Source organism: Zosterops lateralis, assembly GCF_965231275.1.
Source record: "Zosterops lateralis genome assembly, chromosome: 4".
Lineage (NCBI taxonomy): Eukaryota > Metazoa > Chordata > Aves > Passeriformes > Zosteropidae > Zosterops > Zosterops lateralis.
The window spans coordinates 25,068,935-25,338,255 of NC_139765.1; the positions used below are offsets into that span (position 1 = coordinate 25,068,935).

General features: G+C 44.9%; 11 protein-coding genes across 26 annotated transcripts; 5 read left to right on the top strand and 6 right to left on the bottom strand.

Annotated features, from left to right (window-relative positions):
• Positions 1–237: 237 nt before the first annotated feature.
• CENPM (centromere protein M) lies at positions 238–9,554 on the bottom strand. 2 transcript variants are annotated; one of them, XM_083860090.1, is made up of 6 exons: positions 9,443–9,554; positions 9,165–9,244; positions 6,133–6,231; positions 5,008–5,087; positions 3,909–4,000; positions 238–2,976 (listed from the first exon to the last, which is right to left on the bottom strand). In XM_083860090.1, exons 1-6 carry the CDS (start codon positions 9,497–9,499, stop codon positions 2,926–2,928), a joined length of 459 nt encoding a protein of 152 aa, XP_083716216.1. In that variant the 5' UTR covers positions 9,500–9,554; the 3' UTR covers positions 238–2,925. The 2 variants fall into 2 exon arrangements, with proteins under 2 accessions (XP_083716216.1, XP_083716215.1); XM_083860089.1 differs by having other exon boundaries at positions 238–3,164.
• An 11,624-nt stretch (positions 9,555–21,178) lies between these two features.
• On the top strand, positions 21,179–21,385 carry SMIM45 (small integral membrane protein 45; the record flags this gene model as incomplete). The annotated part of the gene is made up of 1 exon (XM_083859112.1): positions 21,179–21,385. The coding sequence occupies one exon, from the start codon at positions 21,179–21,181 to the stop codon at positions 21,383–21,385; it is 207 nt and encodes a 68-aa protein (XP_083715238.1).
• A 6,475-nt stretch (positions 21,386–27,860) lies between these two features.
• Positions 27,861–42,091, top strand: SEPTIN3 (septin 3). 3 transcript variants are annotated; one of them, XM_083859248.1, is made up of 10 exons: positions 27,861–27,962; positions 33,149–33,340; positions 33,590–33,718; positions 34,447–34,528; positions 34,908–35,045; positions 35,411–35,528; positions 35,972–36,067; positions 36,899–36,998; positions 37,482–37,533; positions 38,776–42,091. In XM_083859248.1, the coding sequence occupies exons 2-10, from the start codon at positions 33,178–33,180 to the stop codon at positions 38,909–38,911; spliced, it is 1,014 nt and encodes a 337-aa protein (XP_083715374.1). In that variant the 5' UTR covers positions 27,861–27,962; positions 33,149–33,177; the 3' UTR covers positions 38,912–42,091. The 3 variants fall into 3 exon arrangements, with proteins under 3 accessions (XP_083715374.1, XP_083715372.1, XP_083715373.1); XM_083859246.1 differs by having other exon boundaries at positions 27,876–28,084; XM_083859247.1 differs by having other exon boundaries at positions 27,876–28,084; positions 36,902–36,998.
• A 112-nt stretch (positions 42,092–42,203) lies between these two features.
• WBP2NL (WBP2 N-terminal like) lies at positions 42,204–51,932 on the top strand. Its single transcript, XM_083859784.1, has 8 exons — positions 42,204–42,302; positions 45,319–45,427; positions 45,950–46,085; positions 47,595–47,687; positions 48,457–48,675; positions 49,194–49,313; positions 49,648–49,724; positions 50,620–51,932. The coding sequence occupies exons 1-8, from the start codon at positions 42,244–42,246 to the stop codon at positions 50,665–50,667; spliced, it is 861 nt and encodes a 286-aa protein (XP_083715910.1). The 5' UTR covers positions 42,204–42,243; the 3' UTR covers positions 50,668–51,932.
• Positions 51,933–53,235: 1,303 nt separating this feature from the next.
• Positions 53,236–58,237, bottom strand: NAGA (alpha-N-acetylgalactosaminidase). The gene is made up of 8 exons (XM_083859783.1): positions 58,108–58,237; positions 57,586–57,760; positions 57,266–57,443; positions 56,892–56,986; positions 56,104–56,265; positions 55,424–55,621; positions 55,073–55,216; positions 53,236–54,840 (listed from the first exon to the last, which is right to left on the bottom strand). The coding sequence occupies exons 1-8, from the start codon at positions 58,176–58,178 to the stop codon at positions 54,712–54,714; spliced, it is 1,152 nt and encodes a 383-aa protein (XP_083715909.1). The 5' UTR covers positions 58,179–58,237; the 3' UTR covers positions 53,236–54,711.
• A 620-nt stretch (positions 58,238–58,857) lies between these two features.
• PHETA2 (PH domain containing endocytic trafficking adaptor 2) lies at positions 58,858–65,345 on the top strand. Its single transcript, XM_083859790.1, has 3 exons — positions 58,858–58,945; positions 59,895–59,991; positions 60,519–65,345. The coding sequence occupies exon 3, from the start codon at positions 60,527–60,529 to the stop codon at positions 61,340–61,342; it is 816 nt and encodes a 271-aa protein (XP_083715916.1). The 5' UTR covers positions 58,858–58,945; positions 59,895–59,991; positions 60,519–60,526; the 3' UTR covers positions 61,343–65,345.
• Positions 65,346–65,595: 250 nt separating this feature from the next.
• Positions 65,596–68,632, top strand: SMDT1 (single-pass membrane protein with aspartate rich tail 1). The gene is made up of 3 exons (XM_083859921.1): positions 65,596–65,779; positions 66,793–66,933; positions 68,344–68,632. Exons 1-2 carry the CDS (start codon positions 65,624–65,626, stop codon positions 66,928–66,930), a joined length of 294 nt encoding a protein of 97 aa, XP_083716047.1. The 5' UTR covers positions 65,596–65,623; the 3' UTR covers positions 66,931–66,933; positions 68,344–68,632.
• A 1,498-nt stretch (positions 68,633–70,130) lies between these two features.
• On the bottom strand, positions 70,131–72,446 carry NDUFA6 (NADH:ubiquinone oxidoreductase subunit A6). Its single transcript, XM_083859920.1, has 3 exons — positions 72,266–72,446; positions 71,963–72,078; positions 70,131–70,797 (listed from the first exon to the last, which is right to left on the bottom strand). The coding sequence occupies exons 1-3, from the start codon at positions 72,390–72,392 to the stop codon at positions 70,666–70,668; spliced, it is 375 nt and encodes a 124-aa protein (XP_083716046.1). The 5' UTR covers positions 72,393–72,446; the 3' UTR covers positions 70,131–70,665.
• Positions 72,447–73,212: 766 nt separating this feature from the next.
• Positions 73,213–82,775, bottom strand: CYP2D6 (cytochrome P450 family 2 subfamily D member 6). 2 transcript variants are annotated; one of them, XM_083859002.1, is made up of 9 exons: positions 82,391–82,775; positions 79,985–80,156; positions 79,089–79,241; positions 78,307–78,467; positions 78,003–78,176; positions 76,022–76,163; positions 75,240–75,427; positions 74,225–74,366; positions 73,213–74,112 (listed from the first exon to the last, which is right to left on the bottom strand). In XM_083859002.1, exons 1-9 carry the CDS (start codon positions 82,601–82,603, stop codon positions 73,934–73,936), a joined length of 1,524 nt encoding a protein of 507 aa, XP_083715128.1. In that variant the 5' UTR covers positions 82,604–82,775; the 3' UTR covers positions 73,213–73,933. The 2 variants fall into 2 exon arrangements, with proteins under 2 accessions (XP_083715128.1, XP_083715129.1); XM_083859003.1 differs by lacking the exon at positions 78,003–78,176.
• Positions 82,776–106,195: 23,420 nt separating this feature from the next.
• TCF20 (transcription factor 20) lies at positions 106,196–237,103 on the bottom strand. Of its 11 annotated transcripts, none has more exons than XM_083858994.1 (7): positions 237,014–237,099; positions 224,552–224,662; positions 148,057–153,660; positions 121,854–121,947; positions 115,141–115,190; positions 112,078–112,205; positions 106,196–108,285 (listed from the first exon to the last, which is right to left on the bottom strand). In XM_083858994.1, exons 3-6 carry the CDS (start codon positions 153,622–153,624, stop codon positions 112,122–112,124), a joined length of 5,796 nt encoding a protein of 1,931 aa, XP_083715120.1. In that variant the 5' UTR covers positions 153,625–153,660; positions 224,552–224,662; positions 237,014–237,099; the 3' UTR covers positions 106,196–108,285; positions 112,078–112,121. The 11 variants fall into 11 exon arrangements, with proteins under 11 accessions (XP_083715120.1, XP_083715122.1, XP_083715118.1 ...); XM_083858996.1 differs by lacking the exon at positions 237,014–237,099 and adding an exon at positions 236,656–236,684; XM_083858992.1 differs by lacking the exon at positions 237,014–237,099 and having other exon boundaries at positions 148,057–153,164; positions 153,441–153,660; positions 224,552–224,861.
• Positions 237,104–247,333: 10,230 nt separating this feature from the next.
• NFAM1 (NFAT activating protein with ITAM motif 1) lies at positions 247,334–266,325 on the bottom strand. Of its 2 annotated transcripts, none has more exons than XM_083859792.1 (6): positions 265,979–266,325; positions 260,117–260,455; positions 258,981–259,090; positions 256,418–256,513; positions 251,856–251,942; positions 247,334–249,257 (listed from the first exon to the last, which is right to left on the bottom strand). In XM_083859792.1, exons 2-6 carry the CDS (start codon positions 260,361–260,363, stop codon positions 249,198–249,200), a joined length of 600 nt encoding a protein of 199 aa, XP_083715918.1. In that variant the 5' UTR covers positions 260,364–260,455; positions 265,979–266,325; the 3' UTR covers positions 247,334–249,197. The 2 variants fall into 2 exon arrangements, with proteins under 2 accessions (XP_083715918.1, XP_083715917.1); XM_083859791.1 differs by lacking the exon at positions 265,979–266,325 and adding an exon at positions 262,501–262,673.
• Between the last annotated feature and the right edge of the window lie 2,996 nt (positions 266,326–269,321).

A 269,321-nucleotide genomic window follows, 5' to 3' on the forward strand; every position in this document is an offset into this window, starting at 1 on the left:
CAAGCAAGCTGATTTGTGCCAAAATCTCTCACAGATCACTGTGAGCTGTTCAGCTAGCAGGCTGAGGATACAAAATCTTCTTCAAGGGACTGGATTGAAAATTAAATCCTGTGGGTCAACCTGCTGAGAAGACCATATTACAACCTCATTTAGTTCCGTCCCCCCAAAAAAGCACTGAGACCAAAGCTTTCACCAGTGTAACTGGTATGAGCTCTTCTATTCTAATTAAACCACTTTTATTCTAATTTTGCTGACATAACTGACAAACAGATATACATCCACAAACTGAAACAGTCAAACCAACAACACTGATGGGTACTTTCACCACAGAGAGGGGGATTCCTCTTTGAAAATCTCCACAGGGATAGGGAAGTGAGGCAAGAGAGAAGAGAAAGTAACTTCAAAATGTTTCTGTTAGTTTAGATTTCAGTCATCTTGGCAAGCTCTTTCATGAGGTTTGAATACAACATAACCTGAGTAACTAGCCTTAATTCAGCTTCAGACCTTCCATGCCTCTGATCCAAATCCAAATACTACTTTCACAAGACCTTCATCAAACATTAGCCCTGGCTACTCCATCCAGATGAAAAATATCCTCAGCTACCTTGTCTCCTCTGGTAGCAAGGGCAGTGTTATGGCCTGCCTAAACTAATAGCTGACAGCTCCTAGAGATATTTACATAGTTGAAGATGTAGCTTTAGATGTGTCCCAACTACTCTGGGTTGTAAAACATGATGGACCTGAGACACAGTGTCATATTCTTAGGTACGCTCCACTTCCCCTGCCAGTTCTAGTAAATACTTTCTCCTAAGAGTAAGAAAAATATTTGCCCCAAGGTGAAGCAAGATGCTCCTCTTAAGGAACTACATTTTATTATGTACCAGCTGAGATTCAGCCACCTGTGGAAGTAAAACCAGCATCTTTCTTCTTTGAAAGCAGTAGAAGGGAAGAAATACCACATCTGAAACATAACAGTGGAAAAAAAAAAAAAACCAACCCTGCTTGAAGATGCAGAAATGGACAGTAACACATGTGAGTTACTCCAAAGCATTCTGGGTGGACCAAAAAAAGTTTCATTTTCACTAGTTAAAAAAACCACAGTGAAATAACTCTTGAGGCCAAATGGATTAAACCTGAGTCCATCAGTTATTAGAGTCAACTAATAAGGAGAGCAACCTCAGAGATGGAAAAGTCTCTTTGCCTTATAGGAGTTGCAGAGGACACAAGAGTGGCTCATTTTATGCCGCTTCCCTTCCTTTCCTCCCACAGACTGCACCTGCACATCAAGAACAAATCAAAACCAGCCTATTCTAAGCCATGGTCTCCTTTATTTTGATGGGCTCAAAGCAAGAGCAAGGCTGAGACAGCATAAACAACACAGAAACTTGTTTCTCAGCATGATTTTCCCTTCTCTGGTGGCCAAGTCCTGGTTAGTACCTTCAGGATGGCAAAGCTAGCTGAAAGTAGGGCATGCCCATTAAGCTTCCAATCTTCCTTACACAGCCACGACAGTTTGCACATGTCTTTCTCCTTTGGGTTTTAGCCAGAGTCCAGCCCTTTTGGGCATCATAACACAGCTGAATGGTTTAGCTCCTTTTGTTTCAGCTGACAAACACCCTAGCCCTCCCCCACCAGCAACAATACAACTGGAGCTGGGATTTGTGTGTCCTCTGAGCAAGGATACAGGCTTTGTGCCTTGCTGAGCTGTCTTTGCAAGGACTGCCAACACTCACAGCTGATTAAGCCTGCAGTGCTGCTTTCTGCTTTTCCTGCTCACAGACAGATGTCAGAAATAAGCTAACTGAAAAAGTGCACACAGCTAGAGCTCTGCACCTAGGAACATTAAAGCAGACTATTAGAGATTAAATAAATTAAACCAGAGGGGATCTTAACACATTCTCTCCAGGCTTCATTTCTACCTGGCATGCAATTCTGGGTAAGAAACATTCCAGCATTTCAAAAAAACTGTATTCTGGCAAGTGGCTCAACTCAATGAACGGGCTGTATTTGAAAAGCTTTTGCCACCACCACATGGTTGAAGCCACGAGTGCAGCAAAACAACTAACTGGGAGTTCAATCTTCCAGCAAGGACCAGTGTGCCAGGGTCAACTGGGGCAAGTGTTTGCAGGTTTTAGAGCCCGTGGCACACCGCTAAGGAAGAGCATATAACTATGTAAGTAGTTACAAAGTAAGTTACATATTATTTATTATATTAAATTAGAACTCTCTTAGTGACTTGCAGTAAGCACAAGGCACAACTTACTGCTGGTCGGAACCTGTTAGTAAAGGGATTATACACAGCATATGCCAGTTTTCTGTGTGCTGCTGTGATCTGGTCTGGGTTTCACCTCTGGTCAGCCCCAGAGGCTGCATTACTGGGGCTGTCTTGGGCTTGACAAGTGGAGTCTTTTTCTTCAAGGATCTAAAAGAAAGCTAAAGTGTTAGATTCATTATCTTCTTTAGCCCCTTCCTTCCCAATTAGGTACCAGGCATGGAAATAGTGAGTCCTTTGCTGGGCAGATGCTCACACAGCTGGATCATTAACTGCCAAGTGCAGTCTATCTAGAAGCTGCAGAACAGCCTTCCTTCCCCATTCTTCTCTTGGTGGACAGACAACCTGGCAGCAAGGTTTCACATTAGACTAAGGTGCTGCATCTCAACTGAAAGACAGCAGGAGCCTGCTGCTTCTTCACTGGTACTTTGGATACAGTAGCCTGTTCTTGTAATATTCTCTCAGAAAAACATGTAGTTCCTGGCCACTGGAAAAAAACTCAGACTTGATCATGAAATAGGATTCAGATATAATAATGGATAGGAATCCCCAATTCAAACTGCCCTCCCCATCTGTTATCCACTGAATAGAAATCAAACTTTTCTTGAGAGGTAAGCAACTAGGAACAGTTCTGGATGAGTGATCATGACAAATCACGCAAAAAACGCTTCCCAATGTGATTCCAAATGCAGCAGCTTGAGTGCCTGATGTGAAAAAAAAAAAAAAAAACAAACGATGAATGTGTCTGAAGTATCACAATGAGAAGCTAATCATCATCAGAGTTCCTCATCAGCGAGACAAAGGACAAGGGAGAAACTCCTGGTATATGACCAGCACAGATCTGTAACATTCGCAGAAGTCGTTGAGCAGTAGCAACTCGAATCCCTTCCAACTGGAAACAAAATGGAGAAATTATTTAAACATTTGAAAAGAAGAAAAGCAACAGTAAGTTTTGATAGAAGAAAGAACCAGAGCAGGCATCAAGTGGCTAGCTACAGAAGATCTCAAACAGGCCCATTTACCTTCCTAATGTTAAGAAGGTACAGCATTGCCAACTGGAAGTGCTGAAGGGCTTGCCAAAGGCATGGATTCTACCTGCTGGTAGGGAAGCAGTCTCTGAGGATGCAGTGACAAGTACACAGAAAAGTGAAGTGTGCTGATGCTAAATGCCAAACTCTCCCTCCAGCTTTTCAGACCAGGCAGGTAATTGGAAACAGTGGCATATCAGGTGTTAAAATGGTCAGTGAAGCCACAAAGTTTGGCTGACACAAAACATCACATGGGCAAGGGAGTCACATGGCAAGGGCTCAAGGGCTCCCAGGAAGAGAAAATGCAGCAAGGAACAAGCGTACCAAGGCTTTGCATATCAGAGATGTTTTTTGTTAGCTTAGGCTTGGCTTCATGAGGTTTTGAAGTAGTACAGGAAGGACAGATTACTAGAAAACTCATTTCAAGGACACCCAGACTCCTGTACCTACACTGTTCCTGTAGACAGAGTCTGGTTTCTGACTCTTACTAAAGCCAGTAGCATATGTATTTATTGTTACATGTATTTATTGCTAATATAACAATGTTTCTAATAATCCCAAAGCAGTGAAATTCAGCAATCCCTTGAGATGTTAAATAAGCACCTTACCTCCAGCTCACAGAATAGCACAGGACTGCAGTAGGCTTCTGCTAATTTAGAGATGGCATTTGTCTCAATGCTGCAAGCATTCACCCTGCCAACTAAAAAAAACATTTTCCCACATTACAAGCCTCATAATCAGCAGTGAAGAAAAGTTTTAGGAAATTCCACATCCACAGAACAATCCAGAGCTAATTTTGAGAGCATACTAGAAGGTAAGGTAACAGTGAGCAATGCAAACAGAATGATACACATTTCAAAATGGAATTAGCACAGAAGTCTTTCGTAATATTAACAGCAGGAACAGTACCACATCACTCTTCATGTAACATTAACATTCTGCTTAAGGGATCAGCACACTTTCAGTGGGACAGAGTCTTCCACTCACTTACCAAAAGTCCTCCTGGCTCATATGGTATCACAGTGGTCTGGTCTCCAAGGAATTCACTTCACCAAGAGAGCCATAACACAGGACAATGCTAAGACTCCTTCTCTACCTCAGAATTAGGCCTCCTGACCCCAAAATTCCAGGGACAGCACCTATGTTCCAACACAGAGCAGTACAGTCTGGCCCCTCCAGTTGCTCAGAGCTGAAGCAGGGAGGGTACACAGGAAAACAGCAGGAGACAGAAGGATTAGAGGGATAACAGGGCCAGGCAGTACACAGCAGAGATACCGGTTTTGTATTAAAACTATACTTCATAGTTTTGTAGCTCATCCATTTAGATTCACTTTATTACCACAGTATCATATACTTCTCACTGCTCATTAAGATTATCATTAAGACAGATCTGCAAGAGCAGATAGAACAGACTTCTAGAGTGCCACACACACAAAAAAATAATAACACAAATCCTATTCAGGGATTAGGGACAGAGAAGAGAGGTCTGACTGGCAAAAACAAAAAGGAGAGAGCAAGTGATCACGAGAGAATCCTGTTTTATCTAGGAAAACAATAAAGGCAGAGGAGTTCAGAAATAATTTAAACAAAGTTTCAACAAAGCCACTGGTTTCCTTTAGTTTGTTTCAAATGAAGTCATTGCCCTGTTTTAAGAAAACCAACAATGAGTTGTACAGCTGGAAGAGGAGGAAGAGGTGCCATACATACCCCCAGTCACAAGAAAGCACACTTTCCCCAGGAAGAAGCTGGCATCCACATGAGCTAGGGAAGTTTCAACATTCTTCAAGCTGTCAGAAAAGTAAGTACAGTCAATCCAGTTGGACAGGGAAGTTAAACCAGTGCAGCATAAGGACAACAGGAATAATTTTCAGAAGCACAATTAGAAATCCGATGATGTTAACATCTGCTGATTTGTGAGCTTGAAAAGTTCTGCTTTATGCTAAAAGCATGACATCAGAGACCTCTGTTATACCCACAGCTGTTTAATAACCCATAACATATCCTTTCTACACAAGACTCAACAGTTAGAGTTAGTTTGAACAGTGTCCTCCATGATTTACAGACACTAAGCATCTGAATTCATTAATATCCAATGAAACTTCAGCACCACTTTGGCTCTTTCAGGAAGCGCTTGCCCACACATTTCTGCAGCACCATCTGTGCTGTAAGTATGCAGCTGGGCCTGTCATTTTTGGTAAATGAGAGCCCAGGATCATCAGTCACAAGTTAAGTAAGTAATAAAATGCTGACTTCTGTGCCTTAGCAAGTCTTACTTCTGGCCTGGGGAAACAAGTATCATCTCTACAAAGGCAAGCACAAGATGATAGAAAAGGGATCAATCCCTGCAGACCTTTCTCTTTTACCTAGTGACATCTGTAGTGCTGATCACACTTGACCAGGAGTATCAATGAACTGAGGACTCAGTCACAGCCACTTGCTGGTTATTATTGGGCAGCGCTGCCCAGGCCACATCAGACTTCTGCATATTATAGAACTTCACAGCACCACCAGCACTTCCATCTAATTCTACAGACAGCATCTTTCCACAGTTTAGTTTGTATTGTCACACATCCTGACCCAGAAATAAATTCTGCCTTCTCTGCTATGGCAACTTAGTGCACAACAGGCATGTTATTGAACAGAGTAGTTCAGTCTTAATCCACTGCTAGAGGCCAGAAAGCCACTGTATATATTACTGAGTTCCTCCACCATAGCAAGTCTTGGGTTTGAAACCCACGATTCAGCAATTCCAACACAGTAAAAACGTAGATTTAGCCATCAAACGAAGAAAGAATATTAGTCCACCCTCTCATCTTTTTACCCTGTTTTTACCTGTACTTGCTCTTGATGTCAATCATAAACACAACCAGATCTATCCTGGGTCGGAGATGATCCCTCTCTGAAGGTAAGGGGAGGGATGCAGCAATGTGACTGAAAGATAACAAATTTGCAATTTTAACCAAATAGCTTGGCAAGACAGTATCCACTTATCCATAATCTCACAACTGCAGTTCACCCTGTAGCATGTTACCAGGAAGCCTGCTAATTACTAAACATGTGGGCATTGAAGAGACACTGTGATTGTTTAAGTGGTACTCTCATATCTTAGGCCTGCTCATAGTTGCTGACAGGCACAGTGGTAATTGCTAGACAAGGCTGGTTATAATGGGACGCTTATTAGAGCATAACAAGACTCACAGAAACATTTTCTCTGTGCCGATCTCTACGGCAGCTAATTGTTACAAAGAGTCCTTTCTAACAAAGTGAACCCAAATTCTTCACTGGAATATTTTGCTGCCAAGTTTCAGTTAAAATGCATCAGTGCTTTTCTGTCACATTCGAGACATATTGCTCATATGCTCACACAGGAGAGGTGACCTTTCCAGGTACAGAAGAACTTTAAACCACAAATTTGTCACTATTACAGCTTTATAGATGAAGTTATAATTCAAAAAGGGCTTCTATTATATCATTATGCCCCCTATAACCTTTTTACCATATCAGGAGCTACTAGGTTAGTTAAGGCATCCTTCTATACGGTACCACCACTGCTAACTAGAGCTGTAGGAAGAACTAGAGGGTGGGGGTTTTTGTGTCTCTTCCCACTAAAAAAATGCCAAACAACTAACAACAAAAAACAAGCAAATCAACCAACCAAAAATCAACCAAAAAAGGTTTCAGCAGTACATAACTGGATCTTCCACAGGGAAGAACGTTATCAGCACCACATTTTTGGAAGATCACCTTAATTTAAACCGGACAAACAAACATCCCAGTTCAGTCACTTTCACAGTCCACTTCCTCTCTGGAAGCCAAGGAAGAAACCCTCATTCTGGTCTTCTTGGGAAATATTATTTCTAGCAATTCAGTCTCAAAGACTTAACAGCTTTCTCCAGCAGCCACAGACCATGGTACACATTCCCTTCTATTAATCCTATGAAGTTTGTAGTTTTGTTTGCTAGTCTCCAAATTAAGGTGTTTTGTTTCTTCCATTTATGGAAGATATGATTTAACAAAAATATTCTGAAACTAACACAAGAGATGAGCAAAGTGAGCTTGAAAGATACACTGCAACACAAACTGGCTTATTAATTTAAGGTGAAATTTAGGGAGACTCTTTGATGAAAGTACCAGATCTCACTGTCTGAGGGGAAGAAAAATGCGACCCAGAGAAGCACTGCATTATTTGAAATTTTGCTATATTTAAACCAACATGACTAGATGATGTCAGCAGTCTCCAGATATGAGCTGCAGAAGCCTCCCCCCACCCTAGCAATAAGAGACACAAAAAACCCAAACCCTGTAATCTTTCTCCCAATAGCTGTACCTGACAGGTAGACCTGTCAGATTAGATACCATATTTGTTTGTAAGGTGTATAATCCCAAAGTAACACAGTGGAGGGAAAAAAACCCACAGACTTTGCTTTCCTAGCAATATTTACACAGGGATGTATCTTGCTCTGTAGCATGAGCACACAGTTCTGTGCCTTTGGGGAGTTATCCAGCTGCAGTACCAGCAGCCATCTAGTTATGGCACTCCACACCCAGCAGAGGCTGCAGGTTTCATAGAAAATGGGGCAATTAATTTACTATTAGCTAGCACAGACATCCAAGATGTCACAATCAGAGTGCTACAGTCACTCTAATTAGCCAGCAGAGCATTAGCTCAGGTGGCTTTTACTGCATAGCCATGGATTACAGCAGCAAAATAACACAAACACCTTCTGAAGAGCTGACTAAACTTATATATTCTTGGCAAGAGAGCTGTCAAGGACATTTAATCATTAAAAGTTAGTTAATCAAGCTTTTAAGACAGGACATGTCAAGTGGCTGTTCCGAATGAGGGGTGATGATTGGCTTATGCAAATGAGAAAGGGTTGTTGAGTGTGGTGGGGAGGAGTTTTGTTGGGGTTTACAGTTCTCGATGTACAGTTTTGATGCCCCTTGTACAAGGCGGCAGGGAGTGAGGGGGTATACTTGTTGCTAGGAGACCTGACAGTAACATCACACTGCCGATCAAGAAACGAGAAGGGCTCCAGCAATGAGGACATATAAGGACTACTTATGAATATTAATGAGGCTCAGGGTACAAAAGGCAGAGACGCCATTTTGTGAGTCGAGCCTCTGGTGGGCAGGAGTCCCGTCAAACTTTCACCTGCTCTCCCCTTTGCTTTGTAACTTTTCGTGGGTTCAAATTAAATGTTATTTACTCATTCCCGCCCGGGTTTTGAGTCGTTTATGATATGGCTAAAGCTGAAATTCCAAGTGCATCTTAATAGCTTGAGGAGGAAAAACACGTAGGTGCATACAAACCAGAAAACAGCTACAAAGAGCATCCAAAGCAATAGACATCTTTCAGAAACAGTTGTTCACCTGCAAGTACTTGCAAGCATTGTACCTGTCCTATTTTGTCCCAGGATGTTTCATTTCTGTCTCTCAGGCGTGGGAAAAAATGTATTGCTCTCACACCTTTCCAATTTAGTAATCAAACATCTGTGCAACATGCAAAAGGCAAGGGTATGTGCACGGTGAACACGAACGTGGGAAATGCTTCTGCCCCCTATCCTGTTTCCAAGCGTGCCCAAGCTGCCTGCCCTAGGGACAGATGCGCTCACATCTGGGCAGTGGCGCTCTCTAGCGTTCGCAAGAGCGAAGTGTCTCTGAATCACGCGCTCTACACCTCCGACTCCTGCCATGGGGACGAAACCTGCGTTTTTAACCAATTTCGGTGCATTAGGAACCTGAAGTGGAAGCGTCCCGTGAATTCGCGCCACAGTCGCTGTTTTACACCTCTTGGACCAGGCGGCAGCGGGCCCGCAGTGGCCCGGGTCCGCGGGCGGTGCATCCCGCCGCCCGCCACTCACATGCTGATGTGGAAGTCCCTCTTCTCCAGGAGGATCGCTTCCGCCAGCTTCTGCTGCAGCGCCTCGTCCGAGCCCACGAGCTGCAGGGAGAGCCGAGGGCGCGGTCAGCCACAGCCCCGGCCCGGCCCGGCCGCATCCCGCACATCGCCGCGGACAGCCAGGCCCCGCACGGCGGAGGGCACGGGACAGGGGGCGCCCCCAGCGGGGCCGGGCCGGGGAAATGGAGGGAGAAAGGACGGCGGGGCCGGGCTGCGGAGCGGCGCCGCCACCGGACCTACCAAGAGGACGACGGAGTTGAGCTTCGGGAGCTTGTCGAAGGGCCGCAGCACCGCCATCCCCGCGGGAGACGCGCCGCCCGCCCGCCGGCCCGCCGGAATTCAAACGGCAGCCGCGCTCCGCCTCGCCCTGACGTCACGGCGGGGCCTGAGGGGCCTGCGGGGCGGGGCCTGCGGGGCGGGGCGGGGCCTGCGGGGCGGGGCCTGCGGGGCGGGGCCTGAGGGGCCTGCGGGGCGGGGCCTGCGGGGCGGGGCCTGAGAGGCCTGCGGGGCGGGGCCTGCGGGGCGGGGCCTGCGGGACGGGGCCTGCGGAACGGGGCCTGCGGGGCGGGGCCCGCGGGGCGGGGCCTGAGGGGCGGGGCCTGAGGGGCCGGCGGGGCGGGGCCTGAGGGACGGTGGCTCGGGGTATCGGGGGCGGCAGGGGGCGCTGCCGGGCAGGCGGCGATCCCCTCACGGGATGTCCCCGCGATCGTCGCGTCCAGCTCCCGGCCTTGCGCAGGAGTCCCACCACGGGGCCCCGGAGCCCCAAGGGTCACACCGTGTGCCTGACAGCGTAACACCAAATGCTTTGTGAGCTCTGTCAGGCTTGGTGCTGTGACCACTTCCCTGGGGAGCTGGTTGCTGTGACTCACCACCACCTGGGTGAAGAAACTTTCTAATATCCAACCTAAATCTCCCCTGACACTGCTTCAGGCCATTATCCTGAGTCTTTTTGCTAGTTGCCAGAGATAGCAGTGCCTGCCCCTGCGCTTTCTCTCCCGAGGAGGTTGTGGCCTGCAGTGATGCAGGGGTACAGTGTGGGCCCCTCTGAGCACACAGGCACCGCACGGTGTGACAGACCACCAAGGACAGCACATCACCATAGAACCCCGCAAAGCTGCACTATTCCTGTGGCATCCAGATATCCCAGGGATCACTTGGGCCTGAGGCACCCACAGGCAATACTGGAGGGATGCTAAAGGTAGGACACGGGCCTTGTCTTGGCTGTGCAGGGGATCATGAACAGCCCTTACCTTTGAGAAGCAGAGCCCTTCTTTCCAGGGCTGGGCAGCTCCCTGGCCCTTGCCATGAGCTGTTGCCAGTTTGTTTACTCAAGATTGAATAATAGCAAAGGCTTCAGTAAAATCCACTGTCTCATTATATTGCAGTTTATAATGCGAACTAATACACAGAATGATGGAATCATTAGATTGAAAAGACCTCTAAGATCATTAAGTCCAACCATTAACCCAACATTACCATGTTCAAAACGACCATGTCCCCACATGTCCCACCTTTTCAAACACTTCAGAGATGGTAACTCCAACACATGCTTGGTAGCCTGTTCCACTTCGCAACCACCCTCGCAGTGAAGAAATGTTTCCTAATATCTGGTGGAAACCATCCCTGGAGCAACTTGAGGCTGTTTCCTCTTATCCTACTGCTTGTTACCTGGGAACAGAGACCAATCCCCACCTGGCTACAGCCTCACTTCAAGGAGCTGTAGAGAGCGATAAGGTCTCCTCTGAGCTTTACTTTTTCCAGGCTAAACAAGCCCAGCTCCCCCAGCTGTTCCTCATAACACTTGTGCTCTGGACACTTCATCAGCTCCTTCTCTGCCCATCTATGGACATGTTCCAGCACCTCAATGTCTTTCAGTTCCCAAAACTGAATACAGGATTTGAGCTGTGGCCTCACCAGTACCAAGTAGGAGAAAAAAATGTTAACATAGTTAATATACTTTCACATTATAAAGACTGCTTGATAACATAGCTAGGGAAAGGAAATTCCCTATCACTGTGTGGCAGTAGCAACTGGCTTTGCACACTGAATTATTCTGTGTGAGGTTTTGCAGCTGCTCCGGCAGACTTGACCTCCATCCTGCCTCTTCCTGGGTGCCTTCCCCCTCTGATCAGCCTCTGACCCCCCAGTCTGATCAGCCTCTCCCTGGCCCAGTGCTCTCCTGCTCGTAATACAGGCAGGAAGGGGCCTGGGCAGAAGCACTGCAGTAACACAGGCTCAGTTTTTCTCATTCTGAGGTCAGAGCAGGAGGATGACATGCAGTTATGTAAAACCTCAGATACATAAACTCAGTTATGTAAAACCTCACTGGCCTGTAGTCCACCTTGCTGCATCTCCTGATCTTTGCCTCAACCCTGAGTTTGGCTCCACCTTCCTGTGGAAGGGGGTCCAGAACCCATTCTGCTGCCTGCTGGTGCTGGCTCTCCCTGCCCTTTCAACCAGGGCACCTCCAAATGGCAGGAGATGTGCCAGGGGAGAAAGAAGGCTGCAGGAGAATGAAGACACATCTGCTCCTCTGCAACAATCTGGAGAGGGAAGGCAAAGGGGAGAGAGAGACAGGGTTAATGAAAGCTGACATCACATGGCCACTGTGGCATTTTTGATCTTGACAAAGGCAGACGGTTTCCCTCGTTGCCAGCATGAGACAAATTACAGGTGAGGCAGAAGAGATTACAAGATATTTCTGGCTGGTTTTGAGTTTGGTGGGGGGAAGGGAGGATGATTTCAGGGCAGTCGTGTCCTAAAGATGGGAGACAAGCAAATGCAACAAATAACAAGAGCCAGCTCCCAGGCTGGGGGGATGTAGAGAGCAAATAGAACAATGTTCCTTTTGGCCTGCTGAAGGTGTGGAAATATGTTAAAAGCTCTGGCAGCCACCTAAAAGGTGTTTGTCCTCTTCCTGCCCCCACTGAAGGACCTGGGTGGCTTTGGTGTCTGGTCAGGACATGTTTGCTGTGCCCTGCTGCTGCAGGCTTCTGTCTTCTCGCCATGCTGGTGTCTATTGACATTCAGTGGATCCAGATGAGCTACCACTCATCCCACAGTTAGAAAATAATTTTTCATGGTAGAGGACATTGTAAGGAAGTGGAGACTCAGATTGGCAATGTGCTTGCAGCTCTTGCCTAGATTTGTAGGTTGGCAAGGGAAGGAGGGGAGAGGGATGAGATGTGGTTGGTGTTGGAGGTGAGAGTGTATTTTACATAAACCTGTGTGACTGTGTCATGCTGTTTCACCTCTTGCTGCCCCGTTTCCAGTTTGCAAAGTGGGAGTAATGGGTTGATCTCTGCTTCTGAATGGTGCAGGAGATCTGAGATGGGTGTCAGTGCACTGGCCGAGAGTGTAAGCAGAAGGGACAAGAGCAGGGCATGATATGGAAGGAGAGAGCTCCTGATTTTACTCTGTGAAGTTCTGATTGCTCTGGTAGCACAAACCATTCTACAAATGGGTAGAAGTTTATTGCAGCCAACATGAAGATGTTCTGATGCTGCCAAAAAACCAAAATTGACATCAGCAAGACTTGGCCTGGCCATCACCAATGCTCCCTTGGAATGGGCCAGCTGATCCTGCAGCAGGACTGACCAGCCAGTAAAAAAATGTTAAAAAGCACACCTGGTCCTCATGTATCCATGGCCAATTTGTTGTATGATTCATCCAGTGGCTGCATCTCAAGATATGTTCTATCTGGTTTCTCTCTTGGTTCTCCCTGAGCAGCCAGAGGAGCAAAGGAGACAGGCTTTGGAGATGGTCTAGAGAGGAGCGCTGACCCCAGCATGGTCCCAGTTGTCTCAGCAACTGCTCCCAGCTCCTGGCAGCCCCAGTCAGTACGAGTTCAATGAGATGTCACCTGCTCATGCATTACTGGCTCCAGGCTGACCTCTCGCCATCCCGCCCAGGAAGACTACGAGATAGAACTCCTGTGTATTTGATTGCACTTGTTCTCTTACTAATAGACAAAAATTATATCATTTGCAGCAAGTGCAAATTATTAGAGAAATTAATGACATTTTCACATATGTTGCTGGCAACTTCTCCTTCCTTTGGCAAAGGCTCTTCACAGATACTTTTAGATCCAAAGTAAGTCAGCTTTTTTCATTCTGCTCTTTAATTTAACTCACTATACACATTTCCTTAGTTTTTAATCAACTTGCAAGGCTTCTCTAATGGGTTTTCTTTTTTGAAGCTGCAGTAGCACCCAGAAGGTGGGTTAGTCTGCTTTCCCATCAGACTATCCTCAACTGATGCCCTGACATGCATCCTGTGTGCCTTCTGCATCCTACAGCAGCTCCCTCACCTCCAGCAGCTGAGCAGAGAAGCATTTCTGCGACCTTTTGTCTTGGTTTAGCAAGACAGATGTCTTCCAGAGAAAGCTGGAGTTTCTCTTGGAAATGACAGTGTAACCCCTCCCCTTCCAAATTATTAAAATTTGGCAATTAAAGGCTTTTCAGGCAAAGATTTGGGAATAGGAATAATGGTTCTTTACTAGAAATATTAAGAATATAAATGTAGTAGTACAAAAAAACAAGCAAACAAAACAAACAGAAAATCCTAGAAACCCTGACAGAGTCAGAAATACAACCTGATGCCCTGTTGGTCAGGGTGTTGGAAGCAGTCCAAAATAAGCCCTCCTGGAGTGGCAGGTGTAGTTCTGTTGGAGTAAAGATGGTCCTGTAGAAAAGGGTCCAGTAATGGTGAGATGGGCCCAGTCTTCCTTTGGGAATCCAGTGGAAAACCAGTGTCTGGTGTCCCTACATCTCAGTGTTTATCTGGGTAGGAATGGTTTGGCTCCCTCTACTGTGTGGAACATCTCACAATGGGATGATGTAATGTGTCATGTCATTGGTGAGCCCTAATGGCCCATTACCAGAAGGTATCCCCCAGAGGGTGGAAAGAGATAAGGAACAATCCCCCACCCAGTTTTAACAGCTGGCCCATTATCAGAAGGCAGCTGCCCCCCTCCCCCCTGGAGTTACAGGAGATGAGGAAAACACCTCCCCAGCTGGTTTCAAGAGATGGAATAGAATAAACATTTTTTTGCTTGATAACCCAAAACACCCTTGCTGAAGTTTTGTCCTCTACTGCAGACCTTGGGGAAGGTAAGTTTGATAAACTCCATCTTCTCCCATGCCTCTGCCTACATTGGGACAGTAATACTGGGAGATTGGTGTTGCTTGAAAGACAGGCATTGACCTGGGTGTGATCATCTCAGAAGATGCTGATAAAAGGTTAAAGGACACTAAAGAATAGTGGAAAAACTTGTTAAGAAAGACTTGAATAACACTTAACCGGCCTTGGGATTAAGCTGAGCTCCGTACTTTGTTTATGCTGTGATTTACAGATATGCTACAAGCAGGAACTATGTTTCCTGACCATCTCCTTTTTTTTTTCCAGCCAAGGCTTTTGTCTTTTGTTTTGAAAAAGGCTTCATGATTTCTGCTCTGGCTGTGTGGCCCTCTCACATCAAACCTGACCCCATGTTTGCCTTCATCACAGAGTTGAATTTGTTGCCCAGAGATATGGAGAGAGTCAGAGGTTTGGTGATGGGCAGGTGTCCTGGGATGAGCAGCTTTGAGGGTCTCAGTGTGTGCACAGACATTCAGAGGCTTCCTCCAAGCCAGGTGAAGGGGGTTGGAAGCCCCAAGGCACCAGGCAGAATGATATGCACAAGCTTATGCCTGGAAGACCGAAGTGGCCCACAGCAGCCTCATCTAGGTGAAAGCTGAACTGCAGCTGAAGTGTTTCCATGCAAATTGAGCTGTACTGGCACATCAGTCCCTGGAGCTGTCTCTCATCTTCAGCTCTTATTGGAAACCAAAGGAAGTGACAGCACATGAGAGCCCTGTCACAGGCAGCAAGCACCTGCAACAGAGACATGGAGTCTTCAAACATATCCCAGCTCCAGCACCACAAAGCCTCGTGCCTTTTTCTTGCTGTGTCCAAGGGTGCTTCAGACTCATCTGGGGGGATTCTTGCTTGAAGCAAGAGAAGGTGCCATGTTGTAACCTTGCCTAGTCCTGTGGTGGTGCCTTACAGAAAGACATGATCACCATTCCTTGTCACATCCTCCCAGTGTTTGCTTGGCAGGTGTTATAAATGCAATGGCAAATATCGGATTAATAAAGAAACAATTTATTAATAACATGATATCGATCACCAACAAAAAGAGAAAACCACAAAATAGGAAATTAGCAGCACCGCGCCGGGTGGATAGGGGTCTGCACGCCAGGGTACAGGACGCCCAAATCCACTCCGAACGGCCCTCAGTCCACCACTTTATAGGATTTTTCTGCCCTGAGGCAGTCCAGGTGTCCAGGGTGGGCCAAATAGTCTGAATTTCTTTTCGATGGCCTTCCCGGATCTTGTCAAGTCCCGTTGATCCATTCCGGGAAGGTCTTTTCTTATGCCAATTGTACCAGTCAGTCTTATGTTGATTTCAGTGTGCACATCGTGCCAGGGCGTTGATGAAATTTGCATCGTCGTCAAGAAGGAATTCTCCTTGCATTGGAAAGGATGGTCTTTGTCCAGTCTGATGGTCCTTGCCCTGTTTCGCAACTGAAGCCGTGCAGGCTGGGGATACAGATTGCTACCTACTAGACTTTACATTTTATTAACATCATTCTTATTATACATTGGATTATTATTTTATACACGAATTTTTACACCAAATTTATCACAGCAGGGAAGTGAGCCAGAGGAAAAAATGACCTTGTGAGTCAAAAACTATTGCTGTTCTGGGGTTTTGGCTGCATGAGCAGCATGCTGGCATTAAGCCCAAGCTTAAACCTGGGAAAAAGTTGAAGACTGGCAAACACACACTGGCTTTGATGTGCCCCCTGAAGTGATCTAGAAGAGAGAGTTGGGACAGTTGGCTAGGGACAATGGGAAGAGCTTACGCTTTGTGGCATGAGGATGCCTGGTTTGTCAGGCTCCACTGAGTACCTGCAGCTTCACCACCGACCAGTCATCTGGATAAATGAATAGTCTTCTACCTTGTGCCAGCAATCACTGATCTCCCTCTCATTTTCTTTGTACACCTGGAAAGGGATTTTCCTTTTGCCCTCTCAAATGGACTGGCTTTGCCTGCTCTTAAGGCTTGCTCTGAGAATGCAATAAACAATATCCTTCCAAAGTTATTTTTAAAAATATTTTTCTCCAAGCTACAGGTTTCTCTCCCATTATGGTCAAAACCGTGGGGCTTGTGTTTTCCACTCCCTGCAGTGGGATTAGTGAAGTAGTTATTGGGCTGATTGTCAAGGTGTCATGCCTGAACTTGACTGAGGTTAAAATTAAGGCACAATTGTAGGCTTCACTCTGGCAACCATCTGGAGTGCCCATCTTACCGGGGCAAACCAAGAAGCAGTTAGCTAAACCTAATGGATATGATCCTCCATGCAGGTATCCTACTAGGTATGGAGGGCTTGCAAGGCCTATACTCAATGCTTCTAAGCTGTTATGAAGTTACATCAAGAAGAAGCGAGGCTAAGGAGGACCAAAAGAGGATGAAGAGGAAATCACAGAGCATACCAGTTAGCTCTGACAGCTCCATCATAGCCTTGTCTCTGCAGTGGTGGATGAAACCCTGGCAGAGACCAGGTGACAGACCCTTACGTGCATTGCCCTTGGAACTGACAAGCACACACAGGCTCTGTCACCATCCACAGGTTGGCTTGGAGAGAGGATGAACTAATTTGTGCCTGAAACACAACCTACTGTGAAGTAAGACCTCAAATCTCACAGCTCCTGGAGTGTAGCAGACACAAATTTGGGCCACTATATTTCAGTGGATACTATTAACCTGAAAACCTTTACAATAACCCACTGTGGCACATCTGCAGGGCTGTAAGTGTCAAAAACTAAGTGGGTAGAACTGGACAGCACAAGCAGGAGAGTAGGCAGTTCTTTGGGCTGGAGACAGTTGTTTGATTTTGCTAAAACTTTTTTGTGTTAAACCATTTTTGGACTATGGTGAAAATTTCCCTTTGTAAAAAAAACCCCAACAAACCAAACAACAAAACCTCTCCAATATGAAAAAACCCCAAACTAGTTTGCATGTCCCAATTTTTGTGCTGCTGTAAAGCTGAAAATGTTTTAATAAAACATCTCTTGTCAGCAGTAGCAATGACAGAACTAGGCATGAATTCAGGAAAAAGGTATTTCATTGAAAGCAAGAATAGTACTTCAGACAGCATTGTTTTTCTGTTTCCGTTCTGTTTCTGTTTCCTCCCTATGGAAGATTCTTTTAGTGAAAGTGTTGATTGTTTTAATTTTACATAAAAGCCCCGAAGAGAGTACTAACCCCCTTGCCTCTTCCACTCTCCTCTCTCTCTCTGCCTCCCACCCTCTGATGAAAAACCACTAGCCCCCAGTCCCTGGGCTGCGCACGCCAGTAAATCTGTGGAGCCTGAACATTCTGTCTATTTCCATCAGCTCGAGCTCACACACGTCTGCCCCAGCATTTCTGCTCCTCCGGGCTGCAGCCGGCTGCGGATGATGCGGGAGGAGGGAGAGCATCCCGCGGCCAGCTCCCCCCGGCTCTGACCCGGGTACCATGTGCGGGTGAGCTGGGGAGGCTCGTTGCCATAGCGACCGCTGCTAAAAAAATGCCCCCTCCTCCCCGCGCCAGGATGCAGTCGGTTGCAGACAGTCGTCATTGCGTGTGTGAGGGAAGGTCGGCGGTGGGGTCCCCCGGGGAGGCTGCAGCGGGGCTGATACTGTCAGGGAGGCGGTGGGGGAAGCCCCCGGGAATCCCGCTGCTGGCTGCCTGTCCTTCCCCCGCTCGCCGCGGCTGCTCCTGCCATCTCTCCCACCCTGCCTGCCTCCCGCCCCTGTCGCCTCCTGCCGTCGCCCAGCTCTCCTGGCGCGAGGTCCCTTCTCCCCGGCCGGGAAAGGAGCCTGACTCATTCCGGCTAGGACCTGGCAGGTGCCGGAGGGAGCAGTCTCATCCCGTAGCCCTGCACCCGTGGAAGAAGGTAGGTGGCAGGCGTCAGTCAGGGCAGGTAGCGGTGCTTGTTGGGGATGCTGTGCATGGGAGCGAGGTCATGTCTGGGTCCCCAGTCATCAGCAGCTCCGTGCCCCAAGCTGCAGCCTGCCCCAGGGTGCCCAGGTCTGGGGGAAACTCCTACGGTCCCTCGAGGTGAACCCACGGCTTGTAACGCCACAACCCAGTTTGTGCTCCTGGCCATGCACACAGGAGGGTTCTGTACCCAAATTCTCCTGTGTTCAGGCATGCTGCTCCCAGCCTCCCCCAGGCAGTTTCTGCCCTGCCACTTGCGACGTGCCCCCTGGGGCTCCTGTCACAAGTGTACCCACGGCACCTGGGGGGCAGTGGGATGTGGCATAAGGGATCCATGGTAATATTGAAGGCAAGAGGCTGGAGTGAGGTGTAGCATGGGTTTAAAAGGGGTCAAACAGCTTATCTATATGAGACACACTTTTGGATGGAAGACCAAGGACTCTTTGTGTCTTTGGGGGGACATGGATGTCCCACTGCAAAATGAGGTGCTGAATATCAACTGGTCCAGCAAGGTTAAGGCACATTTAATATCTGCAGAACTGCTCCAGAAAGGTGACATCTTTAAATGAAACTCCCTTTTTTCAGTATTTGCAGCCAAAATCTGCTCACTTGCCTGACAAAAGCAAGTTGCTTCTCCAGGCCAGCTCTGCAGAGGCTGGAGGGGGGGCTCTGACTCTTCACCCAGCACTTGGCTTGGCCATGATGAGGACCCTTCGTTGAGGGGGTGGGGATGGGTGAGCACCACGGGGACACAGCACGGGGATAGGGCTGCATAGCAAGTAGACTGAAGAATAGGTTGCTGATGAGAAGCTAGGAAATGCTGGTTCTACTAGTGATGGAGGAGGGATGAATTGGGAAGTATATAAGGCTGCTTTTTATTGCAGTGCTTTTTTGGATGGCAGTTTTACTCACACAAATTGGAAAGCCAAAGGTTATTGGCTTTCCTCCCGTCGGCCCAGGAGGTCCAAGCTGAACTCACCTTCACAGTGTCCCAAACCCTGCCCATTGCTGTTGCCAGCCAGGGACAGATACCAGCTGCTGAGACACCTCTGAAAAAGGGCTTTGCAGCAGCCTGAGCTCCCTAGGATGTCTGCAGCTGCAGCTGGGGGGTGCAGGGGGTGCAAAAAGAGCAACTTTTGCAGAGCAGGTAGGAAAGCTGTGCTGAGGGGTTTCTGGGCCAGAGTTCAGACACAACTCCTGTTGTGGAAGGGGTTCATGCCTAATTCCTTACATGATCCCTTAAGGTGCATTAAGAGAAGCTCCACAGCTCCTCACAACACCTCCATGATGTTGATCCAAGTTATGGTGGGAGCTTTCCTCAGCAGGAAAGCTGACCTGACCTTTGCTCACCTGAGGAAGGCACAGGCAGCCACAAAGAGGCACCAACAGTGCCTAGATCAGATCCATGCCAATAAGTAGGAGGAAATCAGACATTTTCTGCAGTTTCTTGCTTATGGTAATAAGAATTGCAGCTTGTTTCAGATCTTACCCTGTGACAAAAAACTTACAGGCCCTCTGTAAGAGGATGGAAATGCTCAGAGCTCTCCCCAGCCTCCTCTTAACCCATTCTGTGCAAGGGATTTGGGAATATATGGTTATTGCAGAGGGATGGCTTGGGTGACACTCAGACACAACAGCTTTCATCTGTCTGGAAAAGCAGGAGTTTGATGTGGATGCAGGTCTCCCCTCACTCTGTCCCTAGTGAAGTCAATGGGCATTTCATCAATCCTACCAAGGGGTTACAGAGAGCCTCCTTTCAGGACTGAGTTTTTGTGCCTGAGTCTGGCATCAACTGTGCTTTCCCAAGCATAAGGGTCCCAGGTTTAATCCACCAAACCCTTTAACAAGCAGCACATTCACAGTGCAAAACCCAGAAGATCTGGTGCCTGGTAAAGTTGTAGCATCTCCCATCTTTTTGTGGGAGATGCTTTTTGATCCTCTTTTCTGTCCCTGCATGATCCATACCTTGGCTGGCATTTTGGTGCAGAGCAAACAGCAGAGTTGAACAGGTTGAGCACCTTTGTGGGTTCCAATGTGGGTTGCTCTCTCCTTCCCAAAGGATGGTGATAAGAGATGGGCTCAAATGTGATGGCATTACAGATTTAAATGGCCCTAAGTTAGGGTGCATGCCCTAATGGCATCAGCAGGGCCATAATGGTGGGGAGTGTGCCAGGGCACCAGCAGGTTATGAGACTGGGACCCCGTTTGTCTACCCCTCCAGAAATTTTCAGCCCTGAGATCTGGACAAGGAAATGTTTGCTCCTTCCTGCTCACCCATTTTTAGCACGGGCCAGCAGCAATCCCACAGTGTGGTGTTGTTTTGTGTTCCCCAAGGCAACGCTGCTCTGGACTCATTTTGTACCCAGCTGGCCAGGGGTTCTTGGCAAGGCGAGATTGGCTGTTCCTGGTGAGTGTCCTCCCCCCACTGCACAGTGGCTGATGTGGTGGAGGGATCTCAGGTCTGCTCACAGACTGGTGCTGAACCAAAGACTCTGAGCCCTGGCAAAGCAGGACATGAAACAGAGGTGCAGAAAGGGAGGGCTCAGTCCTGATCCAGACCAGCTCAGAATGTGAATTCAGAGGGGTGGTGGAGTGTCAGGGGAAGCAGATTTTCACTCAAGCAGGAGGTGGGAAGCAGCTATATTTACCCACTGCCTACCTTTAATCACTGGCAGCAGGGCTGGGGGCAAGCAAGCTCAACTCCCTCTGTAGGGAGGGAGCAGGACTGACACTCAGTGCAGGGGTCTCAGGAGTCACCCCAAATGCCCTGACCTCTCCCAGTGGATCAAGTGCCTTCATGTGCAACCAAGCATGAACACTAGGTGCAGCAGGGCTGTGAGGAGAGACTGGGCACTGCTGATGAGGCAGATGTCTTGTGATCAGTCTTGGTGGAGGTGTGTTTTGGGTGCTCCTACTTCATGAGCTTTCTCTCCTTTTTTCTGGCAGCCATGCCCCACTTCTTGGATTGGTTTGTGCCCGTGTATCTGGTGATCTCTATTCTCATCCTGGTGGGCTTTGGAGCTTGCATTTACTACTTTGAACCAGGACTCCAGGAAGCCCATAAGTGGCGAACACAGAGGCCAATCATGGAGCGAGACCTTCGGAAGACACTGATGATTCGGGACAACCTGGCCTTTGGGGTGCCTGAAGTTTGACAAGCTGCCCATCACAGCCAGAGGAATCTCTCCTGGGTAGGCAGCAGACCACAAGCCTCACTAGGGATGGCAGTCCTGCCCTGGCACAAGTGGGGCTGGTCATCACTTTGCTCTGTGCTGATCTGGGTGTTGTACTCATCACTCACCATTCTGCCCCTTTGCTTCTTCAAGATTTGTGTGGCTGGGGCTTCCCATGTGCTCACAGCTCTTCAGCTAGCCAAGGACTTCTGCTCCTTCCCATGGCCAAGACTGATGAACCACTCAAATGAAATATTCCTTATTAATCACCTGAGTTTGAGCTGCCTGGCATCTTGACAGGACCTTCAGTAGGAGAGGTACCAGCTTTTGCAAAAGGATACAGAACCTTGTACTCCTATTCTCTGGTTAAATCTAACACAGTCTGTCTAATTCCAAGGGGTATTTTGGGGAAAATAAATGGGGTCTCAATACAAATTGTATTTGTACAAGCTCACTGTTGCTTCAGCTGAGCTCTTTCGAGCACTCACTCTTGGTGCTAGGATGGTGAGCTTGCCAAAGCTCTGTGCAGAGAGACCAAGGGCTCAATGAGCCTCGGAGACTGAATGTCTTTATCCTTGCTAAATGCACAATGCTTCTGTTTCTGTTTGAGAGATGGAAAATATCCATCCATCCATCCATCCATCCATCCATCCATCCATCCATCCATCCCAGATGCACCACATTCAAATTAAAGGTCTTTATTAAAGAGGTTTGTTCAAGTCTGTCAACTTATACCCTTTTCTGACCCAGAGATGAGGCAACTGAGAGGCGTTTTAAAAACTTTTATTCCATTTTCAGTCTCATGTGAAGGGTGTGACAATATAGATGTTACAGTTCATGCCATCACAATCAGAAGCCAACTATTTCCTAATTACAATGCATTATAAGCGTTTCTTGGCCTATCAGCTTTTGCCACACAATGCTGTTGATGCCTTAAAGCCAATCATCTAAAATCATCCCTCGTGGGTCCTACTACAATGCACCTTTCATAGTTCTATTTCTCCAAAGTATGTAGTCTTATTTGCAAGGCCATCATTTGAAACTTGTTTCCAGTTCCATTTCTCTCTCAACAATGTCTGTCCTATTTCATGGCATTTCCAAGTCAGCACTTCTTATCTCAAGGTTTGCATACAGATACATACTATGTGTGCCTTCTGTCAGGCTTTGAGAATTCTCTACAAATCTGTTTCCCACACAAGTCCTGTGTCAAGGTGAGAATGTTCTACAGCTCTCCATGAAGGGGTGCTGCCAGACTTACCATATGAGCTGCTCCAGATCTGCCTGACCCTCTGTCATAGAGGGAGATGGTATAGCCTGTGAAACAACTTGCACTTGTTCAGTCCCCTGCACTGCAGAGCCCTACAGCTTGGATAGGCTCTTCCTTAACTGTTTTCCAATAAAAGCTGTGAAGCATGCCTCAGCCCTTTTTTCCTCCATGTCTCTGAGAAGGAACATTGAGCCTGCCATCTAAATGGGCCCATTGTACCACCTTTGCTTTCTGGACCCAAGTTGTATAATGTGGGTCTGGCACAAAATCCCATGTTTATAGACTTTCTGCACTGTCGCGGGGATGACCGGCCACCAAAGTCCTGTATGAAGCTGTGACACTAGGGCTGAGAGGGATACTCCCATCCTCTCTCTCCCTGCAGGCCAGTGCAATGCCTAGTGTGTACAGGGAGGTTTGAGAGAGCAAGAAGCCTGTGGCAGGAGGTTGTGTCTCCTCTCCTCCCACCCCAAGATCCACTCTTTACAGGCACATGGGTGCAATGGTGCTACCTGTGAATGCTCTGGACAGAGAGGGATACTGTGTGCCCCACTCGTGCATATCCCAGGTATGTTAGCTGGTACCACCATCCTGTGTGCACGTCTGTGCATCCTGTACCATCACCTGGGCCAGCCAGTATATTGGCAACCCACATCTCCAGTGTCCTTTCATTGTTATGGCTCTGTGCTCTAGTCCCCAGTGGCTCCTTTCCAGCAGCAGGGGTTCCTGAGGCCAGCTGTGAAAATCTGCCACAGCTCCTGGCTTGTGTCACTAAGGCTCACCTGGGAACCTGGGAGCAGGAAGTTTTCTCCTCCATTCCCAAAGAAAGAGGGAGAGTTCATTGTGCTGTTGCAAGTGATTTATGCAGGGAAATGCAGTCAGCGGGATTACTCTTGTGCCCAAATTTTTGCTTGCCCTGGCAAGCAAAGGCTCAAAGCACAGGTGCAGCCTGAAAGTTGGTAATTCTCTGGGGATGGAAGTTAATTTTTAGCTCTTAAGGAATGGATCAAGACATCCTGCAAATATCCTGGTTCTTTCTGGGACATTTCATCTACCAGACTGCAACTGTATTGCCATCTCTTTCCATACCAAAACCAAGCACACTGTCAGGAGCTTTCTGGCTCTGTTTCAGACAGAGGACAAGTCAAGAGTCCTTTCATCCAGCCAAGTAACAGAGACCGTGATGCAAGTACCCTAATTGGGGAGTATCATTCAGCAGGGAAATGCAGTGAATGGGATTACTGCTATGTCCAAAGTTACACTTGCCCTGGGAAGCAAAGACTCAAAGAGCAGGTGGAGTCTGAAACGGATATATTTTCTTGACTTGGAGCTGGGAAATGGAAATGACAATGGGCTGAGTTGCATGGTCTGATGTGCCACCCTCGCCTGCATGGCTCACATTCCCTGCCCTCTGGCACATCACAGCCATACCTCTGAACACCAACTTGGAAACTTGCTTCATCACCTTGACTCCCTGATAAGTGGGACTGCCCTGTGAATGAACACAGCTGAGCTGTGGTGTAGCATAAAAACCTCTCCACTGGAGGTGAGGGGCTTGGAGTGATCAGAAAAAAGTTAAACTATCCCTGTGGGAAGGGGAGCCTGCACTCACGGGGTCCCCTCTCCCCTCCCCTGTGTCTTACTCTGCATGCTGTTGTGCCTGTTTTGACCTCCCCTCTGCCCATGACTCAATGCAGAAACTGAGCAAAATAAGTCAGCAACCAGGTGAGGGCTAGATTAGAGAGAAACTAATTGTTCATGCCATCTGGCTTATGTTTCGTGCTGTTTAGTCCTGCCACAATCAGCATTAAGACTTTATTGTCAGCAGTGTTAAAGACTTCCCCAGTGGAAGTGTGTAACAAACTGCATGGTCAATGCTTTATTTTCCTGTTATTCCCCTTGGGAGGTGCCTCCCTCTAGCTCTGGGCAGGCAGCAAGGAGCAGTCTGCAGTGAGGTTTCCTTTCCAACAAGGTAGGTCTCCACCAGCCTGGCTCTTGTGCCAGCTACACTGCCAGGCTATTTGAGAATAATTAAGCCAAAGGCAAACACTGCCTGAAAACTGAGATTGTTTCTCGTCTGTGGGATCTGTGCAGTCAGAAAGACCTCGGGGGAGAAGGAAATAGTCACAGATATTGAATTGAATGGCATAAAAATCAGAGAAGATACTTCTCTGTGCTGTGTAATACTACACAGTATCAGGTTGGGGTTTTTTCATGTTTTCATTTTTCAGTCTCTTTGCCCTTAAGGAAGCAGAGAATTCACACTGTCCTGACCTCTGCCTTTTATCAGCATTCCCAATGGCTTGATATGGGTAATTGGATGGTGATTCCTCTTCCACTTCCCTCAGGCCTGGTCACCTGAAGTCATGCAACCATTGTCTCTGCCATGCTGTGGGTGCCTGTCTCTCCTTCTCTTTGCTCCCACTTGCCCACCAAATCATTCTTATTCTCATCCCATCCCACCAAAACACCTTTCTCTTTCCCTCCTTATTTACTGTATTGCCCTTCAAAGTCTCTTACAGTGAGGAAGGTGTAGAGTGGCAAGCTGAATCCCTCTTGACCCTGAAAATGCCACAAAGTTGGCAGACTTAAGAAATAATCATAATAATGATAATGAAGAATCAAAAGAAAGTCAGAATAAGGGAATGAAGCATCAACTTGGACAAACACCCAACAAGTGACCACTGAACTTGTGCAGAGGGATATAAATTGTTGCAATGGAATATGGCATTTGAGGTAAAAAGAACTAAGAGAGGAAGGGAAAACATTTCAAAAATTCAAATTTTTTTTTTTTTTTTTTTTTTTTTTTTTTTTTTTTTTTTTTTTTTTTTTTTTTTTTTTTTTTTTAAATTTTAAATCACACCCAGTGTCCTTGGCAGCAGGCAGCACAGGCCTGACCTGGCAGGTCTTCATCACTCCTCTACCTGCTGGCACGGGAGCAGGGCAGGGGTCATGCTGTGGAGCTGCCCATGCTGTGGGGCTGCTGGTGGCAGAGGTCGGGAAGGTGCTGGGCAGGGGCAGGAGTGGCCATGACACTCAGCGTGGGAGCCAGTCATGCAGGCCACAAGGGCCCCATTGTCCCGGCTGGAGGCGGCTGGCCGGACAGGGCTGGAAGTGGGAGCTTAAGCATGAGAATGACAGCAGCCCCAGGGAGCTCTGCACCCCGAGACACCACAGCCCCGACAGCAGGGACAGCCTGGCAGCCCCTGCCCTCACACCTCTGCTTCCAGCCGCCTGCCGCCCGCCATGGAGGAGGATATGGCCCGTCACCGCAGCTGCCTGTCCGCCCCAGGGAGCCCCAGCCGCACCCCGGGCCCCTCAGGGCGCCGGGACAGCCCCCTCGGCGTTGCTGCCTCCCCGAAGCGGAGCAGCCTCTCGATCACCCTGCGCCGGGGCGGCGGGAGGCTCCCCTGGCAGCGGCCGTGGGGCCCGGGCCCCGTCACGCCAATCCCGCCTTGGCCCCGGCTGGTGGTGGCCCCGGGGCCCCAGCAACGCGGCAGCTCTGACAGGGCCGAAGCCACCCTGGTGGCGAAGATGGGGGTGTCCTGCGCCCCACCACGCTCAGGTGGGTCTCTGCTGACGGGCTGGGCAGGGGGAGGGAGGCACCAAGTGGTCTCTTGGTGATGACATGGAGCCCAGCATGGGCAGCACCCTTCAGGAGAGATAGGGTGGTGAGAGGGAGGATGGGGGCTTCCTTCTCTTGGAGTGATTTCCTCTTGACCCACATCAGAGTCATGGGTAGGCAACAGCTGGTGGGAGGACAGCCCGCGTGTTTGTGAGCCTGGCGCCCAGCAGGGAGATGTCAAGAGATTTTCTGGGTGCTGGAATGCCTGCCTATCTGTCTGTCTGTCAGAAAACAGCCTGTCCACTGCTCAGCCTAGCTTGGGATAAGTGCTGACAATTACTTCTAAATGTTCCTGTAACCTGCAGTGGGTGCACTTTTCTTTTTGTCCCAGTGTCGCTAGAAGGACACAAAAAACTACACTCACCCGTCAAGTTGAGAAGTGAGAAGAGAAAAAGAAAGTTTATTTTGGTTTGGGGTTTAAATAGGGTTTGGACTTTGACTAGCGATTGGGGGAACAAGGTTAACACCTCTCCAACCCCACTGGCTAAGCAAAAAATCTATCACAGAGAGGAATGTGAAAACAATCTACTTTGTTTATGTTACAATGTGTGAGAACTCTCCAGTCCAAGAACAAAAACATCAGAAGGCTGAAAAATCAGGGCAACATCCCAGAGCACTGCAAAAAGAGGAACCCCAAACTGTTGCCAGGTCTGCCAGGTATCCTACAGCCTGGCCTCCACCCAGGGGGATTGTTTTGTGGTGGAGGAACACATGGTACTTCTGTCATTCCACTGACTGGATGGTCAGAGCATTCCCAGATGTCGGTGCCCCTGCACAGCATGACAGGGACACAGTGCCTGTTTGGGCCAGGGCTCACAAATGTAGAAGGAAATGCAAAGCAGGGAACGGGCATCCCCATCCAAAGATGCAAGCAGCCAGAGGCATCCACACTCTCCAGGCACGGGCACATCCACAGGACACATGGAGGTGTTTGGCAGGGCACACGGGGATGTGACCCGTGTACCCCAATATGGCCCAGGTGGGAGGAGCTGTCCCGCACACAGGCACACAGACACACGTGCACACACCCGCACACGTTTGTACGCACACATGAACAGAGGGGACAGCGCTGGCTCTTGCCTCTGCACCTTGGGCTGACAGCCAGGAATCATGGTGCTGGAGGAGAAAAGATTTCTCACACCTCCGCAGGCAAAGCTGAAGGGCAAATCGCTTTTGATGAACCAAGACATTTCCAATTTCCTCCCTTTGGGAAAGCAGAAGGAGATTTTGCCATCCCTTGATCCCAAGAAATACCTAGGGGCAAAAGAGTACCCTTTGTCAGCCCCGCCGGAACTAAGCTGTGAAGGGTTAAATATGCCCCTCCCTAAACAAGCAGAGATGCTGAAAAGGCTGGGGAATTGGGAGGGAAAAGGGCGAGAAAAGGCCTGTGGGGTGGGGGTGCGCAATGAGGGCCCCTCCGGGCCACGGGGGCCCCATCGGCAGCGGCCACCCCAACGCCGAGGCCGTGCTCCCCCCGCAAGTCCGGGAGGCTGGCGGGGGCCTGGGATGGAGCCGAGGGAGGGTGCGCAAGGGGAGATTTTGCAGAGATGTTTAATATTCAGGTCACATGACGATGGCAGCAGGAGCAGCTCCAGCATCCCCGCTCTGCTGAAATAGTCACTGGAGAAGGAAGGGGAGAGGGGGGAGAAGAGGACACAGGGAAGACAAAGGTAAAAGCAAGTGGAGCCTTGTAGCCCACCGTGCTGCTTCTTCAGCGTCAGGCTAGAAAAGTGGGGGGAGACCCATCCCCTTGGGAGAGGATTCGGAGACAAAGGAAGCTTCATGTTCAAAGGTAGGATGCTCCGGGCTTGGCAGGGCTGGGCAACGCCAGAGGGACACCGCTGGGGCTTTTTGCGCAGGCATCCTCCGACGTGGCCCCACGCTGCCCAGCTCTGGGCATGGGGGAGGGAGAACGCCGGAGGGCAGGGGGGGAAATCGGTCCTGGCTTCGTCTTTCCTCTGTTTTTTTCTTTTTGGTGGCAGCAGTCTTGTATGAAGGAGAAAGAGCAGAGGTGGTTGTGGTGCTGATGGGGAGTAGCTAGTGTCAGGCACCACTTTAAAAGGAAGGGATAATCCAGCTGGGGAGTGCCCACAAACTCCTCGGCACCTGGCTTGTCCCTTGCCAATGACAGGCAGTGGGGGTGTCCTATTGCTCTCCTTGGGCCTCTGCACCGGAGCCAGCAGGCATGTGGGCAGGGGCACAGGCAGCTGTGGTGATGTGGATACCCTGGTCCAGGGGTGCTCAGCATCTTCTCACCTTGTGATACAGCTGTACCACCCAGGGGGTGAACTGGGACATGGGACAAGGATCGTAAGGCTGGAGAGCAGCACCAAGCACAAGGCTGGGGCTGTGGTGGCTGGGCTGGGGATGTTCCCAGCTCCTTCACTGGAGCTTCTGCATCTCCAGAGAGGCTTCACCACATGCTGCCCTAGATTTCACTGCAGCTGGGCTCTTGCCCAAGGCCCTTTGAAGGGTGCTGAGGGGAAGAAAGGTTGCTGTCAGGAAGGCTTTGGCAGCCCAGAGGACTGGGATGATCTTCAAGCCAGGCAAAAAGATCTGGTAAGAAGAATGGTTTTGTTCTGTACCCTGAGGTCAGGCAGTACATTCAGCAGGGCTCAGCCATTGCTGTACACAGCTGAAAGAAATGCCCTGGGGTCATCATGGGAACTGAGGAGGGAAAGGTATTTTTTCAGGGGAGAGATGCTCAGTGCAGCACCTCTGCAGATCTCAAGCAAGGAGCAGGTCCTGATGCCTGTGAGCTCCAGGGAGGCTGTACTACTGAAGCAGCAGCTTGCTTTCTTTCCTAGGAACCTGGCATCACCACCTGGCCTGCTTCTGCCAGCCACCTTCAGGTTTTGAACCCATCACTCCTCCCTGTTCCATGTCTACAGGGCATGGGACTGTGGGTCCAGGACTGCATGAATGAAAGGGGCTGGGGTGAGATGTGTGTGAGGATCACTGCCTCCAGCTGCAGAGGAACAACCTTGTGCTACACCAGAGGAGAGCTGCAGCGAGGCCATCCATGTGTTACATGGGGGTTTAGTAGCTTTTCCTTGCTGGAAGCTGGTTTGTGGTGAGCACTGTTTGCAGCTCTCCCTCCCTCTTGCTAGACAAAGGATGGGAAGGCAGGGGGAGGGGATGCAACTGTATCTGGGTTATCAGGACATAGTAGATGCTATTCCCCATTACCTGAGCCCCTAAGGGACCTACAGGGCCACCCCTGTCTCCACACAGCTCCTGTGAACATCAGAGCATGAAGGGTGAGCTGCAGTAGTGGTGTCTGCTGCTGGCCACATATCCCAGCCTTCCAGGAAGAAGTTTTGGGGTAGATCAATGGATGTCAAAAGCAGGAGCTAGCTGGGACCATGGGGACCTCTCTGGGTGCTCATTCTGGTTCTGCCTGTCCCTGCCTCAAAAACTGCACCTTCTCTTGGTCCAGTCACATAGAGCATCTCCTGTGAGCCAGCTATTCCCTAACAGCCCAGCCCAGGGCCACCTCCTACTGGATCTGGGCAGCAGGGGGGTATCACCAGCTCCAGCCCTCTCAAATGGGCTTTTCTCAGCACACAGAACAAAGCAGCAGTGAAAAGGGGGGCCTTGCAAACAGCAAGTGTAAGTGGTTAACCTTGGCTACCCCTCTGTTCATTATCAGCTGTACTGGCTGTAGTGCCCTCTGGCACATTCATTACAGGGGACAACTGTGAGGCCTATGGGGTGTGCCCAGGGCACATAATAACACCCCTTGACCAGCCACTCAGGGTGCTCAGGAGGCTTCCTAGCAGCATTAGCTTTAGTGCTAAAACAAAGCCATTCCCAGGTGAGCAGGCAGGCATGTTTCACGTCTCAGGGAACCTCTTGTGGCTCTGGTCCCAGTTTTGCACACCCTGACCCCCCAGCAGGCTGTTCCTCAGCTGGCTCCTTGAATTCAGCTGTGAGAGGCAAAAGGTGAAAAGTCATGTGCAGAAAGATGAGCCCTGGGAAAATTTCTGCAAAATGTGTATGGGAAGGAACCCTACATAGAGAGGAAGGCAAGTGACCTAGAGGACAAAGGCAGGTGGCTTACCCCGACACCTTGAATATTCTGATGTAAAATCCAGGAAATATATTTAAGAAGGCTTCAGGGTTTTCTATGACTGCCTAAGAACCTGAATCTGAAATATCTGCCCTAGTCACTGCAAGCTCCTGGCTCCAACAGTGAAGCTTGCAAAGGAATGGTCTTGTATTATGATTTCCACAGCAGTTAGCAACATCTGCTGGCTCTGGGCAAGGCTTTCCTTGGTGAGACTGAGGGATGAGTTATGCACCTCTTAGTGAGCCTTGAGCAAATTCTCTCCTTCCTTCTCCCTATGTAAGAGCAGAGGTTGAAGGAATAAAGGAGAGGGCAACAGATTCCCTGAGGACAAACTATCACCCAGGCAGTGAAAGGGTCACAGCCCACATGGCCCATGTCCTGCACCCATCCCATTCAGCTGCTCAGCTGGGCTCTCTTTCTATCTTGGCCTGTTCCCTTCCATCGTTGGGGTTTAATTGCCCCCATTTACTCCAGTAGCCAAGTGCCTCACTGAGGCCACAGCCCCCCGTCCCAAAGTCCCTCAATGTTCCGTTTCTCTCTCTTCTCTCACTCTTAGCCCTAGGTAGGACCCCAACAGGGCTGTGTGGGGTGTATATGGAGAACACAGCAGCAGCATAAGGGACATGGCACAGCCACACAACCATGATACAAGTGCTGTGGGCAGCCTGGGAGAGGACAAGTGAAGGGCAAGGTGCAGGAGAACTGGCTGGCCTGGCCCTCCGTGCTGTACCGGAGAGATGGGCTTTCCGGGCTGACATCAGGTTGATAAAGCTGGAAAAAGACAGCTGGAGCCTCAGGGGATGCTTCGTCAGCAGGAAAGGCACATACTAGTTGTGATGGGTGTAAGAGAGGATTGCAGCTGAGAAGCACTTGGCTCGGCAGGCTGCTTCCTCCAGCAGCTTCCCAGCAGTGTGAGGTGCTCCAAATTGCCAGTCTGACTCAAGCCAATGGCCCATCTTGTGCTCTGGTTCCCCCGGAGTGCTGTTCACTGCTTCAGGAGAGGGTGATGATAGTCCAGAGTGCCCTCACTTAGTGGGGAAAAGCAGGAGGGGGGCCATCCTCCCACTGACCTCTCCAGTGTGGGCAAAGTGGAACAGAAGTGGCACAAGAGCCTTTAGATGTTACCCACAGTGCTGTACATGAGTAGCTGTGCCACCATCATCTCACACAGAGGAAAGCTCCTTATCCCCATTTTAATATAAAAGACTTCCCAACCAGTGAAAAGGAGCTGGGTGGAGGCACCCTTCCCCCTGCCAAGGGTGGTACTTCCACAAGGTCTTTCCTTAGCACATGATAGTGGGATATTACAGCTTATAAACAATGTAAAACCTTCACTGTGTAGAGCAGCCCTTGTGTCAGCACCAGAGCGACAGGGTCCCCATTCAGCCATGGAGCCTGCTGCAGCCTAACCCTGTCCTTGAACAAAATCTCTCTGACCTCTTCTCAGTCTGTCTCTGCCTAGCTTGACTAAGCTATCACAGGGACCCCAGATTGGTGCCATCAGTGTCTCCAGCCTCGTGACTTCTGAGTCATTTGTCTTGCAAAGAGGGGCATGTGTCACCACCAAATGGCAGTTGCCTGCCTGGCTGCTCATGTCCTTTTCTGCTGCCAGTGGATTCTGATATGTGGAGAAAAAACTCTGCCAAAATGATGGAAGGGGATAATTTAGTGTGAAATACTTGAACTGAAGTGGCATCCTAAACAAATGAAGTACTTACCAAGCAAAAATGCATTCTGTCTGTCCTGGAAAAATAAACCTCTAATGAGACAAAGCATGGGGAGTCAAGTAATTAGAGTGGGAGAAACTCTGGTTTGCAGCTGGCTTGTATATGAAAGGTATTTGATTCCTGTCCCCTTCATCTTCCTTTCCAGATTCATCCCTCACGCCTCCCTTCCCCACCAATTAGAGCTTTTCTTCCATGCCCTGTTCTCTCCCAACCTCTGCTTCCTCCCAGTGGGTTGGAGCTACTCACTAATGAGACAGAGATAAATGGGTGAGGCCTGCCCCTAGCAATGTGTGCCATCACCCCAAAAAGGGCCAGGAAGGCTGGAAAGTCCTCAGAGTTTTCTTTTTAACTGATTTTCTTACATGGAAGAAGTGAGGAAGCAGAGATGAGGAAGGAAAGATGCAGATAATTAATTTTCTGATCATGATGATTAGTTTCTTGAGTATGACAAAAACCATTGGTCTTTGGGTGGGAGGCAAGCACAGAGATTATGGCCATGCTTTCACTTCCACCGCTGTCTTCCTCTGAGCAACTCAGCCTGTGCACCACAGCCAGTAATGCAGCCATCCTTGGCCAAGCTTGCAAATCCTCATGGTATATCCCAAACTCTGTTTCAATGCCAGGACTTGACACATAATTTTTTAAAGTCTGTTCCATTGCAAATTTAATGGTGAACTTGGAGGGGCAAAACACTGGTGATCCTGTTGGAAACTGGGAGACTAAAATAAGGAGGCACTTCTGGAGCTTTGGGTACCTGATTATCAGCTCAGCCAGCCTCACTGCCCTGCTCCTGCTGTTTGGAGGTAGCCATCAATACGCTGCATTCTCAATGAACCCCACTTCACTTCCTTGTCTGGAGTGGTACACAGAAGAGTGTGCTGGAAACTCAAGTAGATATTCCTCCATGATGGGTCTTACCACTAAAATCTTGACACTCAGTTATCCTCAATAGCCCTTGAAAAGGTTGGTCAAAGCTGTCCTCAGCCCCTGTGACAGGTGAGCAGGGAGGCTGTTGTTCCACCTCAGTGATGATTTTTCAATCTTTGTCCCCATGCAGGACCAGTGGAGAGCAAAAACGAAGCAGCCATGTCTGAACTGGTCCCAGAGCCACGACAAAAACCAGTTGTACCAATGAAACCCATGGGCATCAACACCAGCTTGCTGGGCTACATCGGTATTGACACCATAATTGAGCAGATGCGCAAGAAAACCATGAAGACGGGTTTCGACTTCAACATCATGGTTGTAGGTAGGCAGAGACCAGCTGAGGACCTGGGAACCATGGCTAGGGACTGTCCCCTGAGGCCAGGTGTGAAAGCGAGCCCTGCGGGGAGGGCATGAGGGAGCAGACAGAGGTTGCTCTGAGGGAAAACAGAGCCTGCACAAGGCAAGGAGACACCTCCAGCTCCTTCCCTTGCCAGCCCAGCTCTGTTCCCTGGGCCTGCTGTCATCACCAGGCTGTGGCAAATGTCACAAGATTCCTCTCTGCAATCCTCAGGTCAGAGTGGACTGGGAAAGTCAACATTGGTAAACACCCTCTTCAAATCCCAGGTGAGCCGCAAATCTTCAGGCTGGAACCGGGAGGAGAAAATCCCCAAGACAGTGGAGATCAAAGCCATTGGGCATGGTAAGAGCCAGGCTGCTGTGGTGGAAGCAATACTGATGCCTCAGCATAGTCTTGCAGAAGATTCCAGCAGTCTATGCAAATAATTCTTTGGTATAAGGCAGCCCTTTCTCCATAGGAAGCTAAAGGACAATTTTAGATGGCCTCAGAGACAGACAAGGCTTTTCTTAAACTGGAATGCCCCTGATGCCACAGCCAAAAGTGAAGGGTAGAAAAATATTTAGAGATTTTATCACCTAAGACATTAGTTTACAGTTGTGGATTAAGTCTTGCTGTAAGTAATTTTCACTTGCAGTTGCATTTAATAAGCTATACAAGTTGCATTGTTGGGTCCCATCCCAAGTCTGGTAGTGCACACCTCCTGAAAAAGCATCAGCACATCTCCTACAGTGGTGCAGTGTAAGGAGCATCATCTCAGATTCAGTATGCTGTGTTAGAGGCGAGAAGTTGTGTTAAGGTAGGTACTACCTTTGGGCCATAGACTGAGCACAAATCCACTTTCCTATGGCAGAGTGGTGTAAGGTGGCTTTTGTGTAGATAGTACCAAAATTTGGGATCAGACATGCAAATGAGATTCATAACTGTTGAGGCATGACACAGCCTGGTCTGGTCATGCTTGCTGGGCAGGGATGAGGGCAGAGCTGTCTTGTTCCTTGTGGGACACAGAGACATGTTTCATGATAGAGCAGGTCTCCAGGGAGGAGTATGATTGTTTGCAATTTCTCCTCCAGTCATTGAAGAAGGTGGTGTCAAAATGAAGCTGACAGTGATTGACACACCAGGATTTGGGGACCAGATCAACAATGAGAACTGGTGAGTTTTACAAGGTAAAGGCCTTGTGTCCCAGAAAGGGCTGAAGTTAAGATGATATATGAGTGACTGTCATCTGCTTGGCCCTTGAAAGCATCTGGGATCTTATTGCAGTCAGCGGGCCTGATAATGGGGACATGGGACTGTGAAACCATGGGTCTGTGTGTGTAATTGGGTTTATGCACATATTACATGGTGAGTGCTTATTTCTGTGCCCAGTTACAGAAACTCTTAATCATCTGTGCTGATGGTGAGATGCTTGAGGTGGATTTTTTTTTTAATGCCTGAAACTGCTTTGCTGCTGTCAGAGCTGGGAACACTGTAGGCAAGAACACGAGGAAATTTGTACCTATCTATTCATCTCTTTCTCCCACTTGAACAGCTGGGAGCCTATTGAGAAATACATCAACGAACAATATGAAAAGTTTTTGAAAGAGGAGGTGAATATTGCAAGGAAGAAACGAATTCCAGACACACGCGTGCACTGCTGCCTCTACTTCATCTCCCCTACGGGTCACTCGTATGTACATAGTCCTTTGTTCTTCCTCCAGCCCTTGGTACTTCTGTGCCAGATGTATACCCTACACTGCTGCATCCCTGACATGGATCCAGAGATCCTGCCAGCAGGGCTGGCCACTGTTTCGCTTAACTTTGGGTGCTGTGGGGCTTGAAAGAGTCAAAGATTACAAGAGTGGGAGAAATGCCACTGTATTTTTTGGGAGAGGGCAGAATTGATGGGAAGAAGGAGATGAGAACATGGTGGCAGCAAGCAGGGTATGTACAAGGGAGGGTTCACTGGTACCCTGATGCTTGGACAGTTATTAGGATGAAAGGTGAGGAGGGTAAAAAGTGACCCCTTCCATCTTGTTCCTTCTTGGGCTGCAGCTTGCGGCCTTTGGACCTGGAGTTCATGAAACATCTCAGCAAGGTAGTGAACATCATCCCAGTTATTGCTAAGGCTGACACCATGACCTTGGAGGAGAAGACTGAATTTAAACAAAGAGTGAGTATCTCCTTTTCTGGATGGGATCCTTCCCTGCCCCGTCTTGGAGGTGGGAGAAATGAGTGGGATCCTTTTTCCTGGGATTGCAGTGCAGTCCCTAGGGTGTGCACAGAGTCCAATGCAGGATTGATGGCTAAGTCCTAAAGATGCATCTGTTTATATCTCTGAGGGCATCTGTTAGAGAAGGAAGAAATCAGTGTATCTCTCTGATGTCTTGTGATATGTTCTGTCACGGGAACTGGAGAGCCAGACAAGTAACTGAGGTTGGGAAGAACGACTCATCATTGCTGCCCTGTGTCCTCACTTAACTGTGCACTTCCTTGGGACAATCCCTCCAGCTTCTGCCCACTGGAAAGTTGTCCCAGATGTGTTTCCCTGGCCTTGCCAACGGCTTTCTCTTCAGGTTTGTTCTGCTTTGTGCTTCAAAATGTCTCTCTGCTTAGGTGCGCAAGGAACTAGAAGTAAATGGGATCGAGTTTTATCCCCAGAAAGAATTTGATGAAGACTTGGAAGATAAAACAGAGAACGACAAAATCAGGGTAGGAAACATTCTATTGTGGCAGGGGAATGGGGGATGAGGAGGCCACCACATTTTGTTCTGCACTTCAGCATCATTGCCATCACACATCAGAAATAAACTGCTTTTTAATCTCCATTCCTGTGATAATTGCAGTCTCTTTCCAGGGATATCTATAAAGCAGAGTAAACCTATGAACATCTGCACAACACTGTGGATTGCAGAGTCTCCTGCACTCTGTGCTCTGGAAACAGATAGTTTCTCCATGTGCTTAGAGATATCTGGGTCCCCAATAGCCTCACCTACTGTCCTACTTTCCAGGAAAGCTACACCCTTATTCCATTTCTGGCTTTCCTCAGTACAATTTCAGCCACTAAACTTGATGAACATTCATGTGGCTTATGGGGAAGGATTATTTGAGTCTTGTCTTTCTATTGTGAAGAATTAAAATCTGGTGAGAAATATTCACTTTGAACTATCTATATGAGCAGCTCTGAGCTGACAGATCCTCTTGGTTATGCTAAGGTGCTTCTTCTCTGGCCATCCCCCTCCTCATACATTCTGAAGATAATGCAGAAAAGCTCTGCCCCAGCTCTGGAGCCCTTGGCACTGCTGCAAGCTACCCACCAAGCTTGTTGGGGTGCGAGGACACCTGGAAAGCAGGAGTCCAGAATTCTAGGGGTAGCACTGAGGGGTGAAAAGGAGAGCCAGTGAAGTTTTGCTCTGGAGAATCTCTTCCCTCAGAGAAAGCTTTATGTTTGTTGAGCTGAGAGGTGGAAAGGTGTATGGGGAACCATGGTGGTGCTGGTCGCTGGAATGGGTTCAGTGGATCTTACCATGTGTCTCTCCCCAGCAGGAAAGCATGCCCTTTGCAGTAGTGGGCAGTGACAAGGAGTACCAAGTGAATGGCAAAAGAGTCCTGGGCCGGAAAACACCTTGGGGAATCATTGAAGGTAAAAAAACCTCTTGCTTATGGGAGCTGAAAGTATTGTCTGCAGATCACAGTAATAGACAAGGGTCCAAATAGCATGTCCTGTGGCTATCTTCCCATCCCATTTATGACAAAATGCTTGAAACCGAGCAAAAGGAGAATTCTCAAATAGCTGTGCCAGGAGGGAACTGCCATGGTCAATATGGTGCCACTATCACCACCTGGCAGAAGCTGGAGCTGCTCTGAACACCATGGTGTGGGAAGTTAAGCTCCTGAGGTTGCCTTGGTTTTCAAATGAAAGTTCATGTATGACTGCTCAGCATCTCTTAGTATGTCTTCTCAATGCTCAACAGTGTGGCGTTCAGACTGTTCAGTCTGTCCTTTCTAAAGTATGCAAGCTCTACCCACTTGGAACCTGCTCCCATAGCAGTGACTTTCCCATGCTCTATAACCACAAAGGGGCTGTTGAAAAAATCAAATATAACAATTCTTGCTTTGTTTTCAGTGGAAAACCTCAATCACTGTGAATTTGCCCTACTTCGAGATTTTGTCATCAGGTAAGCTCATGGTCAAGTACCAGTTTACTCTTGATGAGCTGAGAGTCTTCCTGAGATCCACTCAGAATGAAATAGCCCCTACTAAAAGGGAAATAAAGTAAATTTCAGGCAGTGAAAACTTATGTGGTGTAGGGTTGGATTGAGTTAAGGGGTAGATACTCTAGTGCCTCTCTTAGTGACATGATCACCTATGTCAGGTAGGTGCTAGTTTTCATGTATGAGCTGGATGCCTGGAGAAAAGCAGGATACTACCACCCCTCTCAAGGCTGCAAAAACTCCCATTAAGGGAGTTTTTAAAAATCCCATTAAAGTTGGAAAAATTTTATTTGCTGCTGTCAACAGGTCAGTAATAAAGAGGTCACTACCACACCCTAGATTGTGTTTCATTCCAGGCTGAAGGATGTGCCAGAACATATGGGCCGGAAGTGAAAAGCTTCATATTTCATTAACTTTCATCATCCTGTCTTATTTCTACTCTGTTTCATGAAGTTGCCTCAGCACAAATTCTGCAGGAGAGCTGTAGATCCTGGGTCACCTCTCTTCCCTATAAAAACAACACAAAACCCAAGAAAATAACAGAAACACAATTCAAAACCAAAGCCCTGTGGCTCATTCCACTACTGGGTATGGTGCTATTGAGGCATTTGGCCAGCTATAATGCTTTGACATCACCCTACTTTCCTCTTTTTGCTCTGTAATACTTCTGCAGCAGAGGTGCTTTTCTAAAGTCTTTCAGTAAAAACATCCTACCCGAATGATCATCTCAAAGCCTAGAACAATCCAAGCCCCCAGGCTGTCTATGGAGGTTAGGGATGATGCTCACAGCAGTTCTGCAGCTTATGATCTGCAGTGAATCTGATACACCTCCTGATGCTTCCTTGTCTCACCACTGTTTCAGATAAGTCCCAGTCTGCTCTGACACACCAGGATGGCCAGTGGCTGGGCCAGTGGTGCAGGTGCAAGAAGGGCAGGGCACTGGCAAGCACAGCCAGGAATTTCAGCCCATATCCTGCATCCTGCCTGTCTGTGTGTTCTCAAATGCTGATGCTCCTGCTCTCAGTTGTGTATGATGGTACCCATGCTATCCATGCAGAAAGTGGGGTAACAATAATTAGCTAAACTGACTGACTGAAAAAATCTTTCATTTATTTTGGGGAATAAAATTATCATCAGAAGAATAATACTTACTGTACTGATACTGTCTTTCGTATCCTCTTTCCCAACCCACTTTGTCCCCTGCAGGACCCACCTTCAGGACCTAAAAGAAGTCACCCACAACATCCACTATGAGACCTACAGGGCCAAACGGCTGAATGGCAATGGAGGACTGCCCCCCATGACTGTCGAGACAGAGGAAAACCATGAAAGTAACCTGTGAAAGACCCTCCCCCTCCATGGTCACCTGGTGACTCTGGATAGACAACCCACCCCTGCTACCCTTTACTCAACCATGGGCCTGTCTCTGAAGCATGTGGCACATCCTCCGTGGGAGTGAGAGGATGCAAGTGTGAGTGTGTGCGGGCGTGCATGTGCCTCCCCGTGTGCCAGAGAGGGACAAGGGCATCTCCCCCATCCTTCCCAGAGTGTCCTCATTCTCGGTTTGTTTTTCGCACAGTGGACTGTCTGTCAGCTTCCTTTCTCTTGTTTCTGTGTCTCAGCTGTGTATCTTGCCTGGGGGAGATAGTGTTGGGAGGGAAGTATTTCTAGGGACATGGATTTTGGAGGGGGGAGGTGTGGGGCATGCTGTGGTCCTGTTTTTATCACTTGGAGACATGGCAAGGAGAAACTCCGGGAGAAATGGTGGAGGCGGTGCATGCATGTTTCAAGAGATGTAGGCAGAGATTTCTCTTGGATCTTCCATGGATGTAAAGGCAGCTGGTTGGTTTGAGGGCATAGTGGTCTGGCATTTTATCGCCTTTTCTTGCTGTGGCTTCCCAAGGGGAAATGACAGCTTGGAACAGGGTAGATGAGAGAAGACCGGCATGTTTTGTGGTTCAGAGCAAGTGACTGGTGGGAGGAGACAGATTTAGTTCTTGGCCTGTAGCATCTATTTGAGAAGCATCAAAGTACTTGAGGAAAATTTATATATTTTCCAAAAGAAGCAAAACCCAGAGGAAAATGTGTTCCTGCTGCAGAGGGTGCATTTACCCTGCCCAGCACTAAGGTCAAAAGTCATGCTTGTGTCACAGGCATTTGACTCTGTGCAGATCAAACCAGTCTGTGCTGGGGTCACCCCAACTCATGGGATCACCCCACGTGCCTGCTGCAATCCCCCATTGCAGTGGTCTCTCTCCACCAGCACTGAGTAGGTCCTGGCCAAACCTTTTCCCACAACATGGCCCCTCTGCTGTGAGAGCACAGGGAAAATAATGCCACAGGGGGTCCCTGCTGGGACGTCCCCCAGGGACAGCTCCACTTGACCTAGCACCTTGAGGATCTTGGAGGAGTGCAAACAGCCATGGATTGAGAAGCACGGGGCCAGGGTGGAGGCACAAGAGATACCTCTTCCTCATTCCCCTCATTGAAATGGCTGTATTTGCTACAGCAGTGCTGTTCCTCTGCTCTCTTACTGTCCCATGTCCTCCTCCACTCCTGTGCTTTTGTTCTCATTCCCTTTTAGCCCTCACAGCTTCCCTCCTTTCTTTCTCTGTCTCACTTTCTCTGTTCTTTATCCTTTACGTCTCTCCTTCATTTCCCCAAGTACTTGAATATTCCTCTTCTTCAGGATGTTTCCTCCCTCTCCCAAGCTCTTACACCTTCTTAACAATGTAATTTTGTGTCCTGTTGACAAGCTGTTGTTTTACCTTTCCTGGAGGGGATGGGGAGGGAAGGTAAAGACCTGTGAGCAGAAAGAGGCACAGCTTTCCTGAAGACTACATGCTTGTGTCTAGTTGATGTGTCAGCTCAGCTGTTTTCTGGGTGTCCCTGAGCGAGGTTGAAAGTGTCAGGGCTGTCTGGGAAGAAGGAAGGAGAGAGAAGAGCAGAGATATCCTGAGGTTGGCAGTGTTTGCCTGTCTCTGCATGTCAGGTGGCTGGCAGGGGCTGGCCCCTCCAGGAGAGTCACCAGCCACACTTTAGCTGCGCTAAACACACGTGTAATGGCATCGCCTGGAATGGCAGCACTGCGACTACGGGGATGTGCAGGGACGGGGAAGAGGGGCTTGGGATGGGGGTTGGAAAGGCTGGCACTGGAGGGAGGAAGAAGGCAGCAAATGAGCAGCAGAGGAGGACTCAAGTCAAACTTGATGTTGGTTGACGGAGCTGTATGGGGGCCTGGGCTGGGAATAGGGTTCTCCAAGCCTTAGCAAAACCATCAGGAGCATATGTCCATCTTGTGGCTTTCTCTGGTGCTGTCACTGCAAAGCAAAACTTCTCCTCACTCTCACCTGTCCACACAAATCGCCATTCTCAGCACCACAAGGATGTGAGGGCTGTACTAACACTTCCTAGTCCTTTCACCACCCACATTCATGGCTCCTAGTGTTCCTGTATGCAGTGTGTGCACACAGCCTTGCACACCCTTCCCTCTGCACCTGGCCTCCTCAGTCCTGTAGGGAACAGGAGCCTTGTCACTGGTGCCAGCAGCCACACCATGGACCCTTGCAGAAACTGTCTCGCCACACTGCCACCTATCCTGCCACACAACTGGCCCTCCTCATCCCAAAGACATCTAGATGTGAACCTCATCAAAGACACCACCAGGGCTCTGCTTCTTCACAGCACTGAAGCACAAAGCCACGTTCCATCACGCTCACCCTGGGCTACAGAATAGTTGTCTTTATGACTTTGGGGCCCAGCCAAGGGTTAGGGCAGAGACACAATGCTGCTCTGCTTAAGGAAAGGAAAGCAAAGCAGACCCATGCAACAGAAGAGACTTTCCTTTGCCTTTAATGTGGATGTCAAGGACAAGGCTGTGTATTTTGCCCTGTAGGTTTGGGAATTTTTATTTGTTTGTAATAACGTGGGTTTTACACTCTGCTCTTTGTGTAAACAGATATTTCTTGTTGGATCATAGACTACTTCTAAAGGATCTGTAAAAGTTTGCTGAGAAAAACAAGTTGAGGTACTCCTCACTGCCATCTGCTCATGCTAATATCCTGCCAACATCCCATGTACCTACCAGGAAGTCCACAAATGGCAAATACATAAAAAGTCCCAATTGGCACGACAACGGGAGCTACTGTTGGGAAGAAGTCTCTGTTAATGGATAAGACGGGAAAAGGCTGAATCGTGCGCCACCAGCTGAGTTCTGGGATGACCACAGGCAGTCAGCTGTTTCCCTGGGAAATCCCTGAGTGATATTGCAGAAGGGAAGAGTCTCAACCTTACACCAGAGATGCCCAGTGAGCGCATTCGGAGCCTTACAAACTGTTCACCAGATAAGCCGTTCGCCAGAAGAACTCTGCTAAGCACGGCAAATCCTGGACAGCTTCCACTGAGGCACCAAAGGCAGCGACCAGGCGTGGTGGCACTGAGCAGATGAGCAGAAAGAGCCAGAGGAGCGAGCAGGGCTCCCTGTAGGCACCGGTGTCTGGGGTTCGTTACCGGACTGCCCCGAGTCGCATTAAACCAACCTCGCGCCCCTCCCTTCCGCCTCTCTGCTCTCTCACTTCCGCCGCGCGCGCGCCGGCCGCGAACGCCGCGGGGGGCGGGGCCGCTTTGCATGACGTCACTGCCGCCCCAGTCAGGGGCGTGGCCAGCGGGGCAAAGATGGCGCTGAACAGGAACCACTCGCAGGAGGGGGGTGTCGTCATCCCCAACGCCGAGAGGTACCGGGGGCCGCGGAGCCGGGCGCTCTTCCTTGCCGCCCGTCCCCTCCTCAGGGCCGGGGCGGCGGGGCCCGGCGGTGGGAAGTTCTCGCCGCGGCGATCCCCGTTTCCTGCCCGGCCGCGCGGGCCCGGCTCGGCCTGGGGTCTCCGTTACTGAAGGGCTCCCGGCAGGCTGGGGACGGGCTGGGGCGGGCAGTGGGGAGCAGGCTTGGCTGGAGGCCGTAGAGCTGCCCCCTCTTCACCGCGGAAGCTCGGGGGTCCTCACAGCCGCTCCAGCGGGCGTCCTGGTTTAGACTGAGACTGCCATCGCTTGTAACAGCCAAGGAATTGGGGTTTTTTTAAGGTCATGCACTTAGTGCCGCCAGAGAGGCAGAATCTGTTTAAGGTAGGAGTCTTGATCACTTGAATTCATAGTTAAAGAACTTGAATTTCAAGTTCCTCCTCGCGAAGAAGCGCCTCTCCATGAAGGCGCAGCCGGCTGCTCGATGCCTGCCTTCGCCCCGAGCGGGGATTGACAGACCAGCCTAACACATCTGGGCTTCAGCTTGGGCGTGTTGAGGTGCTCCCAGCATCCTGGCAAGAGAGATCCTAGAATCCCGACCCCCAGTAAAGGATCGAAGTAAAAGGATCAAAGGAGCTTGGTTTGGGTCTGGTGATATATAGGAAAATTACACTCCAAAAATTTGCTGCATCTTGTGTTGAGTTTGGAGCAGACTCCTAATACTTCGATCAGGAAGGTCCTCTGACATGTTGGGCTCATGCTGCTTTAAAGGAGTTTTCTCTATTATTTGAATCCTGGGCTGCATCAAAAGCAGCGTGGGCAGAAGGTCAAGGGAGGTGATTCTGCCTCTGTATTCCATTCTGGTGTGACCTCACCTGGAGTGCTCCATCCAGCTCTGGTGTCCCCAACATAAGAAGGATATGAAACTGTTGGAGCAAGTCCAGAGGAGGCCACAAAGTTGGTGAGAGGAATGAAATACTTTCTCTATGAAGACAAGCTGAGAATTTTGGAGCTGTTCAGCCTGGAGAAGAGAAGGTTGTGTGGAGACCTCATTGCAGTTTTCCAGTGTCTGAACAGGACCTACAGGGAAGGCACAGAGGGACTCTTCATCAGGAGCTGCAGTGCTAGGTCAAGAAGTAATAGGTACAAGCTGAAAGAAGGGAAATTTAGGTTAGACATTAGGAAGAAATTTGTTACTGTGAGGGTGGTGAGGCACTGGAATGGGTTGCCCAGAGGAGCTGTGGATGCCCCAGACTTGGCAGTATTCAAAGCTGGGTTGGATAATGCCTTTAGCAAACTGATCTAGTGGAAGGTGGCCATGGCCATGGCAGGGAGGTTGGGACTAGGTGATCTTTAAGATCCCTTCCAACCCTTAACATTGGCTTCAGATCATAAAACCATGCATTCTTTGAGGTGCTACTCAGTCACAAGTGAGAACAGTGTGGCTCCACAGGGTGCACAGCCTCCTGTGACAGCCCTGACAGGCATGCAGGTGCAGACTGGTTCAGCAGCCTAATTACTCTCTGTGGTGGTGACTGCATGTTATTGGCTTGTGTGAGTAGCTGCAAAGCAGTAAACATTACAATGATTACATAGAAATTCTTCCCAGTGAGGCAAAATGATGTGAAATGCTGCTACAAGACATGATTGAGGGAGTGTTCTGTTAAGATTAAAGCTGTCAAAAAGTTGGTTGTATTTAGCTTAGAATATGTTTCTCCCTTGCATTTTGGAAACATAAAGAGCTTTGCTGTCTCATAAGTCTATCCCTTCCAGCCAGTCTGAGAATCTCCATCTAGCTCGGCTGTGAAGTAGTGTCCCAGTACAATTTCTTGGTCAGGTTGGTTTTTTCTCATCAGAGCTAGATTTTTTGATGTCTTAATTCTCAGGTACCTGCATTTTTCATATACATCTACAGTCTTCTTCTCTTCTCTAAAGAGCAAACAACCTGAAACTATAGGGCATTTGCTTGTTTTTCCATCTGGTGGCCCTGTAGATTCTTCCCTTCCCCAAATAACTGTACAGTTTCCTGACTTTATTTGAATTCTACAATATGCTGAGCAGAATATATAAGGATTATTTAAGATCCAGCCCATTCAGGCTTGTGCTGATTTAGGGTTTTATCACTTTGTTTTTCATGCTCTTGAACCATGAAACACCTTGGAGTCTCCCACCACTGTAACACGCTGAAGGTTTATCACCCCCAAGGTTCTTTTGTGTATTCTGCAGATTTTCTTACTATGTGGTATGTTTAGATCTGCACCTTAGACTCAGTGACATGCTTTCCCAAGATGACTCATTTTTTTTCTGAAAATATATTTAATTTTTCATGCACCTCTATACCCTTGACCCTGCAGTGTTCACAATTCTCATCTGGATTTGTGTCATTAGGAAACTCTGCTTATGTTCCCATAGATATGCAACAATAATATCTTTACTGCTGACATTGGTGACTCGTCACTTCATTTTTTAACATGTACTGTTTACTGCAAAAACGTACTTAAGTGACGTGAGGTGGGGTCAGCAATGAGGGTTTCAGTGCAGCCACTTCCTCAGTTTTCACAGTAGGTGTGGTGTTACAGTAGTGTTATTTTCCAGTACAGTGGACTTGATTTGAGCATGGACTGGGGAGGGAGGATTGCTCTGAGATTACACCTTGGTATCAAGGGGATGGTTTCTCACACCTCAGCCCTTTCTGTGCCCTTATCTTTGGGCTAAGGGTCTTCATGTGCAGAGTGGAGTTCCTCAGTCTGACACCTTTGGAGACACAACCCCCTCTGTATATTAAAGGTACTCTTTATGAAGGAGGAGCAGGGCTTGTCTCAGACAAGAGGATGAATTCTTCCAGTTCACATGAATCATCCCTCTCTATTCAAAGTCAAAACGGTGGGGCTCACAGCAGGGCTTTGGGATAATATTCAGAGTTTTTCTGTGTTATTCCCTTCCCTGTGTGATAAGGATATGTGTCAGAGCTGTTACCAAGTTTGTCTCTCCAATCTGTCTGATTTCCTCCTGCAGTGTCCTCAAGCAGTGTAAAGATGTGGAGCTCTCCTTCAGTGACGTGACAGGCAAGCCTGAAATCTTCAAAGGCACCAAGAAAGGAATGCTGTATCTCACTCCTTACAGGGTAAGTCTGATGCCTGCAGGGTTGCTTCTTTCTCAAGGCATCTTGTAAACTTTAAACCAGGAACCTAGATGGTAGAAGAAGGGATTTTTGTTGAGGAAGGAACTACTGACAGCACTATGGTGGAAATGGAATAGTTCATACATCTGTCACAATCCCAGTCACCTACAGAGGCACATGCAGTCCTGGAAATCACTGTCTGGAGAATATATTTCATATAATGTTTCAGTCAGTGATACTTCCTTTGCTTAGCTTATCCTTAAAAAGCAGAACAATAAAACTTTGTAAATGTGCAGGTGTGTTTTAAGTGGTTTATTATTTTGGAATGTACATGCTTCAGGTGACAGAGCCACGTGGTGTCAAATCTGTTGGGGATCCCCAGTATTAAAGCTGCAGAATAATTCAATGTATACTCATACTAGAGGTTAAGTTACCCTCTTTTTGGATGCTGATAGGATGAGAGCTCTATCATCACTCTCTCTCTTGAATTCAAGTAATTCAGAAGCATTCCCTCCTGTGTTGCAGATGATCTTTGTGTCCAAGGGCAAGGATCCTATGCTGTCTTTCATGATGCCTTTTTATTTGGTGAAAGGATGCTCGATCGAGCAGCCTGTTTTCTCTGCCAATTACATCAAAGGACAGATCCAGGCCGAGGCTGGAGGTATGTGCCAGTGCTTTGTAGATTGACCTGTTCCCAAGCGTCACAAGGCTGGTTTTGCTGAACCCCAGACCAGCTGATGTGCACAGGAAAGGCAGAATAGCTGTGTGGTATAGCTGGTGTGTCCACGCTGAGGTAACTCCCCTCTCCTGCACTTTAGGGCATTGCTACCGCCAGGTCAGGAAATGACTTGCCCAGGATAACTTCTGCTTAATTTTTTAACTTGTGTCTTGCTGTGTGTATCATGTTTATTTGGTTTCCCAGTGGGCTTGGTTTTCTCCTGTCCTTGACCTGGGAGGGTGGGTAAATGACCAAGGCACCAGTCCATGCTATTGATACACAGAATTAGAATTAGCAACCACTTATGGTTTTGGGGAAGTCAGGAGCCCCTTGGGTATGGTTTGCATGGATCTGGGAGTCTGCTGTCCATCACTGATTTAGCTTTGATCCCAATTTGATTGTGAAAGTGCATTAAGATTTAATAGTGGTGTTTATGACCAAACACGGGAAATTGCAAAAGATAAACGAGGATTGGAAACATGGCTTCTGGTTCAAATTTCTTCCCTCTTCATCCCTTTCATGCGCATTTTCATGGCATCTGGATTGGTTTGTTTGTTTGTTTGTTTTTGGTTTGGGTTTTTTTGCTTTCTGTTGGTAACAATGTTTTAAAGTGACTGGGTGGTCAGGGAATTGTGAATTAGCCCACTTTCTTGGGCTGAAGTCTTACTAAGACAGTGGTTTTATAGAGGTGAATCTCCAAAGGAATTACTTTATCCATAATGGACTCTTTTCTTATATTTCTGTACTTTATTTCTACTTTGTCTCTAAGAGACTATCTCTCCATACTAATTTAATTAGACAAGGAAGATAAATCTTATACTTAAATGACACATATTTTTTGTTAAAAACACCAAAACCCAAAGCACCTTCCACCAAAAAAACTGACCAAATCCAAAAAGCCCTAAGAAAACAATGCACCTACTTAACTTGCAAGACATCACCTTGAATTTTTTTTCCTGAGAAATTGCTATTATACCTCAGCATTTAATAATCTGTCTGAGCTCTTGTGTGTCAGTGAGATTAAAGGTATTGCATTTGATTTAAATCCTAGCTTGAATTGCAGATTCTGATCTATAGTTCACTGAACATATCAGTAAAACTTCATCTGAGGCCTTTCAGCTAATATCCTCAGTGAAAAATGTTTGCTCTTTACTGTTCATTATTAGATTCTATTAAACTTTTCAGGAAAGAAAAAAACAGCCATGTATCTAGAGTAGGCTGTTTCTACAAGACTATAGCTTTCAAAGGGTAAAAAAATAAATTCCTGATCCTCTTCAGATATTATTTTGGAGGACATCTGATAGCAGTGCTATGACTCTTTCTCCCTGGTAATAGGATGCAAAATAGTTTTGAAATAATGAAGAAAAAATAATTGAAGTATAACAAACTTTGCTGTCTTGGCTGGTACTGGGGAGGCTAATAGTCTGATTAAATTCTGATTTGCTCTCCTAGGTGGCTGGGAAGGGCAGGGGACATTTAAACTGACCTTCAATAGTGGAGGAGCCATTGAGTTTGGACAGCTGATGTTGAAAGCTGCTTCTAGTGGTAAGTGATTTTCAGATCCTGTGGTTCCTCCATAGTTGGCTGAACTAGTAAGCAAATTGCTGAACTTGATGGGAAGAGGGGTACCCTAGGCCCTCTTCCACAGCAAAGTATTTTTTTCTCTTTCCAGGGGAACTTTTGTTTTCCCTTTCAATCCTTTTTCCTTATTTCATCTCAGTGCTTTATGCAGTCAGAATATTTAGGCTTCTGAGGTGGACCACCTTTTTCTACAGAACCTTATTTGTCTTGGAAAAAAGTTGAAATATGTGATGGTGAAAACTTGCTTCACTTACCTACTCTCAGCTCCATTCTAAAATAGTGCAGTAATATGGGGAAAGCTAACATGCACATTTGGGGAGGGGAAAATAGGTTTCAAAAAAACATTTATTTTTAAAATTTTCAAATGAAGAAACAAGTACTTTTTTCTGATAGTTTTCTTTTTAAATAATGTGCATTTTAAAATGTACTTGTTTTCAGAAAGTATATTAAAAGAAAAGGAAAACACGCTGTACTTCTACTTGCTTTAGAGTGGTCTCTTGTTCAAGCAGTGGGAGCTCTGTGATTGGACTGGGGCCTGTGAGGTGGTATTTTTGCAGCTGGTTTCCGTTAGCACTCTGTGACTAATGCTTTTCAGGCACAGTACTGTCCCAGGACTGTATAGTGAATCTAGATAAAGGGAAACACTGCTGCACTAACAGAACTATTTTCATTTTATTCTGTACTTTTAGTTTTAAGAAAAGATGTCTGGCTTACTTCCACATGTGTTCCTTAGCTTCCAGTGGCACTCCTCTGCAGAACGTTGACTATGGATACAGCCCTGTTCCTGGAGGGTATGCCCCCGCCGCGCCTGCCCCTGGGGGCTATTCCCCTGTGCCAGGGGGCTACGCTGCCCCACCACCACCAAACGGACCTTATCCCTACGCACCACCTCCAGTGAATGCCTATGGACCCGCTCCACAGCCCATGGGATATCCATACGCCCAGACTCCAGGTTTGGAAGCTGTGTACTGATGGCTGTGTCTGGTATTAGCTGTGAAGAAACCACTGTGGTACAGTGAGGGTTACGTGAGGTTTTGCTGTCTCCATCAAGGATCCTTGTCCTTGCAGAAATCTGTCACATGCTGTTGATCACATCTCCTGCTCTTGTTTCTCTGCATTGCTTCCCTCCTCATTTTGATGCTCTGTGCTACTTCTGCCTGCTCTCCCAAATGCATCTGCTTTCCCCCTGACCTTGACAATATACACTAACCTTGACAACTTAACACTATAGTTCTATATGAAAATGTGGTTTGCAAATTGTGCTGCTGCTTGGTAGAGAATTATTGCCTGCTGACATGACAGACATTAACAAATTCTTGAATCCCTCCTGTGTGCATCCCTGCCAAGCCCAAAGAGCTTCCCTTACCACTGCTCCTCTCTTCAGCTAATGTGCTGTTGGGCCTGTGAGCTCTCTCCTCTCTGTCCTGTGGTGTGTGGTCCAAAGCATCAGCCTGGTGTTGTCTTTTTCAGGTATTTACCCACCCTTTCAGAACATGAACCCCATGTACATGCCATCTCCACCACCCTACCCTGGGGCACCTCCTACAGGACCCTCAGCTCCTCCAGCCTGGCTGAGCCCAGGAATGCCAGGTAAATGGGATTGGGCAGTTCCCAGGGTCTGAGTGCAGAAGGATGCATGGCTTGGGCTGAGGGTGGCATGGGCCCAGCATGGGGTGGAGAAGCTGTTGTTGCAAGAGCTCTAAGTCTTCTGTAGGGAGCTGCTCAGCCTTGCACTGCACAGCTTGTGGTCAGCCCTAGCCAGCTTTCCCAAGTTGCTTTGAATTCTAACCCAGCTTGCCACAGTTCCTGTTGGCTCCTTGGGCCTTTGTTTCCTCCTTGGAAGAGGTGAGACTGGGGAGAAGGCTCTGGGGCCAGGGCCGTTGCCTCAGATATTTAAGGTGGCTTTTTTTTCCTTCCTTTCCAGGAGGCAATAAGGCCATGGAAGCTGCTTCCAGTGCATATTACAACCCAGCCAACCCACACAATGTGTACATGCCCATGGTGAGTACCATGCCTGATCTTCATGTGCCTACTCCCTCCTCTGTAACTAGCAGAGATGGTGCTTTGCTTTCTTAGCAAAGTCTGGTGTACCTTCATTGTGCACGTTGAACATGCACAGAAAGTATGCATTTTTCTGGGAGGGAGGCTCCCATGAAGAAGTCTGGTCAAATTTTCAGTCAGGAAAGGAGGAAGGCCTTAAGATTGATCCAGTAACAGCCATTTACTACCTGTCATACTCCTAAAGGCATAACAGACTTGCATGGGCACAGAGAAAGCACAGAGCCCTCTGCATCCATTGGGCCTGAAAATGAGGAGAGTTAAAGAAAAATAGGTCATTTTAGGACGATGGCATGTGGGTTTCTGTTTTGCTTGCTTTCTGGGCTGCATTGGAGACACGGAGGTCTCTTACTGTTCAGTCGTGGCAGATACTAGGTTGTTTCTAGCCTCCATTTGGTATATGGCAGTCTGGCTGTGCCCCTCACTGCCTTGCTTGGCACTGGGAAGGCTGGAGACTGATGGAGCAGTAAAGCTGGCCCTCAGCCCAGGGTTTGCTGTCTGCTGGGTTAGAGCTGTGAGCTTCAACAGGGACAAAGCTCTGGAAGGGAAGGGAGGATGGCATTTAAAACATATTAAATGGTCCATTTGCAGTAGACCATTTGTTACCTGGTTTTGAGGGGACTTTTCCTAGAAATATTATGGAGACAGCATGTAACATGGAACGTAGCTGATACTAGAGAGGAATGGTGTGATGAAATGACAGCTTAAACCATAGAACTTGGTTCTGTCTGTAGCTCACTGCAGGGTACTCATTTCTGGTGAGCCAAGCCTGGGAATGCCTGCAAAGAGCTGGTCATAAAATAAAGATGGTTGTTGACTCTACTGTATCTCTTTCCAGGATCAGCCACCTCCTTATGCACCTCCTGAGGACAAGAAGAATAACTAGCAGAAGGAAATTGCAACCAGCCTTCCACATTCTCTCTCTCTGAAGACTACTTGGCTGTTAGTACCCCTCAAGTTAGCATATCTCTAGATCTCTGTTTCTCTACAAAATAGTGCTGGGCAGCTGAGCACCTGCCCTCTTTAAACATTGAGTCAGCGGCAATATAAGGCAGGACAACAGCACTTTCCTACTTACTTGCTTTATCTCATGGGGTTGAAAGACTAACTTTTGCCCTGCCGTTGGCTTGAGGAGACAGATGGACTTCTTATTATTAAACTGTATCACATGACCAGTTTAGGACTAAAATGTGAAGGCTCTGGGATCTTGTTGGATTAAAACAACTTGGAATGCCAAACTTTTGACTTCCGAAGCACAGTCCAGGAAGAAGGGTGTAGAGAGCTATGAGGTTCCCTCTATAGATCCTCAGGTGCCCTAGGAAGGTGTTAAATTTCCTTAAATTCTAGGGCAGTTCAGTGTGAGATGGGACTTTGGAAATCCTGTATTGTGTTGGAATCCTGTATTGTGTGGCATTCTGGACTAACCGTAATGGAGTCAAGTGCTGCACGCCTTGGAGTGTATGTTACATTAGGCAGATGACCTGGCACTAGCTTTGTCAGGAGACAAGTCCTGCAGCCCTGGCTCCCTCTGCTGAGCAAACTTGCACTGTGCTACCTCCAAAGGTAGCTGTGGGGAAAACTGGCCTTCATCTTTTCCTTCAGCTGCTGGAGCCAGGCTGTGTGTGCCCACACCTGAGCAACATGGGCAGGTGGGCACTGTAATGCCAGAGCTGGTTGCTTACAGGTGCAGTGCCCTCAGCTGGAAACTGCTGTCTGGGTGGGAGTTACTAATGCTTGGCTCTCTTGCAGAGATTGGCTGCTCAGCCAGAACCTTTCTTTCAGAACTTTTTCCTTAGGACACAGTGCTGTTAAACCTGCTCTGAAGAGTCTAGTTTGGTGGAGACCCTTGTGATCCTTTACATATAGGGTGATTGTACTTACTACAGCCTCCCTCCCTTCACAAGGAGGGGGAAGGAGTGTCTTCCCTCTTACTTCCCTCTGTGGCAGGACTCTCCTGCAAGTCAGGTTTGCACAACTTAAAAGTGTGAATTTCTAAAGCAGTTCCATATGGGGGGAAGTAAGTTTCCTTATCTATAAACACGTTTTCTGACTTAAGAGATACTTTAACAACTCTGTATTTAAAAAAAAAAATCAACCATGAATGTTTCTAACTTTTTGAATTGCACTTTAATACAGGAGTGTTATACCTTTCACTGTTGTGTGTGTGTTTTGTCCTGGTTTAGGGCAAATTTGGGAGGAATCCTCTGAACAGGGTCCCTCTGGAAAGCAAACCCAAACAGCCCCTCCCTCAACTGGTCTGGGAAAAAATTTCCTTGAAGAAAAGTGGAAAAAAACTATTTATTCAACAAAGTCCTCACAAGCATAAAGAATGAATAATATGAAACAATAAACCCTCTTGTTCTGGATTGAAACTGCAAATTGAGGAAGTCCTTGCCATGGGTTAGCTCGGCTCACTCAGTCTCTTATTGGTCTCCAGTGCTGCTAAGTCGAGGCCCGGTGGGACACAGGTGTGAGCTCCCGGTGCTCCTTTGGGTTTTTCAGTCCAGAACAGGTTTAAACAGTCCCAAAAAAAAAAAAAAAAAAAAAAAAAAAAAAAAAAAAAAAAAAAAAGTCCAGGGAACTTCTCTACCACAGCTGGCTAAAACTAACTAAAAGCAGAGAGATCTCTGTCTCGCTGCTGTCCCTGCCTCAGACAAACAGTCTGGAGGAGAAATGTGTAGGAGTGAACAGTTTCTCCAAAACAAACTGTGTGTTTCTTCTTCTGCCCCATCGCTCTTGGAACTAGTCTTAAAGGTACAGAACGTAACATACAACAGCAACAGAACAGACGATTGGCAATACAAGCATCATAGTCATCCTAGGACAGCTGTGTTGACCTTAATTCTTGCATACTGTACAGAAGACTGGAATGAACTACAACCACTAGTGCTGTTCCCTCGGGTCATCTGTGGCTCAGTACATCTTTCTCCCTGGTATGTGGCTAAGCTGGACCTGGAATCAAGTAACTGGGGGGACTGAAGAAGGGGGGGCTTATCCCTTTGCTGCCTGGGAAGGGTGGAAAGCTGGCCTGTGGTTGTGCCCAGGTATCCAGAACTGGCACATGTTCATGTCCCATCACTGCATGTCATCACACTGCTACTCACTACAGCTGCATTCATAGCAACTCTTCTATGTACATTACACCAGAGGGAAGGCCTTTAAAGTCTTTAAAAGAAACTCCCCAGCAGCAGTTTTTTCTAGCAATGGAAAAATAAATATGTAAGGAAAATGGCACTTGACTACAGACTGTAAAATCTGTTTCCCCTTGTGCCAAAGAATGCTGCTGCCCTGCTGAACATGATGTAACTACTGGAAAGCCATTTCCTACTCTGCATCAATCCAGTTTCTGACAGGAAACCAGTTCTATTTCCTAGCATAGTTGTTCCTGTTTTGAGGTAATGACCCTGTAATCCTACATTAACTGAACACCTATAGCTAGCAACACAAGACAGGGTTTGTGATCTACTTCCCTTTATTTCAATCAATTTGTTTCAATCACTTCCCAAGAACAAAGCCAGCTCCTTGTTTTGTTAGAAAGTACTTCCTTACTAGAACTGCAAGCGTTGTGTCCAGTATCTTGACCCTGCACCTCAGAGAAAGTTTCTGGAAGGGACCAGAATCAACCATTTGGTCCTTCTGGAATCAGAGTGGACAGATGACCAGGAACCTGCCCACAAGCTGAACAGAAATACAGATTTATTTTTTTTTTTCCCTAATCTAAAATGTGGTATTTCCCCAGTCTGAGGCCCTATCTTGTGTCACCTAGAAGTCCTCCATAGGTAGTCTGCTGCATGTAGGTGAAGAAGTCGAGGGCTTTAGAAGTGTCCTGACACTTCCAGTTTATTAGTGCAGGCTCCTCCTCAGGACAGAGCTGTGGACGCAAGGGCCCTTGGGAGAAGAAGCCTTTCCCTGAGAAACCTTGAGTTTTTAGCCTGCTGGAGTAGGACCCAATATGCCTTTTAGCAGAAATTTCCTCCTAGAGAAAGGATGCTGCTTTCAGCTTGGAGGCACCTGTGACCAACTCCCAACCCAAAAGACCACCTCAATGGAGTATCAGCATCTTCCTACCAGCACTCCTACACATGCTATGGCTCTCTGTTTTTTGGTGTGTACCACAGCACGGCTCCTGGGGTCGTGCATGGCTCATGGAGATTTTTGCTCTGCTCTGCTGTAAACTTCTACCAGCAGGGCTTTAACACAATGCTAGCGTGTACACTAGAGTGCAGTACAATCCTCTAGGATGGTGGCAGCAGGATCAGGCCTGCAGGCAAAGCTCCACTGCACAGGACCATTATGCCTCCAAGAGCTCTTGGTCCTGGTGGGGATACATGGGAGAGATGCAGCCTGGCTGACAGCCCCTTATTCTAAACCAAGCTGATTATAGCAAAAGAAAGAAGGTGACCAAGTCTGATACTTGAGGTTAATGCCATCACACACTTGCGGGGGGGAAAGGAAAAAGGGGATGTCACAACCCTAGGAGATAATAAAGTACCCAAACCCTTTCTACGGCTGTAGTTCAAACAGCCGCTGCAGCAGCCAGTAGTACCCAGCTCAAAGCAATGAAGTTCTCAGGTGTCAGAGCTGACAAACTTCAGTAGTGGCTGGACTCTACTTGTATGGCATCTTCCACAGGAGGATGTCAAAAGGCTTTGCAACCACCAAGGCACTACCCTCTGTACACCCTTAGGCAGTAGGCAACAAGAATTCCTGATTTACGCAGATGGAGCAGACATCATCAAGCTGGTAGCAGGTGTTGGGTCATTGCCTAGCATTGCTGGGCTCACCAGCAAAAGGCACTTGTGCAGTGAAGAACCACGTGCTCTGGGGTCTCATGGCTTATGCTGGCACTGGTCCACACCCCATCTGCTGGGCCCTGTCACAGAAGGGCTGGGCAGAAACCCTTGCTGGGGGCTTGCTGTCTGACAACATGCTAGGGCTGTATCAGGAGTGCCATGGGACGGAGATACCACATCACCACTCCCGAGGGGTTAATAATGACTGAGAAGTTGTCTGCTGTCTTTAAGGCCCCAACGATCTTCCCGACGTACACGTCTTGTACCTGAAAGAGAGAGCTGGAGCTACCAGCAATTCCAGACCTTTCATCTTGGGGTTCAGTTGTGGTCACTGATATGATATAGTGGGACAGGGCACAGCAGTGGGGAACAGAAGAGTGACCCAGTGGGCAGCTGCCCCTTCATCCCAGAGGCATGGAGTAAGAGTATGCCTTCTCACTCCCCCCAAAATGCATAGAGATCTGGGAAGAGGGGGATCCATGTGTCAGTGGGGCTCACCTCATAGACAGCATCCTCAGGGAAGTGGAGCTTGGCCAGGCTGGTGGTGTAGCGGAAGGGCATATCTGTCCTCCGGCTGAAGAACACAAGGGCACTGGCAGCCTGGGACAGTGGGCGCAGAAACACCTCAATGTGCGATTTCTCCTAGGGATGGGGATAGGTGGGTGAGGCAGAGCTGCTAGGAGCAGTGTAACTTCTGACTTTGCCCTGTGGGGCTGCTACACCAGCAGGCCCATAACTCTCAAAGCTCTCCTGCTCCTGTTTTTCTTCATCACTTCCCTCTCCCTCCTTGTTTTGATGCTCTGTGCTACTTCTGTCTGCTCTCCCAAATGCATCTGCTTTCCCCCTAACCTTGACAATCCTGCGCCCCTGGATTCCCAGGGGGTCCTGGTTGATCTGGATCATCAGGCGGTTCTGCAGAATCTCCTTGGCACCGGGGGAGATGGTGCGGAGATCCGTGGACATGAGAAGCGGAGCTGCCATCACTGTCCACAAAGCCATTTGGGAGCGTGACTGCTCGTAGCTAAGCCCGAAGTTTCCAATGATGAGCTGGAGGGGAGACAGTAAAAAGATGGAAGAAGCAGAAAAAGGTTAGAAACTTGTCTGCTTGTTACCCGTGATGCTGCTTCCTGCTGGGAGGGAACGCATAAGGGAAACCTCACACACTTTTGCTTCCCCTTAAGTAGCCCACCACTGCTGCCACAGTCACCGCAGAGATCTCATCCCTGCTAGCAACATACATCCAAATGCACCTGTCAACACCCTTTGTTTCACCACTATTTGCCTTCAGGCTGTGCAGGGAAAGACAAAAACACCTGGAGAACTTGACAGGTAAACTCAAGTGGTGAAGGGTTCATTGCAACCACAGGCTTCTCCCCCAGCTTAGCCAAGGACACCACCAGCTTGCCTCTGCAGACCTGCCTCTGCAGGGCTTCTGCTCCTGGAGCTCTTCCTTTGCCCTGCCTCTAGAAGGGGATCCCTGGAGATCCTCATCCCCAGACAGGGTCAAAGCACCCACTACCCATCTGCACCATGTCTGGGTCATTCCAGTGACCGGGGCCAGCTGCTGGCTGCAGCACATCCTCGTTTGTGAAGAACCAGTCCACGATGGAAAGTACGCTGTCCCAGGAGTCCTGGATGTCATCATAGTTACGCCACAGGTTGCAGATCTCTGCCAGGATGGTGTAGTTCACCTGACAAGGAGAACAGTGTCAGGCAGGAGAGAAAAAAGAACTTCTGCAAGGTGAGGGCAGCAGGGGCAGCACTGTTGAATTGTTGAAAGCTGCACTGTCCAGCAAGTATGTGAAAAGCAAAGGAATCTGGAGAAGAGTGATGAGGGAAGAGCAAGGAGATAAGACAGAGTCATATCCCACTATGTCTGGGCACACCCCAGTATGACAGGATGTCTGGCAAAACAACCATAGATGCCACAGGGAAATATGAGAAGTTGTCAGCTACAAGAATGAGAGCAGCTCAGGACTGACTCAAAAACTGAAAGAAGAAATACGTGAGTGCAACCAATTCTCAAGAAACATATACTAGGAAGATTATCCTATTACAAGCACTGAAACCAGACAGTATTGTCTCACAAGACGACTGTCAGGACCAACCCACACCATCTGAGTAGAATGGAGAGGATACACCCCAGAGCCTTCTTCTCACAAACTCCTATCACCTAGCCATACTTGGACACCCAAGTGCCCCTAGATGCCTGGCAAGAAGGCCACAGTCCCTAACACCCTGCTCCTGGTGCTCTAGCAAGAGCTCCCCTAGGGCAGAGGGGACATGGGAACTTGCCAACAGATGGGAAAAGCCTTACCTTGGGGGGAAGACCCCCTTGATATGCTGGCCAGCTGCAGGAGTAGACAATGGGGCGGCCTGTGGCATTCAAGGCCCTCGCCATTTCTGGGTATCCTTAGGGAGAGAAGATGACAACCAGTGAAGGGGGTGGCTGGCAGCAGCCCATGTCCCAGTAGGAGCCTTTTTCCCAGCCCACTCAGCAAGGGGAATACCAGGCTAGCCTGGCTTCCTTCCTTACACCCAGCTCCAGGGCACACAAACTCCCACCTCTTTTCCCAACACTTGCAATAGGAGACACAAGGGAAGAACTGGCTGGCTGAGTGTTGCTGCAGAGGGCCAGCTGCCCCAACCCAGCAGCAGGAGGAGGAATGCCAAAGCCTGATGAACTTTTACCCTTTGCCTGCTCCTCGGCAGACGAGTAGCACCCATCCAGCTTCAGCATGTCCACACCCCACGCTGCAAAGGTCTCAGCATCCTGCTTCACATGCTCCAACATGGTGCCCGGGTAGCCCCCACAGGTGAAGATGCCCAGGTCACCATAAATGCCCAGCTTCAGGCCCCTGGCATGGACCTGTGAGGAGAGCAGAGCTGGAAGAAGCAAATGAAGGAATCCAAGGTGTCTCCCAGCTACCAGGGTCCTCCATTCCTTTACAGCTCTCCCACCATACTGGCATGGGGACAGAGATTCCCCAGTGGCCCCAGCAGGCACTCACATAGTCAGCCAGAGCCTTAATTCCGCTGGGAAATCTCGTGGGGTCGGGAACCAGCTGTCCGGCCGCGTCCCGCTGCTTGGCGGACCAGCAGTCATCCATGTTGATGTACTCGTAGCCCAGTTCTCTCCAGCCATCCTCGGCCAGCCGGTCTGCCATCTCGAAGAAGAGCTGCTCGCTGCGGATTGAGGAGATAAGGCAGGCTGAGACCCTGCCACCCTTGTGCCTCACCAGGTGAGGCAGGCAGAGGGATTTGGGGGTTAACCGGGGGCTCTGGAGGGCTGGTCCGGGCCATAGGAGGGTCTCCAGCGCTCCCTGTCTGTGTTTCTTGACCTGACCGAGGGGGAAGCGTTTCCCCGACTGCTTGAAAAGCCCACCCACATCCCTCAGCTCTGAGGGCTCTCCGGCCCAGCGCCGGGGCGTCCGAGCCTCCCGCCTCCCATGCACCATCCACCCCGGGGCCCCGGGACGGTGCCAGAGCCGTCCTGGGCCTGCAGGTCGCCCTGGCCGAGCCCATCCGCCCACCTGATGCAGTTGCGGGGATCCGCCTGGCAGTCCACGTTGCAGCGGAACCTCTCCCAGGACATCCAGCCCATGGGGGGAGTGCGCGCCAGCCCGTTCTCCAGCGCCCCGGAGGGCAGCGCCAGCGCCAGCGCCAGGGCCAGCGCCAGGGCCAGCCCGCTCAGTGCCATCGTCCCCGCCGCCGCCACCGAGCCACGGAGACACTGCCCGGGCCCCCGGCCGGCCCCGCTCACATGACACCGCCCGCACCACCTGACCGGCCGCGCCCCGCCGGTTCCGCTCCCCGCGCCGCGCCGCCCCCTGAGATCGCTGCCTCCCTCCCGCTGCGCCCGGGCAGCATCGCACCGGGTCCGTGCTGCGCCCCACTGCTGCCGTGTCCCACAGCCCTGCTCCATCCGCACTGCGCCCCACTGCTGCCGTGTCCCACAGCCCTGCTCCATCCGCACTGCGCCCCACTGCCGCCGTGTCCCACAGCCCTGCTCCATCCGCACTGCGCCCCACTGCTGCTGTGTCCCACACTGGTACCCGCCAGCCCTGCTCCATCCGTACTGCAGCCCACTGCAGCCGCACCCCGTCACTGGCCCCTGTCACCGCCGCCCCGGTGCCGCTGCACCCCGGCAGTGGCTCTGGGCGCGGGGGTTCAGGTCCCCCGGGGTGTCGGCGGGAGGCGGGAGGACGCGGCTCCGGCCTGACTGGGTGTCCCCGGCCCCCCCGCTCCCCCGGCCGCGGGCGGGGCGGTGCTGCCGGCGCGGCGGGGCGGCCTCGGCGGCCGCAGGACTCTTCCTCCGCCCGGCCGCGGTGGGGCCGGGCTCCCCGCACCGCCGAGCAGCAGCGGCCGGAGGTGAGCCGGGCCGGGCCGGGGTCCCGTCATGGCAGGGGAGGCGCTGGGCAGGGGCCGGGCGGCGCCGGGGCCTGGTCGGGGCCGGGCGGCGAGGGGCGGCCGCGGGCCCGCGGGGGTCGCAGGCACACGGCGGACACACACACGGAGGTGCGCACACACAGACACGCAGACACACAGACACGCAGCCGCATTGCACAGGCCTGCGCCCGCACACAAAGACAGAACTCAGCACGGCACATGTGGGACCCCCAGGACCCCCTCGCGTCAGGGCCGGCCTGGCCGCCCCGGCTGTGCACAGCCCGAGTGTGCTGGGCTGGAAGCTCCCCAGGGCAGAGCGCCGGCAGGGAAGAGCCTTTCTTTTTGTCTGATCGGGGTCTTGGGCGTTTTTCAACTGGGGTCCTCAGCCGTGTCCCACAAGCCCCGATGGGAGAGAGGGGCTCCGGGAGGAATTCTGGATGGTGCTCAGCACTGGGGAGCTCCTAGTGCCCAAATCTGTCCTGGGAGTGGTGACCATGGTTTTCTGCATATTTCTATGTGTGAAGTTTTAGCAGTTGGAAATCCTTTTGCAATTTAACAATCCTCAGAGGTTATGCTGGCTCTGTCCTTCAAGGCTCTGTTCTCCTTGACTTGCTGAGTTGCCTGCCACAGGGCCTCCACAATTGAGGCACTGACAGCTTCTACAAAACATTTCTTTTTTTTTTAATAAACCCAAAACAAACCCAGGAGCCAGAAAACATGCACAGGAGCACTGGCCTGAGCTAGGATGGGGCTCAGGCTTTGAAGCGAGTACATGTTACCCCAGTTTTGCCATTCCAGTGCTGCTTGCCTGCACTGAGGACCCTGGATTTCTGGGGTGGGAGTGACACAGCTCTTAGCTCTGTCAGCTCTGACAGTCCCAGTCTCTTCTGGTTCATAACTCTACCTTCTTCATTCTTTTCCTCCAACAAAGGATGGTGCTCATCACGCTGGAGCTTCAGACACCCTCAGCTAGGGAGCAGCCTGGCTAAGGAAGACAGCAAGGATTTGCAGTCTGACCTGCACAGCTGGTATGGCACCTTGAGCCTACTGCTGGTGAATCTGCTGGAGCTGGAAGTTCTGCTGCCAGGGCAGCTAGTGTGGTGGGTAGTCCTGCATGGAGACAAGGAGTAGGGAAAGGGGGCAGAAGTGTAAGTTCCAGAGCCCTTGGATCTGAAACACTCTCCTTATCCTGCCTTCTAATAGAGAGCAAAATGAGTGCCTTGCAGGAAGAGAGGCAAATTTCTTTGCTATGTCCCATTAAAGACCAGCAAAGTAGGTCACTTGTGGAATAAGAAATGAAACAGCAGTGTTGGTGTTCCCAGAGAAGGCAGGTGTCTGGGTGGTGAGGCTCTGGTAGTGACCTCCTCTTTGCAGCAGCAAGGAACCAGCCTGCCCTTTGTAGGGGTATCTGCTGGGTTAGACACTGTCCTGTACCAGTGGCTGCTGGAGTTGTGGCTGCTTTTCCCTGGGAGCAGGATCAGGCCTCTTCTGGTGGGGCCAGTGACACTCTTCTCATACCAAGAGAACCTCTTCCCCCCCTCTTTCTCTGCACTAGGTGGGACGATGAAGCTGAATGAGCGGAGCGTGGCCCACTACGCCACCTGTGACTCACCCGCCGACCATGCTGGCTTTCTGCGCAAGCGGGTGGAGCGGCACCACCACCACGTCCACCACCATGGCACCTCCTACCAGCGCTGCTGGTTCGTCCTCAAGGGCAATCTTCTCTTCTACTTTGAGGAGCGGGAGAGCCGGGAGCCCGTGGGGCTGGTGGTCCTGGAGGGCTGCACCGTGGAGCTGTGCGAGGCTGCTGAGGAGTTTGCCTTTGCCATCCGCTTTGACGACGCTGGTGCCAGGGCTTATGTGCTGGTGGCCGATGGTCAGGCTGCCATGGAGGCCTGGGTGAAGGCACTGTCACGGGCCAGCTTTGACTACATGCGGCTGGTGGTAAGGGAGCTGGAGAAGCAGCTGGAGGAGGCCTGCAAGAGCTTGGCTGCTTGCCATAAGTCTCCACGGAGGTCCTCCTCCTCCTCTGGCAGGAAGAGGCATTTCTCCATCCCTGCCTTGCAGCCTCTCCAGGAGAAGCCCACCACCCTGGAGAATGGCTACTCCACATGGAGCAGTGGTGGTTTTGTTGCTGGTGGGGCTACTTGCAGTGACCATGATGGGGGACAAACGAAGCCCCCGCCCCTGCCTCCACGCCGGCGCTTGGCCGCCAGCAGTGCCACAGGATCTCCAGCACCTGGCCTCTCACCAGCTGTGCTGGAGAGCCCTGTGTCACCAGAAACCATCTGCTTCTCCAAGCTGCACAACTGGTACGGGCAAGAGATTGCAGTGCTGAGATGTGAGTGGCAGGAGAGGCAGAAGAGGGGACACCTGTGACTGCGGGCATGGGATGCAAGTCACTGGCCAGCTGATGCCCAGCATCCTTTCCTGCATGCAGGAAGAGTGAAGTGAGGGACGCTGCTTTCCCCCTGACCTCATGAGTGGCTGAGTGTGTGGTATGTGGTATCCTTCACTTGGGAGGGACTCAAATCTCCTCTAAACCTCACATTTAATTTCCATGAGGCTTCATACAGCTGGAGAGTGTGTAACACCAGGGGAGCCACCTTTATTTAAACTCTCTCTGCTGGAAATAGGAGCTGCCCAAATCAGCACATATGCAATGAACCTCAGCCAATGGGCTTGGCCACTTGCTGTCCTGACAAGGTGGATGCTCTGGTGTTTCATCCCCTACCTCTCCTTCACCACTTTTTTGTTTTGTTTTGTTTCTCAGTGTGGAAGTTTTCTTTTGATCAGTGTTTATTACTGTCTGTGATCTTGTGCCAAAGTCCTTCTGCCTTTGTTCTTTTGCAGCAGATAAGGCTGGGCTCTTGTGAAGTGCCTCTGACAGGCCACTGGCCCCAGCACATGCCTCCAGCCTTGTGCCTCTCTCACTACAGGACCTGTAAGCCACTGCAGCTGTTGCTGGCCCAGCAGCTGGGGCTTTTGCATGGTTTTTTTACTTTCATCTGCACTAACCCTTCTTTCAGCTAAATCCTTCAAGATGTGGATTATCATGGTCTTGCAACTGTCTCTTTATGTGCCCATACTCAGCAGCAAGCCTGGAGACACGGAGCTTGGCCTGAAGCCACAGTGAGAACACCAGGAGCTCCCCAAGGCTGATCTGGGCTCTGTCAAGTGGTAACCAAGCTTGCTAATATCTCTGGCTCCAGGTTTCCCTGTTCCTAAACAGGGATGCTAAAGCCTCTTTGCCTGGGCAGGAGAAAATTTCTCAGCCTTTGCTTAGACCACAGCCTCTGCAAAGTGCCATATTGGGCTCAGTCAGCTCAGCTTGCCCAAGAAGATGTCTAGAACTACACTCCTGGAGTCTTTCTGTCAGTGTTGGGGCTGTGTCCAGCTCCTGGCAATGCTGTGCAGTTGGAGGAGGGGCTTTGAAGGAGTGGGGAGGGAGAGAGGGCTAGTCTCAGGAGGAGACGTGAAGGTGTGGGAGTGAGTTATGGGTGTTGGCAGTGTCTGGGCTTGCCTCTCCAGCATTATCACTGCCTTCTACCAAGCCTGCACCTGGCCTAGCAGCACTTCCCTCTGATTTCATGTCAGCATTGCTTGGCTGTTCTCTGCAGCACATCCTGTCCTCCCAGCAGGCTGGGAGGGCTGCAGGGAGGCACGCCTTTTGTCTCGCTGTGGAAACAGACTTGTCCATCTGTAGGTCAGAAACCTTGGCCACAAGGCACATGGTACAAGTAGGTGGGTGCCAAGTCCAGTGACTAGAACACCCTTGGGATGGGGTTTAAAAATTTCCCTTATCTAGTTGCATGCTTCCCATCTAAAAATGTTAAACCTGTTTTTTATTGTTCAGTTTTATTAAGGAGCTTTGCTAGCTCTTTGTGCTAGGAGAGCAAAAGCCCATTTCAGGTCATGACTGGCTGAAACCTTTCTGGACTTAAACACACTTGGCTTTATGCTTTGCAATAGCATGCAGAGATAGCCAATGCCGAAATCAAATTAATTCTTTTAACTCTTGGTGCCTTTTAAAATATGTCTCTGGTAGTTTTGGATGATGAGTTTCCAGCCTCCTGCCTAATTATGGCTCGATGGTATATTAGAGGAAATCAGATCTTAAATTAGATCTTACAAATTACTTTGGGCAGTGAGAGTGTAACCTTCACTTGCAAGTAATGCAGTCCAGTTCTCTCCAGTCCGTGGTTGTATAACTTCACAGTTAAGAGTCCTCAAGTTCAGGAGGATTATTTTTGTTCTGCTTTTGTGAAAACAGTTCAGAAAAATCACAGCAAGTGGCCATGGGGCAAGGCCCTGTCTTCATTAGCAGCTCAGCTTGTTGGATGTAGGGGCCATTTCTGCCTCCCTACCCTGCTGCTTGAAGAGTTCAGTACTGCAGCATTCCTGGCTGCAAATGTGTCCCTTTTCCCATGCCAGGGCAGCAGCATCAGGGGATTGTTCAGGGAGGAACTACCTGGTTCCTCCTTGCTCTGAGCATAAGGTATTTTGGGACCAAGGTCAAATTTGTCAAGCATTTTCCTGTTATCGGCGATTGAAGGAGAGACGGTTATTTTTTTAATGAAATACAGAGAGAATATTCCTCATTCCTCAGATTAACATAAAGCAGATTGACAGTAAAGACTCAAATTCCAAAACAAATCAAAATGTAGTGGCAGTTCCTACATGAGGACCAAGAATTGGGAGGGACTTGAAAGGGAAAATAAATTAACATGCCAGTTCTGTCAACTGAAACCATGACAGTATTATTCATTTAAGGGCTGTTTTACTTTTAAGAAGCTTAGTTTGTTTTAATAAGCCGAGATTGTCCCCATAACACTACTAAAGAGCTTATATTTAATGCTTTAATCTGTCCCATTCAAACAGCACAATTTCCACGCTACCTACCTTTGCATTAGCACATATCCCAACTAAATCCCAAATCCTGTAGATGAGGTGCTGCACTCTGCTTTCTGTCTGATTGCATTTGGACTAATTTTGTGGTTTATTCTGCAGTGCTGGTAAGAAAATGGCTGAATCCTGATCCACATTTATGCTCAGCCCCAGTCATCCATGCCTGGGCCTTTGCTGGGTCTCCAAAGGTACTGCGTGACTTTGGATGCGCCTGATCAGGGTTTCCTCACCATCCCACTGCTGTAGCAGAGTTGGCCCTTTTCCGAGTGAAAAGGGCCATAGTTTGGAGCCATGCCCAAATTTGTATGGAAGTACAGGATTTTTAATGACCACTGCCACTTGCTTCATCAGGTAGGAAGCACCTGAGTGCTGCACTGCCTCCTCAGAGATGGAGGCTCTCAAGCCAGCCCAGTTGAATTGGTTGTGCTGGCAGTGCCTTTGAAGCCACCTCCAGGCAGGGGGTTGGGATTTCAGCTTCCTGAGGTTGAACATTCAGCTAGCTAATGGAGCTGCCTGTCTGTCTTTCTGCAGACAGAGATTGTTACAGGAAAGGCAGAGAGTTTGCATTGCACACTGTCCCTGGCAGCAAAATAAGACTGATTGCCACCCAAGGTTTTTCTCCAGTCGTTCATGTTTGGACTGTTTCACCTCCTGCCTCCACTTTCCCTTTTTATTTTTAAAAATAGAGAACAAGTTCCTTGGCAAAGGAGGAGCTGAACACTGAAGCTGAATAGGTACTTTTCTTAAAGTACTGAAGTTACATCCTTTTCTAAGAGTTTTCTTTCGTGCACAAGCAATGAGAGAAAAGTGATAAAATTTAAAAGAAATTGAAAGAGGAAGGGTAATTCTGACATGGCCTTTATGAGCTGTGCCGAGAAGGGCTATCTTACTAAAATAGTTGATTAAAGCCTTACATTTTTCTGAGGCTGGCATTTGAGATTTGAGCCCGTGATATATAATTTCTGCACATCATTTTTTTTTTGTAAAACTGTTGTTTTCCACTGAGTCCGGATGAAGAGTAACCTGAAGGTTTTCCCCGTGGCCACTCTTAGCCATGTGGTGGACAATCATGACCAGGATCAGACATTTCGTGTTACAGTAGCTACTGCACTAACAGTGCCTGGGGGAGCCACCCCTCAGTGTTACCTCTCTCGGCTGCCTTTGCGGAGAAGCTGAAAAAAGCCCCGTTGAAATGCACGGGGGCATTTTCACCAGCAGCACCGAACGTGTGTTCTCTCCGTACAATCACCTGGCAAACACTACGAGCAACTCCTGCCTGCTCAAGTGCTTCTGTTTTAGGTAGGACGTCGTCCTCTTTTTAGGAGGCGGTTTTGCATGTGCCTTTGTGTTACACGCGGAACTTGTATTATACGTTCCATTACATTGTTTAGAGTTTGTTTTACACGCGGAACTTGTATTACGCATCTCACTGTTTACATTGTTTAGTTTGTATTTTATGCCCTGAAGCCGAATAAACCGGTTTGATTTGTAGCCCGTCCGCTGCCAATGGAGCCGTGAATCCCCCGGGCGTGTCTGCAGGGCCTGGCGGTTCCCGCCCGGCCCAGTTCTCCCCTTACCGGGAGGTGCCCCGGGCCCCCCTTCTCTCCCTCTGCGGGCTGCGGGAACCCGCCCCGGCCCCCGGGGGTGCGGCCTCCCCCCGCATGCGCAGCGCTGATCTCGCCGCCTCCCCGCAAGGCTCGCGAGATCCCAGGTGACGCCGGGGCTGGGCCGCGGCTGGCGGCAGGCGGGACGATGGCAGCGGCAGCCGGGCGGCTCATGGTGGTGACCGTGGCTCGCTCGGGGCGTGCGGGCTGGGGCAAGCCGGGCCGGGCCCCGGCCGTGCCGCTGGTGCCCTCCCGGGGCGCCACCGTCACCCGCAGCGGCGCCATTTTGCCCAAGCCGGTTAAGGTGAGTGAGGGGCGAGCGGGCGGGGCCGGCAGCGCCGGGCGGCAGCGGTGGCCAATGGGTGCCGCCGGAGCTGCCGTGGGCTGGGCGGGGCGGGTGAATGACAGCGCCGGGGACCAATGAGCGGGGCAGCGCAGTGGGCGGGAGGCAGAAGCGCTCGGCAGCGCCCGGAGACGGGAGCTGCCCCCTGGGGCGGGCGGGCCCCCCGGCCCGTGTCCCCCGCGTCCCCCCGAGCGAGGCAGCGCTGCGGCGTAACGGGGAGACAGCACCCCCCGACGCACTGCCCTTTGTCACAGCGACCGCCTCCCCCTCCCTAAGCCACGGGTGTTCCCTGCCCCGGGCTCCCCCTCGCTGCTGCGGGAGTGTTTGTAATACTGACAGTTCGATACGAGCACAGCAACTCGTCCTTGAAGGAGGCAGCCGCAGAGAAGGCCAAGAAATATCAAGGCCTTCTCCCCCAGATCAAGGAACTGACTAATATCGAGGCTGTCGAGTTCGTTGGGTTTCCCTTAGGAGCGCGGGGGAAATGGTTCAAGAAGAACTCCGAGTTGCTATTGGCCCTGGGCCTCTCTAAAGCGAGGCTAGGGAGGATCGCCGGGCCCTGGCATCTAGAGCGCTCTTCTCTTCTGTGGACACTGTACATATGTTTGCTAGTAAAATCCGTTCTCTGTTACCTGTTAATAAATAAAGGCCCCTCCCTTGGTGAGTTCGAGCTGGATAGTGGGAATTGGTTTTGGGCGGGAGGGGTTCATCTTTCATACCGTGTCTTGCCCACATTTGGGCACCAAATTCTAATGTGACCAGGTGGACGGGCCACCTCTACTTAACCCGGAAAAGAAACATATATAAAATAAAGCACGGTGCGGTGACCGGGAGTTGGCTCTGGGGATGCACATCGTTCTTCGGGCCGCTTCCCGGGCTCTCCATGCCACTGTGAGGCCAGGAGTGCGCCGGTTCGGCCAAAGTGCCATTTGCTTGGATGTAAAGATCCACTTCTTACAATCGACTCCTTGCAGACGCCCTTTGGCCTCCTCAGAGTGTTCAGCGTCGTCATCCCTTTCCTGTACGTTGGTACTCAGATCAGTAAGAACTTTGCAGCCTTACTTGAAGAACACGATATCTTTGTCCCAGAGGATGATGATGACGATGATTAAAGGGTATGTCATTAACTACACCAGCAATCTAATTGTGCTTCCCGTTTGGCTTGGGGAAGGGAGGAGAATCTCAGACAAGGAAATACAGCCAGCAACAGCTTAAAAGATGCACTTGCAGTTAAACACGTGGACACGGGTATACCTTTGGCTGTGAACATTTTCGTTTTGTACCAGAGTAGGCCAGACTGGTATCCGCAATCTCCACACCATGCATTTCTTAGAGACTGGAAAAACTGATGGTTTTTAGATCTTGTCAGCTGAATCAGAAATAAAATGTCAGCTGAATCAGAAATAAAATGTCTTGTCAGCTGAATCAGAAATAAAATGTAGTTAGTGAGAGTCTATACTGCAGACAGCAGAGAGACTTCAGTGTTCCTACATTACACATCCCAAGAAGGACAACAGAGCTGATGGGAGGTCTGAAGCACACCTTTTATGAGGAGTAGCTGAGAGAGCTGGGGCTGTTTAGGGTGGTGAAAAGAAGGCTCAGGGGAGAGCTTATCACTCTACAACCATCTGAAAGGCGGCTGTAGCCAGGTAGGGTTCAGTATCTTTTCCCAGCTAACAAGCAACAGAACAAGAAGAAATAGCCTCAGCTTGTGCTAGGGGAGGTTTACATTGGATATTAGGAAACATTTCTTCAGGGAAAGGGTGGTCCAGCATTGGAGTAGGCTGCCCAGGGAAATGGTGGATTCACACGCCCTGGAGGTATTTAAACAAAGTGTAGATGAAGCACTTAAGGACAGGGTTTAGCAGTGGACTTGGCTAACTGGGTTAACAATTGGGACTCAATGAACTTGAATGTCTTTTCCAATCTAAATGATTCTATGATTTTGTTTTACTTGTTTATCTGTTTAAAGGTCTTCTCCTAACTCACAGAATGACACTTTTAAAACAGAATCTCATACTGTCTGAAATTCTGATATGGGTGAACAATTTAAGAAAATTCTGGAACCCATCAGAACCAACTGTCTGATGAGTTACAACACTGATCTCTGGAGTAGTTGGACCATTCAGACTCACTGCAGAAAGGAAGAATGGAAATAATTCACCTTTATCTGCACTACGCTACACTTTCTGCCATCTTCTATTAGTTTATTTAGCTTGCTCTTGTGTAAAGATTTGAGTTTGGGTTGTATTTGTTTCTTTATAGAACAAAGAAACTGTTTTAGAGAAGTTGTTGTAAATAATGTAGATTTATAATCAGTTTGATGGATATATTCCAGTTGATGAGGGGTTTTCCAGCATGCACTGTGCAGCTAAAAGCTAAGACTTAAAAGATTGCAAAGACTTCACTGGCCTGTTGGAAACTCCCTTTATGTAAACACCATCTTGTGTTGTTTTTGGGAGGAGGATACAGACTGCAGCTCAGTAGTGTGTCTGTAACAGCTTTTTTTTTTTTTCTATTTACAGCACTGGAACAGAAGAACAGGAGGGAGAAAGCCATTGACAAAACAATGGTTTCAACATCTGTCACCTGTGTTTTGTCCTCCCTAAAGGGGACAGAGGGCTTTGTATCCCTTTTGCCAGTGAATGTCCTGAACATCTGTGTCTGCTGGAAATCTGTAGATCAGGGTTGAAGGAAGTGCTTGATAGGCCCTGTGTCCTTGCACACACATGCTCACCTCGTCAAAGACTGCTTGGGATGCCTTTAATTAGCAACATGGGAAACAATTAAATATCAAGTGTTTGACATGTGCAACTTTGATCCTGTGTTTTTATACATTATTTGCCTATGTCTTGCCATTTCTGTCTTTACTTCTCTGTCTCTGTATGTCTGTTCCAGTAGAGAGGCTCTCCTCATGCTTATTTTCTCTTGAGTCCTTTCAGTAACTCAGTACTGATCTACAGGACATGTGAAATCCTAGGGGAAGCAGCAGCTCCACAACACAGCCCTGTTAAAGTGCACATTGACAACAGCACTGTAGTTCAACAACCAAGCAGCTGTATCTGATGGGGAATGTGTCATTAACTTCACCTCATTGAAGATGAAAGACTATTATCATCAAAGAGTTTAAAACTTTCAGTGGCTTTGGTAAAAGGTTGAGATCAGAAGTTGCAAATCAATTTGCTCACGTGTTTTGTAGCATTTAATATCAGAACACTGGCTCCAAGTATCTGATATTTCCTAGGTAGTTCAGTACTTCCTTCTGAAAGAGCCGTAATGTATTTGTTTTCTTCACTATGAATTTCAATTCCTCTTTTCATAAAAGTGTTTGCTATTACCTTAGATCCTTGTATAATAGACTTAAAAGGTCTTCTCTGCTGTTACGGCACAGGAAGATTATCTTTTGTCACATCGCACCAGCTGTTGTCTCAAAATGAAACCTTAAGAAATTGGTCAATTATTTTTCTTAAGCCAGCATTGCCCCAGTGTCTCATGGTTTTTGGTCACTAGATCTGGCCTCTTGACTGCCCACTTCTTCCTTCTTTATTGGTGTTGCTGTTGAATTGGGAACAGTGTATAGTTCCAACAACTATATTTGTTCCCTTATTCTTTGGCACAGCTTTTAATGTTTGCTCTCCAGCATGGCTACTGAGAGGAAAGGGAGCCTGTAATGAGTAACCTCCAGAGCTGCTAAAAGCAGCTCTCGGGTTCTTGAGTCACTTGGTATCTGAGTTGCCCCCTCCTTGCCCCAAAGCCACCTGAGAAGTGGTTCCAGCTTATCTGCTTTTGGGAGCCAAACTGTATGTGCTCCTGTTTTATGTACTGCCAAAATCCTTTTCATTGCTTTGTCCCACAGTCCCTCCTGGGGTCTTCCTGACTTAGTTAACCCTGTCCTTAAAAACATTCCAACCCTGGAGCCCTAAGGTACCCATGTACACATTCCTGATGAGTGCTGTGTTACAGTTCTCATGGGGAAGAAAGCCCCAGTAGTTACAGGATAAAAATATGTTTATTTAGGTTGGGAAAAAAAAGAAGTTTGAGTGTACTACAAACATCCAGTGCTGGTCACATCTGGAAGAGCTCCTGCACCAAGTTACCTGCTGAAAACCTGTTCTGTCTGGTGAAAGAATAAATTCTCCTTATCCCTTTCAAAAGGGAACTAGTAATTCCTGATTCAGTAGATGAGGTGATGGTAGGACATCATCTCCTGCTAGGCTTCAGGAGCTCTTAGAGAGCCTTCCTATTCTAGAAAACCGTACAAACCCCCTTTTCCCAGGTAATTTCATTTTACAGCAGAGAAAATGGACTCTGCTGATGGTTTAATGCACAAGGATTTATTTGCCTACTGGATTTTATATTTTGGATCCTATTTGGATTTTATATATTCTCTGAGAAACTAAGGAGACTAATGTCTGATAAAATAAACAAGGTCAACAATCATAGCATTCCATTGAAATTTCAAGACACTCTATGAGTACACATGTAACTCAAGCACAAGAATATTTCTGTGAGTACTGTGGATTTTCTGAAGGCCTCCCCTTTTCCTCACAGAGCCAACATCTACAGATGGGGCTGCAGCGTAAGCACAAAGACCCAAAGCCAGGCTGTGTTGTGGTTCTTCAGCAGACACCCCAGGGCAAGTCATGGGATAAATGCCATCCACTGAAAATATACACTGGCAAAACTAGGAAATTACAGCTCTTCAAACACATCATAATCACTTGCACCTGCTCTGGATTTATCTAGTCATTAGGCTCCTAAGATGCTAGAGAATCTCTTTGTATGGACTTTTTTTCCTATTGTTTAGAACTTTATTGTAATATAAGGCAGGTAGACAGAGTCAGTTTTCAGGGATTGTGGCCCGCATAGAATTTGGACAGAAAGTCTTTAGGTTGCGGGGTTTCCGTCTCGTGGAAGTACCTCATGACGTGAGTCCTCTGCTTCCAGACATGAATGGTTTCTTGAAGCTCCATTTTCCCCTGCACACACACAAAAGAATTTTAGACTAGCTGGCAGTTAGAGCTCAAGTCTAATGACACAGTACTGTGAAAGTTATTTGAATGCACTTAAAAACACCTACGAAAATAGCTAGCTGCATCAACAGTTCTGTAGTCCTACAACCTGCATGCATCACCTACACTATGACACAAATATACTGTTCCTGCCTGGGAACTTAACTGGATTTCTCTGCAGCACAACTTCCTAGCCCTGTGAAACAGGCAAGAGACTCTGCCTTATTTCTCTCCTGAACAGCACTTCCCATAAAATTCTACACATTCTGACTTTTGAGCACCTCTGCTGAATTTGGGTGAGCAGCAACACTAGCTGTAAAATTAACTGCTGCCAAGTGCTTTGCATCAGTATCAATGCCACTGAGACAAGCGACTTCATGATTGCACTCATCTGTACCAGTTTTATAGGAAGGTAGCACAGAGCAAGATGAAACTGCCTGGAATTGTCACCTACCATACTATCTAGGATTCTATTTCCAGATTTTTAATCATGTAAAGACAGACTAATTGTCTTGAAGTGCAAGAAACAAAACAGGAGAGCATGGCAGTCCTTGTTGGGAAGCTTTCTAATGCATTAGAACTGCACAGGTCAGTTACTGTTGCTCAGACACATTTTGAAGCCTGTTGTGCTGATTACAGCTTTGAAGCAGACAAGTCTCCCAGGCCTGTAACACCACCAGATGTGTTACAGAGTGGGAGTGTTCTGCCACCAAAAACAGCTTCCCACCAAGTACTGACACTGTAATACACGTTTCAGAATCAGTGAAGAAAACCATTTTCTAATCCAGTCAGGTACTGTACAGAGTAGAAAGTTAATTTTTAATAGTAAACTACTGAGCAGCACTTATTTTCCCTTTCTTTGATTGCTGTTATTAAAAAAAGACAAGCAAGCAACAAAAATAAAGAACAAACCTAGTATTTTAAGTGCTGCTTTGCTTTACACTTGCTGAATTCTAAAGCCACCTGATCCCTTATCATCAGGTTTGCTGACACAGATATACCAATCCAACTGCAAGAGACAACCATTGCATGGACAGGCTGATACAAAGTTGTCCCTCTCCTCCATCACACTCGCCACCACTCCATCCAACATTCTCTGCAGCTTCAACAAATGAGAAGTAACTGTTTGTACCTTAATAACCAGCATGTCTATCACGCGTGGATCCGTAACGTGAGCGTTCTTCATGAACATCTCTCGCACCTTGTTACGCCCCTGTTTCACCGTGATGTCCAGCTGGTACAGGTGCACTAAGAGAAACACAAGACCTACTGCGGTCATCCACGTCACTCTGCACTCGTTCCACCGGCAACGCGCAACTCAACCCTAAAAATCGCTACATTGTCACAAGTTCCTGAGATGCCCTCCGGCTTCACCAATGTCACTAGGCCGTTCTGACCTTGAGCCCGCGCCGCAGGCCCCGCCTTCCTCACCCACCCGTGTTGGGCACCTCGCGGTACCAGGCCCGGTACAGCTCCCTGACGCGCCGCTTCGCCTCGCCTAGGTTCCGGCTGAAGATCGGCTTGACGGCGGCCGACACCGCTGCCTTGCCCGCCACCGACATCTTGCTGCGGCCGCCACCTTCCCCTCCGCCCGCGGGAACCCGCAGGGCACGGCAACTTCTGCTATTGGCCGGCTGAGCTGCCACTCCGGCCTCCTGGGCCGGCCACCTCCCACTCGATTGGTCGGAAGAAACGCCAATCACCACTGGTGCAGGGGGGTGGAGCAGCTGGTAGGCGTGTCCATATTTGGCCCCGCCTCCTGGGGCGTCGGACCCCCCCCCTCCCTCAGGGCCCGCCCCTCCCTCAGGGCGCGGCGGAGGCTGCGATTTGGGACGATAAATTCCATCCCTTTTCCCAGGAACGCTGCAATCGGCTGCAGTAAGGTCTTGCAGCTGGGCTTTCTCTCAGTACACTCTTGCATGCTAGAAAACACAGTCCCTACAGATATACGAGTGCCAGGACCCCCTCTAAAGTTAAGCTCTCTTTAAACACACTTGGGTATGTGCTGGCCACTATAAGTCTGAACGCGTCCAGTTCAGTGTCATTGAAGAGACCAGAAAAGTAACACTGAAATGATCTTGGCAGACGCAGGTGTGGTGCTGGGTGCGAGGGGAGAAATCTCAGCGGAGTGTCTGAGGCAGGAGCACAACAGGACTGAGGCAATCACAAAGAGGAGGGCCGAGAAGGAAGATTTCACATTACTTTTATTCTTTCAAGTTATTTTATAGATGAAAAGCACAAATGTGCAGTTCCTGCTGAAGTTCAAGCCTTAATTATGTTAATAAGTATTTGTATAATTCAATAGCATTCACAGCTTCCAAAATTACTATTACACAAAATCACTATTGTACACAGTTGTACACAGGAGCTCCTTTGTGCTAATTTAAACATTAACATATCTTTACATCTTGCAAAACAAATTGTAAGGAATATTACAGGAAGAAAGAGAAAGATAACTCTGAAGTCTATGGCCATACAGTTTCAAACAGTGTAACTCCATCCCTTTGTGAGTTGCAAACCTGCCCAAGAGCTGACTTTATGTAATGCCAAAAAAACCCTTCTAATTAGAGGAGATAGTAAATCTAAACAACAGGATTTCTCTTTAAATGTATTTATCTAAATTTCTATACTTCACAAATCACCTTCTTCCATGGCTGAATCACCATATGGATTATTCATGTACTCCTTGGTATTTACTACTACAAAGGCATAGTGTGACCTAAGGGTTGTCGGGATTAAAACTTACTTTCTTTGAGGCTATGTATTAAGACAATGCAATACTTGTGCAATATACAAGACAGTGTAATAAACAGGAAGGAATGAAGGGGGCATGTATGTCTTGGATGGTAAGATTTTTCAGAAGCACTACTCAAACTATATTTTAATGTCACCTTGTTATTGAAGCTGAAGCTCTCTTGTCTGATTCACAAACTGCAACTAGAATTAAGTTAACAAGATATTGGCCTAGATCCTTACTTTACACAGACGTGGCCTTCTGCACAGATTTGAGATTGAACCTGGCATGATCCTGCCTAGACCCGCAATGTTTCTGACAGAGTTTGGGTGGGTGTTGGTCTGTGAATAAAAGGAGAGTGGTGTGCATTTATCTTGGGAGAGCTCGCAGCAGGTATGGGTGTGGGGAGTTCGTGAGTGCAAAGCGACCGTCCTCCCGTGGCCTGGGCTGGTCCTCAGGCAGCACAAAAGTGAATTTCTGCAGAAGAGCGGTGAAGAAGAGAAAGAGCTCCATCCTGGCCAGCTGTTCTCCCGGACAGGCACGTCGGCCTGCAATAGAGGGAATAGGAAGTGTCTAATCGATGCTAGAATTGCTGCAGGGGAAGATCACCCTCCTGCTGTGCTCCTGACTTGCAGCTGGATCCAACCCTAACACATTTACCTGCTGAGAAGGGCAGGAAGGCCTCTGGTTTCACAAATTGCCCCTTTGCATCCAGGAAGTGTTCAGGGTAAAACTGGTTTGGTTTCTCCCAGACTGTCTCATCCTTCAGCACGGAAGACAAGTTGGTGATGATTGTTGTCCCCTGTTTCCACAAGAGGAAACTTAAGTGAAAACAGCAGCGTTATCTTGGCACAATGGAACAGTGCTGGTCCCTCCTTAGTCCGTGTCTCCCATCTAATAGCACCTATTTCCACTTCTGCATCTTATTTGACAAAGAGGTAAAGCAGGCCCCTTTTCCAATGGCATATGATGCCTGCCCTACACGCTGAAACATCTGAAGTTTTGCAATTTGTATCCTTACAAAGGCTGTTGCATGCAAATTCCAATTTCATGGTTACACAGTGGAAACAGCCTCTGCTTCTCAGATCCTCCTGGACTTGTTTTATAGCTGCAGAGAAAAAGCTAACTGACAGACTTCAAAGCCCAGCTTTCACAGAGACCATGGAAAATCTCAAAGCTTTCCTATTTCACATGTCAAGGTTCTAAACAAGAGGAGATACCACATGGCTACAAAAAATACAAATATATCCCAGGCTCGAAGTCTGCCACTGCTGCCGGGGCAGCTGCCTGTCACAGCAGAACTGGTCTGAATGCCAATGGCATTTGAGTAGCTTCAGAGGTTAGAATTTAACTACTACCATCTCAGGAAAGCCAGTAAGTTGAGTGCCTCCAGAGAGCCTGTTAGGCTTCTTTTGACAGGCAGTGAATATCATGGCTCATTGAGAGGAAAGGAAACCACTGCAGTTGCATTCCCATACAACAAGCATAAGCCTAGAACACAGATGTGTTGATATGCTAGAATTTAGCATTTCAAAATGTCCTATTTTAGTGCTCAACAGTGACTGTAATTGGAGCTGGAAGTGCAACGCTGCAGGGTTGGATGGGATCATCCCCACCCCATGCCTGGCATCTGCACGGGCAGAGGCTGCTGTACTGCTTATCTGGTCACGGTCACCTTGGGAATAAAGAAGCCTTGCAGCTCGGTGTCCCGGTACGTCATGTGAGGGAGTCCAACAGGAACAATATCCCCGCAGCGCTGCACTTCATGGATCACAGCATTGGTGTAAGGCATGCTTGCTTGGTCCTTCATGGTGGGGGGTCTCTCTCTGCCAATCACTTTATCAATCTCTGCCTGGACCTTACCTGAAAGCAGAACAGATGAAAAATTAGAGGACCCTTAGATAACCAGAAACAGCTGGTACAAGCTGAAGGAAGACTGGCTGCATGAGACTGCAGGCACTGTGTGAGAACAGGACAAGCACTTAGAAACAGAAACCAGACGGGAAAGCATTCTTCAGTTGACCAGTGACTCTGTATAACTGTTCTTTGCTCATAGCATGTTTAATAAGGGCCTTTCCACTTGACATGCTACCTTACCCCTCCGCTATGCAGCTTGAAGGGTACCTGGGAAATCAGCATTAGAGAATTTAAACCAATCAGCATCTATTCCAAATACTGGAAGAGGGTACACTGACCACTGCGAGTCCCCAGGTGAAGCCCTCAAAATGAAGGCAAGAGCAGACCTGCCCTTTGAACTCCAGTCTTTTTATCACAGCTACCCCCATGCCAGAACAGCTGTTTGGGAAGTGTTTCTCCTGTTTCTGCCAGACCAACAATCATCAAAGCTGCTCCTCCTTGCAAAATCCATGGATTGCTGCTCTTTATTGTGAAATCCTTGCAGAAAAATGAGTCTTGAAAGGAAGAGGCTACACTTCTGTAAGTAAGTTTCTGACTTACCCTGTATTTCTGGGTGGAGAAGCATATACAGCAATGCCCACCGGAGAGTGGTGGAGGTGGTCTCAGAACCAGCTGTAAACAAGTCTTGGGCCACCAGACGAAGGTTCCTATAGTGGAAACCGTTCTCTTCAGCTGCCTTGCCCTGTGGAGAGAGCAAAAAACTGGGTGATTTGAGCTGGGGTATTTGCTGGGCGAGAAGACCACTGTCCAGAGAAGTGCTGAGAAGCACTAGATCCATTTTTTAGCATGTGATCCTGCTTTTCATTGGGACAGCAGAGCATAGCACAGTCAACAGTCTGGGCATGACTGATGTACTTTGTAACCCTGTTACCTCCTGTATTTGAAGGTCCTTAACCACCTCTAATATACTCAGAGAAGAATGCTACCCCTGCCTTCAGGACAGAAGTTAACACCTTGTGCACTCAGCTCAAACAAACAGCAGGCCCTTGCCACTCACTGTAACATCCTCCCCCAGAGGAGGTGGAACATAGTTATTCAGGTTTGATCAGATGATAAAAGCCACAGAGTAAGGAGGAGGCTGCTTGATGTGGCAAATGCAAAATTAGCATTATTTTAAGGGCATTATCTCTAGCTATGCATTACAGATTTTTGCTGCTCCTGCCCTGGTACTTTCTTACAATTTCTTACAATTGAAAAAAAAAGGATCAGGGTTATCAGGTTAAAGGATTATTGCTGCCTATTAAGTCTGCAACACCACTTTCAGCAAAGCCGGTCTCTCATCCAAATGCTAATTGAGCTCAAATTTGTTAGCATATGAGATATAACAAGCTCTCTGCATGAGTTCATCTGCTTGTCTTTTCGAATCCTCTTTAGACTTCCCTTTCCTAGGGACTAGCTTCTGTTAAGTTATTCTGTATATTTAGATGCCATTGTAATATGGATAGCACTTAATAATGCATTTAAGATTCAACTGTTATTCCAATGAAAGATCTCAGAGAAGGGAGTTTGGGACTGATTTGACCAAAGTTAACTCAGGAGAGGGATTTATCAGACTGGCTTATCAGGTGATGTTAGTGAACAGAAGAGAGATATGAGAGGAGGCAGCATGGTCAGGCTGACATCCACCCCCAAGCTGTATTGCTCAGTGCAGAGTAACATGGGTCACGTTGCTCTGCCTGTGCGAGCTGGAGGGTGCAACACATGAGCTGGAGATGCCCGACCCCCACAGCATGGCAGGGTTTGTAATGCAGAGCAGCAGTCCAGCCTGAGGACTTGGTTGGTGGAAGTGATTTGCAAGCAGAATTTGCTAATATTGCTCATCTGGCACTTGAAATTTAGTAAATCCATGTGCAGAAACATGGCAGATGGACAGGCTGACCCAAATATCTTTGATTTTATACTGACTTTGTGCTGGCTGAATTCAAGAAAAGACTCCTTTTAATTTCAGCGAAGTTCAGATTTAGGCCACCTTCTGATATCTAGCAAACAAGTTCTTAGCAAGCAATTAAAAAATGTATATCGGAGGCACTAGTTTCAAATCATAACTTGGTTTAAAGGCAGGCTATGGATGGGGCAATGACACCAAAAAGTCAATCTGTTGCTTCAGTTTTGTGACTGATTTTGAGGCATCAGTCGTTGAGGCACTGACATTACACAGAATTTTGCATGCCGACTTGTTCCCTAGTGCAAACTTATGACAATTAGTGAATTCTCAATCATTGGCTTTTAAAAGCCTTCAAATTTTTGTAGGCTGGAAAGAAGGAAGTTCCTAGATTCTAAAGGAAATGTGAAGGCAGAAAATAGAAACAAGAACATCACCAGATAATATGGTGTCTTAAGACAGTAAGAGAGGTTATGGCAGGAAGAATACCTTTCTTCTCAAGATACAATGTGGAATGAAAAAGTAGGAAATTACTTGGTAAGAGGTTTTATGCAGCCCTATGAGGAAAGTCAGCTTCACAAGCTTGAATAGGCTAAGAAACTGCTCCTGACACCAGAGGGTCTGCTAGTGTCACCCTACCTTCTCCATTTCCTTTAAAAACACATCCGTGAGATCTCGGGAGTAAGCAGGGTCCCAGGTCTTCATATGCTTATCTAGGATCACATCTATGAAGTCAATTAGCTCCTTTTGTGCTCGAAATACTTTCTGTGGCACTCCAGGGATGCGCACCAAAATGGGAACCACGTTAAGAAGCTGGGGTGTGAGAACCAGAGAGAGTGAGAAAGAAAGAGAAGCTATTACAAAATGATGCAAAAAAAGAAAAATTATGAAAACACATTTCTCTCAAGCAATAGAGGGCAGCTTCTTACAGCTTTTGGTTTACCTGAGGCAGGAATCCAGTTTCTTCATTCAAGGAATTTTGAAATAACTGTAACAGCTTGTTGAACGTCTCGTCACCGTAGTCAAAACGGTCTCCAAAGACAATGGTGCAGATCATGTTGCAGACAGCATTATTTACAAGAACATGTATATCAAAAGATTTACCTGAAAATGGAAATGGAGACCAAGCCATGAAGTTCAGCAATGCTAAACTGCTGGACCTGATCTGTCAGCAATGAGAATACACAAATGCCACCTTGATGACACCAGAAGAAAAAGCCAACAAATCACTCAAAGCATCACACTAAGAAATGAAGATCATCTCATTCTTAATAATATTCGGTTGATCTATGTTTAAAGAAGGAAACTGCCATGGAAAACTGAGTTGCAGGGTTGTTCTGTGACTTGACAGGTAACAGTTTGTTCTGTGTCTGGATGACAGGCTGTGAACTCTCAGCTGCACTTTTATTGCATGTGATAATATCAATATCACATATCAATTCTACTAAACTTCATAAAGTTAGAGTTACTGAGCTTTGGGAATAACTCTATTTTACCTCTCTATTTGTAATTTCCTATTTGTTTACTGTTTTAAATGGATTAGTGCTGTGGTAGCTCAACTGTGGAAAGCAGACATGGCTCCAAGGAGTGCACATAGCCTAGAAACACTGCATTTGCATGAGAAGAGAGCACTGCATGCAAACAGGAGTAGCTGTAGTATTAATTCTTTCTGCATCACTGTATTGACTTTTTCTGTGATTTCCCATCCTTGTGGATGTCACAAACCTTCTTCAGACTTGATTGCAGAACAAAGAAATTCAGCTTCCTCTACCACTCGGTCCTCCAGGGATTTCTTTCCCATCCCAAAGTTCCTCAGCGCAGAGAGTGCGAATCTCCTTTGCTCCTTCCAGACACGCCCATATCTTGCTACAACAATCCCTGGAATTGTGGATGAGCAAGAAATGTCAGATATCTGACTTGTACATCAAGCAAATTTTGCTAGAGAACAGCAATCGTGAGTCTGGAGGTACAGGTCTGTGTGGATAGATGAAACAGTCTGACCTTGTGCAGCTTGTTCAGACAGCAATTCTGAAATGGATCACTGCACCTTCTAATGCCTGTGCATGGCTGGCAAAGGTGCAGGGAGGATTCAATGGGAGCAACAAGAGCTGCTAAGGATAAAGGAATCACCTCTCCAAACCATTTAGCATTGTTCCCATAGCTTGTGTGAACTGGGTAGCAGCTTGTGCCACCACATAGGAGCCAAGGATGTGATGTGGGTAGGATACAGGAAAATACTTTGTCTTGAATGAAAATCACCTTCTTTTTTTTTTTTTTTTTTTTTTTTTTTTTTTTGCAACAACTTACATGTAACATTTTGCATAAGCATTTTGTCTTACATAAGCACTAATTTGTGGGTGTTGGGAGCTGGCAGAAAAGTTGTAACACTTATAGTGTCCTTCCACAGCTGAAGAAGTGTGTGCTTACTGCAGCCATACTACAATCTCTAAGGGGAGCCCCCATTTAATCAAATCCGAGTTTGTTGCCACCAAACGGTGCCAGACATACAAGGAGGTTGACCAGGGGACATGTGAAGGTGCACTGTACTGAGAAAATCTTGTCTCTACCCAATCCTTCTCATGCTAATGCCATCAAGGACTGTCTATTTTCATGGGACTTACCTTCAGAATTCTCTCCATAGCCTATATGTTCATATATTGGAAAGTGTGGACGGTCAGCAAAGTCCTCCGATTTGTGGACCAGGGCTTCCTTCACTGTTTTATACCCATTCAGCACTACCAGGTTGGTCCAGCAGTTCTGGAGGCTGAAGATGTTTCCAAACTTCTTCTGCAGCTGCCAAGATAAAAAAGCATGTCCCTGAAAATGAGCTGAGTGTAATATCAGAAATATCACCATATCCCTCTTTAGGGCCTTCACCTTTTGCCACTTTGACCTTTATTTTTGCAGTGCAACAGCTCCAAACAATGCTAAGCAGCAGCTGTAGCAAGGATCAATGCCCTGTAAGTGGAATACACCTATCCCGGCCAAACGGTTGTCATGAACATTGTGCAAGTACTTTTAATTTTGTCAAGAACCTTTTTGGGGATTTTTAAAGACTACATGCTCAATCATGAATTATTTCCTAATGTTTCTATTTATTTTATCTCAAAGACTAAGTAAGTTTTGAGTTAGTCTACTTCTGTTGAAGGAAATATTGATAATAAGGTGATATGTAACTTCTATTTAAGGATGCATTTGTACCTAAAGATCTACCCAGAGCCAGGTTTCCAGAAACATGGCTGGGAAAGGCAATTCCACACTGGAGTTTCAGGCCAACTTTCTCCCTAAAAGGAGTGTACACGTCTAGTATAACTGGTAACTGGCACACACCCTACGTCTGCTGTGATCTTAAGCCTCATAAAGCTGAATCAGGACGGCTGCACAGGTAATCCTGTCAGCCATACACTTGCCATGAGAGCTGGCTATGGAGCAAAGTCTTCTCTAGGTAGACAAGGCCTTTAACGAGATATAGACTTCAGGGAAGGCAGGTCAAAGCTCCCCTGCTAGTCAGGAACACTGAACAAAGTTCAGAAGCACATTGTTTAAAGAGATGCAATAGTAGCAACACTTCATAGTTTTTTTTAACTTTTTTTTTTCTTTTTTTTTTTGCTTAAAAGCTAAGATTCTTGATTTCTGTGCTGTAGCATTGCAAGGAATTGAAGTACTTAATACTATATTTGCAATAGGGCTGAAAAGGGAATTAGCACTTCACTGGCACTAGAAATATGTCATTAAAATTATTACTGGTCAAGATTGTGGTTAGCATGACCCTGACGTGATATGATTTGAAAATGGTAAGTTTTTGGACTTCATGCAAGTAAATAACACAAATGCTATATTTAGTTTCTCCACTTGACAGGTTTTGGACAGGCAGTTGAACAGCGCTGTCCTACAAAAGAGGCCTTTAGAGTTTGCAAGCTGAAGCACAAAACACCTGTGGATTATTTGCTGCAAGCTGTGAAAGCCGTGCTTCCCCTTTGAGGAAAGCTAAGCCCTGACTTTGAATAGGGAGTTACTGAGATTTTGGGCATTACTGCTAGGGCAAATCCCACAAGCAGTCTCTTTAACTGAAAGTGTCACATGCCTGCAGGCATGCTTCAGCAACTCTCAGGGAACCCTGCCATTCCTGCAGCCACATTCTTAGCCCACAGATACTTGTTTGTATCCTCTGCTCTTCTGCCTCCAAGCCCGCCCACGTTAGGCTGGCAGCCAGCTCTACAGCAGCACCTGTCACTGGGGGCACAGCAGGGGTCTCCCACCGAGCTCATACAGAGATGGGAAGATAGAGGCTGAAAAGTGCTGACGTGTGATTATCTCTTTATCTGTGGCGGCCAGGTCAGGGTCCTTAGGCAGTGACTTGCTTCATCCTGGACTTTGCAGAGAGCATTGCCCTTCAGCTTTGTGCAAGGGTAGTAATACTGAAGTTGGCCAAAAATAAACTTTCTAATATAATTTGAAGTATTAGAAATCAGGTATTCTTTATTGTAGCACTGGACTCCTCTAGTAAGAATGAGTGTCATGAAACTTTACAACAGGGTATTTATTCCATCATGATCATACATATTCATTGCAGTATGCTTCCCAGCTACTACATAAACATCACTTTTCCTAGAACTTACCTGCACACATCTGCCTCCTACTGGGAGTCCTTTCATGGTCCTAGAGGGTCAACTAAAGATGTCTCTGGGAGCCCTACTCACTGAGTGCTTCAATATTACAGGTGACCTTTCCTTGAACCTTTTATTTGGTCATGTACTGTGTTACATAACTTGCCAAAACACCCACTATATTCCTCATTATCTGTTTATCCACTGTTTCCAGCTATGTTTATCATCCCATGTGTATATTTTTACATTCTTCTATCTTTTTTGCTAGATAGTCTTAAGCTCTATCTAGCAGCTTCAGGGGAAACAAAAATTCCTATTCTCTGTGTTATATACCTGTAGCTGCTGCCAGGGTGTGACACACCCCTCCTGGGCCCACGGTGGATTGTATGTGGAGCGTTTTGTTCAGGGGCTGCCACTCACCTGGCTGAAGGAGTGGTGAGGGTTGTGGAAGTCAATGGAGAACATGGTCCCGACAAATGGCAGCGAGGCTGGGCCCGGCGGATAATGGCTCCACTTCTTTCTGCGCTTCATAAAGTCAAGCAGTAAAGTAAACACTGTAAGAAAAATTGCCAGTGTAGAGATGCTGCTCCAGATGGATGACAGCTGGGACCCCAGCCACAGGAGCAATGCCATTTTGTAGTCCGTCTACTTGATCTTCCTCCTTTGACCCAAGACTGTCGCTGCCTCCTTTTGTCTTTTATCTTCTTCTCTCTCTCACTTTCTTGCCCTGACAGCCGTCCCTTTCTCCTTGCTTTCTCCTCTTCCCCACACTGCCTTTTTCTGCTGCTCCTCTCTCCCTGCACTTCTCGGCTTTTGAATGCGAAATTTGGCTCAAACTGTAAGCTCCTCCTCTGCTCAGTTCAGCCTTAGGGGAGTGGTGATGAGGTTTATCCCTCCTCCTCCTCCTCCTCCTCTGCCGGAACTCTGAGGCGTCTGTTGCTGCTGAAAGTGGTAGCTGGTACTAGCAATGCCTTCAGTAGGTTAGTTAACCCTACTAACCTGCCCTTCAGGGGCAGGGCTGGGTGAACCGTGGGTGTTTGGGTGCCTTCTCTCACAGACAGAAGTTCACAAGCAACCAGTCTTGCTGCATTCTCATGGGGCGATTTGGAAAAAGTTTGTTTAAATGTGTGTCACCTTCTTGTTAGTACAAGCAAGTCAGGGAAGAAGCAGATCCTAAACACAGATCGTACAGCTTTCTGTTTGCAGGCTAAGGATAGGTTCCATAGGAACTTGAGAAAGTTCAGGATAGATCAAATACTTTCTTACAGAAAGCACTTAATACAGAAATTAGCTTAAAACAGTCACCTGAGGTTTTAAAAATAATTTATGTTTCTAGGATTAAAAACTTTGATCAAACTCCAAATGTCAGTCAGCACAATGACCTCGGCTTTCGTATAGAACACAGCTCCACTACAAGGAAGAAGTCACATGTATTACAAGGTGCCTCAAATATCCAGCTTTTGGGGCAGCAGTAATGCCAACACAATTATGGAGTCGGTCAAAGTATTTCCTATAGCAGCACAGCTGTATGCTCCTGGAATCTCTGCCATTGGAGATCAATAAACCTTGCTCTTAGGACGGTCAGCTCTAGATAAAAAGAAGCAGTAAACCCATCACAGCTTGATCTGTGATCTCAGCATAATCAGAGGAAAAACTCCTAATGGAACAGTTGCTGCAACAATGATGGAGAGCTCAGACTGCAAGGCAATGTACCTGCAAAATGCTGAGCAGGTAGTGCTGGTGTGCAGTCAGGGCCTCAAATGCCCTTTCTCCTGGGAGGAGAGGCACCTCCATGCTCATTATCCATGTGCTGACATTATCTTGCTGGTCTCCACAGCAGGATCCTGTTTTGAAAGCATCATGACTCAGGGTTCAGGGTTTGTCTCAAGTAGTTTTAAACAAACATGTAGAATGGGAAACAACTGTGGAAATTACCAGCTCCCACACAACTGCAGAATTGTGATTTCTTTTGAGTTACAGACACATGCTGAGGTAGTTCACACACCTGGAGAGCTGCCACAATGGGCACAGTGTCTTCATCAAGAACAGGCTGGAAACAGTGAGGAGTGGTTGTGTGCTGTGAAGATGAGTGCCCAGAACTTGGCCATGGGAGAAGTGATGGGCCATCTGAGTGCCTGTGGACAAGGAGAAGGTGGCAAAGCACTATTGGCAGGGTTGTGCCAAGCACTCACTACAGACATCTCGGGAAAGGAGAGAAAGTCAGTAAAACCATCCCACACAATCACAGGTCTTAGGGCTAACTCACAGTGTGCTTTAATTGAAAGGCTGCATGGTCAAGCACAATCTGGGTGCTTTCTTGAGTGTGCTCAAGACCGCTTCATGACACAGGTGATGGATAAGACAACTGGAGGAGATGCTGTGCTGGGTTTGCTGTTCACAAAATAGGAAGAATTACTTCAGGATATGATGGTCAAGGATAAGTTTGCCTGTAGCGACCATGAAACTGTGAAATACTAAATCCTGCAAGAAATCAGCCGTACAAACAGCATTACTGCCCTTTCCTGCAGGAGAGCAGGTTTCGTTGCATTCAGGGATCTTCTTGGCAGGATCCAAATGGGAGCTACCCTGGAGAGTAAAGGGGCCCAGGACAGCTGGTTGTTCTTTGAGGGCAATCTCCTCTTAGTGTGAGATCAGTGTGTCTCATTTATTTCCTCGACACTGTAAAGCCTTTAACACCATTTTCTACAGTACCCTTTTGGCTAAATCAATGACATACAGACTGGTAGGGTAGCTGATAAAGTGGGTGGACAGTTGTTCAGACTGGGGCTGAAAGAATTGGGATCAACAGTACAGAGTCCATCTGGTGGTTGATCACTAGTGACATCCCTTAGGTGTCTGTACTGGGTCTGATAAAGTTTAGGTTATTAACAACATGGCTGATGGGACAGGGAGCACTCTTGATAAGTCCAGCCTGGGAAAGCTACCAAAGCTGAAGCCTGTTTGTGGTGTAGCCTGGGAATTTGTTGGCTTTTGAGTATCCATCACATTCCAAACAGCTCTAGTGTGAGGTGTCTCAGGAGACAGCGTTGCAATAGTTCCCTACTCAGTGGGCTAGCTTGAGCAGGAGATGGTTGAATGATAAAAGGTGATCAAGGGCTTCTTCCCATACTGATTTTCATGACCCATGCACTCAGATGACAGTGGAAAGATGGGAAATCTGATTCCAAGAATGTCAGTGGATGTGTCCTCATCACCCCACAGTAAAAGGATGCTACCTTACCTGTTTCACTTTATTTTGAACTTGACCTTTATGAACTTCAGCTGAAAAATATCCACCCAGGTCCTTTCAGTTTTGCTTACCTTGGCTAAAGCCAAAGGCTGTTGAACTCCCATCATTCACCTGTGGGCTCTAACAAGGATAGTTGATCAGAATTCAGGAAGTAGATTTAATTTTAATGAACATCACCCTGGAAGGCCATCAGAATAGAAACTCTCCAGCTACTCTGCTTCCTGTGGCTCAGCCATGACATAAAGTGACAAAGCTGCAACCTGAGAAATGCATCAGCTTAAGAAAAAACCCTACACTGACACTGACTTCCCAGCTGACATCTTTCCAAAATGTCACTTGGTAAATGATCTTTTCCTGCAAACTTGACAGCTCCTCCACTTTTGGCTAGTAGCATGGATGGCCAGTCCTGCAAAGGAGTGGAACAAGTGCTATAGCTTTATAATTTCAAAACAACAGTTATCAAATCCAGCAAAGAAACAATAGACAACAAATCTCTTTCTGACAGAGAGAAAGAGAAAAGGGTAATTATTCTTCTGATGAATGAAAGATGCTCATTTGCATTTTTTTCCCAATAAAGTAATATTTTGAGCAATTTTCGAGTCAGGGGAAAAAAACTCCAAATCCATATATATTAATTTTAGCTAACTGCTGCCCTGCTGTGCTGGATGCATGTCTTTGACTGTGCACAGTCAATTTAGAGATGAGCTAAGTGGAATTACAGAAGTTGCATGCAGACACCACCATTCTTTGAGTGAAGACACTGAAATACAAACAGAAAGGCAGCTTTAAGCTGCCATTGCAAAACAAAGCATCAAGAAGCAAGATAATTCAAGAGTTGCTTTTTTTTTTTTTTTTTTTTTAGGCAATTTTAGTTGAGCCTTTTTGTCCATATTGTCCATAAGATCATATTTAATTATAATTACATACTATATTTCCTTTTTGAAGGAACCTCCCTTTATTCAGTGCACAGAATGGATGATGATCACTTACTAATCTGGTTTTAATTACAGCATTTTTCTTCAAAGTCTATTTTGCCTCCTACTATTCACACCCTGGTCCATAAAGGTGGTTTAGATGGGCTTTTCCACAGTGGTCATCAGTGCCTGCATGGGTGAGGAGCACACAATCATTTGTCCCCAAAGCATCCCTCTGAGATGCCACCAATGGAGGCAAATTACCTTCTAAGTGTTGGAACCTCAGAGAAAAAGTCTAGAAGGTGCCACACACAGCTGTTCACACATGGCACATGCCCAGCTCCCAGCTGAGGCCACAAGCAGCTTCTGCAGATCTTCCTGTAAGATCACAACTTTGGCACCCTGGACATGGAGGTCACAGATCAGTGCCTGTTTATGAAAACTGTTGTTTTAGTAATTACCCAGCATCACATACTCCTCTCTCCACAAGGTGGGGTAAAACCCTTCCAATGGCCAAAGAAACACTTTTTCTTCCCTCCCTCTTTGCTTCAAGCCTGGAACCAATGAGGAAGCACTGGTCACATAGCACAAATATTTCCACGAGCTTTCAGATTTTTTTTGTCCAGATTCCAACAGGCTGCTTTCCCCCTAACACCTCAGATGCAGATGGACACAAACCTCAGCAATTTTTCATTCTGGAGGAGCAAAGCCTCTTGGAACAACATTGGTTAGTGTGAAGCCTGCTGCTCTCATTCCTGGCTATCTATCTCCCAGGCTACAGCAGAGCTGGGGCTGGCAAAGACCCCAGAAACCTTTCCTCTTTGGTGGCCTCTTCTAAGCCCAGAAAACATAGTCTCCCACATAGTCCCAGACTTACTTTTTGATCCTTCCTCCAACTCCATTTTTCAGCACACAATCTCTCTTTGTTACATGGGGTCATTGGTCGGAGACAGAAATGATGGGATTCATCAACAAAGAGCGTGTTTTGTTGTTCGGAACCTTCTTATATAGGGCGTTCAAATTTTCCAGGCTTGGACAGCTCATTGGCTGGGGTCCTGACATGACACCACCCAGCTCCTTAGCTAGTGATATGTCTGCATTCTAGATTGAATATGATTGGCCGAGGTCCCTGTTTGAGTTCAAATCTATTCTATCATTGCTCACCCAGGGACTTGTTCTACTTCTTTTCTAGAACGAGCCAGGCTAGCTGAATTTGGTTTATGTTATGGCCAGATTTATCTTGTACAGCTACAGACTGGCTGTGCTGTGACACTCTTTTGCCTGTTTTGCCTTCACTCAGATGGTCTCCCCCTTGACCATTTTGGTGCTGGAAGGGGCAAGGGGTGCATGGCAGAGACCAGCTTCGCACTTGTCATCCGCCCTTAGCAGCCCCTGGCAGCCAGCAATACCCGACCACCTGCTCCCCTCAGACATCTTGGGGGAATTTTAGATGAAAAACTGAGAGCTCTATCAAGTGCATGCAAACTGGATTTTCAAGTGCTTGTAACATAGCCAAGTTTGAGCACACTTTTAGAGAGCTGGGGCAATATGTCTTTCTAACAGAAAGCTGCCTCCTGCCAAATTTTATGTGTAATGCTTCAAAGCATTAAACTGAGAAAGGAAAATATCACCAGAAATTTTTCTAAGGGGTGAGGAAACGGTCAGATAAACAATGGATTTTTAAGAACGATGTCAGCCATTAGAAAGGGATGAAAAAAATTTTGGCTCCAAACAAATTTACCCTGAAGCACAACCCCAGCTCAGGAAATTGTAGTCTCAGCTGTGACTTTTTCGCCTTCAGGTGGAGGTTTTAAACATTGGAAGTACATCTACAGCCTTAAGATGGACTGTGCTAACAGCCTGTTCATAATAAAGCAGTCAGCAGAACTGAAATAGCCAAGTCTTTCATAGTTACTGTTACTATGACATACTGCCAGCCTTCCCACATTGCAAAGAAATCTGTTCTTCAGGCTTTTCTTTCCTAAATTCCCCATGGCTTCCTACCCTTTCTTCTATATCAATCACACCATTCACTTATCATCAAAGTGAGTTGTAGTTGAACTTTACTTCTTTCACACATCCCTTCCCATGCCATTACCCCTCATGCCATTCCATTCCCATACATGTCCCTTGCACTGAAAGAGCAATGATTCCAAACTTGGTACCAAAACCAACTCATGTCTTGGGCCCCATCTTTCACCTCAGAGAGATAACTCTGCGCTGGTGCTGGAAGATGTCAAAGGGATGGGCTCCAGTGATGCTGTGAGCAGTTTGGCAGGGTGAGCTGTTGTCTTAGTTTGAAAGACAGGTGTCTGCTAGGGAAGGCAGGAGCCTCTTTTGGAATGGAGAATGTAAACTCCTTCCCTCTGAATTATAATTTTGAAATTAAGGGGCTCTCAGGTAAAGATATGGGGATAGAAATATCAGTTCTTTACTAGTACATATAACAAGGCAAACAAAACAACAACTGATTGTTGTTGTTAATAATATTAATAATAACACAAACATGTTAATATTAATTATTAATAGCATTATTAATAATCAGAACCAGGAACCCAGTAGCAGCTTCCCTGACCGCAGGCACTTTCCCCTTTGGTGCAGTTCCGATTACACCTGGCAGGGGGCGCTGGCAGGCTCCTGTGGGCGGGGCAGGTGCGCTGATCCCCACAGGCTGCAGGGGGCGCTGTGGGCTGGGCTCGGGGAGGGCGCGGCAATGGCGGCTTTGTCTGTGATGGAAGAGATGGATCAGAAACTCCGGAGCTGTGGCTGAAGGCGTGGGAGGGCTGGGCAGGCAGGGGGTTCGGGCTACAGAGTAGTGAAAAAAACTCGGAGCAGTGCTGAAGAAGCAGTGGGGGTGGGACAACAGCGACCTGGCTCCCAGCGGGGCAAAGAGGGGCAGCTCAGGACCCGCGGACACGGGAGAAAACGGCAACAGGCCCTTTCTTTAGCCAGGTGGGCGATAACAAGTTCCAGTTCAGTGGCTGCTCCCAGGAGCAGAGGCTCACCCCACAGCAGAAGAAACAAGACCGATCTGGACTCCAGTAGCAGCGCATTCCCTTCTCTAAGCAGCAGCTCTGTCCTCCTCCGAAGGCCGAGAGCGAGTTTCCCTCCCCGCCGCCGCCTCAAGCACCCAGCCATTAGTGCTTCTTGGCAACTCAATGGGAAAAACATTCCACAGGTGACAAGGAAAGAAAAGGAAGGAAAAACCTAAACCCCAACAGCTGTGCAGTTGCTGCAAGTGTCAACATCTGGATGAATAAAGCAGTCACTGAGATGAAGTTACCCCTAGAAAAGCCTTGGACTGTAAGGGCTGAAAAATCAAAATTATAAGAGCAGAATAGCTTTATTTTGACTTGACATTTCACAGAGCTTGAGATGATCCAGGACTGAGCTCACACATACACATAACGCTGTCCAGCAATGGTTTCACCAGTTCAGCAAGCCCAGGGTGGTTATGGGCCCCAACCACAGCATTCACTTCATGTTAACTGGGGCTGAGCAGAGATCAAAGAAAGTTGGCTTTGTTTTAATTGCCAAACTCAGGTTCCCTCACAGGCTAAAATGTTCCCAACTTGTTACTTCAATCTGAGTGAACCAAACAGAGCTCAGCACGTGCAATTTCTAAGCCCAGCGCAGGGAGGGAATGAATCAAGGTGCTGCTTTGCACAGGCTGTGGTTCCAGCACTGGTCCAAAATGCCTCCTGAAGATTTCATTAAACCTCTGTGATGTGTCTGAGCTCTGGGAAGATGCCTGCTCACTCAGAAAATGACTGGCAGCAGTTGCCTTGACTCATACTCTCCTGTGAAACTCTCAGAAAAATGTGGCTTGTGTCCCTGATACCATAGACTGCTGATTTGTATCAGCTGCTGGTTTTGGTTTCCTGCTTTTTAAGCTTCTCAGGAGCTGTGAATATATAGTTCTTCTTTTCATTTTTTGTTTAATACCTTGGGGTTTTTCTTTGCTGTAATGAGAGCATCCTGGGGATTTTTGGACACAGCTACTGGCTAAAACCCTGCTATTAATTTTTTTTCCAAAAGACATGCATTTAGGTCTATCCAGGAAAACTCCTCCTACTTTCCTAAAGTAGGACACCTTTGGAAATAATGGTGTAACTAAATCCATGTTTTGGAAGCCAGACAGACAAAAGCATCTTGGTTTAGTTTCTGTCATTGATTTGCCCTGTGACACTGAGCTGTGACACTGATCAGTCAATAATAATTTCGTTTGCTTATATTTTTCCTAAACTTCTTGAGTTGGAGATCCTCTGGTTGTGATTTGTGCATATTTAAATTGTGTCATTTAATACCAGAATATAGTAAACTTAACAGCTTTCCTATCTACAAATTTGTATATGAAGCCTACAAATTCATGTATGTAATGAAAAATGCAGATAGCAAAATAAAACTTGTTTTGCAAACCAGCAGATTGCTGTTGGAACACACTTTCTCTGAGACCTGGATCAGTAAAAAATGCATTTTAAAATTCTAACTTTTTTCTGTGTTTTCTATGGCATTAATTAGCCTGGCAGAAATAATTTCTTATTCCATGAATGTGATCCTGTATAATTCTTCTACTTAAGGGTTCTGAAGTTGCCAGGAGAGCAGCATTGACTTGCCAGGGCACAGAGTTGGGCTTTTTCATAACTGTCTGGGAAACATCAAATACCTGCTTTAAATATTAGTATTTTGTAAGGAAAAAGCACAATGTATCCCAGCACTAGCTTTCCCACAGCAATGTTCATGAACTCAACATGCAGAAGATGCAAAAAGACTAATACTTCTACCATATACATTTGTTGCAACATGGATTGTAGAGAGTGGATGTTCTGTCAGATCATTTTCCTGGTTTTACAGTTCTCTTTGCACGCAGCTACTGTAATGATAAATGTAACTACAATTCTCCAAACATTAGATATGCAGATTATATAGGTGATTTATATGTCCATCCTCAAATGGAAGGTATCATAACTTAGCAATGCTGAAAATTTGTTTCCAGTAAAGCTGTTATTTTATAAACAGTTCTTCTGTTCAAACTTTTCAAGCATACACTTGAGACTAGCTTCCAGTTAAATTCTTCTAGTTTTGCTGTTTACTCAGTGCTTTATTAGAAGTAACGACACTGTGCTTTTAAGATTTTTTTTTCTAAGTATAATCTGAAGTGTAATATAAATATAAGGAGTCTGTCTTGCCTAGAAGTGGCTTAATATACTGACTTAGTTTTAGAAAACCTTTCAGTTTGAGAATGGAATAACATTTGCCTCTCTGTCTCCATGTGAATAAACAAAGCAATGTTACATGACATATCTTGTGGCAGGTCCAAAAAAAATCCAGAATGGAATTTGGGTGCAGAAATCAAAAGTTCTAAGTCTGGAGGAATTACTGATTATCTGTTTACCAGGTAAGCATATACTTGGTTTTCCATTGTGATTTATTTCTTTTGCTTTTTACTGTCTCAGATTTTGGATATTGTGAATGTTAATATTGACACAGTAATTTTGATAATTATTTCATGCTTGGTCTGTTCAATATCTAGAGACTAGACTTCACCATATTTCACTCTTCAGAGAGGCTTATTATGTTAGGAAGTTTCAGACCATCTGTGAAATGGAGGCTGATTTAAGAACTTTGTGAAGTTTGGTAACAACTATTGCTTTTGGAAAAGAATATAGAAAGAAGAGGCTCTGCATCACTTTTTCTATAAAGCCTGAGTAGATAGTGAACCTTCCCCCAAGTCAGAATACAAAGCTGTGAGAACTCCTCAGCATGACAGGGAATCAGACTAGAGCTTCCATCTATTAGGACTGTGGCCTGGCTGCATAGTTTAATGCATAGTTAATAGTCTGTGACCAGACTTTAGCTGCATAGTTTAATAAGATGTATTAACTATGCTTTTGAAGTAGTACCATTGTATAGAAAAGGAAAAGTGCTCCACTGAAATAGTGACAGAGTAGATCTGTCTGCATGGCCCTGCAGTCCCAAGGCCTGCACTGGCCAGATATTGGGTAAACTTACAGTTTTACAAATGAGGGCTTGTTATCCAAAGAACCCTTAACACAAGCTACAGTTGTGCTCTTTCTTGTTCCCCCTGACTGTCCCTGTGACTTTTCAGTTCTTGAAAGAGTGGCAAAGCAAAATGATGGAAAATCAAAGCTTCCTTCAGTCAGAAGAGGAATTTGAACCTGTATATTCCACCTTGTGAAGAGTTTTAGGGGCATAAAGAGAAGGGGAGAAAACAATAAAAGAAAAACTTCTTCTGAAAGGAAAGAATAAGCTGTGCTCTATTCTTTAAAAGAACTGGGATAGGAGGAGCCTCTGTTTCCCAACAGGCAGAGATATTTTCTATCAAGTATGGGTGATTCAGCTAAGCTGGGAAACAGCTGTTGGCTGACTATAATTTCTTTTTTGCTCAGTATACTTCATGGCTTGGAGTCTGTTCTGAATTATGGGACTGTTCCATGAATTCTGTGTGCCTTAAGTCCCCTAGCATAGAAAGTAAATTTGTAACTTTTAAGTTTCTAAGTCAATTAGTGCATATAACTCAGAAATTATGTACTTGAAAAGGGAGCTAATTCTTTATTTCATCTCTGATTTTCAGTCCCAGTCATAACATCAGCAGTTACAACCTGAAGAAGATTCCTGCATTATTAAATCTCTAATACAGGTAAAGTAACTTAGGCAAAAATCCTTTGAGAAGGCTAATCACCTTCTCAAACACCTGCTCAAAACATATTATAAATTATAAGAAATTAAATGTATGGTATAGAAAAATACTAAGCAAAGCCAGAGATACACCTGTTGTTCTTTGTAAAGCTTATTGTATAGTATGTTTCCATAAATGTTTCATTCATTGATGAACAAGGAGTTTCTGGCAAAATTCAAATATAAAAAGGGAGTTTATAGAAGGTGGAAGCAGGGATGGTTAACCTGAGAGGAATACTGAGCCACTCTTTGGCATGCAAAGATATGTCTGTGAAAGGCAAAGTCCACTTGTAGTTGAACCTAAGAAATTACGTCAAAAGCAGCAAGATAAAGTTCTTGTGTACACAAGAAGCAAAAGCAAGAGTAGGGGAAATGTGAACATGCTGTTGAATGGACAAGTAACCCCATTCACTTTTATTGTTTTCACTTTGTTTCATAATTTTCTCTTTTATGTTTTAGCATTTCACTTCTTCCCCTGTCTCTTTATTTACCTTTCTCTGATTTTAATGGGAATAATTTTTGGCAAGTTTCAGTGCTTTTCACTGCATCTTATTTCATCTCAGTACATTTAGTTGTAGTCACTCCGTTTGCAATTTTTTTTTAATTATTTTTTTATTGCATTTTATTTCCTCATATTACCTTTCCAGAGCATTTGTTAGACTTTGTTCTCTGGCTTCAAGGTTTCAATGAGGATCAATTAGACAAGCTTAGGTCCATTTTCCTGCACTTCAGGTTATCCCATTTGCTTTTATTGTTTCTAATTTGTTTCAGAATTTTCTCTCTTTTTTTTAGCATTTCATTCCTTCAATTTCTTCTCCTGTCTCTTTGTTACCTTTTCCCCTTAATTTTGGGAAATGAGGTGCAGTGTAAGGAGCTTGCCAAAATTATATTCATTGAAAATTATACTCATTGAAATCCTGAAATCAGGGAACGACAGGAATGGACAGGAGAATAAAGGGATTAAATGAAATGTTAAAAAAATAAAATAGAGAATTCTGAAACAAAGTGAAAACAATAAATTGGTCTGGCATGACATGAAATGCATGTAAATGGATCAAACCTTGCTGAATTCCTACTCACTGAATTCTTGAAATCAGAGAAGAAAGTGAAACAATATGAGTACAGTAGACTTATAATAAAATGAATTTAAATTTAAAGAAAACAAAATCTAAAGGAATAAAACAAAAATAGAAAAATAAAATTTAAAGAAATAAAATTCTGAGGCAATTGTAATCAAATGTAATGAGATGACATGAAGTACTCTGCTTTGCATGCATTTTGGAGTTGCAACATCCTTACAAGTCTAGGCTTTGTGGTTTTCACAAGCCTGACCTGAAGCATAAGCCTAGACCTAAGCGATTGTGCTTGAGAGGGCAGCACTCAGCTGGCTGCTAGCTCCATTTCCTCGCTTCTATAATGTGTTTAATAGAGCTGTTTACTCAGTTGTGATAAAGAACCTACAAATCTTGGTGCAAAGGGCATTAATGAGCACTGATACCATAATTACTGCAAAGCAAAGATATATGTTGCCAGTGAGCTCAAATCGAGATTAAAATAGATAAAGAGCTAATGTGAAGACTCTCTTGTTCCAGGAAATGTCTAGCTATGATCTTTTTCTTCTGACAGAGTTTTTCATAGGAAGCATTTTGCTGCTGTTTCCATGCCTTGGAAGGATAGTCAGGGATGCTGCCTTTTCATAGTTAGATTCTCAATACAGTTATTTATTAATTAAAAAAAGAAAAAGGGAAGCTAATCTGGCTGAAAAGAGAACTACATTTTTCTCCTGTGCTTATGGCTCTCAGGAGCAGGCAGAATAACCTTGGGTGATTCTGTCTCCTCATAGGAAAGTCAGATTTCAGGTTTCAGCAATAATTCTCTATCTTTTCAGTCCAAGCTCATTAGCTTGTTTCTGATGGTTGCTGAACATTTCTGGCTTCCCAAGAAAGAATTCAGAGCAGCATGTGCTCAGCACATCTCAGAAAGAGGAGATAAAGGAAGGCATTACTTCTGAAGCACACTTGCTGTTACCATTTTCTTACAGTCAATAGTATAAAAGCGACTATCTCTGTTCGCATCACCTTCCTGCTGGCTTGGTGGCTGTGATTGCTCCCATGTTTTGGGAAATCGGCACATTGTCTACTTCGTTGCTTAAGCGTGTGCTCGGTGGTGCCACAGCAGTTCTTTCGGTGCACGCTGTTACCTCCTGCCTCATTCAAGTTACACACACACATTTTAAGCACTGTGTGCTGTCATTCAGCTCAGGACCCCTTTTCTCCCCTCATGCTGACACATTTGCACAGCTGGTTTGCAGAGGATAAGTCGTGTTAGGTGGCCTGTCCCTGTGTGACACCGTGTGAGAAGGTGTGGAGACTCATGCCTCTCAAATGCTGTTTTTGTGTGTTTGCCTTAGGCCAGGGCTGGCAGATGCAGCAGATTCTACAGAAACAGCAGAGCTGTGCCAAGTCCTGCTGTGCCAGTCTCTCCAGAGGAAAGAAGGCAGGAATATGATCCCCGTATGTTTGAGACTAAACTGTAGGGAACTAAAGCGCAGGACATCAAACACGAGTAACCACCTGAGCAAACTGAGACCTCACTTTTGCCCCTCTGGGCTCAGACTGCTGATGTGGGAGGGGAAACCCACCTTTTGTGGCAAAGGGTAGCAAAAACTTTGCAGGCAGAAGTGTCAGTGCAAATTTTCCTTAGTTTAAAAAGAGAGTGAACACAGGTTCAGTGCACTTGTATGAACCTGGATGTTTGCTGTAGCTAATTAGTAACTCCACAATCAGGCATTTGATGCTGTGTGGCCGGGCACACGCCTCGCAGGCAGTGGGAGTCCCTGCGCACTGGGCACATCGTGCTGGGTACTTGTGAACACAGGATGACAACAGATACTTCCCCAACCACTACAAACCGTTGCCAGATTCTCCTGGCAATCTCTGGATAACAAAAAGCACCCCGGCTTTGTTCACTAAAAAATCAGCACAAATCCCAATATCGATGCTCCTGTTTTACTCACAGGCACCCAAGGAGCTTTTAGGGACGGAAATTAACGGTAGGACAAAGTAATGACTGGTAGAGAAATCCAAGGGGAGGAGGAAAGCAGTGGGAAAGACAACATGGTCTGGACCGCAGACTGTTACTGGCAAAGGCACGTGTGGTGACAGGCCAGGCTTAACTGCAGAAGAGGATGGGGCTGCTGCTCACAGGGCACAAACTGGTGATTGTTTTGTCAAGCAAATACTGGTCTCCTGAATTCTGCCCTTTGCTCTGCAGTCCATGAAGGAAAAAGATGATGACAAGAAGAACTTAAAGCTATTCTAATAAGACTTTAATATCAAAAAATAAAGTAAAACTATAACATCAAAAATAAAATGTGCCTATGTCCCCACACTTTTTTTCCAGATGATATTAATGCACTAAACTGAAAATACTCAAACATACAGTTTTGATGATCTTAACCTCCTGTTAATGATTTCTGAGAGAGTAATATGCTTGCTAGAGTACAGAGTTTATTATTTTCCTATTTTCATAAATAATGCAGCGTCAAGCTCTCATTAACAATTTTTCATGGTTTTATCTGCACTTTTTCTGTCAGGATAAACAATGACTTGAATACTTATCAGCATTTAGAAGTTTTTTCAGTGTGCTGGAAATAGAAGATTGCTGTGTGTTACTATGACAGTGAAATGGGTGTTGTTTATATTTGATTTTTGTATGATGCTCCCAATGATAGCTTATGCTTCACAAATCTGAATGTGCATTGGAACTCAGACGGTGTATTTTATATTTTTGTAGGAATAGAAAACTCTCAAATAACTTCCATTTTGAAATATTGGCACAGTTGTGCACACAGATGAATTAATACCAGTGGGAGCATACAAAGTGAAATAAAAATTAGAAATTATTGAAGTGCATGCAAGACCTTACTACTGGGCTTTCAATTTGACAGTTACCTTTGTAGCTCCATACCAAATGATCTGCAGGTTACTTTTGCCACTAGTACTTGCTACATTCTCATAGCAACCATACGTAACAAGCTTATTTTTCTGTGCTCGTTCGTGTTTTTGTGTCAACAAAAATACTCACACTCTTTTACTCAGGAGGTATCCGTAGAGAAGGTATCCACAGGAAGGAGGAAGGATCAAAGGTGGTGGGTGCAAGGGAAACTGAAAAGGAAAGTATTTTTGTGATTTTTAAGCTGACCAAAAGACCGAAAGGATGCTGAACAACATTGCAATGCCATGCAGCTTGTGAGTGGCAGGGAAGTGCCCTGGGAGGTACTGGGGCCTGTTCTTTTCCTTCTGATGGCAGAACAGCAAGCTCCTTGACATAACCAACTTCCCCAGCTGCACAGAAGCAGCAGCTTCCTAAGCCTGCTGAATCCCAGGTTCCCTGGGAATGGCTGTGTGGCCTGGCATCTGCAGTTCAGAATGTGTCCAGCAACATGCTGGGCTGAGCTAGCCATGAAAAATGAATGCTTCTGAGGTAATAACACTTTATATTCGGTTGCTTAAAAAACCACAAAAGCCTGAAAATTTTCAAAGCCATGCCACAGATGGAGATGACAAACCTTAGTTCTCCTATGGACTGAATACAGGCATGTGAGTTAAAGCCTTTCTGCAGCTCTTTTCTCATTTGTGTTACTCCAGCATAAAGCATATTGGGTCAAATCCAGACAGAGGGAAAGGCCTAATAAAAATTCTCAATTACTTTACTTAATTACGCTTTATTGCCTATTTCAAAATCAAAAGCTTTTTGATTTGTGTTCACTTTGTTTTGACCCAAAGGCCAATACTTGGGATAACCTTTGCACTTAGAATTAAAAATCAGCTACTATTTCTAATGCTACCTGTTTTCCAGTGCAAGTCTTTTGATAGTGAAGGGCACCTCCGGTGCTGACAGCTTTGTGGCAGATGGATCCCACCACCTGCACGCACCTGTGGGAACAGAATCCACACGGGTTCCTACAAGCACACCTTGCTGCTTGTGCTGCTGGAGGAACAGCAGTAGAGGGAAAAGGTGCCAACCCCAGCCAAGCTGACTTCTGTGGTCCCTGCTGTGACTGTGAGAGCTGCCACTGAAAGTGGCTTCAGACAGACCCTTAGGTCAGAGGTGCCTCCTCTCAGTGTCACACAGCACAGGAATTTTCAGCCAGAAGCACAACGGGATTGGAAAGGCTGCAGATCACACAATAAGCCAAATAACAACAAAATTTGCCACGAAAAGAAAGCATTGGGAGTGCAAATGCACCCCTACCTCTCATTTGTTGCTGAGAGCCAATGAAAACAAGCCTCAAGCCCTCTCCACAGGGGCGGCAGGCAGGCAGCAGGCTGTAAAAATCTCCTCTGAGACAGAAATTTTCATCTTCGGCCTCATCGGCTCTGACTCTGCCCTACAGATTACAAAGGATGGTTTCTCATAAGCCACAAAATTAGGAGGTGCGCACACAAACTTTGGTGAAACCCCGCAATACTTTCCCATGAGAGCGGGTGGAGGAGGCAGCGGGCTCAGCGAGAGCCGGGTAAGGGCTTTGTGTCATCCTCCGGCTGCTACAGACGGCCTCCGGTCAGTCTGCAGCTCCTCAGCCTCTGTCCCCAGGGAAGGAGTGCACGAGTTTTGCTGGAGCCTTAAGGTGGCAGCACCAGAGAGCCTTCAAGGCCCCGTCCGCAGCTCTGGACCGGCCAGAGGTCGATAAGGACAGAACCTCCGAGGGCCGAGAGGCGGCAGCGATTGAGGAGGGAGCAGATGAGTAGGGAGGCAGAGGAGGGTGCGAAAAGTTATGGGGTATTAGAAGGAAAGGGGTTTCGGTCCTGCCTCCCTCAAGCAGGCTAGGCTCGGCTGGAGTCAGGATGAAGACCTCTGGTCTTCACCTGAACGTTAGGTTTACAGGAAAGTAGGAAAAAAGCAAGCAGAAAACTAGCAGGGAATTCCAGTTAGAAGAAGTAAAGCTTTGAAGACTCTAGTCTTTGAGGCTCTGGTAGCTCTTTCCCAGCGCTTCAGAATGCAGGCAGTGATCTCCACTCCCCTGTGCTCCTGGCGGTGGAGGGAGGAATTGAAGCACAGCTCCCCGCAGGAACCTGATCCAAAACAGACACCCGCTGCTGCCCCAACTCCCCAAGCTACTTTGGACAGTTGCACCAAAGCCCTGCAGGTGTGCTAGTTTTGGGGACTAAAACCACAACTAAATATTTTCAGGGATTCATGCAACCTGACCGTTGCATACCTGTCATACCACCATGAATTGCTGATTTTATAGGCAGGGTGGAGTCAGATTCTTCTCCAAATGGCACAGTAACAAGGGCAAGAGGCAAGTCACAATCAGAACTGTGACTAGATACAAAGAATTGCTGCTCCAAGAGGACAGCTCAGCACAGGAACAGGGGCCCAGAGATGGTATGGAGTCTCTACCCTGAAGGTTTAAAAAACTTGATTATCCAAAGCCTTGAACACCCTGGTATAGTTCTGAGGCTGACCTTCACAAAGCCATCAGGCTGGACCAGGGACCTGGAGAGGTGCCTTCCAATCTGTTCTATAACAGGATTTCCAGACAGCTTTAAAACATGAATGTAGATGACAAGTAAAAATTTCATGTGTGTCCTTTTCGTAATAGTCATAGCTCCTGGATGGGATTCCTGATCATAGAGACAGTTTGAATTCTTTTTTTTTTTTTTTTTTTTTTTTTTTTTTTTTTTTTTTTTTTATCTAGAGCAGGTATACCTTTGCTAACACTGCAAAAAATTTCTTCAGTTTTGGAAAAGAAAAGAAGTTTTAAGAGTCTGAAATAAATGTTCTGATTCTAGAAGGGAACAAGAAAGAAGGGGGGGGCGGGGGGCAGAATTTCAGGACTTCGAACCTGACTGGATGATAAGGACATGTGAAAGGACAAAAATCCAACTGGAGAAGTTGGTGAAGTGTAACCACACTGCAGTAGACACCCGATACCAAGGTAGTAACCTCTGCATGAGCCTGGAGGCACTGGGGCATTCTTTGCTGCCTGAGGGACAGAGACCAGCTACAGATACCCTTGATCCCATGACAGGGTGAGAGGGAGGGCTCCTGCCTGGGCTACAACTCCAAAATAGAACCCTTGAGTTACACCACAGCAAATTAAGATAAACAGGTTGAGTTACCTGCAAGCAACACAGACATGCAATACATAGATTACCTGTAAGTAATGTATAAGATGGAGAAATGCAATGACATTCCACAATCAGTGGAAATGAGAAGTGTCTCCACCTGTTCACGCCTGTTATGAACCCTCATGGCCTCTTGAATCAGAGTGCCACAAGGCTTTTCAGAATGACTGGAGATTGTTGTCTGCTCTGGCAATTGGAGCAGGCTGCAGCAGAAATCAAGCTCAAACACTTGCTCTCAGTTGAGGCAGAAGTGAAAACAAAGTGGAAATACAGGAGTTACCATGTTGTGTTGGCTGTGAGAAGCTCATTTCAAGGATGAGCATGTTGGAAGCTGTGGCCTGAAAGTATGAAGCCTGCTTACTCCATGGAAAAGAGTTTGTTTCATGTGCACTGCCTGTTTCCCAGACACAGGCACAGTGCCTTGTGAGACACTTTGAATTGTGACATTTTAGTTACTGAAGTGCCCCCTGAACTCGTGACAGACCTTAGCTCTGGTTTTTGCCACTCCCACCCAAGGTCATACAAACTGTTCGATTAATATTGTTTCTCCAATAATGAACCCTTATGTACTTCCAGACATATGTGCAGGCTTACAAATCAAAAAGGTGAGGACATATGTCCTTAAAAACTACAAATTGGTATATCCTTAATGCACCTAGTAAACAAAAGGGTAGGTAAAAAAAAGGCTGTAGCAATTTTGTAGGGGGTTGTGGCAGACAGACATTAAAAGGCTGCTCAGGGAAGCCCCTGACTTGTTCTTCCCCTTGCACTGTAAGGAACAGTAAGTTCCACCAGGCCCTATATTGCACACTTAGCTGTAGACTGGGAAAGGTTGCTTTGATCAGCTACTCCTAAAGTCCAAGTAACTCCAATAAATACTAACAATAAGGGGTTAATCTCATTGTGTCTCTCTTGGCAAAAATGGTAAATAGAGATTGTACAGACTTCTGATGTCTGTCTCAAGCAATTCTTTCAAAGAGGCCAAATGAAACCTTAGAAAATGAACATCAGCTATTGTGTTCCAGCTTCTGTGGCATGCCACTGACTGGAGATAGAAAACCGTGATGAGGCATTTATGAAGAGGGACCAACCAACCTTGGTGGCCTGACCAGCATTTCCCCTTGAAGCACAACAAAGACTATCCCTCCTATTTGGAAAAACAATTTGGATGCAAAAAGGGTTTCCTACATTAAAGGGTGGATTTCAGGGCCTGTTGCTGTGTAGTCTAATAAATGGCACAGAATGGATTTGGTATGGTACCTATCTGGACTGTTCTTCCAAACTCACGCACATGCAACTTCCCACAGCAGAGGTCATCAGCAACAGCCACCTCCACTAGTGAGGCCCTCAAGTGCCTTTCCAGTGGCCTCAGGGCTCCTCTCATGGCAGAGCATTCCCTAGAAGGAACCTCAAGAAAAAAACGTTCCCCACTTCTACTGACCTGTTATTTCTCCATGACTCTTCTACATGACGGGGCCACTTGTAAAAGGTTTTCTCACCTCTCCTTATTTTCAAGAGGAACTTTAGATCATAAAACTGCTATGCTCAGCTCAGGGGTGAATCCATCCAACATGGGTGGTGGGCAGTGGTTGAGGCCAATGGGCCATGCTCCAGAGCAGAATTTTTCCCAGTTACTGGCAGTCTTACAGTCACTGTTGCTGATTAGTAGTGTTCCTAATAATAATTTGTACATCTTCTGATCCATTAATCTTCTAGACAGCAACAACTCTGTGCAGTTAAGAAGATGTACTTTATTTCCCTCTTCTGAAGCAGACCACAAACTTAATGTTTGCTAAGTCCATCTTTCAAATTTGTCATAAGGAATGTTTACACTTCTGCTTTAACAGCATCTTTTCCAAGTCTTTTGTGTTCCTGTGGCAACATGATGCTGCTGGTTTTAGTAAAAATGAGAGGTGCAGCTGGAGTCAGCCATGAGGACTGCAACCCTTGATGTCCTCTTTAAGGCTGCAAATGCCCACTTCCATCTCACAGCTCTGGAAACTGTTTCTTCTCCTGGCACATTTTGCTGTCATGTAAAGCCAAGAATGATTCCCACTTGGAGCAGAATCAAACACAACCCTGGAAATCTGCTTAGATGCTACAAAATTGGGCCATTCTGTACGGCCTCTGCTTTTGGTTGCTGGAGAAGTCTCCATCAGCAGTATTACAGAAGCTTGGCTTATGTTCTTGCAGAGAGCTGCTCTTTGGCTTCATTCCCAAATGGGCACTTGCATTTTTGCCATCTATCACCTGTACAGGTAGTGATTCCTACTCAGGAGTTTCAGCAGGACACCAGGTGAACAGAGAGCCTGCAACATCCACTTTATACAGTGACCTTCTCACATTGGTTTCCAAAGCAGCAAAATATTACAACACCCAGGAGCATTACATTAAATTGGTTCTTGTTCTGCTTACATGGTGCTTTCTTGCCTCTTTGAAATCCATTGCCACCTACCAATTCTGAATTTCACAGTAAAACACTAAACAGTAATTTGTCCACTTTTCTGTATTTCTCCTGACTACAAATGCGAACCATGAGCTCTGTCTTACATGCGAGTTACTTCAAGGTGATGAAAAAGTGCACAAGCAGATATTGCTATGCCCCATAATCCATGTTTTGTAAGTCCAATAGCCTCCAAAGTATTGTCCTCAAAATAATATATAATTTGTAAGACTCTAATAATTCCATTTCTCTTCTGAAAGGGAACCTAGTTTAGCTGGGCAAGAACTTGGATGAAAGTCCAATTAAATTTTTGTCATACAAATGCTGTGAAGTGTACAGACTTTCATTTTTTAATAAAACTATGAGAAGTGGTAACATTTCTTTGATGAACTGCTGCAGCTCAGAGGACCCTTGTTATACAGTGCAAATTTATCCTTACACCACGATTTTTATTTTTAGTGTAAACACCTCCTAGCTCTTTCCTCAACAATTTCTCTGCCACTCTTTGCTGCTCCCCACTAAAAGATACGTCACTGAAAACAAGCAACTTCAATAAAACTCAGAAAACTGTTGCCATGCTGGTTATCTCAAGGCCAGGGAGCACCAACCTCCAAACCTACTGTGAACTCCAGGTTTGGCTGTCAGCAGGGGTAGCAACAATCCAAAAAAATGCAATACAGGTGGTATTTGCAGGTAACCTAGCCATGCTCATATTCAGTAGCACATGCAAGCAGGTTTTATCACGCAGAGGAGAACACGCCACTCTGAATCCTGAACCCCAGCTAGAGTGAAACATTTCTTTCACAGAGGGTTTGCTATGAGCTATGACGCTATTTTTCTTTTTCACATTATTTGGATGGGAGTTAAGTCTCTCTGGGGCTGCTAAAAAATATCAGCTTTGCTAAAGCTGGCCAGGTAAGGTCAAAACCTTCAAACCACAGCATTAAAACTGAGTTAAGCAATAAATTGCAAGAAACCTCTGGAAGATGAAAAGGGAAGAGAACCAATCTCAGCTCTCAGTATTGCCCTGTGGGAGAAGCCAGCAAACAAGTGATGCTTCCAGTTCAGGCTAAACACACTGAACAGGAAGTAGGATCCACTTAAGAAATTAAATCCTACAAAAAGATTCTGTAAGCAGCACCCTCTTCCCTTTCCGGCTGGATGACTGAGTAAACCTTTTGGACTCCACCAGAAGCACAGACAGAGCAAACAGTTGTTCACTGTAGGGACAATGACAGCAACTATTTCACTGACCTTTGCACTCTAAGGAAAAACCTCATTCTCTCCTTCAGAGCTTTACATAATTTCTGCCTGAATAGCACAGGTCAGGTGTGGAGCTCGTGCACAAGTACCTGTATGGAGCCAATTTTTGAGTGATGTGCATTAGCCAAGCTCTCTTTGGCCTGTAGCAATGCCAGGACAAAGTACCAGTGTTAGCAGTCTCCTACAATTTTCTAACTATTACTTTCGTCCTCCACCTTTTTTTGACTAAATTCTCTGACTCAATATTCTGCCAGAGTTCCATCTCAAAAAAAACCCCGAAACAAACAAAAACCGAAACCCTAACCTAAATTTATTTGATGGAAATATTTAACAGCCAGACAAGAATCCCGTCCTGTTTCACAACAGGGATTTCTAACTCAAATCTAAGATTGCAACTATTGTTTCAGCATCTCATAGCAAAATCAGTAAAACCACATCTTTGTGTTTTCTAGATCTGCAACTGAACCTGGATTACCTGTACTCTTTGTCATGTAACTTTTAACATTTAAAAAAAATTTCTAGAGCAATGGTGAATTATTCATCCTCGACCATCTAGATATCCTGTTCCATTTCTAAAAGTATGATATTTACACTTAAATTTCTACATTTTGAGATAGAGGACTGCTTCTTTCAGTCATTCTGCTAAGTCATGAACTGGATCAGACGAACCAATGCTGTGTCCCTCTACCAAATTTACTATCATGTCCAGGACACCCACTGCACTCAGAACAGCAGATAATTCCTGATGTAGTAACTCAGTCAACAGGCATGATAACTTACAAAGTTTATATCCAAGTCAGCCCCCAAATGTCCCCATGTAACTGTGCCACTTTAAGGAATTATATTTCCTAATATATATTTTTATGTACATTTCTGCACATTAAGAAGTCAAAATACCAGAGCTGTCATTCAACTGCCCATATCTCAACAAACTTTCGGTTTTTCAAATGCATGTCCCAACAAAAAGGATTTACCTTGCTATTTCCTGGACTCCATAAACTAGATGCGCACCATTCTTTAGCAGATGCTGGACCCTGAACCCCTGAATGTTTTTTATTTAATTACTATTAAACATCATCAGTTCGTCTTGTTCTAAGCAATTCAAAACGTTCAAGAATGTCACAACCCAAAGTAAAATTCCCTCTCATACCTCTATGATACAGATTAGTGAGGTTGGCCTCTGCCTTCTGCAGTGGCAGCTGAGATGGCTTTTTCCTGTGCTGCATGATCCACAGGGGTCTGTGCCTCAGATTTCCAAGCATGGATTTCACATGCAGTAAATACATATGACAAACGTATTGATGGACAGCTCCTGATACCAAGATCTGCTCTCCATACATTCCAGGGCCTCCACCAGCTCCTGCAGGACCACCTTTATCCTTGTCATATCAACAAACATTCTTTGCATGCTGAATCCATTCCATATTTTGATGGGAAAACATCTGTTTCTTCAACCCTGTGCAGCAGTGCTGACTCACTCTGTTTAGCTTGGAAACGCTGCTGAACGATCACATTCAATTCCAGAACATTAGTGTAAGTCTCTTTCAAGAGATCCCAATGACAGTCAGCATGAAGAAACACTTTGAAAATGAGCTGCCCTATCCAAGCTCTCAAAAGTTCATTCCTCTTCCAAACAGGTAATTCCCAAGCAGGTCCCAGGCCACTCATTCTCATCTATACACAATCTCTTTTAAGGCTCTGATGCAGATCATTTCTGCTCCACAAATTGTGAATTAGCCAAAACTTCCAAACATTTTCTTTCCAGTTTGGGGTACCCATGATGTCAAGCTGTTTATTGCTTTGCAGGATGATGCAGGTAAACGTTTTGTATAACAGCTTTCAAAATCCACTCAGCACTTTGTATTTTCTCAGCCAAAAGAAATTTTTATTTCCAACAGGGTTTTATGACTCTTCTGGATCATTTCCAAGTTCTCCCAGGAAGCCACTGAACATTGTTTAAATTACTCCTTGGAATTAGAATCACGGTTTTAGAATCACAACAGCTCTGGTTTCTGTTAAGACTTGACCACCAAGTACAATCGTGCTCTACTGGAGAGAACCCCTCACTTCTGACCACAGCACTGGGGGGGTTAAGCCACAACTGAGTCAAAGGATTTTAAGCACTTCCCACTGAGAAACCTTTCCCATAGAGTCAACTGTGGTACCATTTCTTTATTTGGTCTATTCAATTTCCACCACCTTCCAACCATGGCGCAGCACAAGGAAATACTGAATCTCCGTATTTGCCACAAGTTCCCACATGGAAAACCTCCAAGGCTCCTTCCCAGCTACCCAAAAACTTTCTGCCTCTGCTGTGACACCACCTTGAAGAGCCAAAGTGAAAGTGTCAAATTCAGCAGTTCCAGCACATCCTGTTCTGCTATCACAGTGCTACATACAGAGTTGACTCTTCACCAACATAAAATCAATGCAGTAACAGGAACTTTTTTCTGAATATGTAGAATAGAACAGACACTATGAAAAAAACCACTATTTTTATTCATTTGAAAAGAAGTCATTTACTCAATCACATTAACTAGGCTAAAAATGACTGTTTTCAGACTACACCAGCAGTTAAATATTTTCAGCACCAATTCATGACACATTAGTGACATTTATCACAACAGGTCTATTTCTTAACGTAAAGGACATACTAGCTTCAGTAGCTGCTACTGGAAAAGGAGTAAGCAGAAGGCTGCCCTTTCTTTCCAAATATTTATGAGTGAGAGTAGCAACTTCTAGAAATAAGTAACTGCCAAATTATCTCCCAAATTTTTAAATGCATCTTTTAAAAATAGAGTTAAAATAGATATCTTAATATGAGCTATCATAGATTTTATATTTATGTGCTGAATACTCCAAAATGTGAGTAACTGAGCAAGCATCCAGTACATAACTTTTAAAATAGTTCTTCCCTCCCCACAATATCAACCCCATTTTTTTTATCCATGTCATGCTGGTTAGATCCCTATCTCTAGTGACTTCCCAGTAAACACCACACTGTTTGATATCGCTAGGATATGCTACCATCCTATGAGTGAAAGAAGTCAGTGACCTGGTGAAATACCACCAATTCACATGAACAGAAAATTCATTGAGTCATTGGCTTGTTAACTTCAAACATCAAATGAATCCTAAGCTCTAGTTTTTCAAAGCCTTTGTGGTCTTCCTCTTGCTGGGCCAGCTCAGGTCATCACTGAAGGCAGAACTGATGAAGGCAAAGAAACCAAAAAGCAGCAGATAATACTGTTTCTGTCCTTTTAAACAAATCAAGTTCGCACAAAACAAAAAGAGACCAAGGTTAAAATGAAGTTTATTCGGTTTTTTTTTTTTTTTGGTTTTTTAAGCTTTTTTTATATAAAACTGTTTGTGAAACAGCTATTTTTATTCCCATGGCAGAGTGACCCCTGAAAGATGCACTAACTCCTTTCTTAAGGCCTTAACAAGAAAAAAAACTTCTTTTGTTGCTGTTCCTAAAACCCCAAATGTTTTAAAATGATGTAATTTACAAAACAAAAAACAAATGAAAAAACTCCCCACAAAACAAAACAAACCACCCCAAATAACCATATAGTGTAGGCTGTTACACTGACATTCCCTCTTCCTTCCTTAGGAAAAGCAAAAACATAAAGGGTCAAGTGGATTTACCCCAGTCAGTTTGAAGATACATTTACTCCACCAATATTAAGACTTCCTTCCGTTCCTCAATCTGGCAGGTAAGCCATGCCTTCCTCTCACCTGCCTTCCAAACTGAAGGCAGCTTTCTTGGAATGATCTGGCAGTCACGTTGTTGCCACACAGGTCAGAATATGCCCTTCCTCTGCATGGTACAGGTGTTCCCACACCAAAGAAGCGTATGGGACCTAGCAAGCAGCAGGCACCTCTTCATGAGTCTCAGGACCCAGGAGTCTGCAGATGTTGCTCAAGCTTACATTGTTAATAGTGTTTCTCAAAAATGGAAACCTCCCTACCCCCTCAGACACAACTACTGACACCAAATTACCTGCAACCATCCAAGCCTTCCTCCCACATCCTACAAACAATTTATCAATATTTTATTTGCCTTTCAAAATTGAATTTCATCAGATGTTGTGAGAAAGAAAGCAAGAGGAACAGAGACAAGTCCTGTTTGGAGTACTCCCATTTTGCTATCTTTCCCACAAAATGTTAGGCTCCACATTTGCTTTAATTTTGGATTTAATATTTACTTTAGCTATAGGTTTCTTTTTTAATTTATATGGGGATTTTAAAATTTTAATCGAAAGCATCAAAAGGGATATAGCGCACCTTTCATTTAAAACAAAGTCTTTCAAGACTAAAAAATAGATCTTTATATATATATATATTTATCCCTCCCCTCTTTAATTCCCCCCACCTGTTTCCTTTTTCCCCCTCCCCTCCCCACTGTCAATATGGAGATTGTGTCCATGGAAACAGCTGGTTCAGACTCTTGGTCAGATTCTGTGATGTCATCAGTCTTGAGTGTGATGTAAGAATTTATGAAGGAAGTGCTGGCATTGGCAGGCACGTTGAGAGGGGGCATGGCTGCACAGTGGGAAAGATTCCATTCAGTCACAAATGTCCACCGCTTTTTATCTCAACAGCCTAACCTGAAAAACAAAGTCAAAATAATATTGGAATGGTTCCTTCCCTCCATTTGCCAACAGGCCCCTCAGGCTCTGGAAAAACCCACTCAGCAGCCTACTACAGCAGCAACACCAAGAGCTCTTTCGTTTTGTGGACTGAAAACAGATATACACAATGGCAAGTAGTTCATAAAAGCTAATCCATGTAATAAAAAGACTTAGTTTAACAACCAGCAAAAAAAAAAATTAAACAAGCCCAGTTCTGAAGGAGGTCTGGGATGACAGGATGATCCGTGCCACAATGGCACGGCACTCTTACAGAACCTCTACCTTGGCAGGAGCTCACCCACCTCATGTTCACTCCTGACAGTGACAGTGAGAATGGGAAACAGAGGGGCCAAGCATGTCCCAACATGGTGACAGCTTCTCGGTTGCCATGAGGGACAGCACCCAAATGTTTCCCTATGGGTCATGCTGCTACCACCCAATGGTAGTTTCCAGTGAATGTGTAGCAGATAGTGAAACTAGTATCAAAATTACAGGAGTCCAGGAATCAAACCTGGGAAATGACCAGATTTCACCAGCTAAAGTTAAGCTGTGTATGGTTTAACTAATTGAAGGGCAGGTGAAATTTCTTTCTGCTGCTTCTTTGATCTAATTTTCATATTATGGAGACAGTTCATGGAAGGACTAGGCTTGTGATGTCTTTCAAGATAAATGTGGAAACATCCAAATGCTTGGCACGTGTTTTCCTGTGCAGAAATTCTATGAGGTGGGAAAATGAACTTCAGGAGTTTGCTAAGTTGGTGGAGGCTTAGTTCAAAAGAGAAACGACAAGGTTAAAATTTAATTTCTCTGAGTTATGGTTCTCATTCTTAATCTGCACAGAGAGAAAGCAAAGCTTGAAATAATGTATTCCTTTCTTCCCTTATCCCATAACAGAAGTGAGCCCAACAGCAATTTATTTATTTAGTAAGGTTACTTAGTTTGATACGACTTAGATAAACCCCTTCCTACGAGCTAGTGAGCTTGAGAAAAGAAAAAAAATTGCACCATAAGTGATGCATATGGAAAGCAGTTAACAGAATTAGAGGTGTGTCTGGGAGCAAAGTAACACCCATGTTTGTTCATAGCTGGCAATTAAACTCCAGGAACCCTAACTAAGTGTGATGCAGAAGTCAATGCTGCTCTGATCATCAGCACACCAATTAGATTATATTCCAGCAAGCCCAGCTCTTGGCTGCTAATATCTCCCATCCAGGGGTGCCACAGTTAAGAGTGAGTAAAGAGTCAGGCAAGTACACAGGAAAACCAGACGGGCAACGTTGTGGAGCACCAGCTGAAGAGGAAAGGGGGAGGTTCCTAAAGAGCTCAGGCAGCTGCCCTTTGTGGTTTCATTACCGCACAACTGAAAGAGTGTCAAGGCCGTGTTGCTGTCTCTGGCTCCTGTACAACTGCAGCTTGCCCATGCCTGGAATTGGTCCAGAGCATTAGGCATTGGCTCAGGGAAGAAACAGGCTCAACAGTGAGAGAGAGTCCTGCCTTGTTCCTGGACAAGATCCAGAGCACCAGACTTGCTCTCACAGTCACTCTCCAGATCTGGACTTGATCCAAATGTTCTAGAGGCAACTGGCTCAGGGAGAGAGAAGCAACAAAGACAGAATACATTGACTTGCCTGGATGTTATCCAACATGCAGGATTTTTCTGAGCTTCCTAGGCCTGGGAGTGAACCAGGACTGAAATAACCCAATAATCTCACAATTGAGTATCCATTGTATCTTACACTAAAACCAGCAGAAGGGCAGTTCCAGTACTACCTGAACTGCTACAGAATTCCCCTAAAGTTCTTTAATTACCACAATAATACAATTTTATTTTTTTTTTAATAATTAGATCTTTCAGATTTGCATTGCTTTTATATTTAGGAATGCAAGATCAGGTTGGAATTGGAGAACCTGATTTTTAAGACATTCTGAACATTGAAAAGGGGGTGGCTAAATAGGACCTTCTGGTAGGAACTACTTGAGGCAAAAGTGGATTTGGAAAGAAATGATGCCTTAGAGAGATATCTAGAGCATACAGTGAATACAGTGCAAATTCCACAGCCTGCAAGGTCTTAAAACATTCCTATGCAAGGTCTTAAGACATTCCTATGATATATAAAAAAAGAGGAAATAATGCAGGGAACAAAGCTGTGTGAAGGTCTCTGGGACACAGTAATGTTCACCAGTACCTTAAAGGAATGGCCCAAAAATCACCAGACTTCCCCAGTGTTAAACAGCCAGAAGAGGCATCTGGGCTGTGGGACTCCCATCCTGTTTTAACATTACGAATTACATTGCCTGTTATACTTTAAGGAAAAGAGAAAAGCTTAAAGGAATCCCCATGACCTTTACCATGGAAGGAGAAAGCTACTCAAACACTGAATACTGTTAAATACTATTTACATGGTAACTGTTAAAACAACACTCCAAAGCCAAGAACGAGTGCTATTAAAAATAAAAAGTCACAGAAGACAGCCGAGCTAAACCAAGTCAGCAGCCAATCTACAAAGTGTGTTTATATGGGACACTACCCATCTTCTGCTACTGCACCAAAACCCCACAGTCTTCCCATTAATCTCTCACCCTTCACACAAAACACCATTAGAAGTACTTCACAATTACTTTACTTGAAAAATAGGAAAGATTTTAAGTTAGGGGAGGTGCCTGGGAAGTAAGGGAATGGCAATGAGGGAAGGGGATTACCATCAGCAGGTCCAAGAACTGACATGAAAGAGCAACTTCCCCTGCATGACTGCAGGAAAAAGAGAAGCAAATAGCTTGAGTAAGAAATGCAACTGAGTAGTGAAATGAAGGCAAGAGATTTTCTTGGCCTGCAGTTTCATGGAAAGGGAGCTGACAAGTATTAATTTGAAACCAAATATTTATTTCATTTTAATCCACCCTGTTGCCTTTGAACTTCAATGTATCCACAACTGAGTAAAAAATAAGAAATTCCAACCTCATCCCATTCTCTGGGTGCTAACTCTCACCTCAGTGCTACTCCCTCCTTGTGCCAGTGTATTTTCCCAGCACACAGTGAACCAGATTAGGAAAATGACCTCGCTCTGATGCTAACATGGCAAAAAGCTGTTTCAGACAAATTGAATTCCCCGCCAAGTTCACACCTGGCTGCATCAACGCTGGACCTAGACAAAGGAGGAGGCAGTAAGGAAGTGCAGCGAGGAACTTGGGGCACATTACAAAGTTATGGAATTGTCACCACTTCTGGATACAGTTCTATCTTCTATGCCCTATGTCTGTTGGCAAAATAGAGAAAAAAGCTGGACTAAAAGAAACACAGTGGGCTCCTGCTAAGACTAATTTACTTACCCCTGGATCTATCTACATTTCCAGAAATCAGGAATACTAGATTACAATAATCCTGAACTCATCAATATTATTTATTCCTTACATATAGAATTTAAGATAATTTGATGACTGATCTTATTTATACAGAAGCTTACTATTAACTACTCAGACTCACGGAAAAAACCCTTCAAATCCTTATGGACGTGATACAAAAGGAGATTTCTGCCACTCATTTAGATGAGAGAGTAATCAGGCAGTTGTAACAGTTAACAAGCTTTGCCTTTCACTGTTTAACAGAAGGAACTGCTGCAGAAATACAAAAGACTGAACATGATGGTAGCAGAGAAAAAAAAAAATTACTAATTTTCTAAATATACACAAAAGCACCTCGATTTCTCACGGAAATGGGGAAGGCACTGAAGGTAAGGCAGCAGGTGGAACTGGAAGCTCTCTCCCACTCACCTGTGCTTGCTTTTATATCCATTCCCAGGAGAACACTTCCCCCCTCACCCCCGCTCCGACTGCTCTGTGCTGAGGCTGCCTTTCACCATCTTGTTCTGCAAGGAGGGAAGAGAGCAAGGAAGGAGGGGCTGACAAACCAGCAAGCCAAACAGAGGAGGAAAAAGAAAATGAGAGACAAACAGAAGACAGGGGTAGGGAAAGGGAACATAAAGAAAGTGAGAGAGAGAGGGAGAGAAAGAAAAGTCAGTATTGGAGCCAGAAATAGACTTTTCAGACAGAGTTTTCCCTGAGACAAAAGCAGGTAATTCCACAAAAGTAGAGTCTGAGATATGAAAGCCTGGTTAATTTTAAGAAACACAGGATTTAACACAAAAAGGTAGAAAAAGCCAAGAAGCATCACTTTAAAATTGCCCAAACAGATGGCTTAAGACAATCCAAGATGGCTGAGCCACCAAAAGGTGAGGTATCCCATCCCCTTTACAGCCTCTCCATGGCTCAGCATCCTCATCAGGTCTGTTGCAACATCACTTCCTGTGATGCAGACAGAGCTGGTTGGATCTGTGAGAGGAACCCTTCCAAAGACGATAGTTTTCAGACAGCATTTTCCTTGTGATAAAAGCTGATATTCTGCATAAGTAGTACATTCAGGACATGGATGGTTGAAGCATCAATCCTGACAGAAGAAAATGGAAAAGCTCACTGGGGAGCACACAGCAAGGCAGGACCCTAAGTCCCTCTGGACTTAGCTGGCTTATGCCTTAAGTGCCAAGCACAGTTAATGAGGCAAGAAGCACCTTTGCTCTCCAGGAGCCGCTTACTGTGATGAAGTGTACTTACCGGTGTGAGGCACAGACTGCCAAAGGGTAAGAGGGCTTGTACTGGGGGACTTAATGCTGGAGATTTATAAAACTAGCTCTTCCACCCATTAGCTACAGAACAGCAGAGTGAGATGAGACAGTTGCTAATAGTGCTAAGCTGGTGTTACCTAAAAGCATAGTTTTCAACAGATTAACTGAAAGTATTTCTTCCTCTCAATTGCTCATACTCATATAATGCAAAAAAATTGATGCAATTCATTCTCCAGTCATTCCAGAGCAATGGTTTTCAGCCTTTCTGTTCCTGCATTGTCACTGTATGGAATTCCCCTTTCCAGCCACTACAATGGAAGGAGCAGAGTGAGCTTATATTCTGCCCTGCAGAAGGGTTGAGAACAAACCGGTAACAATTAGTGAAATACAGGGTGAGGGCAGAGAAAGAAAGCAAAGAAAACTCTACTTGGCTTCAAACAAATTATTTGTGTCTTTATTAAGCAAAAGTCAAGAAACTTCAGTGTCAAAGAAAGGCTGCCAGTGTTGAATTTCTGTTTGTGACACAATGAAGAAAATGATCTGCAGTGGGATGTTCTGAACAGAATTCAAAATTTTATTGCCTTACGAAGTGCCGTTAAGAACTTAATTGGTAGTTGTCCCCCTCCCATCCCACAAGATTACTTTAGAAATCCATGTGCCTTCTCAGAATTTTCTCTGGAAAGCTGGATTCTTTGCTTGAATTTAAACCAGTTCTTTCCTTTCATGGTTTGAGCACCATCACTGCAAAGTGCTGCAAAGCAGTAGTGACCCAAGCCATCTATGTAATACTATATTTTCCAGGAATACTTGGGACAACAGACAGCAAAAATAAAACAGCCTTCAAATACACAACCCTCTGTCATGGCTTAACCACAGCCATGCTCCAATTATCTTTAGTCAAGTATTCAAAATTGAGCAGAGGGTGTCATTTCAGCCGTTATTTTACACAGTAAGAGGAGCTCATCCTTCCTGTTTTGGTTTGGCAAGATCTGCAGGTTCTTGTAGTATTAATGCACTAATTTAAGCTTGCTGTACATTGTCAACACTATTCCACAGTTGTGCAGAATAATCTATTTTCTTTTATATAATGAAAAGTATGAAAAATTCCAGATAAGAGCCTGAACGTGAACTGAATCTTCCAGCACATTTTAAATACGTGTGTATAAATACATCATTTTGTGGTAAAACATCCAGAAAGGAACATGAGGCTAATTCCTCTGTTTACAAAAGACTGATTAAGAATAATCTGTGAAAACAGAAGACCACCTGATGTCAGTCTAATTCTAGGCAGGGATCTGCAGACAAGAACTAGATGGAGACTAATCCCTGCTAGAAAGCAACACACGTCTTCCATATTATCAATTCCTTTTCAGCATAAGCCATCCAAGCTCTTGCACAATTCCTGTTGTATTAAACTGGCAACAAGAACAGCTGTTTTTCTGGATACTTTCTCATCATTTAGAAGTGGAAGACTGGTATCCACAACCTGCCAGGGATGTATCCTCAAGGGCTGGGAGGGGTATTCCCAGCACTGTATCCCATTACTTACAGCTACAAGAGAGTATGTATTGCCTACTTTGTCTCCTCTTTCCATATAGACAGTTTTTTGCACCACTGTGCGTAGGCTCCAGGGACAATTATTAAGGATACCCAGACCCTGGGCAGAAGCAGCATAGAGGTCTTCTGAAAAACCAAAGATACACAGAACAACACCACAGATCCACTGAAGGAAGAGTGGTTGGACTCAGTCCAGTTACTGTTGGTAAATTAGAACAAGATTTTTCCAAAAACAAGGAAATTTTTTTCATAAAGTCGAGGAAATTTTTTCATACAGTCTTTTTTTTTCTTCCTTGCATCCTCAGTAAATCCAAGGAGAAAACCTGACAGTTCAATGCAACATTCAAACAAGAATAGCAAGCAACACACTGATTCTATCACAGAATTCAGGAAACAAAGCTGAGCTTTCTGAAGAGTCATCAAGGATCTAAATAAACACTGAGCAGATGGAACAGAAGTTTTATCTTCTTAATCTTGGTGGTGTTCTTGAGTTGATGTTTGCCTCCAGAATACACCACAAGCATATATCACAGAATAACTGAACTAAAAGCATCTCTGACTACAGACATTGTCCAGGTGATAAGATTACTAATCCAAATTTAGAAACCAGAAGAGGGCAGCAAAAAAAACCAGGTCTAATCCAGGAGAGGATTCTTACCTTGTGCTTGGGGCACCTCACTGAGAAATTCTCTTCGTTTAATAAACAATCTAAAGGAGGAGAAGACAGCAATGTATTATTTTTTTAAATGAAAACCAACTTGAATAGTACATCACATGTGTTAATCTTGCCTCACAAGTATACATTTTTCATTCAAAGATCTCTTATAGGAATACTTTGTTGATTCCTTCCACCCTCAAAGTTTTAGCAAACAAAATAACTGAACACTCCAAGTGACAATGCTGCTCCGACTACCAAGCAAACCTGGTTTTCCCAATGATCTTATGATAACAGCAAGTTACAAATCCTGTACTCCAACCCCCTTCAATTATTCCGGCCTTCTTTACTTTAACACAAGGAAGATGGGCACATTCATCCAATCTGAAAAGACAATCCCTGCATTTCATAGTACAAATGCTGCTTTTCACCCTTACCCTAAGGCCACACCAGCATCAAGGGGAGAAAGGGTGTGTGTGTCTATGTGTGTTTACAGTTTATTCACAATCCCAAATCCTGGTGATAGGTTTATACTGTGACACTGTGTCCAGTCGTCTGGTCACCCATGCTGCTCTTAGATCTGCTTCCATGAATCATACATGCGAAGCTTCTATAATCTAAAAAATGGTTTAGTTAATTATTTAAACCTATAACATAAAGTGAGGCACCTTTGTGGAACTGCTTATTTAGGAACAAATTAAGTAATACTGCCATTTGAAGAGCACTCATTTAGCAGCACTGCCTAAGTACAGATTGCTTCTCCTCACATCCCCCCTCCCAGAATATGCCTCTAAGTGATGCAAGTCGGCAGCTCCTGGAACGTCAGCCACGGAAAAAGCAGCACTCCCCTCGGAGCACTCAGCTGCCTCTGCTAGGCACCCTGAACTGCAGGGTCACCTGTCAACCTGCCCACATGCCTCATACCACTCTGTTCCCATCACCTCTTGCATCAAAGGCTGACCCAAGGCTGTCACCTCAACAGCAGGACCAAGCACCCATTCCCACCTCAGCACAACTGATCAACACTGCCCCAGAGAATTCAGTAAGGTGCTTAATGACCTCCTGCCTGCTCCAACCCACCCCAAGAACTCACAAGTAGAGAAGTGCAATGATAACTAGGATGTGCTAATTTAAAACGCTCTTAAGTATGTAGCATAACCAGTGCTACCTGCTGTTTCAATCTGCTGGAAGAGTTTAGCAGACAGCAGGAGACTGGAGCTAAAGCTTGCAGGAAAAGCTTTCTATATACCCAAGCTTTGGCAGAGCATCCCTCAGCTATGGAATGCTTCATGTTTCAAAATGAATGCCTATGGCCTGAATCAAAGGGAAACAGCATGCAAGAGGCTAAGTTACTTGAGAGATTTGAGCAAGGCTCCCCTAAAAGCCTTTATCTTGCCACAGATAATGTCAAATGCAGCATTAGCAAATCACAGGAAATAAATAAAATGTCTTGTCATTATAAGGGCAGGAATCATACATTTAGACTACAGCATGAATTATCGCTGCATAATACAGCAATCATCAAAAATATACAGAGCAATCATCAAAAACATACACAGTATGTTAGAACAGAATGAAGTTTTCTTCTTTGTTGAAATCCAACATTGGTAACAAATGCTGTTTTTTAGCTAGTACATCAGAAAGGAAGATTGTACAAAGATCAGGAAGAAGTGCCATAAACCTTGTACCTAATGCCTGATCTGTGTATGGAGCTCTTTATTTCTTACTAAGGTCAGCATTTTGGTTATAAATACTAATAGCAGATCCAATTAATAGCAATTTTTTTTGTTTCTGTTAAAGGACTACTATGAAAAATGTCATCAGCACACTGTAGAAAATCAGCTGAATACAAATAAGGCAGAAATTGTTCATCATTACAAAGCTGGCCTGGATTTTAGTTCCAAGTATCTTATATAACAGATTACAATTTGTCATGAAGTCAGCAGACACAGAGCTATGATCAGCTCATTGTAGCAGAAAGGGAAAAGAACTGAGACTTGTCCTTGTTTCAACATTTTTTCTCCATAAAGTAGTCAGGGAAAATTTAAAACACTTTCAATAGAAGCAATTATTCTTCTGTAAGCTTCATACTTTTGTCTCACCCTCTGTGTTCTGCCTGTTACTCATCTTTAACGACACTTGTGAAGGCACACAATTTCTGTTCTCTGAAAATTCATTTTATTTTGCCATTAATCTTTTCCTAATTTACAGTCAAAAATCTTTTTTAAGTGGAACTGCCTGCAATACATGTTGTAGGGATAAGCGTGCTGCAACCATCAGGATCTGACTCTAGGTGGTGAGGAACAAGCAGAGGGAGAGGATATAAAATTACAGAAAACAAAGATCCTGTTTCCATGGAGACATCCCTAGGACTAAGTTATCTTGAGACTCTTCATATCAGAGGCTCTTCATAAATTTGGACAGATGAAAGCCAAACACAGACAATGTTAACTACAGTCACTTCCATACAAAAATTACTTACATGGCACTACTGATCTTGATTTTTATGTAAATGGGTAAGAAATGTTCAGCTTTCTTACACCCTATACTACCACAGACTATTTTCTATGAAAGGAGATTAAAAGATAGCCTGAATTAGGCTATATAAAAGCATCCTTATGTACAAACTGGCAACTTATGAAGCCACATGCCTTGCACAGCACTCCTCAATTAGCAACAGCAGGGAAAAGCCTGGTTCCTCTCCAGGGTGGGATTGGACACCAACCACTGGTGCAGAAACCAGAGCCCAGGTCCCTCCCCAGAACTGCCTTCAGTGCTGCAAGGAACTGAAGCTGTTTGACATATTCCAGCCCCCAGCCATTTCCCAAAAAAGTACTGCCTTTCATGAGGCACAGTAATGGACAGGTACCAACTTCTAACCCACATGGACACAAAGGCAGGAACGCTTCAGCTCACACTGCAACTGCTTTGGAATACAGCATGGGTATTTCATCTCAACTAAGGCACGGTCACTTCCAGGAATTCAGACAAACCAAGTGCGTATGACTCAACATACCCTAAAAAACACTCTAGCAAGTGTTTTCTGTTTGGCTTTATTTCTTTTAGATACAAAACCAGTCATACATAATTCCAAAAGCCCGAAAGCCCTTTTAAATGTTAACACAAACTTCTAAGGATTCAGAACAGATCTGTGACAGATCCTAAACACAGCAAGGTGGCACCATCCTTCAAAGCAGGAAAGCAGGATGGTTGACTTCAAAATGGAACTACCACTGAGCTCAGGAAAGCTGAGAAGCACCTGTACAGTTTCACTACAGAAAGACAGTAGAAATGTAAAACCAGTAAAAAGGGTTTACAGGAAGACAGCAGGCTGAGTAAAGAGAAAATATTGTTGATTTGTTTCTCAAGGAAGTCTACATTTTTTTGCTTGGGCATAAATGAAAATCAGGTCTTATGCCATATAGCTTGCTTATTTCTTTTACAGATTTATTGGAAGTATGTCTGTAGATTAAGATAGCTTGATTATACCCACAGATAACACCAACTGCAAACAAGGTCTTTTACTGTCACACCATCAGGCTGAAATTTTGAATGCTGAGGATCTACTTTAAGCTGGTGCTCTTCTATTTGTTTTGGTTGAAAACTTCACGTGAAGCAGCCCAACAATTTCCTTAAAACTCTTTCTTGGAAAAAAGTTATTTTGCCCATATTAAACATCCCAGATTTTTTTTTTTCCGAAAAGCTCTACAATATCTTGATCTTCAGTAGGATCTGGATTTTATCTAAGGCGTGCCCTTCCCAGCTACCACAAAAATCAGCAAACAGAACTCCTTGAAAGGAGATATGGGGATCTTCATGCGCACATCCTCAGAAGAGGCTTGTTAGATTTTAGTAGGTACTTCTAAAAATTCCACCAAATATACTTCTGTGTGGGGGCGATCGGGCCTTGCCTGTAAATGAACCTCTGCCCTCAGATTCAGACACCAGACCCAAAAGCACTGAAGCTGTCAGGGGACATTTCTAAGACTCAAGCAACCCAAAAGAAGAAAGTGACCATTTCAAAACTGCAAAATGGGAAGCACTAGTCCAGCAGGCAGAAGTGAAAACAGTACTGAGAAAGGCAACCCAAGATACTGAAAGAATGAAGGCTATTAGGAGGGAGTCCAGTGCTATTAGAAGGCAGGAGCAGGGAATTAAGGATGAATCCAGCAGGGGGCTAAGACAAAGAATTGATTGGAACAAGGCATAGAAAAGTGAAACAGAGAATATAAAGGACAATATGCGAAAACAAACCAGGACTAGCAAGGTGAGGTGTAGACAAGGAGCTGAGTTAGGAGAACCAAATGGAAAAAGAACTAGAAACAAGGAAGGAGAGGAGAAGGTGAAGTAAGAGCAGAGAGAAGGAAGCCAGAGTCCAGTTTTTTTTCTAGCCAGAGCTAGAAAACTGGACAAAGGAAAAGTCAGAAAGAATTGGGAGGAATTGGGTCTTACAAAGACACTGGAGTAAGAAATTTAAAGAGGAGCCTGAGACCAACTAGATAAAAGGCCTGTGGCTGGTATGAGAAGCCAGAGGAGAACATGTCAGACATACAGATGAAAAGGAAGAAACAGACAAGAAAAATTATTTTAAAAAGCACCAGTTAAGTCTTTTGCTCTCACTAAACCATACTCTTCCTGGAGTTAAACCAGAGACTCACCAGTTTTACCAACTCCTCCACTATTTTTAAATATGTTTGTGAAACTCACAGTCGAAGCAGCCCATCTCCATGCAGCTCTTGCAATTTATTACTGCCGTATTACTCAAAGGAGGGAGATTAGTTTGGAATTGTGCACTCTGACAGATGGCCACATGACAACATGATGTCTCATAACAAAATTAAAAGAAAATGATGTAAGCGTAGCTTGAAACTTGAACACAAAAAGCTACTGTAAAAAAAATCTCACAGGTTGCAAAGTCAAGACAAAAGTATTAATCTAACCCAGGTCTACATATTATATAGCAGACACGTTACATCTAAAATGGCCTAAACAGTATGATTATATACTGGGGTTTGCACATGACACTGCCTCTTTCATGCGTGATACAGAACTGCTCTTAGGACTCAGCCACGACAGGTCAATACATTTCTCATTTTGGAGGATCCTATATTTGCTGAAGTGGAGTAGAGCTAATTTATCTTGAGAAAAAGGACAGTATCTGAATTTTGGTATCTGACTTTAGAATCCAGAAAATACTACATATTGTATCTAGTAAAACATGAATTTACATTAAGGTCTCAAATTATTTGGAACATTCACTGTAATTTATTTTTGCTTTTTCGTGGTATTGAAAAGGGCAGGTCACAAACCAGAAACAAATATATACTAAACACAACGTGAAAGTGAATATGAGTGGCAATTATGTGTCTCAAACACACTGTACAAAACCAAGTTTATTAATGTTCATGAAACTCTCAGGCATGACAGAGATGAACATCATAGGAAACTTCCCAGCTCTACTTTCAGAACTGAGAAGGAATCGTCTGCAGTAAGTATGACACAGATCCAGCAAGGACAACATACATTCATGAATGAGTACCCTTCCATCCTAATAGGCTGAGGCAGAGCCTTGTGAAAAGAGGTATCAGCCTTTAATAAGGTGATTACTATAAGATAGATTCATAAAAGAGCAAAATTACACTTACATGGACACTCTTATTTCTGGTATTTTTTGAGTATGTGATTTTTGCAACCTCAATAATCTTTCTTTCATGTGAAGTCAAAGATTCTCTGAACTAGTAGTACTGCAGTACTAGAATAATCCACTGCAATATTAATTTAATAATAACATCCCTATTGGAATAAAATGCTGATCTCCAATAGGGTGGGACTTTACAGTGAGAGGTGCAATGCAGTCATTCAGAAATGAGCATTCCTACTTCAAATACTCTAACATTTGGAAAACAGCATAAAATGGGTGGTAAACAAGTGGGTTGCTGTGGGATTGTAATAACAAACAGGAAGCCTCCAATTATTTTCCAGTCTAGAGTTATAATCTTGAATCCTTTCCTGCTTGTTATCAGATGAAGTTTTGTATGACAGGAGAAGTGAGTCACAAGGGACTGGAAAAGTGGGGTATTATTCAATCTGAAGTTGGATTTTTTTTACGCAAGAATGAAGTTTATCTCCATGAAAAACTGTCTTCGTTGCACAAAACCCACCACACTCACAAGCCCAGGCTCATAGCTGGAAATAGTATCATCCAAACAATTAGCTTATCTAAAAATGAAAATAGGACCTATTCAAGAGACTGGCCAAACTGCTTCTTAGGAGGGAGAAGGAAGGTTGAGCTGCAAATGGTACTGATGATTCTACAACCATGAACACTTGAAATCATTACTAGGAACCACCCAAAGGAGTGTAACCCTGAAAGAAGAAACCTCGTGCTGCTTACTTACATCCTTTTAACAAAGGGTTTCTATTTTTGGCAAGAATGATCGGTTCTCACACTGCAGCCAAATTTCAGTCAGTGTAGCTGCACTCCCCCAAACCAGGCTTTTGCTGCTCTTTCAGGCAGATTCCTTTTCATTACAAGGTCCATCTTGTCCCAGTGTTACTGTATGCTGTTTATCTCATGCCGTTTCTTGCCATTTTTATTACTTTATCTTCATAGTAGCAGAAAAACTGAGAGGGAGTAATTCGTAAAGTACCTCAGAATTTAGTGTCGTATGATTTGAGTAATTATGGAATACAGTTAAGATGTCGTTTGTTCCTACCTGCATCGATGGCACATGGGTAATGGTATCTGAAGGAGCAGCCTTTGTTGTAGCAGCCTAAGGTGGCTCCCGGTTCCTGGCAATAGGAACATTTCTGAAAGGGAAACCAAAAAAACAGTAATGAAGATTGCAGTAATTTTTCTGAAAACCTGTATTTTCCTGGGAATTTTATCAACCACATTCCAACACTTTTTTTTTTTTTTTGACATATCATGTTAAACTGTCTTTCTACACCATACAAATAAAGGCCTTTCAAACAGGTAACAAAATAAGCTCTTTCAGGTCAACATTGTCCTAGGATGACTATGGTTCTTGTACTTGTATGATGCTTTGAACTTTTCAGATGCGCTAACCAGGCAAGAGATACAAATGGTCAGCCATTCAGAAAGAATTTGAAACACTTCTCAAATCTGTCTTAATGGCCTGTGTGTCAGCACCTGACAACGACATCACTATTAAAACAGGAGGAAGAAGAGTGGTTTTCAACCTACAGCAGCTTTAAAAGGAGAATTAGTTTGACAAATAATGATTTAGAAGACACCACCATAAAAGTAATTTGGTTACATCATTATCATTAGCAGTTGAAGAAGATCATGGCCAAGTTGAGTATTTTTTCACAGGTGATCAAAAAGGGTTTATTTGGAGCAGCAGGAGATGGCATCATGGGAAAACACCTCATCATCACAGAAATGGCTGAAAAAAGCACCTGCAGTGCAACAAGGATGCTCATACAATTATCGAAGTAGCTCAGACTCATCTGATGACCATATTCAATTTTCTTTAGTTAAATCCTATTAGCTCAACTAGCCAATGATGTATTTGACTACAATAGCAGACAATTATGAAAGCAGAAAGTCTCCCACTTGTTTACTTCATCCTGAATGACTTAAGAAATGACCTAAGGAAGTAATTCTAGAGCACATCTCATTCAGACAGCCATTTTATTTCTTGAATGTATACACTAAGTGATTTTTGTTAACTAATCTGATTCTGATGAAAGCTGATTTCTGACAGGTTGGCATTTTTCCTTTAAAAAAAGTTATAGCTATACCTGGTAGAATTCACCAAACACTAGGAGATGGCTACTATTTAAAAACTAGAAAGTGATTTAACTACTGGCAGAAAACGAAGAGAGAAACTACCATAATTTTTGAATCACCCTTAAAAAAAGACAGGAATTTTGTTTATTCTGCTAAATACAACCAACACCATAATAAGGCCTTGAATAACTGGTACGATTCACTTTGAATTCAGGCTGTGAGAAGTTGCCTTTGGTCCCTGCCTGCACACAGATGATGACATGATCTAAAATCACTGCTGCTACTGGAAAAGCCAGTGTCAAACTACAACACTCTACTGAGGCTACCAGCAAGCTCCACCTGTACTGCACATGAACAGCTGTGCTCAAGCCAGCAGTGCACCTGGCACTGGACACGAGCACAGCTTTCCCACCATATGGGGATGCTCGTTTGTCAGCACGGCCCATACCCTGGACCACAAGTCTTCAATCCCTGACCAGCACACATGCTGCAGTGGAGATCTGCAGAATAGATGTGGCCAAAGCTAACAGCCACAGCAAAGTTCCTCATTCTTCAGAGTAAACAGAGGGATGATTACATTATTTCCAAATCTTCTGAGAATATCCGATAGTTATTGCTCTTCCTATTATTCTGTGCTATGCAGAGATGACTATAGTTTGTATATAAATGCCTGAAAGATGAAAGCAAAACCAGCTCCAGCCATAAACCAGGGGACCCTCTTCAAATCAAAGCAGATGCAACTAACAGAAAAGCTTGTGAGATGTCAGTTTGCGTGACATCTACAATTGCAGTTTTGAGTAACACCTCCTCTTTATGGGCGTGCCAAAGCATCCTGAGACTGTGATGTGCATTCAGTGCTTCCTACACCTACTAAATCATGTCTATCGTCTAAGCACGACAAACTACTGCAGTATTTATGATGCAAGGAAAGTGTCCCTGAGGCCTAGAAAGAGACACACAAGCAGCTTATTATTGCCTGTCAGAACATGAATGCAAGCTTCCAAAGATAAAAAAAAAAGGCTAAACCAATGTTGAAGTGCGCACCAAAATATATGGACCACTAGCCAAACTGCAATGTAATTTGCTCTCCCCATCGGAGTAAAACCAAACTTCATCCACAGAAAATGTCTTTTCCTGGCTCTGAAGTCAACTCTAGAAGGGTATTATGTACTGGCAATAGTCCCAGATTCACCTATGCCAAGTACGCACAAAGTGCAGCTCGAGGAGTTCTGAAACAGAGCTCTGTACCTGTGCACTTTATTCACACTTTTAAATGTGGCTGACTGGGATTAATTATTCTAACAGGACAGAACCCAACTTGACTATTCTTTTTGAATGCAGATATGAATTTCAAGTCTTGTTCCTCAAAGGCATTCTGCCATCCCCACTTTATCTCATCTTTTACGTACCATCACACTATTGCAACAGAAGGTCATTCTCTCCTGGAACACTGTGTCCTGTGCAGAGCAGTCAATAAGAGCCTAAGAACAACAGCAGCAGAGATTGAACTGCAGCTGTACAAAATATTTCTTAACACTAAAAAGGCATGTCTTAAAAGAGTATGCTGTGTGATACAACAGAAAACAAGACCTCTAGCAAAATTTTTGATACTTCTCCAAAAGTTCATTTTTTGAACTTATTCTTTGCTGCATCTAGCATGGTTCATGTTGCTATTCTGAAAATCACATTCTGAAACATGACAGGCATTTTGACAAATTTTCAGCTGAAAATTGATAAGGAATGCTTTAAAATCATTTGTGATTTTAGGAGTGATTAGACAGTAAAAGTGGGTAGTTAAGGTGCCAGCACATGTGCATCAAGCCTTCACTGCTCCTTCTTTTAGTCTGTCAGACCAACAAGACTTTACCAAGGTTACCTGTGCTACGCCCACAATAGCAATTCCCCATTGGATGACTATGCCACTGACGGCTCAAGCTAGAGATCATCTGCTGCTGCTGGCTCCCCTGCTGCTGAATAAGTCTCCATTCTGACAGATGCTTCTGCTTCTCACAAGCCACTGACAGGGTAATGGCCCCATCTCTCCTACCTCGTGGGACCCCCAACCATCTGCTTCTTTCAAGGGAAGCTGAGGGAACCACAAACACATTAACCACTTTTTTTTTTTCAAACTCTTCCTTCTTGACACACCTTAGTGACTGAACAAAGCAGATGCCCTACAAAGCTGCATGGTTCTAAAACAGCTTACAAGTCTATCACCTTATCTTTGAAAGACCATCATGTAGTGCCACATGGTTTCCAAATACACCCAGGAAGGTGTTCCCATGAAGACATACACACACACACAAAAAAAAAAAAGAGCCCCATTCCTGCTGGTACTTTCTGTGGCTTTGGTTAGAACCCTCATCTCACGTATTTATGCTTCAAAACAAAAAATACATACACCACAACTAGGAAACTTCTAACACCAAAATAAAATCACAGAACTTCTTAGAAGGAAATGTGTGAATTCAGCATAATGATGACTAATCTTGGTCTGCAAGCAAATTTTCGCCCAAACTCCACCATCCTGCAGCCATTCGCCAGCAGATGGTAGCAGCCTGCTTGTCACTTGTAAAGGAATTATAGCATTCATAGCCAGGGAAACAGCATTCCAGCTCTCCTGGGAAGAGAAATTCCTTTTGCTCAGTAAGCAGCCTGCTTAACCTCCCCTGCTTGAAAGAGCTGAAGGCTGGTACTTGGAGTTTCTTCCCAATGGGACAGGCCGATGGAGAGTAATCATTGCCAGGCATCTAATGAACTCCTGGCTTAAATTAAAAAAACAAACAAAACAAAAAAAACAACCCGGAGAGACCACACAGCAAAGACTGATTCATAGGTGCTATCTCCACAATTCATCTCTGGCCACAAGGCACATATATCTCACTTAGAATAGGCTGGAGAGACTGAAAAGTGCCATTTGGAAGAGACACTCCATCCCATGAAATAAATTATCAACAGTACTAAAGCCAGATACATTGTCTGTACCTTTCCACGCTATTAGCAGCCCATTTCTTCCTTGCTACAGCTCATCATTCTGTGTCTACCAAAATGAACTAATAGCCAGCCTCAAAGTGTGAACAGTTGGAGGACAACTACCACAGCAGCAGCAGAACAGCTCTGACTCATTTAAAATGCTACGGCACCTACCAGCTATATTTCTTTTGCTTTATGCTTGGCTTTTTTCCCCCCTTGTAATCTGTATTCTTTCACTCTTCTGAGACCACACTGCTGTATGTAATAAATAAGAGTATGTTTCTGGGTACCTTTTTTTGCTTCCTTCAGATTTGTACCCAACTCCACCTAAGTGTTGTAACATAAAGATGTCCTGAGCTACCCATCTTCCTCCTCCCGAACAAGCACAAAGCTCTCAGCCGTGTGAAAGCCAGTGCAGCACTCACCTGCTCACTTTGGCTCTGCCCTAGACAGTACATTCCTTAGTACTGGAATCCAACAGTGGACACGGTTTCACTGCTGGGAGGATCAAAGTCGCTGACTAGCCCTTCCAAAATATTCTGGGCAGGAGCAGGAACATTTGCTTAGAAGCAGAAATTAATTGCTTCTAACACTAACGTAAGGTTTTCAGATGACTCCTCCGCTATCTTCCTTGCTGAATAATTACTAAACCAGTTTACACAAGAACATTCACAACAGACACAACAGGATCATATTTTCTGCTGTCTGTAATACAGACCTCTTGACTTCCTCTCTTCCAATGACCAGATTTTCCTCTGGTCTGTTTTCTTTCTTTTTCCTTTGTTTTCTAGGCATCTCTTTGTTCTGTCCCTTCTCACATACCAGTGTCAAGAAGGCATAAAAGGAGTAAAATGGAAAGCAACAACTGAAGGTTACTAACAAAGCAAAGCAAGCAAAAATGAAATATACGTGGCATTAATTATACAGGTACAAGTCTTTGCTTTACATGTTACATGCATTTCTCACACTTTCTCCTTCTCCTGTTTAAATTATAAGTTTTTAGGAAAATAACTGCTTCTGTATAATTGCACTGCACAAATGCAGATATAAGATAATGAGGACTTCAGAGTCAGCTGCAATATTAGGAAGGAGGGCCTTCTGACTATTTCTGATTAAACAGTTGGCAGGCTCAGCAGAGGCTCAGATTTAATATCCAGGCAAAAGGGCAACAGAAACAGCAGGCAGCTACATTCTCTTTCCTGGAAAGTGGGATGCAGAGAGACAACCTAATCCAAAAAACTACAAGAAAAAAATAAAAATGAATAAGCGCATATGTGTGTGTGCATATACATATTTATACTGCTTACTACAGGAGGAAGAAATATGTGATTTTGGAAGACTTCTGAAAAAAGGGACCAAGATGAAAAAAAGCAAGGTGGGAAGACATTTTTAGGAAACAGGAGAGGAAGAGTTCTTCCACTCTGATGTGCAGATACTGGTTAATGAAAAAAATTGTTTATGTGATTTGGGCTAGGGTTAACAACCAGTACTGAAGGACACAGAACTATTAATTTAATTTCCTGACAAACAATTTTAAGTTATCAAAAAAGCCAGGCACAGAATATCAGTAAAATGAACTCCACAATTAAAAATCTTTAAACTTGCATTATAAAAAGGCATCTCTTGACAATGATGGTATAGTCCCGTAGCAAGCAAATCAAATAAATAATAAAGGATAATAGTCCAGAAGTAAAACTGGACAGTTGTCTTCAAGTCAAGAAACTAAGGGCAAATTTAGATTTCAAGATTTTAGCAAACAGACAAATCAATGATCTGGAAGATGCTATACTAATAAAACTGCATTAGGAAACATAATAAAAAGAACTGCAGTGCTGCACAGGCTACTGAAGCACAAAGGGAAGCTGCAGCTCAAAATGGAGGGCATAGAAAAAAAACAAAAAACCCACAAGAAATCCAAGAGCTGGAAAATGTCTTAAAAATGGAAAATCCTATTCAATACATACGAAACTGATTATGCTAGAACAGAAGCACTTGAAATTAAGAGCAGAGCATTTTATTACTCTCAACTAGAAGGAAAAATAGAAAGCAACAAGAACAGAAATAAATATTTAGTTTTAACAAAGAATGGTTTGCCAGCAATAATTTTAAGGTCCTGTGCAGACAATTAAGCTATTCAACTGTACTTACAGAGACTCTCAAAAAGGGGGGTGAACAATAAGATGTGAAAACTTGTGAAGTTTGTAAAATTATCCAGGGTAGTCAGATCTCAAAATGGTAGTAAAAAGCTGCAAAACCATCTCACAACCGTGGATAGCTGTATGATAAATGTAGATTAAAATAACTATTGTTAAGTGTAAAGTGATGTATGTGGTGAAAATATTTTCACCTATGCACATACGTGATCACAGATTCTAAATTAGCTTTTACTACTCATAGGAAGGTAGTAGTAGTCATCCTAGACAGTAACATGGAGTTCCCACAAGCACAAAAAAGGACAGCAAAAACATAAGCAGTTATTGAGGAAAGAAATCCATAATGAAACTCCAAATGTTCATGATGTCTGTCTGTTCCTCTTCTAGGAGCCTGACATCCTAATATTGTGTGTGGTTCTGATGACCCTCTTAAGAAAGGAGTACAACTGATCAGAAAAATGGACAGACCACAGAGATAACTAGGAATGTAAAGAACTTGTATGTAAGAAAAAATCAAAGTATTTTGGAAAAAAGGGAACTGAAGGGGGATTTAAATCTACAAAATCCAATAGGATGCACATAACTGAATGATTCTTAGCCATTTCCAAGAAGGAAGAGCAGGCCTGAATGTAACATAAACCTGCTTTTTTTCACTCAAGTAATTAAAAGTCATTGCCAAAGAATGCTGCACTGGCTAAAAGATAAGCAAGTTCAAAAACAGATTAGACAAGTTCATCAAGGACAGGTATGCCTCTGCCTGGTAAACACAGGGATACCAAAGCTACAACTCTAAAGCTGTGGTTGCTGAAAGGACGTAGAAAATACGCAACTGTCACTCTGCACATGTCTAGTTTACTACAGATCTCTGAATATGTGGAGTGAAGCGGTAAATACACGACCATTGCTGGAGACAGGACATTACAACAAAAGGTACTTTTGTGCCTGTCTGAAAACGCAGTTCAGGTGAAGACCAAGAGATGTGATTGTGAAATTCCCCCATGAATGACAACCCCCCCCCCCCCATGATTATCAAAAAGAATGCAGGCACCAAATAAATACCATTTGGTTACCGGTTTTTAAGACTCTTCAGTTTTACCTCCCTAACAGGAAGGTTGAGCTAAACTGCAACAGTATATAAAAGACTGAAATTCAACCTAAGTGATAAATTCATGTTCACTACTCTTTACAAGCCTGTTTTGTTCATTTGGTGGAGTGATCAAAGGCTTAAATGTGCATGAATACATGAGACTGCTGAAGAGCCAAATAAGATTTGAAGGGGGATGAACCCTTCCTGCCTCTTCCACACAAAGGAAGGAGAAAAAAACCCAAATGAAATAAAGACCCAGTGTAACTGAACCAGAACAGAGGTTAGGTCCTTCAAGAGTCAACCAGTGGGTAACTAAAACATATTCAGCAAAATTAGCAAAACCAGTAATTTTAAATGATGCGGCAAAAGCATGTTTAATTTCAGTTAAACGGTCTAAGTATATCCCTACATAGCCATTTCATATTTTAAAAGGAATATTAAAATAATACATAGACTACCCAAGACCAAGAAGGCAAGAAATTCATAAATCTTGTTTCCTTGACGCGAAGAGCCACCCTGAACAAAACATTTCAGAAAACCACTTTTAAGTATAAGGATTTGAATTTGTCAAAGTATGCAAGTCTAGCAGAAAAAATTATACAGTTTATGTTATCTTGACTATTCATTTGGGGAATTAAACACACAACAATAAATGCAATGTAGTTACAAAAAGGTCTGAAAGACAGAAAGGCAGACTTAAAAGTGGAAAAAGAAATTAAAATCTTCAAGCAGCGAGAAGGACACACGGTTGTGGGAACAGCACAGTCAGCAAGAGAGCATTTACTCCAGTTGGACTTTCTACCAGTACTAGATTATTTCCCAGCCATCTTGGATACTGATTATAGGAAATATCTCAATATAACATGAATATATATTTAGTGCAAGACCTACCAAGTACAGTATAAACCAACAGCATGTAGTTACCTTAAAAGAAAGCAACATCTCCATCATAATCGAAGCGATTTTGGATAAATTAATTACCAGAAAAGCAATAGCTTTGAGTATCAATGTCTAGAGTGATATAAAAAAGGAAAAAACCTGACACAAACGAGAAAATGCAATAAACTCAAGGATTTCAAGAGGTGAACTGCATAACAGAATCGGCTTTTGTATAATTAAAGAAAAAAAGAGACGATGCTGAGTACTTACTAAAAGGCTCAAACCAACAAACAAGATTGGTTCATTAAAGACACAATCACTATGTTATTAGGAGCAGTGGATACAACAGAAACAAAATCTTTATAAAGGCTTAAAAATAAGAACATACTTTTTATAAAAGCACACTGTAAATGGAAAATATTTTGACAAGATATTACATACCTATGCAACCTGATAGGAAAAAGGATGCAGCACAAACCCACCCCGTCAATGACTCAAAGACTTGTAATACTGGACAGAAATACACTATTTGTCATTACTTGTAATATTCCATGCAAGTCTTCACCATAAACAGAGCCCCACTGTGTAATACACTTTGGTAGAAGAGAACAAAGCATTGGTGGACACAAAGGGATGAAACAGGAACAGTGAGACTGAGCATTGGGCAGAGTCCATCTCAGCAGCAAGCTAAGCATATCCAGTTATTCAGCACAAATCCCAGGCAAGAAGGGCTTTGAAGAAATGCATGAAGAGAAAGAGAGGTAAATGTGCAGGGTTTTCAAAGTGAAACACTTCATTTAGGAAATTATAAAATTGGCCAGGGTGTACTGATTGGAAGCAAATCTTAAGTTCTTGAAGCTGAAAGAAGAAAAAGCAGCAGGATAAAGGCAGATAAAATAACGACGAGTACCTTATGTTTGAAGTGTAAGAAAATAGTAGGGGGGCAGATGAATGTGAAAGAAGTAGGAATGTGAAAACAACCGTTTAGAACAACAAATGTTTGTGACAGTATTCCATCCAAATTACACTTTATTAAGAATACCAATTCTTAAACTGAGGTCTGAGAAACCACTCCTGCACAGTCAAAATACATCTCACTGCAAGGATAGGTGAAAAAAGTACAATGTTTATTGTACTGGAAAATAAAGAACTTGTCTCTAGAAAAAAAGGTAGCAAAGAAAACTACTACTCAATACACCATTAAAGAAAGAAGACGACAGCTCCCCCAGAAAGCCACAGCAGCAGTGGTTGGCAGCAGAGCTCCAATAAGGAGCAAAAAAGTGCACACCAGTGTTCCTGAGGTGGCTCTTGCTACCACTGAGGAAAAGCAGTGGAAGATGCATCCAAGAGAAGAGGTAAAGGTGCAATGATTGCAGAAAGAGAAATGCCAGCAAGTTAGCAGATGTCTCTTTAGTGTTAAACTGTCAAGTAACATATCGGTATTAAAAAAAAAAAATTACAATCTCATGAACCACAGCAATAAATCATCTATCACAGTTGAGGGAAAGTAGACAATTAGCACACATTGATGAAATGTCCTCAGATACACAGAAAGTGCTCTAGGTAAGATGATATTCAGCAGTCAAAAATTTGAATGGGTTTAGAGAGGAATATGTTATTTCATTATTCAATAATCATGAGGAATAAAAACCCCTACAAACCACAATAATGTACGCACTGCCTAAACTGTCCATTGTAATAGCTACTGCTTATGAACTACAAACTGAATTTATACATGCAATAAACATGTAGTGTCTGCAGACTTGTCACAGACACGACACAGGAAAACATGGTCTGAGCTAGCAGCAGTTTAGAAGAGGCAGAAAATATAAATAGCAGCAGTGCAAGCCCGGATGGCATTCCAGCTGGATATTATACAGCAGCTGAGTAGTGTCAGTAGTTTCTTTAAAGGACAGACATAATGTGGTTCTCTTGAGAGAAGAACTTCCTCCATCTAAAGATTAGATGGGGTTCTCCTGAGATCTGAAGGGAAAGGACTAATGAAGATCTTCTGGGCTCAGAATACTGCTGAATCATGGTAATGGCACTAATATTATTCATTTGCAAGCCACACCTTCAGTTTTATACAATCTAGATCAATCTATGCCATGAAACAAGGGCTGGGATGAGCCATAGATTACTAGAAATGAATCAATGGACAAGATCAAAGAGAAACTTCATTTTTTTTTTTCACCTGAGGTAGAAACCAAAGGATACAGGAATTTTTGTTTTGTTTTTCTGGTATTTTACATAAACACACCCTCTTCTTACCTATCCCTTCACCTTCTAGAGCCAAAAGCAGAAGAGTAAGTCAACATTAAAGCCTTCTTTGTTAAAACAGCTTCAGAATAGACAATTCTTGTTTTGGCATTACTCTTGTAGCTATTTGTCCAGGAAACTGAATTTATTGGTAATTATTCATAACTCCTGTTCCCCAGGAACTGCCTCTGAAAGATTCTGCTTAGAAGAGTAGTACCATGTGGCATCACTATAGAATCCTTATATCTCCCAGTGATAAACTGTAACACTTCAGAGGAAGAATAATTAAAGTACAGGGCTTAAGACTGCATAAAAAACCTTGTGAAAGAGTTTTACATATCTATAACATGAGTATTGGAATTTTCTAAACAACTTCCTAAAGTTAATATTAAAAAAAATAATGTTGGTTTTCTGGAAAGCATCAGTTATGAACTGCGTGAACTCTGAAATTTTAGTGATTACATTTAACTTGAAGAAGTTACTCCCAAGAAAAATCTTAACAATGAATTTACATATGAGACGAGTACACTGCTATTAGTATTTTCAGCATTTAAACTTTTTACAAGAAAAGAGAAAGTTAACAGCAAATGAACACATTACAAAACATTTTAATTATCTTTTTGGACCTGACTTTAAATGATACATGAACAAACTTTAAATTTATCTTCCTGCCATTACATCTTTGCAACTGAACCATGAAACCTTGTATCAGCTCCCTAATCTTCCAATTTAATTAAGAACAACTAAAACACATATTGTACTTTCAAAGCACCCTACAAATTTAATGGTCACAAAATAAGTGGTCCTAAAGCCTACTTCACAGAATAATTAGATTACTTGTCAAAGGCCATGCAGGCAATTTCTGACAGCACAGGCAGGAAGTCAGAAAAGTTCACAGCTCTCATACCTGAACTCAAGTACATGAACTTACTTTTCTCTCCCACTCTCACCCACCTTTTTTATTTTCCTTTTAAGCTTCACATCGAGCAGCAGTATCCTTCAGTGAAACTCCCCATTTCAGAGATTCATGCCAGGATGCTCTACTCCTACTTCCCCTCCCCTAGAAGTAAGTCTTTTATGAAGCTGGTCAGTTGCCTTTAATCATCAACAACTTTCTGAAACTTAGCAAGTGTGAGTTCTCAGTAAAAATAAAGGAGTTGGAGGCACAAGAAAACCCGTAATTAACAGCAGTCTAGTGCAAAGTAACAACAGAACCATGTTGTGAAATGAGTAGCCATGAGAAAACAAAATACAGCTGAGTCTCCTAGTTCTAAGCACAAATTAAAAGAAAACATGCAAGAAGCTAGAAATGGGGGGGGAAATCACTAGTAAATGAAGACGGCACAATTAGGTTTTAACATCAACTTTTACTATTTTCTCAAGCAGAAGGAAAGGTTATGACCCAGACAACAATCAGCTGGCTGAGGTAAGACCTGGCTGTACCTATGCTACAATCGGTTGTGCAGCCAGACCTCAGGAAGGCATATGCAATCTATTTTTGCCACCAGTAGCTCAGGTAGTGACAAACAGTGCAGCTGCAACACCCAGAGGCCTGGGAAGGCTTTTTGCCACTCAGCATTGTCTTGTGCCTTTGGCTGCAACTTTAGACCAGGTCCTAGACTGATATTTCTCCTCCTATGGCAAGTCTGAAGACAACTTAAGTAGATCTACACCATTAAACACTGAGCACTGTCAGAATTTCTCAGAAGAAACTGTACCTACTTGAGACCTTTTAACTGGAAGGAAATGTCTCTTTTAGCTACTCCAGCTGGCAAATTAGGTCAGGGGAGGGGAGGGAGCATCCAGTCCCTAGTGCTTCTGTATCATGGGATCATAATAAAGAAAAACTCCTATCTTTTCCTATGTCTAGACAATGAGATGGATGTACTTGACATTAATAAATATATACATTTGAGAACTACCTCAGACAAACTTCAAACTGTTCCTTTAAAAAAAATAAAATTACTACTTTGCTTAATTGGTAATATCATTTTGGAAGAACTTGCCATCTGAAGTCACGATCTTGACCAGGCCTCCCACTTCCAAATAATTTTAAGACCTGAGTTTCTTCTTGCTCAGCCTGTAGGCTATGCCAAGCATTTCTCTGTATCAGTATTGACACTGAAAGTCAAGAAGGGTAGTCCAGCCAAAAAACTAGCCTGATTAAAATGGGAATAGGGTGAGGGAGGGATTTGCTAGATCAGCTACCTAACTGGGTTCAGTCACAGAGCACTACTGCTGGCAGAAGGGGAGGTATGGACAAGAAGAATGGCTTCATACAAACCTAATTTAGCCTGGATGAAAATACCACCATATTTCACCTTCACAACAGATTCCTCAGTGAAGCAGAAATGGTATACAAGGGGCACTCTTCACTCTTTCATACCTCTAACAGCAAGGAAACATTGACCTTTTGCTACACTCCTACCTCCCTCTGCCCTCATCCATTTCACTTCCCCCAGCCCTTGCCCTGCACTCATCTTTCTCCTAATTTACCCCACTGTGGCACAAAGCAATCAAGGGCTGCTCTTAAAGTAAAAAAGTGAATTTCACCAATTCAGAGGGGAATTCTGAAAAAAGAGTTTTAGTTGTGGCAAGGAGATTGATAAGTCTATGAAAACCGACGTTACCATGAGAGCAACCCAGAACTTCCAAGGGCCTTTTCAGGATGATGATTATTTTTGTTAACTCCCTACACCAGTATCTGTGCCCAATGTGCAGGCTGTGCTCTTCTGGACAATTGCTCCATTTCCCGCTCCAATCCACCCTCCTGGCTTAATGCTGCAGTAGGAACAAGCTGATGAGATTGACAAACCTCAGAATTCTTATTCCCATATTCCAAACAGCTCTGCGCCCACATCTCCAGCTACAGACCTTCTCCTCAATGTGGCTCTAGCCCTTTATGCTCGCCCATAGCTTTAGCAATATAAGACTGCTGTTAAATGCTAATTGCTTACTAATGAAAACTAATCATCATGCAATTAAACTTTAATCACTAAGCAGCTGGCTGGGATCCAATCCATGACAATAAAGGCTCGTTAATAACTTTTGCAAAAGTGTTCTATCCATGAAGACTATCGTATACACAGAGTCCAGCTAGGCGTATGGAATTGGTTGAAAAATATTCCCTCTGCCAACAAACTAGCCAGAGCACAACAGGCTAAGAGCAGTATAGTACAAAACAGCTAAGAAGGATAGGTTTAAGATTCAGGGAACCCAAGCTACTTTTCTAGCTCCTTCCATAAGCTCAGGCACAATGTGCTGCACAGAAGGAACTTCTTTTCTCCAGTTTTGTCTCTGCAGAGTAACATTCTTTAAAGCAAAAACCTAGTTATAATTTTGCTGTAGTTCCTAAAATTATTATATGAATACTCATCATACTTCAGTTTTATTTTTACTCATCTTTCTAAATCCAGGGAAATCAATCTAACCTCTTTCAGAACATATTTCTCTAATTAAAAAATATATTGAGGTTATATAACTAGGTTTATAATGGACAGATGAAAATCTACTTTCAAAAAGAAGAAAGTTTAAAACCTGCTTTCTACAAAGCCACAAGGATGATAAGAGGGCAGGAGCACCTCTGCTATGAAGATGGAGAGCACTGGGGTTGTTCAGCCTGGAGAGAAGGCTTCAGGGAAACCTTACCAGACCCTCCCAGTACCTAAAACGGGCTTATAAAAATGATGGAGAACAACTTTCAACATGGGCAGATAGTGACAGAACAATGGGGAATGGTTTTAAACTAAGAGGAAAGGTTTAAATTAGGCTTTAGGAGGAAATTCTTTACTGTGAGGGTGAAGCACGGGAATGCTGTACAGAGAATCCGTGGATGCCCCAAATCCCTGGAAGTCTTCAAGGCCAGGTTGGATGTGGCTTTGAGCAACCTGGTCTAATGGAAGGTGTTCCTGTAAGGCCTCTTCCAACCCAAACCATCCTGTGCATTCAAGATTTTAAAGTAATTTTATACCACCATCAGTAAGTGTCCTAGTTCTGCCTGCAGAATTCTTAACCCAATCTAGCTACTGCATAAGGCCTTATGTGTAGATAACCTTTTACGAACTTGGTTTGCACTGCCATGCTTGGAGAGCTTTCCTTTATTATGAATGACAGAACAGTGCTATAATTGAAGCATTATTCTTGCTTATTGAGTGATTAAGGAATTCAATATAATGCTTATTTTAAAAATAAAATGGAAAAATTGTAGATTTCTTTTAAAAAGGTCTTACAAAAGATAGAACACAGTTCTAATAATCCATCAAATATTATATAAAAGAAAGTCATGAATTCTTACTTTTAGAAATTGACCTCTTTTCAAACTAAGACAGATGAAAGATGAAAAAAAATATAACTTTTCCCCAGAAATCAGGAAAAATACTTTAAAGTCTGCATTTTTGCCCAATTGTTATCAAATATATACCATTTTAAATACAGAGGCATGGAGCATAATAAACTTATTTGCTAGTAGTGTTCTTCTAACAAAGCAAAAGGAATACAGCTGAAGTGACAACCATCTGGAATTAGTCTAAGTTTAAAAAATTGGTTCATTTTAAATTAACAAAACACTAACAACACAACAACCCTCCTCCAAAATTTTGGGAAATCTTTACAAGCTTTTTACCAGCACAGCTTAAAAAGAGTCAAGTTAAAATGACACATAAATGGATTGTATTCACTCACTATTGAAAATTTAGTGAGTTTGGCATCCCTATGCTAACAAGCAATTGAAATCTTACAAAAAAACCCACTGTGTGAGCTTGTGGGTAAGCCAGACAAAAAGCTCTAAAGCTCTGTCTAGAAATCTCCTGCACAGAGAAGGCCCCATTTACATTTGGAAGAGTTGCCTCAAAATTAAGTTACTTAAATGTATTTTAAAATTAAAACTGTACAGATTATGAGGATCCCTGATGCTTTACAGAAAGGTAACTGTGGAATGAGCAAGTTGCTTTTTGCATACAAGTTTCCAGTGCTCTTGGCTACAACTAATGTAAGTAGGTAAACATCCTATTCTTTCCCAACACTCCATTGTCAGTAAATCTGTTTCCCACTTTCCTCACTCCACATGCAAGACAAACAGTAAAATATAAAACCACATGCAAGCACAGACATAATGCCTGTACTATGGGATAAACAATTGACAAAGAAGTCTGATAGTAAATATGCACAGAAAGTACTTCCCTGCAACCTTCTCTATTCCCCATTACAAAGGGGTCAGTACTGGAATCTTTCCTCTTACCAGCATCATTTTTAGGCTCAAGACCTCAACTAAAATGTGCCTCCTATCACCTGCAGTCCATAATCACCAATAGGCTGCACCAAACTTACCTCACTTTACTCACTACAAAGCCAAAGAAAAACAACTTCACTTCACAAATGTCATTATTGGCTTCTGGTAATTTAAAATATTGAAACATTTGCATCAGACATGTACACGTGGATTCTATCTGCTCAGCTCTTTAGCATTTAAGGCTTGTGGTACCAATGCACAGAGCTGCTGTGAGCTACCAAGTGCTGCAGCAGTAGTAATTCACACTTCTAGGTCCCCAAGAGAGGAAGGCAGTGAACTGAGAAACAACAGGGGCTCTTCCCAGGCTCTCCTCCCTGTGAAGGAACACTCTTACAGACCAGGAGTCATGACAGCACAGAGTTTCAGTAGCACAGCAGATGGCAATGCCTTTCTGAGAAAATCAAATCTGAAGTTCATCATTCAGCTGTCTTTCAGAATTCCACCCAAAATTTCATGTTTTCTTATTTTTATAACACTGCAGAAGAATATTAAAGATGTTGCCATTTCCTGAGGAATGAAAATGAGTATTACACTAGAGTGTGCACATTTCCAGCTCAGACAACTAGGTATTTGGGCACAGTCTGTCAATGAACACCAGGAATTCAGCCACTTCAAGGATAACTGCAGAAAGTGCCTCAAGGTTCTGTGCCAATCCTCATTTGATGTGCTAAAGTATACTAAAAGCTGTTTCCAGAGATAAAAACAAGCACATAATGTTCTCAATACACCCCTTTTCCAAACACTGCTGGCAGTCATTTTAAATCTACCACTGGCTTCTCCCTTTCCCCACAGTGAAAAATTAAAAAGCTCCAATGTCACTTCTTCCTACTTTTGAAATGTGTCCTTACTAATACAGATCTAGGTGTAGAATAACAACTGTTCCTTCCTGTGTGTTGTCAGACACGTTATTTTTGAAGCAGCAGATGATCATTTCAGTTGAACCCATACCTAATACAGAACCTCATTTGAGGTTTTTTTTATTTCATGCTTTGGTTTGGGGGAGAAAAAAATTACTAGGTTCTGCACGTTTTTCTTTTCTGCGAAGCAAGATGATGAATAAAAGGTTAACATTCTTCTCCCAAAACTATAAAATAGCAGTACCATAGATGTAAAACCTTTCAAGTGCTGGTGGCACCTGGGCACAATGGTTACTTTACAACTAAGCTGATCTAATGGTTATCATTACCAGTGGAAAGGACACTCCCTCTTAGATGCAGCAAACATGGTTCAGAGAGTAAGCAGAGTCAGATGGCTGATCTGGCATGAAACCCCAAGCTAGTCTTCTGACAGATTAGCTGGCTAAAAATCAACCCACGGTGCAAATGCACGGGTGGTAGATCTAGTGCAAGTGAAATAGTGGAAGCAAGCAGCTTGCAAAGAGGATAAAGTAGGACCACTCCTCACGACAGCAACTCCCTCCTGGTCTGGCTTAAGGATAAGAGAGCCCAACCTGTGCCAAATGAAACATTCAGAAAGAAATGATACTTCTATACTTGTATGGTACTACCGTACTCACGTTTCTGGGGCTAGAAACTGTTTTGCTTTGTTTTGCCAAAGGTAGCTAACCTTCCACAATTTTCCCAGTTCATACCAATTCCCTGGCTTAGCCACTTGATTAGCTATGCAGCCAGGAACATTTTATAAGCAATTACTAACAGAGCATGGCAGCTTTTTTGTTAGGCTTTAATTTCCCAAATTTGAGAATATAAATAGCTTAAATCCTAGTGATCCCTCCAGGCACCTTTCTTTACCCAATTTACAGCTAGGGTCCAGAATGGTGGAGGTAAACAAAAGAAAATGGTTCCATGAAAGCATCAAAGTAGACAAAGTATTACAGAAAGCAAATTTCCTCCAAATAAGATACTGTGGAAGATCAACTATCAGGAGTCTTAAGAACAACTTACCTGTGCAAAACCAGGAGCTGTTCCCTGTGAAATCTGGGTAACATACAAATCTACCTCTAACACTATAATTAACAAAGACACGCTCAACACGAGACACAAGGCTGCCACTGCCCAACAGTCATGAAAAATTCAAATATCTAGTATCAAGCTGAAGAGAAAGAGGCTCCAGGCATTTAGGTTCTAAACTTCTCATGACTAAAGTCTATCAGACCTTCAAAACAGGCTTGTTAACAGTCAGGTAGATTTCTCCACTGTGGGTAAACAGCAGGCTTTGAAAGAGCATCCATGGAGAGCTGGACAGACAAAATTCCAGACTGGTGAGAGGAAACACAGAATCTTCTTCTGCTATATTGTAGATCATGGGCAGGTTTCACCATACACCATTTGTTTCTCTAAAGTTAAACTGACTGAAATCCAGGATGATCTTTTCAACAAGGAGCAACAAAGGAAACGGGTTCCAAAGACTTCTATCCATGTATAAGGATTATAAGATTTCTCAAGCTGAGAGACATGCAGAGATTGATGAGAAAAGCATTACATTTTTTAGACATTTTAAAAGAGATCTTCAAAAGAGGGATAAACAAACTTTCCTTTCACAGAACACTCTCAGCAGGAACACAAGCTACATTTACCTTCAGCAAGGTCAAGTCTGATAAGAGCAGGGGTGGAAAAAGAAAAAAAAATACAAACAAACAAAAACCCCCATCCCAACCAGAAGTAATACATGAGCTAGGCGAGAGCCTCTGCCTTGGAAAAAAACATGTCTTATAAAAAAGCACTGTAAGAAACAGCATACCACTTCCTACTGAATAGCTTTTTAGGAAACAATAGCTGAACTATCTTGGATTCAACTTAATACAAAGAATGTTCCTTGCATTGTTCTTCTCTTCATTTACAGCTTCATATGTTTAAAACTGAGAATAAAGATCATCAATTCTTCTGAACATTAAAACTGCTGACAACTACCAAAGTGACTCCATAATTCTTCCAGTTTCAAAGGTAACCAATACTTCATCTTCCAGGGAAATGAGCTTCTCATTAATAGAAAAATGGTGAAAAAATAGACAAGACAGGAAACTTTCTGGCCACCTTCAGTATTTTAAACAGAACATCTTATAAGCAGCAGGATCACCTAGCACTAAGGAGATGGCATTTTTTCAGTTCAAGATTTCATCAGCACTGGAGCAAAAAAAAAGTCTAATTGCAAGAAGGCCACTTAGCACTGTTACTATGCATTAACAGTTTATGAGAGAGACAAACTCCTTGGCAGTTAGGTTCATCTGCTGGGGTATCGAATTTGAGCCTCAAAATAAGCAGAAGGATTAAGTCATTCTGCATCTAAAGCAGTCCAATTAATTGGATCACATTCTCAGAACCAAAAAGTGATCAGAGTAAAGGGAACCAGAGTGACCAGAGTAAAAGGAACACCTTTTTAACTTTAAGAAAGGCAGATTCTAGCACTGTGGAAACCAGCTGGATTGCTGCTTAGCAGATAACACACACCATTTTCAGTCCAGGGTGAAAACAGACTTTAAGGAAAGCTCAAAGCTCATGACAGTCACTTCACTTTGATAAACCTTTTAAGATAACACCTTCTCAAGAATTCTTCTAGAACATCTGGTACAATTTGATCTTTGAGCACCTTCACATACATAAAAATGCTTTCTTGAGATTGATTATGGGGCAGTTGTCAAAAAAAAAAGAAAAAACTGTAGTAAGACAGACATTTATTCATATAAGAAACAATCTGGCAAGAAAAAATATTTTCTGATTCTGGAAAGCATGTGAGAAACAGATGTTCATGAAAAAATCTGTAATAAGCTTTCATATGATGAAAAATAGGTGAGCTTGTCTGAGAAGAAGAAACACAGGATGGGTTACTTCTACCACTTATATCACTACCAAGGGCCTTTTGATTAGAGGTTTAAGTTTCCTATTTCTATACTAGAATGCTGCATAAACAACAGCAACTGGGCCAGATGTCTAAAGAAAATATTTCAACTCACTTAATGGTATGGATTCAGTTTAAATTGGTGCATATTTGCCCTGTTGGTACCACAGACAGTTCATGTAATTTTTAGTTATGGAGTGTTTAATTTACTCAGAATGAGTTACATATATGACATATTCACTTCCAGAATGATGACCCTTGATATACCATATGCTAATATCATTCCTTACCTGCAGATAAAATCTAAGAGCTACATTCCTGCTTGCCTGTGCACACATCTCTCTACTTGTTCCTGGTAGGAAGCAGCTACCTGATTTGCACATCTACTTTTCCTTGACAGCAACACTAACGAACTGCATGTCAGACAAAAAAAGAGAAAATGCACTTGCAAAGCACAGAGGAGGTAAAGAAAAAGCATATGCAACAACCATAGGAAATCAGCTGTGTGAGCCAGAAGGCTTTCCTCAGGCAGCAGGGCAGGAGAATTGAACTCAACAGAACCTTTCCATTGCCTGGAGATGGCTTCTGGCAGGCACACCTCTGAATACCCCATGGCCATCTTAGTGCTGCACATTACCCTCTGTGAGCTGAAGGGATGAAGATACACTGCTTCCAGATGAGAACCCAGCTCAACAGCTTGTTACAACAGGAAAAGAAAAATGCTAGAAGAAAACCTTTTCCATTATTTGTCACAGGGATGATAAATGGATCATTCTTATGGATGGCATACAGAGAAACCCAGCACTATGTTAGGATCCTGTGTTTGTATGAGACACGATACTGAGCTTTGAACTCTGATTCGGGAGGGGGACAGTATTAGGCTTGTCATTGGCAAACTGTGGGATGAGATGCAAAGCTTAAGAGGGACAGGGTGCTAGTGAAGGCACTCTGCCCTTGACTCTGAAATGTGCTGGCCACACTGGAGAGTCTTACAGAGGTGAGCCAGGGACTCCTGAGGTAACAGAAGCCAGCAGGGATACAGCAGCAAAATATTTCAAAGGAATTAAGCTAAGGGGTTTTTCTCCAGGAAGATGATACAGCCAACAGCCTGGCCAAGGTGCCTTTACATCAAAGCATGCAGCATGGGCAACAACCAGGATCTGGAAACCACCATGCTGCTGGAAAGTTATGATCTATTGCCATTACTGAAACTTGGTGGGACAAATTGTGTGACTGGAGTGTGACTACCAATGGCTAGGAGCTGTTCAGAAGAGACAGAAAGGAGGGAGAGGTGCAGGGGTTGCTCTCTACATCAAGAGGTGCAGTGAGTGTGAAGAGCTGTCTCTGGAGAACAGCCATGAGCAGGCTGAAAGACTGGGTAAAAATAAATCAGACACTGAGGCAACAAAAGGAACCTGGCAGCTGAGATCTGCTACAGCTGCCTGACCACGGGGAGCCTATTGACAAAGCCTTTTTGCCCCAGTTACAGAAGGCATTGTGCTCACACACTCCAGTCCTGTTGGGGGACTTCAGCCACCTTGACATCTACTGGGAAAGCACCAAGGCAAGCTGCAGGCAATCCAGGGGACTCCTGCAGTGCATGGAGGATAGCTTCTTGAGCCAGGTGGTAGCCCTACCAGAAGGAACCCGACACTGGATTTCATGATTGCCAGTGTAAATGAACTAACTGGGGATGTCAATATGGGAGGCAACCTGGGTTGGAGCAATCGCGCATCGGTGGATTTTGCAGTCCTGAGGGATATGGGTCATGTAAGGAGTAAAGTTAGGCCTCTGAACTTCAGGAAAACAAACTTCCAGCTCTTTAAGGAGACAGTCAATAGAGTACCCTGGGAGACTGCCCTCAGGGACACAGGAGCAGAACTGAGCTGGCAGATTTTTACAGAAGTCTTCCATGTCTTCCATAGAGTTCAAGAGCTAGCAATTCCCAGGAGCAAGAAACTGAGCAAGGAAGGCAAGAGACTGGATGGCTGAGTAAGGAATTGCTGGTCAAACTAAGGTGAAAGAAACAAAGACACGGGCAGCGGGAACAAGGACAGGTAACGTGGGAAGAGTATAGGGATGAAGTTCAGCTATGCAGGAATAGTTTGCGGAAGGCCGAGGCAAAGCTGGAACTGAACCTGAAAAGGACTGTAGGAATAACAAGAAGGGCTTCTACAGGTAGGTTAACCAGAAAAGGAAGGACAAAGAAGGTGTACCCCCACCACAAACAATGCAGGCAAACAACTACCAATGGATGAGAAGGCTGAGGTACTCAACAACTCTTTTGCCTCAGTCTTCAATGGCAACCTCTCTTCCCATGCCTCTCAAGTGGATGGATGACAAGATGGGGACTGGGGCAGGCAAGTGTCCCTCCCACTGTATGCAAAGATCAGGTTCGTGAACATCTGAGGAACGTGAATGTACTCAAGTCTATGGGATCTGAAAAGATGTATCCCAGATTCCTGAGAGTGTGTAATTCCTAAACCATGCTCCATGGTACTTGAAAAGTCGGTAGTCAGGTGAAACCCCAGGTGAGTGGAAAAAGGGAAATACTGTACACATCTTTAGAAAGGGCAGAAAGGAGGATCCTGAGATCTACCAACCTGTAACAGCCTCACCTCCATCCCTGGGAAGATCATGGAATAGATCCTCCTAGAAGCTATGCTAAGGCACACAGGGGACAGGGAGGTGATTCAGGACAACCAGCACAGCTTCACCAAAGGGCAAGTCCTGCCTGACCAACCTAGTGGCTTTCTATGATGGAGTGACTCCTTCCTCCCTGGGAAAGGCTGAGGATATAATTTATAGGTAATGCTTTTGAGATGTAAGGCTTTTGAGAGTCCCACACAACAGCCTTCTCTCCAAACAGGTGAATGGTGGATTAGATGGATTAGGAATTGGTTGGACAATTGCATCAAGAGTGTAGAGATCAACAGGTCAGAGTCCAGTGGGCATCAGTGACCAGTGGTGTCCCTCAGGGGTCTGTATTGGGACCAGTGTTATTAAATGTCTTCATTAATGACACAGATGAAGGGATCAAGTGCACCCTCAGCAAGTTTGCGGATAATACCAAGCTGAGTGATGCTCTTGACTGACCTGAAGGATGGGATGCCATCCCTAGGGATCTGGAAGGCTCAAGAAGTGGGCACATGGAAATCTCATGAGACTTAACACCACCAAAATCAAGGTACTGCACCTGGGTAGGGGTAACCCCCGCTATCAACACAAACTGGGGGACAAAGGGATCAAGGGCAGTGCTGCTGAGAGTGGGAGTGCAGGTGGACAAGAGGCTGGATATGACCCGCAGTGTGCACTCACAGCCCAGAAACCCAATTGTATCCTGGGCTGCATCCAAAGCAGCATGGGCTGCAGGATGAAGGAGGGGATTCTGCCATTTTGCTCTGCTCTGGTGAGACCCCACCTGCAGTGCTGTATCCAGCTCTGGGGTCCTCTGCACAAAACGGCCTGTTGGAGCAAGTCCAGAGGAGGCCATCAAAATGATAAAGGGATGGAGCACCTCTCCTTACAAGGAAAGGCTGAGAGAACTGGAATTGTTCAGTCTGGAAAAGAGACTTTAGGGTGACTTAATTGTGGCCTTCCAGTACCTGAAGGGAACATACAAGAGAGAGGCTTTTTACAAGAACATGTAGTGACAGGACAAGGGTGAATGGTTTCAAACTGAGAGTAGGTTTAGCTTAGATATTAGGAAAAAGTTCTTTACTGTCAGAGTGGTGAGGCACTGGAACAAATCATCCAGAGCAGTTGTGGACAGGCCATTCCCTGAAGTGTTCAAGGCCAGTTTGGATGGGGCTCTAAGCAGCCTGGTCTAGTGGGAGGTGTCCCTACCCACAGCAGGAGGTTTGAGCTTTAAGGTTGCTTCCAATTCAAGTCATCCTATGATTCTATAACAAAACAAAATGTACACATGAGACAGTGGTCCCTGACTCTGAAAGTTCAGTCTTATAAACAGATTAAAAATGGACCTAGACAGAACAGTGGAGAGCACTGAAAGACTACATATTACTTATCATATACAGAAAGTAAGCAGTATTTCTTGCAACCTTAAATAGGAATGATTTAGAAGTAATTTTAAAAATCAAATGAGATTGTGAATCTGAGTGACGTAAAAATCAGAATAAAATGACAGAAAATGGATTAAGGATGATGTAGATTAAAAGCCACATTTTAAAGTGAGATTTTAAAAACTCACTATGAATTCAAGAACAATTTTTAAGTCTGTGCCAGAAGAACATGAATCTGGAGAAAAAAGGAAGCTCTAAAAGGTTCCGTAAGAAAGTGTTTGAGTTACCAAAAGCTACTCAAAAGCTTGGTATTCCAGGATAAAGGGAAGAAAAGCGCAAGCAAACTTCAGTGAGCCCCACAGAAAAAGCACGAAGTAATGAACAACAGCCTCTGAAGAATACAATGGAAAGCAAGGACGTAATCAAAAGACACAGGCAGAAAACAAGATGGAAAAACACTTTAAAAGCAGCACAGCTGATAGTCACAATGTAGTCAACAGAAGAATGGAAAATTAGGCACTGGATCTGAACCTTAACTGGGAAAAGATGACCATGAACACTGATTACAATTTCAGTAGAGCACAACCGAAGCCACAGTGCATGATAAGAGTCCCAGACAACACACTCAAAGAACTCTGAGATGAAAAAAAAAAATATTAAGAGGTAGTTGCAAATACAAGAGAAGCCACAGGAATTTTATACCTTTTTTAAAAACAATGAGAAACACTTACTTTTACTGGCATTATGAGGGAAAAGACAGAGGAGTTGAGCAACTGATAAGGGGAAGAGGGTAAGGGTAGAAAAATACAACACAAAGTTCAAGGGAGATAAGGAGGTATTTTTGTAAGGTGCCATAAGGGCAGATGAAACAGTTAAGAAGAAGAGGAAAAAAAATCTTACAAGTGAGGAAGGAGGGGATGATTGTAACAGTTGGAAGAAAGTGACAAGGGGTAAGCCAAAGCACATTCAATCAGAAAGTCAAAGATGCCATGCAGAAAGAGAACTAGATGCCAAACATGCAAAATACATATAAAAACGTGGGTAATGGATCACTGTTATTTAACAAGTTTGATTAGAGCCTCTCAACACAGCATGTTTTAGCACAGCTGGGCTTATGTTCTTTGCACAAATGAGGACACAAAAAGGATCACTGGAGGATAACTCAAGTGGTTCAAGAACATGTAAAGAAAGCATTTGCTATAGGGAAAACCAGAATCCTAAGTGAGAGAGACACACTACATACAGTAAAAAGGGAAAATCAGGCTGGAGAGATACAAATTCAAAGCACTGGTGAACTACCAGACAAATGAAAGTGTGGCCACATTGCGAGTACAATCCAAACAGTGGTGGAGAATCTGGAAATTATCAGAAACCTTGCAATTATCAGAGATAAGAAATTCAGCAGTTGCATCAGAACAAGCACACAAGCACGGCTAGATGAAAGCCAAATGAAATTAACTGACTATGTTTAATTAGAGGCTAGAAACAAGAATGCAAGCCAAATCAAGTTAGGGCAAAGAAGCATGTAATTAGTGTCAAAGAACAGTTGAGTGAAAATTTAGAACAAGCCAGGAATCAAACTTGAAGAGAAAAAGTTCACGGGGAGGAAATGAGCATGCTGTATGTAACAATACAGAGGAAAGAAGATAAAAACTGGATCCCGATACTGTTTAGAAAAGGAAGGCAACAGGAAAAAGTAGCTCTATGCCTCTTCCACGGCCTGACCCCTGACAGAGAACAATACAAAAAAGATAACCATAAGAAAAGGGATGCAGGATACTGATGATGGCAGCAAAGCAAGGCATGTAACTGTGGTTTTAAAGCACCAGCTTCTGCCTTAGGAAATCAAGAACAGCGAGTATGTCCACCCACAACCAGCAGTTGTGAATCAAGTTTTTCCTTCGTCCCTGCTTTAATTTCACCTATTTCTTCTCACTCATTGTATACTCGTGCTCTAGAGAAAGTCAATTATCAGTACCATTTGTGAATGTGGAATTCATCAATACTAAACACACACATATTTCACTCTATGCTTACAGACCTCTGTGCAAGTCTGTTCTATCCACTTTATTTTGTAAGGACTGCAAATTCTCCTACAGTTGTGCAATCTGTATTACAGTGCAGAGTAACTCACATTGGAAGGAGCCCCTGCTGAAAGCAGAGCCAATTTTGAAGGTAGATCCAGCTTCAGATGTAAAGATGCCTGGGGCTTTGCCCAGAACCAAATTTTGCATCTCCAAAACCAGGGCAATTCCACAGCTTTTCTGTCATTTCCCCTCCCTCAATCCAATGTTTGACTATCCTCACTGAAATTTTTTTTCCTAATTGAACTAGAATTTTCTTTGCAGCAATTTGTGTCTGCTACCACTTCTCTCACCCTATGACTCCAAGAAGAGCCCTAGAGAACATGAAATATCTAACAGAACAGAAGAAGGAAGGGCAAAGATCACTACAGTCATGAGAAAGCCTCTGGACATCTATAACTTCTACTAGGTAATAAGTATCCACCTTTTTGATGTCCAAAAAATCTTATCTGATCAGGTAGCAGAGACCTAAGTGAGGCATCAAAAGGACATCACTAAAGATTTATTAAAGATAAAAGACGGTTGTCTAAGACATGAGAGAAGGACAAGGAAAAACAGTACTCCAAACGGCATATATTTGCTAATGAAAGAAAATAATTTTGTATAGCAAGGTTACGTACTCACCATCTCTCTTGCAATCTCCACAGCTTCCTGCAGCCCATAGAGCCTGCCACAGACCAGGTAGATTCCATTGGCCCAGAGAATACAACCCTCATGGACCCAAAATTCATTGCTGTCAAGAGGTAGTTCAGGAATTTGTAATTCCAGCTCAGTGCCACCTTCTGAAGTGGGCATAGATGGTTTTGAGTCCAAAGGAGTCTTTTCACCAGCACTGCCACCATCAGTGGTTGCTTTTTTACAAGAAGCTCCCCTTGAAAGTGACCGAGAGGCTCCACTACAGTCCTCAGAGCGGTGCCGCCTCTTAAAGCGGGGATGAGCAGCCAGGCTTCTTTGTTCCTTCTGTTGTTGCTGTTCCTCCTCCTCTTCAGTATCCGTCTTCGAACCATTAGAAGCACTTTTGTGCCGTACCTTGACCTTGCTCTGCATTTCTGTGGCCCTCTTTGGAGGTGGATTCTTGGGCAAGGTAGCTGCATAATCCTGGGGGTAGAAAGGACCAAAAAGGTCACCCATGTTGCGATAGCTGGCCCATTTGCCGCACAGGCAGCAAACCAGATGTCCCAAGACAGAAGATTCCGTTACTACAGGGCCTTGCAGCATGAAAGTTGAGGTGGGCAGCACTTTGCTCTCTGCATTGCTAGGAGGGGGTGTTGAAGACCTCTGTCCTTTCCGACCCCTCACCAATTTGTTCTGCTCCTCTTCCTCTGCATTTATGATTGTGCACACAGCGCCTAATTCACACTTGTTTACCACATGAATATAAGGGAAAAAGGACTTATTCTTGGAGTCAGTTTTATCTACAGACTGGGTAGCATATTTAAGCTTGATCTCTGGTTCTTGAGGCTCCACGATTGGAGCAGCCCGTCTAGGCTTGCGCTTCCGTGGCTGTGCTGCGGGTTTTCGCCTCTCCCTCCTTTGCCTCTTGGGCTTTGGCTCACCAGCACCCACCCCTTCTGCAGGCTGTGATGGTGCTGGTGGGGGAGGCAGGGGCACGGGCAGCTGCTGCTGCTGCTGCTTCTTCTGCTTGTTCACACTCCCAATTGGCCTCCCTTTTTTCTTTCCAGAGGGGAAATATCCCTTTGGAGGGAAACCATCCGGCTTGGGTGAAATGTTTGTCGCATCTCCATCTTTTTCCTCAGACTTCAAATTTGGTTCAGAAATGAACACACTGGAAGGGGAAATTGTTTTTGATTCAGAAAAGGTCAGAGTTCCAGCTCCACTTACAGACCCATCGGACCTTCCCTGACCACCTGACTTCTGAGAAGGTGGTGGTGCTGTACTGGATCCTGCTCCTTCTTTACCAATACTGGCGGTTTCAGGGACCTCTTTTTTGTTTTTATCATCCTCGCTGCTTTGCCAGTCTTCTGAAGATCTTGCAGTTTTTTCACCAGTTGTATCCTGGTTTGCTGGCCCCACTTGATCTGACATCTCTCCTTTTCTCTTCTCAGCCTCTGGTCCATGTCCAGTCCCATTTCCTCCTTCAGGTCCACTCTTGAGGGACAGAATGTCATCAAGAGTGACAGTATCTGGACCAATTTCAGTGCTGTTGGTAGAAACACTTCTCCTGATATTAGGAGATGTAATTTTTTGAACGATAGCTTCCAGTTTTAATCCTCGCCCCTTTCTTGGGGGCAATATTTTGGTCTTTGCCGGACTTGTAAGGGAAACAGCAGGACAATTCCTATTATCAGGACTTGGTAAGTCCTTGAAGGAATCTCCCTTTGCAACTGACTTGCCAGCATCTTGGCTCTGAGATGAATGCGCATAGGAGTTATATGTTTTATCAGCTCCTTCTTTTGCTGAAGCCATCAGTCGCCCTTTATCTTCACTGCCACTGTTCTTCATATCATGTGGCTGTCTTTTGGTAGGGATAGGAGAGATGAAAGAACGGACCCTCCTCCTCATAATTAATGGGTTTTGAGGAGACTGGTCTTCCTGGCCAGGGAGTCTAAGCATAGCATTACTAGGCTTGGGCAAATCTGTAGGTTCCTCTCGTCGATGCCCATCACTTTCTTGAGGGCAGAATCTTTTCTGATTGGCTGCTCCAAGGGGGCCGCTGCTTTTGGCAGGAGAAGTTTGCCGAGAGAGGTCCCAACCAGATTCATGATGCTGCAACTTCTGGTTGCCGTGTTTCAGTTCAGTGCATTTGCTCTGAGCACTGTCGCTCCCCATGATACAGCGCCCAGCTTCCTGGCTTCCAGCATCATGGTAAGAGCTACCTTGAAGGTACATCATTCCATCCTTGTCATTTTTTAAGGGACTCCTTACTCTTTCCAGAAACTGCTGTTGTCTTGGGCTCTTCCTTGCTCCTTCCTGCCTGTGCTGAGCTGCAGCAATCACACCCTGAGCAGCACTGCTTGCCCAATCTTTGTATTCTTCTTGCTGTTGCTGGTATATCTGTCTCTTGTAATGATACTGGGAATTCAGACTCTGGTTGGGGTCACCAAAAGCATGAGGCCTAGCATTTGTGTGATATGCTGAAGCCAGAGATGGGCCTTCCGAATTCTGAGGGTAGACAGAATGCAAGGAACCCCTGCTAACTCTTTCAGATAGTGTCATATGTGGGTTCATGTGATGCAGATCTACTCCTGGGCCTCTGCTTCTGCCTGGTGACATTTTCAGCTTATCAGCAAGATCCTGATATTGAGAGGGTGATTTACCCCTTCCAGTTCTGCCAGGTCCTCGTCTCATCTGTGTCAATCTGCTGTCCTGCTGGGGCATGTAGTCTGGAGCAGCATCAGAAACTGCAGCTCCAGGGCTGGAATTGCCTCGAAAAGATTCATGCTTGATGCCAGCAGGATGACAATGATCTCCTGTTTTTTTGTTATTGAGACTAGCTGAGCTCTTCAACTGTTCAAAATCTTCTTCCTTTATTTGCCCACTGTGAGCTTTCATCTTTGTTTCCATGGATACTAAACCACCAGGGAGTATTACTGATTGGCTCAAGCCAGGGGCAAGACGTTCACTCCTTCCGCTTCTGGCCTCAGGACCCATGTGCCCCACGGGGTGAGGGCCAGGATCTCTTACAAGTTGCCTTAATGGAGATATGTCACAGATCACTGATCTCCTCTCTGAGAGTGCTCCTGCCTCATGGGCAGCAGACTGAGACTCCACATCGAACTTTCTAGACACAGGGTAATCAGCTAAATTTATCTGCTTCATGTCTGGAGCTGCACTACTAGACTTCCTATCCCAGGGACCCCAGTGAGGACCTTCCAGGAAGGACCCCATGCTTTTGTTTAAGAGGCCTCTATTGGTCAATTCATTGGTTTGACTAATTAAAACATTGGGCCTCATGGCTCCCTCCAAACTCCCAGCCATCCCAGAATGCTCCTGTGCGTTCCTAGAATACCTTCTGTCTGGATGATGGTGGTACCCCTGTAAAACCTCTTGTAGGAGGCTAGGAAACTTCTCATTACGGCCTTTGCGCTCACTATGCCCTGGAAAATCCCCCTTTTCTTGACCAGATGGATACTGTGGAAAGCCACCAATATTTCTCTGTATACCAGGTGCTATATTATCCTTGTAGCTGTACCTTAAACTGCCGGGAGACTTGGAAGATTCTGTTCTTGCAGGATAATTTGCCCCAACAACTGCATGACTAGGCTGGCTGTTCCCGTCCCCATTATGGTTAGTGTTATCACCACTTTTGCTCCCCTTACCTCCTCCTTGAGTTTCTTGCTGTGTCCCTGCATGCCCAGCTTCTTTTGCTCCACTAGTGCTAGCTGGTGCCTGTGGGGCTGTGGAAACATCATCTTGTGCAGGTTTATCTTGTCCACCTGACTTTTCTACTCTTCCTGTCATGGCTTCCCGGGAGACAATCACCCCAACTGCCTTTTCATTCACTTTTGGGGCATTTTCCACAGCCACCACAGCATCCTTCCCATCAGGTGAGGCCACATCTTCCCTAGCTGCTGGACTGCTGCTGAGTTTTGATGGCTCATTCTGAGAGCTTTGTGCTGGTGAGGAGTTGGGTCTCTCTAAATTACCCCCTTTGTAAGTGGTGTCTGAGCTGGTGCTCTGGCCACTCAGCTGTCTCACCCTTTCCCCATGATCCTCCGAACTACTGGAACAGCCACCATCCAGGGACTCTGCCATAGGTGACTTAAGTTGGTCCTCTGCCTGGGAGGAGCCTTCTGAGTTGGTGCAGCTGTCGGCCTTCTTGGAAGAGGATGATCTTTTGGAACTTTTTTTCTGAGGTGCCAAGGCATCCGAGAGCAACATGTGCTGGACTGTGTTAGGCAAATTGGCAACTTGAGAACTTAGAGCACTCAGGCTGCTCAGTCCTGGATCTGTGAGCCTTTTTTCCTGCAATCCTTCCAGTCCAAACCCCTTGAATCCACCCGCATGAGCATTGGGGCTTGGCATCATAGATGGTGTAGGACTAAGTTGAGGCATCATCTGCAGGATTCGGTTTCTAGAGCCCATGGACATGTTGCCTTGCCCACACTGGAGATTTTCTCCACCTGGCATGAGTGGAGAAGGGGTGGAGCTGCAGCTTGGAGACTGAACCACAGATGCAGCAGGAGATGGATTAGAGATGGGACTGAAGTTTTGGTGGAACTGCATCGGTGACCTTACCGGAACTTCAGATTGGCTGTACTGTCCCACTTGACTTTGAAGAGAGTGTTTGGTGGCAGCATTGGAATACTGCATTACGTGCTGGGGTGGGTGCTGCTGCTGCTGCCCCTGCTGCCCACTCTGAGGCAGCTTGGACTGCTCAAAGCTTTTCATTGGTTGAGTCTGAAAGCTGTAGTTTGACTGGGTCCCATAGGCCTGTGCATTGGAACCCACAGCATGGCCTTCGTACTGCGACCCAGAATTCACATTGTAGCTTCCATCATAGTTCTGTCCTGATTGGCCAAAACGCTGTGGGGAAGGGAAAGAGGAGGAGGAGGATGACGAAGGTGGCTGATAGTGTTGGCTGAACTGACCCACTCGCAACTGGTAGCCTGAAGCAGAGGAAGGCAGGGTGGATGGACGCTGCATTGGCTGCAAGTGTGAGGTGCTAGAAGCAGACTGGCTGGAAGCCTGGGGTAAAGGCTGATGAGACTGATAGATCTGCTGTCTCAGCTGCTGCTGGCTAGAAGCCTGCTGCTGATACTGGGCACTCCCTGGAGAAAAAGGACCAGTATAATCCTGTTGATAGTGGGATACACCCCCAAGGGTCGAGTGCTGTGTTTGGAACTGGCCCACATGTCCCTCACTCCCATACTGACTCCCAAAGCTACTCCCTTGAGGGGGCCCATAGCTCTGTACTGGTCCAGAAGGCCTGCGCTGAGGTGGCTGCTGCCCTCCTGACACCACTGGATCTTTGTTGGCAGCCATATAGTAAAACTCTCCTGCTTCTTTTCTGAAACCTTGGTAGCTCTGATGGCCAGAGCTCTCACCAGGCATTGCTGTAGATGCTCCTGTTGCTCCACGACGTCCACTGCCAGCACCTCCTCCAAAGCTCTGGAACATCTGGGCCTGCTGGCGGGGGCTGAACTCTTCCAGTCGGGATGACGTATGCACTTCCTGCGGGTAGCTCTGCTGGTTTCCGTGATAACTACTTTGCTCCCGAAAGGACTGCATGCTGTTCAGCAGCAGAGCGGTAGCTCAAAAGCCCTCCTAAATATGGAGAAAAAGAAAGGGAAAAGAGAATGGTATGTTTCCTAGTCACACCAGTACCCCACTTCATTTCCCTGTTTTAACAGCAATTAAAATTTAGTATTTCTCTTCTACTTCCTGGTACATCAGTGTTTAACCCCTCTTCTTGCAACCTGCCAACCTTCTAGGTAATGCAGGCCAGTAGCCTGCTACCAGCTGGAGTACATTTCCAGCATTAATATTTCCCCATCATCATTTACTAACTGGCTGTGTTTACATGCCCGTAAAGAGAGAAACTTCCAACAATATTTGCAAAGCAAAGGAGAGCAATCCTCACCCTCCAGCCATTCCCTATGGCTAATACGGGAGTAATCTAAGTATTTTGCCACCATGCTTAAAGACGCCACAAGAACCCTGCAACGCTTTCAAACCACACTTGGATTTACTACAAGAATGATATCCAAGGTCCACACCAGGAAAGATCTCTATAAGCAAACATTCAAGTTATAATTGACCAAAGCTCAAACCAAGACAACCCAATTAAAGGATCTATGTGAGCATGTGAAAGAACAATGAGCATTGAGTCCTGAGGTAATTCCAGTGATACTCCCAGGTGAAAACCAACAAAAGACAATATATCGCATCTTCCCCCCCAGCCATCTGCTTTGCTTTACTGATTGAAAGTTGAAGCAAGTTCACTCTATTTGAGCAAAACAGTCTACAACTTCATCCCTCAGGACTTTTATATTACCTTGAGTGAAACATAACTGAAAACATCTGCCAGTCAGACTACATATTTTGGAATACTGTGTATGATCATCAATATTTACATAATCAATTCATAGGTAAAAAAACTCCAGGAAAGCTCTCCTCTGTATTTCAACTGATTATTCGGTGTGTGGAATTACGACTCACCCTCAAGGACTGGACCACAACCACAGAATTGTTTGGAGAGCCAGGTTAGTCCCTCTGTAAAAGCCTGTCACATTACTAGATGCATTAAGAAAAGTATGATAATGAACAAGTACGTGCATGTACACTGCTTTTAAAAACCAAAGCCAAACAAAGATAAAAATCAACCAAAAAACCCCAAACCCCCAAATTAACAGATGACAAAAGCATTTCATGTCTGAAACACCTTGTGGTTTTCTCTTCCTGAAAAAAATATGGATAAAACCACCTGGAGAGACTCCTTCCTTTAAAAGAGTGTTAAGACAATGCTCACACTTTTCCAGGAAACAGAACCCGAACTCCTCAGATTGGAGACTTCCTGGAAGACTTGCCTGCATTATGATTTCATATTTAGCCATGTTTTGTGTCTGCCATGTTCAGCTGAACCCACTGAGCATTAAATTCTAGTTCTGCACTTAAGTTTTGTTCAAGTAGATCACCAAACTCACAAAAAAACCCCAGGTACACAAATGAGATGCAGGCAAGATGTGGCATCCAGCTCTTTTCTCATCTGCCTCCCAAGGTTATTTTTTTTATTAACATATGTTAGCTACAGAAGACTAACTCTACCACTGGAGTCTTTCATCATCTACAATCTGTGTGTGTAGGCTACAGAATACACAGGCACAAAACCACCCTACAGCACTGCATGTCTCTGCAGCCCCTCTCCTCTAATTCTAAGGCCTCTGTGTTGCAGCCTTGGTTCATGCAGCTTGGTGTACATAATAATATTACTAGAATCAAAAGGGAACTGTCGAATTGCTAATACTTCAAATTCTGTCACTCTTCTTCTACGAACTCAACTTTACTGCTGTTTTAATCTTGCATTTTAAGTGTCATACGAGAGATCTGCTGCTCCACTGAACTTCTACTTTTCTAGCATTTTAAAGAATGCATATATCACACGAATAACACTGTGCCAATATGTCCGGTTCAGGCTTATTGTGGATAAGCTCCTTCTTTTTCTGAATCACTACTTTTGATGTTTCACCAGTTTGAAGCTCCAGCCCTACTGACGTATGACTAAAATTGTCATACCTAAGGCAAGCCTCTTTCTTTCTTCTTGTGACTTGCTGTTAAGGCAAAAAAAAAATGAGGGGGCAAAAAAATAAAACCACCATACATAAAAGAAAGTTATCAAGCTAAAGGTAAGAGAACATCTACCGTAAGTGGCAGACATTAAAAGCAGCTTCTCTAGATAAGCAGTTTGGGGCTCTGCAATCAGCAACATTCACATGCCACAGAGACTGCATGCACGCCCTGGCTATCACGTGCTTGGCACGCACACTCTTTTCATGAAAGTAGCATTTCCATCCTCACACTGAGGCTCAGTCTCTCACAGAATCTCAGACACAATTTTTAAACACAACTTTACCAAAGCTTACTTTGCATAGTCTAGACAAGATCTAAGGAAGCCTCTTCTGCATTACATCATACAAAAACTTTAATCTCTGCATTATATTCTTTCTCTGTAACTCTACTAACAGGCTTGAAAACTGCTATATTTTCAAGCTAATGTATGTTAACAATGCTGGCAAGCATTCTTAAAACTTCTTCACTATTAAAAAAGAGTAATTTTAATTATATAATGAATAGAAACAGCACAAGATGCTGTAAAATGCCCTTAAGAATAGAGATACAGCAAAGATCAACCAAGGCACAAATTCTTATCCTCCATAATCTCATGTGATCGTGTTACATTTATTTAGTCCAGAAGTTACATATGCTAACTCAAAACAGGGAGAACATACTTTTCTTCTTCAATTTTTTTTTTTAAATCTTGAAATTTACCTCGACAAACAAATAAGAAGTTTTCATCAGGACAATGCTTGCTTTGAGTATCTCACAAGGAGCCTAACTTGAGTAACATAACCAGTAGAATGGTTGCCAAAAAGAAAAAAGGCATTTCTTTAATAACGTGAGTAAAAAAAGATAGGATGTGCTCCAACCCATTACATCACTGATACCTTAAGACATATAGCACATTTCCTGTCATTAATGTGCTATAAATACAGAACTATTACAAGTTCTACTGCAATAGCCTTTCTTAATAGTAACAGCCCTGTAAAGTGCTAGATACAAGCCTTTCTTAATAGTAGCAGCCCAGTAAAGTGCTTAGATGTAAGTGCTATGCTCTCAGCAAAACCACTGAGAATAATCGCCTGGACAAGTCTTGTTAATAAAATACATTCAGACAGATAAGGCCTTCAAAGTCTACCCCCAACCACATTAAGAAAAAAAAAAGTATCTATTTTATTGATTTTTTTACTGGAAGCCTTTAAAGAAAACATTTTCAGCTGGTACATACTCCTCATGCATGATCTCAAGAGGACAATGCACCACTTGCCCACTAGAGATTACAACACAAACATACAAGACTCCATAATGGTGGTACACATCCATAATGCCATCCCTAGCAGAAGGAACAAAGTCCTGACTCCAAACAAGTGCTCTATTAACAGCTACAAAATACACCCATTTACAGTACTTTCCAACACACACAATATGCAATGTCTTCATTTATTCGAAGGGAAGGTAAGAGTCTGGCACAGCTTTCACAACTCCAGTGTCACACCTACACTCTTGCTACACGTGCATGCAGCCCTCTCAGTAAAGCTGCATGACTTTAAAGTATTTATAGCCTGTAGCTGTAGAGCCATCTAAGCATATCCATCTAGACACTGCAGACTACACTCACTAGGCTAAGTAGTTTCACTCTGCTCCAACAACACATTCAATTCTCCCCCAATAGCCCAGTAATAAAAATTTGCCTTCAACCTGACAGGAACAAAGGAAGCACATTACAAGCTTGTGTGGCTGATAAAAAACAGCCTCACTTATGGAATCACTGCACAGAAGTCTTGAAGAAAGAAGCAATAGGTCCTCCTACCCAAATCTCAGACTTATTTGTGAAACATATGTGAAGTTATTTCAAGCAGTGTATCAGTTTACCTTCTTCACGTGAACTTATTTTTAAGCATAATGTAGATTTTCTATCTTGTTTAATCATTTGAAACAGCCTAATAGAACTTTGTTAACACAGGAGTTCCTCAATATATGAAGTTACTGCATTGTGACCTCACTGTGTGCAAGATTATCCAATGTTAGTCAACAGCAGGTAAGCATCTTTCAATGGTTCCTGCATGTAACAGAGTGCCCCCAGCCAGTGCTGATCAACAGAATTCATCAGTACTCCCACACCAAGATTACTCTGAGAGATGATCTTCTGCAATATGCCATGCTAGGCTTTTTTTTTTTTTTACAGCTACATAAATCTTTAAAACTCTTTTTGTCCTGATTATCAAAGACTGGACAAATAACAGGAGAGCTGCCCAGACCTCTCCATGTAACACTGATGATGACATAATAATGCATCACTACAGACAGCTACATAACAAGTGAACTAAAAACCAAAATATGGTGGGGACACACCTAATTCTGGACTATAAACCAATAAAAAAGCAAATGAAACCACCACTAGCTCATTCAGTAGGACATAAGTGAGGTCTTTCCACTTCGTTATATTTTCTTTAGATTTAAGTTGACTACCAGGATCCATCTGGGCAGAGAAGTCTCAGGCAGCAGTGAAATGCAATATATCTTTAGTGCTCTGTCAAAAGCCTCTCACTTCCTAGGCATGCTTATCAGGAAAGAAAATGCAGTTACAGGCAGGTGACAAATGGTAAGATAGTATTTTCCATAAGCCAAAATGTATATGAAGAAGTTGGGAGGTTATAGACCAGGTAAAATAGACTCACTTGCTAAATGCTGTGCAAGTGACAGAGATGTACCTAAGTTTGCAGTTATTTCTTTCCATAACTCATACAAAATACAAAAATTACTATTCTTGTCCTTCCTCATTGCATTGTCTTAAACTAACAGAGAACACACATAACCAAAACAAATCTCAAAAGCCAGAACCTGAGTATGAGCAATTCAGGAGTATATTTTGTAAGAAATAATGCCTGTCCTCCAAATTCAGACAGAAATAGAGGAAAAAAGGATTTCTGTGTACTGAGTACCATTTCTATTGTCAAGGCCAAGTTGCTAACCCTTATTTCTGCAGGTACAGTTATTACCTGCACATCTGATCAATGGCTGGGAATAGACTGACCTTGTTTCAGTTTTGGAGGAACACTGCTGCTTTTAAGAGAAGGCAAATCAGCCACCAACGCCACAAGAAGATGAATTTAAAGATCAAACTAAGACTGCATTTAACAAAGTAACATATATAACTAATTTCTTCTACATTGGATGCCTTTTTTTAAAAAAAGGGAGAACAATTAAGACTTGTTTTCAACATTAGGTGTGGTTATAAAAGTAAACCAAGACAGTCAGCCCTTCAGTCACCAGTTTGTCCAAGCAGTAACATACACTGCTCACTTCTTTCAGAAAGTTGTGTTTCTGATATTATTCACCACCATACTTTTAGAGAAAACTACAGTCAGATCTGGCTCTCACCAGCCATCTTGATATATTCTGTCAAACAAACCTTACTACACCACTCAAAGCTGAAAGAGGATACAGTTAATTATCACTGAGAGTGCCAGACCCTATGGAAATAGCTAAACTGAAATATCTTGTACAGTATATAAAAATTAAATTAAACTCAGAATACTGCATAATGGAAACCAAATTTTATAATTCTAAAAAATCACAGCATGTCTAATAAACCATATGTAGCGGTTACAAACGCTTAAGTATCTATTAATAACACATATTAGCAACACGTCTTACAAATCAGCAGTAACATTGGTCCTGACAAAAAAAAAAAGACACGAAAACTTAATTTTGTCCTTCCTAATGAAAACCTTAATCAAAAAATTCCTCAGATGAGCTACAGCTTGGCCAAGTGGATTGTAACTAGCTTCTATCATCTCACAGAGACACTACACTTTCTTTACTGAAATGTCTGTACAGCTTTTCAGAAAGTCAGTATGTATCAGCTTAAATAAAAACAATTAAGGAAATGGTTCTCACAGAATGGGTGAGGAGGAGATGAGTATGGCAGAAGGAGCACAGTGAGCTTTGTCAGTTGAGAGAGGGGAATGCTCTGGAGATTATTTTGCTAGATAAAAATCTACATTCAGTTAATTTTCTATATATTTCCTTAAGTGACCACAGAAAAAGCCCAACCACAGTAAGCCTGAGTCTGTGTACCTTCCTATCTCACAAGGGAGAAGTGGAGCAGACATATTCAGAGCATTCAACTGCTACAATAGAAGGCATCATGTAAATTAACAAAAACAACAACAACAACAAAAATCAAATTCTGCATGTGGCTATTATTCGGCTGCTGCTTTCTTCTCTCACATCTAAAATATTTTAAAAAAAAATTGTATAACTCCACATCATAAATACACAGACTTTTTTACATCTGCAAGTTTCCCTTACTCGCTAAGTGAACAAATCTAAAATACCATTTCCAGTTTAGCTTTGCATTTTTAGTGAAGTGTGCTGTTAAATTCATATTCCTAAACATGAAGAAAGAAAAAATTTGACAAGAACAACTTCTGTTGTAAGCCAGTATTTAAATTGCAGTATTATGAAAACATGGATTTCTAGAAATATAACAAATCATCAAAGTTCAACAGAATTTTGGCTGATTGTACATATCTGACTTTATTATTATGCCATTGGTTCTCAGTCTCAATCAACAGCACAGATGCACTTAAATAGCTTTCAAAAATCCACCACTCTCTTGTTGAAAGTTATCCATCCAAGTTTTTAACAGACACTGCTTTTTAATAAGGATCAATGCAAATTCCATCTAATGTCAAAGATTAAAACAACAATTCTGGTTTCACATATAGGGTCAGTCTTCTCTAGCCCAGTTGTAGTGGTCCAGCCTTCTCTATGGTGTTAACACAGCCATTCATGAGTTAGTCAGATCAGGGAACTGATACAGTTAAGAAAATTCTGAGAGAGAGAAAAGCCATTTCTGACCTGACAGATCTGTTCACTGTATCATTACACAAACATCTGTACCAACAAAACAGACCCAGCAGGAACTGTTTTAAGTGGCATGGCTACTGAAGGGCACTTGAAATGAGGAGCTCATATTTAAAAGGCTCTTTGTCTTTACACAATAGTTGAACTACCCTTCCTAAGACCAAAATGAAAGTAATACAGAACCCTCAGGTCATCCTGTTTTTTTTTTTTTTTTTTTTTTTTTCTTCCCCTCCAAGCTGCAGATCAGCTGATTGCACATCATAATCCATCACACTAGTCCTCCAAAAATTTTGGCAATTCATCAATTCATTACATACCTCTTATTGCAAATTTACCTGTGTCCATATCCACTGTCTTCAAGCAGTCAAACATGCTATCTGCTCTGGCAATACAGCAAAATCTGAACATCCACTTCAAGAACCACTCCTGATCTGCTCCTCCTGAGACATGCAAGACAGGAGGCTCTGCAAAGACATCACAGCTCTCACTAAACCTTCACCCTTCAGTTACAAAACAATGAAAATGAGAAGTCAATTATTAATTGCAAGGAGAAAATAGTAAAGTGCAAGCAGTGTTGCCAGGTTCTGTCTGCCCAAGCTCCCCCTTTCTGTGCAGGAATTTATCCAGTAACCAAAACACTCGGAACTATACAGTGGGGGGGGGGGGGGAAGCCCACCATCCTAACACATTATTTTTATTTAACTTTTATAATTTTTCATACTAAGCAGTAGCTCCAGCCTTGATGACAAGTTGCTAAGATGAACACTTATAAGGGTAATATTAAATAGTACCTGTAATATGTTTGTCTTTTCTATTCAACATAGTCTATACAATTAAATCTTTTTATTCTTTTCTTACAATGTCTGGTGCAATAAGCCTGTAACTAAGACTCCTGGGAATTCCTCAAGGCCAATGAAGTAAACTGACATAAAATCCCTACCAGCTATGTGCAAGTATTATTACAATAGAAGCTATGCACTGTACACAAGAATTATATCCACTGGTTAGGATGAAACCATTGTTGAAGATAATATCATCTATTTACAGTATAGGTAGTAACTTTAAAATCAGCTAGAAATATAACCTTGATCTACCTAAACCAACAAATTAAATAATTACTATTGAATTGCAGAAAAGTTGTACTCAAATTTAAACCTTCCTGTCACCTTATAGATAGTTTTTGTTCCTTTAAGGTGAGATATAAAATTTAGCTTTAACACTTTCCATTTTCACTAGCCAAAGTTATCATTCTTGAGGAATTTCAAGTGTGGAAGGTCTGCAAATACTACTGCTGTGGCACACTTTAAAAGAAAATATGGTCAAGGCTATATCATGTTTACTGATAGAAAACTTAGAGAGAAACCTTATTGTTTTCCAAACATAACAACTGTTTGAACTTCTCAAAAAAAAAAAAAAAAATCAAAGCTTTTGTAAGATTTTCACACTAGAAGAACGACTTTACTTTGCCTAATATTTCTCCTTGTCTTCTACAACCTATGTCCTAAATATCACTTTACTCATTTCTCCACACTTCAGACTCCACAGCATCTGCCTCATCTTGAAGCCACAAACTAAAGCAGTCTCATTCTTACAGTAAGTTTTGTCTTCTGAAACTAACAGGGAGTGACTGAGACTACAGCCACACTTACATGGAGGCAAGAAAAGAAGTTCAGATTAACACAAAATAACTTTATACATTTAAATAATTCAACAAAGAGACTGCTTCAGAGGTGGCACTATTTTAAGGAGGTCTTCCCCCTTTCTATATACCCATCCCCACCCCTGCAGGCTTTCTCTGAAGTTTTCAGACTGGACCAGTTTCTCGAACCACCTCATTACACACCCCCACTGTAGCTCCACTAACATAACCAACAGATGAGAGAGACAGAGAGGGCAGCACAAAGCAGTGTTGGAGCATAAAGTGATTAAACTTCCAATACGCCTCCAAAAGCAGTCTGAAAAAACTAGGTTTTAAGCTCAAGCCACTGCAACCAACAAACTCTACATTTCCAAGCTTTGTTGCTACAGCCAACGGCAGGGATGTCAACAGTAGTCAGACCACACCACAGGTACAAAATCAACTCTAATGATAATATGCAGTTCAGAGAAATTAACAACCTACAATTAGAGATCTTCTTACAGCTGGGGTTTAAAGCTTTCTCCTACCCCAGAGGATTTCTGTATCACAGAAATAATGTCAGTAAACCACAGTGATAATGTCAGGACTGTTTGAAGCTGGAAAGCCAATGGAAAAAGCTTCCACTGCGTTCCATGTCATATGAGGATATACCCTTAAGGAAGTCAGCACTTGAAATGAAAGAGGAGGGATGAATCTAAAACTAGAGAAGAAAAAATGCCTCTGTAAATATTCATTAGTGGAGGATAACAAAGACACTGCAAGAGCATAATTTTTGAAAATGCTAGAGTTAACATTTTAAAGTAAGACAGAGGGAGCTTAGATGGTCCACTACTCTCGAATCAGGCCCACCATTCTCTTTAACTTAAGTTCCTACACTCCTGAAGTCATTCATCTTCTACACCAGAGAGGAGAGAAAAAACAAAACCAGAAGACTCTATTGTTTCTGTCTCCATCTATCTGCCCTCACGAGGAGTCTAAATAAAGAGGTATAATTAACATAAACCATATGTGATGGATTACATAAAACCTAGCATTCTATTATAAGAAAAGGACTAGATCTCTTCACCCCTGCTCTAAACTATCCCAACTTCCTATGAAAAAATGAAGTTTGCTACTTTGTTTCAGTGAAAAAAAGATGGCAACAAAATTACTTTCACCTTTAGAATTGTTCCTGATTTAATTCTTCAAGTCCTGTTTACCAAGTGAGCAAAAGGACATTACCCCTTTGCTCACTCCAGAAAGGCAATGCACGCATACAACCAAAACTCCCTGAGTAATCACAGACCAACAGAGTCTTTATAAACATTGCAGTCTGTGGATAAGCAAAGAAGTTTATCTCCTAAATCCTCCTCCATTCCACTTTCAGGAACCTCCCTAATGCTGTTTCTCATTGAGCTAAGAGATGTGCTTTCACTGGTTCGTTTGACCCAGGCTTACTTCTTATTTTTCTTTCTCCACCAGCTTTGACAGGGTTTTGACTATGCTGCAGAGTATACATATAATTAACCTCTTCTCCTCCCCTTGCTATTTTCAGCAGCTCTATTATATATACACCCCCCTTTGGTTTTCCACAAACCCCACCTTTCAAACATAAAACCAGCTGTATTCCTGCAAGGCAAAAAGACAAAGAAATAAACAAAATGAACACATGACAAGTCAAATTTCTGTATTGTTACTACAGGATACTACCATCATTGAAACAAAAATGTACTCAACTGAGCAATTCAAAAGCAAGAACAGAGTTTTGTCTCTGATAAGCAGAACGTGAGAGATACCTAATGTGGAAAGCTGAAAGACATCAAATGTAGAGAAGTACACAGAGCAAAAGGAAAAAAGGCCAGAATGCAACAATCCCTGTTCTCCAAAGTAAATACGATATTAGCTGAAGTCAGAACTGTAAAAACACAGAATATCACACTGCAATGGACAACCAGCTCATCACCAAAACCGGTGCCTTACCATAGCTGGCAAACAAACAATTCTTCAGCAGACTTCTCTTTACGCACTCTGAGTAACATGGGATGAGATGTTTCTCCATTAAAATGCAGTGATTTGGATGGAAGGGAGATAAGGACAGCACAGTTCAGTTTTCTCATGCAAAACAAAAAGTGTCATTCTGGAGTAATTCTCAATTATGCTCCTGCTTATTCCACTCTCCAACACTACAGAAGAAAATGTCACTCACTCAGCAATGCCCTGCAATACAAAGACAATCCTTCCATAACAATGTTGCCCAACCCATTTAATTTACTGCCTGCTAAGTATCTATTATTATTATAATTATCAAGATCTATCTAAAAGACCAATTTTATGTAGCAATACACACAAGGTATGGTCAGGATCAAGAACATCAGAAAATCAGATGTACACATTTCATGCAAAAATTGGAGAAAAGAGAGAAGAGAAACCTCCTCGTCTCCACACAAACAGTAAAATAGGGAAAACTTACAGTGGGCAAACTAACTTACACAACATGACAGAACACTGTTGAATTCATTCTTTTTCCCCTGAATGCAAGATGAGAGACAAAGTGGAAAGACATGGTTTACAGTGTCACGGAATCCATTAGCTTGTAAGAGACCTTTAAGATTATCAAATCTAACCCTCTCACAGAACTGCCAAAGCTAGCACAAAAACATGTTCTTAACCAAAACGTCTACACATCTTTTTAAGTATCTCCAGGGATGGTGACTCCACCACTTTGCTGGAGAAGCTGTTCAAATGTTTGACTTCTTCAGATAAAAAATATTTCTTAATATTGGATCTAAACCTCCTCTGGCACAACTTGAGGCCATCTTCTCCAGCCCTATTGCTTTTTACCTGGGAGAAGAGACTGAACTCTACCTGGCTACAGCCGCCTTTTAGGTAGTGTAGAGAACAAGAAGGTCCTTCCTGAGTCTCCTTTTCTCCAAGTTAAACAACCCCAGCTTTCTCAGCTGCTCCTCTTAAGATTTGTGCTCCAGACCCTTCACGAGCTCCATTGCCCTTCTCTGGATGCACACCAGCCCCCCAATGTCCTTCTTGTACTGAGAAGCTCAAAACTGGACACAGGATTCAAGGTGCCTCACAAGTGTACAGGGGTTGGCCACACTATCTGACAGGAGCCCAGCTGCCACGCCACTGTTGTGACCCAAATGCAGGACCTGCCACTTGGCCTTGTTGAACCTCATACCACTGGCCTTGGCCCACCAACCCAGTCTGACCAGATCCCACTGCAGAGCCTTCCTACACTCCACCAGATCAATACTCCTACCCAGCTTGGTGTCATCTGCAAACTGACTGAGGATCCACTCAATCCCCTCACCCAGATCATCAGTAAAGACATTAAACAGGACTGGCTCTAGCACAGAGCCCTGGGGAACACCACTTGTGACCAGCCACCAGATGCAACTCCATTCCTCACCACTCTGAGACTGACCATTCAGCCAGTTTTGCACCCAGCAAACAGGGCACCCATGCAGGCCACAAACAGCCAGTTTCTTCAGAAGAATGCCAGGGGAAGCACTATCAAAAGCTTTACTAAAGTCCAGCCACACAACACTCACAGCCTTTCCTTATTCACTAAACAGTTACCTTGTTGCAGAAGGACATGGGTTGGTCAAGTAGGACTTGCCTTTCCTAAACACATGCTGACTAGCCTGGCTATCCCATGCATGCCGGGTGATGGCACTTAAGATCTGTTCCATAACGTTCCTTGGCACTGGTATCAGGCTGACAGGCCTGTGGTCCCCAGATCCTCCTTCCAGCCCTTACTGTAGACAGCCATCATGTTTGCCAACTTCTGATCATCGAGGACCTCCCCAGGTAGCTGCGACTGCTCATGGAAAGCGACTCAGGGAACACTTTTGCCAAGTCCAGCAGTACCCGCAAGTGGTGTACCAGGGTCCTTGGCCATTCTCCCTTGGATTACAGGAGCTTCTTTCTTCTCCCCATCCTGGTCTTCCAGCTCTGGAGACTGGATACCCAGAGAACAACTAGTCTTACTATTACAGACTGAGGCAAAAAAGGCATTAAACATCTCAACTTTTTCCTTATTCTTTGTCACTTTGTTTCCCTGCACATACAATAAAGGATTCTCTTGGCCTTCCCTCTGTTGCTAATGTATGTTACAGAAATATTTTTATTGCCTTTCATGGTAGCAGCCAAATTAAGTTCTAGATGGGTTTTGGACTTGTAGCTTGCTTTCCACATAACCTCACAACATTCTTCTATCATCCTGAGTTTAATGTCCCTTGTTTCAAAGGTCGTCTCTTTTTATTTTCCCCAAGTTCCAGCCAAAGCTCTCCATTCAGACAGACCAGTCTTCCCTGCTGGCTTTTCTTCTAGTACATGGTGACAGCCTGCCCCTGCCCTTGTAAGATTTCCTTCTTGAAGAACGTCCAGCCTTCCTGGACTCCTCTGCCCTTCAGGAATGCCTTCCAAAGGACTCTGTAAACCAGGTTCCTGAACAGGCCAGTGTCTCTGCTCTCTAGAAATCTGAGGTGCAGTTGGGCTGACTCCTCTCCTTACTTCCCCAAGAACTGAAAACTATCATTGCATGACTGCTCTGCCTAGGATGGCCTCTGACCATCATATCACACCCCAGTCCTTCTCTGTTCACAAACCACAGGTCTGGCAGGTGCCTTTCCTAGTTTTCTACTTCATCATTCATGTCAGGGGATACAAACACTCCAGGAACCTCCTAGACTGTTTCTGCCCTGATGTTTTGTATTTCCAGCTGAAAATATTATGTTAATCATGAAGCATTCACTACATTTATCATATAACCCTTTATGTTAATTTTAAAAAATCACACATAGCATTCCCACTATTCCAGAACACCTACTCATAGAAAACACTGTTGAACAAATCAAATCTCACGGAAATTCAAGTGTATCCAAGCATCTGACCAAAGGGAACAGCAAACTGCATATATCAAATTGAAGGCTGATTAACAACACATCATTATGGTGTAAGAAGGTTTATTCCTTTTCTGGCAAGTATGACAGCACATATTTTTATCTCAGCTACTAAGTTTTAGGTATGTTTTTCCCAGTCATTGCTGTACATGGACACAAGCCATTCAGTCAGCTCTGCTAATACCAAGTCTTTAGATCAGTTAAAAGCTATTAACAAGACACTTTGCAGCATTTAATTTTACAAGGAAAGTTATATGAACAATACTTCCAATAAACTGTACTAAAGCTTCCGGCATAGTAGCTCCCTATACAATTTCTGGCTAAGTACTGAGCTCTTAACAGAGCTCATCAGAGGGTTCTGTTTAGGATTTGCAATTTACTAGCAATTAGATGACTGAGTTCATACTGGTAAAATACCACAAAGTAAATCATCATATTCCAGCACAGAATATACAATCAATGCCATACACAGTTATTGGTATGAATGTAGGCATGCTGTGTGCTTGTAATGAAAAGGTATGGGGAAAGAAAGCAATTTTCCTACCTTTTTTCCTATTTGTTGCATCACAATTCAGGCAAGAAATAACGACTTTCCCAAATGGAGAACAGGTCAAATCTCAAGGGACTCAAGCCAAGGCTCCCTGACAAACAACCTGGTAACACTTTTTCCCTTCTTCCAATATCATCACAGGTTACAAACACTGTGGTAAAAGCGAAACACAAAAAGCACTGGAAAAAACATAAGCATATTCACTGTCACCAGGCTGAGTTGAAAGGAGGATGCTTGCATTTTTGGCTACCACTGCTTAGCTTCATTCTTGAGGAATCACAGGTAAGAGGCAGGAAGAAACAGGAGTCTGACTGCAAGATCACTGCTCTGTTGTATCCAAAACTGGAAGTTTGACTGCTTGTGCTGTTCCTCAGGAAGGCAGCAAGAAAGGTTCAAAAATTGGTAAAACACACTTCTACATTTTTTTGTCTTCAAAGCCAAACAGGCAACAAATCATAGACTCTAGAACACCCAGAGCAGATCTTAGCCTTCAACAGGGCTAAACAGAATCCACATGCCAGTCTTGACTTTTGAGTCTTTGGGTCTGGCTTTTTATTTTTGTCCTTTCTTGTTTTTAAAATAAAAGGAAACCCATGTACATGCATAATGAAGAATGTCACATGCTTTTCCAAGTGACTCCAAACAAATCAGTAAGGATCTTAGCGTTAAGCAGCAGTGGAAAAGCTCAGCTGAAGCAATCAAGGAGTGGTGTGGCCAGACATCAGTCTGACAAAGATATACCAGCAGTGCTGTACATGGCTGTAAGACATCTTCCATTTTTCCAGTCCAGTCAAGACTGAAATCTAGTCAAGAACTGCCAGGAACACAACCTGGGTCATAAGAATAACTGAACTACCTTTTTTTTTTTTTTTTTAAGTAGGTATGAAAAGTTTGATAGGAACAGATTTGAACATCAGACCTCACTACAGAGAGGCTATTCCCAGGAAAGGAATAGAGAAGCACACACCTCTGCTTACATTACGTTTCTGTTCTCTATCAGTAACACTAAATGCTTTTCTACAATAAAGAAAATTCTATGCAGCATATCAACACTATTAGAAGTGGGTCGAAACACTTAAGACTGCCTTGATTTTTGGAAGTCCAAAAGCTAAACCAGAAATTAAGAGATTATTTTGAAAGGGATCTCACCAAAAGCAGACAATAAAAAACATTATTTTGCTATCAAATTGCTGTTTTAATTTCTTGAATGGGAAGAGTCGGTTGGTCTCAGTCCAGTCTCCACCAACAAATCACCTAGTTGGCTCTTCAGAAACTGCTATCCATAATCTTTCCCATTTCAGAGGCCAACCATGGGATTTAGTAACACAAATTCTCACACAGCCAGTTAAGGTACACCCTAAAGCCTGAGAAGCCAGCACTGTCAAAAAACGTCACTAAATCTCTGTAACTTATAAGAACTCTGGTTCCCAAAACATGACTGTAATACCTTTCAGAAGTATAAAACATAACTGAACAAGGTATGAAAAAATAAACACATGCTTTAGTTAAAAAGCTATCCCACCCAAATGGAGATCTGGCCTGCCCTGTGTCAAAAGGCAAGTTATGCATAAGCCAGCTATAAACTCTTCAATACTTCTATCCCAAATTAGAGAGAAGCCAAGAAAGCAGCATGAAACTACTCAGGTGTGTGACATGTTATGCCCTCACTCCAGACAGCAACACGCCAAGGTGGCAGAACAGCAACAGGACATGTGCACTGCAACTCTTCCGAAGGAACCCCTCCAAAAGCAGCGTTACTGCCGTTCTCCTGTGCCTCACTGGTGTTTTAGTTAAACCTGACCTAAAGAAGGTGAAAGAGGGTATGCAATGATACTGCTTTTAACAGTGTCCTAAGAGCCCAAACGGTTGTCTTTGCACACATTTCCACAACAGGAAGTGGGAGAGGGAAAAAATCCCCAAATCCTACGCATTTCACTTTTTGTCCTACAAACTTCATACACGTACCAGTCATAGACAGAACCATTAAGAATGTTTTTACTTACACTCTAAGTATCCTTTATAATGTAGCAAACAGGTTAGCAATAGTCTCTTTTTTCAGCTGAAGATTAAGGAAGCTTCTTCTGATAATAAAAAGAGGCCTCCTTTACAACTTTACACAAATAAATGCTCTTTCATTTAAATAACCTTCGCTTCTTATTTATGCATTATAGAACCAGATTTACTCCTTTAACAAAAATTCACTTCAGGCTATTTTTATGAAGCATTAGTAACAAAGAAAAGGAACAACAACAAAACCAAAATTCCTGATCTCCTATCAAAGTCACTAACAATGAAGCTGCTCCTACAGCTTTCATATAGGGAGCCATGATTAACCTGCCCCAGGCCACAAAGGTATATGACAGTATGTGTTTCAGCAAAAATCCACATTTCATCAACCCCGAAACCTCTGAAAACTGATTTATAGGTCAAAACACAAATTGTGCCAAAACACACAATTCTACTAGAAACACTAACAGACTTGAAGCTAAGTAGTCTGAAGAATACCAAACCGGCAAAAAAGCCCAAGAACTGACCCCTAGATATTTAAACCTAACAATACAAAGCCCAGAAGCTCTCCCAAAACTATGAGATTTAGAAGAGTACAATAAGAAAGCAGTATTTTTTATAAAAGATACTTGTCGCACTTTCACTCAAATGACATAATAACTTGGTTGTTAATTTAACCAGAATATATATTTCATGTACCAGCAATTTATAGAAATGAGGAATGACTGTCCTCCTCCCCTTGTAGCATTAACAAAGTTTAAGAGACAGATGAGTAAGCAAAAAAATATTTTTACTTTCTTTAATAGCAATTCTCTGTGCAGTATACTAATGCAGCTGCCTTTTTGAATGTCAATGGAACTTAATACTAAGATCAAATAATACAGATTCAAACAACTTAAAGTGAACTAACATGGAACCCTATTTAAATATGTGGATTTAAAGGAAAAATAAACCACCAAAAACCAAACAAAAAACACTTCAGCCAAATGAAAACTCAAATAACAACACTAAAAATTATTTATCACATACACTTAACCAAATGCACTTGGTTACCCATAATACCCATCAATAAACCTAAAAAAAAAACAACCACCCACCAAAATTTATCTGACAAAAAAAAAAAAATCTAGAAAACGTATTAAAAAACCAGCTCTTTTTGAATTGAGTTCAGCCAATGTGCTACAAACCTAACCCAGAAGCTGCTGCATCTCCATCACCCAGTCACTTATTGTTCTATAAAATCTGAGTAGAAGCGATCCAACTGCTCCATGCACATCTATTGGGCAGGAAGCAGACTAAAAATCATACTCTCCAAAGAATTACCCATGCATGCAGCAACAGATGGCAACAAGTGACACAGACATTAAGAGCTCTCAAAATGCTAACCTAAACACAGAAAGCTCTGAAACTCAATCCCCTCACAGGTGTACCTCGTATTTTTCTTTTGTTTTCAAAGGAGGATTTAAAGAAAATGGAATGGTACAGAAAACAATGATGCAATTTAATCAAACTGCCCTTTTAACGAATGAAAAGACAGTATACAAGAAATAAAGGATTCTGGTGGAGCCGAATCTACCCACAGAGAGAGCCACTTGTTGATGCACACACAGATGTGTTATTTCCAAGTTAATAACAGAACTCCAGTACCATTAGGCAGCTCTAATACATAGGTTAAAACACTTACGTTACATAAGTGTCTCTTATTCCTCCCCTCAGGGTAGGAAAAATAACTTCCCACTACAGCCCTAAACACAACTTCCAGCAAGTAAGCACCGTTAACAAAGACAAGCTGATCCTCACAGCAGCCCAAACACATTATATCCTGATTATCTGCAGATAAGCAACGGCTACCGCGAGCCTCAAAAAGCAGACACTACAAACCTCAAGCACTGCCAACACCTGTAGCCTGTCCACCTACTACAATCTGAGCACTGTGCATCCATTTTGTCCAACAGTTTTAATCGTTTATCTCTTCAGCGAAAACACCAATCCCCGCAAAAACTTGGCGATACTTCCGGGACAGAAGAACAGGTAGGCACCTCACCAGGCAGCACGAGAGCCTCTTCGTTTGTAAACAAACATTTCTTTCTTTAAAAAAGACCCAAACACACGCGCACTCCCAAAAAAGGGGGATGGGGAAGGAGAAGGTTAAACTACGCAGGAGCCCTTTCCCAAGCTCCCCTCCTACGCAGAGCTCGCCCTCCAACTCACGGATGAGACCCTCGCGTCCCCTCCCACACGCCCAGGCGACCTCGGCTTTCCTCGCCAGGCCTCCCCACACACAGCGACACGGCCCGGGCGAGCGCGGCCGCCCCTTACCTGAGACCACCCCCGCCGCCGTGCCCGGCGCCCTCCGCCGCAGCGGGCGGGGCGGGCGGGGCGGGGGCGGCTCAGCAGCCGGGGCGGCGGGGCGGGAGGACAGGCGAGGACGCGGGAAAGTGCGGCTCCATTCTCCTCCCCTGGCTCACACCTCACACACACACACACACACACACACACACAGAGGAAATAACACCGGGTCACCTGACCCCGGGCAGCCAATGGCGGCGGGCGGCGGCGGAGCCAGCGCGCGCGCCAGCGGGAACGGCGGCGCGAGGCGGCGAGTCCGGGCCGGGCGGGCGGGGGACGGGGAGGAGGGCAGACGGCGCCTGCGCGCGCGCCCCCGCCGGCAGGGACGCGCCTCCGCGCGCGCGGGGGGCGGGGGGGTGCGATGTGCGCCTGCCTAAAGGAGCCGCGCGCCGCCCCCCCCGCGCCGTCCTGCGCGCTCGGAGCACGTGGGCGAGGCGCGCCCGCCGCGCGTGCCACACTCCCCGCGCCTGCGGAGGGCACCGGGACACCCGCCCGGGGCTCCGCCCCCCTCCCCTCTCCTCTCAAATCCATACCGCCCCTCTCCGCCCCCCTCCCCCAAGTCATTTTAAGAACCAGCCTTTGCTCCGTTTGCTCACTCGTCTCCGCCCGGCCTCCCGGCCCGGCACGGCGCGGACAGCGGTGGCCGAACCCTGATGGGGCCGGGACCCCCCTCCACCGGCCCGGAGCCCTCGAGGCGGCAATCGGGCCGTACGCCGGGGCTGGGCGAGCCCGGAGCCGCGGGGATGGCAGGAAACAACATGGAGGCGGCGGTGCCCGGGCTCCCCTGCCCCGCGGCCCGCCCGCCCGGGCACCGCCGCCCCACACCCGCTCGGACATCGGAATGGGCACTGCCAGCCCTCCGAGTCCCCGCCGGCCTCGCATTTGAGTCTGGTGTGTCAAGCTGCGCTTCTGTGGTGGAAAGACACTTAAGCTTTTTTCAGATTATTCACTGGTTTCTGGGTTTGAGAGCGAGGGGCAAGGAGACCGGTGGATGGGGCAGCTGTAGAGCAAGGATGCAGTGCCTGTCAAATCGTCACCTCCTTCATTTAAGCCTGTATGGCAGCAAAGGAAGCTCTATATGACATTACAGTTTCCTCCATCTGCCACTCAGAACATTTCACGTGAAAACACAGCAGGACTGGCAGTCTGCAAAGCTCTTACGTGCTGGGCAGAGAAAGCTCAAGCATCATTTGAAACTTGCTTTGCCAGGGACTTTACTGAGCAGATATGACACTTTCAATAACCGCCCTGTTTCTCAAGCTTTGTTTCCCAGATCCTCAGCAAGCTGTATTCCAAGAAAAGGCCTCTGCTCAGAGCTCATCCAAAAGGCAATGAACTGCTGAGAAGGACTGTGTTGTAGGCACAGCAAGTTGACAACTTCACTAATGGCTCCTTCCACAGGAGACTTGCTTTTTATAAAAAATAAATACAAACCACATCTCATACCATGTCAAAAATAATTTGGAGGCTGGCTAAAATTCCATCTAGATAAACCTAAAATGATGCCAGTAGTCTGGGGAAAACAACCAGAGCAGACAACAATTACATGTGCTTCTACCATTTGTCTTTCAAGTTAACAATTTGTGGGTTTTAGGGAGTCCCCAGCTGCTGGTCAGGTAATCGTGCACCTGGAGCACCCAGGACAGACTTGCCTGCCCCTCCTGGGCCTTGAGAGGCACTAGCTCCTTTCTGAGACAAGTCTACTGCTGTGATCTATGCCTTATCTCCTTCAGAGGAGAATACTGCGATGCACTCCACATCAGCTCCCTGGAAATCACAGCTGGAGCACACAGGTGCTGCCTTATTGCCTGCTCTTGTGGTACAGTACACCCTGCTTTCCTCTGCACTGGCAGCCCATTCACAGGGGCTATTTCAGGCACGGTGCTTTGCTCACAGAAGGTGGAGGTCATCACTTCCTTCACCTGGAGAAGAGGCTCCAACAGCAGATGCACCATGACTAACCATGAGGTTGCTCTTGTCAGAAACACCCTTAATCTTGTTGACTGCCAAGGCATGCTAAGAGCTTGGTAAGAGCAGCATTCCCACTGGGGATCCAGGACTGTGATAAAAGTTGTAAGGGGGTGGGGGAACTTGGTAAGTTTTTTGTAATTTGGTTTTCCATTATCTGTTTTCTGATTTTGAAGTGAATCATCAATCCTTTACTGAGGTCAATCCTTTATGTAGATTTATAAGGTAGGAGTGCTTAGAGCATTCTAACTTAAGCTAAACTTAAACTTACTTTAAGGTAAAACTTTTGGTATATATAATATAAATATATGAGAGCATGGCTTATCTAGATAAGCTTGTTATATCAAGGTATTTTTTACATAATGTCTAAAATGAAGTTACAGCATAAATAGCAGAAGTTTTGTAAAATGCTCAAAAATGCATGTAAAAATACAAGGACAGTAATCATACCCAAGTCATACATTTCTCAAAGGACCAAAAATAAGTGAATTCACAGAGTTAAGTATCTGGATCTCTAATCTGCTGCAGAGCAGCATTTCCCATCTCCATTATGACTACTTTATAGGTGTTACAAGGGAAATACAACAGGAGTTGCTTTTTAAAATATTTAAAAGCTTGAAAACTATATGATTTTGAAGGATGACCTGAAGTTTTAAAAGAGCTCATGCTATAAATACAGGCAATTGTCACACCATCGTCAGCTGTTGCATTACAGTAGGCATCACTGGTAATACACAGGGTCAATATAAGTGCAAAATGTAAACAAAGTTATTAAAACTCTATTAGTTAAATATCACACAAGTAGAGACACCATATCCTTTGCAGCTCTCCCAAGTGATATATCAGGCTTCAACGTACAACCCCACTGAGCTTAATGCATAATTTAATTCTCTCAGAAACTAATTTTTGGCTGTCTGCAGACTTCAGATGAAAAACCACTGTCATTAGTACACCTTGTTCACATTGCCAAGTTTTCCTTTGCCACTGAACATTTCATTTCTTTCCAGAAGAAAACAATTCAACCTTCTGACTTGGCCATTCAGTGACATCTACCTACCTGATCACTGTCAGTTATGCAAAAAAAAAAAAAAAAAAAAAAAAAAAAAAAAAAAAAAAAAAAAAAAAACCCACAACATTACTAGGACTAATGAAGAAAGTAACCCCATCATGCTACCAGGGCTACAATCCCACACATACAGTCAGGATGGGAATCTAACACCCATGCAAGCCTTTCTACTTCAGGCTAAAGTCCTCAGTTGCATCTATACACTCTCACCTTTCGATTCTGAAAAGAAAAAAACAACCCAGGGATTTAAGGCAAAAAATGGTTACAAACAAAAAAACCCTAAAACCTTAAAGGATCAATTTTACAATCAACCCAACAAACTAAACAGGTTTGAATGTAAATTTCCAGCAAATACATTCAATTATCCAAGAGTAAGTGCTATAAATTCAGCAGATGTGCTACACCACAGTCGTAAGAAAGACTGAAGTCTCTGCTTTTAGTGCAAGAAAAACAGCTTGGTCATAATTGCAGAGCCACTATGGTATTACCACAACAGAAACTTTCCAAATCCTACCCATTTCCTCCCTGCCATCTCCTAATCAAAATGCTTTTGAGGATAGAGGCACAAATAAGGCAGGAAAATGGTGTCAAGACTTGGCACTCTCCTCTGTGATGGATGGGAGATTCTGAGCAAAATAAAGTCCCCTGAGTAGCTGTCTGGGTTAATGCTACTGCTCCCACCAGTGCTGCTGTCATTACACACATGCAAGCATCTTACTGCACATGAACTCTGCAATGGGTAAAGCAAATGTTTTTCCCTGTTATGCCTCAACATAAGGCTTACCTTGCACTTCCCTTTCCCCTCTCTTACAGATCCTGGCGAAAAATTGTCCTTCTGACCCCAAGAGGACTGACAAATGGAGATGGAGAGTCTCCTTCTGTCTTTGAGGTCACCACTTCTGATCTCGCTGTAATTCAGTAATTACTCAGTTTGTGTGGCCGTCCAGAAGCACACATTAGCAGCTTGGAGGGGGAACAGAAGGATGACACCATTCCTGACCTAAACCACCTCTCATCTTCACACACTGCCTGAGCTCCCTCCATCTGGGAGGAGGACAGTAACTGATGCAGGATGGGGGACTGAGAACAAGTTCACGGGCTACATATGCTGGAAAGGCTCTGAGCACCCCAGTGTTTGGTAGTGATTTCTGAATGCAGCCAGTGGGGTCTCCTGAGAAATTTCTTCTTACAAAACAAAACAAACAAACAAACAAACAAAAACAAAAAACAAACAAACAAACAAAACAAAACAAAACAAACAAAAAAAAAAAAAAACAAAACAAAACAAAACAAAAAAAAAACACCAACTTGCTGATGCAGCACTAGGAAGGTAAAGCCTCTGCTGAGTCAGGCACGCAGATTTCTCACAGACATGGCACCCGTCCCCTCAAAGTATTACCCTTACCCTAATCTTTTCTTCTGTTACACAATTTCATGTCATGCACAGGCACTTTCACAGTTTTCATCTAGAGGCTCTTAGATGCTATGGGAATGGGCATTAGTGACTACTTTGAAGATAGAATACAAAACGTGACAGCAAGATTGGGCACCTACGGGTCATGCAACCGGGGACTGAAACTTATATTCACAGTGGGACAGCTACATCTTTAAGCAACTGTAAAGCAAGGGCAGCTCACCTGTTTCTCTTTCTCCAAGAAAGACATCAGCACAGCTACATTCATTAACATTTCCTACCTCTCTTCCTACCTAGTCCCAGGATTTCCCATACCTTCCTCCTATTTCTTTTACACTTAACTTCAGATAAAAAGTGTTACATCTGACCCTATAAAAGGGAGAAGCAGTATCAGGTGTCTCCCAAGGAACTGCAGCAAAGACAGGGAGGGCTCTCCTCTAATTAATTCACTGATATTTAACTTTTCCCCTTAAGTCTACCAAAGGATCTGTACTTGCTGGAAAATATTTTGGACAAGCACAGATTTTCAGCATACTGATAGTCATGTCTTGGGTGCATCATTTGGAAGCTGCTTTCCTCCAGACACTGGGAGTGTCTTCATAAGCCATAGAGTTAGTCCTACAGCCCCTTCCTGCAACAGAGCAACAAATGGATTGAAAGACTTGGGAGCATCTCAAAGGAAGGAAAAATGATAAAGCAGCTGGAGGTAGGTAGCGTGAATCATAGCAAGAGAAAAAAAGAAAACCCTGCAACACTTCTGCCTTTTCATCTTCCCATTACAAAGAGCTGATTCATGAAAATAAGATCTTTGTACCTTAAGACCTCCTCTGCTTCTTCTGCTTCTTCCTTTTGCTTCCTGCCAAAAAGCTGTTTCTGGCAGAATAGAATTAGTTGCTGTGAAAGTCATTGTGATGCTGCAGACAAAAGAATCTAGCTCCAGCAAAAAAAGCAAGAAACAACAGAAGCTGAACTTCTGAGGAAAAGCCAATCACATTTCCATGCAGATGCCCAGAGTCATAAAGGTGGAAATTAAAATAGAAAGCCATACAAATATGATTCTCCAGCAAGACTGTCTCCAACAAGGCAGGAAAAACCATCAATAAATCTTCATTATCTGAATTGCTAAGCATATCTAAATAAAAGTAGAAATTCAAATATTAGAACTTGTCTTTTTAAATGATCTTACATAAAACCAACTCTGCATTGCCTGAACACGTTTTACAGAAAGAGATTTTTTCTCTCTCTTACTTCTGCTAGCCCTCTACAGAGGTTTCATTTGCTGGGGTGGCTTTTTCTGCCTACAGGCAAGTGGGAATTTCTGGGCTTAACAAGCTCAAATCCCCATGACATATAGTTCCAAATTTTAGAAGCAACTAAGGTTTTGATTCTTACTTTGCTCCCTATTGGCTTCCTCCCTAATGTATGCAATAGCTGTTGAATCTCAGCTTTTTTTCTCTCAACAGGAGAGAAAAAAATAAGTCCCTGAAGGAAAAGCTTTAGTTTTTCCAGTCACCTTGCTGCTACAATGCTGCAGAATTCCAGGCTCATGAAACAGCACATAAGAGCTTGCAGAAGCAAGGGGCCAATGCAGAAAGCATCAGACTGGACCAAACCAAGAGAGTCTTCTATATTCATCTGGTAAGAAGTCTGAACTTATCTTGGGTAGTACAAACCTAAGGGTCCACTAAAGATAGACATTGCATGAAATCTCATTAACTTCTTGTCATAGAAATAAACTTCTGTGCCTTTTTTTTTTTTTTTTTCTTGTTATATATAGTGATGTTCTTTGGTCCTGATTCCAATCTGAGAGATTGGTTTATTGAAAATATTTTTAAAGTTCCACCACAGTTTACTTATATATCTCCTCTTGCTAACAAAACATGAGGAGAAAAAAAACCTACTTCAAACACAACCATTTTAATTACTTTGTACCTCAAGATTCATTAAAGTTTATTCAATGCTCAAACACTCTAATTCTACATTTCAAAAGATATTAATGTCTTATTTTAGTGCCCTGCATTACTTTAAAGTTGTGCTCAAATCCAAATCAGGATAGAGCACATGAAAACAGACAGAACTTTCAACTTTGAATGCAACATATTCCACTATTTATAAACACTACTGACACATCTGGGGATGGGGGAAAGTAGCATATTTTCATTCACATTACCTAACCCAAGTGATGAAAATGCTTTAAAAGCTATTAGGTAATAGACATAAAGACACAACTGTCCTCAGTTAAGAAAATCCGTCTTTAATTTTTAAAGGCTGGACAAATCTATCTATAGAGAGTCCAAGTCATGTAGTAAAATCTTAAGTAACTTGGCTTTGTTTCAAGATTTGAGGGATTCTTCCAGTTGCCTACTTAAGTTCAGGTTCAAACTAACAAAACCTCTGCTTACCATGGCTATCATCATTCCTCCTGAAATGATTATCTTTTGCAGATGGGTATCCTGCAAGCACTCCCATTTTTCCTGAGAGATGATTAGGACTGAAGGTCTCCCGTTTAATTTCTGTAAATGTGCTGTGAGTAATTAGTCCTAAACAAAATACTGTCAGTTCCATTAGGGCTCTGAAAATAAGGTCAGCATTTCTTAGAATAGCAGAAGCAAGAAGGGATACCTCAGCAAGCAAGTTCATGTCAACCTACCAACTCAGTAAGTCTCCACTGGTTTTATGCAAGTTTAGGAAATAGCCCAACCTTCCAAATAAGAAAATAAGCTATCCCAACGCTGACATTTTCAGTGAGAAGCAGCGGCATTGGGCGAGGGAGGGAAGGGGGGGCTGCAGTACTCAAGGTCATCCCCTGACAAGCCTGGCTGAACCAGGTTTAATGATGGCACACTAGTTACATTCGTGGAGAGAAAGCATTTCACCAGGGTGAAATTTCACATTCCCTGGGGTACTCACCCCCAGTTCAAGGATCCCCTCATCAGGGCCAAGCCTCTTCAAAGCAGGAAGCATAATGTGAGAAAAGAAATTACTGCTCTTCTCCAAAAGTAACGACCCTTACAGTGTGATTCATTCCACAGGCTAAAGATCAAGGCTTACTGCTAATATTGATGAAAAAGGATAGTTACCCTATTTATAATCAGCTAGCATTATCTCATCTTGAGAAACAGTAAGTCAGCAGCTAGCCTCAGGTGATAAGTAGGGGGTTTCCTTAACAGTCCTTTTCATTGGGAAACAAGTTTTTAAAAAACTCAAAAATCACCTAGAAAAGAAAGACACAGTTGTGGTTGCAAGAAAGGGAGTATCTTAACAGAAGTGGGCGGGGGAGGCGGGGCGTCGGTGGAACTAATTAACACTTTCAGCTCGTTCCCCTTCACCACTGTCTGGAAATTCTTTTCTGATACACATTGCCTGCCTAGGGCTTTTTGAGAGACTCTTGTACATCCTCACTGATTACTTCCCCTACTCAGAGAGACAGACTGTCCTTTACCCTAAATGCTTTTATCCTCTTGATGAGGTCTCTTACCCAGCTGGATCCTGCTTCCTTCTCCCACTGAAGTCTCTGAGCCTGAGAGAAGACACCTGGGGACTTTCTACTTTGCTTAGGAAAGAGATATCCTTTCATATCCTAGTATGGGGCTGAAGTGATGCACATCTCCTCCCAACCTGAACTACGGTTTCAGTCCTGGGTGACGGATGTCCCCAGCTGAAAAAAAATCAAAGGAAAGGCTTTTCTCCACTGTTTTCTGCTCTTTTAAAAGCAGGTGTAGATAAAGAACTGAGGAAAGCCCTATAGGGGACAATCCTGCTGTACCCAGACAAAATAATGAGGCTTAAAATCTCTTCTGTATCTAATCTTAGCTAAATCACATCCCCAGTGTCCTCTGCCGTCAGTTTTGCAGGGTGCATTTACTCATCACCCCCCACCTTCCAGACTCTCACACAGTGTCCAGTCCCACTTGGTCACCCCCGACCCCAGGGCCAGAGGTCCAAAGGAGGACCCTCAATGGTCCTTTTGACTTAATCCCCCAAGTGGCCTGTGGGGTGATTCTAAGTTTCACTTCCCAGGCAAGCTAGGTAGTGACTCAAGCCAACAGACAGTATTCTGCACAGACAACGATTTATCTTCTTACAAACTTACAAATCCTTACTTCCCCTCTGAGAGAAAAAAATCCCTAAACATCACCATTGTGATGGAAGAGAGATGCAAAAATGCCTAAAGTTCTTTCATACTGGAACAGAGGCAGAGGAGAGGAGTCCTGTGGTGCAGCAGTGCTTTGGGTTGGTTTGTTTGTCTCTTTTTTGGTTTTTACACCGAAGACCTGGATTTGAATCCTGTTTCACATCACTCCAGTACGACAGAGGCTCTCAAGCTGTGGGCCAAGAGGTCCCTTCCCCAAGGGCTGTGCTTGAGCTTGGGCTCTGAGAAGCAGGTGGCAGTCAGTGCATGGGTGTCTTCCAAGAATCCGCTTGCCTGTTCAGACTGCAAAAGTGCTCCACAATTAATTACACATCTGTGCTACAAAAGATCAGTTCTATAACTGCAGGGGGTGCTATTCATCAGCCTTGAAACATATTGGCAGAGGACAGCCAGGGTCCAGTAGTTGAAATAAAGAAATAAATAACTACAAAAGCAGGAGGTGCTCTGGGTCTTTAGGAGTGAAGTGCAGCAGCAGGACCCAAGTGACCCAGGAGTGGAAAGAAGCCCGGCCCTGCAGACAGTCGGGACGTGGTGCTTCTCACAGGAGCCTCATAAGCCAGAGCAGCAGAGAAACCACCGGTCATCGGGGTGAGATGTGTCGGCAGAGCGGTGGCAGCAAGGAGCCTGCCTGACATCTGCCCTTTTCGTTTCTCAGCCCTCCCTTTTCATGGTGGCAACAAAACATCACATTCCCAGCAGCAAGAATCCAGTCCGAAGTGGCTTCACCAAAGGGCAAATTCAGAAAGACCCCCTTTCACTCATCCCTTTATTTTGAAGCCCTCCTTTCCTGGAGCAGGCATTTAGCAAGTACAAATACACCAGAACGTCAGGCATCCTTCCACTGTCACTATCCTTCCTCCTCCAGACACACACTAACAAAAAATGACGGCTTCCTCAACAGACTGAATGAGCAAAGCCCTTGTGCTGATCCTTAATTGTCTGCGCTTTACTCTCTTGCTCCAGTCATATTATATCACAAAACTCAAAGCAGCCCACCCACTTGCCCCCATCTTTGTCCAAAATCTCAAGTGAACAGTAAATGTGACACGGAAAAAAAAATACCAAATAAGGGAGGGGCAAGCAGCTAACCCCCCACTTCCCCCTCCCCCCCCTCCCCCGTTTTCCTCCTCCCTTTTTAAAAAAATATTTTTTAGGTTGCTCTTTGCTGGTGCACCCACATTGCTATTGTGCAGCTGTCAGTTAAAAAACAACAATCACCAACCCCCAACCCCCCCCCCCCAATGAAGCTATTAAAGCAGAAATCATATCTCACAGCCTTTGAGAATGTGACCCTGAGGCTTTGCCCTTCTCCCTCCTGATGCACCCACATATCAGGGGGGAATAGCAGGCCCCCTCCCCATCCACCCCCGTGCTACTCTGAGCCTGCAGAGCAAGGAAAAATAAAAACAACCGCATCCAAAACCAAACCCAAAGAAATTAAATTTAAAAAAAAAAAAAAAAAATCACCAACGAGAGATACAGAGGGAAGAAAAGTGGGGGGGGGGGGGGGGGGGAGGACACCCCCCACCCGCATACGCATAAATCCCATAACCCGTTCATGGCGGTCTCGGAGAGCACTGCAGCGAGCAGCCAACAGCTGGGGCCTTTGGAACGGGACGAGGCGAGCGGCTCGCCGTGCCCGGCCCCGCCAGGCTCCGGCTGCCCCCGGCCCCCGCCCGCCCCCAGCCCCCAGCCCCCAGCCGGCGCGGGCAGCCCGGGCGGGCACGGCGGCGAGGCGGGGGCGGGGGACACGCACAGGGCGCCGCAGAGCAGACACACGCCTGCCACCGCCGCCGCCGCGCGTGGTCGGCCAGAGCTGGCCTCTGCAGGGCAATTTTCCACTCTCAACTTTCAGGGAGAGGGGGAGAGAGATAAAGCCCATTTACTGTACCTTTCTGGCATCTTTCTCAGCTTTCCCTGCTGCTTCTCCCCACCCCCTTCCGATTTATCTCAGCTACTGGTTTTATAAACCGAGAGGGTGGAGGGTGGGGGGAGGGAAGAGGAGAGGAGGGGGCTTTTTTTCTCTTCTCAGCCTCGTCTGCACCTTCTGTTTGAGCCCGCCGGTGAAGTCACAAGACCGAGTCTCTGACATCACACAGAGCCCACAAACGCCGGATTGTGACTTCACTGCAGGGTAGAACTGGGAGGAATAGGAGAGGGGAGGGGAAAAGGCTCTTATTCAAACACATATCTGCAGTAGTAACAAAGGGAACTCAGGAAATGGCTGGCCAAGAAAATGGCTTTTTTTTTTTTTTTTTTTTTTTTTTTTTTTTAAATAAATAAATCATACTCCCTTCTTTGTTATGGGGGTTTTTTGTTGGTTTTTTTGTTGTCGTTGTTTTGGGGTTTTTTTGGTGGTTCTTCTTCACAAATAAACTTTGTGACCACAGTGGAAATACCTTTTAGAAGTGGGTTTGGCAGGACAGACAGCAAGTGCCAGCCCAGGTGCCATCCTCCAGAGCAGCACAGGCACCAGCAGCTCTTCTGGGACAGAACCACTTGCCATGGCCCCTTTGGACCTGCTGGGACTGGAGGAGGGTGAGGTCCAGGGGTAAAGATCAAGGGGTGGCAGTGGCCACAGGAGAGGCTCGAGGGGGCACAGCAGAGGGGGACTGCAGGGGAAGGATGGAAACAGGCAAATGCTATGGGTTGTGCCTGAGACGGGGAAGGCAGCGCTGAGAGCCACCGGGCAAGCAGGACCACACAGAGCAAACACAACTCTGCGCCACAGCTCTGGGAGATGTGGGCCAGGCACAGCTAAGGCTCATCAGTAGGCACTTGGGATTTTTTCCCCTCACCTGGGGATCTGAAACCACTACTAAACTACAATTTGAGTAAAAGGGGTCAGAGTAAAGTAACAGAGTTGTATGTAAGGCCTAAGCAAGGCAATAAGGAGAAGAGTGGAGTTTTCGATTCCCTAGTATATTTTTAGGTTTTAGGTGCCCTGGGGAGGGGAAGACAGACTGGGATAGATGAAAGAAAGGCCAGGAGACTTTGATGTACTCCCAATATAAGGCAATGCTCCGATGCTGCTGTGGGAGCAAAAGCTGATGACATAAGACTTCTGTAGTCATTTCTGAAATGAAGCCTAGAAGAAAAAAAAAGGCTTATTAATTAGCTATTGGCTTAATGTGACCTGGAAAGTTTTAAGATTTGGGGCTTTTTGTTGTTTATTTGGCTGGTGTATCTTTTTTTTAACAACAATTTTTCAAAATTTAACACCACCTCAAACATGTCAGTAAATAAGCCCAAAAAAATAAAAATCTGTTAATTATTTAAAATGGATTTTTTTTCACCTTTTGAAGCAAGGCAGCTCAAACACTGACACTGTACTAATCATGCCTGAGGGCCAGGAATTCAGAGGAATAAGTCAAGGGCACAGCCACAGCCAAGTGAAATTAAAAATAAATTTAAAAAATTAAACTGTCCTAATTGCAGACGTTATATTTACAAAGTTATTGGAACGGCAGAGTCAAAAGGGAGACAGCTTGTGATCCTCACAGTGCGTCCACTCCTCTCTCCAACTTCCATCCCTGCCCTCATCAAGACCCACAAAGCAATTCCCATCGCCATGTGGACCTGGAAGGGAGGAGAAAACAGCACTACCATCGTAGCCTGCCCTTTCCACAACCTGCCAGTGAGGCAGGAGGGAAATCTGTGGAACAAGCGAGAAGCAGGGAGGAAGCAATCCAGATCCCTGTCATGAACCAGCTGGCAGGTACATTCTCAGCTTGCTGCTGCTGGATGGTGGGAGCACCCCATGAGTGCCTGAAGTGCCCCAGAGGGCTGGCAACAGCCATGGAAACCCAAGACACTTGTCGGAAACTTCTGTACCCCAGCAGCTCTGTGTGCTTCCAGCATAAAATCCAGGCATCCAGAAGATTATCTTCCAGGTTGGAGTTGCGCCATGGCCAAAGCCTCTGTTCCCACATTGACTCTGAATCCTGGTGCCTTGGGGCATCATCCCAGCCCTGGCAGAGCCACAGCGTTAGGGAATATTTCCCCTGTTGTTTTACAGTTTATTCCATGCTGGTACAGCAATAAACCAGGCTGCAATGGATGGAATAAACTCTCCTGCCTCTGCCTGTGAGAGGGAGGAAAAAGGTATGAATTGCAAGCAGGGAGGTCCCCATCCAATCTCATATCCTTCAGCAAGTCTTGCTCCTTGTTTGGCCACAACTTTACTACCATTTTTATATCGACTCCTTTCAATTTTTTAATCTATTTTTTCCCACCCTGCTGACTGCATGAGAGGAAACCTCCATGTTTATCCCACTCCTTCTCTCTCTAAACCTGCCCGTGGCAGGGAGGCAACATGGCTGCCAACATGCCAGGATGCAAGGTGAGGAGGTGAATGGGGGAGAAAAGAAGGCACAGGCATTTGCTGGGAAGAGGAATAAAGGAGGGGGAAAGAGCAACGAATCTAACACATATACACCGACTAGCACGGGCTTGCTCCAGCTTGGCCCACGATGCAATTACCTGACTTGGAGGCTGGCCAAGCCTCCCAGGTTAAGTCCCTCTGTACTTGTGCAAAATGCTGTCAGAGCTGCTGGGACTGTGAATACTCAGAGCTCCAACAGCATGCCTCGGAAAAGGAAAAGAGAGAAAAAAAAAAGAATAGAGACAGGGCAGGGACTGAATGGGCTTATTTTCACACAACTGCAATTGTTTTGTTGATGCAGAAAGGTAATTAAAAAAAGTTCTGATTTCAAACGTGCCACAGAATTCCCAGAGCCCGGAGGCTGCTGCTTAGAGGCAGATTAATCACACTGAATTCTCCATCTAGATATTGCATGCACTCCAAACTCCCACCGCTAATAGCTCTAATATTCTCCTCAGCGTGTGCATGCTGCTGGTGTTATGTTCCAGGAATATTAATTCCCCAACTTGAGCTCCTTTTGCTTGCGCATGTACCCTAGAGGCTTGCTGCTGGGCACCGGGAGATTATGGAAAAGAGAAAACAGGGCTAGAGGAGAACCAGGGTGCAAAGGTACTGGCTGCAACTCCTCAAGGAAAGTCATTAATGTTCTTTGGATAAGCAAGCCGTCCAAATAAAATCTACCTGAAGGCCAAGTTCTTTAAACAAAGACAGCCAACTACACATGCACAAGATGGTTGAAATTAAAATGAGCTCCCAGTGCTGGCTTCGTGTTACCCATTCCCACTACCCTGAGACTTGCTCAAAATCTCAGTCCTGTTAATTGTGAGCTCTGAACTAGCAGTTTCATTTGTGTCTTCTGCTGGTGTCTTCCCCCAGCCCCCCGTGCCCCCAAGCAAGGCTTTGTGCATCTAAAACTCCCACTGCCACACGCCAATGAAAATACAGCAGGTTGTACTGCAAGCATCTGAAGAGCAGGTAGCACTTTACACAGCAAGTCCCTTCTATCCCTAGCAAAACTGACAGGCAAGGGGGGGGTTCATGGTCCAGCTCAAGGCATCCCCAGATCCTCATTCCACACAGAAAACAGGAAAGGGGAAGATGAAGGTAGGAGAGAAACATGTAATTTTTCTTTGCATTCAACTAAGTGCCATTCCTGATAAGCAAGTCAGAGTGTGTGTGATCTATATATATGGACAAAAGGCCAGCTGCTAAGCTTTAAAACCAATGCACACTTGAGAAGTACATTTAAGGTGCCTATGATGTAATTTTCAAAGCTGCTAAATGCCCAGTGCTTCCAGTGCTATTCAGTGAAGACTACAGGTAATCACCAGATTAAAACAGAGTTCCCTAAAACTGGCCATACCAGGACTTTGGAAATTACCACGCAAAAATGGATGGTGCTGGTCATGCTTCTATTTAGTAGGATTACTTGCTTGACAAGAAGCTGTCATGAGCATGATTTTCTTTGTCAAGCAGTCAAAATATGTATCTCTACGTAACATAAATTAGTGTACTTATGTCAGTACTGGAAAATCAGAAGAGGTTTTCCCCTTTTGTTGCAGGTGTTTCTGATAAGCAAACCAGTACCATACCTGAGTCACAGGTTAAACCGGACGTTTAGACCAGCTCATCAGCTGTTTTCACAGCTGAGAACACCTTACCTAGTCTCTAAACTAAAACCTGTAACACCACAGGTGCACAGGCATAGGTGGTGGCCCCCTCCACAATCATGGCAAGTCAGAAAGAAAAGGCATATGTTTATGGCTAAATATTTTACAGGGGGGCTGTTGTTGCTGGGAGAGAAAAGGATAGGAACATTTTTTAAGCTTCTCTTTGCTATCTGTACCATGCAGGTCTACAGTCATACATGCACCTTGAACTCTCAGCCAATTCCTTAAACTTGGCTTCTGCTGCAGGGAGGGAAGGGACAGGACTCCAGCTGAGGCACTGCCTGTTGTAAGGCCCTTGGGGCTGAACTCTGCTGTAGTGGACAAGGAGAGGCATGGGCTTCCTCCACTGTGATCAACCAAGGCACTGGAATCACTCTGTGTGGCTTAGGTGCAAATCCACGATCCTCCTTCTCTCTTTGTGCACAAAAAAATGAAGCTGATAGCAAAGCTGCCATCTAAATCCTCTAATATTGCACATCTGAGATAACCTCAGTTGGTTTTGTTTTTCAAACTCAAATATACCAGGAGGGAAAAAGACAGGAAGATTTCAACCCTTGTCAAACCCTGTCGCCAGCCCCCTGAGTTACAGATCGGTGAATTCTAACACGGGATGAGGGGCTCTTTGCTTTTATCTCCCTGTGCAGCATGTGTACTCAGCCCTTTGCAAACAGATGCTTTGCCCTCCGAAAGGTAACAGGGAGGAAAAGAGCATGAGCACAGAGGAAAGAGAGAGAGAGAGAGAGAGCATGAGCAAGAATGCTATCTGCAGATGTCAATCAGGACTTCAGTCTAGGTCTAACCTGCCAGTCCTGCAAAAGGAGGATACATGAATTTTCTAGTTGGATAGTCAGTGTCATCAAACAAGAAAATTGTGAGATTTAGATTGTAATGCAGTCTCACATTCAGTAAAAAGGCCTTGCTACATGGAGATTATGTGGGACTGAGGAGCCTATTCCTAGCACTTTAAAAATTAAAATTTCACTACAAATAACTCAAATGAAATGGTCAAAAATAGTACAGCATTTCAGACCGTTTTTGTAGAGCATGGTAGTATTTGGCAAGGGGAAAGTGATTGTAGGTAGAATACTGTCAGGTTTAGGGAAAGCTTTCTCTGCATTTAAAAAATTATATGAAGGAAAATAGTCTTAGGAATGAAGCCTAATGATTACATGTATATAGTGTCATCTCCATCTTGGCGTTTAACAGAAATCAACTCCCCCACACCAACACCCTCCCCTCCAGCCACCCACCCTGATATTCTTCTTCACCACTTCCCACCCATTAACCCAGTACCTGCAGTGCAGTGTTCAAGTGGGACTGACGGAGCTGCTGCTGCTGTCATCTCCTCGGAACTGGCAGTCACCTGCCAATCTCGCCCCCACTTCCTCCTCCCTCCTGCTCCCCCCCACCCCTCGTCAGTGCAGCTTTCCCTGGGGATAGATCTCTCTCCCCCTCCTCCAGCAGCCTCACAAATAACTACTGTAAACTCAGTAATATCCCCCTCCACGGTTTTTTAATTACCAGCTGTCCACAGGGCATGAGACTCTCACATACAGGGAGAAATGGGCCAGAGAGTCGGGCTAGCAACAGGCCATTGGAGAGTTTGGGCTGATGTGGGTTTCGGCTGAGAGACGGCTCCTCGTGCTCCATGCACACGGCAGGGCTGGCACAGGCAGCCTGCAAACCCCTGGACGACAGTGCCGCCCTGGGCATGGGCACGTGTAATGTGCCACTGTGCTTAGGGAGGCGGGGACTTGGCCCTGCAAGGGCTGGTGTGGAAAGCTGCTCCTGCAGGACAACGCGATGCGCTGCTACTTTAGCTGAAGAAGCATCATCCAGGACAACATTTGTTTATACAGTATTTTAAATGGGAACAAAAAAAAGTAGGGGAGGGGAGAAAAGGGGAAAAAAAATCAGATGCATTTCTGTTTGTGTATCTTCACCAAATATATCTCTCTTTTCACATATAAAATGGGCGCTTTTTTCCCTTTGCAAGACAATAGCCTTATTTCACCCTATTTTCGTGTGAAAATTTATCCGTCTGTGGCCTGAGGCTTTTTCCTTACCCTTTTATTAAATGGACATGGCTTACTGAACTTTCAGACAACCTCTCTACCTAGTATTTGTTTGTTCACACCCATTTACACTCTCTTGATTTTTAATAGGTCTGAATAAGGCTTATTTTTTTAAACACTCAGTTAATGAAGTTTTATCTGAATAGTCATAAGCCTATTACAGCTCACTTTGTGCATCAAATTCCCCCTCCCCCCTAGAGGTTAAACAAGACCAGAAATCCTTTTGTATTTGAAATAACACACTGGGAAGAAAAGAAGCAAAGAAGGATAAAAAAGCCCAAGCCCCCCATTAGATCCCTTTTAAATCAAAAAGAGACACTAGAAAAGGGGAATAACACAAGGCACTTTCCCCCTTCCCCCTCTTCATTCTTCTCCTTCCTCTTTTGTAGGTCACCTTTACTATGAAGACATTGATGCTTCAAATCTTCATTTGCTTAAATAAAGAAGTAAGTTCAACACCCCAATTAGGTAACCACTGCACCCCAGGCGGGCAGTGAATGGGAAGGGACATTCAGGGAGGGAGTCACCCTGCCTAATGTGAGGACTGGGTCCTCAACACACGAGTGGGACTGGGGGGGGTCTTCCCTGGGAAACAGCAGGCACTTTTGGAAGAGGACAAGTTTGACAGCATGGCACTGGAAATGCTGGGCTCGAGTGGAAGGGGAGGAGACAGACATGGTGTGCTGAGGGATGGCCCCGATGCTGGCCTCTGCACCCTGGGAAGGGCTGAGGGCAGCAGTCGAGGGGAAGGGCATGGCAATCGTGACCTAGGAGTCCTTTAGCTGCAGTCCCTCCATCCCGGCAGAGCATCCTGGCAGACGAGAGAGCCCCCACTTCCCTGAAAGAAACAGCAGCCTTCCCAATGCTTCATTAAACTAACACAGCTTCCTGCCATTGCCCCGGCAACCGACACAGGCCTCCTGTTTGCCAGCTGGGGGAATTAAAGGAAGCCTGGCAGCCAGCCCTTGGCTCCTCCAAAAGCTCCCCTTACACAGTCAGAAAGCATCCCCTGGCAGGGGAGGAGACCAGGTGGCTCCCAAGGTGCCAGCTGAGATGGGGGAATCCTGCCCACCCCCACTCTCACAAGATACAGTCCCCAGGGGGCCAAAGACCCTGCCACTGCAACAAGCACTCCTGCTGGAAGGCAACACAAAGCTGGAAGGCTCACCAAAATGGTCCCCAAACTGGAAAAGGACTAAATAACCCGTGGATGGTCCAATAGTGGGAAGGTGGACACTATTCCTCTCCACAGCATCACCTCTGTCCAAATGAGATCGATCAATAGTTCACATTAATCAGCAACACATACCTCTGGCTGCCCATCCACCAGCTGAGTGAGCAAATTGTATCCTGTCCCTGGTTTGCATCCTTTCATCCCTGGTTTTTCTCCTCTCTCTTAAACTAGATATACTGTGGGGTAAGCCTTTACATGACCCCCACTTCAGCCCCTTGGTGGATGAAGAAGGCACCACAGACCACCAGCTGCCCCACCCTTTGCTGCTCATCCTTAGAGAAAGCTGTTTCAGGAAAAGTTCCAAATGGAGTTGTGTTATACCAGTCTGTGGATGCCCCCCGCTCTTCTACCTGTTCTTAATCCATCCATTCAAAACAAGTAGATGGGCCCTTCAGCCAAGGCAGAGACACCCCTCTTTAAGTCCTTAGCAAAGCAGCTCTGCCCAGATTCCAAAATCAGACTTGCTGGGCTGCCGTGGATGTAACACACCAGCTGCTTCCAGCACGTTCTTCCCACTACTGTCCCAGGCCACTGAAACCACAAAGGAAGCTCGGCAAATTGGTGAGGAGAGGAGAATGTATCACTTCAAAACAGCAATGAATGAAGTAGTACTATTCACTTGCTTGGGCATCCACATCTGTTCTGTCCTGTTTTCCATGACTACTGGCTGTGAGCAGAGGTCTCACAGCATTAAGTATTTATTCAGCTCTTGGTTTTGTCAGCTTCTGATGCCACCAACGTGTTTCAATTCTGCTTGAGAAACTACATTGCTGATTTTATTTTTAATCCAGGAATCCCAAAACAACCATACAGAGGTACCTCCAATCTCCCCAGTAGCAGCCTGCAGTAGCTCTGCAGCACACATTTCATAACAAACTTAACTGTCTGGAGAGACCCACCTTTGAACAATCTATGCCCTACTCCTCTCTTATTTTGTGATGATACTTAGCTTTGTGAAATACTACTTAGCTCCATTTGAAACAATTAAGGAAAAAAAAAGGAGGAAACTAAAGAAATTAGTACATTCCAGATTCTGGCCACAGCTCTGCATTGCATGAAGAAGTGGCACGTGGAAAATGTGGAGCTGTTTATAAGCCTTAAATAACAATCTCTTGCAGGGGCAAACGTAAAGGTAGTGAGTCCAAGCAGCCTTACAAAAATTAGCTCAGCGATCCCACCTCAGTGACAGAAGACAGCACTGTACTTAAAGGTGTTTGAGGAAATCTTGAGCAGAGGGAAACAGGGGTAGGATAATACAATCAAATACCTTTCTTCAGTGGAAAGCTCTCAAAAAGAACTGTTACAGACTGTGAAAGGGGGGAGTCTTTGAGGTTAAAGGGACTGTAAATTATAGTGGGAAGAATACTGCCTTATCTTTGATGAGGGATGTAGAAAAAAGGGGACACTTTTCAGTCCTTGCAAGAGAAATTAAAAGGTGAAGATGTGTGTGCAGACCACTGCAGGTAATGGCCATTAGACTGGGGAGCCTGGCAAAAAGTTGCAAGCCTGCCACTGGTCCTAGTTTAGCCATGTCTCCTTCTCTGAAGTTTTTGATATTCTCACCTTCTGGATCTCACCTTTTGTGGGGCTCTGACCTCGCAAAAAAATCACACACAGAAAAAAAGGCAGGTTCCTATTTCTTAAGCTTTTCTTTGCAGGAATAAAAGTCAGATCCTGGAGATGCTTTCCCCAAACGTTTTTCCCAAAAGAAAGCCAAATTATGTTTTTATTTGTTGGGTTTTTTTCCCCTTCAGGTATTGCCGAGGTGTGGAGGGAGAGGCGGCAAAGTCCTGAGGCAAAGAGAGACCTGTAACAACAATTTGGACTGTCCCCACCTCTCCAACTGGGAAGCACTTACAGCCTGCTGTTGCCAAACCTACTTTTATTTTTTCCGTGCTCCTCACTAATTAAACCTTCAGTCAGGTCTGCCTCTCCTCCCACCTGGACTAGTTCAACTCCCTGCTTTCACATGTGTTTCATTCTTCTCCAGACCCAGGAGATTTAAGTTTCCCGGAGGATGGGATGGGTAAGGAGCGGTCTGGTCTCCTGGCTCAGGCGAAACACGGTCCCCCTCTGGCTGCCCTCCTCTAGGGCTGGTTTTCCGAGCAGAAGGAATCGCTGTCAGCGAGCCAAAGGCGCGCAGGGCTAAGGAGAGAGGTGCTGTCTCCGTGTGCGCACCGCGTCCTCCTTCACTGCTGCCATACATGATTAATCATCTCTGAGACACGCCTGCTGCTTCCCTCTGGCTCTCCAGCAACCACAACAGCGGCGGGCAGCAGCAGCTGAGAGCACAGAGACCTCCTCAGGTTCCCGGCCCCAGCCCAGCGAGCGTTTCCCAGCGGGGACCTCTGATGGTCGCACTCATCTCTCCCGCACATGCCGGTCCTGCTTCACGGCCTCGCAATTAATCGTTCCCCTCCCATTTTCAAACTCGGCTCATCTCCCACCCCTCCCCCCATCTGCGTCTAATTGCATTTCATCTGTAGTCATTCTGTGGAAAACTCACCGGGAAGGTGTCCAGGAGACTAGCACAAGCTCAAACACGCGCTTGACACGGGGAGCCGGGGAGCAGCCCGGCGCTCTGCTGGGGCGGGTCAGGGGCCCGAGGGAGCCGGTCCTCTCCTCCCTGCTCCCAGCCCGGCCAGGGGATGCGGTTCCTGTCAGCGGGCGGGGGGCTGGCAGCTGGAGAGAGGCGGCAGGGAGCCAGGAAAGGCCGGTGAGAGGCAGTGGGGCCACAGGTGAGACTGCTCAGATGCCAGCCCGCGCTCCCCGCGGGAAGCACCGGCTCCCCTCCTTTCCTCCGCCGGGCACCGTCGGTCTCCCCCGCGCGGGGCAAAGGCAGGGGAGAGGCGGGGTCCCACCAGTACGACCTGCCCCCAGCGTGATCCGGGGGCTCCTCTGGCTTCTGGCTCTGCAGAGCAATGTCACCGTCCCCACACAGGCACTCTCCACTTGCATCACCAATGTTCCTGCCTTGACCGGGGCACATTCAATCCCGACATGTCCCAGCTGTGTCTGGTATGGCAAGTGCATCCCTGCTGGTCTCACAGCTCCACAGTCCCATCCCATCACCTTGCTGCTGCTCTGATCCTGCATGGCCTCCTGTAAAATCCAAGCATTATCCAAGGGCTTGTTCACCCTGGGAAGGGAGTGATAAGCTGTGCTCTGAGCGGACAGCACACTGGGCACTGCACACCGACTCATACTGTAGCCACTCTTACTCAACACTGCTGGAGGAAGCAGCTCAGCTCTTAAATGCATATGAAAAATGCCCACACCAAAGAGTCATGAAGAGCAGAGGAGCCATAAACTCATACCCCATCTTACTGCATGCCAATTTCCTTCCATCAGTGAGTATAAGTGCCCAGTGGTTTTACACTGAAAGCAAGGTTTCCTCTTGGAGACATAGACCCTGAATGTGGGCTATTTTACGGTTTTAGACCTCGGGTAGATGATCTGCAGCCCAAGGGCTGGGCATAGACCACAGGTTCATTTTGGATAGGCTGGAGCCACCTGACTTCACACATCACTGTTGGGTGATACGAAGCTATGGACTGATCTTTGGCTACCCAAATGCCCAGCTTGGTTCTCAAAAAATGGAAGGCTCTCCACCTTTTCCACAACGAGTCGGTCTTCCATCTGTAGGAGGATAGGGAATAAAGTACTAACCTGTGTAACACCACCTTCAGCTTTGTCCATTTGCAGCCAAAACTGAATATAAAAGTTCACAGCTCAGATGAAGGTGACAGATTTATTTCAGTAAGCCAGCAACTTAGACACAGACAAAACTTTTCCAATTTCTTTTTGCCATCAGCTCTACAAACAGATCTGCTTCTATCCAGAGAACAGTGATTACATCCAGGTAAATCCCAGGCTTTTTCTTTTCACATGCCTCACATTGACAATGGTTACCCACCAAAATCAGTTCAAGAGCTACAAACACAGAAATAAACAATTGAGTTACCACAACTAACAAGTTACCATTTGCTAGCTGAGTCACAGAAACACTAAATCAAGCAACCTCCTAATAGTTTAGGCAAACGTTTTACTACTTATTGCAATGAAGAAAGATCACAGAGTCAAACTACTACAGCACAGATAACAATTTATAATCTTATTGTGGTAAATAAACTTGCTGATGATCGTCTGCTCATATGTGTTGCTCTGCCAGTATCACACTGAGTCAAATCTTTTGATTCCACCAAATGCCACATGCCAAGTGCATTCCTGCAGTACAATTACAATGCAGTTTGCAGTGAGGATGCAAAAAACCCCTACATTTTCGTCCTTCTAAACCCCTTTTCAAGATCATTATCCTAATGAAGAATGCTGCATTGAAGCTGTTCATCTCCACAGGCCGATTCAACACAAAAATATTGAAATGTATCTTTAGATAAGCACAAAAATCATCCTGCCTTTTTCCTCATTCTTCCTAAATATTGGACACTGAACCAAGAATCTGAGAAGTGTGGGTTTAGTTCCCAGTTTTAATTCAGACTGCCTGCACCATCTCAAACCACACAACACAGCTCTTCATGAAGCTATAAAATGGGGAGAGTACTACTTTTGACACAAAGCAAGGTGAAATACATGCACCAGTGCTTGTAAAAAGCTCCATACAAAAGACAAGGGTTGCATAAAAAACTAAATATAGATATACACATCAGATTCACCTCTGCCCCACAACTTTGACTCTGTAAGGTAGTCTACAGAGAAGGGTATTTCCCTGATGCTTTCCCATCCAAAGCAAACAAACACCTGTGAAAGAGCAGACAGCACTCCATCTGCAGATGAATTTTACCTGCTTTCGATGCGAGTTCAGAGCCAGAAATGCTGGGAGTAAACAAAATACATTACAAGACAACGATTTATGACAAATGAGATCAATAGAGGGACTGAGGACCATCGAAAAGGTTCCCCCATACACGGCAAGATGACAGAAACTACCATCACCCTTACAAACACTTGCAGAGGTCAGCTGGGCGAGACAGAAACATACCTGTTCTCCCACTGCTAGTGGCACTCTGCTCCATGTCAACACACATCTTCCACACTGGCAGAGGAAGTTTTTACTGGCATTGTCTGAACTGTATTGTTACAGTGCAATGAGTGTCAACCCTCTCTCATCAGCACGGATTTTTCCTTATCAGAGAAGGGATGCACAATAGGGAAAGAGAATTACGTACACACAAGCAGTGTTTCTCCAATGCTCAGCATAAAAATCTAATCAAAATTGTACCAGAATGGTGACGTGAAAAGCACCCTGCCAAGTCTGTAATAAATATAAAATTCATATCTTACATTTCCACAATGTATCACCTCTCATTCTGCAGTACTTTACGCATTGTTGGGACTCAGATGAATCCCCAAATCAGAACAGATTTGTATTGGAAACTAACATTTTTGTTGGCTTCACATTCATTCAAATTACAGCCCTAAACGAGAGTAGGATAACAGGCACTTAAAATGGCCCCTTGAATGCGGCAGCAGCCATTTTAAATGGGGCCCAACTCCTTCCAGCAGCCAGACTGATTCCCTGAAAATCATCCCCCACACCCGTCTCACTCCTGAGCCCTGAATGAGTCCTGTTTCCCCTTCGACCCACTCTGTGGCAAGGACAAGGTGGTTACTTTAGGGTGCATAAACAGCGGTTTCTCCCCAGTGGGCCCAATTGAGGCTATCTTAAATCCAAACACAAACCATCTAATTTTGGAGATTACAACCACCAAAACCTGAACAAGCCTCAGGTTTAAAGCAAATAAATCCCTATCTTCTTGGTTGTCACCCTTCCCAGTGAATCCCACTGCACGAGTATTACACATAGCATCTGCAGAGATCAAGAACTCTGCATGAGTTGAGCAGTCAGCAATAGTAACAGCTTTTCCTTTTTCTGAAGACCTTGTGAACTGGGAGAAAAGTAGAGATGGCAAGGAGTGAAAGGTCACAGTCCACTTCCCTGTAGCTCATTATCTTAACACCCATTACTAAATCCTTCCTGGCAGATGCATTTTCCAACTACTCTGATAGGAACACTGAGCAGTGCCATTCTTTCTTGTCCTATCAATATGGCTATATGACAACAAAACTGCACTGTTTTCTGGCCCAGAGTTGCACTTTCTAAAAGAAACAGATGGTGTTAGAAACCATGAGGAGCACTACAAGTGTTAGTAGCAATAGGTACCTTAAGACAGGACCGCTGATTGTAGTCCTTCAGGCATCCCATACATAATCACTGCATGTCTAAGTAGGAAAGGCATCTTCTAAATGCTCAGCTAAGACTAAGGCATCTAAACAAAGACCAGGTTTTCATGACTGTTCAAAAGCCTTGAGCAGTAGGTATTCAGTTCTAAATTCTGATCTTGTCTCTAACAAGCCAGAGATGATCTCAAACTCCTCTGCTTTATCACTAGTGGTAGCACAGCTAACTCGAGACGGCAGCAGTGGAATGCCTTGTAAGGTTTCCCTTTAGTCAGTAAGATTTTGGAGATTTTAATATTCTTCATATTTATATCTATTGACTCCTTGGGGCACTGTCTACAAACCAAGCTGAAAGAAAAAACCCTTTGGAAGGCATAATAATATGAATGGCTTAAAGTGGTCCCCTCAAAGCAGGAAAAAGGAGCTAGTAATACTTGGAGATGCTTCCAAAAAGAATTACATTATAAAGGTAGGAGTCTTCTGTAGCTTCAAGTACATTTATCTGCATCTACACTGATGAAATCAGGACAGATATTTCACCTCTGACAGCAGAAACACAGCTGCAGCACATGCAAGAATTAAAAAACACCCCAAACCCTTCCACAATATCATTTAGCTTTACAATGAAACAATAAACTATGCATCATTTGTCTTCCTTTTTCTAGAATAGATAAAGCCCTAGAACAGCATCACACAAACTGTGGTCCATAGGTCACTGCTGGCCTGTGAAGCATAATAGGAAGTCGGTGCAGTGCCCTATCAGCAAACAACAGTCTGCAAGCCACAGCACCCAGTAAAACTGCCTGTCCATTGCCTGTGTCATTTTTCTCCTTATAAACTCTGCATGTTTTTATGCTTGCATGACAGAAAAGCATTTACATCTACATGTAAACCATCATCCAGAGTGCATCTGTTTGGACCAAGGGGAAGAGACAGTATGAGACCCTTCCTGAGAGAATGAGCCATCATACCTGAACCATCAGCATATTCAGAGTCATTGCAGTGACACAGGCACAGGAGATGCAAGATGCAGTCTCCTGGAGAAGACTGTTGTGACACAGCTACTTCTGTGCAGAGGTGGGCATTGCTGGAGGCAAATAGCTGCACTTACTGCATGTGCTTACAGTATTATTAGCAGTCTCTAGAGCTGACAAGCCTCAAATTATTCTGGTTGCAACCATACCAGAAAGCTAGTATTTGACTCTGAGCTAAACCTGTTCAAAAAAAAAAAAAAAAAAAAAACAAAAAAAAAAAAAAAACAACAACAACAAAAAAACCAACCTCATGACAAAACAGAAGGTTGCAGAAGAGCAACAAGTGCATTATCAAGAACCAGAAATAATTTACAAACACAAAGACTAAATAGGAGATCACTAAGCAATGGCCAATGAACCAAGAACTGAACTGTCTACAAACCTCTGAGACACACAAACTAAAAAGAGGATCATTCAGTGCCACCTGAATATTCAACACAACCTGACCATTGCTGCATGGGGAAAAGAGGACAGATCACCTTAACAGGAGACATATGGTCTTGTCTTCTCAGGAAAACATTGGAAATGCAATCACTCAGGATGGCTAAAACTAAAATGAATGGAAACACCAGAAAACACATGGAAAAAAGAGACAGATATCACATCTACTGGATTTTGATCATGCATGGAGCTAGGTAATCATGTGGGGGCGGGGGCAGGTGGCATTGTGTTGTTGTTGCTGGCTAAAGGATATTCAATTCCGCAGCTAAACTGCGACTTACTCTTCAGATCCACTTTGCTTGTGGATAGCCAGGCTTCAGTGTGGGTCAGTCCCTGTCGCAGAGGACTGTCACATTCCTGTACCTACAGTGCAGTGAAAGAGGCTTCAGGCAGAACCTCCATTCTTGACTCTGCCAGGATAATCAAATAACCCTGCTGAATCAGACTGGTTGTTTGTTTTTCTTAAGATGTATTTACTTCAACAAGTAATTAATATTTTAAGTAGAAAAGGCCTTTATTGAAGATTCACCACGTTCACCTCTTCAATTAACGTTTTAGACATTCACATTCTGAGATTCATTTACACCTCCCACTTGTCCTTCAGAAATGCCAGAAAAGATCAGAGTTTACATTCCTGGCATCTCAAAGATAAAAGAGAGAGGGAAAATAAAACCAAATTCTCCAGAAAACAGCAAAATCAAAACCTACATCAACCAAATAACAAAAAAACCCCAAAACAAACCAAAACAACCAAATCAAAACCAAACCTAAACCTACCGGGTCTTCTATCCATCTCCAAACGAAGAAATGGTGTCCAAGTTGTTTAGAAATCTCTCCCCTCTCCCATGCAATACTGCAGCTGTAAGATGAATTAGAAGAGCAGCTTTGGCAACTGGAGCGTCACCAGCCACTGAAGGAGAAGACTTGAGCCCCTCAACCTGGACATGGGGCTGAAAAGTCTCACACTGTGGCTCTGCACCCCAGTGTGGCCAATGCAGAAGAGGCGTGGGGGGGGGAGATCTGGCCCCTTTCAGAACCTGCAAGAGGGCCCTGATACTTCTGCTTTGCCCACAGTGAACTCAGTGTACCCTGGTGACAGGCAGGTACCTCCGGGCTGGCTGGAATATTTGCATACGTTAATTGCAATGTCAAGGTGTTTGTGCCTGCTGCACTCACTTCTTCAGGGGGAAACAGCAAGGACAGGATTCGGATCTACCTGTGCTGTGCCTGTGATGTCACATGCAGCTATTTCCAGCCCTGTTGCCATGGAAACCACCAGGCCTCGGCACCAGTTAGCAGTTCAATATATAATTTACTTATTCTTTTTCACCTAAATGATTAGGATTCAAAATACAGAAGCATCTCATACACCCTCAAACCGTCTGACTGTTTCATAGGAATTTCTCAAAGGCAAAAACCAGCCTGAAATAGTGAGCTGGGCACTCTCCAGGGGAAAAAAAAAAAAAAAAAAAAAACCAAACAAAAAACAACACAGGCAAACAAAAACCTAAACAAGATTTGAAAAAAACCCCAACCTTTTTCCCTGCTTCTTCCCCTGCCATCCCAACTTTCAAGGGAAATGCTGTGGCTCCTGGAAGATTTCACAGTGCTGTCACCATCTGAAGGAGATGAGCCAACAGTGAAGGAGGAGATGAAAGCTCAACACAGGAGCTGCCACATCTGGCAGTGCCTTTGGTCCATCCCACTCAGGACACCACAACTCCCCTGTGTCCTCCAACATCACCGACAAGGCAGGGCACTTGCCCAATTCTGTGCCAGTGGTGATGGGCAACACCAGGATATCCAGCAAGTCTCCCCTGGCTCCCATAAGTGACCATTGTGCATTAAGAAACAACTCTCTCCTCCTTATTAATCTTAGCAGGAGTGGTTATAAGTGCTGCTAGTCAATGCAACACCTACCAGAGCCCAGGGAAAGGCAGCTGCTCCATCTCCATCCCTTCTTGCAATTCCAGATTGCAGTGGTTTGCCCATATTTTCCACAACTTTCTTAACTAGTGCTATGGTCAGAGGTGAGGTGATTTCTCTGCTCTTCCACTGCCTAATTAGTCACTGCAGAAACTTATTTGAGATCCAAGGTTATGCTTTAACATATTGTTTCATTGAGAGAAAACAGAAGTATTTTTACAGGGAGAATTTTCAAGTGATCCATCTGCCTTCAGATAGTTTCAAAGGATCTGTCTTAATGTTTCTTATTGTGCTTCATTATATTTTAAACCAGTACTTTTCAAAACAGGACATTTTAAACATTAATTTTGAGAACTAACTGCTTTGTGACTGAATCACAGTTCTGCAGTCTGACAGAACAACAGGAACAGCAGCACTCCCCAGCCCTCCTGTTTCAACCCTGCATGGGCCATCCCACTCTTACTTCCCAAAACAAGTAATCACAAATCATCCCTGCTGCATCCCTTCTCTTCACCAGTCCTTCCTCATACATAGACTTGGCAGCAGGGAAAAGGGGACAACCACCATGGAGAACAACCAAGCAAGGCCAAAGGCTTTACTGGGCACAGTTCTAAATCAGTCACACTACTCTCTATACAGTAAAGGAAGGTTAAAAAATCCACAGACAACAAACTTCCTGTAGCTTTTTGTTGATGTTTTAAATGCTTTACATGTTAGAAGTTGTCCTCTACAACACGGGACAATAATTTGAAAACCAGCAGAACAATTTGGCAGGGGAATGTGCCAAGCCATTAACAGAACAGTTTGAGGGACTATTTTCTAGGGAAAGAAGGGTGCTATCAAACACCATTATGATCTCAAAGAGCAAAGCTTAGAGATCTCCCTACTCCAAGTTATTTAATGTGATAATCTAGAGTGTTCAGCTGCTTAAAAAAAAAGCAAGCCTCATTTTGCTCTGAGTTCAGAAACATAAGGGTAATGTCTCAAAAGTACAAATCAGATAATCTACAAAGCTAAGTGAACTGAACAAACCTTTTTCCTTATTCCATCCCTTTGCTTTCTTCCAACTCCTTGACCTAACCCACCTCTCTCCAAATCACTGCTTTCATTTGCACTCCACTTCCTTTCTTTCTTTGATCTGCAGCATCTCCTTTCCTCTCACTTTCTGAATAATTCTTCCCATTCCTGCAGCTCAACACCGGCCCCCCACCAGTACCTCTCAGTCTAAACTTCTCTTTTTGTCTGTCACTGGTCCCTTTCTGACCCTTCATCCTAATTCTGCTAGGTCACCAGGTGTTTTCCTGTCTTCTCTAATATTAAGATTCTTCTAGAAATATCAACTATATTAAACAAGCAAGAGCTACCTTGATTTCTAAGATAACATAAATAAAATATAAATTTACAAGTGACTGAGCAAAGGCCACATGGCAAGTCAGTAGTATTGTATGGAATAAAATGCAGAATCAGGCTGATCTGTACCTGGGCCACTTCATAGTCTGAACTGGATCACAGCACTGACCAAGTGAAATAGATTTATGTCAGGTCTAAACCAGAAACAGTCACTGAAAAAAAAATGTTGCATGGCTGCACATTCAAACTATGATTAAAAAGATGATTAAATGTTTCTATTTTTGGGGAAAAAAAAAAGAGACAAAAACAAACAAACAAACAAACAATAACCCCAAAAACTTCAACCCAAACAACAAAGAAGATCTTTAAAACCCTCTTGCTACAGTAACTCATTTCACACAGGAAACAAGGCAAGAAAAACATGTTGCAGTGTGACTTTAGCTATGGGAAAATGACTGATACTTTGGACTGAGCTGACAGCTGACTTAAGAGTCATCACTAGGTCTAACATCTTTCTTCTCCCCACAGCCTCAGTGGTCTGGCGTGTCTTAAAACTTGAAGGAAAAAAAACCCCAAACCCTGCTGATTTCATAGGAAACTAGCCAAAGAGCCTGTTTGGAGGATGAAGTCAACTACATATGGTTCTATTTATTTGTTTGTTTTGGGGTGGGGAGAGGGATTGAGTGGCAAATTCTCAGCCCTAACAACCTTCATAAAGCTTATGAAGTCAAGAGTTGCTCAAGGAAAAGAAACACTCTTAAAGTTTGTGTTTATTACATAAATGCCAACATATTCACAAGATTCCAAAACTCAGGCAGCATCCAGCTTGAATGATTAAAGATTATTTCTCCTTGAGGATTTGAATCCAGCCCAGATACACCGTAATCCAAAAGTGCCTTTGGACAGCAGGTTGATACAATCTACACAAAAGCCCCTCTCTATATACAGAGGTGATACAAAGCAGGTACACTAGGCAGGTCATGTCCTAATGCACGCTTAGACCTCTGCACCACAAACCAAACAGAATTACATTTAAATGTGTGACCAAAGCTTTCTGCATTTTCTTTGAGTGGGGGGGAGAAAAGTATCTCCCTAGGAAACAAAAATACCCCTTCTCTGTGCTTTATGAATGAGAATTGACATAGAGAAAGCAGGAAATGAGATAAGGTTGCTTTTTTCCTCATTTTCTATATTATGACCACAATGCATGCATACATTTCTACATTTAAGAATATAACCACATACTCATATATAGCTGCATCTCATCCAAGCACTGGTCACTTGGGAAAACTTAGAAATTCAAGAATTCTGTGACTCTGATCCTACAAATATTACCAATTGGGAGCTAACATACATTTCTTTTTTTTTGTTCATCCTAAAGCTTTGAATTTGCACATTAGCCTAATAAATATCTCATCCTTGTGTGGCCTATAACAGCAGAAAGAGCAGTTATTATAGCAGTTCCCCACTGCAGCAGGGGAAGCTTGTCTGACCTCAGCATCCCTCAGCACTTTAAGCAAACATGGATCCAGTATAGAACATATATATCCTCGTGGAGCTTTCCTGCTAACTCAGACACAGGAAATCAAGAGGTGTGACTCTTCTCTCTTCAGAGTGCACAGAGACTTTTCTCTAGTCACAAGAGAAAAATCCCATCCCCAGGGGTTTTCTCCATCTGCTCTGGGTAAGAGAAAATTAACAGTCTGTGGCACAGGGGCAACATGTGCTATAAAAAAGGTTCACTAGCTCAAGTGCTTTAGTTTGTGCTGAACATTTCAGTTGTGACCAACATAATTTCCTGTCATTCCACTTTTCCCAAGTTGCCTCTACATCTGTCCTGAATCTATGTGAAGCTCCTGTTTATACTTGGGTAAGAAAACTAAGAGATATTAACAGTTAACAGATTTTTTTTATTTATTTCTGAAAAGCTTCTCAATTAATATAAAAATGACCCCCAAATAATGAGTCTGGTATGGGGATTTGTTGTTGTTGACAAGTTTTGTTTCATTTTTATTTTTTTCTTCCCCCCAGGCTTTTAGGTTGTGGGGTTTTTGGGGGGTGTTTTTTTTGTTGTTGTTTTTTTGGTTTTTTTTGTTTTTTTTTTTAAGAAAAGAAAGCTGAGATTGTGATTTTGATTCTGTTGAAAACTCCCCTGGCCAATTCCCAAAACATATGCCTGATGAGCAGAACGATGACTCTCCTAAATGTACTAAATGGGGCAATTTTGGGACCTCTTCCAAAATCTCTTTCCATCTGTCCATCTTCTGCCCAGCAATTCATCATCTCCCCCAAATCTCTAACTCCACTGCATTCTTCAGCCCTGGCACTGACATTTATCTCTGTCCCACACTAACCCAGTCACATCCCACCTCTGAGCAACCCCTTTGCTCTTCCTGGAGTTGTTTCCTTTCACAGAGATGACACCAATTAAATTCTCCAGTTTACCATTTCCAAAGCCAGGTGTCTCTGGGGCAGAACCCACTGCTGGCAACAGGAAGAGGGATAATTCTATGTCACTGATCTTTTGATTTCTGCTGCAAAAACAAGCATCTATCCAAAAAGCAGAAGAATCAAGTTCTGCCTCTTCTACACCAGCTCACACGAGTTCCAATAGTCCACTTGTCCCATTTCTCTTTGGGATTCCTTTCTAAGCAAGGTTGAACCCTCTAGCACCATTATCTGACCTAATCCAGCCCTGCTGAAATCCCATCATTTGCCTGCACAAAACATGGAAAGAACTAGCATTGATCTTTATGGATTCCAAACTACTAATGGTCCCCGTACACAAGAGACTAAAGTACTAATATTGCATATGCCCAAAAGAGGTGGCAGAAAGGCTCTTCGGCCTGCAGCAGGTGAGAGACCTGCAATTTTCCTGGGAATCGGGCTTTTTCCTTTAGCCTTCTAATTTACAGCGCAATCAATAGGTCGCTGCCCATTGCTGCCACCCCCTTCGGCTTCAGAATTGATGGGAGGCAGCACTCCAGTGCTATTGTGTTACAGACAAACTGTGAAATGCCACCGAGGCGAGGGCTCGGCTGAGTCACGCACAGTCAGCACAACACAATGGGCCAGAAGGGCTGGAAGGCACTGCACGGACCCGGCCGTGCCAAGGCATCCCGTTCCCGCCTGTCAGCAGCCCTTGCCAATGCCATTTCTTGCCCCGCAGAGGTTTTGACAGCAGAAATTATTCTTAGGTCTCTCTGCCTCTCGCACATATATACAAACACACGCGTTTCATCGGACCACTTCTCAGCCTGCGATAGCCTTATCACACCCTCATAAAGCTGGGAAGTACTATTAAATGGGGATAACAGGAGAGGGCAACAGCAGGAAGCAGACGAGTTAGCTAAATGAGCTGAAAACAAGTTGTCAGATAACACGTCAAGACAATCCAAGTCCTTGCTCCTGCTGAGGGGGCAGAGAAGCCCCTCCTGCCTCTTTTCCCTCAGCACATTTCCCTGACTAGATCTGGCTGAAAAACGTTGTCTTTACTTGGCTAGTTTACCACAGCATACTTGCAGCAGTAACAAGGAATGTGGGAGACAACTGGGTCTATTCCATTTGGTAGCTGTGCTGATCTCTATCTACATCAGCCTATCACAAAGCCATGCCCTTAGGAACAACCTGACACCTGCAACCCAAAAGCCAATATCGCTCCATCTCCAGGCCATACATTTCAACTCCAAATGGTGAACAGCACTGAGTGAGTGCAAGCCTACTTTCATTCAGGTTCCCCCATCTGCTTCCCTTCCCCCAGCTCAGTCGGAAGGGGTTCAAGCCAAATTCCTGCCTTTCTCTCAGCCGCCCACAGTCAGAGCTTACAAAGGGAAGCCCTCCAGCACATCCTCTTCTGGAGGTGCAGAGAAGCTAAACAACGTCATCCGCAGAGGCAGGCTTGGGTTTGAAGCGCAGCAAGTCGAGTCCTCATCCAGCACCTTTCCTCCAGTGGGATGGCCCGTCTTCTCCGCTTTCCCTGAACTGCACATGTTCTAAATGACACTGCAGCCACAGCACTGCCAGGACCACTTAATACAAACCTGCAGCTTGAGAAACAACTATTTAGCGCATCGTATCAACAAGTACCTGGTTCATAACTTGCCACCCCATCCTACCCTTTCACCTTCCAACATCATTTGAAGGCATTTGCCAAGAACAACTTACAGTAAACAGCTTCCAAAGCCAAACAGAGGTAAGAATGTCTTAAGTGCACTGCAGCAGGTGACACACCTTTTCAAAGCTTTAAGGAAACAAAACACAAACCAAAACAAGCTTCTTCTCCCACTCTTCACAGAACGACATAAAGGCACAGAAGGATCCTGGCTGCCAGTGAGAAAGCCAGTTTCCAACGCCATTTCCCACTTGCCATCTCCAGGTGTGACTGGGAAGAAGGATCCGTTTCATAAAAGACAGACATGAAAAAACCTCTCTGCCCACCACCCTATCCCATCAGGAGCAAAGGCTTTGCTCTAGCTCGGAGGACAGCCTTTGTGCTGGCAGGCTAGGGGATATTCTGGGCAGCCGGACAACACCACATTCCTTTCCCTGTGAAACTTGTATGAAGTGCCGCGTCTTAGACAGACACTACTGTTTAAACTGACACTTTCCCAAAGAGGAAAAAAACCCACATTTAATCAATATTCCCAACTGGCTCATGTGCTTGTATCTACAATGCAAGGAGAAGAGAAACACTAAGAGGGGCAAAGAGAGGGAAAAGGGATTTTTTTCAGATTAAATGAGACACATGAGAGAGGAGTGACAAAATGGTCAGCAAGTGCCTTCCAAAGTCACACAGCTGTACAGGAGCTTTTTGTACCAGAGAAGAGATTTTATGGCAAGCCAGAAAATAAGCTGCTGTCTCCAAAGGAGCGCAAGGTATGGCTTGAAGAAAAAGGAAAAGGGAAGCTCAATCTGCTCGAGCAGCTGTAATGCTTTGACTGGAACCAGTAGATGATAAGCTATAAAACACATTAGCTGGATGTATAGGGTAAGTATGAACAGAGGGATCCCACATTTTTGTCTCCAGTGCCTGCAGTTCTGGCAGGACGCTCCGGGGATACTTGGACATGGAGGACAAGTGAAATTTCTTAGATACAGGCATGACCAAGAAGGTCTTGCCAAATTGCACTCTCTGTGGCCACAAGATAGAAGCACATGGAGTTCCTTTGACAGTCCAGAAGACAGACTGGCCAGTATCTTAACAATTAGACTTTTGCAAAGATAACAAAAACATCCATAGTGTATTAGACACAAAATCAGTTGTAAACTAGTGCAGACCCTCACATTTCAAAGTATATGAAAACCAACTGACTGAGACAAAGAAGCAGCTTCTCTCTTAGGATCATTGCTTGAAATTACCCACACTCTTCACTTTCCAAGGACACTTGGTGTCAGCTCTGGCATCACAGCCAGCTCCAGAGCCCAAGACAGAGTATTGGACTGAATGGGTCAGTGGGCCCAACAATAGGGCAGTGTCTCTGGCACTTCACCACAGGCATAAAGCAAACCACACAGCAACACATGAACCATGACAACCCACACAATGATGATCCAGCGAGATGCCACAGTAAGAGGCTTGGAAGAACCACTGACAGTAAACATGGTCTATCCAGCCAACACCTCAGTTTCATCCATCATTCATGTTTATCTTATGTAACCAAAATAATGAAAAATCCATTTCTGTGGTATTCAACATTGAAGTTTGCGCTACCCCACTTCATCAGCCTGCAGCCTAGGTATCAAATGCATAAGAGTCCTAGTAGAAACAGGAATAACCTGCAAATATCAGAGAAGTAGATGCTCCTCCCCAGTAAGGATTAAAGTTCAAGAGTTCTCTGGGGCAGAAATGTGGCTTACAACAAAAACTCAGGGGAGGGGACTAAGAAGGAGGATTGAAATATAAGGCTATATTTAGCATAAAGCTCTTCTAGGGAAAGACATTTCTGCTGTGCAAAACCCACTATGGCTCATCTTTACCTGAGCAGCCCAGCCATGGGGTCTGATCAACTAAAAGTGTATGTTCCACTGCTGAGGAACAGGCCAGAAAGGCAAAGGCAGGTGAAACAGAGGGCCTCTGTGAGGTCTCTGTGACCGCCATTCTCCCAAGGCACAAGCTGGAAGTCATTGCTCCTAAAAGGTAATGAAAAACTGAGAAGTTTGGAGGGGGGGAAGATCAGATTCTATATTTGGGATTCTGGGAGCTGAAAGGGAATAAAAAGCTGGTTGAAGCCTAGCTCCACTAAAAAACCCTATGTGCAGACATAGAAACAATGCTCATTTTACATTAGAAACCAGGAAATGAGGTGGAAGGAGAATGCAAGACAGCACTGTGTTTCTGCATTAGGGTTTTTAAGTACACTGCAGGATTTCTGTCTCAGAGTACTCATTGAGTTACATCAGACTGTAATGGCCTGTTGATTTTGAGAGATTATGGCAGCGCTGCTGATGCGGGGGGGCGGGGGGGAGAGGAGATGGAAGGAGAGAGAAGATGCGATGCATCAGCCAGCGTGCACACACATTTCAGATGATTACCCCTACACCCCTGTGCAAGAAAGACACGGCAGATTCACAGCAGGACTAGGACCAGGAGCACACCATGTACCCTGTTAGCAACCAGCACAGCCACAGCAGGCGGGGTTTTGCCCCTCTGGGGCAGCAGATGCCAAAAGCAACATTTCTGCAGGGGAGTCCCATCCAGGGCTGGCAAGACCAGAGCCACAGGGCATGGCACAGCAAGCATAATGGAGGTGAATCCCATGTTCAAGGTGTGCAACGTGTTCCTGAGATGGATTCAATCTCACTCTGCCAGGCTGACAACTTTGCTTGCCTGCCTATTTCTCTCTCCTGTATTTCACAGAAAGATGGTATCCTTTCCTTTTCCTTTCTTTGCTCCCGGGCACAAGCAATCAAGAACAAAGGATGAAAGAAAAACGCAGGGGGGGAAGGGGGGGAGTGAGGCGGGGGAGGGACATTTGAGAGTTAGGGAGCAATCTTTAGCAGAGAGAAGATAATTTAAAAAAAAAAAAAAAAAAGGCAAAAAGAGATGCAGAGGCTTGGAAAAAAACCCACAATATGCAAATGAGGTAGAACAAAAATCAGAGCTGGGGAAAAAAAATAAAATCACACTACACCAACCCATGTCTCCATAAGCTCTGCATCTCTCAGACAAGGAGATGCCATTGGGGTGAGGGGTTCCCAAACCCTCCTACCACTCTCCACCTCCAGCAGACACCCGTGGCTCACTGCAGGTAGGCAATCTACCCCTCTGGGGCATAGCAAAGGAAAGGAAGAAGAAAGAATAAAGCAATTCTGGAGCAGTGAAAATCCTTGTTTTCGCTCTGAGGTAGGGGGGCTGCGGGGCAAACAGAACCAGCCAGGTGCTTCTAACACAATGTCTATCAAACAATCTGATTTCAAGCTTCACCGGAGGAGTCCCTCAGCAGCTGCTTTAATCTACTGCAGCACTTTTCCCTCCACAGCAGGCTGCATTCCCCTTGTGCCTCCTCCACTCTTCCACTAGGACAGAGGTCCCACAGGAGCAGAGACCTCCACCTCAGCTGGCAGGTTGCCTCACAGACTGAACTACCTCAGGCCATACCACAACCTAAGGAGGATCAGGCTTGAACTGGAGCTTTCCAAAGAGTATCCAGCTGCACAAGGAAAAGCAGGATTTTGCTCCTGCAGATGATATACTATTCTTGATGCAGAGCCCTCACACTGGGCTGTCAGTGTGTCAGAGGTGGGTGTCAGCAAAGGTGGCTTCTTCCCTCCAGACCATGGAGTAAATAACTCATCCGTCAGATCGTTCATTAGCGACACCGTAGCTGATGGTGTTGCAACACACCATAGTGCAGTTACCCTTCTAGTCATCGTTTATTTCTTCTCCTTCCAAGGCATGGCAAAACATCCATGCATGCTCCTCAGCTGGGAACAGTGAAAGCTGTAAAAGGGAACTAGGAAGCAGCAGGATTACTGGCTTTTAGACAAAGTCTGGGGCTGACTCACTTGAAATACCACCTTTTAGTACCAGGAGTGCTCTCCTTTCATATAAACAGCAGCTCCTCTGCTGTAGCTTTGTTGTCCTGTCCACATTTCTATTTGCATCATTATTTGCTTGTCCAGTTCTGCCTGTGAACACCTGAAGCTAGGGACTATAGGCTATGGGTTGGTCCTAACAAAATATTTTTTAAAACTCTACCAATATCAGAAACATGGTATTACTTTTGACTTACTACTAAGGAGCATCGCTTAGTAAATACTAACTGCCTAGAAGTACAAGTCACAGTTGTGTTGCAAAGGTTAGTTAAAAAGGCCATTTCAAGAAGCTAACAAATTCCACATCAAAGTTGTTTAAGCTCTGGTGGCATGTCTGAAAGCAAAAGCTAAGCCTTGCATCATATTTTACGAAGCACTATGGCTATCAAGGTAAAGCAAACACAGGAACCTGTGCTGATATTGAGGGCAGTCAGATGTCTAAGGGGAAAACAGCAAGAGAAAAAACACAGCAGTGAGAGGACAGGAAGAAGAGAACTGTAAGTTTTAGCAGAGATTTCTCCCATGAAGATTGGTAACTCAAATCACCTGCAAAGGTCACTCACACCTCCTGAAACCAGAACGGCTGCAGGCACTGGCTGTATTTCCCAGGAGCTCCCTTGCTCCCAAGTGTGACTTCCACACCCCAGAGACCCACAGGGAGGCAGAGTGAGAAGATGTATGATGTCTCAGTTCACCTCTTAGCCAGGTTTGTGTCCCCATCAGTAAGAACTGCCACCACAGCTGACACTAATTGGTTCTCTTGTCATGCTGCAGAGGTGACACAGACCACATGCATACAGACAGAAGGCCTCTCTCTCCCTGGTCCCCTCAGGTCACTGCTAGGTACCCTGGCAGAACAGTGTGCATGCATAGCTGGTGTTGCCATGATGTGTGGTGCCTGCCTGGTGAATAAAGAGCATCACTATCTGGAGCTGTTGAGCCTGCGTCACTCACTGCAAGAAGCGGGGGGAGGAAGACAACTACCAGCTTAAACCAGATTTTACTGGTAGGAGCATCACCAGAATCCAGGCTCTCAGGGACTTTACAAGGGATCTTGAAACATTACTAGCTGCAGTTGCAGCCTCCATATCCTCTGTCAGCCTGGAAAAACACCAATTAGCACATGTGTGCATTAGTGCATGCATGTGTTTGCATGAGCTTGCGGTGCAAACACAGACAATAAACAGTACGAGGAAGAAAGAGATTGTTGTTTGAAGCTCAAAGAAGCTATTCGTAAAAATCTGTGTGCAACTGAGAATGAAAAAAAGGCAAAAATTACTTTCATCTTTCTGTGAGGCAGAGGGGGCAGGGAATTAAGCACACACACCCCCCCAAGCAATGCCCAGGAAGAATTATGCTGCTTGTGATAAATGCACTTTTCTGGTTCTGTGAAAAATCTGACATAATTAAAGTACCTTGAATGCAATTACTGGCATTTGTTTAGCATGGCAGGGCATTGCGCTGCCACTGGGCTTGCTCCTCTCTGCTCCCAATTAGCATGCCAAGTACTCCAGCCACACACATGGACTCAAGGGTCAGGGATTGGTGCAGAGGAGCAGCAAACAGCTACCTGCCCACCAATGAGGGAACAAGTGATGTGCTGGAAAGCTCCAGCTTCCTTCATTTTACATCCTCCCATCCCTATCATACTCTTTTCCTCCACTCCTTCAGGGTCTCTGGAGGCAGTGATAAAAACCACAAGCTCTCCCCCTCCTTTCTCAGATGGTCTCATTCACGGCTCATGGCAGACCCAGTTTTCTCTGGGGACTCACTAATGAAGACGGCCAACGTTAATCTCTTTCCCCCTCCCTGACGGGTCGATTTATAGTTCCACGGAGAGTCCTGGATTGCAGCCAGAGGGCTTGACACATTCTTCTTGTTCCAAGATAAAAGGGGAGGAGGGGAAGACAGGCTTGCACACACACACTGAAGACACACACACGCATTTGTAATTTGGATTCAGCTGGAAGATGCAGCTGGAAAACCTGTTTACCTGTTCCAAAACGGCAGCTGAAGGGAACAGTAGCCAACAGTGCCTTTGTATATATGTGTACATTCCAAACATCTTTGTGTTTCCATAGCACCTCTTCCAGCCCAAAGACCCCAAACCACAGGGATCACTCCCTCATCACCAGGATGAAATAAAGCATCAGTTGTGTGCCAGCAGCATTACCTGTGACTCATTAAGAGAGGAAGCAAATGATAACTTCTCCAGGACAAACGGCAGGGGGAGGGAAAGGGGAAATTTTAGACAGGCAGAAAATAATGAACTGGAATTTGGCCAGAACACTGAGGTTACTGTCCCCTCATCTTGTGAGAAGTGCAGTGGGATCTTTAACAATCGATTGATCAAGACCTCGGCTCTACCTCTCATCCATAAGAGTTTCCAGTACTCCTTGCAGCTTCTTCAAGAGCAATGCTGGTGCACGGGCTCAGCTGTGGCTCAGAGAGAAATGCACCCCTCTGGTACCCCCACCTGCTTTTCTACAGCACTGCAAGGCACTGCCTCTACTGGAACTCCTCAGACCAGCCACTCCCACAGCTGCACCTTCAAATGAACAGGAGAGGAGAGACTTGGGTATTTTTTTTTACAACTGAGCTATGGGGGAGCATCCCTTCCTTTCCCCATGTGGCAGTCTCTGCTGTAGCCTTGTTGGAACCCCTAAGCTGGTGCTGTTTGTTCAGCTCAGCTCCCCGTGCACACAGTGGACTGGACCACACTGACAGCACAGCTCTGCTAATAGGGTCAGTCAGTGAGCTACTGCTGCAGAGCCGCAGGGGAGCATAAACACTGGCTTTATTCCTGTAAGACCTATACATTACGTCCTTGCTCCCACCCCCTCAGGAACCAAGTAGTGGATTTAAAAGGAGCACTGTCAACTCACTTAGGCCCATTATTTTGCACTAGAAGAAATGGCCTTTACAAAGCTCAGTAGAAGCACACTCTCAATTCCATCTTTAAGTAATCTTGAAGGTTTCAATTGCAGGGCTCTAAACCACAATGCAAAAAAGCACAAATAGATCAGATACGAGACTGCCCAGACACAGAGCTCCCCTTGCCAAGCTGACTGCAGAGCAAAACCAGAAATGAACACTGCACGTAATTATAGTATTTTACATTTCCACTGCACTTTCCATACTGAACAATCCCCAAATGCACACGCATGTGCATGTGTGTGCATACAGAGAGGTGGGACATTGGGAAAATTCATTTACTTGTGAAAAAAACCAAGAAATTGTCGTCCAGTGCTAACATCTTGTACTGAACTAAAGCCTTCATTAATACACAGACAAGCTCATAGAAAATCATTATAATGTGAAACAAGACTAAGCCAAGCCACAGCAATCTGTAGATCAGCAGCTCCAGCACTTCTGCTGCTGCTCAGTGTTTCCCACAAAACAGATTAGAAACTGATCTTTTATTAGCTTTCGCCCTCTTGTTTCTCAGCGAAGCCCAAGGTGCCAATTCCACCTTGCTACCACAGGGCAGGGGCAGCTCTGCAGCTTTTGATCCACAGTCTTCCCTTCTCCCTCTGTCAAGTGCTTTGCATTCTGTAAGCAGGCACATCCCCCAGGCCTGTGGGCTGCAACAGCCCCATTTTGCACACAGCAGAGCATCTAAACAGGGGAACCAAAGCCAGGGACAGTGCCCAAACCACAGTACTCCTCTTTCCCACCTGACAAAACAGCCCGTCCCAGGAACAAAGGCCTGCTCTCTACTTTGTGCCACCCAAGATGCTCTGAGCAAGGATGAAAAGAGCCAGGAAAGAACACTGGAAGATAAGTAGGAGCAGAGGCCTAACGCTCTAGGAGAAACCTTTGACTTTCTCAGGAGGCTAAGAGGCAGGGGAGAGAAGAGCAGGCACTACTCACACCTCAGCCTGGGGATGCTGGGTCACTCCTTTCTCCTTCCTATGTGTCTGTGGCAGGTCAGTCTCATCTTCCACATACTAAGTATCTCACAGTAGTTTTAAACTCCTCTCAGAGCACACAGGCATTTCAATGCTGGTATGTGTCCAAGCACATGAAGAATGGGAGTAGGAAGTTCAAGAGGAGATAGAGAAGGAAGAAGCTCTGAAGCACTAGAAAAACGAACTAATAGGTCAGAAGCAGGGAAAGAAACAGTCTGAGGTTATGAAATGATATAACAGTTGGCTTGAGAAAGCTGGGTCATTTTTTTTTAATGAAAAACAGGAATCACATAAAGAAAACATGTAATCAAGTGTACTACACAACTACCTGTTCAGGGAAGAGCCTTAGCCCTTGCACTAGCATGAGGCCAATATCTGCTTTTGATGCCCCTCAGAAGAATCTATTCACTCAGCAATATGCTGTAGTAATATCTAAAGCTCAGTGAATGACTGGCCCATGACTCTTGGCAGATATTATGGGGAAGAAAGATGTTTTGTCAGGGACACTGCAACAACACCCTCCCCTACACTTAAGGAAACAGTCATGGGATTGCTACCATCCAGAGAGGACTCCAGGTTTTAATAAGGTCACATCTGAAAGAGCCCCACCTAATAAGCTGCATGGAAGTCAATTTATTGACCTCAGCACATGAAGTTGTGGTTGCAGAGTATCTAGGTAATTCATACCTGATGCTCAAGGCCATCCCCTCTGGCTAAAAATGGGAGACCAATGTGATTTCTTAAATTTAATTTAATTATCCAGTACTTTATTCAGGACTGGAAGGAAGAGCCTGCTTAGAACAAGATTTTTATTTTGACAATTCACTTTAAACAACAAAGAGTTGGCTGCACAGTTCCCTTAGCAGGAGACAGCAGGTGCTCAGCTGGCTGATTTAGCAGCAGCCAAAATTGCCACCATGAGCTGCTGGGTGCAGCTCATGGGCCGCAATTCCCCTGACGCAGGCTCCTAAAGAGGGGGAAGGGCTAAGGAAGCCAGAGAAAAGGCAAGAGGGTGAGCTTGGGATGAAGTGTTATTGAATTAATGAACAATCCTCAATGCTACTTCCCTGGGACAGCCTCACTGCGCTGATGGGCACCTACATCAGCTGCCTTCCCCAACTTTGTCTGCACACCTTCCTGCATAAGAGAATTAAACTCCTTTCACCCCTCTTTCCCACTCAGGAATAACATGCCCAGTTTTTACATGCATGCAACACCAGCAAGATACTCTGTGATCTTCTGAGACCTTCCCCAATGGCCTCATTTTATGGAAACCAGTGTCCTCAGTAAAAAATTAGAAAGCAGAAGACCATGTTGTACTGACTTGTGTCTACAGAAAATCAGGGCTATGGAAATGCATCTTAGAAGAGGGTATGGTACAGCTAGAGGCCTGTGGCAGAGATTGTTAGAGATGACATTACAATAATCCTTAAAATTAAAAATAGACATGTGCATGTGACTTTGTGATTTGTTTTTTGTTGCAGTTTGGCAACTGTATTTTTAAAATCATATAGAATAAGAAGACAAAAACTTTTGGCCATTTCCTTTACCTCACCTATATTGCTCATCCAGCAATGAAAGTTTTTTCTAGACTGAAAGACTATGAGAATCAGTGGGCCAAGAAAATTTTATCTCCTGAACAGTAAGAAACTGAAAGCTGTGTTGTTAAAAGGGAATGGGATTTTACTCAGCTCACGACAAATTCTGGATGGTCTTCACTTAATTTTGCTACTGTCTATACCAAGACTTGTATTTATTGAGATATTTTAAGCTGCAGAAAGGCAAAATTTTCTTACCTACAATTGAAGTATCAGAGCTCACAGAAATATCCATTGTACCTCAGTAGCAGTTCCCTAAGGCCTCCAAAAAATTAAAACACAGAGCACACGTTACTCATTATTGCAGCCCTAGATATATCAGGCTTGATGACAGTATCATTTTTTAAATCCATTGTGATGGGGTGAATGAGGAAGATAAATTGGTACAAGCCTAGTTTAGAACATTCGCTTTGGGTCATCTGTAAAACTAATCTAGAGCTAACACTAGAAAGCACACTCAAGGAAACAAACAAAATCCTTCCATTTGTTTAATAAGCATACTATCAGTGGGAGAGGTTTGAGTAAAAATAAGTTTATTAGCCAACTGTTATTGTTGGCTACTCAAGCAAAGAAGGACTTCAACAACTTGGAATTTACAGGGCTGGGAGCCTGGTGGGTCCCTAGTTTTTATTTTGTGCCAATTCACATTTCACTCATGCTCCTGGGAAAGTGATGATGCAGTCAGCAACTTCAGACCAGCTGGAAAAGTGGGTTAAGAAAGCAGTGGACACTCATCAAAAACTAGGTCTTGCCTGCAGAGGGGCACACAGGAGAGGTAAGCTGAAGCACTTTAAGCGGATGGGTAAAATTACATAAAACACCCGTATGGACAGATTTATACAGAATGCAAATGTATCCCTGATTTACCGCTTCATTACTAAACCTGTTTTTCCTAAATCAGCTGAAAGTTATTTTCAGTCTAAATAAGGGTATGGTCAGATCAAGCAAGCAATTGGGTCAGGGTTGTCCTTTCAGACAGATATCAGTAACTCACCATATGTGCTTCCAGTCTTCTGCAACACAAAGAAACTTACAGTATCTTCAGAGAAATCTCCCACAAACTGTTTTTGTGAGACTTAGAAATCAGAGAGGCCAGTTTGGCTGGGAGTCAGCAATCTGGTATGTTGGCAGGGGCAGGCTACAAAGGATATCCCAAGAGTTGCCAGTCTAGCACTATTTCTTGGCTCCAGAATTAAATAGACATCCAATTTTTAATTTTCCCCCAAAAATACAGCTTTGACCCTGTAGGGATGCTGCCTTGGGAACACCCAGAGAAGCTGCCACCAAGAAGAAGCATATCTGCTGTGGGACATTTTCTAGCCACTCAGAAAAAAGAAGCCAGGTGAGAGCTGTTGCAAATTCACACACCCTACTCCAGGACTGGGCAGTGACTCAAGAAAATTACTTCCTGACATCCTTCCATCAGTGACCCCAACCATGCACCTGCCTCAAGAGATGCTAGCATGTCTTTATGGCTCTGGTAAGAGATGCCTCACGTGCACTGGCTTCCTTACTGGAAGAAGGGCCCACCAAGCCACCTGGGTTCAACACTGGGTGGACAGATCTCCTGTAAGTGGACATGGAGAGATGAGCTTGTCACTGAATACAGGGGAGATATAGAGCTGCCACAGTAGCTGTTTCTTGAGGAACAACAAGCTGCTGGCAGCAGAGAAAACCCTAGTTTGGTGTTTACCTGATTTTCAGTCCTTCCTGACCTAGGAATCACCCATCACCCTTGACTGGGATTTTGTAAGAATGAGAAGACAAGGACAGAGAGAGATGTCACTGCTCCCCCAACCCTCCCGCACCAGGACTCGGCTGGGTGTGGACTCAATCCGTTCTACCTGACCATACCAAAACACTTCCAGCCCATCTCCCAGTGTGTCGGAAGTGCCATTCTCTCAGGGCAGTCCCATCTAATCAGCACACACCACGTGCCAGGGTCTCTGCTCTTGGCTCTCTCCCCGTCTCACCAGAGCTATGCAGCGTTAATGTTTCACCGGCAGCTCTCGCTCTCCTCACAGCCCCATCAAGCACATCTCTGCTCTGACCTACCACCCCAGGCACCTGGCTCCTGACCCCCAGAACCCACAGCTGCCCCAGCCTGACTGCCCCTCAATCCCAGCAGTGCTCTGCACGCCTTTGGAACAGGAAAGCAGCAAAACCCCTCCTCGCCCCAGGCAGCCGGCTCGGACCACCAGCCTCATCCTGCCTGCAGCTTAACTGGCATATTAAGGCTGGAAGGGGAAAATGCCCAGCACCCACCCTGCATCCCTGCCAGCCCCCTCCCTTCCCCAGCTTGCCACCATAGAGTAAACCCTTTTGTTCCTCAAAAATATTTCTCCGCAAAAATACAGCAATTGTTTCGGAAAAATCTCTCCCCTCACCACTGTTCAGAAATACCATAGTCTGAGACAGGTGATGATTGCAGACAGTGGAATATTCCAGAAAAAAAGGAAAATCTGGAGAGGGGATGAGGTATCTGGGATCCAATCTTTCTTTCCCTGCCAATCCCCTCCGTCTCTAGGAGATTTCATTTTTATCAACAGGATTTCTGTGAAATTTTCACTCAATCCTCCCTCTTGCCCATTTCAACTCCCAGCTGAACTGAAAGGTGCAGAAGAATAACGTGCTGCCACCCTTTTCGCGCAGTCTGGACAAATAAGTCCTCAGCTAGCCACATGGAAGCCATTAAAAATATATTAACATACCCAGCAGGGTCTGTCACTTTTTCTTTTCCTCCTCCCCCCCCTCCCCCCCCTTCTTCTTAAACACAGAGAAGGAAGAAATCTTGCCACAGTAACAAGAGGTTTTCATCAAGTCTCATTACCTCAAGCACAGCCGTGCACCACAGCCCCCACAGAGAACAGCCTTCGGTTCCTGCTGTCATTAAAGGAACGAAGATCTTAAACAAAAATTAAACCCTGGACAGCATGAAGTTGGGAGCATATGAATGGATCAGGCAGGGAAATGTATGAGAAAGTCAAGGGGAAGAGCAGGAGCACAGCCAGCAGCCAGGGCTCCACTCTAGCAGCTCGGGAGAGATGGAGCTGGTTAAACGTGTCCCACGGAGAAGGGCAGAGGGAAGAATTTTCAACATTTCAAGCCAGCATCAAGGTATGCTGTGTTTCCCACACTTAGTGGTACAGCAACATCCTGGAACATTAATAAGGCTCAGGGTGAAACCAGCCCAGCAATCATTATAAAAAAAAAAAACCACAAAGCTTTGTCTCAGTCTGTGATGTTCCACGAAAGGATGATTTTGCACACTTTGACACATGTCCATTTTTACTCCAGGGGGTCCTCATCCATTCCAAACAGTATTATGTCCCATGCATCCTGGAGCAGCTGCACAGCACATCTTAACCTGCAGCAGCTGCTCTAAGCCTGAAGAAGGTGGCCGCTGGTGTTTAATAGCTCAGGAGGAGGGTTTGAAGAGCCAAGGCAGCAACTCTACATTTAAACAAGGGATTTCTATACCAGGGGGTTGTTAGTCAAAGGGCTATCAAGTCAAAGTGCTCTTAGACTGTAGTTTTTCAAGTATTTCTTTGAGCAAATCGCTGGTTAAGCAGCTTTCCTCTCCACCTTGGCTACTTTAATCCAGATCAATTCCCTGATCCAGTTCAATGTGCAGCAGCACGTTCAGCTGCACTGGCACAGCTGAACAAGTAGCTCAGAAGCAGCAGCAGGAACGGCTGAAAACACCCTCGGATTCAACAGGCATGACACGTAGTCCCAGGGGAGCAAGACACTGCATGCATACCCCATGAAAACAAAGGGAAGAGGGATACTTCATACATGGTTAACAGGGAAGAGATAAGCTGAGTCAAAGAGGACACAAACTAACCAAAAATCTGGTGATAGTGTGACCATGTTTTATGCACCTCTAGACAAGACAGAAGTTTTATTTCTCCCATGGGAATAGAGAAAAGCAAAAAGCTCTCCCTTGTGAAGCAGGCAGTACAGTCAGGAAAGGCAGAGCTTGCAGAAGAACCAACAATGACAAAGCACCAATGAAAGGTGGACCAAGACCTCCGAGGATCCAGGGGAGGACAGGATAGGAGCCCACAGCCGGTGAGGAGTAAAAACTGTGTGGGAATACCAGAGAAATAACTCACTGGCAGAACAATGAGGGGCAGCTAGGACATGAACTGGACAACACAGAGGGAGGATGGAGATATAGAGGGTCCACATTGGGCACAGAGGAAAGGATCAGGAGAAACATTAAGAAAGCTACTTCACATCTCTTGTGTCACAACCATTCTGGTTATGAACAGTTTAGTGGGTCATTGTCCAAACAGTTCATACATCCCCTGGTTCTAGAGTAATTACATCCATTCTTTAAAAAGACATCATGTAACAAGGTCTACCAAAATTATAGAAGCAGATAAGAGAGTACTGACTGTACTAGAAAGTGACTAGAAAATTGTGTCAATTTCATAACAATAAAATGCAAGTTAAAGATACAATTACCTCTGCAGCACTGAAATGTGCTCTACTCATCTCACCTTGGAAAGGGAATGCAAGAAACTGAGTAGGTTCAGCAACAAAAAGAAGAAACCTGAAAAGTATCAAATGCTTTCATGAAGTCCACGTATGCGAAACAACAGCCATGTGCTGTGAAAGGAAGCCTTCTAGTGCCTCTATACTATAGTGCATACCAGGGCTGTGATACTGGGTTCTCCTGTTCTCCCCTGTCCATCTGCTCACAGCCAGGCCACTACAACCTGGCCTAACTGCCACCAGCCTTGGAAGTCATTCCTTGAGGAGCTAGCAGGGCAGACTCCTCCCCCACACCTGCCACATTGGAGACACTGCATACAGAGTCTACATTGCTGAGCCTCATGGTCAGTATTTCCACAGCATCACAGACGAACAGCTTGGCTAGGTTGCTCTTCCTTGCTGCTTCAACACAGACAGCACAAACTCTGTCATGTAAAAGAAATCAAAAGCCCTGCTTTAAACTGACTGCAGGAATATACTGGAGCCTTACCCACACTTTTGGATTTGACAGCAGCACAATTAGGTCATGGGATAGCTGTAATGTAACAGCTTGGACTTGGCTCTATCCAAGGTAGAGACACACACACAAATGCTGCTTCAGTGTGTATTTCCTGACTTGCCAGCAGCCTGGATTCTTGAAAACGGATTCAGATGATGAGTCTGTCTCGGATCACAAGTCAGGCCCTTGGTGTAGGGCCCTTCCAGATCTCAACTTCTGCAACAGCCTCCAACAGCAGTGCTAAGGACAGTGGAGTCTGAGCCAAGGTACAGCTGTGTACAGCTGCCTATAGCTGAAACAGGCCTATCATAAATGCCAGAGGAGAAGGAGGAGCAAACTCTAGGCAGCATGCACAAGGAAGGCACTGGTATTGATGTAGGCTAAGATCATCCCAGTGACCAGCAGTCTGACACTCATGATTAAAGCCCAATCAAGAAATGTTTCCTGATGGAAAAGTCTATTAGGCTGTGGAACAGGCTCCCACAGGAAGTGGAAGAATCCTCATCCCACTTCTCTGTAAGGAGTGATGGGACAGGCAGTAGGGAATCAAGCCCTACGACTGGTGAGATTGCCTGACAGGGAAAGTCTAATGAGAAGTCTCAGGAGTAACACAAACTTGAAAAATTTCCTCTGCCCCTCCTGCAAAACATCTCCTTCCCAGTTCTGCTGACACTGCTGCTTGCAAGGCAGCACCATGGACTGGATCACTGTAGCCTGGGTCATTTCACATAGTTGGAGGAATGGAGCTTCTAACCCACAGCAGGCGACTAATGTATGTTACACCATGGTCCTGAAAATGACTGCAGCCCCAAAACCTATGAGATGATGGTGGCACAAAACAGGAATGAGAGGTGAGGAAATAAGAATTTCTTAGGCATTGCTACAAGCATCTTTATATTAACTCTGTGTGTATTAAATAATGCAAAGAAAGGAAGTGGAGGATGCAACTAGGATGGAGGGTGTTTACTAAACTATGATTGAGTATGGTCAGACCTGTGTAATAGCATATGGCCTAACATATATGGAGATTATCTTAGTTTACAGCAATGTCCTTGTTGATAATATATACAGCATCAAGTAAGTTTCTAACACACTGGACTGGCACTAACTTAAATGTTTGAGGTCTGAAAGACTGTTTCGGTTTATATTTTATTTAACATTTAATTGCACCCCTTACATATTTCCCATTTTTTTGAATGCAAAAAGATCAGCTTGGTTTTGACCTGTGCAGATTGATAGGAATGCTTACTTCGCCATATTTAAAGCTAGCAGATGCCTATCTCCTATTTGGTTTCAGGTTTAGTTGTTGTCATTATGGTTTTTGAAGGTTTTGGGATTGTTTTTGTTTGGGGATGTGGGGAAAAGAGGTGTTGAGGGTTCAAAAATTAATGTTTCACAAAGTTCAAAATTAATGTCTCAACCTGTAACACACTTCCCCTCTCCCACAACACTGGTTGCAGAAGCTACCCATGGCTGACACCACTCATGAAGCTCCATATGGTTCTGCTTCTCCTCACTTTTCCTCAGCCTAACAAACTTTGTCATTGCTCAGACTTTCCTGGTCCTAAGGAAACAAGAGAGATTTTCAGCAATTCCAGTTTCTCCTTCATTTACTTTTACAAAGCTCCCATGGTGCCATCTGTGAAAAACCTATTGCAATGGAAAAGCATAAAGGCATACTTGTCTGAACGTCATTGGTAGTGTAGAGTTTTTCATACTGCATTCAATATTGGTAACAATTACTTACATTAGAGTTGAAGGACTTCAGTAACATCAAGGCACCTTGAGCTCAGCACAACTCACATACAGCAACAAATGTCTGTGCCTGACTAACAGGTTAGTAAAGTTTTTTAAGGTAGAAAGGCTTCAAAACAGATCATCATTTTAAAGCATCCATGAGTTGACAACAGTTTGTACAATTATCACAGACCACTCAAAAAAAGCTTCCAGTACACCTGGGAAGTGACCATGTACACAGTAAGTACCCTGTATGCACTGTAACTCAGCAAGTGCTTTTTGCAGCTCCCTTCTACAGTCAGTCATGAAGGATATAGATCATTACAGCCTCCAGCTATAGAGTTTTAGCTCAGAGAGTAGCAGCTCACACTTTCAGCTCTGGAGATCCCCAGTTCAATCTGCTGCATGTCAGCCAAGAGGGCAGCTGTCATATAATTACAGCCACAACTTGGCATGTGAAAAAGTAGGGAGAGCGAACAGAGATCTTATTATAGAATTCTAGTTGCAACCTGCTGAACAGCTCCCTATTTAAAGTAACTTCTTTAAAGAGGAGGGAGAGGGGGCCAAAAAAAAAAAAAAAGGAAAAGAGGAAAGAGAATCCTCCAACTCAGCTTCCCAATTCCCTCTGTTTTGCGGAGCAAACAGTGCTGCTTTGCACTCTTTTGTTACAAATGTGTATGTACACAACTGCAGAGCCAGGAGTAAGGTTCCTGGCTTATTAGTCCAAAAAACAGAAAAAAGGGGGAAAAAAATCTCACTGCTGCAACTGAGGCATCTGAGGTCCAACAAAGCATCATAGTTTCTTCCTGAACTATAACCATCCCATAGCAGCCAACCCACTTAGTTATGCAATTTAAATATTAAAATTTAAGATCAAGAAATCTCAAGTGAGTTACATCCTGTTTTCTTCAAGCTGTACGTACAAGCTCTTACAAAGATTTAACAGAGCAGAGAAACCAGGAAAGAGTATATTTGAAATACAAAAGTACAAAGCACTGTGAAAAAATCACTCTCAAATTAAAAGTTCTTTTAGTGAGTGCAATATAAAACAACAAGACCAAGTTTCTTCATATCCATTCATCTTTCTGCAGATCCTTCTGCACAGCGAGTCATCTTTGAGCCAAATATTCTTCCAAGCCAAGACAGTCAAAAACTAAATTCGAAACAACATAACCCAGTTTTAAAGAAACATCAGTTTTCCCAAAAAAAAACAATTCTAGAAATCTATTTCAAGCTTAAGACACAGATTCCTTGACAAACATTCTTTTCTCCTCGACAGTTCCATCCATCCATGACTCAGCAGTACAAAACCTGTGGGTCCTCCACTGCCTGAGGTGAATCAACTATTTTGGACCAGGAGTAACAAATGGGAGCTAACTCTTCAACTTCCAGAAAACTAATTACCTGCTTGCTAAATACCACTTAAGTGGACCAATCTGACTCAAACTGTTCAGTAGCTGCCTACAAGAGCAGGGGCTTGCTGAAACACCTCAACTAGTTAATGCATTCTATACCACTGGCCCTCCAGAGCTCCCTGAAACACGCTGTCATGCTTCCAACAAGATTTGAAGAAGTACCGGGTCTCCAGCCAAGCTGGAAGGTGTTCAGGTAATTGCTAATGCCAAGCACAAACCTGCAACAGTAAACTCCATAAAAGAATTCAGCAACGCTTTCGATTTAAACCAGTTGAGTTCTCTGGTGACATCCTCTCATCAGCCTTGTTTCTGAAAACCCATTTTCACGTGGCTCAGTCTTCTGCTTCTCCCTTCAAGCAAGACCTACTCAGGAAACACACAAACGAGCACCATCTCGTTCCCTTTAGAACGAGACCATCTCCTTCCCTTTAGAAGAGAGTGAGGGAGAGAATCAAGGATATGAAGTCTAGTTTTGAAGAAAGTTAGATGCAGCTTCATCAGCACAGATGCATTTGGGGTTGATTATGGACATGCAGCAAAACCCTGTCTGGGATCATCCCACGGGAGGAACCCATAAAAAAATCACTTTCCACTCACTCCCTCCAACCAAGGAAAGCTCACAAACATCTGAGGCACACTTGTCCAACAAAAGCAGTACAACCCTATGCAGAGAAGGCTGAAATTAAACACCATTATGCTATTTTCTGGTATTATTTCTGTGAATTCAGCACCACTAAAAGGTTCCAGATAGACATGCTCTGAAGACCCAAATCCTCTGCCTACCTTGAGAACACATGCAGAGGGAACAGAAGCAAAACTCATACATACTATTCTCATCTCTTCCAGCCTGCCAAGGCTGAAATGACTGACAAAGGTCCAAAATGAGGAACACATATAGATTATTAACATTGCACTAGTAGTCTCACTGTTGCTGTAACAGTCTAAAGACTTAACAGAGGCAGGCTCTGCAAGGAAATACTACTTTACTTCAAAATCATTCATTCAGGAAACATACAGAGGAGAAAAGAATCACTCTGTAGCACACTCTGTCAAACCCCTCAGCTTTAAGACCCTTTATTTTTAAAGCAAAAGCATTTTTAACAAGAACAGGAAATTGATGTGAAGCATAAGAAGCTTCAGATTTCAAGTGAGCAACACTGGAACAGCATCACTTCCACACACGAATCCCAACACACAAATCTTCGCATGCCTGACCTGGAAAGCCCATCCCAGTTCTGAGAGCCAGGTAAGTTCTGTTCCTGCACCCTCTCTGCTCAAACAGCTAACAGGCATAGCAGCAAGAAGGTAAGGGGGAGTCATGCTCTACCAATTGGAAGGGAGCCAAAAAAACACTTCAGTTTGCTTCTTGGATTGCAACCTGTGCTTTGCACCCGTGCAAGGCTCCAGATTCACATTCCCACCAAGCTTTTATTTCATTCCAGGTCTCATGCTGTAGCTGCTGCCACAGTAGCCATGTGACCACAGGCAGTACACAGAGAGACAGCTTCCTACTGATATATTCACCTCCTCTCCCCTGTTGCAAGGGGAACAGTTTATGCAGAGGTATTAGTCTGTTTTGCATTAACTTCAAGAACTAGTACAAATGATCTGAACTTTGATGTTTCTGAAAAAGTTAAATTATTTTCATCTTTCTTAGTAATCAGAATAGATTTATTTTTCATTTAAAACACAAAATTTCCCTCCCAAAATATCTGAAGTAGTTGCTGAAATGTTTTTTTTTTACCAAAGCCTGCAAAGCCTCAACATTATTAATAACATTTTGAATATAAAGAGGCACAACCTTGCTCCAACAAAAAAAATGCAGTCAAGTTTTCACACAATGAAGCAATTAATTTTTAAACTAGTACTTGCTATTAAAAGTTCTCACATTTAAAAACCCAAAAAGGTTTCCAGTAACTCTAAACACTGATGGGGACAAAGAAAAACAGACCCTACCCCCAGCTGGATGGCATTCCTCTCTTTGGGTGCAATGTAGTAACATTTGATTGACGCATCTGATCCATTCCAAAAGTCCAGGCGTTGTTTTAATCATCAATGGGTAGAATCCTATTAATTTTCAGGGAAAAAAAAAAAAGAAAAATAGAAGAACAGAGTAGAATATGGATACAGGACACAGAGCAACTCACGTTTGTCTAGGAGATCCAGCTGATTTAGCTAGATCCACAATAATCAACAGACTGAAGACTGAGTTGATGACAGAAACTCACATATACCAGCATAAGCCCCTTTTTCCCTTCCACCCTCTTTCTCAGCTGAACCCAGTGTCTCAACACAACCTGGAACATTAGTCCCATACCAAAGGAAATTAAATAGGAAGAAGGAAAGGAGTGGGAAGAGATAAACCTGGGTAAATAGGGATAGCATGAAAAGCCCATTGGCATGCAACCAAGAGCCTGCACAGGCCCTTGCTGAAAGCAAGTGATCAAGCATTTACAAGGAGACAGTGGCAGAACAGATGTGAGAAGAAGGTTCAAGTGTCCCTGAGCTCAGGGGGTAAGAAATGGCAGCAGAGCACAGCAGTGAGCCCCAGCACACACAATTAGCCTTCAGCAGCAGCAGCAGCACCAGGTGACCTGCTGGCTTGGTGTCTGCCATGATAGGCCTTTTCAGTATATCAATACTGATATTGTATGGTACAAGCAATGTCGTGTGAACTTTCCACACTAACTAAGGCTTCCCAGTCTGCCCATAAATTCATTTGGCTATCAGCCAAACCCAGATCCACCAATATTAATCACTTTTGCTCTGAAATAAGCCTCCACTTAGTCTTGCAACAAAACAATCACTGATGTTTCATTTCAGTGCTGATGAGAACTGCAAGCCCTAAGAACCCACAAACATAAGAGGGGGCACAATTCTAAAGGAATTTACCCATTCCAGAAGCAGCCAGGTGAGCATCTGACCCTTCCAGCTGGCCAGCCAACACATCAGACCAGTCCACATCTCATTCAATCAAACCTGGAGTCTGACACCTTCCCACTAGAAGTGGAAACCTGGCTGAATGGTCAGCAGGACATCATGAAAATACTCCTGGTCTAAGTGACCAGCTGCCTGTTTGGAAACACGAGCTGCACAAACGTCTTCAGACACTCTGCTGTTCCTTATATCTGTTCTGTGTTCCCAAGGATTACCAGCGGAGAAATGCTGGGTAAGGAAAAGTAGGAAAGGCAAAACCAAGTTGATGTACTGCAAAGGGAAGGAAGCAGCAGATTGAAGATGGGATTTTACAGTAGGAAAACTGATTGCTAGAGTGTAGAGCAGAATCTGGGGGGAACAGGAAGCAGCTGGTCATAGAAAAGAGGCAGGCAAAGGCTTGCTACTACAGGGAACAGGAAAGGCCTGTAGCCCCGGGCTGATAAATCAGATATTGCTGCCAAAATCTCACACCAGCCCCTAAAGCCTCTAGCACTGACTGGGGGCTCAGCCACAAGCAGGATCTGCCACAAGTATGCCCACCCAACAGCTTCAGGTAGTTACTTAAGGTATCTCAGGTCCAGACCATAAAATGCACTGATGATAAGGACACAGACCTTGAATTCCACATGACAGGTCACGTGGAAGTCACATAATGAGAAGGATATGCTGCTTTGTCCAGCTGTGACAAGGACCACACAAGCTGCAGCTCATGCTCCTCAGAGCCAGCAGCTGCATTCCCAGCCAGCCTGCCTTTGTAACTAACACCCCCGCCCACCAGGAGGGCCTGAACCCTGCACCATCAACAGTAAAAGCATAAACCTCCACCTTATGCTTTAAATAATTAAACTCTGTGGGAGCATCAACAGACTCATAAAACTCACAGTCATTAATGGGGGTCAAAGATGAGTGCTCTATTTTTTTTTAAGAGTGCTTTGATGCGTGGAGAGAGTGGTGAGAGATCTTCATTACTCTTCTCTGGTACCTGATGACTTTTTCCTTTCCTGGCCACCAACACCTCCTACTTCCACCCAAACCCGATACCACTGGCAATCATCCAGACAGCCAGAGACAACTGGAAGGTGTCTTTGGATGACATCTGTGCTAGTGGCCACCTGCAAGTAGGGAAGCAAGGGGCCTTGCCAAGCAAAGCCAGGCTCTACCAGAGGTTCAGCTGATGCTTATTACAAGATTTGGGTTTCCCCAGGGACAGTGCAATGTTTAAAGTCACACAAACCACAACCTCACACACCGTCTCCCCTAACAGCAAGGCACGGAGCAGAGCACAAGGCAGTAAAATATGTTAGGATTATTAGCTTGGGCTCAGAGCCAGAGCTGGGAGCTGCCACAAGGGTAGGGAGGCTCCCTGCAGGCCAGCAGGAAGGAAGTGGAAGTCTGTCTTGGTTTGGAAAGACAGGTGTCTGCTAGGGAGGGCAGGAGCCTCCCTTGGAATGGAGAATGTAAACCCTCTCCCTCCGAATTATTATAATTTTGGAATTAAGGGGCTCTCAGGCAAAGATACAAGGAAAGCAATAACAATTCTTTACTAGTATGTGTAACAAGGCAAACAAACAACAATAACCATGGCATTAACAACAAAACAGAACCAGGAACCTCCTGAGGGCCTTCTCAGCTGACTCAGGGAGGGATGGAGGAGAGGCTTTGCTTCACAAACCCTGGGGCAGTCTGATCCCGGTGCCCCTGCAGGACTCTGAGGAGCACCAAGCTGGAAGGGCAGGGATGAGCAGCAATCCCGGGCTGGTGGATGAGATGTCTCAGAAGCTCCCTGGCGGTAGCTGGAGCTGCGGGAGGTCCCAGCGGGCAGGGGCTGCGGGGCTACAGCAGAGACAGACCCGGAGCAGCGGCGGGGCAGGAGAAGGCGAGCTCAGAATTCCTGGACACACGAGCAGACGGTGGCAGCCCCTAGGACTGGACTCTAGTGATGACAGTGAATTTTCCCCCAGTAAGCAACAGCTTGACCCTCCTCCTTCCGGTGCCGAGAGCGATAGTATCTGCCCCCAGCCCCGTCCTTTTTCCTGCCCCCAAAATCTCATGGGATCTCCCCCGTGGGAGAGAAACTCCCAGAGACAAAAGAAGTGTGGCCAGATGCTACTCTCCTCTCTCGATTTCGGCCACTTCTTTTGTTTTGCTTAAGTACCCATAAGTACCCAGTAGTTAGTTACCTAGCAACTTATGGAAAAAAATTCTGTAAGTACAAAAAAAAAAAATAAAATAAAATCTAACCACCAGCAAAGTCCCTTGACAGGCAAGGAGAGGCAGCACGCAGGAAAGACAGGTCACAGCTGAGAAAAGGTCACAGAAACACTAGTCTGATCCACCCCTTCTAGCCTTTATATATATATATATATACACATATACATAAATATATATATACACACACATTAATACGCATGTGAGCTTCCTGCTCCCCTGCTTTGTTCAGACATTTTAAGGAGAGGTCTGCTCTTCACATTCTATCTACATTGCTCTGATCCATACCAGCTTTGGAAATGTTTTTTTAGACCTTCCATCAATGAAAGCCTTGGGTGGAACGAAGGAAAAGCAGACACTTTTGGGGAAAGGATCACCACAGCACAGAAACACCCCAAGCAGTAGCACGGGTGTTGGTTGCCCTATGGGCAGCTCCAATTCCAGCCTGCACCAACAGAGCCTCTGCCTGCTTTCTCTGCTGCATTTGCTTGGTGTGCAAGAGAGGCCCCGGACTACAAGTGGCTCTGGGATCTCTGCCACTGTGCCAAAAAAGTGACTGAGGTAGCAAGGCCAGTCTGTATTTATAAATTATAAGTAGAACTAATAGATGCCCCTTTTTTCAGGTCACTACAAACCTTCTCCTGACAAGCCCCAATACTTGGACATTCAGAGGGAAATTAGGAGATTTACACACAACATCAGCACTCATCTTTTCCATCATGGCAAAAGCAGCATCTGTTGCTCCCCTTATTCTCGGAAATAAGGGGGAAATAGCTAGGACTCTTGAGCCTTGGCACCTCTTCGCTCTCACCCTTTGGCTCCCAGAGGTCCTGTTACTATTCAGGACAGAAGTGCTCCACATGGTACACATTCCAGGGGGCTGAGCCATCCCACGTGGCCAGGCTCAAAATGGCAGACAGCAATGAATAGGATAATAAGAAAGTACAACAGCAACCGCAACATAAAAAGAAGCTTTTATTACAAGAAACAGTTCTATGGCATGGTTAGATCCATCATCCTATATGCCAGGCTGTGGTGGTGCCTCAGGAGCCTGCTGCTATTACCTGTTTGCAATCACATTTCAGCCTTTCTGCTTAATGCTTGAAAAGCAAAGCTAATCAGATTCGCCTCTCTCTTTCTGCTTAATGTCTCCAGTTCCCAAGCATGCTCTGTACTGCTTCAACTGATGTTCAAGTAACACTATCCAGGAGCATGCAGTGCAAAGGAAAATCAAATGAAATTACCTATTAATTTTAGTCCTTCTTTGCACCTGTTTTGTCTAAAATTTCTTCTTCTATGCTTGATCTTCGCAAACAAAAATCAGGAAATTCCCATTGCACCCTCTACACCACACCCGGTTCCCATATGAATTCCTTTCTTCAAACTGCTACTCCAGAGGTATCTCGACAATTAATTATAGCACAGACCTCTCAGGCTTCCCTCTTACTCTCTGGAATAGCTTTTTAAAATATTTGCTGGCTAGGAACCTCCAGATTAGGCTGTCTTCTGCTGGCACTGCAATAGCCCCTCTTTGTCAATCTATCTGAAATGACCATCACATGCTCTCCTACTCCCTCTCCCTCCAGTACTATTTAATTACTACAGTCCCAAATGGGAACTCTATAACATGCTCTCAGCATTTCAGGCCTGAGGACAAACAGGACCACCCACCCCCCCCCACCCCCCCCCAGCAAAAACAAAACAAACAAACAAAAAGTTGGGTTTTTTTACTGCATTCCTTTGCACTCCAAAGGGCAGCCAGAGCATTCCTGGACTCAGCTACAATACCTAGACCTTTACTAGAGCAACCATCACAAGAGCAGATAAGCTGCCCCCAGACAGGACAGACTGCATGAAAATTCAGCAAAGTGACCACTTACAGGAACATCCATCATCATGAGGAGAAGAGTCACCCATTACAAGCACAGTAGATTTGAAAGAAAAGTAACAACAACAACACAAACAAACAAAAATCAGCAAGTATTTATATGACAAGAAAAAGGGATGTAGGTGGAAAACAAATCTGCCAGGATACATATCTCTATCCAGGAGGAGTGAAAAAAAAGGAGAGTGCAGAGATGAAACCCCAGACAGCCCATCAGTCCATGCATCTGTACACATTGCTCAGCTAATACCCACTACATCAGTCAGAACAATGGCAGCTCCAGAGAAGACCCTGATTATCCAAGCTCCTTCACTAACATCTTCCCCAGAGGCTGCATGCATGTGCAAAGGAATGGAAAAAACTCATACCTCTCAATGAGATTACAGCATTTTCTATAATGCTCCCACCCTTACAAATGTGTCTTAAAAAAAAAATATTGCAGCTGGCTTACAAATGTGTCAGTTAAAAAAAAAAAACAACAAACCAAACACAGCCTTGAAAACAAAGATGCTTTGTACTCACCATATCCTGTGGCATCATTATTTAATATCAATGCACTGATTCTTTCCTTTTTTCACTTCATGCTTGGAACACAAACCCACACTAAGAGCCACCCAGTGTATAATCTTACCATGCAATGCGACACAACCCTACAATAACCTTTCTTTTGCCATGTCTTCAGCTACCAACGAAAAGAATTTAGGTTTAAAAGCTTCAAAAACCCAACCCAACTACAATACAGAATGAAACAAATTTCTAACTCTCAAAGCTGGAGCAAATTCCTTCATCCCTCCCTATGACTCTCCTTATTTGAAAATGGGTGCACAAACATTTCTAATTTGTGCACCACACCAGTCGCAACCTGCCCCTCCTGCCAGGTACAGCTGCTGGGTCAGTCCACACATACACAGGCTCACTGCATCCTGCTGCCTCTGTCACACTGCTCTTCACTGACATCACCTCCACCTTCATGCCGTAGAAAATTCACCAGACAAGCACTGTTTCTGCTCCTTTAGCAATAAGGCATAATTGCTGTAGGCCAACAGATGCCTCCATCTCATATCCAAATGCACACTCCAACCTGCGCCATGCCTCTGCTAAGCGGATGCTTGGGCACATTCTTGTTGGGGACACGTCGTCCCTGCAGCCAGCACGGCTGATACACCCAAACATCAGATACAGATACATCAGACAGCTGTCCCACCAGGCAGTTTTCTTTTGCCCGCTCATACAGAATGACTACACCAATATAGCAGATACACCAAAGCATCAGTGGCAAAGCCGAGGCAGAAACACCATCCCTGCCAGTCAGCAGAAGCAAAGTTTGCCTTGGCCAGTTCCCACGGAGCCTGAGCTTCCTCTCAGCCTGGGCTTCATGACATCCCTGGAGCAAGATGGCACCGTTCTACAATACCACAGCAACGTCCCACAAGGCCTTCCCAATTTCTGCTAGTGTCTGAAAATTAGTTAGGCACTAACTAATTTCCAGTAGCACTGGGAACAGCAGCAAGCCACCGTTCAGAGGAGAGACTTCCTTCCAGTGCTGCGGTACCCAGTTCCAGGCCCAGCTCACCACAGCATGCAGAAAATTCTCCAGACATTTCCTCTCCTTGTCATTTATCCCAGACCATGTGGCCCCACCAGCTCCAGGGTCTCAGTCCAAACAGCCATCATCACCAGGTTTGGGGAAGCTCTTTTACAAACTTGGCCTACAGCTATCCCACCAGGCAGTTTTCTTTTGCCCACTCATAAAGAATGACTACAGCAACTGTTAATAATAATATATGAGCCTAATTATAATAATTCTTAGGCTCACAGCAACAGGCTCTCAGGAACTACAGTATGTCTCCAGTTGCAGAGGTAGTGAAACTCAGTGTTTTCCCTTTTTTCACCCTTTTGAAAATACTGCTTGGGAATGAAGTAGGCATCTGGAGGCACACAAGTATATCTGAGGGACAGAAGAGTGCAGGGAGGGAGGGAGGGATCTGAAAATGAAAGCTGAGGGTGAGGCTTCACATTACAACTGAACCAGGCTAATAGGTCACTGCTGCCAAAAAAAAAAAAGGGGGGGGGGGGGGCATTTTCACGTCTCTTTCATTCCTTACCTTTCACTGCTGGCAAAACAAATCTCACCCCTCCTTAGCGGCAGCTCTGATATGAGCCTGTACCTGGTGAACAGGTTCAGCTCTCTGTCCCAGGAGAAAACAATTCACCTTTTTATGGTTTTGGGCAAGTCAGCTTTCTGAAAGCTGAACAAGCTGTATCCACAAGGCAAGGAATATGGCCACAGAGCCAGGAGCAAGGCATGATCACCCCTCTTAGGAGAAGCAAATGGTTAGATTAGGTCAGCCACAGCAAGAAAATCCATCCTAACCCACATGAAACTGCAGTTTCATCCAACAAGGATACTGGTCAGCACAAAACAAGCAGCCTAGCTGAAAAGCCTCCAATAGACATGTTTGCTAATAATGTTAAACAGGTAGTTTTACCTATTATTAAAGTGTCCATACCGGTAGCATTTATGAAGGCAGCCATGCAGATAAAAAACAACACTAAAACTGAGCAGACCCAAACTACACAGAAATACAAGAGGTACTGCAGGATTTCCAGTAATAATCTTCCCTGTTTCTAAACTGGACTCTGTTATTCTCAAACAAGATGGCTGCCTTCATCATTATGTTAAAGAAATGTCTATTTTCATTACAAACCTAACAGTTAGTTTCAGGGAGCATTTTTCTTTTCCCATTAGCTTCTACACCATTAGATGAACAAAAATTATGCTTTTCTTTTATAAAAAGAAACCAAGCCCATATTAACTCCACTGTCTTTACTTTTCTCCACCTCCTCTGCTCAATTACTACAAGCAATTTACAGACAATAAATGTAGCTTCACAGCTGCCTGTATGAAGTATTCCCTTCATTTTATAGATGAGGTTACAGGCTATAAAGAAATTAATATCAGCAAGGTCTACTTCAAAGCTGGATAAACAAGAGGAACAGATGCACTCTTAAAGAATACAGATCACGACTGTACTCTAGTAAAACCAGTAATAAAGGATTAAGAATGTTGCCAGTTAGATATAAATTCTTTGAATGTATCTGCTTAAACACAGTAACAAACAAAAGCCTGCTTTGAGGTTTTGCTTGGGTTTATTCTGTTATTATTAGGAACAACATTATGAGATTTCAGATACACCACTCACAGACCAAACATGCTGGCTTTACTAAGTAAACATTGCTTAACTGCTTACCTCGTGGACTCAAAGAGGGTCTCTTCCCAGCTGGTGCATGGTCACCAGGAATCTGCAGCTAGACACTCTGTATGTAATTTTAATCAATACAGATAAGCAAGCCAGGAGAGTCCAGTGTTTTCTGACATAGCCTCATGGGCTTGGCAGGGTTAGGAGGAGCAAGAACTGGTGTCTGTTATAGTTGCCAGCCGTGACTGTGAAAAAGCATTGAGAGTGGCAACACTGAAGGCGAGGGGGAAATCCAAAGGTGCAGTTTTGTGCAGGCACTCTCCTGATGATAACTGCTCCTTAAGGATTAATAAAAATGCACAGCCAACTTGTCTTCTTCCACGCATTATCAGAGCTCAGAAATAGCACCTGAGTCTAGTTACACAACTCAGCAGGCACAGCTTCTGCTAGGAAGCAACCACCACTGGCATGCTGGTACTCCAAAAGCTGAGTCATTTTAACAGGCCCTTCAAGGGAAAATAATCCTATTAAGAATTGGTGAGTTGCTATTGAAGGCAAAAAGGAGTGTTAATTTTTGCAGTTAATTACACTGCTTTCACTCCATCCATTTTCTACCAAACCTAACACCTGTAGATTAGTAAATTCACCACACTCCTCCATCCACCCCCAAGGTCCTTTCTTGACCATAATCCTCTCTTTAGCCAGCAACTGCCTGTCATTATCCATACTTTCTTTTCCCTGGCTAACACGAACTAGTATTTGTACAATCACAGAGCTTGAAAAACTAATTTAGGACTTAGGCCTTCATTTCTAGCCTGCATACAAATTCCTTCACCTGAGGACAGGCTGCAGCACTCCCCCCTATCCTAAACTCTTCCAAAGGAATGGACTGAGAAAGAAATCAGTGGGTTAGGTCGAAAATTTTACTTTTGAGACTGGTAGATCTGTTGTGGAGTCTAATCTATTGATATTTTTCTAATATAAGAAACATATAAAATGCCTAGAATTTTATATCTGCTTTTTAATTAAATTGAAATAAGTAAATCACAGCCTGTTGCCATGGAGAATGAACAGACACAGCCTCTTGACTCCAGGGCAAGATCAAGGAGGAGAGGCAGACAAGGCTGTGAAATTAAAAACACCTATTTTAAAGCAAATGGTCTTGATAATTAGCAAAAACGTGGCATAGGGAAATAATACAACCATATGGCAGGAAGTGGTTTTCAAGGTGAACTATAAAGCCATTTTAAATAAATGAATAAACTGCTGGAGCTGCTGGGTCACCCACAGAATCATATATACAAGATTAAACGTGATTTGAAAAATACACTGAAAAATAGCAATTAGCTCTTCTTTCACTTTCCTACCTGTAGCCTGCATGTGTCTGTTCTTATTTTTAAGGACTTGTTTCAAGCAATTAATGCTTGTACCTATTTGCAGTTACCAAAGAGCCATCAAATTCAGACATTTACAAAAGACTTGCAGTTTACCCTGAAGCAAGAACCAAGTTTATGGAACATAAAACCTTTTATCTATTACTCAGTGTCATCACACAATCCTGGTCAGGTCATTAGAACTAATAATCATTCCTGTATCTGCACCTCTGTTATGACTTCCATGACAAAGTGACTTTGGAAGGAATCTGCCCTCCACACACCATGTGCCTGATCCTGTGCTACACCTGTTAAGAAGCACAGGTCAGAGAGACTCAAAAGGTAACTCTGGTGGGAGGCACATCTGCGCTTCGCTGGTGGACAAGAGCCTTGCATGCTCCCTTACCACTTGGTCTGGAGCACAGGACATGTAAATATTCCATCCTTTTTAAGATATCTCTGCCCAGATCTAAAAGGGCTGCAGCAAGAAAACTCCCTCATCACCTTTTTGAGCCCAGCCAGAGCAAATTTGAGCAAGACTGTCTAAAAATTTCCAGTGAGCACATGGCCAAAGTGCATCAAATTCATAACAGCTTAAAACACTTGAAATAAACTGTACCTGATGACTCCACTTCAAAAATGTGCTGTACATTCTTTTAAAGGGAAGGGACAGATGAACTAACTTTCACTTCAAACCTCTCATTCACTCTAAAGGCAACCTTTTCTCCTATGCCATGAAGACACGAGTTGTCAGCCACAATCATTTGATCTTCAACAGCAGTTAACAACCCATATTAAACAAATTCTCAAGGTCTCCAATCAGAGCCCTATAACATAGCTAGCTAGTTGGTTACATTAAAAACCAGTCACATTCTCAACCATCAGCAGCACAACTTGAGCTGGCTATTGACAAGTTATCTTCTGTTTTCCACCATGACCAAGAAACACCTGCAAAGTGAGGAGAATAGGGACAGAAATCTTGGGAAAAGAACGAGTTGTAGAAAAATGCATAAGTAAAATTAGTGTTCTCTGTTTTCACAGTTTTACCCAGTTTTGGAACATTTGCTGCTTTAACTGAAGTCACACTGCTTAAGATGTTTGGCTTCCATTAAACATAACCTCCAGGTCCAAGTCTGCATGAAGATAGGCATAAACTTGCAAATCTGGTTCATCCAGAAGGACACCAATTCCTTAAAAACGCTGGGGTGTGGACAGCACATGTGAGCTAATTCATAGTTTTTTAACAGTCAAGGCTAACAGCAGTATCTGCCAAACTTCTTTGCTCATGCACCCCATTTCTTTCCAAACCCTGCAGCAAGAGGAGCTGTGAAACACCTTAGGACACATCAGCTGTGCTGGAAGGTGCTACACACCCTTGGCTTCTTCACTGCCCAGCACCTTTCCTGGCATGCCAACAGTTTCCTACTTGAACCACAGTCCTGCAATACCACCCAAACACGAATGGCTGTGCCATGCCCTCACACACACCTGGCACACGGAGGGCAGCAGGTGGCTTGCTCTTCTGACCTCGTAGTTCTACTTACGTTTAATTTTGAGTTGAAGAGATTTAACACAATTATAAAGGCTGGCAAGCATCTCCCTTTGAGAGGGAACTGTGTTTTCTTCTCCATTCACACAAGCTAAGATAACCACGTAGGGGAAGATTCCTTCCCAAGGACACTCCCACTTGGACAGGGTTTAGGGGCGCCTCCATTAAAACACAAGCCAGTGGCCACTTGGCACATGAAGGAAGATGCTAACCACGCCCAGGAGAGATTATTTTCATATCACAGCACACTGGATCACAAGCCAAAAATAAAATTTAAAAAAAGCCAACAACAGCAAAAACCACCACAACAACCAAAAAACCCCCCACATAAACAACAAGCAAAATCAAACAAAAAAACCCCACACCATCCCCTCACACGGTTCCCTTCAGCAGCAGCACACTGAACCATACACACAATAGAGGGGCCAAGCACCCTGCCGAGGCTGTCCACAGCTCCTCATTCCCATCGCCCGTGCCACCGTACCAGCTCCCTGCAAGCCCCTCCTGCACCCCCAGCAAACATCCCCAGGACCGCCTTCACCTCCCACAGACTTCCCCTAACATCTATGCCGGGACCCCCTCGAGCCCCACACGGCGGGCGGGCGGCTTCCCAAAGGTCTGGGGCTCCCCCGGCAGCCTCGCGGGGTGTTTCCCCGGCAGCCTCGCGGGGTGTTTCCCCGGCAGCCTCGCGGGGTGTTTCCCGGCAGCGCGGCTGCCCGGGCTCCCGGCGGAGCTCAGCCCCAGCCCCGGGCGGCCGGGGGAGCGTGCGGCACACGTGCGCCCGCCGCTGTCAACAACTCCCGCCGCTGTCCCAGCGGGCCCGGGAGCTGCCTGCCGCCCCAGCCGGAACCGGCCTTGGAAAGGGACGCTCGTGAGCGGGACAGCGCTTAAACAAAAATAAAGATCACCTTAATATTATCCTTAACAGCCAGAAAGGTCACGACGTGGAGGTTCATAAGGGGGAAGGGGAGGGAGGTGGGTAAGAGATGGGAAAGGGGAGGGGAAGGAGGGGGGTGGCAACGCACAAACACCCACGGTTTTAACTGTTTGACTGCCGTAAAAAAATGAAATAACACGAAGAAACTGGAGACGAAGGAGACGGACAGGCCCCCACGCGCGGGGACTGCCCAGCCGCCCGAGCCCCCGCCCGCCCGTCACACGGGGGAAGGCGGCGGAGGAACCGAGGATGTGGAAAGCAAATCACACCTCCAGCGGACGCCGCACACGCCGGGGTCACACACACACCCCTCCCCCTGCCGCACTTACCTGTGCGGGGCGGCGGCCCTCAGGATCCCATGGCAGCCCCGCCCAGCCCAGCCCAGCCCCGTCCCGCGGCGGGCTCGGAGCTCCCGAGCCTTTGTGGCGCGGAGGGAACCGGGGAGGGCTCCCGTCAGCTCATGTGACGCGGCGGCCTCGGGCTCCGCCGCCCCTCCTCGCTGCTCTCCCCGCCCGCCCTCCGCGGCGCCCAGCGCAGGCCCCGCAGCCGGGCCCCTGCGGGTCTGGGCCCGGCCCCTGCTGGCGGAGCGGCCGAGGAGAAGCCGGCGGCGGGGCGGGCTGGGCGGCGGGGCCCGGAGGGCTGTGCCTGCAGCGGAAGGCGGCGGGGCCGTCCTGCTCCCCGCTCCGGGAGGGTAACGCCGAGCCCCGGGCAGGGATTGTTCCCCTCCTTAAGCTGCCGGCGGTGCGCTTGGGGCCCACAGGCCCGGGCCTGCCGCAGCAGTCAGGAAAGTAAATAAAAATGTAATTATGTGCTTTCTAGTTGGAGCTCGCAGTGTAAGAGAGCACAACCCCTCGTTTTCTCGAGAAGAAATCTGAGAAATAGCAGTACTGGATCAGATCAGCATCCTGCCTTTGAGAGTCCTGAACAGATAAACCCTCGCATTCAGCTACAAGAAACAGACCACGATGCTGCCCCAGAAGCCTCCTCCCGTGACCATGACCCTGTGGTCAGGCACTTTCCAATAGCCGGGGTCTTTGTATTTAGCAGCTCCCAAAGGATTATTTTATACACATCCCATATTTTTGGTTTTGAATCATTTGAAATTTTTGTGTCTGTTTCATCATGCACCAAGCATCCAGCTTTCTTCTTCAGAGAGCATTTAGTCATCTCCTTTTGTTAACCACGGTTAACGTGGTTAGTCATCTCCAAACTCTAAGTAGGGGGCAGAGAGAGATTACCTTCCTGCAGGTCTTTAAAACCCCAATATGACTTTTTTCTCACAATCCAAGACTGAAAAACAATGCCACCAATCCAAGCTTTGTAGAGGAAACCCAGGTGACATTTCTATCAAAAATGCAGGCAGCTCAGAAAACCTCAGATTCCCGCATCAAATACAACCACCAATTCAATGAGCAGCTTCCCTGTCATCCCAAGATTGCTCTTCCACGGACATCAGCTTCCTAGACTCCACAGCTGACATTAAGAATGGCATGCCACAAGCCAGCACATACACAAGAACCTACAGATCATCAAGCTTGCTCTATAAAGCAGATGCAGTAAGACCAGCAGCCATTCACAACACAGCAAAAGGCTGTGAGATTCAGCCAGTCCTGCAGATACTGTTAGACCCACTCTGAGAGGAACACCGGTGATCTGTTTTATACACGATGGTCACTCTTCCATAAAATAGATACAAATTTACTACAATAAAAATATGACAGCAAACCTAGAAATTTTGGGAAATAACTTTCAAAGGAATCAAGGTTTATTTAGTGTTCATCAAATGCTAACAAAATTAAGAGGGACTGGCAAAGTCTCTAACACCATTAGCTTCCTGCCAATCTGTTTCTCTGTTGTTTTTTTTATTTTAGTCTCTGCTGTAGCATTCTCTCCTGCAACCACATGCTCCTGCTGATGATAATACTTACTCCATGCTAAAATCCACGCATAAAATAATCTCTTAAACTACTGGCTCTGAAAGGGCGCTTTTTCCCCCTTGTCTCTCCTAATCTTCAGGCTCTCCCTTTTGCAACTCGTTACAGGAAGCATATCCAGAGATGCAAATATAAGAAATAGAACCAGATACCACCAGAGCATCAATTATGAAATACATCAGTACCGCTCCACAGACAACAGAATCAATGCCCTTCCTCACACAGCAAATCTGCCGAAATTCTTTGTTCCTGTATGTACTTGTTCCAAATCTCTACAGTTCATCGCTTCATCCAGCACATTAGGTACCCCCACAGAAACCATGTGAATGAAACTTAATAATTGCTGTCTTACAACAAGCACAGTAAAGTCAGCCAGTAAAGGACATTAGGAGAGTATTTGTCAGACAGCAACTGTTATATGGTGTCATAGGTTGGAGACAGACACACAACTCACCAAAGCTTCATCTACAAACAGCATAATTTATTGTTCAGAACCTTCTTTTATAGGGGGTTCAAATTTCAAGGCTTGGACAGCTGATTGGTTGGATCTCTGCACCGCCTAGCTCCCTGTCTGCATTCTGAGTTGAACGGGGTTGGCTGGGGGTCTCTTGTTTACGTTTGAATCCAACCTATCCTTGCCTTATCCAGGAACTTGTTTTACTTCTAGGCCGGTTGAGTTTGGAGGTCTAATATGGCCATATTTATCTGGCAGCTACAGACCAGCTGCAGCCATGACGAGCAACAACATGAACACCTCATTCCTTACACCAAAGGAGACCAAAACCTTCCCAAAAGCTAAAGCTTGGCATTAAAATTTATAATCCCTTGATACTAAAGCTATGGATTTAAAGGAGATGTTGTCTACCTAGCCTTACAGCCTCCCTGCTGACCTCTCCTTTGTCACCAGCACAAACAGCCCGTTTTCACTAGAGGTCCATGAGAAAACCAGCACCTGTCGGTCACTGCTGTTTACACCCCTTTCCACTTCATAGGTGCTCCTTTTTTTTTTTTTTTTTCTCAAGTAGTCAAATTGATTAATATAATTAGATTAAACTAAGACCAATTGCATCTAACCTGTAGTTAGCTTGAATTGCTGCTTTCTGTCAGATCTGATAGAAAGACCCTGAGCCCAATAGCTTGTTTGCTTTTTCTAGCTCTATCAGTTGATCTAATATAAGATATTACCTTTCACCACAAACCATGCTTCCCTAGGATCTTTAGACTATCATGGTTACAATACCATTTTAACGTCTTGCCTCAAACTATTCTTCCATATTCTCTTATTAATGAAGTAGAATATGATAAAATGTATTCTCTTCTGTATCAGTTCTTACACTGTTTTCATAAACATAATATCCAAGTACCTTCTAGGACTGCATTAGCTGATCTGACTACCATCTGTCATATGAAGGGTTTGGTTTTCTTTTGTTTGTTTTGCTTTTGTTTTTGTTCTCTCCCCAGGAAGAAAATCATGCACAGAGCAAAATTTTGGTTTTGTGATGGTTTCATTCCCTTTTCTCTATTCATGTTGCTATGTGTTTATACCATAGAAAGTGAGGACACTGGCAGTTTATGTGATAGATAGACTTTATTTCCCAAGGAAGCTAATTTCAGTGTTGTGCCACCCATAGAAAGTCTCCTGCACAAAGCAACATTTTACTATGTCATTCCCCAGCAAAGAATAGCTGATCCATATTCTTGACATTTGGGACAGAAACATCCTAAGGAAAGAACAGCATTTTCCTTTCTCCAGAAAAAGAGTTTCAACCTGTGATCCTCAGTATGCAACGTTCAAACAGATTGTGGCAGATTATTAAAATACAGGCCAGCACTCTATACAGTTAAAAATTGGAAAATCTGGAAACCAAAGAGAGTTATGCATCTTTTAATTGCTGAGGCAGATTATCATAGGACAGCTTGGAAGGGAAATGGTGGAGACAGACTATTTCATGCTAAAAATAGAAGAAATTTACTTATGTGTAAGGAATCACACTGCTGTTCTTCAAAGAGAAACCCTGAATGATCCCATGTGCCTACAGAGGCAGTAGGTACAACATACGAGCTACTGAAAGACAGAAACTGAGGTGAAGAGAGGAATCATCTGTGCTCAAGCACCGAAAGCAGAAATGCCAGAAGACCTCAGGGAGACAGTAGACAGCAGATTTAATATGTTTTTGCAATGTGATATGGCAGCAAAAAAATCATGCAGTTAATTTAATTTGGGGTTGTAAAGGCAGAGACCTCTTCTGAGAGATACAGGCAGTAGTCCCATTTTTTAATATAGTAGTGAGACTGCAGTTTGAAGACATGTTTAGTTCTGGACAACACGGTGGTAGCTAGTTGTCAACAACTTGGAGGGAAATAAAAAAAGAGGAACATAAAAAGCTGGAAGGGATTACAGCATGTGTAGGTTGGCCAAATAACAACTGTGAAGAGCATCACGGGAATTGCAGATGTGAACTTCAGGAGAGCAGAAGTACCAGGAAGTGAGAAAGACTGTTTAGGGTTGTCTGAGTGAGTATAAACAGTATAAATATAAAGTAAATTAAGTAAAGGGAACATTAATCTACAAGACTGCAAAATAGCATCCCACAGGAGCTCACATCACCTGATTCACACAAGACTGTGGAGCAAAGCACACAAAAAACCACTAAAGAAACCCTGACTTCAGGAAGGGATTACATGAGTGTAACAGATATAGCTGGTCTATAGCTGCACAAATAATTTGGCTTAACAGATACCGGTTAGACCAGCCTAGCTCAAAGTAAACAAGTCCCTGGACACAACGAGGATAGGCTGGATTCCAACCCAGACAGAGGAGCTCAGCCAACCCCTTTGAAGGGGATACGGATACACCCATATCATTGGCTAGTGGGCTGGGGGAGTTGAGACCCTTGGCCAATCGTGCCTGTAAGCATGGGAAATTTGAAAGCCCTATAAAAGGAGCTGCCAGACAATAAACATGGGTTGTCGCTGCACAAACTCAGTGTGTTAATGTTGCGTCCCTGTCTCCGACTCCACAGCGACACATAACAAAATGCCTTTGGAATCATTTAATTGCTCATTGACTGGGACATCTGCAGAGCAATAGATTGCAGCCCAGTACATGGAAATCTCTCTTCTCCACACCATTGCTGGAGGCACTTGTAGACCAAAATAACCATGGAGGTAACCATGGATGGAGTCTTGTATTCAGAGGGGCTGCAGGGGGGAAGGCCTATTGTCAGAATTTTCCCTTTTATTGCTATGATTTCCTAGAGATGTCACTGGCTCACCATTTGGAAAAAAAACAGCAGTGATGTTTTAATATACATTCATTTGGATTACACAGACCTTTGAATAGATGTCTTGGACAGCACTAACCTCTTCCAAGGTCTGTGACAGATACAGCACTTAATTAGAATGAAAGAAATCTTTAATATTCCATAGTTAGAGAGATGAGACCAAGGTAAGATGTAACATAGGAAAGCTTGCACCCGTAACACCTTTATATCACATTGTGCCAACATACATTCTAGCCTGCCTGTCATACAGAAAAGGAGACCTGACAGTATAATATGTTGCTTCAAATCAAGTACTGATACACTATGTTGCTGCTCAGCCCAGATGTGCCACACTCTCATTGCTGGGGGGAAGGAAAAAAAAAAAAAAAAAAAGCCCAAACGATTTTTTAACACCACCTTTTAGGGAGGCATGTGCAGTGATCATTATCAGTCCATCCATACACAAAGCACACAAAGGTATAGTCCCCCATAAGACTTTAAACTGTCTTAAACTGTCTTTCTCTACATAGAAATGTCATGATCTTCATGAAGGAAACCTTTCTGCTTATTTATGTAAATAAAAAAACATGGCCTAACACGCAAATATACAGCAAATGTAAGTGTACTAATATTTGACATAATCTTGTGAGGAATTGCTGAAGCATATGCTAAAATTAATTCATCACACCCCCCCCCATCTTATCGCAAACCTGTGATGACTGTTTTGTTTGCACTCTGCTTAATGGTCCATCTTTCTCAGGACAACGTGTTGCAAATCTCTGTAATTTCCTGCTCTTACCTTGCAGAACATGCTTACAGACAAGGAAAAAAAAAATAAGAAAAAATAAGTATTTTCTCCTTTCTTTTAAATGTAGCTCTTGTCTAAGTGCTCAGGCAGGCACTGTCAGGTCTGAAAATTCAAGATTAATTAAGCAATTAGGAATTGATATCTAGCGACTTATCATGACTGGAAATGAGAGATGCTGCATTCATTTTAGCTCTGCAAGAACCCAAAATAGGTAACTTGATTTTTATGGACAGCAAGATTTTAAATATTTGGGGAGAACAGTTACAATTCCTTCTATTCAAGTGGTTCCTTCAGAACTCCCATCTATGTTCTGCACATTCCTTAGCAAAGGGCCAGTCCATAAAGAGGGCCATGCTGAAAGAGCTGTGTACTTCGGATTCACACACTGCCTTTACCTGAATGAGTCTGAAGGTGTACAGAAATCCCAAGAGCAGGAACCAAGATGAAATTTTGCTTTCTCTCATGTGCTAGCACAGCATTGCACTGCACTGCTTGAAAAAACAATCCAACTGAGCAGGAATTGCACCATGTCAAAACTGTGGTTTCCTTTAAACATTAAAAAGAATGGCAAGCATTTCCATTCACATAATTATCAGCATTATCACCTCTCCTCACACCTCCTTCTCCAGCATCTAATTGTTGTGATGGTAGGGACTTCCCTGCCTCCCTTCCTTGAGAGTGGAGAGAGCCTTTGCAACTCAGCTGCAGTAATTTGCTTTCTTCTCCATGAGCTCAGAACTTCCTCACTAATCAAAAAGACTTAATGGATTGGATGAGCAACAACTCAGCACATTCCCTCTGGAAACATTTATTTGGGGAATTATGGCATACATATTTGAAGTTTCTATGGTAATTTGGATCTGATGAGCTTTCCTTATTGCCAAAATGGTCAATGTCTCTGCAAAAGAGAGGAGTAACTACTTCTGCAGTTTGCTACCTCAGCTAGGCAGATGTGAGTCTGATTGATACCTGCATGAGAAATCAAAAATTAGAAACAAAGTGCTGCAGAACCCAGTGCTGTGACTCAGGAAGAAATTTTCTTTTTTCCAAAACTGTAAGTAGCTCAGCAGCTCTTACTTACCCAGCTACTGGCTTCTTCCTGAACAACCTGATAGAAATAAGAGCACAGAAACCTAAATTCTGCTCCAAACTTCACCTCTTATGCTCTGCAGTCTTGGAAAAGTCATTTAAGCTCCTGAGTCTCCATTTTTTCCAGGCATGAAGCTGAAATGACATACTGAGCCTTGCAGGAACTTCTGGAACCTCTGATCTTAACAGTACATGTCAGTGCCAAAAGCACCATTATGGGCATTACAGCACTAATTCTCTCACAAGGGAGGGAAGCTCACTGTGCCATACATATTTTGGATACAATTATTACCCCTGGAAGTGCTCACATATCATTGCACAAAATTGCAGGCAGATGAAATCTTTCAGATGGGATAGAAATGAGAGGCCCTGACAGATTATTAAAAGACATAACGTTTTGAAGAAGCCATATGTTAGCTTTTTCATGTTCACCCTGTTCCAATTTGGATAATAATTTTCTAACTCCTTAAAGCAGGGTGGCTGACCTGCCTGGCCCTACCAGCTGCATATCCAAATCTTCATGTGGCCCAGAGCGATACAACACAACCTGTGTATTTCAAAAGGCTGAAGGAAAAGAGGAGCTCTAAGAGAGGTTCATCAGCTAGGGAGAAAGAATTCCTCCTGGAAACCAGAGCCCTCCCCTCCTGCTGAAACAGTCCTTTCCTCAGAAGCAGCTTCTCCTCAGTGTCACTTCCCATAGGAATCTGCCTGATATTGATTGTCAGGGCACCATCACACTGTCCCCAGGTGGCTGCATAGTGGCAGCTCTGTGATGCACTAATGCTGTGAACATTGAAGATTCACAGCTCACAACACATTCCAGCAGTTTACAGGCCTAGTTATTAACAGTGAAGGACTTAGTGACATATTATTTACTAATAGTAATCTGCATTTCTACTTTAATATTAAGAAAGAAAAACATTTTATCCCTCACAGTAATTAGAGTCTGGCTTGTCCAAGAATCAGGCAAGAGGACACACTGAAGGTTCACATTCTTCTCTTCTCTTGGCGATCACTGGTGCTCTCTGAGCTGCTCCTTTTCTCTTTATAAACTCTCAATGATAATTCACTGTGCATTGCAAATCTTGACCACGACAGAATCCCAAAACACAGAAAGAGCAATATCTGAGCCTTCATCAGTTTCCTGACATAGTAGAGAAGAGAAGCAGCATATGGTGCAAAGGATTTTTTTCACCACAGACACACTGTAAATTTTCCCAAACCCAAGATAAGATGCCATTTCTAAATGGGGAAAGAAAGTGGTGGCAATTCCAAGCAGTCCCCAACATCTGACTAATTTTGCATTTCAGATGTCACTCTGACCCAGTGATGGTGTCAGCAGCTACTCTCTTCTCCCTTGCATGGACAGTCCTAGCCAAGACATTGGTATCTGATGAAGCAATTGCTCCCGACATCATGGATGCAAAAGAGGGGAGCCTGTCCTGTCCCCATCTCTTCACAGGTGCTGGTGGCATCTGGGCCATGGCACAGACCTTTGAGGAGTGTCAGAGTCGCCAGCCCAGGAGTAGAAGACAGTCATGGCTGGGGATATCCTGCATGGCTGTAGCTGCCCACTCCCGGGGAGTCTGTGGTCTGGGGGTTACCAGGGAACCTGGCGGGGCATGTGGGCACACAGGGGACAGGAAAGAGAGCAGAGAGGACCTAGGGCACCATCTGGTGGCTTCACTCACTGCCTTCCCTAAATCCTTGTCTCACAGGGTCATAATTGCATTGGCCAAGGGCTGAAAGAATGCCAAGTCTTTCCAAGAGACAGCCCAGCTGGAACAAGAGACCCCTGCCCTTGGCCCAGGCTCGCACACCTGTAGGGCACTGCTGGGTAGGTCAGCGGTGCAACCCAGAGCCACAGTAACCATTTTTTTTTGGGTGCCATTCAGTCAAGCACTTCCCTTGATAAAGAACCAGCTCTAGCTGGGTATTTAGAGATGATTTGCACTACAGACACCCCTGAGAAGGCTAAAGAAGAGAAGACAGAAGTTATGAAGGAGAGCACTTTGGATGTGTTTCACTGGCATTATCCACCACGGTAAGGTCTTGTCTGCAGATAAAGGCAAAATACAGTTTGCACTGTTTCGTATGACAAAAGAGTACCCATGCAAGAGCTTGTCCTCTGCAGAAAAAGATCAAATCAACAAACCTCTCAAATGCACCCTGGTTTTTACCTTCTCAAATGAGGATGTGCTGTAAAGCATTATGGAGTCCGTTTAAAGGGAACAGATGACCTCAGTGTGCCAACACCTTTTGTAGCAATGCACTCTCAGAACCAAAGGCTCATGTCTGGTGAAGAGGGTAAAGGATCCTAGTCCGAAAACAGCACCTCCTTTAGAAGAAGGCAGGCAATGCGTTTCCACCTCACACCACTGCTTACTTTGATAACAGGTCTCCACTTCCCTAAAATCCTGACAATAGAAAAAGATAATTCAACACCTAGGAATCAAAGGTTATACCACTATAACCAGGGAGCCTCCTGTGTGCATAACAGCACCATGCTGGGGGAAGTAAGTGGAGCTGAGGCCCTTAGAGACACAGTTTTTAAGAGGAATCCATTCTCAGCATTCAGTTTAAAGCAAAATGTATAGGGTGAACACAATAAGCCAGTCACTGCTTCTCATATTTGTGGAGCTGGGGAAACTGATCCATAATTTCCTGTTATTTTTTTTTCCCCCAATTGCCTAACACTTAGAAATGAACATGTTTCCTCTTGTTAGTAGCACTCATTTTTGCACCTATTCTCATGGGCCACAGAGCCAGCTAAAATATAAAGACCAAATGACAACAAAAAGATGAAATTACTGCCTTTTCCCTGAACAAATCTCTGCTACAAAGTAGCTATACCAATATTATATAAATTATATTTTGTAGTCTCTCCTACTTGTGCCTTCAGGCCTCATACCACCTTGGAAAACTCCATACCATTTAAAAACATCCCTGCTCTCACAGCCTTCTGCTTTATGCTTTTCTCTCTCGCACACACTGTTGCTCCCGTGGCTGCCCATGGTGCATGATGCTGAAGACGTGATTTTAGATTGTGGCTTCATAGCTTTAAACTTCCTTTTTCTCATGCAGCAGCCTTTAGCCTTCCTCACAGGACCAACCCAAAAGCCATTGAAATCAGCACAGTGACCCCCCACCCCGATTTTGACAGTTTGGCACACAGCCCAAATCCCCACATTTGCCAGTGTTTCTTAGAAATTTTTACTTTTTCACCTAATCGATCAGAACTTGGTGTGATTCTTCCAGTACTTTAGCACTGACTGTTCTAGAATAGCATTTTCCATCCCAAGTATTGTTCTTTCTCTCATGTTTTATTTTAAACAGCTTCAGCTTTTAATATATAGAATTGTTCAGGAATAAGTGTAAGAAACATGCTACTTAAAAAGGTAACAGAAGCACAAGACAAATCAACTCACAGCAAAGAGATATCCTTGCCAGGAATTTTCCAGTAGCATCCAGTATTTTTAGCATTTATAAAACTTGAAAAACAAAACCTAAGCATGATTATTTTGAAGGTATTTACTTTTCATCTAATCCACCAGCATCTGCTGAATATTTTATTGCCATACTGCAACATATTTATAATTCATCTCATAATTTCTTCAAATTTGTTAAGGAAATTAATTGTTATACCTGTACGATCCTCTGTAAATTCTTCTGTGAACACAAATATTTCCTGGTCATATTAATAAAATCTAAAACTTTTTTACTTCAAAAATATTTATAATTGTTGTGATCACTTAAATTATAAATGGGTCTAATAAGCCATGCTGTCTGTGCATTCACTGCCTTTTCTGAAATGAATTCCTCGGCACTGAGAAGAGAAAAAGCATTTTTCTGTGGTTAAAGAAAGTCCGAATTGCATGTTTGAAATCTTTTCTAATAAAAAGAGCAAAGCAGTAAGTGGATTATCTCTTTAAACATGGTATAGGAAGGTTGGAGGCCCTGGAGACATTTTCCATAGCCTCTGTCTCTGATACATAGCAACATTATCTTCAGCTAGAGAGGGTCCTATTATCCTGGAGCTCGATTTTAATTTGATCTTCTTTAAAGAGGTTTTTATGATTCCTCTCAAGTTATGCTGCATATTCTTATTTTGGGTTGGTTTTGTTTGGTTGTTATTTTGTTGTTGTTTTTTAATGAGGTAAAACAACCTCAGCTTTTTGATCTGCTGGTTTGATCATGTGATAAGGATATTTGATATAACTTCTTCCCTATTGAACCAGAATATGCATCAGCAGAGATGATAGACCAGTTCCAGCTAACAGGGAAGAAAGAATTTGGATAGCAAATTAATTTCTAAAGCCTCCCTCCTCCAGTCATTCTAAGTTTCAGAAGTCGTCTCCCTGGACAATAATGTATGGAGAGAGGGTAAAAGAGCTTTATACTCTACAGCAGCCAGCTGAAACAAAGGCAAACCTATAGATTTTGGTGGGGCAGAGGTACCATGCCAGATCCCATTGAGGGCTCAAAATCCCAAGTGATAACGATGTCTATTGCCAAGAAGAAAAGGAAACTGGGAAGCTCCACTTGACTTCTGTGGGCTGAAACCTACCTGGCCCCAGACCTGCATGGCTTATGCAGCCCCAGCAAGGGAGTTTTCTCATGTTCCCACCTCCTTGTTCCTCTTTCTTGTTCTGGAAAGGGCACTGTCACTGACACATGTTGTCAGGAAGGGATATTTTCTATGTGTCCCTTTTCTCTGCCTTATCTCCGTCAGTGCATCCAGTCCTCACTGTGTACTGCTGATACTGCTTGAAGGGGAAGCATTTTCTTGGAGGCACTGATTTGAGTTCCCCGAGTAAGGTCACAGCAGGCATCTTTGACTACTTGATGGGATTAGCAGATTATGAGAAAGTATGTTTGCTGTGGGGTTCCTGAGAAAGGGAAAATGGGCAGGTGGATGCTTGGATCTGGTTAAACTATGCATGAACTATGCATGAACTCCTGCCATTTCAGCAAAGCCACAGAGGATCAGATGGGCGGCTGCAGGCCAGGATTGGAACATCAAGCCAGCAAGCAGGGAAGTCTCTCCAGATTGTCCTACCACTTGCAGAGGATAGAGAGTTAAGCATTTCAGCCGGGGCAGGTGAGAGAAACCTTCACATATTGCCCATTCCCGAGATAAGTGCTTGACAAAAGCAGCTTTTCTTTTGCATCAAACAGCTTTGCTGCAAAATAGCTTGGCTGCACCAGTGCAGACTGAGCCCCGAGGGATTTTAACAGATACATTCTGTTGGTAATGAAGGGCAGTTTAGAAGGGGCCAGAGGTTCACAATTCCCTCGTGGTTGTGCTCTGAAGTCACTGTGGATCTCTGCATGCATCTGCATCTCATCTGGGATGTAAGAGAGTAGCTCTGCCATACAGGAAGATGTCTGGTCCACATAGGGTCAGATATCTTCCCTGTTAGATATTCTCATATAATGTATCAGAGGATTCTTCTAGCGCTTCCTGCTTCCTAGGTATCTGCAGAATGATGAAAAGGAAAAAAAAAAAAAAGAAATAGAGGAAAATTATTCAAAAGATGATGAATTAATTCTTCATAAGCAGACACTGACATTTATTCTGTTAGAAATGGCTGCAAGTGATCTGATGAAACAGAAGCCACTACAGTGAGAAATGCTGCTCCACCAGAGATGAACGTGACTAATCCAGCCCAAGAGATAAAGATGTCTCCTTTACTAGTCACTATTCCCCAAAAAAACTGTCAGACAGGGAGGGGAGGGAAAATTGGACTCAGTAAGAAAATAAATCACTTTGGATTCTGTGAAGGAGGAATTCCCTGACCTTCTCAATCCTGTTTCTTCAACAGTTGAGTCTATTCCTCATGACCGTTCCTCGTGTAGACAACGCGCTGACAGACTGATATGTTAAGCGCTGTGTGGCACAGGCCTGCTGTAAGCAAGGTTACACAGCAAGGAGCTAAAATGCCACCGGCTGAACTAAGCCCTACCTACACTGGCATTTTCTTTGCTGCCACCACCAAAGGAAAACACTACAAAAGTGGTGATAGAGGCACCTCCAAAGCATGCAGGATTAACCCCTTGCTATCCAAACTGGTCAACGGTCCAGAGTGACAGCATGTAAATGCTCTTTTCAGAGGCTTTCTGCCCTGCTTCCCTTTACAACTCCCCTTCAATTGTGCAGCATCCTGCAGCAAGGGTTGGGCTGGACCCTCTGAAGCAGAGTCAGCCACTGTTCGGCAATCTCAGCTCCCACTCACAGGCTAAACCCACTGACCCAAAAGTCTCACTCTTACAGAAAACACCCTCTTATATTCTGGCAAAGACAGCTGGAGGACAAATGTCTCAAGTGGTCACAGCCCAGGATGACTGAGGGAAGCTAATCAAGGTGCTTGCAACCATAGTGGATACTGCAAACTCTCCAATGCTGAGTTCATAGGACCCTGCCACTCACACTTCACTTCCTCCAGACCGCCACGAGAACACTTGTAGTGTGAGAGCTCATCCCATCCCCTCTCTGCTTTCTTCTCCTCTCTTTCTCTCATCTCTGCTTTGACCTTTACCCTACCCTGTTTGAGACTGCCGGTGCCAAACCCATTCACACATAGATGCTCGTCTGCTGTTGCTTTGTTGCTGCTCTGTTTTACAGACCCTCTGTCCATCCAAACAGCAGTTGAACGGTGTGGGGCCACACACAAGCAACTCTGCACAGCCCAGACAGCTCCCTGGTAGGGAAAAACCCTACACAAGCTTCATGTTGCCATCCAGACTGAATCATTTCAGAGGGGGCAGCTGGTAATGGTATACAGAAAAAGAAACAGGATCAGAAAGAGGGATCTTATCCAAAAAAATCAAAATACATCAAAACACAAATGCAGGGATGCCGTTTTTTCCAGTGCATCATATAAGACAAACCCTTATAGAACAACCCATCCCTCCCCACAATAACCAGGAACCTGCCACTGCTTTTGCTACCACCATGTTGGTGTCACAGCAGTAACTGCAGGAGGCCAGTGGCCATGGGAACAGACCACATAGCAAGCAGCTCTGACACAAAGGGGGCTACTTGATTTTAGACCACCTTTTGCTAAAAGGTGGGAGTTGTGGAAATGTCTCGGATACTGGAAAATACTGCTCGTCATGAAAGAGAGGGCTGGTGCAACCAGGGAAACTCTCTCTCCCCAATAGAACATTAATGGGAGAAAGCAGCAGATGTTTTCAGAAAGGCTTTCTAGCATTGGAAGAGGATATATATTTTTAAGCAGATAAGAGGTCTGGAGAAGAAAAGAAAAATTAGGTTCTGAGGACAGGAACAAAATGTTCCCTGGTGTGTTTGATGCAGTTTGTCCACAGGAAACAGATGATGCTTGCCAAAGGCAGGGTAGAAGGCTGTGGGGTCTCTGATCTGCTTCATCTGGCCCCCAGACCTAATTTACACCTGCATATTCCTAGTTGCCTCTATTTTCACTATGAATTTAGTTCCTTGTCTCTCACTCATAATTTGCAGCCCAACAAGAAGATCCAAGTCCAAAACACTGCCTTTTCCTGAGCACCAGAGCTGACAGCAGAAATTGTATAAGCTCAGTCTCTGCTCAAACCATCTTAGCTTTTGCTACCATGAAATGGCTCTCAGGTGCTTAATGCTGGTGAGACAAAAGTTGTGTTCAGGGTCTGCTGCTGGTGCACAGATTCCTTCAGCCCAGAGGATGTCTCAGCTGCCTAAATAATCTGGAAAGGGCAATAACAGGACCAGCACCTGCCCAACTCTTCATGAATGCCCATCTTGTTCAGAGGGAGCAGTGATGCCAAACCCCTCAGTGCCTTTCAGCATACATGATACAGCAAAGCATCTGCACAAAACCATGAGTACCAGAACTCAGGAGCTCTGAGTAGAGCTGCAGGAACCAGGGTTCTGCTGGAAGAGGGAAGATAGGCTACATGTGCAGCCCAGCTGGTGAGTGCATGCCACATCCTGTTTTCTCCTTTTGGAGGAACTGGAGGCACATTTACTGCCTGCTACGTCATAAGATTGTGTGGGGTTTCTTTCCCCAGGTACACAGGTCATATGGGAAATTTCCAAGAACACAGCCCTGGCCCTTACCTTCCTTGGAGGATTCTTCCTGTGTGATGGGTTGTTTGTATTGTCCTCGAGGCTGGAATAGACATCAACTTGCTGCACATCCAGGCTCTGCACAGAGAAGAGAGAATAAAGTAGGGGTCAAATAAAATACTTAGGTTTAAGGTAACCTGGGTTGTTCTCCATCTCATGCCTGACATTTTTTTAGGAACCCCTGCCATCTCCAAAATTTTGAAGTTCCTGACCTTAACTTGGGCAAACAGAAAACCCTTTTCCCTGAAATCCCTACAGTGCAGCTGCATCATCTTCTTTTTCTCAGGCTTACAGAGACAGGCTTTGATGTCACCTACCCTGTGAAAGGCAGTGGAGAAGAATGCCAATGCCCCTGCCTCCCTTTGCTCCAAAATTTTCACAGAATGCAAAGTTGTGCACCGGGGGGACCACAGGTAAGAGGCAGTGCTCTGCATGACCTAAGACTGTTTAGGTGCCTGACAACCACAAGCTCTTGTTCATGATTATTCTGGCGACATAAAGGTGAGAAAATGAGAGAGGCTGGAGTTCCTGAAGCACCAAGGCTGTCAAAAATGAACACAATTTCTGTTTATTGTCTGTTTGGGTTTTTTCCCCAAGCCAGAACTCACCTTTCTTCTTTGAGTGAGCAAAGAATAATTAAAAAACCCATATGCTCCCAGGCCCTCAAACATTACCACGGTCCCACTCGGCTACACAAAGAAACACACATGCCCTGCATGCATATGCACCCGCTGTCCCCCAGGTAATCATGTCACAGGAGATGCATGTCAGTTTGAGTGATATTTCAGATCTGCCTGAAGGATCAAACATAACAATCACGAGGACTTTTCCATGTGTGTTTCAAGGATGACAGCAGGTGGCCAAGGTGGCTGTTTCTCTGGCAACAGGAAGATGGGAGGAGCTCCAGCTGCAAGAGGAGCAGATGGTATTAGTGGAAAGAGTGAGGTGCCCTGTAATGCAGGGAGAAGGATGAGCAAAACATGGAGGTTTCATTGGGGGCTGCCAATCACTTGAACCCTCATCATTTCATGTGGAGTTGCAAACACTCAGCATCTTTAAGAACCATGGCCAGCAGGACAGTGCTTTGAACAGGACCAGAGGATAGAAAAGCAGCACTGGGGAGTGGACCTTGGAATAAACAGGCATTTAGACATGAGTTGGCCACAGTGAATGGGGCATCACACGGCTCTCACATTCCCACTGTTACTCTGGAAACAGTCAAATTATTTCACCTGTCTGCTTCCTGCTCCCAAAAACCTGCTTTGCCTACTCAGACATCCCCATCATTCACATGTGCACACAGAAAATTCTATTTCTCCACACTCATTTTCAATTCTCTTTGTCAGTGAGGATCTTGTCTTGTGTGCTGAGCTTCCAGAAGCCTGACTCCATGTCCCCTTGGCAGCCTCTTTCTCTACTCCAGACTGAAGCCACTTGCAAGCAAGGTGTTTAACCACTAGAAAAGATTCCCTTCCTTCCACATGCCTTCTTCCCATGGAGGCTGTTAACAATACTGGTCCTTTTCCAGTCAGTTGGAGAGCTGGTGTCTCCAGCCACCATTTGCAAGTTAATTACTTTTACTTGGTCACTGATCACCTGTCACAGTGGAGGCACACAAGCCACTCTCTTCCCTGCTGACAGATGCCTTCCTGTCCCTGAGCAGCCTCCCGTCTCCCTCACACCTGGAAAAGCTCCTGTGCTCTGGAACCTGACTGTACTTGCACTGCAGGAGTTCTGTTTGCTGCTCAAAAAAGCTTGTTTGAAGTGTAAAGCAGATAAAGCAAGTCCCTCAAGCTGTTACTTCCAACCTGCTCATTAACTAAGCAGCTAGTCAGAGGATATACAAGTTTGGTTCTGGGCAGAGCAGTGAAGTAGAGCTACTCTATGGCTGCAGGAGGACAGAGCAGTCAAGGAAGGTAGTACAGAGAGAACAAGGTGGGTCCCCAGCTGCCCCCTTATTACCAGGCTTTTTGCTATGCTGTATGCTTTTCACTGCATACAGCCACCCTGAGGGACCACAAAGTAAACAGTGGCACCAAGAAGAGCCACTGGGGAAGGTATTTGCTCCCAGGAATGTTCAGCAGGACAGCTTTGCAGAAGGTGTGTTAGGACCCTTCCCACACCGGGGATGAGCCTTGCTACCATGGGATAACACAGACCATTTAATGAGCCAGTTCCAAGAGCATCTGTCACTGTGATGTCCAGTGCTGCCTTCTCTTGCTTCTGCTCCCAACTTCAGACTTGCAAGGACACTGTGCTTCCCTGGCCTCACTTTCCTCCAGACTCCAACCTCTTGCCTTCCCACCCAGATGGCATAGATGGCATGTACTGGCCTCCTGTCCAGTCCCTGATATCTGACCTCCTTCATCACTAGGAGCTACTTCTCACTTGTCCTTCCTTTTTTTCCTTGCCTTAGATTATCATCCTCAATGCTGATCACAGATTTTTTTCCCTCCCCATGAATTAAGCACTGAGTTCAACACCCATCAACAGATTTTCACAACTCAGTTTCAAACACAGTTTGCAGGGCTGAGTTTACACCATGCAGAGCCCCAACAATATTTAGCTGTGGGGCACCAGAGTTATCATTCAAAGGAAATCAGGTTTGTCAACTTTCTATTCCCTTCATCTGTCCTGAGGGCCCATCCAACGCAGGTTTCCATCCCAGGGCTCTCACCCTCTCTCCTCCTCTGCCCATTATGGTTTGCAGGGCTGTGCTCACTGCTCTTCCTATCACAGCCCTGCTCTTAGCCTGTGCCTTGTCTGGACGGGGAGTTGCTGCTTCAAGCCCCCCCACTGCAGCAGTTGCTCAACAACAGAGGAAACTCCTGTGAGCAGACTCACACCACCCAGCATGCAGGAGATGGTCCCAGGCTGTGTGCAGCCCTGCCAAAGGTGGCCAATCCAGCTGCCCTGCATAGCGGGCTGGCCAGGAGCCCTGCACAGCTGCTGTGTGGTGAACTGGCTTCACAGGAAGACTGCTTGGGCCAGGCCCGCAGGGCTCACGCAAGCAAGGGGCCTAGCCAGTTCCTGGGATTGCCTGTGCCTAAGGCTGGCTCTGCTGCCTTGCTACATTAGCCTTACTGGAGCCTGAACACAATAACATGATGAAACATGTAATTAAGATGGAGCTAAGGATGCATGACGAGGCCGACTGAGCAAGAAATGGATTTGATTTTTTTTTTGCCTCCTTGCAGAAATCATCCACTTCAGCAGGAAACTACCCATTTGGATTTTTATAAGCCCAAATTAAAAATAAATTACTTGATACAAACAAAAAGGTTTATAACCTGCAACCTCCTTCACCCAAGGCATTGCCTTTTGCCCAGAAGAAACATATCATATACAATACATAGTGCTCTCTTTTAAACTGCTACTCCAAAAATTAAAGGGCCACAAAACAGTGCCCCCCCCACCCCCAAGTGAGAATGAGAAGGGGCAGGCCCATCCTCTTGCAGGTATCTGCCCCTGATCAGGTCTCCTGCCTCCCTGGCAGAGCCTTGCTCCTCTCTGTAGTACACTTTCCAGAGCTTCGCTTTGTTTAGTTTAAATGATTAATGCAGCAGAGTTCACAGGTTTTCCTTGGAGAGACTTTTCCAGCCCTTACAGACCTCACAGACAGAAAGGTTTCCTAATACTCAGGCAACATCCTTCTCTACTCACTTTCATTTTATTCCTCCTCGTTGGTCCCACTGATCACAAGGAAAAAAAACCCTTCCCTTCCCTTCTTAGTTGAGCAGCCATCCCATGGGACTAAAAGGAGAAAAAGGAATCTATTTAAAATGGAGCTGGACAGGTTGTAAATGGGATTAGGAGTCATGGTTACTTGAGGTAGCTGAGGTCTAGGCCTGACATTTCAAGGGAGCCACTTCAATGCTACTACCTATGACACTGTGGCTACTGGGCTTGAGGAGTGGGAGCAGATAGAATTCATAAATTTGGAAATGGAAAAGGAGATCCATTGAAAAGAGAAATGCTGAAAAAAGGGAACTCCCTTTACTTTTTCCTTGCCCATTTCCCCCTGCTAGGTAGTGTGCCTGCTCAGGACTGCAGTGGTCTGTAACACTGGCACCAGTGAAGGTGCCACAGCAGAAACTCAAAACAGTTGGAGGTTGTTCAGGAGATCATGTCTCTGTCCCTTTCCTGAGCCATCAGTCTCCAACCAGGAAGAATGTCCTTGTGATGCTCTGCAGCACAAAGTGGGGCTGAGAGTCCCTCTTCCTTCCCAACTTTTGAAGACTCTTCTACCTCTTCCACCAGGAACCCTCCTTGGCTCTGCACTTGCTGCTCTGTGCTGCTGGCAGAGGGAAAGGTGCTGCTCAGCAGGGCATGGGGCAGGGCATGGACACCGGGAGGCCAAGACTGGGATCAGGATGGAGACACACCCAGTCCTGAGAGAAGCTAAGCAGGGCAAGGTCACCAAGACCAGGCTGGTATGAAGGTATTGGTTATGTTTCACATCACGATACTGGCATTGTCCGTACCACGGCAGGGAAAGGAAGGGTTGTACCATGATGTGGACAGAAGAGATGAAGGGTGATTCTGGTACTCACGTCATAGACAGGAGGTTGTGCTGGGGTGGCTGAAGGGCGCTGTGTTTCTACCTCCTGTCTTAGGATATTTGGCTGGTTTCTTCTAGGGCACAACACCTGCTCAGGACAAGACACCAAATGACACATTTGGAGAAAATCACATGTCCCCAAAGCTAAAATGAACACCAATGTCATATCAAAGCCAGCTGTTTGCACACCTCCTGAATGTTTCCACAAGAAAGAGTGCTGGCAGCATCTGCACAACATGTGCTGGTTACTTTCCTCACTGCATGGTTAAGTGTAGAATCCAGTGACTTACACTGGAGCAGTGGAAAGGAGAACTGGGGTCTGTGTGTACATATAAAGCACTTTCACCACTGAAACCTTACTGGCTGAAGGGTGTAAGTACTGAGCAGCATGAAACAATGCTATAGGACAGGGAGTAAACAGGGCACCCATCATAGTGTGCAGAGGAATTTCAGAGATGCAAAAACTTTTATCAGGATTTGGCAGGAAGCTTTTCCTAATACACCGAAGAGCACCAGACAATCATTACTGGTGACATACAGTCAGTGATACATTAATGCACAAGTCCAGCATGGAGTTGAAAGAAGAAGGTTCCTTCATTTGAAATGTTTCTTGCATCAGATGAGTTCTCCTTGAACACATTTCATTCACACACAGAGAAGGCTTAGCCCTGCTCAGCAAGCAAAAGAAGAGGCAGAAAAGGCAGAAGGCTTTGCTAAGTATCTCTGTTCTAATTCAGAAAGAAGTGGGATGATTATATTCACATCACATGAAAACGACAAACTGCTTTCCAGTCCATTAGTAACTAAGGAGGATGCTAAATAGCTTCTCTTAAAGCTAAACATTTTTAACCCAGCAGGTCTGAGCAAGCTGTGGTGAGAAATATGGGCTGTGTTCTGCAGGAGGGCAAATGTAATGACTGCACAATCTCTTCAGACCGCAAGGAGAGGCCATAAGTCTGGGATTCGGTGGCCCACCTCAAAACTCAGAGATGCCAACTGGTGAGTCACGATAGTGCCTCTCCTCATCCCCACAGAGATACTGTCTAGGCAAACAGAGATGGGGGCCTGTCTCCAGCAGACTCCCTTTGCCTCTTACACTCCCTCCCCCACGTCAGACTGCCTGCAAGGTAAGTCTTACGAGATTAGCTAGGCTGCCAACTGCTGCCGTTCTGTTTTCAACCTCATGATCTCTGTGTGTGCTGAAGTCTGATGCTCCTGGGAGCTGAAGGCCCATACACGCAGCACAGCCTCCACATAAAAAAGCATGCAGAGAGTCTGCTGTCTCTCTGGCAGAGAGCAGCTTCAAGAAGTTATGAGGCATGCTCTACCTAGAAAACAACAATCCCTAATTCCATTCTAAAAGACGTAAGGGTATTTTTAAGCCAGCCTCGAGATCTCCAGAAGAATGCAGATGGTTCTATTGGAACACCTGAGGGTGGCAGTACTAGAAGCAGTAGGTTTTCTTCAAACAACAGGGATTCCAATATCATGACTCCAGAGGTTTTTCCACAGGGTCCATCTCATCCAGATCTTCCAGCTCTGCTTTTGGCTTTTCTTCTCTCACTCTGCAAATCCTTTCTTCCCCACTCCTGGTATCCCCTTTGCTCTCAGCTTCCCAGATTCCACTTCCTTACCCAGCTGGTCACAACCTGGGACACTAGTCTGCTCACCCAAGGGGCTCTGTCAATCCACTCTTAAGACCCTCCTGTAGTGCTTCCTTACTCCAGATTCCAGTCACAGTTTCCCCTGAGGCTCATTCTTCCAGCCTCACAGAATCACTGCTGATGGAAGGTGTCCCTGGAGATTGTATAGTCCAATCCTTGTCCCTCTATTTTTATTTTTTTTTCTTCCCAGTTATTTGTAATTTTCCCACAGGATTCCTTGGGATCCTTGTCCTAACCTTCCCCTCTCACTCTGTCTCTTAATGTCTTTGTCTCTTTGCCAAACAAATGCCCAAGGCTGTTGTCCCCATCCCAGTGCAGAGTTTTTCTTCTATGGTGCCCAAGCTCAGGAATAAAGCTGCAGTCTGCTTGAAATAGAGTGACCTCCATCTTGAAAGAAAATTAGAAATATTGGAAAGTCCTGCCATCGGGGTTGTAACAGATTTGCTCAGGTGCAGAGGACATTACTTGTCTAACTGGCCCCTTCACACGAGTTTTAGACAACTGAACTGGTAAACTGACAAAAGCCATGACTGAGTATGCACAAACTGCAATCTTTCAAAATCCCATCAGAAGGCTACATCTCCTTGAATATTCTCAGGGCTAGCACACTGTTAGTGTGACTTTTTGCCCTGTATCAAATCCTTGCTCTAAAGCAGAGCATGCTGTAGCCAAAATTATTGCCAGAATTTCTTTAATGGGCAAATCACTTACTTGTTTTGTCTTTCCTGTAATCTTTTCTTCTCAGAAAATGGAACTTAAGAAAATAAACTGGATCAGACACCCAGCTTGAAAAATTTCAGCATGGGGACTTCCAATTCAGCCAAGCTAGAAGCAAATTAAATTAATTCCTAGAATGTGTCAGGTATTGCTTTTTATTTGGTAATTACTTGCCTTTCTTTTCCACAGAAGCAGAGCTGTTGTGGTGATGCTCAATACAGAAAGAAGGACAGTAAGGGTAATCAGGATTTCCCACCCATAAGAGGTATTTATGTATCCTGTATCTGTAAGAAAGAAGGCAAAAGGTTCACAATGTGAGTGGAAGTTATAACCCTGCTGTATTTTTAACCCTGGAAAGAGTCTTGAGAAAACTAAAATACAGGTGTGCAGAATATGGTGGCAGAAATGCACACACCCTTCAAAACATACTCTGAACAGAGAGCAGCGTGCAGCTGCAGAATCACACAGAAGATGCAGGGTATAAGCAGCTCCACTTCACAGAGGAAGGTGACATAACTATGAGAGACAAGAAATTTGGTAGATAGAGGCTGGCAAAGGTCTTTTGTGATAGGAGCAGAAAGACAGATGGTGGAATGCACACAGGCCACATGAACTGGGAGGGTGGGTACTGTAGGCATCCTCTGACCAGTATAGCAAAGCTACTTCATCACAGGTCTTTGCATTTACATTAACAAGTTCTTCATATCCAACAGTCAGTAATGCACATCCAGCCAATCAGAAGCATGTACATCCTTATCCCTTTTCTTTAACATTCCTCTTATGTTGCATCAAGCTTTCCACTGGTTTCCAGTGTGCTCATTAACAGAACAATCAACTCCTTGTACCAAATGGAAAATAGGGATGCATGTCAGTGAGGCCATAACCTGTTTGTGAATCCCTAAAACTGAGCATGCTGAACCTGTACATGTGATTACAGCAAGCACTCTAATGACTGACCTTATCAGCTGCCTCTGTCACAATGCTGCAGGAAAAACCACACTGTCTGCTGAACACTGACACTGCATGACACAGGGCCCAGGTTCCCTGGATAGATTCTGACTCTCAGGAGGCTGTGGCAGGGCAAATATAAATTACTGCCTCTTCATGTCCCCATCTATGCATTGGGAACAGCAGCACCTGTGCCAAGTGCATTCAACCCTGATGGCAGTTAGTATTGGGCACTAAGCATTATTCATACCTGATTTCATAGCATGTGTGCATAGAGAAAAAGAAGAGCAAATATCAGGTTTTCATAGCCAGATCCAGCTGATTTTTAAGCTCCTATCCTTCTCTTCTGGTTGTTCACTTACCTCTAACAAGGACAAACACTCCCTTTCCCATTTTTTGGATATCATTCCATTTGACCTCACAGTAGTATGTGCCAGTAGAAGAGGTGTTTTCAAGTGGCATGATTCTGTAGTCATAAGATAAGGAAGCAGTTTTATTCTCTTCTCCAGAAGGAATGGCTACGTTTTCCCATCTACTATAGATAGATGTCTTCTGATCCAGTGAATTAATCCGGTAATAGCAGATTGAAAATCTGGTGTATTTCGGCATGTAAGGGAAGATGACTTGACAGGGGATGGATGTTCCTTCCTTGAGCAGGGCAACCTGGATTGGAGGTTTCTGCTGTACATCGACATTTCCCCCTGTAAGGGTAATAATTGTTAACAGTCACCTAACCTCACTTTCAGTGAGGAGAGGATGGCTGCCCCAGAGACAGGATCACTGAAAATAACCACACACCAGGAAGCACACCTGTAGCACGCAGTGTTGGCCCTTGTCAGAAGCTGAGTGATTCAGAGCACGTGCCCTGTGTGATCTGCCACATCTCTTGGGTAATTGCTGTCTGATCCATGATAGCCTGCTGCATTCACAGGCTTCCCCTTTTCTCTTGTGAGCTCCTCCATAAAACATCAGCACACAGAAAGACAGGAAATGAAGCAGGAAGTGAACTGATTTTTCAGTGGTGTATGAACATATTTACAGCAGGCGAATAGAAAGTGATTTTCCAAGATAAATGCTAGCTGGACATCTCCTGAAACTCCCAAGGTATAAACCCTGCTTGGGAATCTACGCGTGGCCATGTGATGGCTCAGCTCTGTGGCAGTGAAGGTTTTGTACGCAAGCAGGTGTTATCAGTGGGACTATATATTTCTGAAAAGCAAGTGAGGAAGGAAATTGCATATTCTGGATTGGGGCCGGCACAAGGGCCATGAGAAGTAAGCCACAGCTTAATCACTCCAAACCTTTGCTGCTCTAAAACAGGAGCAAAGCACAAACCTCAATGTTAGCTATCTGCAGATGACTGCAGATCTTAAGTATTTATACATGACACTATCTTAGGCAGAAATAATAAAGCATGCCCTTCACGTGCTTCCCCTCAGTACATACAAAGCAGTTTAAAGTGATGTATCACTGTAACTCAGTAGACAATGATGTCAGAAGTTAAAAGAGAGGATGAATAAGACGGGGAACCACAATTCACTCCCTGTTTTGTTTAATAAAAAGGAAAAAAAAACTAAGAGTGGGCCACAGGCTAGCAAGGAGTCTGGGGCACAGGACTTCTCTGGTTCCCAGCCACATCTGGGTTCAATATCAGGCAATCTCTGGATCTATTTGTTTGTCAGCTGATATAACACCACCTGTAAAGCAACTTAAGAGGAGGCTCTTTGAGAAAGCGAACTGGAAACTTACAACTCTTCTCACGAAAGTGAAGGATTCTTTCTAAAGAGGCATGAAAAGACAAGAGGGGAAAAGGGGTAGAAAGAGAAAGTAGGGGATGGGCAGGCTTTTCCATTAATGCTTTTGATGGGATTCCCTGGAGTTCTGCAGCTATGAACAGGCTCGTAACAAGGTATTAAAGCTGTCCCAGAGCACAGCCAGGCTTGCTTTTCTGTCACCATAACGCTGCATCACAAAAGGAGTGTCACCTCAGCACAGTGGGAGCTGGCACTGGAAAAGGCTCAGACTTAGCACTGCTGAATGCTGAGCGCTAAGGATTCATGGTGGGGGACAACAATGGAGAGAGGGCACAGCTACTGCCCAGAAAGGACTGTTGGGAAGTACCATATGTTAAGGAAAATTCTCTACAGATCACATAGCCAGAGACAACAGCCTGACAGTAAGGAAGAGCTTAAGTTACACCACCAGAGAAAGGTTCTTAGTTATAAAAGCAACTGTATGTACAGTCCTCAGGGACATGCTCAGTCCTGTGTACACTAGTTACAATATTATGGAAAGGTGGTAACAAAATCCTGCAGACACTGTGGGAGTGATAATCCAAGTGATTTATTCTGGGCCATATTTTTTTAAATCATTCATCATCCTTCTCCTCATCTCTACATAGCACACCATACATGAATATAGTTTCTATACAAGACACAGCTAAGCACTAATACAAAAGAGAGGAGAGATCCGTCTTGTATTATCCCAGAAGTCACTAGGTTGAAAAGAATATACCAAGGAAAAAGCCAAGCCATTTTATTTAGGTTATCAAGCTCTTCTCCCATGTTTCCCCTTTCTTGAGGATTCACTCTCTTAGCTTTGAAATGCTTAAAAGACAGAAATAGCAGCAGCATGCAAATTCCTAGAGGGGATCTTTGGAAATCAGCAAAAGATAGCAGCTGGAAATGCTCTATTATGAAAAACATGAGAGTAAACAAAAGGAATTAAAAAGAAAATATTCGTTTACCTCCACACTGAAGCAACCAAAGAAACAGGAAGATGACTTTTAGATTAAGGATCATGACAGGGAGTCAAAGGCTGTAAGAACACAATCAGACATGAAGATCCAAAAGGCAAAGTAGATGGGGGTTTATCAGGTATTTTTACACCAGGGCAGCTGGTTGATCCCCTCCTGTTTGCAAAGGGACAGGCGGGATGTACACACACTGCATTTGGCAAGCAGTTCCTGGCAGATGCAAGCTCTTCCTCTTTTTGGTCAGACTCCTCCCCACAGCAGGGTTGACTTCTCTGTACTACAGTGATGGTGTTAGACCTACCAGTGGGTGTCCAAAGACTAGACTGCAAGCACTTTAACACACAGAGCTTTGCATCCTGATGACTATAAAATATGGCATGCATTTAAAACAAACTTTGTCACCTTCCACAGTGACATGAAAACTCGAGTGTGGGATCACCTGTTTTGCCTTCAACACAGAAAACCAGTACACACAAGTAGTCAGTACAGAGCAATGGCTCTGCTGTACCACTGACTCCACAAAATAGCCCTCCACAGCCAACTTCTTCACTAGGTCCCTTCAGAGGAAGGCACTCACAATCACAATGTGGGAACAACCAGACAGCGAATTCATCCTGAGCAGCTGGGCTGTTTCAGATCCACACCATGCTGGCTCTGAATCAGCTTCGCAGTGCAGGCAAGCTTTAAGTAATCTATTGTAGGCAAATCTAAAAAGAGCCCTTTGAAGAAGAAAAAACATGTTTTGTGGGAGGCTCCTACCACCTGTACTTACGAAGAGTTTTTGATTTTCAATGAACGCTTGTTTTTAGCTAAAACATCTGCAATGCAACAGCTGAGCAGCATCTGACTCATAAAAACTCCAGTGGCTGAGAGGTCCTCACTTCTCTTTAGGCAGCTTCCTCCTTTTGCACTTCTTGAAGACAATTGCACTGTCCACAAGAAAGCACTTTGCTGCAACTTCAAGGGTGGGGTGCTGTGCTGCAGAGACTGGTGGGGGATGGCCATATGGGGAAAGACCTAAGGGCAGGAGATGAGTATTCAAAAGCACCTACCAGTTGTTTTATCCCTCTGGGCATTGTAGGAACGAGCTTTACTCTAAACAACCTTATGTTTACAGCATTTTTCCTCCTGTTCAGTCTGGGATAGGTCCCTAGGAGGAAGGAGTCTTGACACAGGGGAAGGCATGCAGCTGCATGATGCCCAGGGATGGCTCCAGTACCTTGCTGAGAGCCCTAACAGATGGGGAGAGGAGAAAGTGGCTTTGTGTGGCTCTGCAAGGCTGGTGCAGCAGCTGCACTCCTCCAGGGAAGGTTTAGCTCAGATTAACCAAAACCAACTCCTCTCCCCGAGACATGCTGATGTGAGCTGCACGGGGCTGGTCTCAGCTGAAAATCACTCCTCACGGGTCTTAATGCTGAGCAGCAAGGACAATCAAAAGTGGTAACAAGACACTTGGGGCCCACTTGGTATTTCAGATACGGAGGCACAGATCAGGCAGCTGTGGCTCTGGGGTCACAACAGTATTCAGAAGCCTTTCTCAGGCCTGAAGCAGCATCTCAAGGTAGTTGGGGCAGGGAGGGAGAAGGAAGCAGAAGCTCACTACCTTCCTGTGAAAGAACTCTGCTGAATAGTGAGGGCTTCTCAGCTCTTGTATCAGCTTATATGAGCTTCCTCAGCTCATCCCCATGGCAGCACACAGCTTTGTAATTCCCAGTATTGATGTATTTCTAGAGGACAGAACACGCTGCTCCTGCCAGTGATGTGTTTTAACCGTTATCAGCATTTATCTGCTTCAGGAATTGAGGGTGATAAGTGGATTAAGTGCAGTAGGTTCATAGGGCTGCTAGGTCAACGTCATTCTTCCATCTTTTCTGTTCTCTTCCTATAAACAACCCTGTTGCCACTTGAAATGCCAAGTCCTAGAAATATCACTGTCTGGATTTAAAAAAAAAAAACAAAAAACAACAAAACAAAACAAAAACTAGCATTTCAAAAGAGATCATGCATAAGACTCAGCTGTGGGATTAAAGGCACAGGCAGGCCAGAATTACATTCACTGCTGGGATTTGCTATGGTAGAGCTCACTGAAAAGAAATAGCTTTGAAACGACTAGCCAGCAGCTATTAACTGCAAGGCAGGATGACATTCTGTTCCCTAGAGCCTAAAGGAAGCCCAAATCTTTGAATGTTAAATTCTAATTCAATTTGGTCTGGGGTTTCTGAACTGAGTTTTAACCCTGGAGACATAAATGGGAAGAAGATGAGGAAAAGCTGGGGAGTTGCTATTACCAGCCTATAGCAGGACTGAACTGAATGCCCCAAAACTTAGGTGGAACTAACCAGGATATCTGTGCAAAAGGAAATAAATAAAAAAGCTCTGAAGGAATAGGTCATTGTATGACCTTCACTCATGCATTATACAGTACATTGGTGCATGTGAGCCAGTCCTAGCAGCATGACGAGGAGGGAACTTGCCTAGCCAGTTGTAACCCACCACAGCACTGACTGGCCAGGATCTGTGTGGCTTGGTCCTTCCTTTGATGCCGCAAATGCTGACACTTCCTAAATTAAATGCAGGATTGTTTCAAGCCAGTTTCTGCCTGTAGCTGAAAACTGGCTATAATTTCACTCAAGCGTTTTAAAAAGCCCACAATAGTGGCCGGCATTCCCAAGGAGGAAAAGCACATTGTTCTGGCACAAACAACAAGTCTGGGCGAGTGCTGCACCTACCAGAAGTGCCTGTTCACAGCTATGTCCAATGTACACCCACAAGTCAAGGCACACGCACACACAGGAGCCCACACATATCGCCACAGTCAACTCCAGGGAAAGCATTAATTCAAACAAAAAGGCTGCTGCGCAGGCAAAAGCAACGCTGCGGAGACCACAACAAAGCCTCTTTATTGCTGAAGCGTTTAACACCACAACCATCCAAAAGAGAAACCACTTGGCGCACAGAAGAGCTGCAGCCACTCAACCAGCCTGATTGCACAGAGCGTTTCAGAGCATTCTCAGCATGCAGCTCTGGGTTTGCTGCCTTGTCAGAGACCAGCCCAAACTCCCATGACTGGAAAGCCAGCCAGTGGCAACATGTGCACCTCTGAGGATTCACAACCTCTTTGACTACTCTAACCCCAGACTCCAGGGCGCACAGTTTCCTTCTGTCTGGCAGCAGGAGCAATAGCAGAGCCAGCAAGGCCATAACTCCACCAGCATTTTTACCACTGTTATGTGTCAAGTACCTCTCAACAGGGCTGGATGATGCTGAGGTAAAAGCTGCCAATGCCCTCGCTACATTTCTATCCACTGAATTGCTCTAGGGAAGAGAATGATCAGTGACTTGATGGGAAAACAAAATTTGAGGTGTTGACACCACCGTGGAGAACGGAGAGGACAGTTCTCTAATTTTCTTTCACCAGCAAAACAAGTCTGCCTCAGAAATCATCCACTCCTGCTTCTTCTCTGCTCACGTGGTGGAAAGATTCCCAGGAAAGGAACTAAGCTACCACCACGGGCCTGATGCACTCTCAGGGCCCTGCCTCGGCCTCGCGGTGCTCCCACTCTTCTCCTTCACAGGCTCCTTGTACAGCGAGGTGCGGCCAGCGGGAATCGGCCTGGCGGGAGAGCTCTGCCTACTCAGGGTCACACCTTCTGGAACAACGTTTGCCTGGCCGGGCCTGGGGCTGACGCGAGGCCAGGGCGGAGCGGGCCATAGTAGGTCCGCATGGTCCAGGGGTTAAATCTTGCCCCGGGGAGCTCCCCCGGCCCCTGCGGGAGGGTGAGCCCCGTCCGGCCGTGCCGGGGACGCGGGGGGGAGGCCGGGCCGGGGCCGGGGCCGGTCCCGCCGCACCGCGCCCTCCCCCACAAGATGGCGCCGGCGGCCCGGCCCCCCTCCCTCCTGCCCGCTCCCCGCCCACACAGGGGCCAGGGCACCGAGCAACCGGAGCAATCGCAACCCTGGAGAAAACCAGCACAACTAGGATCCACTTAAGGTCAAATTAATGCTAATTAACCGTAATCGACAGTTCGAGGAACAACTTTTACTCGGCAAGCTACAGGTACAGCAGTCGCAGTTCGCCCGTCAGGCAGGAGCAGTGGAAGACGCGGTGTGGAGAAGGAAAATGAACCCGCCTGCCGGGGGTGTGACCCATCCCCGCCGTGTGCCGCCCTCGTGGCCGCTCTCTGCGCCAGAGGTCACTGTCTCCGCAGCAGCCCCGCCCAGCCATCCCCACCCGCCTCTCGCTCCCCTCAGCCCCCTCTGGCAGCGGCTTTTGGGGGCAGCAGCCCCAGGCCGGGGCAAAGCACAGGGAGCTGCCAAAAGCATTGCCTCCAGCCGTCTCCACACTCACAAGCCATCCCTTCTATGCCGAGGTTGCTCTGGAAACTCCTGCCGGTGCTAGTGAGGACCAGTTTTATTATGAATGACAATTCTCAGCTTGCAGAGGCCTCTTGGCACCACACGTGGGTGCTTCCCAGCATAAGCAAAGGCCAAGTACCTATTTCATGCCCCTGACCAGTGATGCTGCACTAGTCAAGGTGCTGGTAATGGTGTTCAGCTCGCTGTGGTTGCCTCAGCAGGGGCAGGCTCAAAGGAGTGTCCCCACAAACAGCCACAGACTCACACACCTCGACTGTCCCCATGGGAGCATGAGTACGAGAGCTGTAGGCACACAGCCCTCCCACGGTCATAGGATGTGTCACCAGCCCCTCAGTGCCATGGCCAGGCCAGCCCAAACGTTCTCACATTAGCAATTTCTCACATTTCTCACAATGCTGGAGGTGGGATGCTGGGCAGAAGCAGGGCATGCTACCAGCCCTCCTAAAACAGGAGCCCTCGAGTCCCTGCTCACTAGCTGCATGCCTTGTGCACATTATGCTCTGAAACTGCCCTGAGTAAAGGCTGTGCATCCCCCCTGCTGGGGGTGAAGGGGGGAGGCAGGCGCTGGGTCCTTGCAGGGCAGAGACAGGGAGGATCATGTTGGACAAGATGGCAGCAGTTGCAAGGGAGCTGCAGGACTGGTTCCTGCCAGCAATGGCCTCGCCAGATGGCCCTTTCTGCTCTTGTCTGTGCAGGAAAACTGCCTGGGCCTCAGCCCTGCTTAGAACTAGCCAGACGTGCCCACCCTGCAGCCTAGCAAGTTTCTGATTGCCCCCAGGTACCCAAGCCTGCCCCACAGCTGACCCCAAATCTAAGCTCCTTCCCCCTGAGCTTGTTCAAGAAGTCCCTGCACTCTCTTTCACCCAAACCACCTCATTCCCTTGTCTGCTTTCTCTCATTTTTTCTGGGTTTTTTTATTTCTTTTTAATGTCTTCTCTTTTTTTTTTTTTTTTTTTTTTTTTTTTTTTGGGGGGGGGGGGGGGGGAGGGGACGACCCTTTTTTCAGCCTGCAGGAGCTTTTCAGCTCAGGACATTGGGAAGTAGAACAGGCAGCACAGCTGCAGTGACCCTGAGAACCAGCATGGACCCCCACAGTGGACACTTGAGTGCAGTCACACCCTGCTTTAGATTGGCACAGCTTTCTTCATGCTGTGCCTCCAGGCTTCTGCCAGCTCCCAGGAGGAAATCTTGAAAAGGATTAAGTAGCTAAGTATCTCATTGGCAAGTGAGATTGTTTCTTTTCTTCCTATTAATTCCTCAACTTTGCTTTGATTGTGGACTGTGGAGAATATACAGGCTGATACAGCTGTAATAGCACACCCTCCTACGGTGGAAAAACATAATTTTGCCACCAGGCCCTATTCTGGCTATGAAAACTAAATAAAGGGTCCTGGCAAAAAAATGTGCTGGAAGAACCACATCTCTGCTAGGATTTTTGCCAATGCAGAAATGTGTTCCTCCCTACCCCTGAATTTCCCACCTGCTGTCTACATTCTTGGCTGACAGAACTACAGGACAAGGATCTGTAGTTTTGACCTAATGCAAGAGAAACATCACTGGGTTTTGTTTTTCAAACCCTTACAGGCCACTGCTGAGCACACTGGGAGCATCCAAGGCTGCTGTAGGCCACAGGGAGACCTCAGTGGGGTTTTGTGAACCTCCCTGTGGGCCTGGAGGTTAGGCACTGAGCCCGAACCCACTCCCACCCCACCAATGGAAGGAGACCTCCTCTCCCTGGAGAACTGCATGATGACAGGTGTGGGTCCCACAGGGATGAGAAATGCAAAAATGGAGCCTAAGAGGAAGCATATCCTCCTGTCTGCATGGAGACACAAACCTCAGTGGGAGCAAGTACATGGAGTTGACACTATATAAATACCATAGCAGGGTTCAGACACCTTCTTCTGTGATTAATTGTATCCCTTCTTCTATGATTAATTGTATATGTATAAATATATAAATATATATTTATATACAATATTAATTGTATATAAATTGCTCTTTATATACATATATGCATATTTATGCCTGTACCCACATTTTATACCTAGCTATTGAGGTTTCCCTAAGGCAGCCCCTCTGTGTCCCCCTACAGCCCAAGTAGCCACGCTGAGATCCTCTACCACAGCTGGGTCCATGGTTTCTCCTGCAGACCACTCTCTCCTCACTTTGTACATTCTGGGAAGATCCTTCCCCACCCCAGTACTGCTTCATTATCTCTGCCCAGCTGTGGTTTGTAAGTTGTTTAAATCTTTTCTAGGAACAGATAAAGATCACAGTTACCCAGAATCCAAAAACACAGACAGCTTGAAATGTGGTTAGATTTTGCCCTACTTTCATTGAGTTGAGAGCAAGACTCTGCCAAGGTGCTCAGGGGAGATGAGAAGACAAAGATCCATTTCAGCAAACCACTCCTTCCCCCCAGCCCAAGAAAC

Coding starts and splice junctions, on each gene's coding strand:
- CYP2D6 (XM_083859002.1), bottom strand. CDS start 82,603: ATGGCATTGCTCCTGTGGCTGGGGTCCCAGCTGTCATCCATCTGGAGC. Junction 80,157..82,390: donor CTCACCACTCCTTCAGCCAG/GTGAGTGGCAGC, acceptor TTATCTTGGCAG/CTGCAGAAGAAGTTTGGAAA. Junction 74,113..74,224: donor CTTCCTGCCCTTCTCAGCAG/GTAAATGTGTTA, acceptor CCTCTATTGCAG/GCCGACGTGCCTGTCCGGGA.
- NFAM1 (XM_083859791.1), bottom strand. CDS start 262,555: ATGATCCTTAATCTAAAAGTCATCTTCCTGTTTCTTTGGTTGCTTCAG. Junction 256,514..258,980: donor TGCTTCTGTGGAAAAGAAAG/GCAAGTAATTAC, acceptor TGTCCTGAGCAG/GTGTTGTGCCCTAGAAGAAA. Junction 249,258..251,855: donor GGAAGAATCCTCCAAGGAAG/GTAAGGGCCAGG, acceptor ATCATTCTGCAG/ATACCTAGGAAGCAGGAAGC.
- CENPM (XM_083860089.1), bottom strand. CDS start 9,499: ATGGCGGTGCTGCGGCCCTTCGACAAGCTCCCGAAGCTCAACTCCGTC. Junction 5,088..6,132: donor GACATCAAGAGCAAGTACAG/GTAAAAACAGGG, acceptor CTTTTCTGACAG/CTTGAAGAATGTTGAAACTT. Junction 3,165..3,908: donor TGCTATTCTGTGAGCTGGAG/GTAAGGTGCTTA, acceptor TTTTGTTTCCAG/TTGGAAGGGATTCGAGTTGC.
- NDUFA6 (XM_083859920.1), bottom strand. CDS start 72,392: ATGTCGGTGGCGGGCAAGGCAGCGGTGTCGGCCGCCGTCAAGCCGATC. Junction 72,079..72,265: donor CCGCGAGGTGCCCAACACGG/GTGGGTGAGGAA, acceptor TGTTTCTCTTAG/TGCACCTGTACCAGCTGGAC. Junction 70,798..71,962: donor TAGACATGCTGGTTATTAAG/GTACAAACAGTT, acceptor GTGTGTGTGCAG/GGGAAAATGGAGCTTCAAGA.
- SEPTIN3 (XM_083859246.1), top strand. Junction 34,529..34,907: donor CAGATCAACAATGAGAACTG/GTGAGTTTTACA, acceptor CCACTTGAACAG/CTGGGAGCCTATTGAGAAAT. Junction 37,534..38,775: donor CTTCGAGATTTTGTCATCAG/GTAAGCTCATGG, acceptor TGTCCCCTGCAG/GACCCACCTTCAGGACCTAA.
- NAGA (XM_083859783.1), bottom strand. CDS start 58,178: ATGGGCTGGATGTCCTGGGAGAGGTTCCGCTGCAACGTGGACTGCCAG. Junction 56,987..57,265: donor TGCCGAGGAGCAGGCAAAGG/GTAAAAGTTCAT, acceptor TCTCTCCCTAAG/GATACCCAGAAATGGCGAGG. Junction 55,217..55,423: donor AGGGGCGCAGGATTGTCAAG/GTTAGGGGGAAA, acceptor CCCCATCCCTAG/GAGAAATCGCACATTGAGGT.
- TCF20 (XM_083858998.1), bottom strand. CDS start 153,624: ATGCAGTCCTTTCGGGAGCAAAGTAGTTATCACGGAAACCAGCAGAGC. Junction 121,948..148,056: donor TGGAGATTGCAAGAGAGATG/GTGAGTACGTAA, acceptor TTTCCCTTTCAG/AAATGTTCCTATTGCCAGGA. Junction 112,206..115,140: donor TGAGGTGCCCCAAGCACAAG/GTAAGAATCCTC, acceptor CTGGTTTGTCAG/CCCCTCCTTCCTTGCTCTCT.
- PHETA2 (XM_083859790.1), top strand. CDS start 60,527: ATGAAGCTGAATGAGCGGAGCGTGGCCCACTACGCCACCTGTGACTCA.
- WBP2NL (XM_083859784.1), top strand. CDS start 42,244: ATGGCGCTGAACAGGAACCACTCGCAGGAGGGGGGTGTCGTCATCCCC. Junction 47,688..48,456: donor GTTGAAAGCTGCTTCTAGTG/GTAAGTGATTTT, acceptor TGTGTTCCTTAG/CTTCCAGTGGCACTCCTCTG. Junction 49,725..50,619: donor ACAATGTGTACATGCCCATG/GTGAGTACCATG, acceptor ATCTCTTTCCAG/GATCAGCCACCTCCTTATGC.
- SMDT1 (XM_083859921.1), top strand. CDS start 65,624: ATGGCAGCGGCAGCCGGGCGGCTCATGGTGGTGACCGTGGCTCGCTCG. Junction 65,780..66,792: donor TTTTGCCCAAGCCGGTTAAG/GTGAGTGAGGGG, acceptor GACTCCTTGCAG/ACGCCCTTTGGCCTCCTCAG.